We start from the raw sequence: 288358 nt of genomic DNA, 5'->3' as shown, positions 1-288358 counted from the left end.
GAGAGGGTTGGGGGCGCCTGGCCGTAGCCCTTTTGCTCTCACTGCATAAAGCCTCCCAGGGAAACGGAGCTTTTTATTACTAGAGCTGGAATGGGCCCAAGCCAATGTCCCAAAATGGCTCAGTTCCCTTTTTACGGTGAAGTGTCACCATGTTCCAAGGAGAAATGATTTGATCGCAGCAGATGGCTGTTCGGGCTGGCTGGTGACCAGCCTACTGCCCTGTCCCAGGCCCGCCCTACCGGAGATGGATGGCAGCTTCTTTCCTTAAGTTTCATGGCCGGGCCCACGGCTGCAAATACCATCCTCAGAACAAGCTAGCCTCCAGTGTGCTCTGTGCAGGGCTGTCTCCGCCTCGGGGCTCCAGGCAGACTGACGCCCCCCGAGGTGGCCTGGCCCCTCGCTCACTCGTCGGACAACGCAGGTGCAGAGGGGAGACCCCTCCCAGAGCCTGCGGGGCGCAGCCTGCAGCTCCTGCATCATCCAAGGCAGGAAGAGGTGCCCAGGTAGAGGGTTGCAGACACCCCGAACCAGAAGAGGCCTGGCTGGGAAGGCCAAGAGGGAAGGCGTGGCATAGTTTAAGGCTTCTACAGGCTCTCGATTGTTCATTTGATTCAGTATCTCACTTAGGTGAACAGATTGTAATCCGGTAACATCAGATGCTTCCAACTTCCTCTGGCTTCTCCTTCCTTGTCCTCAAAAGAGTTCCAAGTTTCTTTCTTTTGTTTTGTTTTGCCTTTTTTGTCCCCCCCCCCCCCCCCATTACAAAGGAACTTAGACAGAGCAGGACAGAGAAAGCGTGGACACAGTCTGCGTCGGGGGAGGGGAGGCACATTGTCTTTGCAAGAAGGGAGGCTGGCAGGTTTTTTCCGTTCGGCTTGAATCTGTGGCTTAGGGAAAGACTCCTCCGAGTGAAGAGCAACAGGGTTTCGGTTCCCCGGGCACAAGACCATCGTGGGCAAATTAATTAGGCTTATGCTCTCAGATGAGATCTTTTTGCAGGGCAGAGCATGATGACCCAGGGGAGGCAGCTTGGAGAGGCATTTCCTGTAATAAATTCTCCATCCGTGCTGGGGAACATAAAGCATTTTCTTGCACGTGTGTTTGTCAGACATCTTGGGCACACAGAGGTGAGAGAGGGGAAAAAACAAAACAAAACAAAAACAAAACCAACAAACCAGAACCCAAAATAGCACAGCACTGCATGGGAAGGATGATAAAATTATGGCACTCTGGTGACAGATGTGGAGGTTTCATTTTATCACTCTAGAACCCAGCGTCTTGGGAGGTTTATGGTTTCCATTTCTTTCCTTTCTCCACATCCTGTTTTCCTCACGTGAATATATATATGTTGTTGCATATTTTACATCCATTTTGGATGTCTTTCCTCATCCCGACCTGCCTGGGATCCCCGCAGCCTTGCTGCTCGGGAGCGCCGTGTTTGGCCCCGCACGAAAGCACCCTCCAGCCCTGCTTGCCAAGGGCCGACTCCTATGAAAACGCTTGTGGCCCCAGCCGGACCAGGTCCAGCTGCTGTTGCTGCTCTTTGAAGGCAAATGCATCCCCTGAATCTGGGAAATGGGATTCCCGGGCATCTCTAACAGAAGCCAGGCAACCATCTGCTGGACCAAAAGGAAAGCAGTGCACCTCTCCCTGCCAGTCATGGCCACCCGAAGCACCTTTGGGATCTTTCTCACACCCATTCCTTGATGATCAGGTTGTTCCTCCAGCGCTGGTCACGGACACGAGTAAGTCCCACCACTTCTGCGTCAACCCCAGCCCCGACCTGAACGGCCCAGGGGAGACAGGGAGCGCTGGGCGCCCCAGTCCCTCGCCTCTGTGATGGGGATTTTCAGGGTCCACGCCGACTCAGTGCACGTGAACCCCCTTAGGCAACAAGGCATGTCCAGCACCGTACCTGCCAGTAGGAGGGTCTGCAGATGTGATCTGCTCTGCCCCTGGGATCAGGCGGCGTTGAGTCAGAGAGCAGAACCGCTGTGGGTGGTCTCCCAAGGAAGGATCTGTAGCGTGTGCAGGGGCTAGATCTATGCTGGACTGGGCTGGCTGTGCAGTCCGTGCATGACTAGAGGTCAGCCAGGCCATCAGTTGAGAAGAAAGGGGGATGCAGGTGACAGCAAGAACAAACTAGAACCTGCGAAGGGGAGCTGAGGCTCACACGACCACCGGAACCTGCAGGGGGAGTGGAACCCACTTCTGTCCCTGGTTACCTTGATGCCGCGGGTGACCTGCAGGACAGGCTGGCTCCCCGCGCTGCAGAGCTGGACCTGGAGAAGCTGCAGGAGGTCTGGTGGGAGCTAGAAGACCCCCAGAGCCAGGGGCTGCCCCGCACCCCCCGGGGGAGCCAGCGGGGCCAGCGCAATGTGCACAAGCCCATTTGGTAGCTGGTCGCCCCGCACCATAGTCGAAGCTTGAGAACTCCGGTTCTTGCTCTACCTCGTGCTTCCCGATTTTGGCCTCATGAGGCCAGGGCTCACCTGGAACCATACAAGACAGGGCATTCAGGGGACTGTAGCTCCACTGTAGCTCAAGTACAAACCACCCCGATACTTGTCAAGAGAGCGGTGACCTTTCCCCTCCGCGTCCCTCACTCCCACCAGTGGAAGAACTGCCGGTCCCAGCACGTTCGTGTATTCTCGTTCCTCGTGTGTTTTGTTCACTGCCCCATCTCTGGGCCTAGAAGGTGCTCGGTCCATTCCAGACACAATCCCGACGACCACTGGTCTTCTGGCCAGTTTTCAGGCCACTCTGTATTTTTACAGCACTCCGTGCATTAGCCACTGTTGACTGAGCACCTATTTTGAGCCCGGCCCTGGGCCCGGTAGTGAGGAGAATGGAAAGACCCAGAAAAAGCCCCTTGTGCCCCCTGGCTTAAGAGGAGCCGTGGATTCGTGGGCAGCTAATTAGTATCACCGTGTTACACTGGCTAAGAGACAAGCGGTGCTCATGATGCTCTAGGAATCCTTCCGGGGGACTTGGGGGAGGCTCCCCAGAGGAGTGGGACCTCCACCAGCACGTGAGGACAGGCGGAGAGGGGAGGGAGGAGGAGGAGGAGAGCGGCAAAGGAGCAGAAGTCAAGAGTGCAAAGGCCCCAACCCAGCCAGCTAGAGGACTGTGCTTCCAGGATGGGAGGCAGAAAGTCGCGGCTCACATCGAGGATGATGCTAGGACATGACCACCCACTGCCTGAGCTCCCCCAGCTTGGGAACCGAAATGTGAGCCTGATGCTCTTCCGTGAGGATGAAAAGTAGCAGACGCTCACTCAGGGCAGGTCCAGTATGCTGGTGTTGGTACATGGGCGCCTCATCCCAACTAAGCCTCACTAGTTACTATGACCCCCACTGAGGGACCAGGAGCCCGAGTCGCAGGAGATGAAGTCCTGTGCCCAGCCACTAAGTGGCTGAACGGGGATCTGCATTCCTGTCTGCGCCCGCAGCTCCATCCCTCAGACGCACAGAGACCGTCCACGGTCAATGCCACCTTCCTCCCCCACGGTTTCAAGGCTGCCGGGGCCCGGGCCCGCAGTTCTAGAAGAAGACCTTGCTGTAGACGCTGAGCAGCCTATCGATCGGTAGACTCCTGAGGGCCTGCTTCTGTCATGTGATTTCAGCTCCCATGAGGCAGGAAACACTCCGGGATTCAAACTAGCTAAATTGTAGGAGAATTCTGCCACCTAAGAAAGTGGCTTTCTCTACCCAGGAGGCCGGATGGACGCCAGAGCCTACATTGTGGGGCAACCTGTATTTATCATGCAATGTGCACTTGCTACTTCTTTGGTTTTTATTTTATGGGGTCCCCCCGGCTCCCCGCCCTGGCAGATACAGGTCTCTTTTGTGCAAAAAGGGTTTTCAGTTGGTAAGTTGAAATGCACTCTGCACTCGTTACTGTCAGTAATGAAAATGTGCGCCCAGAGAAACCATCCTTCCCCCCCCCCCCAAACTAGAGCAGAGCCCACCCCCGCCCCCAGGCCCAGAAAGGCTCCAGCGAGGAGAGGCCAGCCGAGGCAATGAAGTGGGAACGGGGAAAGGAGCTCAAGCTACTAAATGTGTCAATTTACTTGGACTCCCTGCAATTTAGAAGCTGATTTCAAAGAAAAATTGCTTCAGGCCTCCGACTCCTTCTGTTGTTGCCAACTGTGGCCCATTTTTACAGCTGACTGACCACAGGCTCAAAATGCAGGGCTCTGGTAGTCCCAGCAGCCATCCGGCCTGGATGGCCCTTGCTGCCCCCAAGCAGAAGCACAGCATAATTACAGCTAATGGAGGCAGGTCGGGGCAGGCCGGCCCTCACGTCCCCACCCCCTGCTTCCCCAAGGACTGTGCCCCGGCTTGCGCATGCAGCTGTTGTGAATCCCCAGTCCACAGCTGACATGATTCATTAGACCCTCGCACTCTGCCACGTCAATCCCCTCACGCCTCTGGAAGCTTCTCTGCTCTCCCTCATGCACAGCGCCGTCCAAGGCTTCGTGCTCCCTGCCTCCCCCCTCTCCCACCCCTGCCCTGAGTGACCTCCCAGGTTAATTATGCCGCCTCAGAAGGAAAAGAAACAGTCTGATTTCAGCAAGAGTGACTGGGCAGAGGGGCAAGAAATCCCCCCCCCCCTACATAAATCAAGACAGATCCTGTTTCCTTGGCAGCTTCAATCTGAGTGTGTCTCACTGAAAATCCATCCCTCTCCCACTGCCAGCCTGAGATGGGGAAGAAGGGGTTATCAGATTGCTCTATTGTAGTAAGAAACATATTCATCTCAGCCGAGTTTCCAGAGAGATTCTGGGGTTTGGTTTGGTTTGGTTCTGGTTCAGAAAGGGCAGTTGTTCAAATAGTGTTTTTGGATAGCAAACCATTAGTAAATTGTCCCCTCAACCAACCCTTCCAGGATCTATCGAGAGAGCCTCAGTTGTTCAGAGGAGAGAGTTGTCTACAGGGCTTATCTCAGAGCAACTGGAGGATGCATTACGTCTGCTCAAAAGGAGCCTGTTCCCAGGAAACGGGCGATCTGGGGGGAAGCTTCAGGACAGTGCCTCAGCCAGCAGGGTTATTCTAGGCCGAGGCAAACCGTGGCAGGCCAGGAGCAAACGGACACAGCCACCTGCAGGTGGGGCTCGGCAGACAGAGTGGAATTGACCAGATGACCTTTCTCCCCGCCTGCACCCCAGCCCTGGGTTCCTTACCTGAACTTTCTTCTTTTGTGAAGACGATCATCTAGACGAATGGAGATAACCTTTCCAGACCAATCACGACCTTCCACTGGGACATTTGCATGCAATTCTTACGGAAATGTCACCCAGAAAATTCCGTGCTTAAGAAGCATCCTTCCAAACAACAAATGTGACAATTAAAACAAAGCACCCTTCTCATGTGGTGGTGCGGAAGCAGCTGGGCTCCAGCATGGCTTGGCTGGCCCAGGCTCGTGGCATTTGTCACCTAAAGGAAACAATAGCAGCTCTGTAGGCATTGCTGTCAGAAAGGGCAGGAGCCACTCTGAAATAGCCTGATCGCCCACGGGCTTTGTCCTCAAATTGAAAAAATGTGCATTGGACAGTTAGAGCGGAAGACACATTTCTCACTTTCTCCCAGCTTTTTCAGGTCTCCTGTGGAACCAGGTCTTCCATGGAAGCGATAGTTGATGGGTAGATTATGGCTCCTCTAAAAAGCCCCTCAAATGCTGGTTATCTTGGTGGGTATTCAAAGGGAAACTGAGCCGCATTTTAAAGCCCTTGCAGCTGAGGTGGGGCCTCCCTTTGAACCATTCTTCCCCACCCATACCCCTCCTCTGCAGCTCACTGGGTCAGGGGTTGGAGGCCTAACCCACAAAAAGAACTATCTGATACCTTTCCAATGACTGATGAGCCATAGGATGTCCAAGAAAATAACTCAATAAAAGGAAGAGAAAGAACTGAACCTATTAGATTCCCTCTGTCTTTCTCTGTCTTTTTCTTTCTCTCTTGAACAGGAGCCACGAATAAAAGAAGAATTTCCCACTGGTGGGAGAAACTACTTCTGAAGAGTCATGAAGTAAATTTAGATGAAGCAGCCAAAGTTAAGGGTGAGCTGTGGCAATGGACAGGCACAAGGAGCCACTGACGGCTAGAGTGGCTAGAGGGACACTTGGTATCCCTTGATACCAAGGGACCCTGGAATGTAGGTATTTCATCTTGATGGTGCAGTGCTTGGGTGACGACCCTGCTGGAGCCCCCTTGAATCTGTCCTAGGTTTCTAGACTTCCTCTTTGTTGCCCATAGACCTAAACATCAATTCTTTTCCTTTGTCTAGCCTCAAGAAGGCTCTATCCCTTCCCTGAAAATAAACCTGGGGAAAACACGTGCACGTGTGCGCACACACACACACGCCCCCCCCCAAAACTTGGGGAGACTTGCTATCCCAGGGCCCAGAAAGGAAAGGGTGATTATATTAAGAACACATTTAATTGTTGCTCTTCTATTTGATTAAAGGAAGGAGGACAAAAACTCTGATTTACGAGGCAATCACTGGACCCAGAGAGGATGATCCAAGGCAGGCAAAGGTGCTGCCATTTATACAGATTCTTGAGTAACCTGACTGCCTCAGAGGGAGAAAGATGGGCTCCGGAGCTCTCCTACCAGAAGGGCTGTCCATGTGGAGACTCGAAACACCGATGTCACAGCAGGCTAGCAGGCAGCTCTCGTGTCTCCCTCTGGGGGGGTGGGGTGGCCAGCAGCATGGCCACCAGAGCAAATATGGCCTGAGAAGAGGCCAAAACCCTGTTCTACCTGATTCCTTGAGCCTTGTAAACTGTGACACAAGATGAGAGACTACAAGACAATTGGGGAGATTTTAAACTGGGTGTCAGTCACTCAGGTGTTTTATCTTTTTCCCGTTGGATTTACAGTGAGCATGCTCTACATGAGGACGAATGCACAGTACTATTACAAATATCAAGAAGTTTCTCTGCCCATTAAGTATTCTTTACAGCATGTTTGGTAGAGCAGATTGCATAGTATACAAAGACCTCAACTAACCAGGATTCAACCAACCATAACTTCTCAATTAATTAGACATTTAACCATCACTTCTATAAACATAAAAGGTCAATGGCCAAAAAAAAAAATCAATTAAAAAACGTCAGACTAGGTGATTTCTTAGAAGCTTCACATAGAGCTCTCTAGGACGATGACCTTGAGATACTGCAGGATCTTGAGTCATGTGAAAATGTTTATTTTGCACATTAAACTCAGTGACAAAGGCATGCATGTGATCGCCAATATTTTGGATAGCCTTGCAACAAGTTTCTATTTTGTTCTCACGGAAGCAGGGAATTGGATGTTTAAATGCCCACCCATGAGTTCCTAAACATTATTCTTTAAGACTGTATTATAACAGTCTGAGTATCACATTTTCTTCTGAGAAGAGGGGTCATGAGGAGGGATTTTTCCAGATGCTCCTGACCTATACAAAAGCTTCAAGCACTCAAAGGCATGGGTGAACAATTGGCCATAAACAAGTCCAGGGATTAGGACTTGTTTGGTTTAGAGACATGGGTTCAAGTCTCAGCCTTGTCAGTCAAGGAATCACCTTGAAAAAGCCTGGTCTCATTTTCCTCAGCTATAAAATGGAGAGATTGTATCAGTATCAAAAATGACCTATCTCCAAAGATATTCTCACTTCCAAAACCTGCACCACCATTTGGAGAGGCAATTTTGAGGCTATTTGTCTTAATTTAAGCCTCAAACTCGAGGCCAGTTGTGGAGGGAGGTACCTTTGACCGAATCCCATGCTTTGTATTACAATTTTGCCCTCTGAGGGAAACGTCACCTGGGATAATCATCCTGCATATCTAGTCATAGTTGTAGCTTACAAACTCCTTTTCTTGATATAGAAAGACCTTGAAGGTTCCAGTCCATCACTCAGATTTGGCTTTTAAAGATATATCTGGACCCTCTGACCAGACGTGAGATGATGTAGCCTTTGTATCCCTCAGACCCTTCATCCCAGGCCAAACCCAGAAGTTCTTCCAAATCCATTTAGAGGTGAGGAAGTGGGAGGCCTCATGTGGGGAAATGATGAGGTGCTTCCTTCCTCTTAGAGCTGGGTGACCTCCCTCTTCAGGACTCCCACGGCCTCCCAGGCCAAGGGGTCAGGGGCCTGAAAAATAGGGCAGAACCTGGTTTCCTTTTGGACCACACACTCAACCCATTGCAACAGCTGTGTGTAAGCTAATGTCATCAGACTGGGAGAAAGAATATTCCTAATGGTTAGGCTTAGGCTCTGGGGCCACAACGCTTGGACAAGTGACTTCATCTACTAAGGTTTTAATCTCCTCATCTGCAAAATGGGTTTAGAAACAGTCCTCACTTCATAAGGCTGGTGCACTACTTTAGTGAGAAAGTTGATGTCAAGTACTTAGCAGGTAGAAAGTGTTTATTAGTAGCATGTAGCTCATATTTTGTTGTGTCCCAAGGATCCCCAAAACCCTTCTCTGTTCCCCCAAAGTCTCCCAAGGACAGGGCATCATAGGAGCTAAGATTGATATGACCTCCATGTCTCATCTAGGGGGTTGAAGAACCTTCTGGTTTGTGGAGAGCATGAAGTAGTTCACTGGCTGTGAGCCAACAGCTCTGATTTTTTTGCACCTGTGACTTCACTCAGTCCTGAAGCACCACCTCTGCCGTTTGTAGATTTTTAAAAGTGAGAAATTAGTCATTTTTGCCACCCTCTCAAAGACCTGATGATTGCAATCACACCTATGTTCATTAGAGTTCCATGGGAATCATAAAATAACTTTTAGGTGAGGTGTGGGCATTCAAATGCACCCAAGCTTAATTGGAAAAGAAGAGGTTGTATAATTTGGCACAAAGAGGAATAGCTAGAGTCTCAGTGTGGCACCCGCCGCTAAACCAATGGGATCGAGCACGCAGCCTTGGTTCACTCATTCTGCCTCTGGAGTTTGCCAGCTGCATAGCTGGGGGCAAGTCGGCCCTCTCCAAGCCCACACTGCCTTCATTGTGAGGAGAAGGTCACTCCTTCCTAGGGTCATGCTGGAGACAGCGTTCTGTAGCTCAGCATCTGTGGGTCCTGAGTCTACTGAGCTTCTCTGTTGGCTGGTAGGCAATTCCGTGAACCATTTGGTACCTCTCCCTCAAGGGCACTGATGGTTGGTAGGCAATTCTGTGAACCATTTGGTATCTCTCCACCAATGGCAGCCATTAGCAAGCAGCTCATCCTCCCTCTGGACTGGGCTCCCCACTTGGACAAAGTCTACCAACTTGGACTGGACCAGCACAGCCCTGAGCCTGCAAATCCACTACCAGAAGAGGGCGCACTGCCCTATCACCTGCAGGTAGCCAGCCCGGGAGCAGGGGACCACTTCCACCTGATTCCCACTAGCGATCACCTGTCCCTAGGTAGAGGTCACATCTAGCTGCAAGGGGTGTGGCTCTGCTAAGACACACGGAAAAGCCCCCTCCTCCTCTCCTTCTCTTGACGACCTCTGAGTCCTCCAGGGGAACTTCGCACTGCCCATCTGATGTCCTTCAAGTCTTGGTCACAGCATTTCCTACCCCGACTCATTGCTTATTTCAATCTTTTTTTACTGTTACACGTTCAGTCATTCCTAGCATGGACTCTGGTCTCAGACTACCCGCACTGCAATTGCTGCTTCCTATGTATATGGCTCTAGCCAAGTTATTTAAATTTTCTGTGTCTCCTTTTCTGCAACCGTAGCATGAGGCTGATTATAGCTCCTCCTTTAGAGTTGTCCTGAGGACTGGATGAGTAGATGCAGGGCAAGCACTCGCAAGAGCGTCTGGAACACGGGAAACCCCACAGTCCTGCTGACTGCGCTGTTATTGTGTTCTGAGGCCTCAGGGGCATCTCATAATCCATGGCGTTCTTCAGAGGTTTCAGCTCACAGGAGAGAGGGAGTAGAGACTGTCCAGTCAGCTCTCCACCAGGACGCAGAGTTAATCCACTGTACTGCAACACCTAGTTGGGCCTTCTCTCTCTCTGCCTGTTTATCATGATCCTGGGGCAGCTCAGTCCTTCCTGTTCTGGGGACAGTTCCTCTTCTTCCGGAACTATCTGTTTACTCACATTTCTGTGGATCCACCCTTCCCCAGTTACAGAGAAATATATATCTATATTTAACAAACAGATGGAGACTTAATTTTAAAACACTCAGTATACCCCAACATGTCCAACTTGCCCCCGCCACCAGGCTCAACCCCACACGGCGGCGGCAGATGGGAGAAAAACGGCACTGATGCTCTATCCCTTGCTCTCCCTAAAGGTGGGCCTCTTCGGTTCTTCTTAATATTTCTCCTCAAGAGCCATCTTTGTAAAATCTTTCACAACAGAAGAGAAGAATTAAAGGAGGACTCTCAGAGGGACACCTGTCTTTGTTGGCCACATAGGGAAAAGTCATGGAAATCATGTTCCCAAACCCTACACCACATCCTCCTTCCTACCCAGACCCCAATCCTCACCATCCTGAAAGAGGCTCAGGGACAAAGTCATCTTCACAGAAATCGCTGGTAAAACACCCGGGGCGGGGCGGGGTGGTGCGGGGGAGGGAGCTACCTTTGCTGTGCGCACCTGTCTGGCTCTCTCCCCCACACCCCTCCCCTGGGGCAACTCCTAGCACCCCTCACACCTTCCCCGTCTGTGCGGCACAACACACTCCAGACACTTCCAAATAATTGCCCATCAGCTTCCCAGTAAAACAAAAAGGCTGTAGTTGGCACTTTCTTTTCGCTCCCCACCCAAGCTGTTCACGCAAGAAAAAAAATTTTTTTTAAGTCTACAAGTTGAAAGGCTTTTTTAAAGCACCTACCCACATTAAAGGAAGACTGTTTAATTTAGAGCTACAGCTACAAGATCAAAAATAGGAATAATTAAAGCCTGAGATTAACTGTTAAGATAGGCATTTTTATTTTCTTTGCCAAGGCCTTAAACAGGTAAGCCACATATTTAAAGGAAGCACTCAGATCTGAAAATCCCAATGGGGATTTTTTTTTTCCTTGTTTAAGACATAATGAATTCAGTCTTCAGAGACCAGGGAGCAGGGTTCGTTAAAGCTCCCTGAACTGTCCGCTGAATAATTATCTAGCAAAGCCTATGTGTAGGTGACTCCGCACGATTGAGCTGCTTTCCTGTTTTGAAACAGAAGGTTGCCAACCTCTGGAACAAAATTTGGCAAACTCAGGCAATGTCCGTTCGTGGCCCTCCCTTTCATCATGCAATTATTTGGTTTTTCAGCCTTGTAAGTATACTGAATTCCACTCAAATACCCTTTCCGAATGTCCTAGAGAATGTAGATTTTCCAAACAAAACAAACAAACAAACGAACACATAAAAAAACCCAACCAAACATTAAAAATCTCCCTTTTTCAGAATGGCTGGAGCCAAATGAACTTATGTCAAAACCCACGAACAGCCTGACAGTTTATACTCCAAGGAGAAGGTGAAGCAGGCACATTCAGGGTCAAATGCAAAATAAGAATTCTGGGGGGAAAAAAAAAATCTCATTACTGCCAGACCTGTTGGTTTTTTAATAGGATTATAATTTTAAATTGTGGCTTTAAAATACCTGTCTGAGAGCTCAGATGTTATTGCTTTAAAATCTGTACTCGAGGGGTGGTGGCTGTGGGGTTTCCCCCTTCACTTAAAAAGAATCTGGGCAGCTGAATAATGGGCTCATCCTTTTGTGGCATGGATTCTCATCATCATATTTTAAAACTAAAGTATTCAGCCTCCTTCCCCACAGGATGCAAGGTACCTTCAAGCAAACACAATGCAAGTCATTATGCTAACTTGACTGAAGGCAGAGCTAAGCAATGAACTTGAGAACAGATGCAAAACCTGATGTGGAGTGGAGATCTACCCGGCTTGCTGGTGTCCCAGAAGAACTTTGCCCGGGGGTCAGGCAGGTCCGTTGGCTACGCCTCACCAGGTAGGGAGAAGTGGGATTTCCAGAAGAGAACACAAAAACTCAGTTCCTTGTTGTAAAGGAGGAAAATGAACAGCCCACTTCCTAGAGCTGGCCAGCTTCCCTCAAGTTCAGTCGAAGAGGACAGTCCTGCCCTAAACCCAGCAAACTCCCTCCCCTGCTTCCGCTAATACCTCTGTCATCTGCCAAACACCAAAATGGGCCTGGAGTAGGTTGCCTGTTTTGTTCTCACACACAGCAAGAGCGTTGAGAGAAGGGTAATGATCAGCCAGTGCTGTCCCGGACTCCTGTCCCCAGCTGGAAATCACCTAGCCCCACAGTCTGCATTGTCCATGCAGACAAAGGTCATAGGCAAAAGAGGCAAACACTGTAGCTCTAAGTGTTCCTGATGGGACCTTATTTCTATTTTTTTTTTTTTAAGATTTTATTTATTCATGAGAGACAGAGAGAGAGAGGCAGAGGGAGAAGCAGGTTCCCAAGGAGAAGGGAGCCCGATACGGGACTTGATCCCAGGACTCTGGGATCATGACCTGAGCCGAAGGCAGACGCTTAACCATCTGAGCCACCCAGGCGCCCGGGACCTTATTTCTAGACTCAGTGGCCTAGACTGCGCTCCTGGGACTGGGAGCAACTAAGGTGTTAAAATGTTTTATCAGGATTCCAAGAACGTTGACCATCTAAGGCTTTTTCACTGTGTCCCCCTTAAGCTTCAAAGCCCTTGTGAAAACTGACTCTCAATGTAGGTCCCAACGACTTGGAGATCCCAGCCAGGATGCGAGGATTATGCCTCGATGGGTCTGCAAGCCAGTTTGAAATATGGGGCACACACATACAAACTTGTGAGAGCTTGAGAGCTGCCTCTGTTGATGTCAGCCTGCCTCTGAAACCAGGAAAATGGCACATCAACTCAGTCCTCCAAAGATATTGAGCAAACATCTCAGCATAACCAGAGAACCGACATTCCTCTAACCCCCACCCCCTGTATGCTTTGATAATATTAACTCCATGGTTCCATGACCAGATCTCAGTCTTTCCCTGCTGCCCGAAGACCAGCCAAGAGCTTCTTCATCCCTCCAACCCACTTTCTTTCTTTCTAGAAACCCCAGCAGCTGTATGACTTGCTTGAACTGAGCCGTGCATACATGCCAGTGGTCATTCTGAGGGTGAGCTTTCGGTTGTGCAAAACCTACACCTCAAATTGAAAAACAAATAAACGGCTTGGGGTCATCAGGTTAAGGAGCTAAAATAATATCTAATTTTTTTTAAAGATTTTATTTATTTATTTGACAGAGAGAGACACAGCAAGAGAGAGAGCACAAGTAGGGGGAGTGGGAGAGGGAGAAGCAGGCCTCCCCTCGAGGAGGGAGCCTAATGTGGGACTCGATCCCCGGACCCTGGGATCATGACCTGAGCTGAAGGCAGACGCTTAACAACTGAGCCACCCAGGCGCCCCATAACATCTAATTTTGACAGGTGCATGGAATTGTGAATTTAAATTTTGGGAACTCCTATATGAGAGAGAGTAAAGGTGAGGTCTTGATGGGAAGTCATTGGTCAAATGTTACAGTGTGGGCCCGGCTCATCCAGACAGGCCCCTTCATAATTCCTACAGCTCATAATGTTTCCTTCAATTTGTGGGAAATTGTTTCCATTTGTTTTCTTTTCCCCCTGTGTCGTTCTTACACATTTTTCAGTTTATTCTGGGTAGCTTAGAGTTCTAAAAATGTCATCTTTTTTTTTTCTCATGACGTTTTGCAATTGCTTCTTAATGGGGTGTAGTATTTGGCCAACTTACTGAAATTCTCTTATTAGTTCAGATCATATTTCAGCTGATTTGGAAGGATTTTCCAAACAGACAACTATATGGTCTGCAAGTAAAAACAGCTTTGTCTCTCCTTTTTCAATATTGATATATTTTGTTATTTTATACTATTTTATTCCATTAGCTAGGATGTTGAATAATAGTAGTGTTTATCTTTGTTTCTGATTTCAAACTAGTGATTCACCATTGAATATGAGGTTTGTAGAGGGGTTTCTTTCCTTTGTTAAAGTAAGGCTGTTTTATTTTAATTCTATTTTGTTAAGTGGTTCATTACACCATAAATGGGACTTCATCGAACTCATTAAAATGTTTTTTTCGGAATCTATCAAGATGACATTATGCTTTTCTCTCTTAATTCCTGATCAAATGAACTACATTAATAGATTTCCTCATGTTGAAATATCCTGGCATTCCAAGGATAAGCCCTACTTAGTTAAGATGTATTATTCTTTTAGTACACAAATGGATTTAATTTACTAATGTTTTATTTAGGATTTTGGTGTCTTTGTTCATAAATGTGATTGATCTATATTTTCTTTCCCCCCTCCCCCGATATCTTTGTTTAGTCTTGTTATACGGTTACGCAAGCCTCATAGATGAGATGAGAAGCTTCCAAGTTTATTCTGTGCTCTGAAAGAAGTGATATAACCCCACAATTATCTGTTTCTTGGTGATCTGAGCTTTATGACTAACTTGGCCTAACTTTTACATGTTTCTGTAATTATCTTTCTTTAGTCAATTTTAGAATTTATATTTACCAGGAAATCACTCATTTTAAAATCCACATTTGCAAATTTATTTTAAAAAGTTCAGCATGGTGTGTTTTTATGCTTTAAATCTCCTAAAAGAATATATATCCTTAAACAAACTGAGGGTTGCTGTAGTGGGGGGTGGGGTGGGGGGGAGGGGGTGGCTGGGTGATGGACACTGGGAGGGTATGTGCTATGGTGAGTGCTGTGAATTGTGCAAGACTGTTGAACCACAGATCTGTACCTCTGAAACAAATAATGCAATATATGTTAAGAAAAAAAAAAGAAGAAGATAGCAGGAGGGGAAGAATGAGCGGGGGAAATCGGAGGGGGAGACGAACCATGAGAGACGATGGACTCTGAAAAACAAACTGAGGGTTCTAGAGGGGAGGGGGTAGGGGGATGGGTTAGCCTGGTGATGAGTATTAAAGAGGACACGTTCTGCATGGAGCACTGGGTGTTGTACACAAACAATGAATCATGGAACACTACATCAAAAACTAATGATATAATGTATAGTGATTAACATAACAATAAAAAATTTTTTAAAAAGAATATACATCCTTTCTTATTTCTAATGTTTCATTAATTTCCTCCTTGTTCAAACTGGCCTTGATCAAAGTCTTGATCATTTTTCTTTTTTGCATTTACTCCATTAACCCCGCGTTTTCTCATGTTTATTTATTCTTTCCTTCTACTTTTTGGGGAATTACCTTATAATTTGTTATCTAGCTTCTTGATTCCTAAGTTCAGTTTATTTTTAAAAAATCTTTAAATTTTTTTTAAGGGGTGCCTGGCAGGCTCAGTTGGTGGAGCATGTGACTCTTGATGTCAGAGTTGTGAATTTGAGCCCCATGTTAGTGTAGAGATTACTTAAAAATAACATTTTTTTTTAATAGAGAGAGCTCGTGCATGAGGTGGGGACAGAGGGAGAGAGAGAGAGAATCTTAAGCAGCTCCATGCCCAGTGCAGAGCCCAGCACAGGGCTCGATCTCACAACCCTGACATCATGACTTGAGCAGAAATGAAAAGTCAGACACCTAACCAACCGAGCACTGGGTGCCCCAAAATAAAATCCTTAAAAAAAACCCTGTCTCATTATCTAATTAGGATATTGCAAGCTATAAAATGTCCTGTGAGTGTCATTTTGCACGCATCCTACAAACTTTTTGTCTACTACTGTGTTCACATTCTCATTTATTCCTGAGTTATTGGTCATTTCAGGAAGATTTTCTCTTTAACCTAGGAGTTATTTAAAAGTCTGTGCTAAAATGTCCTGGTAATTGTATCTAGAAGACATAAAGAACTCCTACAAATCAATACTGAAAAGACAGCTCATTATAAAATGAATAAAAATTTGAACAGTCAACTCATCAAGAAGACATGTGAGTGGCCAAAAAAAAAAAAAGTGAAAAGGTAGTCAACATTAGCAGTCATCAGGGAAATGCAAAGTAAAACTACAGTGAAATACCACTTGACATCCACCAAAGGGCTGACATTGAAAAGATGTTAAAATATCAAATGTTGGTGAGTAAGGTGAGTAAGTAGAGCAAAAACTCTCGAACGTTGCTAATGAAAGCATAAAGTGGTACAACCACTTCAGAAAAGAATGGTAGTTTTTGGCAGTTCTAATAAAATTAAACAGATTCCCACCCTACAAACTAGAGCTTCTGTTACTAGGTATGTACCCAGAATGCATATGTTCAGAAAAATCCTTGTACAAAAATGTTTCTATTAGCTTTATGTACAATAACCCCAAACTGAAATCTGGATCACCAAGTAGTAATATAACCGCACAGAGAGATACTACTTAAGAAATGAATAAACAGGGGCATCTGGGTGACTCAGTCGGTTAAGCATCTGACTCTTGATTTCAGCTCAGGTCATGATTTCACGGTCACAGGATTGAGCCCTGCGTTGGGCTCAGCACTCAGCATGGAGTCTGCTTGAGATTCTCTCTCTCTCTCTCCCTCTGCCCCTTCCCCAACTCATGCTCTCTCTCTCTCTCAATAAATAAATAAAATCTTTAAAAAAAAGAAATGAATAAATAAATAAGAAATTAACTGTTGCTACACACAACAATCAGGAATGCATCTCGAAAATATTATGCTGAGTGGAAGAAACCAGATACAAAAGAATTTCTGCTGCATGATGCTATTTACATAAAGTTTAAGAACAGTGATTATCTCTGGATGGGGGAATGACTGGAAAGGGGCAGGAAGAATCTTTTTGGAGTGATCGAAATGTTCTAGATCTTCAGCTGAATGATGACTACTTACGTGTGTACCTCAAAATTCTATGAGCTGCACACTGAATACTTGTGCATTTGACTACGTAAATTATACTTACAAGAATACCACGAACAACAAAAAGTGGTTTTTTGCCCTTCTTCTGTAGTTAATTTACAGTATTAGTGCATTTTGCTAGAAAATGTATTTAAATACATTCAGCTACTTAATATTTATTGAGATTTCCTTTGAATCATAGTAGATAGTACATTTTTGTTCCTGCTCTGTAAGTATATGAAAGAATATATGTAATTCTGTTAAAAATAATTTATACAGCTTGTAGTTTCTTTTTCAAATATACCGGTTTTCTTTTATAAAAAAAATGGTATTTCTATTTCTGAGAGAACTATGCTAAAATCGTGGATTTTTTTTTTTTTTACTCATTTCATCTGGTAAACATTTGTTGAGTTCCTGCCCTTGGAGGAACATACGTTAAGAGTTGAGAGCAAGGGCGCCTGGGTGGCTCAGTTGGTTAAGCGACTGCCTTCGGCTCAGGTCATGATCCCAGGGTCCTGGGATCGAGTCCCACATCGGGCTCCCGGCTCAGCAGGAAGCCTGCTTCTCCCTCTCCCACTCCCCCTGCTTGTGTTCCTGCTCTCGCTGTCTCTGTCTCTGTCAAATAAATAAATAAAATCTTTAAAAAAAAAAAAAAAAAGAGTTGAGAGCAAAGGGTATGGAGCCAGACCACCTGAGTGTGAATCCTGGCTCTGGTATTGACTAGCTGTGTGACAGTGAATATGCCACTTAGCCTCTCTGTGCCCCAGTTTCTATATCATTAAAATGTGGACAATATAGTGCCTCTCTTATGTGTCTGTCATAACTATTAAATGAGTACATGTGAATTCCTAGAATAATGCTTGCATAAAATAAGAACTTAGTAAGTGTTAGCTGTCACATGACTGGAACTATGTTATGCCCTGGAGATACTACAATGAAAGAGTGAATATAAGACATGGTCTGTCTAGACCTCCTGGAGCTTATCTTGTAATGGTGGAGTCAGACTTTTTGTCAATTGCACAAATAAATGTATAATTACCATTGGGATAAGTGCAACAAAAGAGAAAAAACAGTATCACAAGAGCATATAACAATGAGACATGATCTGTTTTGAGGGATTGGAGAAGACTCTCCTAAGGAAGTAGCATTTGGGCTGAGAAGAACCTGGTTATGACTTTCAAATATGAAAGAATTTCTTAAACAAGTCACAGGAAGTATAGTCTATAAAATTTGGTTGCATTACATTTTAAGCTAGTCTAGTTCAAAAACACCACAAACAAAATGAAAAGACAAATCAAAGACAAGATATTGCAATGCATATGGCTGACAAAAGGTTACTTTCCAAATTTATAAAGAAATCCTACAAATCAGTAAGAACAAGCCAAAGTGTACAAATGGGTGGACAGATGACAGGAACAAGCCATTCACATAATAAACTGGAATAGCCAAAAAAGCACAAGTAAAGATGCTCACCCTCATTAGTGAGCAAGGTAACACAAAATACAATAACAATGTTATACCTGACGTACTGGCAAAAATTTTAGTGTAACAACATCAATATTTGGCAATGAGAACTCTAACATTACTCTAAAAGTAAATTAATACAATTAATTTGGAGAGCAATGAAGCAACATCTAGTAAAACCAAATAGGCACATACTCTTTGACTCAGAAATTTTACTCCTGGGCATATACTCAAAACTAAGCTTTCCAACGTTTTCACATCAAGGCCCACAGCGGATTTTATTTTACCCAATTGTTGTGTCTCTGTCTTTCAACAGGAGAAATTTAGCCCATTTACATATATTGTGATAACTAATATTACTGGATATATTTCTATAGACTTATTTAATGTTTTCCATGTCTCCAACTTTAAAAATATCTTTGTTAGCTTTCCCCTTTTTTCCCCTACCATCTATTTTAATGGATTTTGAATTTTTTGAATTTCTTTTTTCATCCAGAAGCTTGGATATTATATACCCTATTTCTATTTCTTTTTCTGGTGATTATCCTTACACTTGAAAACACATTTAAGCATATATCTTCCTATTAATTTCTGGTATTTGTCAATATCTCTAAACTCTGCCTGAAAAGTTATCTATTGATTTGATACAATTCCAAAATTAGCCTGCTTTCACTTTCTTCTCCATCCCAAACCCACCATAGGGAAATCCTTTTCACATCATGCCATCAAAAACTTTTTAGACTTAACTACTAAGCTTATAGCTTTATTGGCTTACCACTTCTCTGTGACTTGATCACTTTCTCAGGGTGACTTTTCTTCTTGCTAGAAACAGTCGAGTGTATCTGCTCAGAGAGGGTCTGTGGGGGTCAAGTCCTTGCATGCCAGTGGTTTTATTCTGTCCTTCAACTTTGACGCTAGTTTGGCTCAGCACAACATTGTAATTCTCTGCAGCCATTCTTTCTCCTGCAGTTGAAAACCAATGAATTCCCCTAAATTGTTATCCTTTTGGTCTACTGCTACTTTCCCTTAGATTTCAGTTTAACAAGTATTTGTCACATCCCTACAATGTGCTGAGTACATTTCTAAGTGCTGGGCCCAGAGGGGTGCCTGACATAGGCCTGTGCATGGTGTGCTGGGTTCACTCCCACCACTGTGCCTCTACTTCCTACACTTCCCCCTGAGGACTGGTTGAGGGGCACCCTGCTCAAGGATAGCCAGTGCCTAGGCTGGGCAATAGCACAGTGTGGTCTGATCTTCAACAAAAACCCAAAAACAACAGCAACAAAACTGAGCTTTGCTGATTCACTTCTCATTCTTATGCATTTCAGTGGCGGAAATGCCCAAAGAATAAAGCTGTAAAAATAATTCTGCCTGCTCTTTGGCCATCTGCCCACCAAGGGCAGAGCTCAGGGCATCTGGTCCCTCTGATAAATGCTCTGACCCAGCTCTGCCTGACAAACCACATCTTTCTCACTATCACTTTCTGAGCAATGACATTTGGGAGAGGAAAGACCAGCTTTTTGGCACAGCAGTTCCCTAAAGAAAGAAAAGAGGGCTGGGCATGGGGGTGGGGCACATTTATTAAATCACCTGGAGGACTTTCTAAAAAATGCACATTCTGGGCCCTTAACCTGAGAATGAGATTTGACTTCTTGGGGATGGTAAGGAGAGGCTGGGGGGCTTGGGCGGAGCGGGGGGACAAAAATATACATTTTGAAAAAGTGTTTCAGGAAATTATCATCTATATTTTACGCATGGCCACTATGCCACTTCCGAGAGGCAGCCACTGATGTTATCCATCCCTGTCATTTTAGAGATGAAGAAACCATGGCTCAGAGAGGAAAGGTGATTGATTTGTTTCAGGCCATATAGCTAGTCATAGAGGAGCCAGGGTGAGACTCAAGGACACTTGAATCCTAGACTGTGCTTCTCCTGACTTTACCTGAAATATGTCTTTAACTCTTGCTCTACTTGAGATCATCATCATCACCATTATCACCATGACCACCACCACCACCACCATCATCATCATCTTCACCAGATACTCTACTGGCCACTTACATAAACTCATCTCTCAAATTGGCAATAATCCTACAAGGCAAGTATTGTCTCTGTTTCTCACCCTTGTCCATTTTCTCAACCTTTACATCCTATGCATCCTGACACACAGGATTGGTCACCAACAAGTGCCTGTATCTGTGCTCTTTGTCTTTTGTTGTAAGGTCTCTTCATATCTTGCCCAAATGGAAAGTTGGCTGTCCCCTGTAAATGCCACCTCATCTGCAGCCTCTCAAGTGGAGGCTATTCAGGTCTCACCTTCATTCTCCTTATATCAGAGGGCTTGAGGGTGGGGTAGGTGTCCCATTGTACTTGTAATTCAACTCTCTTCCCTCCTCCTTCAAAACCCCCAGATCCTTCAAAATTCATGCCACACTTTACTACCTGCCACCCTTACTTGCAACTGTTGGCTACCAATCTACTCTCCTTCACTCATTAATGACTCTAGCATCTGGCCCTCCATGCCTACTCCTGTCACATTCTTGGTGACTTAAAAACCTTGTAGAATAGTGGACCATTCCACACCTTCCATGACCTCCTCACCTCCAACAATCTTTAATCTCTACTCTCTACTCAGACACAGTCTCATACTTGTGTTCCAAACCCTGACATCACATCTCTCTGATATCAATCCATTGACTTTACCATCTTTGTATCTTTCTTTATAAAGATACAAAATATATGCTAAGATAACATATATATGCATATGTATGCAGATTATTTATATATAAGGAGGTTCTTTATATAAGGAGATATATATACACACACACATGTGTGTGTGTGTGTATTTATCTCCTTATATCCTCACCTGCCTCTTTGTTCTGCTTCATTCCATGGTTTACCATTACGATGATTTCTTGCCTTTCTTTTTCCATCAAATCCATCTGGAAGAAGCCCATTCAAGAGTAAATCCATACCCACATATCTTGTGATCACAGCTGAGGTGCTCCAAGTTGTAGCAGAAAATACAGAGGTGCTGGAGGGTTTATTTTAAACATATCCCTGCACACCCCAAATAGGAACCCAGCATGCTTGGCGGTTTTATGATACTTCACTCTGTGAAAAGACTGTTTCACACCTTTCCCTCCCTCTTTCAACTTTATGAATGTCTGTCTTCATTTGAGTTCCCCTAAAAGCTGTGCCTGAGACACAGGCTTACCTGAAGGTAGTTTATATGGGAAATGATCCCAGGGATCCAGAGAGAGGACCTGAGGAGTGAAACAGGAAAAGTGGGAAAGGCAAAGATGTAGGACTGAGTTGGCTGCCCCTATGGGCAACAGAGGACCAATCCCATGGTACCTTCTGAAGAGCCTGAAGGGTGTAGCTCAGATTTCTCTGCTCAGGCAATGAGATGGGTGAGTACTTACCTACAGGCTTTACCTCCTGTCTCCAGGTGGCCAACGGTGGCCTCTTGCCACCAACTCTCCCACATCTCCAGGCTGTCCCAGGGTGAGCGCCCAGCACATTCTACGGGCTTTCATGCAGCAGCTTCAGGGACCCCCTGGGGCAGACACGGTCACATTGCTGCCGGGTGGAGCTGTTCTGAAGCCTGTCCAGACTGTTCCCTGTAATAGTCTGTCAAGTAGGGAGTGTCTCTCTGAGAGGATCTGAACTAAGGCACAAGGGAATCCCTTGCACCTTGCATACCCTTCATGGACCCTCCAATTCAGCTGAGTCTTTATCCAAAGCTGCAAGTTCTGCCAGGACTTAATGCAAGAGAGTGAGTGGAACGAGCCCTGGTCCCCTTGTCCCAGCTGATCTCAAGGTCATAACTAACACTCATCGTCTATTTCTACCACCCGTTCTCCATCTTCTCAGCCAGCATTGAGCTGGTGTAAGTTGACTGCTTTATGCAGGCACCTCTGTCCCCTAAGAGGTCTGCCTCTTGATGCCTTGGATTTATCAGGTCATGGGTGCTGCACTGCCCATTTACCATAGTTATTGGACAAGAAAGCACTGGAAATCACTCATGCAGATCTTCTGAGTTCGGACATGGACCTCCCTGCTCTCCCGGGCTGGCTGGCAGCCATCTAGCAGGAGGATCATGAGGGCACTGGCCCTGGGTGGAAGGTAAGAGGTAAAAAGGTAAGTTGTTAGAAGCTAAGAAGGTACATTCCAAAAGGCTTCCATAGGAGTGCGAGGGGATGCCAAAGAATTTCTTCGCTAATGTCACAAAGAAGGAGTTGTCTCCTCTTGAATACAGACGGTGTGCCGGGAGCTTAGGTGATGTATTTTCTGGTGAGACTACCACTGCTATCCCTGTTTTCATCAGGGGAAACTGAGCTTGCCGAGCCAGGGCTCACCCCTGGGACTGACCCCGCAGCCCTTCCTGTCAGCCCGATGCCTCTGCTCTGGGGGGTGAGGCCCGTGAGGTGGCCTGTGAGAGCACACCTTCAAGGCCCAGAGAGCTCAGCCTGATCCGATGTGTGTAAATACAGACAGAATCGGGGACTGAGACAGGGCCAGCCGCTCAGCTCGCCCCCTGAGGCCTCTCTCCCTGCATGCTTCCCCATGGGGCTCTCTGCTCCTTTCCTGGCTGTTCTTTCGGGAGTAGGTCATCTTGGGCAGACCGGTAAGTACGGGTCCTTCCGATCCATCCAGTGAACGCATGTTCCTTTCTCCCTCAGGTCACTCTCTTCCCACGAGCTTCGCCATCCACAACCCCCAAGTAGGTCACCCTTCGCAGGGCTGGGTGAAGTCCAGGGGTGTGGCCAGCAAGCACCCAGGCCACCTCTTTCTGTGAGGGATCCCTGCTCTGTGCTGGGAGCAATGACATCACGGTAATGACAGCAGGCAGGTGGGGGCGGGGAGGGGCGCAGGCAGGCCCCAGACCGCAGACCGGCCTCTCTTGCAGGAGACACGGGGAGGCAGCCTGGTCCCGGGAGCACGTTGGTCCCACTTGCAAGCGCCCAGGGGCTGGGGGAGAGCACTCCGTAAGTCGGGGGATGTTTAGAGACGCCGCAGCAGGCCAGCAGGGCTGACCTGTGGTCAGAATCCTCAGAGCCACAGACAGCCTGTGTGGATTTCAAGAACACCCAGCTTGGGGAAGCTGTGGCCTGGGGGGGGGAGCTGCTGGAACAGGGCTGGCTGACCCCAGTTCCTGCATCCCCTCCTGCACCCCGCGGGTTCCCCGCCTGGCATGTCCTCCTGACCCCGCCTCCTCTCCTCATGTCTCATTCCTGTACTCCGTCTGCTGGCCCCATGTCGCTGTCCTTCCGGGTGGCCTGAGCAGCTCCAGCAGGCCTGCAAGAGAAGGGGCTGGTGTTGGGCGTGTGCCCAGCAGCCATGGCCCCGCCCAGGTGCACCGGCTCCGGGCCCCCGCTCCCTGCCTGGCTGTGAGACCGTGGACAAGTCACTTGGCTTGTCTCTGCCTGTTTCCTCCTCCGTAAAACGGGAGGAGTATGTGTACAGTCATTAAAGAGGTGCACAGCTGACGTGTTTTGAATCATTTCATTTACTGTTTGGAACAGTGTAATTGGTCCCATTTTCCAGACGGGGAAATCGAGGCTCCAAAATGAATAGACATTCACTGAATGACATGCATGGAATAGGGACCGCAACTGGAAACCCAAACCTGGTGACCCTGGAGCGTATGCTCTTCTTGGTCTCTCAGAGTCAGAGGCACCGACAGACAGGCCGATGAATGGGCACAGAGCAGCCCCGCCCCAGCTGGGCGGAACCTGGGCCCCCCGCCAGAACTGGGCATTCCAAGTGCTGCTCCTTCGCCTTTACTTCTACTCAGCGTCCTGGGAGCAGCCCAGAGTCCGGCGCCAAAATTCCTGCTGCAGAATGAGAGACCCGACTCCTAACTAGAGGAAGGCGAGAATGGAGACCCAGGTATCCTTTCCAGCCCCCGCCTTGCCCCCCTTCCTCGCAGGCAGGGTTTCCTGGCACCCTGGCTACCTGCTGAGAAGCCACGGGCTCCCCTGAAAGAGAGGTGGGCCCCCTGGAGTGTACATTGAAGCAGGGGTTACCATCTAGCACAAGAATCACCCCAAAGTTCTTCCCTCAGCCTCCTGGCAGCTCTGCTTCTGGAAAGAAACCAAGCGGAAGGACGGATGTTGTGGAGTCTGCGCCCCGTACAAAGGCTCCGGCCAACCACGTTCCCCAAGCTCTCCCAGGACTTGCTTCTCTTCTCAGTTTGCTTCTTGCAGCCCCGTGCCAAGCCTTCAATTAACGACCCTGCTTCTGCCCCCTCCCCAGCCAAATGGGTACCAGATGCACCATGGAGACCTTGGACAAAGTGGGGAAGAAAAACTTTACTCAGACAAATCAGCAGAGAAAACACAATTAGGCAAAGCAAACAGAGCTGAAGAGGCCAGTAGGGAAGCCAAACGCCCGGGAGCCCACCTGCAACACATTTCCAGGAGCCCCTCAAAAACCACCCTTCACTAATGGGGGCCATATGGAAGCCCCCACCCAGCAAAGGGAGGCTCTGAGCATAGCAAATCAAGACAGCCTCTGTGCCAGGGGCTGGGGAAGTAGGAAGAGGGGAGTTTGCTTGTGTTCTACCCTAGAGTCTCCAGGAAGGATGTAGGTAGGGCCTGTAGCTGCTGCAAAAACATGAGAACTCCGTGCCAAGAAGCCACCAGAAAATTGGCCCAGCTCCTTCCTTATCTTGCAATCTAGACCTCCAGCCAGAGCCAGCAGTTGCAATCACTGGAAGAGGGAGGGGTGGAGGCCAGGTTTGCAATCACTCCTTCTTTGGGAGGCCTGCTCAAATCTGAGCTGGAAAAAGCAGCTACCTCCCTGGGGAGCAGGGTGAGGGCTCTTTGATGGCCTTCTCAGAGCAGCATGCAACCCTGGGGGAGCTTCTGCCCACAGCAGACACCCAGAGCCCTAGGTGGTGTGGCCCTGCCCCCCGGGAGCGGCGGCTGAATGCAGGGCTCACTCATCCTTCTACTGACATCACAAATACTGAAGTGGGATGTGAGGCGCTGCCTCTTACCTCCCAGAGCAGTACGGTGTGGGCAGGTAGTGCCAGGAGCCCAGCCTCTGGCATCAGACAGACAGAAGCTCAAAGCCCAGATCCGCTGCTTCTGAGAAGCTGTGCAACATGGAGCAAGTGACTGAACCTCTCTGGGCTTGTGATCTCATTTGGAAACTGGAGATGTACACCCAAGGTGCCGGGAAGATTAAGAGCTATGTGCACATCCCAGGCACATGGCTGGAACTTAATAAATGTGCTGAGACTATTGGAAGGACCCAAACAGCATGGGAGATCAGGAGGTGGGAGAGAGAGGAGTGAGCAGGCAGAATCTATGTGGAGTGGAGAGGCGCGAGGACATGAAGGAGCAACAGTTGAAGAACACACAGCAAAGTGTTGGCGGAACTATGTCATGAGCTCTGCCAGCTTATTAGCAGGGGAACGGTTCTATTTTTAAAAAGCAAACCAGCCCAACGGAGGCATCAACCATACTGCCGCATCTACATGGTGGAAATAAGCACCCAGCTGTTTCTTTTCTTCAAAGCCTTGCATGGTACCTGAGCCGGCTCTCCACTCCTTTCCTGAGCCTTCCAGCCCCGAGGGCTGCCTTGCCCCTCTCCCCTGTCCCCCTGCTCTTTGTTGCAGAAATAATGCCAGAAGGAAGTGGTGTCCTGGGGTCTTGCAGGAGGCTTGTCATGGCTCAGTCCCAGGAGCTGGTCTTGACAGCCTAGAGGTCTGGTTGACGTCATGGCTGAGCCAGAGGTCACAGCCTCTGTCCCCAGGTGTGATGCCCCACCCCCCTCAGGGTGGCTGGCGTCTTCTGTGAACCTTTGCTCAGAGCTGGCCAGAGCTGTGGACCTCGAGCACTCACAGGGAGAGCTGGGGGGGGGGGGGGGGGGGGCACGGGGCTGGAGAACAGAATCCTGTATTTTGAGATTGAATTAAACTGTAGCAATGAACTTCAATCTAGAAACACGCTTTTCACGTCTCCTATGCATCTGTGTGGTCCTGTGGTGGTCCAGGGCAAGGGGAATGAATGGGCTGGCTACATCAATTGCCCACAAAACACCAGGAGATGAGTCAATACGAATTGGCAGCCAGGGAGCAGCCCCTGAATGACGGACAGGCTGCAGGGCATCTAGCTTTTGTCTTCTGCGTCCTAGGACCAGTACAATACCACCACTGGTATTGTACTGCATGGCCCATGAGCAGGGGCCCTTCCCCACTGAGAGGGCCCCGGGGTGGTGGAGAGCACAAGCTTTGGGATCAGCAGGCCTGTTTGCATCTGAGGCTAGCATCTTCTGTGTGGTCTCGTGAACTTGGGACTTAATCTCCTTGGCTTCAGTTCCATGCAGTGCTCCACTACGAGGGTTTCTGTGAGGATTAAGTAGCATAAAGTATATACAGGGCCTGGCTGAAGGAGAACAGATTCCCTTTTCCTATGGTTCGGGTTCTCAGACCAAGCTTGCGAGGTCTGGCCAGACTCCCCATGCTGTTCCTTCAGAGCCCAAGCCCCCTGTGCTGAAACACAGCCCCACACGCCCCCCGGACCCCTTTCTTCTGCCTGCAGTCGCCTCTCTCTGGCTCTTCAGTACCCACAGCGGCTTGGCCTGCCCTCCGGTGGAATCTCCCCTCTTCGACCTATCCTGAATCACCCCAAAGCAGCTACTCAGGAGTTAGGAGCCAAGTACTTTCTGCAGAGAAGCAAAAGCGTCAGCGCATAATCTTCTGTAAGAAACCAGACAGGACAGTACGCAGGAGTGACAGGTCCAGTTTCTAGGAAGCCTGGAGCATCACCCGGCTCTGAGACCCAATCTGGCCTTCAGATCCACCCGACAGGGCTTTGCTTCAATGGGAAAGAAAAACCAGGAGGATAAAGTGGCGAGGAAACGTGAGTTGGCTTTTCAGATGAGCAATAACCCTAAGGCTCTGTCTGCCTTGTTTTCTATTTGGGAACCATTCATCCCTGAGGCCAAAGGGATGGAGAAAAGGGTAGACCTGGAATCAGAAAGAGTCTCAGGTCTCAAACCTCCTTGGCCTCTACTCCTGTGTCACTCACCCTAAACTGGTCAAGCACAGTCATATTTGTATTTGGGCCTTGCACGTCCTTCTAGAACCTTAAGTGACTCCCGCGCTCAAGGCAGAATTTTCCCAAACCTCTTGTGAAGCCTGCTACAGCTGTTTCAGAACAAAACTGCTGAAGCAGCGAGGCTGCCTCTCCCAGGATGATGTCTCCAGTAGCTGCCCCCGTGCCTGGCATCTAGCAGGTGCTCGGTAAACGCTCGTGAGACGGCTCCTCTGGGCGGCTGTGGATCTGTGAGTCAGACGGTTCTGAGAAGGCAGACATCGAGGGCAGGCATTTTAAACTCGGTTCCATGAGGCTTCAAACCCAGAGTGACAGAGCCGTGGGCAGGAAGGTAGGGAGAGCTTAGGAAATCGATAAAATGGGGCAAGGAGTGGGGAGGAGATCTCAGCTATGAGACTTGTTTAGATCATTGTCCACTTGCTTAAAGCCAGCCACTTGAAAGATTTAAAAAAACAAAACAAAACCCCAAAAAGAAATATTCAGGCCTCCAACAACACATTTTTGATTTTTTTACAGGCAGAAAAAAGAGAGAAAGGGGGGAACCTCAAATTTTGGAACCTCCGGTAGAACGACTTTTCAACCCAGCCGAGGCCACCCAGCCGTTGCAATCCAGCTGAACAAGAAGGAAGAGCGGCCGGCCACCTCTGTCCCACCTGGGAGGCCAACCCGGGGGACGGCACCCAGCCAGGCCGGATTTCGGGCACTCCCAGCCTACTGGTGAGCCGCGCCTGCACTGGTCCCTGCTCCCGTGCTGGAAAAATCTGAGCCGTGAGGCACAAAGTGCAGCCTCTCTTCCTGAGGCCAGCGTGCAGCCTGCTTCCCAGCCGGCCCTCCACTGTAGCTTCTGACCTGGACTTGAATTCTCCGAACGCCAGGGAGCTGGGGTTCCTATCTTACTGAGAGTCACCTGCAGTAGGACCTGTGTTTGACAACATGTGTGGGAGCAGCGTGTGTTACAAGGAAATACTGTTGGGAAGGTGGGATGTCTTCGTTCTCGAAAGCTACAGAATAATACCACCCAAAACTGGCAGGGGGAGGCAGAGGGCATGTGATGAGGGAAGAAACAATGAAGCCACAAAGCCAAGACATGAAAATACTGTGTCTCAGCAATCAGCGCAAAGTCTCTATCCAACCCCAACAGGGGCCCTTCGTCTGCAGAGTGATTAGCTGCCACCAAGGGAACACGGGGCCAACGTGACCATGAGCTCGCCCTTAGCCCCAACGAGTGCGACGCTGTCTGCACACACCAGCTCTTCTTAACAACTAGAGCAAAAACTAATGCTAATGTTAACCTCTAAGAAGTGAGCGAACATGGCTATCTAACAAGATTTTAGTCACTCACAATTCACGGGTACGAAGAAGTGCTTTCTCGCTAACGTAAGCTGTTCTCTCAACTTATTTATGGTTTTCCAGGTATCATCTCAGAAAACCTTTGCTTTTAAAATTCAGATCTCGGGGCGCCTGGGTGGCTCAGTTGGTTAAGCGACTGCCTTCGGCTCAGGTCATGATCCTGGAGTCCTGGGATCGAGTCCCGCATCGGGCTCCCTGCTCGGCAGGGGGTCTGCTTCTCCCTCTGACCCTCTTCCCTCTCGCGCTGTCTCTCATTCTCTCTCTCAAAAAAAAAAAAAAAAAAAAAAAATCTAAAAAAAAAATAATAAATAAAATTCAGATCTCTGGTTTCTCCCTAACTTAGCCACAGATAACTGTGGCTTCCGCACTGAGAGTTCTGGGTGACATCCACTGGCTCCTGTAGCCTGCTCTTCTGCTCCTGAAACGTTAGGTGGCATCCCATCCCTGCCCCAAGTCCACCAAACAACAACAAAACAACCCAATGACCCAGCAGTGGGCCCCACCAACTCCGGCCAGTTGTGCAATAGCTTGTCCCCTTCCTGATCCAGAGTAGCACCTGCCTCTGTTCCCTGGCTTCTGCTATTTACGCAGCTTTGTTATAATAGCACAACCATGCTCCCAAACACGGTCCTCCTGCTTGCCCCAAGGCCCCCCTCTGTATTTGGCAGAACAACTAGGAATTGAACTGGCTGAGACAAAAAGGTGAATCTTCGGAAAGTAAGGGTAAAGAAAGGAAGGAGCTGACCGCCCCACCCCACCCCCACACCCGGGACTAATGGAACAAAGGACCTGAATAATTCCAGGTTTTTTCTTCTCCAATCTCCTCCCTAATCTTCTCTGGTGTCCAGTTCATTTTCTGAGGCCAGCTTCCTGCATGTGGTTGGAAACTGGCCATCGGCCACTCCCATAATGTGCAGCCTGTCATCACAGAGGGGTTGATGTCTTTCTACAGCACAGACACACACACACACACACACACACACACACACACTCTCTCTCTCTCTCTCTCTCTCTCCTAGGGAAGGATTCTGGTTGACCTGGTCTAAGTGCCACGGTCTACATGTTTGAGTCTCTCTCTCTCCAGTTCACATATTAAAAGCCTAACCCCCCAAAGTGATGGTATTAGTAGGTGGGGACTTTGGGAGGGGACTGGATCATGAGGGAGGAGCCCTCATGAATGGGACTGGTGCCTTAGCAAAGAGGATTCAGAGTTCCCTACCTCCTTCCACCATGTGAGGACACAAGTCTTTGGTCTGGGAGAGGGCTCTTGATCATGCTGGCACCCTGATCTCAGATTTCCATCCTGCAGAACTATACGATATACATTTCTATTGTTTGTAAGTCCCTCAGTCTGTATTACAGCAGCCCAAACAGACTGCACACTCAGTAACCAACATACGCAGGTACTGTGCCCATTTCCATGCTATTGGGTATTACAATGGAAGGTACCAATAAAAGGATACAGATGGAGTGGAAGATAAGCTCCTCCGAAGGAAAGGGGTGTGTGGTTCCAAGACGAGAGGAAAGGTGATTACAGGCAAAAAAGGTGAGGTCCACTGTCCCTTCCTTGACCACAATCTGGTACCTTTCTCAAAACATACTGCTTCACATTGCTGTGGCTCAAAGTGTCCCTCAGATAACTTTCCTGTGACTATTCTTCCCACACTTACAGGTGACATTCTCACCATACTGTTCCAGAGCCCAAGAGGAGAATGTTTATAAATCTCCTGTTGTTCGTTATTATGTGTGCATATACACACACACACACGCAATTGCATTTTAAAGTTGCATTCTAAAAACCCCCACAAAATAATATCACTGTTTATACAATCAAAGTTCATTTAGGTTTACCTACATATTTTCCACTTTATTTGCTCTTTCTTCATCTTAAAATTTTTTTTTTTTTTTTTTTACAGATTTTATTTATTTATTTATTTGAGAGAGAGAGAGAGAGAAACAGCATGAGAGGGGATAGGGTCAGAGGGAGAAGCAGGCTCCCTGCTGAGCCAGGAGCCCGATGTGGGACTCGATCCCAGGACTCCGGGACCATGACCTGAGCCGAAGGCAGTCGCTTAACCAACTGAGCCACCCAGGCGCCCTCTTTCTTCATCTTATACTTTCTATCCGGGATCAGTATCTTCCCGCCTAAAGTACATTCTTTAGAATTTTCTTTGGTGTGAGTCTACTAGTGGCAAAATCGCTCCATCTTTTTGTTTTGATCCTAGATTTTATGTTTGTATATTTTATTTCTTCTTATTCTTGAAGACTATCTTGGGTGGGCATAGCATTTTTTGTTGGTAGAATTTTGTTCTTTTGACAGATTGACCTCATCATTTTACTGGTCACTAGCTTCCATGTGATTGTGGAGAAGTTGGCTGTCACTCTAATAGCTGTTTCTTTGGTTATCTATTTTCTCTATCTGTTTTGTGATTATTTCTTTGGTTTGGTTTTCTGTTGTTTCATTATGCAAGGGTGGATTTCTTTCTGTTTATACAGTTTGGCATATGATGGGTTCCTTCAATCTGTGGTTTCAGTTCTAGAAAATTATCAGCAATCATCTCCTTAAATCTGCCTCTATTCTATTCTCTCCCTCTTCTTCTAGAACTCTTTTTAAACTTATTTTAAGTCTTCTTACTCTATCACTTGTGTCTACTCCTCTCCTGTATTTTTCTTCTCTTTGATTATTAGTCTTTTAGTCTTTCTGTGCTATAGTTAATTTCTTTTGATCTATTTTCCAATTTACAAATTCTCTCTTTAGTCTAGTCTAATGTGCTAAAATCCCATTTATTGAATTCTTAATTTAAATAATATCATTTTTAGTTCTAGAAATTCTATTTGGCTCTTTTAAATATCTGCTATATCATTTTTTATACTTTCCTGTTTTTTGCTGATCAAACTGACTTTAATGAGAGTTTTACAGTGTGTTTGACAATTCTAATCTTTTAAAATCTGTTTGTTATGTCTTTGAGCTGGTTCTTGCTCAAGGTGTCTTATTTCCTTGTATGTTTGGTTATCCTTGAGTACATGCTGGCCACTGTGCTTAAAAATAAGACGTTTTAGAAAAAATTCAAAGCTAACTAAGATGAAGTTACATTCCTTCAAAAAGGATTTTTGTTTGCTTTGCACATCACCTGTCTGGAATCACCTTAATCCAAGTTCAGGGCTGAAAGCTGTTCTGGACCACCCAGGTGATGTTAACTCAGACTGCAAGGCTGAGAGAGAGACCACCCAGGACCACCCAGGTGATGTTAACTCAGACTGCAAGGCTGAGAGAGAGGAAGAGAAACACAGAGAGAGAGACAAAGAGAGAAAAGAAGAAGAAGGAGGAGGAGAAGGGGGCAGAGAAGGAGGGAGGAGGAGGAGAAGGGGAGGAGGAGTAGGGAGGGAAAGGTGGGGAAATGAGAAGAAACTGAATAAAGAAGGAATTACTTTTGGTTCACCCTTACTTTGAGGATGAAGCCAATCGGGATACCAGCTTAATAGGTACATGGAAAAATGAGCATCAAACTCACATCCCGAGCTGCAAATCCTTGGCTTTAACTTCTATTCCCCCTGTCACATGAGGCCATCACAACTCTAGCTCAGTTAGCATCTGTTTCTTACTGGATCAGCAAAGGCCCTCAGAGTAAAAGTTACTTTGAGTGAGTAACTTACCTCTTTTGCCTTGGTAATTCTTCCCTATCTAGTTGGCACTTTGGTGCTTTAAAATTGTAATTTTTAAAAAAGATTTTATTTATTTATTTGACAGAGAGAGACACAGTGAGAGAGGGAACATAAGCAGGGGGAGTGGGAGAGGGAGAAGCAGGCTTCCTGCTGAGCAGGGAGCCCAATGTGGGGCTCAATTCTAGGACCCTGGGATCATGACCCGAGCCGAAGGCAGACGCTTAACGACTGAGCCACCCTGGTGCCCCAAAACTGTAATTTTTATATTCCATCTGGAGTTTTGATTTTCCCAGCAGAAAAGCTGATCTAAATTTCCTAACTCGGCATTTCAGGAGTTATGTTTTATGTTAATAAAAATATCGAAGCAAAAATAAGAAAAAGAAAATAAAATAATCTGGAATAGCACTATCAGAAATGTCTAATTATTAAAATTAAAGTTATAGTAAACATCTTTTCAGAATTCTTTCTATGCATACATTCACACATACATTATTCCATATAAACCTATATTACTTGCTAGTCTGTAACTTTTGCCCAACATGATCATTTTCCATGTTAATGAGATCTCATCATTGAAAATCTTTGCATAATGATACTAACACTTACTGAGGACTTACTATGTGCATGGACTTCCAATGTAATTAATTCATTTAATCTTTGGGACAACTTTCTGAATAGATTTTATAGATTTTGAAGCTATTTTAGAGATTTTAAAACATTTTGTAGCTTAGGAAACATAAGCAAAGAGATACTAAATAATGTGATCAACGTCACGCAAGTAGTTGGTGGTAGGGTCAGATTTGAACTCAGACTGACTCCAAAGCCTATGCTTATAAGAGCTCTATGGTGCAAAGTATTCCACTGTATTCCACTTAATGTATTAAAGCAAGCCACATACTCATGGATAATTAAATTATTCAAAGTTTGTTTTGCTATTACATAAAAATAAGTTAAAAGAAATCCATACATCTTTATGTACTCATTTACCTATGTCCTCAGAATGAATTCCTACAAAGAAAACTGCCATGCCAAGAGTATACACATTTACAATTTTAGATTCTGGTACATATTGCCAGACTGCCCTTCAGAAAGTTTTACCTATTCACAGTCCCTCTACCACATCAGTTTATAAAAGTGCCAATCCATTGGCATCCTTTCTAGCACTGAGTTTTGTCAATATTTTCCTTCTTTGATGCTCTGAGCATTATCATCTGCATTCCTTTTCAAACTGTGCCATTGAACTTCTCCCGTCTGGTGAGCTATCTGGATTCCCATTTGCTGCATTTCCTCTGTTCAGCCTTGGCTTTGTTCTGCTTTTTCCCCTCTTCATTAGTTTGTCCTTTGGCAGGCTCAGCTTTCTGGTTACATTTCCTTTCAGAACAGAAAGCCGTCTTCAGTGTACAGGATCATTCAGAGTCTCCTAAACCCCATTTTCTGATTAGGATGCAGTTACCTGAGAGACTAAGATATTCATTTCAGGGCTGCCATTCTTTTCTCTCAGTTTTTTCCCAAGCCCATAAAATCTTTTCCTTTACCAGTGGCCGGGCGTTAGGGAATGCACATGGAAACCTGTTATACTACACAAGGTGTCTCCCACAGCCCATCAAAGAGCTGTGTTGTGGTCCCAGAACTTCAGTCTAGCAACCAAAACAGAATTTTCTAGGTAACCCTCCACTTCCCTCTCTTCCTCTCTTCCTTGTTTCCTTCCTCACACATTTATCATTTCTTCAAGACCACAAAGATAACATTCAAAAAAACAATTCTTAAAATTCCACTTCTCTCTTCCTTCCCCTCCTCTCAAATATTGTTATCCTTCCCCCTTGTATTTTTCTTCCAAATTTCCTCCCTACAGCTTGCCTGTTATTTCCTTCTTTTCCCCCCTTTCTTCCAAACCTGCAACTCGGAAGCTCAAAGAGGACCTCTAAATATGACAGACTTCCTTGGAAAGCAAAGGAGAGGGAAAAACTGAGCAAACAAACAAAGATGAGATCCCTCTTCTAAAGGAAATGGAAACACTAGAAAATACAAAAAATTATATGCTAATAATTAATGTCCCATCAGGAACACAATGCAGTATGTTTCCAAGTATTTTTTTGGTCCTTTCCTTCTGATATGCTGATGGGCAGGAGTGATAATGTGCAGGTAAACCCTCCTGCCGGGGTGGGGGTGTTGGGGACAATGAAGTGACAGGTGTGACTTCCTGCCTTGGGAAGACAGGAGAGTTAGGACAGCCCTCACACTTGCTGTCAATGATGTTACACCAAGCCAATGCCACAGAACCAAAAAACGTTAGAGATGAGAGAAAGGAGTCTCGGAAGTTCCTGAGCTTATCATGTTCTAAACTATGTTCTTTGGGAGACTAGGCCATATTTAGATATCTGGTGAGGGGAAGGGAGGGAGAAAAAGAAAGTATAAGCCAAACAGTGAAACAATATTCCTTACTGCTGGATCATTCTGACACTTTCATATAGTAATATTAATTACAGATCTCTAGGAGGAAGATATGAAATGTGGCTTTAATGTTTCTTTAACTTACTTGACCACGGGACTCTTCTCCTTCTGGAAGCCCTACTTTTTACAACAAAATTTGGGTATGAGTGCATATATTTGTATTTTTGTCTTCATTTTTATGGATGAGATGTTTTATAGCTCTGCATGCTTTATTTGGTAACAGTGCACAGAGTGATTGTGTGTGTGTGTGGGGGTACTGTACAATAGGAAGCTAAGTATTTCTTTAAGATGTTGTAAAGCATAAAAGATTTTAATTTTTCAAAGTGCCCTTTAAATAAAAAAATACATGCTAATCATAGAAAATTTTTAAAATACAGGTGATCATCAAGAAGATACTGAAAATCGGGGCACCGACTTGGCCCAGTCAGTTAAGCATCTGACTCTTGGTTTCAGCTCAGGTCATGAACTCAGGGTCGTGAGATTGAAACCCATGTGGGGCTCTGCACTCAGCAAGGAGTCTGCTTGAAGATTCTCTCCCTCTCCCACCCCCCACTCACAAGCGCACTCTCTCTTGCTCTCTAAAATAAATTAAAAAAAGAAAGATACTGAAAATCGTATCAAGAAGAGACTGCAATGCCAGGATACTGAGTTATCCAGAAATAATCCTCTTAATGTGTTGTATATTTGTTCCTATATTTGTATGTAATACAGTGTAAGCATGTGAATGTGCACACATAGCTTTTAAGCAAAATTAGTGTTATAACATGGATGACACTTTGCATCTTTTCTATTTGCAATATTTTGAGGATGTTATTAAAATTTTTTTCAAAACTTTAAGGGCTATTCCTTCATTTGTAGGGCTGAACCAAATTTATTTAACTCTTTCCATTTCACTGAACATCTAGGCTATGTCTAATCTTTCCCTGTTCTAAATAACACCATGTTGGGGGCACCTGAGTATCTCAGTGGGTTAAGAATCCAACTTCTGATTTCAGCTCAAGTCATGATCTCAGGGTTGTGAGACTGATACCCATGGCGGGCTCCATGCTCAGTGCAGAGTCTGCTTGAGATGTTCTCTCTCCCTCTCCCTCCGCCCCTCCCCCTTGTTCTCTCTTTCTCTCTAAAAATAAATAAAATCTTTTTAAAAATAGAGAACACCATGATGAACATCTTGTATATAAATCTTTGTTTTCACCTCTGCTTAATTTTCTCAGGATAAATACCCAAAACTGTAATTGCTATGTTAAAGAGAAAAAAAAAATCCTTGTTACATACTACCACAGCACTTTAGAGAAAGATATGTATTTATTGCATGGATCTCATTTCACCTTACGACATAAAGGATGCTCTCATCTATTTTAATAGCTGCTTGGCATTCCACTGTATAAAATGTACTACAATTTTTTAAACCAATTGTCTATTGATGGACATATGTGCTATTACAAAAGAAAAGCAAAAAAAGAAAGAAAGAAAAAAAAGCATAGCATTTCACATGTGTGCAGAAATATCTAGGCCATGTTCCTAGAGGTTGAACTGCTGCTTTGAAAAGTGAGTGCAAACAATAACTTTGCCAGATATTAACAAAATTCCATGTAGAGACTGTGTGGCTTTATGTTCAGAACAACAATAGTATGAGAAGGCTTGTTTTTCCTGTTTAAGCACAAGTCTTGTTAAAAACAGAATGCTCTGGCATTCTGTGTTGGTAAATTATTAATAACTAGCCTTCTGGAAAGAAAATAAACTTGGGTTTACCTCTCTCCCTCTTTCTCTTCATTCATTCATTCATTCATTCGATTTTAAAGACTCCATGCTCACTTGGAAGGCTGAGATCAAGCATTGCATGCTCTACCGACCCCCCTGCATTTTGAAGAGGTCATCTGACTGTATTCTTCTGAAGTCTGCTGTACATTTAGCTTTATTTCTCCAGACACAACGTATTGTTTTTATGCCTTCTCACCTTCATTTATTTCTCCTCCAATGTTCTTTCTTTCTTTATATAAATTCAAGTTTCTGACCCACATCGTTTTCCTTCTTTCTGAAGAATTTATTTTAACATTTCTTGCTAAGTGGATCCACTGCCAACAAATTCCCTCAATTTTTGTTTGTCTGAGTAAGTCTTTATTCTCTTTTGAAGACACTTTCACAGCCCACAGAATTCTAAATTGGTGTGTTGTCTTGTTTTGTTTTCTCTCTCAACACTTTAAATACTTCACTCTCTTGCTTGTGTGGCTTCTAAGGATAAGGTGGGTGCGATTCTAAGTCTTTATTCCTCTTTAGGTAAGGTTTTTTGCCCCCATCTTCTTTCAAGTTTTCTTCTTAGTTTTTAAAAATTCTGCAGTTTGAACATGACATGCATAGGCATCGTTTTTCATTTTTAATGTGTTTTTGTTTTGCATTTATCCTGTTTGGTGTTCTCTGAGTTTTGGATCTATAGCCTGGCGTCTGACATTGATTTGGAGGACATTCTTAATCATTATTGCTTCAAATATTGCTCTTCCCTTTTCCCCCCTCCTTTTTAATTATCCCACAGTGCTTGGATACTCTGCTCCATTTTTTTATAGTCTTCATTTTACCTTGGTTTTTCAGTTTTAACGTTTCTATTTGCATTTCCTCAAGCTCAGAGATTCTTTGTTCAGCTGTGTCCAGTCTACTAATGAGCCCATGAAAGGCATTCTTCGTTGCTGTTACAGTGTTTTTTGAATTCCAGCATTTTTTTTATTCTTTCTTAGAATTTCTTACTCACTGCTTATATTACCCATCTGTTCTTGTATGTTGTCTATTTCTTCTATTAGAGCCTTTAGCATATTAATCAGAGTTGTTTTAAATTTCCAGTCTGATAATTCCAACATCCCTGCCATGTCTCTCAGTCTGATTCTTTTAATTTAAATTCAATTAGCCAACATACAGTACATCATTAGTTTCAGATGTAGTGTTCAATAATTTATCAGTTGCATATAATATCCAGTGCTCATCACATCACGTGCTCTCCTTAATGCCCATCACCCAGTTATCCCATTCCCCCACCCACCTCCCTTCCAGCAATCCTCAGTTTGTTTCCTAGTTAAGAGTCTCTCATGGTTTTTCTCCCTCTTGATGTCTTCCCATTCAGTTTTCCCTTCCTTCCCCTATGATCCTCTGTGCTGTTTCTTATATTCTACATATGAGTGAAACCATATGATAATTGTTCTTCTCTGATTGACTTATTTCGCTCAGCATAATACCCTCCAGTTCCATCCACGTCGATGTAAATGGTAAGTATTCATCCTTTCTGATGGCTGAGTAATATTCCATTGTGTATGTATACCACATCTTCTTTATCCATTCATCTGTTGATGGACATCTCGGCTCTTTCCATAGTTTAGCTATCGTGGACATTGCTGCTATGAACACTGGGGTGTAGGTGCCTCTTTGGATCACTATATTTGTTATCCTGGGGTAAATACCTAGTAGTGCAATTACTGGGTCATAAGGTAGATCTACTGTTAGCTTCTTGAGGAACCTCCATACCATTTTCCAGAGTGGCAGTACCAGCTTCTCCAATATTCATCACGAGAACCTGGTAGTCCCAACAGTGTTAAGAGGGTTCCCCTTTCTCCACATCTTCGCCAACATTTGTTTTTTCCTGTCTTGTTAATTTTAGCCATTCTGACTGGTGTGAGGTGGTATCTCATTGTGGTTTTGATTTGTATCTCCCTGATGCCAAGTTATGTGGAACATTTTTTCATTTGTCTGTTGGCCATTTGTATGTCTTCTTTGGAAAAGTGTCTGTTCATGTCTTCTGCCCATTTCTTGACTGGATTATTTGATTTTTGGATGTTGAGTTTGAGAAATTCTTTATAGATCTTGGGTACTAGCCCTTTAGCTGATATGCCATTTGCAAATATCTTCTCCCATTCCGTAGGTTGCCTTTTAGTTTTGATGACCGTTTCCTTTGCTGTGCAGAAGATTTTATCTTGATGAAGTCCTAATAGTTCATTTTTGCTTTTGTTTCCCTTGCTTTTAGAGACGTGTCTTGCAAGAAGTTGCTGTGGCTGAGGTCGAAGAGGTTGCTGCCTGTGTTCTCCTTTAGGATTTTGATGGATTCCTGTCTCACATTGAGGTCTTTCATCCATTTTGAGTTTGTCTTTGGGTATGGTCTAAGAAAATGGTCCAGTTCCATTCTTCTACATGTGGCTGTCCAATTTTCCCAGCACCATTTATTGAAGAGACTGTCCTTTTTCTGTTGGATATTCTTTCCTGCTTTGTCGAAGATTAATTGACCGTAGAGTTGAGGGTCCATATCTGGGTTCTCTATTCTGTTCCGTTGATCTATGTGTCTGTTTTTGTGCCAGTACCATACTGCCTTGATGATCACAGCTTTGTAATATAGCTTGTAGTTTGGCATTGTGATGCCACCAGCTTTTTCTTTTTCAGCATTCCTCTGGGTATTTGGGGTCTCAGTCTGATGCTAATGCTTGCTTTGCCTCTTCAAACAATGTTTTGCCTTTTATATGCCTTGTAACTTTTTGGTGAAAGTCTCACCTGCTGTATTGGGTAAAAGAAACTCTGGTAAATAGGCCTTTAGCTATATGGTGGTAGGGCATGAGGAAAGGGAAAGCATTCTGTTCTACAATTAGTTCTCAGTCTTTTAGTGAAGCCTGTGGCTCTGAACTATGAACTTCACAAGGGTTTCTTACTGTTTTGCCCTCTTAGGTGGGACATGATGGCTAGTGGGGGCTGGAGTTGGGTATTTTCCCTCCCTCAAGTTGGCTAGGCTCTAGGAAAACCCCAATAGATAAATAGTTTGATAAAATAGTTTTTTCCTAAGTGCAAGCCATGTTAAGAACAGAATGCTCTGGCATATTTCCAAAAAAGGTAACTTCCCCCTGCCCATACTATAGAAGCATGAGGGGATTTTTCTCCAATATTCATCACGAGAACCTGGTAGGGTTCCTGATGGTAAAACTCAACTGAAGTGTGGAGGTTCCTCTCTGACTAGTGCCCTCTGGAGTTTTTAACTCTCCTGCTTGTCTACATTGAGCTTCTAGCAATTTGTCATTTACAGTTTAGGTTTTCTACCTGGTAATGGTTCCCACAGAGCATTTTGCTCATGGGCTTCTGTTCCAATATGTTGTAATTCTCTGAACCTGCCTGTCTCTCCAACATGGGGGACAGTGGTTTTACCCTAAGATCTCACTTCTCTGACAGATCTAAGAAGAGTTGTTGATTTTTCAATTTGTCCAACTTTTTACTTGTTAGGATGGATTGATGGGTTCTAAATTCCTTACATACCAAACCAGAAGCCTGGGTACTTTTTAAGATCTTCCCTTGGTTACTGGTTTTCAGCAATTGATTTTGATGTGCCTAGGTGTGTTTTTTGTTGTTTCTGTTTGAGGTTGACTGAGTTTCTTGGATCTATGGGTTTCATGTTTTGTCAAAATTTGAAAAAACTTTGGCTGTTTTCACATATTCTTTTCTGCTTCTTCCCATTTCCTTTCCTTCTGGGATTGCAATTACACATGTTTGACTGGTTGATACTGCCACATAGCTCATGGATGTTCTGCTCATATTTTTTCAAAAATTTTTTCTTTGTTTCATTTTGGATAAATTCTTCTGTATTTGGATTTATATTCTATATCTCAAGTTTGCTGATCTTTCCTTCTGCAGTGTCTAATCTGCTCTAAATCCCATTCAGTGAATTTTTCATTTCAGATATTGTATTTTTCATCATCTGAAGTTCCATTTAATTCCTCTTTATTTCTTCCACTTCCTTCTTCATTAAGTCCAGGTTTTTCTTTAATTACATGAATAAACAGAACATATTTATAATAGCTATTTTAACATCTTGCTAATTTAATTATTTCTTTCATTTTGGGTTTATCTTTATTGATTTTTCTCCCATTTTGGATTGCATTGTCCTGGTTCTTTATATGTATAGTAATTTTTATTGGTTACCCTGACATTGTCAATTTAACACTATTGAGTGTTCAATTTTATTGTATTCCTTTAAGTAGTGTTCAACATTTTCTGGCAGGCAGTTACTTTCACATTAAATTTGACCCCTTTGAAATATTTTTTTTAAAGTTTTTTATAAAAGGAGCCCTTCTTACCCACTTCTAAGACTTGCCCTTCTGAGGTCTCTACTGTGAATGTTCTTCAATTCAAGTGTCTCCTTACTGTGGCTACACATTAGTCAAATAGTCCCCAGTCCTGTGTGAGCTCTGGGAATTATTTATTTTATAGTTTTCCTGTAATTATTTTACACTGGAAGTTGGTCTTGTCCAGCTTTGTGGGATGTTTTCCACTTCTGTACTCATTATGTTCTTGTTTTCCTTTACTTCCTTGAACAAAGAGAGTATGCTCAGATTGGTATCAACCAAAGACTCAAAAGAGCCCTATGAGCACTTCTATATAGCAGTTAATCCTTCATGGACAGCAGCAGAAACAGTTCTATTTATGTTTATTGGGGATGGAGGGAGATGCAGAAATGTTGTACCATGTTCCTGTCCTCGAATTCACATTTCCCAAAGACTGAAGCAATCAAAAGTTGTTTTTGATAAATTTTGTCCAAAATATTTATCTCTTAAAGATTTAGACCTTATTATTAAAAATAAGCTATTTGGGACCATATCAAATTGCCTTATAGGCAACATCAGCTTGCTGGCCTTTGCTGTACATAAAGCAGGGGGATACATGGTGAAGGGTATTAGTACTCAAGTACAATAAATGACCCAACTTTTTAAATTTATGTAAAATCTATGGTGAACTCTATGCCTTTGTGAATATAGCTAGGACCTTAACTTCTATAATGCAGTTGTGTCAATTCCCACCACCCCTTGATACTAAACAAACAACAATGCCCATTCCTTCTCCTTGCCTCCTATCACTTTGAACAGAAATACTCTCTGGGGATATATTATTACAAAGACCTCTGACCATATCTCCAAATGTTTCATGGGTTATCAAACCCTTCTCATGTCAACAACCCAATACCCTACTCTTCTCTGACCTGTGAACAGCTCTGGCTGGAACATATCAGGATTTTGGAAAGAGAATCCACTGCCGGAGAGATCTCAGCAGCAATTCTTAGAGCTACTTCATCCAATAAATGGCCCAGCGCTGAATTCTGATAGCATATCCAGTCCTGATCTCCTTTCTGCTGAAGAGAGAAAAATTGGGAAAATAGTATTTTCTGAGATGAAATAGTGGAAAGGAAATAGATTATACATAATCACTTTAAATGTTTGTATCAGCAGAGCTGGAAAAATCCCCTGGCTAAATCCCATGGTGAAAATCCCCTAATTTTGAGTGGATTAAATCAACTGAATAATTTTGGATGGGCAGATAATGGACATAACCATACTGACAGTTAAACTACTCCAGGGAAGGAAACTTAATTTTTAAGTCTCTGGCAATAATTGCAAGTAGAATTTGGTATTTTTTTAAGCTACACAACTGGGACTGTTTCTTATGATACAATTTACATTTCTATAATCTCTGCATGCCAGGACTGTTAACATTTTATTCAAACACAAATTCATAGTTTAACTATTACTGGTTAGACCATTAGATAGTAATCTCCTCATTCACCTTATCAAAAAAGGACCCAGGCCTGATTGGATCTGGTTGATGTAATAATCCCCACGAAAGATTTTCCTTTCCCATTTTCAACACAGTGGCAGAGCTCTGAGAATGGCATTAATTTGTTTAGCAAAGGATAGTGGACTGGGGGGCGGGGGGGGGGGGTCACTTTCAAGCTATGAGAAGCTCAAAACTTTCTCATGTCTTTTGCTTACAACCTTCTGCCTGGTTGGCATTAATTGGAGAGATATAAAGTTGGCAGAAGACACAGGCAGGAAGGAGCAACAAAAGGCATCTCATTGAGCACATTACTAAAGCCCGTCCCTTAGCAACTGCTAGCTAGGCCCTCAAACACGCAGAAAAAGCTGTGACAAGGCAGTGAGAGCTCCCCTGGGGCAAAGATTTGTGCTTCATTTTACCCCTGTTCTCAGTGCCTAGTGTACTGCTGGACAGAGCAGAGGCTCAGCACCCATGATGCATGATCAGTGGTGGAACCCTGGGGAGCCCCTCTCTCTGAGAAGAATGTGCCTCTCCCCCTTTCCTTGCTAAAATGGTGGTCAAGAGAAGGAAAATGGACCTAGATAGGGCTCATTCCTCCTCTTCTCAAAGACAAATCTTCCCTGATGGACTCATCCTTTACCTTTATGACCAAAATGTGAAGTCTTATTGTTTTTACCTGTCCTTGTGTCTTGTTTATGAATTAGGGTCTTTCCAGCAGAGGCACAGCATGTGCTAATGGAGGAGGCGTGAGACTGTATAGTATGCTTGTGAAACTGTTCTTTCTCTTTGTGTTTTCTTTCTCATTCTGGCTGTCGAGAGTAAGTACAGAAGTTAGAATGAATCATAGTCCTTTGTTCATGGCATACTATCATAACTGGTCTGTTCAGATTTCTCGTTTTATTTATAGGTCTATTATGTTTTCCTATGACTGGCTTCTGGCTTGTGACATACTACGGCTCCCACTGATAATAGATACGCCCTGTAACAAAAAGCCACAATATTTTTCTTTTTTAGAAATCATTTGTATAAAGACACCTGAGGGGTTAATGGGCCAACATTCTTGAGAGAAACTGAAGAGAAGTGAACTGATCCTCTGTACCTGCTTTTTCTCTGTAGGCATTTGTTGATTTTGGCCAAAGAGCAGAATGAGACAAACCAGAAGAATTTTTTAGTCATCTCACAGGGCTGGAAACCTGAGTGGCCTCAGTATACCTCCAGTTTTTCCCTAAAGATGTTTCTCAAATTCTGAAGCTACATTGATTGTGAGCCTAAAAAGCTAAGTAGATAACCTGTGAAAAGCAGAATGGACTTTGGGGTAGTCTCACAATGATGAGAAAACAAAGACTAGAGTTTGAGACTTACCAAGATGGGTACATCCAATGACCACCTCAGGACAGACTTGGAGGACTATACCCTAGAGCAGGGATGAACCAGAGGTAGACTGAGACTTAGAAAAATTGCAGCTAAGCATTTTCTTAGTTCAGTCTCTGACTAAGTCATCAGTCCCCAGACTAGGCCTCATAAAGGAAAGAGAGAATCAAGTCTGGTGAAAGAGAACATAATTTGAAGCCTCTAAAAAGTTTAAAATCCACAGTGTCCAGTATACAACAAAATAAAACTAAAGTTAAGAAGCTGGAAAGTGACTCATAATCAAGAGATAAAACAGTTAATAAAAGCAGAATGAGAAATGACCCAGACATGAAGTTTGCAGGCAAGGCCTTCAAAATAAATCAGATTAATAGAAAAAAAGGACAGAACTACTGAATGGAAAACCTGAATCATTGCAACAAAGAATTTGAATCTGTATTTAAAAAGAGTCAAATTGACATCGTGAAACTGCAAAATAAGTATCTCAGAGGCTCTGCTTTTAGTTTAGAAGGAGTGAGAACCTAATAAGCCTATGGTCCTTCAAGTAAGAGCTATAACCCCCAAAAAACTACAAAACAAGGGGAAAAAACTATCTGAAGGCTCTGGAAATTTAAAAACACAGGATAATTATGGAAGGGAGTTGAAATTAGGATAGTGATTGGCACAGAATGAATTTCTTGTTTGGGTCACTTTACCCTGAAGGTAGTCACAGATGTGGTGACAACAGTCCCAGGTCACTAAAACTTCAATAGGAAAATCCACCCATTTATTGTCCATAGGAAGCAGAGAAAGAAGCATGGGACAACCATAGCCATTAAAGAAAAAAGAGGGAATGTTGGAAAGGAGAGAGCCAGAGAAAATCACACCTTAATTCTGTGTGTAAACTCAGTCCAAGTCTATGACTGATTAATGCCTCATGCACTCTGGGGAAAGCCAGAAGGAGCTTGTAGCTAAAACTTTGACAACTAAATTCAAAACCAAGCCACCACCCACCACAGGCATAATGGAATGCAGTTTCAGTTTAATTATTAATTAGTATGACCCTCCATGTTTCAGCTTTTGAGGTCAGAATGTGCTCAGAATCATGCCTCAAGTGGGGTGGGCTTTCAGGATTATCACAGGATCTGATCATTAGCAGGAGTCCATTGGGACTTTTTTACGGCTTTAGCTGTCAACATTTGTGGAAAGAGGGTTTAGGAATATAGTTTTAGTCATTAATTCATCCATCATTTCTCAAACCCCCACTATGTTTCACAACCATCTGGCTCTCTATACTTATGAACAAGCCAATCTCTTAACTTTAGCAGTACATAAATGTGCAATAGAGATCTGGCCTTGGCTCCTTGAAAAAAAATATTTGCATTTCAGTTCCTGGACTGTGTGAGGGAGCTATCCCACTGAGTCTTGGGACAGGCACCATGCCCTGTGTCCTGCCATATCTCCAGTAGTGAGCACAGTGTCTGAACCAGATAAGTGCTTGCTTAATAAATGCTTGCTGAGTTGAACTGAATTTATTTGAGGGCTTTGGAGAAAAATTCAGTGACTTCACCCCAATTCTCCAAGGATATATTTTTCTTACTACCTGTCACCTGTAATGGCTAAAACCTATGATTCCTGTCTGGGAGTCCCTCAGGCTTAGGTATGTAGATAAGACAGTGGCTATGTGGCTACCATGACCTTCATATACTTTATACATATCAAGTAGGAGCTCCAATTTTTTTCAATCCTTGTGCAAATTCCTGATGGAATCAGCACAGGCTGTGTTCCTGGGCTCAGGCCACATCCACTTTCCAACAAATGGACAACAATATGTCCTGGTCAAGAAGTTCTGCCTACTGGGAAGACTTTCCTGCCTTTCCATCTTTCAATGTACCTTGAGTAGAACCATTATACTGTAGCTGACCTTTCCAATATTTGCAGCTGCCAACATTTAATGCAAAACCATCTGTAATTAGGCCTGAATTTTAATTTTTCCCCTTCAGGTAGCTGGTCACAGGGAACTTTCCATGAGGCCTGATGGATGTGGCAGGCCCTGGTCTCATAAACATCACTTCTAGCCAATAATGGAATGCTTCTTAGTCTGCTCATCACTACAGAAAGGGAGAACAGATAGCATTCATGTTGGGGGTGGTTTGGATCATAGGGTCACTTAGTGCCCCATGTCCAAAATATAAACAAATTTTTAAAAATCTAAAACAATCACATGGCAAATAAAGGCTAGATTATACATTAAACTGAGTAAGTATGTGCTCAGGGGGAAAGAGAGACAGACAAACAGAGGAAGAGAGGGATACTGATTGATTTACCTTCACTGAACTTTAGATTTTTGAAATCTAAAAATCTAGAAAGACATTTTTAATTTTAGCAAACATACTAATTCTTTCATAAACTAGAATTTTATTTCGGATTACTTAGGGTAGCAAAATATTTTCAATATTTAGATCATCTAAAGATCTTAATCAGGTAATTGCTGAATGGGCAAAGCTGCCAACCCAGTGAAAAACAGTCTACTTGTAGAATCCAAATAAGCCCACCAAGCATTATGTCCTCTCTTTAATGGAATAGGACATAAGGCTCAGCAACTTGTTTGGTAGGTACCTGACCACTAACCAGGTCCCTATGCATTTCACTGAAGTGGAAACTCTCTATATTTTCATGGGTATAGCTCTTTCCCACTGACACAAATATCTTTTCAATTTTTCAAGCCACAAGTAGCATAGTTGAGGGTTCAAAACTCCTCTATGATTTACTCCAATGTGCTGGACAAGTATTTTCTGTGCAGACCATCCTGTGAGAAAAAGTTTGGGAGGCACTGAAGTAAGTAACCTATGCTAACAGTGAGGCCTCATAAAGAGTTCTTAACATTTCCCTACGGGCTACAGTGTGAAGTTTGCCCTAGCACGCTCTTCTCAGTGAAAACTACCTATTTCTTTTTTTTTTTTTTTTAAGATTTTGTTTATTTATCTGACAGAGACACAGCGAGAGAGGGAACACAAGCAGGGGGAGAGGAAGAGGGAGAAGCAGGCCTCCTGCGGAGCAGGGAGGACGATGCGGGGCTCAATCCCAGGACCCTGGGCTCATAACCTGAGCCGAAGGTGCTTAACCGACTGAGCCACCCAGGCGCCCCAACAACTACCTATTTCTAAAAACATATCCTGATTCTAGTTATCAGTTTGTAGAAAATGCTTTATAAGAGCTTACCTAATTACTAAGAAAGTCTAAGCTTTGTGCCTTTTTGTCCACCACAGGTATCATCACTCACCTGGGGACACTCACCAGTTCTGAAGCACGGGAATGGCTCATCAGGTTTTGGAAAGCTTGTCCCTGTAACTTAAAGCTTCTAATGATGAAGAATGTCACTTAAGTGGAAAGGAAATCTTAATTATACTTCCTAAAACCTCTAGCCATGCAGCCTTGTGTTTTGGACCCAAAGGGACTTGCCATTTGATTGTGAGAGGTGAGAGGGTGGGGAGCATCATTTTATCTCAGAACTGCTAGAACAGTACCTAGAGCCACAAGGTTTACGGAATCCATAATCCAGTTGTAAGCACTGCTTTTTGTCCTGGGATTCACTCCCTGGGTCTCTAAGGAAGTGGCTCAGTTTTCAGTGATCTTACCAGCACTGACACAGAAAAAGTTTATTATTATTATTTTTTTTTTCTTTGAGTCTTTTCTCATGCAAAGAATTATGATGTGTGTGGGGGCTAAGATCATAGTGAGAGTCATAGCTAAAGCAAAACAGCCAAATAAATGGCTGCATACATTCCTCCTCAAAACATGACCTCCTGGGGTTGAGAGACAGTCGCAAGGGCCTTCCCACACCTCTGTGTGATTCCCACAATGCAGGGAGGGCCTGGTGACCTCATGAAGGTCAGAAAAAGGAGACACCAAAGTGCTACCTTTGGTTCCATTTCTTTCTCCTGGCTTCCCTCACTGGAGGGGGCCAGGAAGGTGTTATGATGAGCACCTTCTCCTACAGTGTTACCTTTACAAGCCCCAGATGCTGTCACATGGTTACAAGGTGGTGGCTCTTTTATGTGCTGGTCCCCTCAATAGTAGGACCTGGTTAGCCCTGGGTACTCTGCCTTATGGAGAATAAGCCCCAGACTCCCTCTGGCTGCATTCAGATGAGAGCTAATAACCTTTAAAAACACAACGCTGCACCTAGCTGAGGCTTCACTTGTAGCTTCTGGAAGACACTTTACTTCTATACAGTGGAATACACTCTGTGAGGTTTATCATGAGTACAGTTACATAAACCCTTCTGTGAGACGTCAGTGAGACACATTTCCCCAATCTAAGAGCTCAGGTGAAGTGTGTGCTTTACTGCCTTTTTTGTCTAAAACAGACATTTTCAGAAGCTTTTCATCCTAAAATCCCTCTGCATTGATATTAGGGTTCCTTATTTCAACATGATTTATCAAAATACCAATGTTTTTAGCTTCAAGATATAGAGAGCAGAAGTCCTGGACTAGGGTAGCCAAGTGAGGCACTTCCCTCAGTCACAAAATTTGGAGGGATGCTGCAATTAAGGTATATAATATTTTAGCAATATTTAAAAAAATCAGAATACAAAATTTTCATGCTGATGAAAATATCAAAATTTTAAATAAAGATAAGATCAGTGTCATTCTGAGCTATATTGGAACCTGAGGCAAATGAGAAGTTCAGCAATATTTTGTTCATCATGGACACATGTTGTCTCTTCACACTGTACAAAGAGATAAAGTAATGATCAGAACCAGACTCAAATATGACACAGATGTTTGAACTATCAGACAGGAAATTTAAAACAGCTGTGATTAATAATATTAAACGCTATCAGGGAAAAGGTAAAAAATATATAAGATCAGATAAGTTATTTCAACAGACAAATGGAAAGTATAAGAAAGAAAAAATGGAAATGTAAAAAAATAAAAAACACAGTAAAGAGGTAAAGAATGACTCCAATAGTACCTATCAGTACCTATGACACAGTCGATGGGGGAAAAAATCAGTGAACCTGTAGAAGAGTCCATAGAATTCATGCAAACTGAAAACAAAAAGAACAGGGAATGAAAAAAAAAAAAAAAAGAACCAAAAAAGACATCAAGGAGCTGTGGGACACTATCAAATGGCCTGATATGCGCAAAATAAGAATTTACTTCTTCAAGTAAATACTTGAAGAAACAGTGGCTAAGAATTTTCCAAAATTAAGACACCAGACACCAAACTCAGATGCAAGAAGCTCAGAGAACACCAAAAAGGATTAAAATAAAAACGAAGCCAAAAACCTAGGTGGACATATCATAGTCCAAGTGCTGAAAACCAAAGACAAAGAGAAAATCTTGAAGGCAGCCATAAAAACAACAACAAAAAAGACACATTATCAATAAGAGAACACACATAAAAATTATAGTCAATGTCTTATCAGTAGCCAGCCAAGCCAGACAATGAAGAGAGATCTTAAATGGGCTTAAAGAAAAAAAACTGTAAACCCAGAACGCTGTAAGAAGTAAAAATATCCTTTTAAATGGAGGAAAAATAAAGATTCTCTCAGATGAACAAAAACTGGGGAATTGGGGGAATTCAAATCTCTGCCAGCAGACCTACTCTCCAAAAAAATGTTAACTGAAGTTCTTCAGAATGAAGAGGACATAGGTCAGAAATTTAGATCCATACAAAAAAATGAAGAGGTTGAAAAATAAAAAAGAATGAAGATAAAGTGAAGTATTTTACCTTCCTTATTTTTAACTGTTCTAAAAGACAACTGATAGTCTAAAGCAAAGTAAGAACAATGTATTATACATTTATATCTTATCGAGAAGTAAAACATACAACAACAATGGCATGGATGAGTGTGAGGCATTGGTTATATGTTACAAGGTCCTTAAGCTACACATAAGTTAGTATAATATTATATGACTGTAGATTCAGAGTACTTTAAAAATGTATATTGTAAACCCAAGGAAAACCACTAAAATATATAAGTCAATTGAACTGACTTATTATTATAAATAAGTCAATAGAGCTGGTAAAATGGAAAAATAAAAAATACTTAAGTAAATACAGAGAAGACAGGAAAAGAGGAAAAAGGAAAGAACAAGTGGATTTTAATCCAACATCAATGATCACAATAAATATGAGTTGTCTAAAAACATTAGCTAAAGGACAGAGAATGTCAGATGTGGGGGTGGGTGGAAAAGCCATCAGCAAGAAACCCACTATAAATATAAAGACATATATAAGTTAGAAGTAAAGAGTGGACAAAGATATACAATGTATGCTAAACAACAACAAAAAAATGGATTAGCTATTTCAATTTCAGATGAAGTAGACTTCTGAACAAGTAATATAATCAGAGATAAGGAGGGGCTTCACGTAATGATAAAGGGGTCTATTCTCCAAGATGACACAATAATCCTAAATGTGTATGTGCTTAACCTCAGAGTTTCAAAACAAATAAGGCAAAAACTGACAGACCTAAACAGAGAAATATACAAATCCATAATTGTAGTTTGGAGATTTTAACACTCCTCTCTTAGTAACTGATAGGACAAGTAGGCAGAAATCAGTAAGAATATTTGATCTAAACAACACTATCAACTAACTTGACCTACAGGAGATTTATAGGACATTCCATCCAATAATATCAAAATGCACACTCTTCTCAAATGCAGAATATTCTCTAAGATAGCCAATTTTGTGGCCCATCAAATTTTTAAATAATTATGAAAGATCAGAAATCATCCAAAGTATATTCTTGGCCCATACCAGAATTCAGCTAGAAAATAATAAAAAGATTTTTGGAAAACCCCCAAATACTTGAAAAATTAAACAACATACCCCTGAACAAAATTTGAATTGAATGAAATTCAAAACAAAATATGTCAAATTTGTGAGATGCAGCTAAGGCGGTTCTTACAGAGAAATATATAGTATTAAATGCTTATATATTATAAAAGAAGATCTACAAGGATTAATGTAAGCTTTTACCTTAAGGAGCAAGATAAAGATAAATAAATTAAATCCAAAGAGGCAAAAAAAAAAAAAAGAAAAATACTAATAAAGATTATGTAGAAATCAATGAGATTGAAAACAGAGAAACATCAGAGAAATCTACTCATCTAAAAGCTGAGTTTTTAAAAAGATCTATAAACCTGATAATGCTTTCATCTGACTTCTCAAGAAAAAGAAAGGACACAAATTATCAATATTAGAAATAAAAGATGAGTATTACCACAGACTCTATGGATATTAAAAAGCTGCCAAGGAATTATTAAGAGTAACATTATGGCCATCAATTTGAGAGTTTGGAGGAAACGGATAATTCCTTTAAAGAAACAAATGATCAAAGTAGACTCAAGGATAATTCAAAAACATAAAGAAACTATGTCATTAAATCATTTGCCACAAATAAAACTCACATGGCTTTATGGTCAAGTCTATTAACTTAAAAAAAAAAATACTAATCCTACACAATATACAGTGACAAATTTGGATTGAATCCCAGGAATGGAAGTGTGGTTGAACATTCAAAAATCAGTCAATGTAATCTATCATATTAATAGAATAAGGGAGAGATAAAAACATTTTCCTCTTGATAAGTGCAGCAAAAGCACTTGTCAAACTAATTCAGGATAAAAATTCTCAGTAATCTAAGAACTCTCTCAATCTCATGGATGACATACACCAAAAACTTAGAACTAACATGATACTTAATGGTTTAAAGACTTGCTTTCCAATCCATGGTTATCAGAGGGGAGGGGGTAGGAGGATGGGTTAAATAGGTGATGGGGATTAGGGAGTGTACTAGTGATGAGCACTGGGTATTATATGGAAGTGCTGAATCACTGTATTGTATGTTAGAAACTAATACTACACTGTATGTTAACTGACTGGAATTTAAATAGAAAGAAAGAAGAACAAAAGAAAGAAAGAAAGGGAACGACAGACAGACTTGCTTTCCTCCTAAGATAGGGAACAAGGCAATGTTATTTGTTCTCATCCCTGGGGTCACTGCTAGTGCAATATTTAATATTTATTTAATATTGTCCTGGGGGGTCACTGCTAGTACAATAAAAAAAAAACTGCGTAGAGATCAGATAGGAAGAAGTAAACCATCCTTTGCTCGGACTGCATGATCATATGTGCAGAAAATCCAAAGGGATCCTCAAAAAGTTACCAGCACTAAGAAACAAATGTATCAAGTTGACAGGAAACAAGATTAAAATACAAGTATCAGTTGTATTTTTAGATCTTAGCAGTGAACAATTAGAAAGTTTAATATAAAAAATACCATTTAATGTGCCATTAAAAAATGAAATCCTAAGAGATAAATTTAATAAAATGAATAAAAGACTTGTGCATTAAAAATGACAAAACATTACTGAGAGAAATTAAAGAACAAGTGGAAATTCACTATTGTTAAGATGTGAATTCTTTCCAAATTGATTTATAGATGGAATGCAGTCTCAGTCAAAATCCCATAGGTTTTAGGGGCGCCTGGTTGGCTCAGTCGTTAAGCATCTGCCTTCGGCTCAGGTCATGATCCCAGGGCCCTGGGATCGAGCCCCGCATCAGGCTCCTTGCTCAGCGGGAAGACTGCTTCTCCCTCTCCCACTCCCCCTGCTTGTATTCCCTTTCTCACTGTGTCTCTCTCTGTCAAATAAATAAATAAAATCTTTAAAAATAAATAAATAAATAAAATGCTTTAAAAAAAAAAAGAAAAAAAATCCCATAGGTTTTTTTTTCCCTTTGTAGCAAGTGACAGGTTAATTCTAAAATTTAGAAAGAAATACAAAGGCTCTAGACTATCCTAATCAATCCTGAAAAATATAATGAAGTTTATTTCATGAGTTACTATATAGCTACAGTTATCAAATAGTGTGAGTTTGGCGTAAGAATATGAGACCATGTCAAGAGTCCAAAATAGACCCTCATAATCAATAGATTTTGACAAAGGTGCCAAAATAATTCAACGGGGAAAAAGATACTCTTTAATAAATGATACTGGCAAACTGGATATCTATTTAGAAAAAAATGGACCTTGGCCTTTACCTCATATCATTTATCAAAATTGCCTTAAAATAAATTATAGTTTTACTTTTACATTTAAAAGCAAGTACAGGAGAAAATGTTTGTGAGTTTGCAGAAGGCAAAGATTTCTTAGGACAGAGAAAGCATGAACCATAACAGAAAATAATTGCTAAGAGTAGACTTTTTCAAAAGTAAACACTCTGCTTTTGGAAGGCAAGCCACTGACAAGGAGAAAATATATGTGGTAAATATAATGGAGAGTGGAGATATTTCCAGAAAATATAAAGAACTGTTATAAATCAACATTAAGAAGACAATCATCATGATAAAAAAAAAAAAACAAGCAGTATATTTGAAAGGTTGATTCTTAAAAGAAGATATACAAATGGCCAAGGAGCACAAGAGAAATTGCTGAATAGCATTAACCATCATGGAAATGCAAATTAAAACCACTACACCTCTAGAAAGGCTAACATTAGAAGACTGATAATACCAAGTGTTGGTGAGCATGTGAATCAGCAAGAACCTGGTGGACGGATGGTGGGAATGTAAAGTGGTACAACTATTCTGGAAAAGAATTTGGCGACTTCTTGTAAGTTAAACATTTTCCATACAACTCATTAGTTCTTAGGCATTTCCACAAGAAAAAATCAAAACCAAAGACAGACACAAATGTTGATAGCGGCTTTACTCAGAATAACCCCAAACTGGAAATAATCCAAGGCTCCATACCAAGTGATAAAAAGACAAACCTTTTGTGGCACATGCATACGATGGAATATTCTTCAGCTATGAAAAGGAGCAAACTTTGCCTCCATACCACAACATGGATAAATCTTAAAAATATGCAGAACAAAAGAAGTGAGGTACGAAAGGGTCATACTGTGTACTTCCCACTGACATAAGGTTCTTCTAGGATAGGCAAAACTAATCTATAAAGACAGAAAATAAATCAGTGATTGCCTGGGGCCACGGGGGGAAGAGACTGAGCGCAAAGAAGCACATGAGATCTTTCAGGAGGTTAAACATTCTATATCTTGACTGCAATGGTGGTCATGTGAATCTATGTACACATATGGCAAAACCTATTGAAAGTTAGTCATTGAAGATGGATCTCAACAACTAGGGTGATGCATTGCCATGGAGTAAGTTATGCCATCCCAAGGCCTGAGACGTATCCACCTGCTGGACTAGAGCCCTGGGACTGTCTTCCTTCAAACACAGTAACAGCCCAGCTCTAGAAGTCCACAATTCTGAATGTCTCTATTCAGAGAACCCTGTCCTAGGTGTTAGGAGAAGGTGATGAAGTCTTGGCTAACAAGGAAGTCCCATCAGGAGCTGTTGTATTCACAGAGTCTAGCACATTGCCTCTTGGATGAATGAATAAGACACAAGTGAAAGGAGCGTATTTCCAGAGGAAACCTTAGATCTCCAGAACAGTACAAAGGCAAAAACTAAGAGAGGGGGATTGGGAGGAAGCAAAGCAGTGACTTCAAAGAAAATCATCAGGCCAGGAAGTGCCTCAGCACTGGCTCTCAGAGCAAGCCCCGGCTATGACGTGCACAGCCTGAGCATTTGCAAATCCTGGCAGTGTCCTTCTTCACTGATTTTGCGGGGCCAGGTAAAGAGAGCCATCCTCACGGTAGCAGATTCCCCAATGAGAGAAATTTTATTACCGGTGCACCTGCAGCTCTCCACAAGATGCATCTCCAGTCCGGGCCAGCCTGCAAAGTGCAATTCTCATTTCACTGGAACCCCTTGCAGAGCATCTGGCCTCTCCTAGGCCACTCACAGGCAGGCCTATTTTCTCTGCACCCTTGTGTCTCTTGCTTCCCACCATAGAAGTGTATGCACATCCCAAATCAATTAATCAGCATGGGCTTCTTCCCAATGACAGCCAACAAAGACATTCTAAACATGGCTTGACTTAGTTCACACAGCTCTTGCTACATCCACACTCCTCCTTGGCTCATGTGTGACCCATCTGTTGAGGAGAAATTAATGATACACAGTATGTCACATATGCCCCATACATTCACTGTAGGATTCAAGCTAGAAGTCATGCTTTTGGGGAAGCTTCAGAGAAGTGTGTGGAACACGCTCTGTTGGTTCTCCTCCACTACGTAAGACAGGCCTTGGCTCCCTGGAAAACAACTGATTGGAAATAGCAAAATGTCCTGCTAAGTAAACCAACATGATAAAGGGAAATCATTAGCACAATTGAGCCACAGATATTATAAAGGAGTGATGGAGAGGCTTTATGTGAGGTGTAAGACTACGTCAGAGAAACCAGTGATGCTTTGCGGAGGGTAGGGCAGGGAATATTTTGCTTTGCCCCACAAGCCTGGGATGCTGAGAGTTAACAGGTGGCTAATTACCTTAATGAGTGACAAACCCTAAATTCTACATATTTGACAGACAGCTAGTTGCTTTCCCAAAGGTAACAGCATTGGCAGGGAGAATTTCTTGGGATCTCCAAATAGCCTCTTTTGAACTACTAGGTAAGAGATCACCATGTTTGGGGGTATTTAGGTGGCAGTTTCTATCACCACCCCTTTGCACCCCACTGGAAGAAGCAATACAATGTCATTCATGGTAAGGATTCAGACTAGGGATCATGAGACCCGCTTTCTGCTCCAGGCACTGCCCACAAGAGGCCAAATGACTTTTGATAAGTCACTTATTTTCTCTGAACCTCCCAAGTGGTTAGACCACACTTGGTATTCCCTTAGTTCCTTCTGAGTCTTTCCATGTTTTTTCCAGAATGTTCCTTTAACTTGTCTTTTGGTAACAACCCTTTACTTGACCTCCCAGTTGAGGGCCGATGTTGCTGCTCCCAACCGGCATTTGATCAACTTGACTGCAGTGAGATCTAACTATTGTAAAATATTTATGCACCCACATGGGAGCACCCAACATGGGAGCATAATAACAAACATAAAGGAACTCACTGATAACAACTCAATAATAGCAGCGGACTTTAACACTCCATTTACATCAATGGACAGATCACTTGGACAGAAAATCAACAAAGATCAACTTTCCGGAGCTAATGAATGAACAGACACCTACATCAACAAATTCCTGACTCCACCCTGCATGTTGGCTCTCTCTGTGGGCTGCGACTGCTTCCAGTCAAATAGGAGTGTTAAAATTAAGTTATGCTTGGTTACCCAGTCCTTATTCAGGACCTTCAACGTGTCAGGCATCAAAACAGGCAGGTGAGTTGGCCGGTGGAGGGGCTGCAAGGTAATGCTCCAGGCAGGAGGCCTAGGGTATGCGGTGTCTGTGTTGGGAGGACCATGGGCAAGTGTTCACCAAGCCAGGCCAGGGCTGCAAGGTCACCCAGGGACTGAGTGCTCTGGACCTACGGCTGGGGCGGAGCGTCACCAGGTGTCCTCACTCCCACATGAGTGACCGACAGGGTAGCTGGCAGAGCCTGCAGGAGAAGCCTCTTCCTCCTATCTTGTTCCTCCGGCACCCTCCGCTGAGAAAGCTTAACATGGTGATCACTGTAAAGAAGAGCTTAAAGGGATTCCAATCATTATCTCAGAGCAGGTACTGAAGGGGACATTCGGAGCCGAGAGGCAAAACCTGATCGCAAAGAGCCCTAAACTGGGGGTTAGAAATTCTGAGGGCACCTGCGACTTGGGTGCCTCAGTTTTAGTTTATTCATTTATGCAATGGAAATAATGCCTGTTTAATGTATTAAACAAGACTACTGTGAGGATGCCATAGGAGTGCGAAAGGGCTTTGTAAAGCGCGAGGTGCTACACGTCTGCAGTGGGTCATTGCTGTTAGCAGTGGTCAGTGTTACACTCGATGCCCCATCAGGCTGGGTGACGTTCCACCTGGCCATAAGGCCTCGGAGATAAGATCCTGTCTTATTTATTTTGAATTGCTGGTACCTAGCACGCTAGGAGACAAAGCAAGCAGGCAATTAGTCTTTGTTACAGGAACTATGCTGTTTTACTTATTCATTCAGAGTCTCATGAACTGAGGAGCTGAAGCTGGAGGTAAGGCTGTATTTGACCAGTGATGGAGCCGCTGTAGCTCACAGGGATGTTGCCCCACCTTTCCCTACCATCAGAAAGCCACTGGAGGCGTCACTGGGAGAGCCTCTTTGCCTCCTGATCAGCCTCTTCCTGGGGACCCGGGGCAGTGCCTTTGTTGCAGATGCTTATACTCAAGTAGAACAGAGGTTCCAGTAGGACCCCATTTGCTGACCTATTAAACAGTTGGTGGATAAACATAAATGAATGAATGAATAAGCAGAGCCGCCCAGCTAAGGTCTTGCCCAGCATCCTATTTGAGTACGATAATCATAAGGCTGCCAAAATCAATCATTGCCCTTTTAATGGGCATAAATATACCCCTTTAAAAAGCACACAAAAATCTCCATCCATTCCTCTCTCTCTTTAAAAAAAAAATAAATGAAGAAATATGGGTATATATGCAAAGCAATTGCTAATTTTTTCATTTGCTTATTGGATTTTTGCAGCAGAAAGCCCACAGAATATAGCAGGGTTCTGTCTGGACATCATGGGTACCGCGCTCTGAGGTCTGAAGAGTCTCTCTCTGTGTAAAGGGTAAGTTCCTGGGGGTCTGCCCCTCCCACTCTGCTGGTCCTGGCACTGCTGCTGATTCAGGTGGGGAGAGAGCTGGGAACAAGCCGTGGCTGGATGGGGGCAAAATCTGTGGACATGTGGATTAGTCTAGGAGAGAAACCTCCTGCCATCTGGCTCTCCTCCCCCACAATGGCAGTCCTGAAGGAGAAGTAGAAAAAGGCAAGCAAGTTTAATTAGTCCCAAACATATCCTGGGACATTTCAGAGACCCCTGCAGGGAACTGAAGCAATGCAAGCTCTTTAAAGCTCAACGTCACTAATGCAATGAGAGTATTTTTTGTCCTGCCGATGACACATTTTGTGGATGAAGTTCCAACCAATGAGCACTTACATCGGTTTCAGGATGGCAGGGATTAACGGTCAGAGGCAGAAACAACTTGGTATGGCAGAAATCAGTTTGCTCTGCTTTTGATACACACAGGGATGGGTTAAATACCTGAGTGAAACTAACATATGGAAGAAGACTTTCATTCATTCATTCCCCGGCCTGAAGCAAATCCTGTGGGTTTCATATGTGAATCAGACCTACTTGCAGATAGCGAAACACATTTAGAAAAGGAGGCACAAAGGTAGCCCTGAAGTGTCATCTGTTCCTGTACCACATAAGGGTAACTTGATCAGTCGGTTAATATCTCATGCACTTTTTTTGCTCAGTTTCCTACTTGACTGTGTTGCATTGTAAACACTTGCTCTGGAATAAGAAGAGCACTGTTTTCGATTGTTCTCGTCCCTCCACAAATTCAGCAAATGGTCAGAAGACAGAAACATGTCAGGCTACCAAAGGTACACTTCTCCTTAGCTTCCTCGGGGACTGGAGGGAGAGGCTAAAGTTCCGCCCTGCAGGGAACTGGTCTCACCGCTCTGTTGGGGCAGGTGCTCCACCAATGAGCCTTTGAAATGGACTCAGCAATATCTCCCCTCCGTTTTCAGAGAAGGGAGTATTTTGTTTATTTAGAATGGAGGGCTCCAAGTGTCCAGCTGGTCTTCTTCGGTGAGAATCAGCCATTGGTTTTAAATACCTCTTCTCTTACTCAGTGCCTACTTCAGAACGGAAAGGTTTAAATGATGGCTTAGATATTTTTGTTCACAGCTCTCTAACATGTTTGCCACTGAAAAATAAGATCTGCTAAGAAGAGCTGTAAGGGACAGAGAGAAAACCATGATTGCATTTAATGGCACTTGACTAGAGAGCCTCCAAGTGCCCAAATCTTGTCCTGTCAATCACTCCTCAACTTTTGACATTCCCAAGAGAGCTGCATACAGAAAAACTGATAACAAATGGGAAACAAAGTGACATTTTATTATTACCTTTCAGAGCTTGATAAAGCTCGCTTAGAGCACATGGTTCACTCTTAAGGCTTGGGAATGACCTGTCCACCCTCTTCCCCTCTACAAAGCTCTGCTTCACCCACAATTTTGGGAGTATCACTAGTTCCTGCCAACTATATGGCATGTAACTAAAACAATAACGTTTTACTAAGGTGGAGAAAGATGGCTAGACCCTGAAGGATCCCTGGTTCCACTAGCATTCCAACTCATGGAGTGAAAGCAGGAACTGCAAGAGAGGATGACCATCACAGACAGGGTCTGTTTATAGTACTTTGTTCACTGGTAAACATGGCCAACAATATTTCATTTTCTTAATTTTTAGAAAAAATTGGTTTGAGTACAGTTGACACGACTTTACATTAATTCCGTGTGTATAACAGTGATTCAACTTCTCTATAAATTATGCTGGGCTTACAACCAGTGTAGCCACCACCTGTCACCATACAATGCTGTTCCCATACCACCGACTGTGTTCTCTATGCTGTGCCTTTTACTACTGTGACTTATTTCTTCCATAACCGGAAGCCTGTATCTCCCACTCCCCTTTGCTCATTTTGCCCATCGTCCACCCACCCAACGTCCCCTCTGGCAACCATTAGCTTGCTCTGATTCTGCTTTTTGCTGCTTCTTCTTTCTTCTTAGATTCCACATATACATGGAATCATCTGGTATTTGTCTTTCTCCGTCCGACATACTGAATTAGCGGAACACCCTCTAGATCGATGCATGCTGTCACAAATGGCAACACTTCATCCTTTTTAATGCTGAGCAATATTCCCGTTGTTCTACATCTTCTTTACCCATTCATCTATCAATGGATACTTGGCTGCTTCCCTATCTTTGCTGTTGTAAATAATATTGCAATAAACAAAAGGGGTGCAGATACGTTTTTGAATTAGCCTTTTTTCCCCCTTTGGGTAAATGCCTAGTAGTGGAATTACTGGATCATAGGGTATTTCTATTTTTAATTTTTTGGGGAACCTCCATACTGTTTTCCAGAGTGGCTGCACCAATTTATATTCCCACAAACAGTGAACGAGGGTTCCTTTTTCTTCAAATCCTCACCAACCCTTGTTATTTCTTGTCTTTTTGATTTTAGCCATTCTGGCAGGTGTAAGGTGATAATTCATTGTGTTTTTGATGAGTGATGTTGAACATCTTTTCATGTGTCTGTTGGCCATCTGGATGTCTTTGGGAAAATGTCTATTTAGGTCCTCTGCTAATTTTTTAACCAGACTGTGTTTTTGGTGTTTAGCTGTCTAAGTTCTTTATATATTTTGGATATATAATTTGCAAATATCTTCTCCCATTTAGTAGGATGCCTTTTTGTTTTCTTGATGGTTTCCCTTCATACAAAAGCTTCTTATTTTGATGTCATCTCAGTAGTTTATTTTTGTCTTTGTTTCCCTTGCTTGAGGAGACATTTTAATAAAGAGTAATTAAAAAAACAATCCCATTTACCACTGCACCAAAAATAACAAGATACCTAGGTATAAACCTAACCAAAGTGGTGAAAGACCTGTACTCTGAAAAACTGTAAAATATTTATGAAAGAACTGAAGAGGACACAAAGAAATGGAAAGACATTTCATGCTCATGGATGAGAAGAAAAATTTTGTTAAAATGTCTATACTACCCAAAGCAATCCAAACATTTAATGCAATCCGTATCAAAATACCACCAGTATTTTTCACAGGGCTAGAACAAACAACCCTAAAATTTGTATGGAACAACAAAAGACCCCAAATAGCCAAAGCAATCTTGAAAAGCAAAGCAAAGCTGGAACCATCACAATTACAGACTTCAAGCTGTATTACAAAGCTGTAGTAATCAAAATACTATGGTAGTGGCACAAAAATGGATATAGATCAATGGAACAGAAAAGAAAACCCAGAAATAAATCCACAACTATATGGTCAATTAATCTTCAGCACAGCAGGAAAGAATATCCAATGGAAAAAAGACAGTCTCTTCAACAAATGGCATTGGGAAAACTGGATAGCCACATGCAAAAGAATGAAACTGGACCACCTTCGTACACCACACACAAAAATGAACTCAAAATGGATTAAAGATCTAAATATGAGACTTGAGGGGTGCCTGGGTGGCTCAGTCACTTAAGCATTGGACTCTTGATTTTGGCTCAGGTCATCATCACAGGGTCAAGAGATCGAGCCCTGCATTGGGTTCCTCGCTCTGCGGGGAGTCTGCTTAAAGATTCTCTCTCCCTTCCTCTCCCCTGACTCACATGCGTTTGCGTGTTCTCTCTCTAAGATAAATAAATCAATCTTAAAAAAAATAAATATGAGACCTGAAACCATAAAAATCCTAGAAGAGGGTACAGGCAGTAAGGTCTCTGACATTGGCTATAGCAATATTTTTCTAGATAGGTCTCCTGAGGCAAGGGAAATAAAAGCAAAAATATTGGGATTACAACAAAATAAAAAGCTTCTGCACAATAAAGAACCAATAAAACTAAAAGGTAACCTATGGAATGGGAGAAGATTTGCAAATGGAATATCTGATAAAGGGTTAGTATCTAAAATCTATAAAGAAGTTATAAAACTCAACGCCCAAAAAGCAAATAATCCAATTAAAAAATGGGCAGGAGACACGAATAGACATATCTCCAAAGAAGACATACAGATGGCCAACAGACACGTGAAAAGATGCTCAACATCACTCATCATCAGGGAAACGCACATCAAAACTACAATGAGGTATCATCTCATACATGTCAGAATGGCTAAAATCGAAAATACAAGAAACAACAGGCGTTGGCCAGGATGTGGGTGGGAATGCAAATTGGTGCAGTGACTCTGGAAGACAGTATGCAGGTTACTCAAAAAGTTAAAAATAGGGCACCTACATGGCTCGGTTGGTCGAATGGCTGCCTTCAGCTCAGGTCATGATCCCGGAGTCCCGGGATCAAGCCCCACATTGGGCTCCCTGCTCAGCAGGAAGTCTGCTTCTCCCTCTTCCCCTCACCCTGCTTATGCTCACTCTCTCTCTCTCTCAAATAAATAAAATCTTTAAAAAAAAAAATAAGTTAAAAATAGAACCATCCTACGATCTAGTTATCACACTACTGGGTATTTACCCCCCAACATACAAAAACACTAATTCAAAGAGATATATACACTCCCATGTTTTTGCAGCATTATCTACAATAGCCAAATTATGGAAGCAGCCTGAGTGTCCATCAATAGATGAATAGTAAAGAAGATGTGGCATATATATTCAATGGAGTATTATTCAACCATTAAAAAAAAGAATGAAATCTTGCCATTTGCATGACATGGATGGAGTTAGAGAGTATAATCCTAAACGAAATAAATTGGTCAGGGAAAGAAAAATATATGATTTCACTCACATGTGGAATTTAAGAAACAAATGAGCAAAGGAAAAAGAGAAAGAGAGAGAGAAAGAAACCAAGAAACAGACTCTTAATGACAGAGAACGAACTGATGGTCACCAGAGCGGAGGTGAGTTGGGGGATGGGGGTAACAGGTGATGGGGGTTAAGGTGTGCACTTGCTGTGATGAGCACTGGGTGATGTACAGAAGTATTGAATCACTATGTTGTACACTTGAAACTAATATTAAGCACTGTATGGTAACTTTACTGGAACTAAAATTAAAAAAAAAAGATATATAAAATTGCATACAATGCCGGAGTAGGCCAGAAAAAGGGCTAAAGCAGAATATTAGCATGTAAGAATGCTTGCTTAAACTTTTTGTTTTAACATAAACCCTGTTGAGGATTTTGATTAAAAAAAAATTAAAATGTCTTTCAGATTACCCAGATTGTAAATTTAACTGAAAAGTTAAATCCCTAAAGAAAAGGGATCCAAAAGTATAAATGCATTTAAGGGACTAGCATTAACCCAAGGAATATGAGCCAGGAAACTCAGAGCTGGGAGGAGTGGTTCTTGGAAGCCAGTAGAGGGGAACCTTAGCAGTGTAAGATCGGTACATTTGGGCAGATTTCCCACAGAGTGCCTGAAGGAATAACCCCACATATGGTGGTTACACTCTCCTGGCCCATCTGCTCAGGGCACCTATCAACACATGTAAGCAGAACTGAGTAAGATCATGGACCCAAACATACAAGGGTGGTTAACAGCATACCTAGCCAAGGCGGCCATTCCCAGAGTCCTCCAAGCCTGTGGGGTGAGGCGTGCCTGCGCTGGGTCATCCGCGAGTCCAGAAAGGAGATGCATCCAAACTTGCTGACTTTTGATTACTCCCCTGTTCACTTTGGATCACACAAGTAAAGTACAGGACATACTCTGTAGGAAGAAACACCAAAACGCTGACAGTGAGGGCCTTTTCTGCCACGAGGGAGAAAAGCTGGATGTTCTAAATCATCACTCCCTATCCAGAAGAAACCAATCCCTCAAATTGGACTCTACATCTAAAGACACAGTTGGTTGCCTTGGGAAATTTTTAATTAAAATGTTGCTCTACGGCTCTTCTGCATGGCTCTCTGCATCTTGCTTGCATTCCGCATGGTCTAGGTGAACATTTTTGGGTTTTTGCCCAACGTTTTGGGTATTTGTGATAACCTGGAACAATCTGGGCCATGTAAGAGGAGACCTTTCTAAAACGGTGTCATTGAATTGCCCCAACTTGAGTGAGGAAAGCCTCTTTGTAGGCAGCGTGTATATGTGTGTATCTTGAATCAGAACACACTGTTCCACAGGAGATGAAAATCTGGGTGATGGGCTCACAAAATCTATACAAACTAATCATAGATCTCTATGTAAGAAGGTTGCTGATGTCTTTCCAGGGCACTTCATTTGCCCCTGGCCCATAAATCATCTCTGAATTTGGTAGGAAGGTCATTGCTTTCCAGTCTTCACAGCATGGCACCAAACACCTGTCTAGGTCAACTTCGTGACCATCATAAATCTCACAGCAGTGGGAGAACAGGCTCTAGCATTCTGGATGGGAGAGAGCTGGGTCTCTAGCAGGTTTGTGGGCTGTTATTCTCTCCATGAACCTCTCCTGCTCGGTGACTTTCAGGAGATCCTCCCCAGAACAGATGTGGCTCCTCCCCCATGGGATGCCCCCATGTATTGCTAAATCAGTTTGAAAAATACTCTCGTAAATCCGAGATTTAGGATGGTTCTGTTTGTTTTTAAGGATTCAGATGGTACTATGCAAATAAATGAGGCATGGGGAGAGAAACTAGTTATGTGCTGTTAATTCACTCAGCCACTATTTCCTAAGAAGGACCCTGATGCTCACAGGATGACTGACATCAGCATGTAATAGAGCGAGAGGCTGGACTGCAAAGTAGAGCACATGGCCAGGGACGGATGAGTCACTACTTTCTCCAATCACCTGGAAAATTACTGCACTCTGCTACCAGAGCATAACTACATTTCTGGACAGGGAGGGATGCAGAAGCTTCCAAGGTGGGAGGGATACAGCAGCCTGTTTCTGGGGATGGCTTTTTGCTTTGTTCCTAAGGAGCCTGGGAGAAGAATCTGAAATAACCCTGTAGGAAAAAAGTGAGATGTGGACAGGAACCAGAGCACAAAGAAAATCTAGCAGGATCAGAGGCTAGGAGGGATGGGGAGAGACCTTGAGAAATCACCGGGCTCCAAGCCTCGCAGCAAATCTGCATTTATTACAGATGAGAAAAACCTTATTATTGACTTAAACAATTCAGGTGGGATGTATTGTGTTCTTTAAAACTCAGTTCCAGAAATAAGTGCAACTATTACATTTGCTATTAACTGCTTTCCCCTTTTGCCCTTTACCTAGATTCCTTTGAAGAAAAGATAGTTTAAAAACCCAAGTCATTTAGAAAATGAGATTCTCGGATTCTCATTAAAAGATGCTAAAAATGACTGAACTCTGGTTTTTACGAAGGGAACCTTATTATACATTCATTATTTTTCCTGCCAGTTTCACTAATCCTGTAGCATCCTCTTCCTTACAGATTTTTAGACTGGACCTGCTTCAGCTGTCTTGTCTTTGCAGACTATTTGTTTTGAAAGAAAAACTGTTAACTTTTCATTTCAAATACAACAAAGCAGACTGTGAAAACTGCCATTGCTTGGATTTAAATCATAGGCCTTCAGCAGCTAGTACAACCTTACACCTCAGAGAAAAGCAAAAGACTATTAAAAGCTTCAAAAGTACATGTATGGGGAGGGTGGAGGCAGAGAAGAAGCAATGATAAAATCTTTGAAATTCTCTAAAATTATAAATGCCATTAAGCTTTACTATAAAATCCTTCAAATTAATGTGTTCCTAATTTTAGCATTAAATGAGGCTGGTGTATCGAGTAGAACTATTTGCATAATGATGACAAAAATCAAAGTTTCAGGGAAGCAAAATGGACTCATCTGAAACTTAAATTCTAATTCCTGAGCAGCTTCTGACTAATGAGCCTGAACAAGTCAGAATTGTCCTGGCCCTCTTCCTCAACAGTGGAAAAAGGATTCTGTGAAGACTCTGGGGGGAAATTTACGATATACACCCACGGCTCCTCAAACTTTTCCTTCCGAGGAACCACGTTGGGGGAGGAGGGTAAATATATCTTCCCAGTAGCTCTGAGGGTTTAGCCTGAAGTTGCAGGTTGCAAGCAAAAGATATTTGAACGCTTTCCATTTTCTCCTTAACATGTATATGTATTTTGAACTCTATGCCATAAAATGTTCGTGTCTCTTTAAAAAATATAAACGCTCTAAATAACTAATTAAAATCATGTTGCCCCCATATTAGGCTCTAGGCTAAGCTGTCCAATCAAACAGATCCCAAGTAGAGCTCCTCATAGGAGACGATGAATTCCTCATGTGATGGTGTAGAGATGGCAGCTTGTCAAGCGCCTAATAGCAGCCCTGCTCCATAGGACATTCGGGGACCCAGCTTCCTGCCATCTTGTTGCTCCCTACCCCAGGGACCCAGCTTCCTGCCATCTTGTTGCTCTCTACCCCGGGGACCCAGCTTCCTGCCATCTTGTCGCTCCCTAACCCGGGGACCCAGCTTCCTGCCATCTTGTTCCTCCCTACCCCTTATGGCATTATCCTTGTCTGCTCAGTCAAAGATGACCCAGCTCCAGATCTATGTTTTAGTCCTAGAAAGGGGAAAGAAAACTAAAGAGGAATGTCATTTCCACTCACATTTCACTGGCAAGATCTAGTCACGTGGCTGCAGGAGCTGCAGAGGATGGAAAATAAAATTCCCGGGGTGCCTGGGTGGTTCAGTCGGTTAAGCGTCTGCCTTCGGCTCAGGTCATGATCCTGGGGTCCTGGGATCGAGCCCATGTCAGACTCCCTGCTAATCAGGGAGCCTGCTTCTCCCTCTCCTTCTGCCGCTCCCCCTGCTTGTGCTCTGTTGTTTTCTCTCTCCCTCTCTCTGTCAATAAATAAAATATATATTAAAAAAAAAGAAAATATAATTTCCAATTGATGGCCATGTGGCTGGCAAAAATTAAAGTGCTGCTATGGAAAGATATACCACATCCACCTTACAGATTTCTGTATCCCCTGCCAACTGCTCTATCCTCCAGGGAGGCCCCAGGGAAGCATGGTCTAAGCATGCATCAGCAAACTTTTCCTCTCAAGAGCCACATGGTAAATATTTTAGGCTCTCTGGGTCACATACTCTATGTGGCAACTACTCATGTCTGCTGTCGTCGAGCAAAAGAGTCATAGGCTATATGACTGAATGTAAACAAAAGAGCATGGCTGTTGTTTTACACATCCATTACAGTAAAATAAATTACTATACATTTACAAGTTTACATCAACACACGTTTATTATCTCATTACCGTGAGTCAGGAGTCTGAGTCCTTCCCAGGGAATCTCACAAGGCTGCAATCATAGTCAGTTGGGCTGCGTTCTCATCTGCAGGCTTGACTGGGAAAGAGTCCACTTCCTAACTTACTCGTGTTGTTTGTCGATTTATTTCCCGTGGCTGTGGGGCTGCCAGCGTAGGGCCTTGGTTTCTTGCTGGCTGGTCGCCCTCAGCTCCTAGAGGTCACCCACAGTTCCTTACCATATGGTTCTGCCCACAGACCCTCTTACAACATGGCTGCTTGCTTCTTCCAAGCCAAGAAGGGAAAAAAATTTCTAGAGTAAGTTTGGTGGCACAATAGAATTTTACATAATGCAACAACCAGGGGAGTGACATCCCATTTCCTTTGCCACATTTGAGTGGTTAGAAGCAAGTAACAGGTGATGCCCACAGTCGAGGGCAGAGGACTGTACTGAAATGTGAATACCAAAAGGCAGGGATGACTGGGAGTCTGTCTACCATAGCTTTGTTCCAATAAAGCTTGATAAAAACAAAGGATGGGCTGGACATAGTTTGATGACCCCTGGAATAATGAATAAGGTGTAGAAGACATTGTTTAAGGTAAGATACAGAAACTCAAAGAATAGAGTTAGAGCAAAAGATGGGTCAGAGCCAGGAGAGCTATACAGAAAGAGAGTCCTAGAAGAAAAATTTCATATTCTGATCCTATCCCATAAGATATAGATATCTTATATCTACAGATAGATTATCTTACCATGTTAATAAAAAATTAAAAGTGAGATAGACTGGCATCATGTTTGAAACTGGTGATCATGGGATAGAGTTTTTATTAGACCTCCAAGTAAATTTAAAGGGAAGGGGCTCTGTAGCAAGGTTTCTGTAATTTCAACTTAAATTCAAACCGACCTGGAACAATTTCAATAGAAACCCTGGTCATTTTCTTAATGATTATGAAATGACAGCCAACATTTATTATGTGATTATTGCAAATCAGGAATTATGTTGTTTAACATGAATTCTCTCATTTAAACTACATGAACACTCCCATGTTATGTAGATTATTTTTATTCCCATTACAAAGATGAAGAAACTAAGCTTGAGCAAACTGAGCACCACAAAAAGTAGTGGAACTAGGACATGACTCAGTCTGTCCCAAGGGTCCAGACACTTAAATTTTATTTCAAGTGTAATAGGATGCCTTTGAAGGGTTCTAAGCAGAGAGATGGTATAATTAATGTGACTAATGTTCCAGAAATATCAGCTCTGTGTGAAGAGAGGGTTGAAGAGGGGTAGAGCGGAGGCAGGAAGGCCAAGGTAAAGATGGTGGTATAGCCTGGAAATGGCAGTGCCCTGGAGATACATTTGCAAGCCATTTTGGCGGTAGAGGTGACAGGACTACCTCATAACTGTAACGCATTCTACTCTCTCCTTGTCCACGACACTCTGGTCACATGGATCTTCTTTGGTTCCTGAAAGATGCTAAGCCTTTTCCAATCTCTGGGATGCTGGATGGGCCATTCTCATTGTCCAGAATGCTTTTTCACTCTAGTCTTCTATTATTTACTCTCTTCTTCAATTGCTTTGTTCTACCTCATCCCACAGGACTCACTTCAAATCTCACTTCCTCAGAGAGATTTTATTTCCTTGATGCCCCCATCTAAGTTTGGTCCTATCTTTTTCTCTAAATAGAAGCCAATTATTTTTCATCCCATACTTGTTCACAATTTATTACATTTTCTTGCTTTTTAAAAAATTGACTGTTTAACATATTATGCTTTAAGAAGCCAGGAACCATATTTATTTTCTTCATCATTGTTAACACGGTGCTAGCCTATGAAATTCCTAGAATCATAGGCACTCACTGAATATTTGTTGAGGAAATGAATGTCTGACTTCAGTGTCCTTACACTTAAATACCATGCTAGTACCTCTCACATTTGCTGATTACAGAAGAGATCTCCTCTTTGATCCTTCTAGAGTTACCAACGTGACATAGCCCAAGTAATTAGTGATGTTCCAGTGTCCAGTTCTCTCTCACCCAATGCTCTTCCCAAAACCTGGTCCCAGGTTAAGGAGAATGTGGAGAATGAAATGTGCAGTTGTAGAAAAGAGTGATGAAGTTGTCTTGAGGCAGGTGAATTCTCCTTCACTGTTGGTGACAGTATAAATGGATATGGGCCTTTGGGAAAAGAATTCAACAATATGCAAAATGACTTTAAAATAAATGTAAGTAGGGGTGCCTGGGTTTCTCAGTCAGTTGAGCGTCAGACTCTTGATCTCAGCTCAGGTCTTGATCTCAGGGTCGTGAGTTCAAGCCCCGTGTTGGGCTCCATGTTGGGTATGGAGCCTACTTAAAAATAAACAAACACATAAATAAATGTTTAAGTAAAAACATAAAAGCATACACAAAAAGGCATGTGTGTGTGTGGTATGTATTTGCCTAAGATGTCTGAAAAGACATAGACCAAAAGTTTCCAAGTAGTTAGGTGGGCACTTCTGGGAAGTGGGAGTGAGACTGGCAAAACAGGAACTTTTTCTTTTTTTTTTTTACTATGGGCAACTATGATTTTTATAATAAAATACCATTAAAGATAAAAATAGGAAATAAATCTTCATACTTCTTAGGTAATCCCACCTCTAGTAATCTATACTAATAAAATAATGACAGATGTGGTCCAGGGGTTATAGATATAAAGATATGCCATCAATAAGTTCTATAGTATGTTAAAAAAAATGGAAATAGTCTAAATGTCCAACAACAGATTGGGTAACTACAATTAAAATTGTTTTAGATAATAAGGAGAGGAAAAATGCTCATGTATAATGTTACACAAGCAAAGCAAAGTATTAAACTGTATTTATGGCATTATTCCAACGTGTTAGGAAAGGAAGAAAAAAGAACGAGGAAGACATCTGGGTAGAAAAACCCCACTACAGTAAAATCTACCAAAATGTCATTAAATGGCCATTTTGGATGATAAGAGTCTATACTTTTAGGTTATTTCTTTATGATTTTTGGTTTTTCATCATTAAAAAGAATCACAAATTACTACTGGAGCATTGCAGGTATTATCTGTAGTAGGTGTAAAAATAGTACATTGGTTCCTTTCTAGCAAGTAAGTCTATTTGTGTTCAGTCCTCTTGTCAGGCACTCATGTAAGAGTGCTAAGAGAGGAGGTTCCAGCACTTGACCCTCCAACTCCATTATATCTATGAAAAAGTCACAGGTATTCAGTACTGTTTGGGAATGGTATTTTCTTTGATCTGCGTATCATAGAAATGCTGGCGCCTTAAAGAATGACATGATCTGCAATTAAATATATTTGGGGAATAGTTACATTTCTCAGTTGGAATTAGACCTTCTGCTCGTCCTTTCTTCAATGCCTTTGGTCAGACTTTCTTGAACTAGACTCATCGAGAGGAAACTATTTACCGCATTTTTGCACAGTTCTAGATAATACTCCTAGAGAGTATAAAACCAGGTCTTTTAGGGAGCATAAAATGAGCTACTAATGAGAATTTCATTTTGGACTGTCACGTTTAATTTAGATACCTACACTGGGAGTTAAATTGGCCATTAAACCAATGAAAACTTCTATCTGTCCATATGGTCACTGTCAGGAGGCCCTAACAAATTCAACTTGAGATGATGTATGTGTTTTTGTATATAAGAAGTCTGAAGGAATAGTTACCAAAATGTGTAAGTAGTCAGGTTTTTCCCTCTGGAACTGGCAGAACAGAGTGTAACAAAATAAGACAGCTTCCATAAGCTACATATGGAAATAAAACCTGTTGTATTAGAAACGCGTCTTCCAGATATCTTATCAATGGAAGTTTTAAGTTAACAAAACTTTTCAAATTAATCAACTATGGACAGCAACTATAATACTACTTTCTGAAATCATCCAAACTCCCAATCGTTCTAAGCAACAACATAGAGCACACATACAAACAAGGGCATAAACTCCATACACTGAACATTTATTTGAGAGACCTTCAAAGCAGATACCTCATAAAAGGACTGTGATTTAATTTCAATGGCTGTTTGTTTAACCATAGGACCTTTCTGAGATCAAATTCCTCCATATGAATAAAGTCACATTTGACTCAAATCAATGTCTATGTCACCCTCAATTTCTCCCCTCCCAACTCCCCACTCCTACCGGTTCTGTTTCTCTCTGTGGAAACTACAGAGAACAAATATTTCATTCATAAAAAATCCAACTGGTAATATTTTTTTATAGGCAACCATACTCACATTTATATATAGTCACAGCATAAAATACTGTGTACTTCAGTTCACCTAATTCTAAAACATAAACATTTTATTGACTACAATTAATTAACATATTTATAGAAAGAAAATGTAAAAGGTATCTGTTTTGAAATTTTAAGGATAATGACTTAGCACTCATGACAATTATTTTTATTTATGATCTGAATCTCTCCCTTACTATGAAGTGAATCATTATTAATTTGCAGCACAAAGAAAAGCACACAGAAACCTGGACTATTATTAGATCATTACACTCAGACAAAAAAATTAAAGTGCACTGAGAAGCTCACACTGGAATTAACTGATACACTACTACCATCTCTTTTAAATTTCTTTCCTATGTTATTTCCCAAGCAAAACATCATATACTCAAGGAAAAATAGAGTATCTGATTGCATTTGGTTGCTTTCTTGCTTTAATAAGGTAATTACTGGAGTTTTGTATTCTAAGGTACACATTATCCCTTGTATCCAGGGAGCCTCCTTGATACATAAAGGTGTCATCAAATATGTAAAAAATGAACAGGTCAGGCAATAAAGCAAAACAAGACAGTAATAACAATATGGTATTTACTGTTTCCTTTTAAGCGAAAGCATTCTTTACAATTGTTTGCCGTTGGCTCACAGAAGGAGAGAATGGGTATTAGAAGCTCTCGAAACAATGATCTCCCTTGGCTGTTATTTCTCTAAGAAGCGGTAAGCCCTGTCGTTTACAAGAAGAAAGCTACTGAATCCTTCGGAAAACATAACCTGGCGGCCCATCGTCAGTGCAGAATGATGAGGTGGCAGGAGTGTGATGGAGAAGCCAGTCTTCAGGAACATCATGTGAGGGAATCCAGCTGCGCTTGTATGGTCTCCAGCTATTCATAAAGACAAAACAAGAGAAAAGTTGCTGAAAGGCGAGAAATGCATATGAAGGGCTGCTCAGAAACTTGCCCAGGGGAGGGACAGATTGGCAGCGGCAACCATGCATATTAAATCCATTCACACAGCAACAGATTCACCACGTAGGAAAGTTTTCTTTTCATATGAAGGTATTAGAATTCATGGCTGTGATCTAAGTTTTCCAATGTGCCAAGGAGGATTTCTAAATTCTACTATTTTAAGTACACTCAGCTGTTTTAATTTAAATGATCACTACACAAGACTTTTGAAGTTGGGGGGTGGGGGAGTGCATCTTCCTGGCTCACAAAGTCAGGATTTGGAAAGAAACATGACAAACACTCAAAGATAAATCTTTACAGGCCTGGCACCTCCCTTTCCTCTTGGGCCCAGAAATTAAAATATTTAATGTTAAATATACCTAAAGTGCCAGTGTGGCTTGGTACCACATAGTTCATTACTGAATGCTTTGCTTTAAAGTAACAATCCCATAGCTTTAATTAAAACCATTTCCACTTTCTTCCTGATTTAGTTTGTCAGATTCTCTTCGGCTTGGCAATGCTTCCCGCCGTGAAACATACGGTGTTTACAAGGGATGTTTAAAGAACTTAGCTCCATAACAGGTCACTTAAAAATAAGAATTCATAAAAAGAAGGCAACATTATGTAAAACCCCACATAGCAGAAATTATTTTAAAAATACAGACCTTGTTATAGAAATCAAACAATTCCTTGTGACTGAATTCCACAAGAACTTTCTCCACGCTCTGTAAGGAAGAAAAAGAAAGAATGAATTTAGTTGTATACAATGCACACTGCAGTTTCTTCTCTCCAGCTAGCCCCAGAATATGCCCTATTATTCTCTGACTGGTTTTAAAAAAATACTTACCTGCTCCATTCAACCCCACTGTTGCTAGAACTCACAGACGCGCTTAATGACACTCCACTTTAGCTAAAGGTTTCAACTCTATAGGGACATCTGTTCTTTACGTTGACTCCACAAAGGTTAATAAAATAGAAGCCAGCAAGAGAACAATTTCATTACCTATTTTTTTTCTCAAGATAGAGATAATATAGGAGATTGCATTTCATGTTTCTCAGCAGTCCATTTGGAATCTAGCAAATACCATTACTCAAAGACACTGGACGCAGCATATGTGATTGAACTCATCCAGCCATGAATGCCTCCCGTCAGCACAGCTGCTGCCTCCGAGCATTAATCTAGCAGTTACGATCTTAACATGCTGAGATGGTTACCTTTTCTAACGTACAGACTCAGCAAAAGTTCACAATTAACATGACAGCTTCAAAGCGGAGATTTAACCACACTCCTTCCTTTCGCCTTAGATGTGACGGGGGAACCTTCACGGGAGCCGTGGGTGCTGAGGGATACCGGGCACGTCCGCACGATGGTGCGGCAGACTGCAACAGGAATCTGGCCCACACCAACCTGCTTTGGGTTGACTTTGTAAACTGAGGGAACACTTAAAGTAGTTCCTGAAGATTGGTCAACCTGTCTGTTTTATTCAAGTTATCTCTGGCAAATGAAAGTTAATGAGGAGAGAAGGCCAAGAATGGGCTTCCTGCTCTGACCACACTGTTTTGCTCACGGGACATCCAATGGGCACCATGAACTGAAGAAGTGGACAAAGGTTGAAAAGAGACATGGATTCATGTATGTAATTGCTTGAAGTCATTTCCAACATTCTCCTAATTCTCCTTCTGTTTCTATGGCTCCTTTTCTCTTTGTCTTATCTGTTTTAATGGTTTCCATTTCTACTTACAAAGCCAACATTTTCAAATCAAAGTATCTCCAGCTAACTCCAGGAGAGTCAATGGGGCTATGTTCAGATATGGCACCTCCCTTTTCAAGAAGCCAAGGTACAGAGGATCAAATTCCACACATTTTCTTTGCTCCTGTAAAACACCTACGTAGGTAGTTAAGCTTTAAAATGAATCAAGCAGCATATCTGCTTTAAAGCCTCATCCTTCAGGAAGGATAAAAAAGTAGTAGGCTAACTCACACACATCATTGAACCTCCAAAGGTTCAAATCAGCATTACCTAGCAGTGCTGTATTTCCTCCCAGCAGTTAAAGGGAGAAGACAGGCCTCAGTTTACCCTATGGAAAAGCAAGGCAAGTTTATTACTTTCCCCCCAATCCAAACGTTAGGAGGGGCTGAAGACTGAATCAGTTTGTGAACAACTGGCTTGCTGTTCGTACATCTGAGGTCACAGCTAAGCTGGGTTCTTGGTTCCTGGATTTTGCTTTGTTTCAAGTTAGTGTTTTCTAAAAGGTTGCACTGAGGAAAAGGAAGGAAGGTGACTTTGAAAACATACTTCTTAAAATAACAACAACTAAAATAACGTGTGTGCACATCCGCACCTGAGTGTTGTGTATGTGTATATGTATATATATAGCGAGAGATGTGTATATATATTTAGTGTCTTGCTTTACTGAAATACTTAGCCCCAAGAAGGGGAAATGCTGATACCTGAGATAAAATATGCAAAGAACTTATGCCAATGTCTGGCAGGTATAATCACTGATAGCTATTATCATTATCATTTCTCATTCAACCCACAGTGACTTAGGGAAGACCACGAGAATACGGGAGAATACAGGAGTGGCTTTAAGTGTTCCGTATCTACGTGTACAGAGATTATTCTTAGAATTTGAGAATCTATGTTTACCCAAGGGGTGGCCAAGGGCAGTTGTTTAAGGAGGGTAATGATGGAACTCAGATAGATATGTAGGACAAAAAGGAAAGGGGGGCTGGCTAAGAGCCAACTCCCCACATTGTCATGTTCTGACATGGAACCCCAGAGAGCCCAAGAATTCTAAATCTAAATCTCGCCTTCCAGGACATTACTTAAGGTATATTATCAAGAAAGGAGTACAGATTGCATTTACTTAGTAGTGTGGTAACTTTATTTATGACTTTAAATTTAGATATATGACCCAAGGCCTCCATTTTTACTCCTGCTTTAGGTCCCACAAATATCAGGAATGGGTGTGATCAATATCCTTCCTTGGACCATGACGTTTTTAGGAGGAAAACATACTCTTAGCCTTTTTTGAGAATTTAACTAGAAAGTCACAAATCTGCTTTATCAAACCACAATCAATTCTCTAGCTTCATTGTTTACTCTTCAGAAAATGTATGGAAGGTTCTGTTCACTAAGGAAGCATATTTTCAAACAACTTCTCTTCAGTTTCTTGTCTGGACACAAATCAGTGGCAGTCTAGACCCAACAAGGATGTAAGAAGTGCATTAAGTTTAAGAGAGTTCAATTATTAGTATTTCAGGGGTGCTTGGGCTTGGATTGTCTAGCTCTATGAACACTCTGGACACCTCTGACTCAACTCATGGTTCATTAGCATGTTTGTTAAGGGAAGAAGAGAAAATAAAAATGAAATTCAAACCAGTGCCATCTCAGCTATCAGTCGCAACTCTAACAACAAGCTTTCAGGAGGAAGATGTAGAAAATCATGGCTACAGTAGTTCTTAGACTATATCTGACAATGGGTTTAATTATCCATGTGCTTCCTATCACTGTCAGTAGATAATGAGACTTGACTATTTGGTCCCGTTTCCACCCCCCTCCACCCCGAAAGAGTCAGAAAGATAGTCTGGATAATAAACTGCGGCCTATTATGTCATACTAAATAAGAAGAGAAATATCTTAGTGATGTAAAACTATAGTTCCAAGTAATCAAAATGCTCTGTCATTTTGTCAACCATATACCAAAAGTATTTTATTTTTTTATTATTATTTTATTTTTTTTAAAGATTTTATTTATTTATTTGACAGAGAGAGACACAGCGAGAGAGGGAATACAAGCAGTGGGAGTGCGAGAGGGAGAAGCAGGCCTCCTGCTGAGCAGGGAGCCCGATGCGGGGCTCGATCCCAGGACCTGGAATCATGACCTGAGCCGAAGGCAGCTGCTTAACGACTGAGCCACCCAGGTACCCACCAAAAGTATTTTAAACTGAACTACATACCTCTAATCACTTGGTGAAACAAACTAATACATGTATGTATTTTTTATATACATGTGTATACAGACATATCTTTAGATAGTACTGTATTTTACTTTTTACATAGCCAAGTGTTTAAGAAAAAAGTTTATGAGAACATTACATCCCCATTCTTCCAGTGATCAGATACAAACAACATTTTCATACAAGGCAAATTATACTTTAAGTTGAAAGAATTAAAAAAAATGGTAATTCTAACAGGGAGTTTATACTGTCTTCTGAAGGAATATAATGACTAGTTAAGTACTAAAAATTATTTCTGGGAGGGCTTTTTACTGCTTGTGTGTTTAAAGGAATATCAATGGATACCTGCTATTATCCAGGATAACTCATGGGTAACATTTAGTAGATTTGGTGAAGAAGAAAAAAAAAAGTAAATTCAGACATAAAGGAAGAAAATGACAGTAATACAATAATAGTAGGGGCTTCAGCACCCCACTTACTTCAATGGATAGATCACCCAGACAGAAAATCAATGAGGAAACACTGGCCTTAAATGATACATTAGACCTGATGGACTTAATAGACATATACAGAACATTCCATCCAAAAGCAGAATACATATTCTTCTCAAGTGCACATGGAACATGCTCCAGGAAAGGTTACATGTTAGGTCACAAAACAAGTCTTAATAAATTTAAGAAGACTGAAATCATATCAAGCATCTTTTGCTACCCCAGTGGTATGAAAATAAAATCAATCCCAAGAAGAAAGCTGGAAAAACCACAAGCATGTGGAGGCTAAACAACATGCTAATAATAAACAATAGGTCAACAGAGAAAGAATAAATAAAAAAATACATTGAGACAAATAAAAGTGGGAACCCAACAGTTCAAAATCTATGGGACATAGCAAAAATACTTCTAAGAGGGAAGTTTATGGCGATACAGTCCCATCTCAAACAATCTAACCTTATACCTAAAGGAACAAGAAAAGAACAAGTAAAACCCAAAGTTAGTAGAAGGAAGTAAATAATAAAAGATCAGAGTGGAAATAAGTGAAATAGAGACCAAAAAAAATCAATGAAACTAAGAGCTAGTTCTTTGAAAAGATAAACAAAATTGCTAAACCTTTAGCCAGACTCATCAAGAAAAAAAAGAGAGGGCCCAAATAAATAAAATCAGAAATGGAAGAGGAAAAATTACAACCAATACCACAGAAATACAAAGGATCGTAAGACAGTACTACAAATAATCACATGCCAACAAATGGGATAACCTAGAAGAAATGAATAAATTCCTATAAACATACAATCTTTCAAGACTAAGTCCAGAAGATAGAGAAAATCTGAACAGACTGATCACTATAGTAATGAAATTCAATCAGTAATAATAAAAAAAAAAAAACCTCCCAACAAACAAAAGTCCTAGACCAGCCTCATAGGTAAATTCTACCATAAAACATTTAAACTAGAGTTAATACCTATCCTTCTCAAACTCTCCCAAAAGACTGAAGAAGAAGGAATGCTTCCAGACTCATCCTAGGAGGCCAGCATTACCCAGATACCAAAACCAGACAAAGCAACCATAAAAAAGAAAATCACACGCCAATATCCTTGAGGAAGACTGATGCAAAAATCCTCAACAAAATATGAGCAAATTGAACTCAACCGTACGTTAAAAGGATCATACACCACAATCAGGTAGAACTTATTCCAAGAATGCAAAGACAGTTCAACATCCACAAATAAATCAACGTGATACACCACACTAACAAAAAGGGTAAAAATCATATGATCATCTCAACAGATGCAGAAGATGCATTTGATAAAATTCAACATACAGTTATGATAAAAACTCACAACAGAGTGGATACAGAAGGAATGTACCTACGACAGACCCACAGCTAACATCACACTCAGTGGTGGGAAGCTGACAGCTTTTCCTCTCGGGTCAGTAAGAAGACAAGGATGCCACTATCGACACTTTTTATTCAACACAGCATTGGAAGTCGTAGCCATAGTAATTGGACAAGAAAAAGAAATGAAGCATTCAAACTGGAAAAGAAGATGTAAAACTATGTGCAGATGACATGATACTAAATACAGAGAACCTCAAAGACTCCACCTCTAGAACTAATAAATTCAGTAAAGTTGAAGGATACAAAATTAAGATACATAAATCTGTGGCATTTCTATACAATTACAACAAAATATCAGAAAGAGAAATTTAAAAAACAGTATTTCTCGCAATTGCATCAAAAAGAATAAAATACCTAGGAATAAATTTAACCAAGGAGGTGAAAGACCTGTACTTTAAAAACTACAAGACATTAATGAAAGAAACTGGAGATGACACAAGCAAATGTAAAGATATTCTGTGCTCATGGATTAGGAGAAATAATATTGTTAAAATGTTACTACTACCCAAAGCAGTCTACAGATTCAATACAAACCCTATCAAAAAACCAATGGCATCTTTTACAGAAATAGAACAAACAATCCTAAAGTTTGTATGGAATGAAAAAGACCCCAAATAACTTAAAGCAATCTTGAAAAAGAAGAACAAAACTGGAGGTATCACAATCCCTGATATCAAGATATAGTACAAAGCTGTAGTAATCAAAACAGTATGGTGCTGGCATGCGTGCGCACACATACCACAGATCAATAGAATAGAAGAGAGAGGCCAGAAATAAACCTATGCTCATACAGTCAATTAATCTTCAAAAAAGGAGGCAAGTACATACAATGGGAAAAAGACAGTCTCTTCAATAAATGTAGCTGGACAGCTACACGTGAAAGAATAAAACTGAATCACTTTTTTTCACCATACATGAACATAAATTCAAAACCAATTAAAGATTTAAGTTTAAGACCAGAAACCATAAAACTACTGGAAGAAAACACAGGCAAAAGCTCTTCAATATCAGTCTAAACAAGACTGTTTGGATCTGTCTCCCCAGGATAGGGCAACAAAAGCAAAAGTAAACAAATGGGACTACATGAAACTAAAAAGCTTTTGTATGGTAAAGGAAACCATCAACAAAACAAAAAAGCAAACTACTGAATGAAAGAAGATATTTGTAAATGATATAACTGATAATGGGTTAATTACCAAAATATATAAAAAACTCACACAACTCAATAGGAAAAAGAAAACCCCAAAAATATGATTAGAAAATGGGCAGAGGGACTGAACAGACATTTTGCCAAAGAGGACTTACAGATGGCCAACGACACATGAAAAGATGCTCAATATCACTAATCATCAGGGAAATGCAAAACCAAACCATAGTGAGGTATCATCTCATGACTTGTCAGAATGGCTGTTAACAAAAAGACAAGAAATAACAAGTGTTGGCAAGAATGGGGAGAAAAGGGAACTCTCCTGCACTGTTGGTGGAAATGTAAATTGGTGTAGCTACTATGGAAAACAGTATGAAGGTTCTTCAAAAAATTAAAAATAGGCCTACCATATGGTCCAGCAATTCCATCTCTGGGTGTTTATGGGAAGAAAAACAACCACCAACAACAAATCACCAATCTGAAGAGAGATATGCACACCTATGTTCACTGCAGCATTATTTATAACAGCCAAGATACAGAAGCAACCTAAATGTCCATCAATAGATGAATGGATAGAGAAGATACAGTATATATAAACACAATGGAATATTAATCATAAAAAAGAATGAAATCTTGCCATTCGTGACAACATGGATGTACACAGAGGGTATTATGCTAAGTGAAATAATAAGTCAAACAGAGAAATACAAATACTGTATATTTTCACTTGCAAGTGAAATATAGAAAACAAAACAAACGAACCAACAAAACAAAACAGAAACAGACTCACAGATACAGGGAACAATCTGGTGGCTGCCAGAGGGGAGAGGGATGAGGGGATAAGTGAAACAGGGAATAAGGATTAAAAGGGATAAACTTCCATTTATAGAATAAATAACACATAGGGATACTATGTCCAGCACAGGGAATATAGTTAATAATTATGTAACTATTATGTATGGTGACAGATGGTAGCTAGATTTATCATGGTGATCACTTTGTAATGCACATAAATGTTGAATCACTTGTACTGAAGTGATTCACTGAAGCTAAAGTTGACCCTTGAACAATGTGGGGGTTAGGGGTGCTAACCCCCCATATAGTCGAAAATCAACATATAACATTTAACTCTGCCCAAACTCAAATACTAATAGCCCACTGTTGACAGGAAGTTTTACTGGCAACATAAAGAGTTGATTAATATATATTTTGTAAGTTACATGAATTGTATACTGTTTTTACTTTATATACTGTATATACTTATCACAAAGTAAGCTACAAAAAAGAAAATGTTATTAAAAAAATCATAAGGAAGAGAAAATACATTTACAGTGCTGTACTGTATTAATGGAAAAAAAAATCCATGTATAAGTAGACCTGCCTGGTTCAAATCCATATCGTTCAAGGGTTACCTGTAATATAATATTGCACATCAACTATACTTTAAGAAAAAGAAAAAGAAAATTCACCCTAGGGCTTTAGATGTAATGGATAACTCCTAGGAAAACTCTTTTTAGAGACAGACTACATGGGTCCCACAAAAATTGTCAGGTTATGTGTATTTCTAACATTCCTTCTTCCTGTAAATGCAGACAATATGAAATTCCATAAATGTGCTTTTAAATAAAAAGCATTACAGTTGTTTTTCACACACAAATAAAATATAGGCTCACAAACTATGGAGAGAGCTCAAACATCCATCGACTGATGAATGGATGAAGACATGGTACATATATACAACGGAATATTACTCAGCCATCAGAAAGGATAAATCTTGCCTTTTGCAATGATGTGGATGGAACTATAGGGTATTATACTAAGCAAAATAAATCAGTCAGAGAAAGACAAATACCATATTATTTCACTCATATGCAGAATTTAAGAAAAAACAGATGAATATATGGGAAAGGGGAAAAGATAAGGAGAGAGGGAAACAAGCCATAAAAGAGTCATGATGATAGAGAACAAACTGAGGGTAGATGGAGGGAGGTGGGTGGGGGACAGGATAGATGGCTGATGGGCATTAAGCAGGGCACTTGTGATGATCACTGGGTGTTGCATTAAGTGAAGAATCACTGAATTCTACTCCAGAAACCAATATTGCACTGTATGTTAACTAAAATTTGAATTAAAAAAATAAATACTCGATTTAAAAAGTAAAAAATAAAGAATGGGCTCATATGATGATAAGTATTCTGAAAATTCCTGACACTGGTAATCACCTACAATACCTCATATTAATTTTAAAACAGTCCAAGGAGGCAGGCATGCCATAAAATATTCCTCTTTAAAAGATGAGCACCTGGAGGCGCACCGTGGTAAGAAAGCTACCTGAGGAAAACAACCAGGTAACAATGGACAATGAACTAGAAGAGTCAGAGCAGGAAGGTAAGGGCTATCCTGAACTGTTCTTTCCACCTGAGATAAAATAGGGATAACCATCAATAGGTAAATGTTACTAGAAAAAAGGGAAGTAATTTAACGACACCCAACTAGGTCAAAATAGTATTAGACACACTCCTCCACATAAATGAAGACTTTTTTTAAACATTAACAGGGAAGTCAGTAAGTAAGATAGGTTTTTGTTGTGATTGTTTGGTTGGGGGTAAAGAGGATGGGTGATGTGTACTGAGTCATGCACACGACTGCATGCTCCCTTTTCTGAGACAAAAGTGCTTATACCCAACATGTTTCGGACGTTACGATAAATCACACCTGCTCATGTGAGAACAGAGCAGAATAATATTTTTCTTAGTTCTACACAATCTTCCCTAATCTAACTTAAAAAGTTTTTTTCCCACAAGACTCTCCCACCAAAATAAAAAAAAATCTCTGTACTCCAACCAAACTGCTGTACTCACTATCTCCCAAATATCCCACACTTTCCTGCCAGTTTTTATTCATTTCCTTCCAGATGGAGTGCAGTTCTAAATGGATAAGATAAAATGAAAAAGCTAAAAGAAAATATTCATGAATTTGTCTATAACCCTGGGGTATATAAAGACTCCTTTAAAATGACATGAAAATACACTAACTATATAATCTTTAGTTGGCAAATAAGCTGCTAGTAAATAAACTAATTATAAAGAAAATGACTGATAATCAGTGAGAATATATTAAAATCCAGAACTTCCATTCATTGAGTCACATCATCAAAAGACTAAAAGGAAAGCCAGAGACTCATATGCAGAATATACAAAAATGCCTACAAATCAATAAAAAACTCAGTTGAAAAATGGATGGGAACATATACCCAAACATTGTGTTGTACACCTAAAACTAATACCATGTTGTATCAATTATACTTCATGAAAGACAAAAAGAAAGTCAAGTGGGTGGTAGCGTTTGGCTGGCGTGAAAGAGTGAACTAGTGGGAGACTTGCATGATGCCAGATGAGATTGTTAAAAGGGATTGCAGCTAATGTGCTGATCTCGAAGTCTGCCTCGGGTGGAATACAAGTGGGAAAGAACCTAGAAATTATGGACAGCCCTCCTCTTGGTAGGTTTCCTGGCAGTTTCCCCAACAGAGAGGGGTATGTCCAGGTTGCTCAAGAGTGCCCTGGCTTGACAGCCTTGCTCTGATTTAAAAAAAGAAAAACAAACAAACAAAACAAACATACAAGAGACTTGAATGGTCACTTCACAAAAGATGTCCAAACAGCCAAAATCATATGAAAATACATTAGCAACCATATTGTGGGAAGACATGAAAATCTGTGGATCTGTGTAACTACTCTGAAAACTTGTCATACCCTATGACCCCAAAATTCACTCCTAAGTATTAGTATTATGTTCAATTGAAATGTACACATTTGGACACCGTGAGACTGGTACATGAATAATGACAGCAACAATATTCAAAAGAACCAAAAAATGGAAGTAACCGGAATCTCTTTCAACAGAAGAATATATAAATAAATTGTAGTATACCAATACAATGGAACGTTATACAGACTTGAAAATAAATTAGAGCTAAATACGGTATCACACACAACTCTCAAATAATCTAAATGCCAGAGAAAGGCACAGAAGACACATATTGATTGGTTTCATTTATATGGGGATTTAAAAAACAACAGCAAAAGAGGTTTTAGAGACAAATGCTTATGTGGGACAACTATAAAGTAAGAAAGTAACAAAGATATTACCAGAAGTATCAGAAATAGTGATCCCGTCTGGGTGACCAGACAAAGAAGGAAGTAATTGGGAGGAGCCATAAGGGAGGCTTCTGACGTAATGACAATACTGTATAGATTTCTTGATCATGGGGGGGCCAAAGGTGCTCTTTTACAAATCACTGCACTCTTTCTCTGTACGTGTGCTGATTTCCCCAACTTAAAAAAAAAAAAAAAATATGGCATTGCTAGGTGTTGAATTCATTCATTCATTTTTATTGAATAAATACGGATTAAATATCTACAAGTCCTAGTCTAGACACTACATATACTTAAGGAGTAACAGAGACAAAAATTCCCCTCCTTCTAGTTAATAAAAGCAGACAACAAATAAGATTTGTAACACCACCACCACCAACAATAACAATCTACATACATACGTGTGGGAATGTCTGTTGTTCAGTGTTAGGAAGAAAAATAAAGCAGGGAAAGGAGATGTGTGTCTGGAGGTGGGTAGGCGGAGATTCAGTGGTAAGTGGCCAGGAAAAGGAAATCTTTTAAGATTTAAAAGAAGTGAGGGAGAAAAAAGACAACCCATAGGATGGAAGAAGATACTTGCAAATCATTATCTAATAAGAGTATAATACCCAGAATATATAAAGAACTCCTGTAATTCAACAACAAAAAGACAAGCCCAATTTTTTAAAAAAGGCAAAGGATGGAACAAAAAAGATACACAAATAGTTAGGTAAGCACATGAAAAGATACTCAATATCATCAGTCATTAGGCAAATGCAAATCAAACTGCAATGAGAAACTAAGGAGGATATAATTTTGGGGGGTGGGGAGGAGAAAACCCAAGTGTTGGTGAGGATGTAGGGAAATTGGAATCCATATACATTGCTAGTAGGAATGTAAATTGGTGCAGTGGTTGTGGAAAACAGCATGAAATTCCTGAAAAAGTTGAACAAAGAATTACCATATGACCCAGCAATTCCCCTCCTGAATATATACCCGAAAGAAATGATAACAGGGACTGAAATAGATGCTTGTACACAATTGTTTCTAGTATCTTTTTAAAAGCTATTTAAGGCAATATGTGGACCTAATAGCAGTTAAGATTTTGATGAAAAGATGATAGTGGAAGCAAGACCATAAGGAACAAAGAAACGTTACTCAGAGTAGTGCATTTTATACATGTTTACTCCTCCCTCAACCATCAGTTTAAGCCCTGCTGTGGGCTGAGTTGTGTCTCCCCAAAATTCACGTTGAAATCCTAACCCCTGGTACCTCAATATGTAACTGTATACAGTGTTGAGGTCTTAAAGAGGTAATTAAGGTAAAATGAGGTCATGTGGGTGGGCCTGAGTCCAACAACAACAGGTGTCCTTATAAGAGGAGATTAGGACCCAGACACACACAGAAGGAAGACCATGTGAAGACACAGGGGGAATATGGCCATCTACAAGCCAAAGACAGAAGTCTTAGAAGAAACCAATCCTGTTGACATCTTGATCTCAAATTTCTAGCCTCCAGACTGTGCATAAATAAATTTATGTTATAAGTGACCCAGTCTGACGTACTTTGTTATGGCAGCCCTAGCAAACTCAGATAGACCCCATCTTCTGGGATGGACAAAAGAGATCTTTCTTTTAAGAACAATGGAAAGCCATTGGAGAGTTTTAAGTGTAAGAATGATATAATTGTATCTACATATTAACAACTGCCCTTGGTTTTTATTTGTAAATGGAATTGGCCAAACGGATGTGGAGAGACCAGTTAGGAGGCTACTGCATTAGTCCAGGCCAGATAGTGATTTGACCTAATGTGATGGCAACAGTGATAAAGTAGAAAAACTTGAGATATGGTTTAGAGGTGGAAGAGATAGCACTTAGTGAGAGATTTGAGTAAGGGTGTGTGTGTGTGTGTGTGTGTGTGTGTGTGTGTGAAGGAACAGAAGAAGTTAGAATAACTCTCAGCTTTCTGGCAAGAGAAACTGGATGGCGGCAGCGGAGATAAGGAAACTCTAGAGATTTGAAGAAGGAGAGAATCAAAGGGGCAGTTCCAGATACAATGAGCTTGATTAAGTGAGATTTCCCTGAAAATAAATGAAATAAGTCTAGAAAGCCAAAAAAGAGACTTAGGTAAGAGAAACATATATTTTGTTATGATATATTGATACTTAAAACTGCAAGAGCGTGGGGTGTGTGGGTGGCTCCGTCGGTTAAGCCTCCAGCTCTTGATGTCGGCTCAGGTCATTATCTCAGGGTTGTGGGATAGAGTCTCACTTTGGGCTTCGTGCTCAGCAGGGAGTCAGCCTGAGGATTCTCTGCCTCTGCCCCTCCCCCTGCTCATGCTCTTTCTCTAAAATAAATAAATATGTATTAAATAAATTAAATAAATATAAATATAAAATTATTTGTTAAATAAATAAATAAATCTCGAGCACAGAGCCTGCTTAAGATTCTCTCTCTTAGGGTGCCTGAGTGGCGTAGTTGGTTAAGCGGCCGGCTTGGTTTTGGCTCAGGTCATGATCTTGGGATCCTGGGGTCGAGCCCCATGTGGGGCTCCATGCCCAGTGGGGAGTCTGCTTGAGAATTCTCTCCCCTTGTCCCTCCCTTTGCTTGTGTTCTCTCTCTAAAATAAGTAAATCTTAAAAAAAAAAAACACAAAAAACCAAACAAGAACAAAACTGCAAGAGTGGATGCCATTGCCCAGGAAAAGAATGCAGTATGAAAAGAGAGGAAAGCCTGGGGCTGAACCCTATGGAATTCCAGTATCTAGAGTAGGTGGGTGTTCCATAAATGACAAGTACCACCAGGCCCACAAATTCTGTTCAGAGAAATTAAGTTAAGAGCACTGACAGCTGCATGGTACGTGGTAATGTATGGTGGGCATTTATTACATGGATCAAAATAATTTAGTGAGTTAGTATACAGGCAATAAAACTGGGTAGCTTATTTTTAAATATGTCTTCAGTCTTCCATTTTCCGGTAAAACACATTAAAGTCACTAATACTGTTAGGTAAACATACACAGAGTAGATTTACTCTCTTTCTTCTGCCTTCAACATATAAGATTACAGCCAAGAACCCATTTAGGAAATTCATTGCTTATATTGCCTAAGCTGGTCTCCTGCATTAAAACCCAACTTAGACTTTCTGCATCTTCTCTGCACACACTGCAAAGTGAAAATGAGAGTGCGAGATTAAAATTCTGCCACCTTCTTAAAAGACAAGAAAGATGTATTCACTCATTCCTTTTCATTTTTAATTTGTAGTCCTGTCTACAAGCACCTGGATAATGTTGCATATACCCATTAGCAAAATTCCCATGGAAATAAAACTTAGTAAGGCCTTCAGAGAAGTCTCACTTGATGAAAGCTGACAGTAAAAATATCCTTTGCTTTCCCATTAGTTAGGAATTAGGAACACATATACATTTTCCAAGAGAGAAATGCATTAGCCTCTGCACAAATTATCCAAGTAAAAACAGCCTCTAAATAACACAAATATCAACTAGCTAAGAGTTAAACCAAATTTACACTGCTAAGTTGGATGTCGGAATTAGAAATGATACAATTAGCTTTTCAACTAGAAAATGAGTGAAGGATTCCAGTAAAAGAAAAACTACTAATCTCCTGTTCTGACTGAATCTAAAAATACTTTGCTGGGTACTTAAAGAGCAAGTTTTTTTCCTTTTCAGTGACGGAAATGAAGGGCAAAGATAACATGTAAATAGTATTTCAAGCTCTACTGAATGCTGAATGGGCTTATAAAGCAAAAATCATTAGGTACCATTTGATAAATACACCTACAGATTATGTTCTAACTATACGCAGTAATAGGTAATTGTAAATATACTCCAGAATCTCTATTCACTATTATTGCTAAAAAAAACTAGGGATGTAATTTAAGCTCTCACCACAGACTGAAAAAAACAAAAAAACCCCATGAAATTCTACTGATACATACAAGCATTAGCCACTTCTGTCGTCCATAATATTTCATCATTCAAGAAACATTACAGAGTGCCAATACAACGACAACCAGGAAGGTGTCTACACTTGACCAAAGAAAGGTCCTTCTCTACGTGGGCTGGTTGCCATTTATGGCTACGCTCCCAACTATAGGAAGAAGGTACATGGGACAGAAGGGAGGAAGGGATCCTCTGCCCATCTGTCAGATCAGTGGAATCAATCCTGGCAACTAAAGGGGTAACAGATGTTACAATCAGCTCTGATTCAGAGGATGCCAGCTTGAGAAGGTGCAAGCAAAAGCACCATAGATGGAGGGAAAGCAAATTTTCCCTTTTCTCTGAAGGAGCTTGACTACATGACCTCCCAAGGTCCTTTTCAATTCTAGGGCTTGAAGATGTGGAAAGGCAAACCTACACAAGCATATTACATGGTGAACTGAGGTCGTGAAGAGAACCACAAAATGTCAGTAAGAAAGAGCTTTGGCAATAACCTAGTTCAACCCTTTTATTCAAAAGATGAGGCAGCTGGTCCCACAAAGATGAACCAACAGGAAGTGGTATTATGGGGAGACCAATCATTGTTCTTTCCACTTTAGTGTTATGATCACTCAAGATAAAACAGCACATTCACCTGCAGATCAAGCTAATTTATAGAAAAAAGTTCTCTCCATGAATCTGCACATCTACATCCCCTCTCTGAGTCTACACAGAAATACATAAAAGTGATGCTGAGGCTAAATATTTTGATAAATATGGCTGCTGAGGCACCAATGTGTCTTAAGTAATGGAGAAATAATGTGAAGTTAAAGTCTTCAAATCCTCAAAACTTTTCAGAAAAAAAAAAAAGCTAATCTTTTTGTCTTAGTGAAATTAATTAAAAAAAAATAAAAGAAGAACCACTGGGACTATTTCACAAAAGCTAACACGGTACCACTGCAATGTTTAAAATTCTAACTGCAGACTGAAGACATTCTCGATCCTCAGCTCCAGACCTCAACCCACCGCACCTCACCTCCATTCTAAAACTGCATCACCAGGACACGAGATTGTGACCTGAGCCAAAGTCAGACACTTTACTGACTGAGCCACCCAGGCGCCCCAAGAGTTCTGCCAAGATTTTTTATTAGAGATGAAACTTCTGTGAAAAAGATCTCAGAAGATTTGTAGTCCAGTCCCTCAATATGTAAAGACTTGGAAATGATCCTGGGAGCTGTGGTATTGTATCTGTCATTAATTATTGGGAAATTCAGGGGAGAAAGATGGCGGAGGAGTAGGGGACCCTATTTCAACTGGTCCCTGGAATTGAGCTGGATATCTACCAGACCACTCTGAGCACCCACGAAACCAACCTGAGATGTAAGAAGATCTGGATCTCTACAAACAGAATAGCCGCAGGCGGTTGGTTTTGAGGTACGAAGTGGGGAGCCGTGATTCCCCAGGCAGGTATCGGAGGATAAAGGGCAGTGGGAGGGTGCCTGGCCATGGGGATCCTACACCACCGGTGAGTGACAGACTCGCGCACTGCGGACCGGGCACAGACTCTCAGACCGGTAGCGGCGGGGAAAGGACTCTAGGGCAGCCCCTGGGACGGAAACCTGGAGCGGCTGGGTTGATTGGGCGAACTGCAGCCCCTGGGACAGAAACCCGGAGTGGCGGGATCACGCGCGTGCGCTTGTGTGCAAACTGGGAGCGGCTGGCGGTTTTAGAAGCATAAAAGGCAGAGATGTGCCCCAACCTGGAGGCAGATCTGGGAGCGCTGCGGAGGAGTGCACAACCCAGGATGCTGCAGTTTATAACAGCACGGACAGAAACAGCGTGGCCTGGAGAGCTCACTGAAGAACAGACTGCCATCTCTCTGCTCTGAGGCAGAGGGTTGGAAACGGTCTCTTCTGCTCTGACTCGTGGAAGAGACGCGGAAAGCCGCCAGAGAACAAAAGCCCCCAAAACTGATTACCGCTGAGCCCATCCCCCACCACAGGGGCACAAGGCAACTCTGCCCAAACAGAGTTGCCTGAGTAATAGCGTGGCAGGCCCCTCCCACAGAGGATAGGCTGGGAAAATAAGAGGCCAGCAACCCTAAGGTCCCAAGAAAACAGGTGCATCTTGCTTGAGTTCTGGTCAATAATTTGGACTCTATACATTCCCTCAAACACCCATCAACAGAATGACTAGGAGGAGCCCCCAAAACAGAAAAGACTCAGAAATTATGACTTATGCTGCAGATTTACAAATGGATGCAGATATAACCAAGATGTTGGAGATGGAATTCAGGCTAGCAATTGTGAAGACAATGGCTAGAATGGAGACATCAATTAATGGCAACACAGAGTCTCTAAGGGCAGAAATAAAAGGGGAATTTGCAGAACTTAAAAATGCTATCAATGAGATCCAATCCAATCTAGATAATCTAACAGCTAGGGTAACTGAGACAGAAGAACGACTAAGCGACCTGGAAGACAATATAATAGATAAAAAGGGAAAAGAGGAGGTCAGGGAAAAACAACTCAGAATCCATGGAAAGAGAACCAGAGAAATAAGTGACACCATGAAGCGTTCCAATGTCAGAATAATTGGAATCCTGGAGGGAGTGGAGAGAGAGAGAGGGCTAGAAGATGTATTTCAGCAAATCGTAGCTGAGAACTTCCCTAATCTGGGGAATGAAACAAACATTCGAGTCCTAGAGGCAGAGAGGACCCCTCCTAAGATCAAGGAAAACAGGCCAACACCCCGGCATGTAATAGCAAAACTCGCAAATCTTAGAACCAAGGAAACCATCTTTTTTTTTTTTAAAGATTTTATTTATTTATTTGTCAGAGAGAGACAGCGAGAGAGGGAACACAAGCAGGGGGAGTGGGAGAGGGAGAAGCAGGCTTCCCGCAGAGCAGGGAGCCTGATGCGGGGCTCGATCCCAGGACGCTGGGATCATGACCTGAGCCGAAGGCAGACGTTTAACGACTGAGCCACCCAGGCGCCCCCAAGGAAACCATCTTAAGGGCGGTTAGGGGGAAGAGAGTCCTTACGTACAGAGGGAGGAACATCAGAATAACGTCAGACCTACCCACAGAGACCTGGCAAGCCAGAAAGGCCTGGCAAAACATATTCAGGGTACTAAATGAGAAGAACATGCAGCCAAGAATACTTTATCCGGCAAGGCTTTCATTTAGAATGGATGGAGAGATGCAAAGCTTCCACGACCGGCAGAAACTGAAAGAGTATGTGATCACTAAGCCGGCCCTGCAAGAAATATTAAGGGGGGTTCTATAAAAGGAGAAAGACCCCAAGAGTGATATACAACAGAAATTTACAGGGACAATCTATAAAAACAACATCTTCACAGGCAACATGATGACAATTAATTCATATCTTTCAATAATCACTCTCAACGTGAATGGCCTAAACGCTCCCATAAAACGGCACAGGGTTGCAGATTGGATAAAAAGACAGGACCCATCCATATGCTGTCTACAAGAGACTCATTTTGAACCTAAAGATACATCCAGACTGAAAGTGAAGGGATGGAGATCCATCTTCCATGCCAGCGGACCTCAAAAGAAGGCTGGGGTAGCAATTCTTATATCTGACAAATTAGATTTTAAACTAAAGTCTGTAATAAGAGACACAGAAGGACACTATATCATTCTTAAAAGGTCTATCCAACAAGAAGATCTAACAATTGTAAATATCTATGCCCCCAAGATGGGAACAGCCATCTACATAAGCCAACTGTTAAACAAAATAAAGAGTCACATTGATAACAATACGTTAATTGTAGGAGACCTCAATACTCCACTCTCTGCAATGGACAGATCATCTAAGCAGAAAATCAACAAGGAAACAAGAGCTTTGAATGATACATTGGACCAGATGGACCTCATAGATATTTACAGAACATTCCACCCTAAAACAACAGAATACTCATTCTTCTGGAGCGCGCATGGAACTTTCTCCAGAATAGACCATATACTGGGTCACAAATCAGGTCTCAACCGATACCAAAAGATTGAGATGATTCCCTGCATATTCTCAGACCACAATGCTCTAAAACTGGAACTCAATCACAAGAAAAAAATTGGCAGAAATTCAAACACTTGGAAGCTAAAGACCACTCTGCTCAAGAATGTTTGGGTCAACCAAGAAATCAAAGAAGAACTTAAACAATTCATGGAAATCAATGAGAACGAAAACACATCGGTCCAAAACCTACGGGATACTGCAAAGGCGGTCCTAAGGGGGCAATACATAGCCATCCAAGCCTCACTCAAAAAAATAGAAAAATCCCGAATTCACCAACTAACTCTACACCTTAAAGAACTAGAGAAAAAGCAACAAACGATGCCTAAGCCACACATGAGAAGAGAAATAATTAAAATTAGAGCAGAAATCAATGAATTAGAAACCAGAAACACAGTAGATCAGATCAATGAAACTAGAAGTTGGTTCTTTGAAAGAATTAATAAGATCGATAAACCACTGGCCAGACTTATCCAAAAGAAAAGAGAAAGGACCCAAATTAATAAAATTATGAATGAAAGGGGAGAGATCATGACTAACACCAAGGAAATAGAAACAATTATTAGAAATTATTATCAACAACTATATGCCAATAAACTGAGCAATCTGGATGAAATGGAGGCCTTCCTGGAAACCTGTAAGCTGCCAAGACTGAAATAGGAAGAAACCAACAACCTGAATAGGCCAATAATCAGTAATGAGATTGAAGCAGTGATCCAAAACCTCCCAAAAAACAAGAGTCCAGGGCCTGATGGATTCCTTGGGGAATTCTACCAAACATTCAAAGAAGAAATAATACCTATTCCACTGAAGCTGTTTCAAAAAATAGAAACAGAAGGAAAACTTCCAAACTCATTCTATGAGGCCAGCATTACCTTAATCCCCAAACCAGGCAAAGACCCAATCAAAAAGGAGAATTTCAGACCGATATCCCTGATGAATACAGATTCCAAAATCCTCAACAAAATCCTAGCTAATAGGATCCAACAATACATTAAAAGGATCATCCACCACGACCAAGTGGGATTTATCCCCGGGATGCAAGGGTGGTTCAACATTCGCAAATCAAGCAGTGTGATAGAACACATTAATAAGAGGAGGGAGAAGAACCATATGGTCCTCTCAATTGATGCAGAAAAAGCATTTGACAAAATACAACATCCTTTCCTGATTAAAACTCTTCAGAGTATAGGGATAGAGGGAACATTCCTCAAGTTCATAAAATTCATCTATGAAAAACCCACAGCGAATATCATCCTCAATGGGGAAAAGCTGAGAGCCTTTCCCTTAAGACCAGGAACACGTCAAGGATGCCCACTCTCGCCACTATTGTCCTACCGACAGCAATCAGACAACAAAAAGAAATAAAAGGTATTCAAATTGGCAAAGAAGAAGTCAAACTCTCTCTTTTCGCAGACGACATGATACTTTATGTGGAAAACCCAAAAGACTCCACCCCCAAATTACTAGAACTCATCCAGCAATTCAGTAATGTGGCAGGATACAAAATCAATGCACAGAAATCAGTTGCTTTCTTATACACTAACAACACAACTGTAGAAATAGAAATTAGAAAACGATTCCATTTACAATAGCACCAAAAACCATAAGATACCTTGGAATAAACCTAACCAAAGAGGTAAAGGATCTATACTCTAGGAACTACAAAACACTCATGAAAGAAATTGAAGAAGACACAAAAAGATGGAAAAATATTCCATGCTCATGGATTGGAAGAATAAACATTGTTAAAATGTCTATAATACCCAGAGCAATCTATACCTTCAATGCCATCCCGATCAAAATTCCAATGACATTTTTCAAAGTGCTGGAACAAACAATCCTAAAATTTGTATGGAATCAGAAAAGACCCCGAATCAGCAAGGAAATGTTGAAAAAGAAAAACAAAGCTGGGGGCATCACGTTGCCCGATTTCAAGCTATATTACAAAGCTGTGATCACCAGGACAGCATGGTACTGGCACAAAAACAGACATATAGACCAATGGAACAGAGTAGAGAACCCAGATATGGACCCTCAACTCTATGGTCAAATAATCTTTGACAAAGGAGGAAAAAACATGCAATGGAAAAAAGACAGTCTCGTCAATAAATGGTGCTGGGAAAATTGGACAGCCACATGCAGAAGAATGAAACTCGACCATTCTCTAACACCATTCACAAAGATAAAATCAAAGTGGATGAAAGACCTCAATGTGAGACAGGAATCCATCAAAATCCTAGAGGAGAACATAGGCAGTAACCTCTTTGACATCGCCCACAGCAACTTCTTTCAAGATACATCTCCAAAAGCTAGTGAAACAAAAGCAAAAATGAACTTTTGGGACTTCATCAAGATAAAAAGCTTCTGCATAGCAAAGGAAACAGTCAACAAAACAAAGAGGCAACCCACAGAATGGGAGAGGATATTTGCAAATGACACTACAGTTAAAGGGCTGGTATCCAAGATCTATAAAGAACTTCTCAAACTCAACACCCAAAAAACAAATAAGTCAAAAAGTGGGCAGAAGATATGAAAAGACACTTCTCTGAAGAAGACATACAAATGGCTAACAGACACATGAAAAAATGTTCATCATCATTAGCCATCAGGGAAATCCAAATCAAAACCACAATGAGATACCACCTTACACCAGTCAGAATGGCAAAAATGGACAGGGAGAGAAACAACAAATGTTGGAGAGGTTGTGGAGAAAGGGGAACCCTTTTACACTGTTGGTGGGAATGCAAGTTGGTACAGCCACTTTGGAAAACAGTGTGGAGGTGCCTCAAAAATTTAAAAATAGAGCTACCCTATGACCCAGCAATTGCACTACTGGGTATTTACCCCAAAGACACAGATGTAGTGAAAAGAAGGGCCATATGCACCCCAATGTTCACAGCAGCAATGTCCACAATAGCCAAACTGTGGAAAGAGCCGAGATGCCCTTCAATAGACGAATGGATTAAGAAGATGTGGTCCATATATACAATGGAATATTACTCAGCCACCAGAAAGGATGAATACCCAACTTTTACATCAACATGGATGGGACTGGAGGAGATTACGCTAAGTGAAATAAGTCAAGCAGAGAAAGTCAGTTATCATGTGGTTTCATTTATTTGTGGAACATAAGGAATAGCATGGAGGACATTAGGAGAAGGAAGGGAAAAATGGGGGGGGGAATTGGAGGGAGAGATGAACCATGAGAGACTATGGACTCTGAGAAACAAACTCAGTGTTTTAGAGGGGAGGGAGGTGGAGGGATAGGTTAGCCCGGTGATGCGTATTAAGGAGGGCACGTACTGCATGGAGCACTGGGTGTTATATGAAAACAATGGATCGTGGATTACCACATCAAAAACCAATGATGTATTGTATGGCGACTAACATAATAAAAATTTTTAAATAAATAAATAAATAAAAAAGAAAATAAATAAAATTTCATTTTATTTATTTATCAATAAATCTATTGATTTCCTACTTAGCTTGAAAAATGGCTTTTCACACTTGAAGGTCCCTGCCTAAACTGGTGAAATCAGAAGATTTGGGGTTTTGCACATATTTAGCTAAAAACACAAGTTTTGGCTCTCAAGAACCGTTTCTGACCAGAAACCTTTACTCAATATAAAAGCTGCCAAACTGTGCATGACATATTGTCACAAAATGCTTCATCAGAGGTATCTACTTCAGCTGCTAGGGCATTTAACCCATTATCTGTATATGCCCTTTTCATTCTGGCTAAAATATTACTTTGTTCTTGCAGGGACAGAACAGTACGTTTGGCAGGTGTACCATCACCATATTTTCTGTCCTCTTAAAAATTACAATGTGCTATGCATGAGCAGATCACAAACTTGGAGCCAATCAACATGCACCTCCTATACTATTCATTAACTGTAATTTATTATGTGTATGCTGATATGTCATTATGATTTTCAGCTCTGGTACTGAAATATTTAGCTATGGTTGCTGAATATAATCAGCAAGATAAGAGGTTTTGAATATGATTACAAGAAGCTCCTTAAATGCAGTGAGAAATTATGTTAAGAGCACTGACAGCTACAAAATGGAGCTTTTTTCTGTAGTAAATATTATTGGTGATGTTATCTTTTTCTGGAAATTGCTCTTTATTCTAATTTTAAGTACTTATCTGATTACTGAAGCATTATCGTTACAGATTTCAAATGGCTGCATGACTTAACCTCTCAAAACATGTGTTAGTATCCCAGCTGAGGGATTCCGGCTAAACTAGAGAACAAATTGAATTCATGTTCCCCGTGCGTGGTTTTTAAAGACTGTGAGCTCAAGGCCCAAACTGGGGTTTCTCCTTTGTTCATACAATCACTTTATTGTATTCAGAGACAGAAATTTGGATGATGTGTGTGGACTTTCAAGAGCTATCATGGATTTTGCATCCTAAATTAAATAACCTCATGTAATTCACAGTGTTAAGAAAAAAGTAATTAAAAACACATGTTGGTTTAATTTTTTTCTATCTTGTGTTGTCATGTTAGTCTTCAAGGGAAAGAAGACCAATATGTGCACCTAAATGAGTATTAATTTCACAGTTTAGTTACAATTTATACTTCTTATTGGCTAACTGGAAGCTCTGTTTCTGGGAAATAAAAAAGGGTAAATTCAACATTTGCTTCATGGTCTGAAGGGCACTGAATTCATCATGTAAGGGACACCTGAGAACGCAGTGTTTGCAAACCTGCAATCATACAATCATCAGACACCCCCTATTCTACTCTCAACACTTAATGGACCCAAAGTCCTAAAGACAGGCAGGGACAATAACTAATTTGATTATGGGATTAATTTAAGGCAGTAACTGTCTAGAAGAAATTGTTATCTTGTAATCACGTTGTTCCATTACAAATTTTTAACTTGTAACGGTGACATATGAAGACTGAGCTCATTTTTCCATCCACATTAGTTCCCTGCTAACCTAATTACCTGATTACGAGTTGCACAATCCTCTTGAAATCATGAAATTAACACTGCCTATTCCAATAATGAAATGGTTCTAATGAGTTGGCACTTTTCTTTAATCCTGAGTATATCTGGAGCTCATGAATAAAGGTTACATTTTACATTTAAAATATACTATCTGCTTATACATATTAGTTTTTCAAAAAAAGTTCATGCTTTTTGACCCAGTAATACTCTTCCAAGAAATCCATCCTAAGAAATAAAAAGAAAGTTGAAAGAAGACTAATTTCAAAGAAATTCATCACCATTCAATGGAACATTACATAGCCAGTAAAAATAGTGTGTTTGAAAGTGATGTACTAGTATGGACAAATGTAGATACTAAGGGGACGCCTGGGTGGCTCAGATGGTTAAGCACCTGCCTTCAGCTCAGGTCATGATCCCAGGGTCCTAGGATCGAGCCCCACATTGGGCTCTGTGCTCAGCAGGGAGCCTGCTTCTCCCTCTCCCTCTGCTTGCCTGTCTGCCTACTTGTGATCTCTCTCTCTCTCTCTGTCAAATAAATAAATAAAATCTTTAAAAAAAAATGTAGATACTAATAATTAATATATATATTAATGGTGCATACTACTGTGTCTGGGGCATACGACAATGAACTCAACACAGATAATACTGGCAGACAGTTCACTAGGGATTATGGTATTTGAGGAAAGGGTGGAACATGGGTTTTACTTTTAATCTAGGGAAAATAGTAACATTGGAGAATTCAACACTAATAATTTTTCAAAGATTTTATTTATTTTAGAGAGAGAGCACACGACTGAGCACAAGCTGGGGGGAGGAGGAAAGAGAGAGGGAGAGAATCTCCAGCATACTCCCTACCGAAGGCAGAGTCCAACACGGGCCCAAGGTGGGGCTCGCTCTCACGACCCTGAGATCACGACCCGAGCAGAAACCAAGAGTCAGATGCTTAATCAACTGAGCCACCCAGGTGCCCCATTAACTAGTAATTTTTTAACAGCTTTATGTAGATATTAATATACCGCACAACTCACCCATTTAAAGTGCATAATTCAGTGGTATTTTATTATATTCACAGTTGTAAAACTATCACCACAATTAATTTTAAAGCATTTTCATCATCCCTAAAAGAAACCCCATACCCTAGAGATATTATCCACCCACCTTCCTAACCCCAGACCTAGGAAACTGACAATCTACTTTCTGTGCCTATAGATTTGCCTGTTCTGGGGAACGATATAAATTTTAAACAGATCCCTAATGCACACCAATACTTAAGGAATGGTATAAACAAGTGGAACTTTGCAAACACAAAAAAATGAAGAATGCCTTGAGAGGTAGGATAAAACTAGGAAACCAGAAAAAAAGTAGGAAAGTGTTATCATGGACCCTAAGAAAAGAGTTTTAAGAAAGAAAAGTGTGATTCAAGTGTCAAAGGCTCCCAAGAACCAATTGAGACAAGGATTGGTAAGTTTTTATTTCAGATTCCAAGACCAAGAGAGTGTTAGTGACACTGACCCAAGTATTTCTGGTGGCTCAGTGGGGAGAAGCTAATCCCTGCTGATTAGAGGCATGAGTATAGAGTAAGGAAGTCAAATGAATGTAGACCAGGGGCTGATAAACTCTATTCCACAGGCCAAATCTGGTTTGCCATCAGATTTTATAAATAAAAGTTTTTTGGAATGCAGCCACACTCACTTGTTCAGGTATTGTCTATGGCTGCTTTTGTGTTACGAGAGCAGAGTTACATAACCTGCAAGCTTAAAATATTTACTATTTGGCCCTTTGCAGAACAAAGTTTGCCAACACCTACGGTAGACAAATGTCTCCAATTATTAGTTCTATTTACCAAAAATGACCCAATCCCACTATCCATATTCCATGTTATTTTATATTCACAATTTAAAAGGCCCAGTTGTTTATATGCAAGGGGAGGTAAGTAAAATCAGCTGTCCTGAATACAGTGTAATTATTACTCATCTCAAGGTTGAAAACTCCCGGCTCTCTTCACTACAGTCCAATGTGCCGCTGACAGGCCCAGAGGCTATTAGATCCTATCTTCTGATTATGTAGAATACGTTACTTAGCAGCTCATACTTATATAACTTTTCAAACATTAGTAAAGTCTTATCTCATGCACACTTAAGGGAATACAAGTGTGATTTAAAAATTTATATTTTTTAAAAAGTAAATACTCGCTCAAATTTTATCTCTTTTCTAAAGTTTATTGCTAATAAATGCTTTTTTGAATGATTAGTTCCAAGGGTTTTATTTTAATGAGTCATACACTCCTATGAAATCCATAAAAAATTTGTCTGAGTATCAGTTTTAAAACTTCAGTTTATCTACAAAAAGAAGTAAGAAACCAAAGGTTGGGATCAAAAACATTAAAACTAAATTGTTCGGCTCTTGCTTGTCCTATGTGGTCTCTGCCTGGAATGACTCATAACACAATAAGGCTATGCAATTTGGTTTAATGCTTTGTATCTGTTGATGATTAGAGAGCCTTAATGCCTCTCTAGTCTAAGTCATTAATATTAATGAGTTTTGTAACCGAGGCCAAGTTAATAAAAATAAAAATTTAAATATCCTATTAAGAAGTTCTCAAAAATTTTGAAGTTGAAATTACTTTACAGAATTTTTTTATAGTGCTAGAAAATAAACAAGGGTTTCAAAGGCATTTCCTATCCTGGATGGGGGGGAAAAAATGACAGAATAGTAAAAGCATCTATTAAACACTGCTTTTTGATTACAGGTCACATAGGTCTGCTTCAAAATCACAGATTAATGGAATAGGGAATTTAGATGTATATTATTCCATAGATGACTGGAATACAATATCGGAAGAGGTTAGATCTGTTTAACCCCAAAGTGATTACAGGTAATTTTTACTTTCAAGTCAGATCTGAATTAATACATATGAAATTGATAAGGTTGGTAGGATTTATCCAAATAATTGTGAAAAAACTACTCATTTCTGTCATGGAATTGGAAAAAGTCAAGTGATTTTTGTAAAAACACAGAATGTTTGTGAGGAGCAACATTATTTAAGGTGGGGTGAAATAATGGTGTAAGGATTCCTCTTTTAGATGTTTATAAAGAGACTGGCTTAAGTAAAAGTTTGCAGAAACTTGCAGAAGCAGCCAAAGACTGTTGCAAATCAGAGCTCCGCCAAACAGACACAGGCTCCATGCAGGCGGGCCAGACTAATTTGAAATCCGTACTGTTGGTAACAAAGCTAACTGTGGCATTTCTTAGATGATCTTCCACATGGGTGACCATATCACAGGTCATGATCTCAGTCTGGTCTTGGTTTGGAAATGCTCACCCAGTTCATGGACAGCGCTTCTGTTCAAGCAGTTAACAATTAGATCTAAGATAGGTAGTATCCAGAATGGGTTAAGCAGAATTGGTAATACATTCTAACTTTCCTTCCGGAATGCTTACCAAAAGTGATGACATAAAGAAGCAGTATTCCTTCCTCTTTCCTTTCTATTCTCGATGCCATCACCTGGTCTAAGAACTTATTTATCAAAAACCAGAATGCTGAATTTGCTTCAATTCCATTTCTTCAGTCTCATCATTCTCTAGGCCATTCTAAATATGGAGACCAAATTCAGCTTTGTAAAGCATGGCTTTCATTAGGCTGCTCTTCTAGTGAGAGTGCTCAGTATCTCTACCAGGACCCTCCGTTAAAAGTTTTACCTCTTCTGCCTTATAAGTCAAAACTTTCAATAAACCGGTCCCAGTCTATCTTTTCTTTTTAATTACAAAATATTTAAAATATTAAAATTATAGGGACTAATATGGCAGATATTCACATATTATCCCAACACCCATATCTACCTCATTATTACCATTCTGCCTTTAGAAAGAGTAGAGAAAGAATATGCTTAAAGTCTGCCACCACTCATCCTACATCCCTCCCTTGAGGAAGATGAAGACTTACTGGAGATAAAAATGTAAAATAGGGAATCAGAGACAATGAACAAAAGACTTAAAAATATAAAACAGAATTATTAACTACACCAAGGTAAGAATTATTTTTTAAATGCTATCCATTTATTAATCTTAGATTGGAAAGTTGAAAAGAAGGTAACAATAATGTGCTCTGGTGAGCGCTGTGAATTGTGCAAGACTGTTGAATCTCAGATCTGTACCTCTGAAACAAATAATGCAATATATGTTAAGAAAAAAAAAAAAGAAGAAGAAGAAGGGAGTGGCAGGGGAAGAATGAAGCGGGGGAAATTGGAGGGGTAGAAGAACCATGAGAGACGATGGACTCTGAAAAACAAACTGAGGGTTCTAGAGGGGAGGGGGGTGGGAGAATGGGTTAGCCTGGTGGTGGGTATTGAGGAGGGCACAATCTGCATGGAGCACTGGGTGTTATGCACAAACAATGAATCATGGAACACTTCATCTAAAACTAATGATGTAATGTATGGGGATTAACGTAAGAATAAAAAATTAAAAAAAAAAAAAGAAAGTGACAATAAGTATTTGTAACAGCAAAATAGTGGAAATTTCTAAATAAAGAGGTAATATGCAGGCTTTTAAAAAGAAAGAATGTGGGGCACTTTCTGTACTGTTATAAAAGATGTACAACATTTTGTTCAGAGAAAAAAAATCATGAAAAAGCTAAAAAAAAAAAAGAAGGTAACAATAAAATGGCAATTAATACCTCTTTTACCTTCATTTCAAACTTATGCTAGAGGTGAGATCAGACCTGGTGTTTGGAAATACGATTTGAATATGCAGAAATGGGTTAAGAGAATTCACTAATTCTCCCACCTCCATCCCTTATTCTTCTACCAAAAAGCAGAAAACTAAGACTGGCAAGGCATAGATCAGAGGGGTAAGGAGACAATTACCTTCTTTAAAAACCTGTATGTATGCAAACCAAGATGGCCTGCAATCTAAAGGACCAAAATAATTGGCCCAAATTATTTCGCAGCACAGGGGTGACTCAGTCGTTAAGCGTCTGCCTCTGGCTCAGGTTATGGTCCCCGGGTCCTGGGATGGAGCCCCACATTGAGCTCCCTGCTCAGCAGGAAGTCTCCTTCTCCCTCTCCCACTCCCCCTGCTCGTGTTCCTTCTCTCGCTGTGTCTCTGTCAAATAAATAAAATCTTTAAAAAATATATATATATATCTCAGGACATAGCTACATTCATGAAAAATTTGGGGGATGCTTAAGGGGCTACAATATCTGAAAATGAGTAAGTGTGGTATTTAAAAGGTGTTTCTTAAAAAAGATGAGGATTAAGCCTAAAATTAAATACATACAGATCTATTATATTAAAAAAATCACAAAAAGTAACATGAAAATGCCTGACAAGACACCAGGCAAAAATACAGCTCAGACTAATCCAATTCTAACATGGACAGAGTAGGATTTTTTATTTACTGCCTGAAATCCAAAAGTCAGTATAACCAATGAAGTAAAATGTGAGAGTCCTGAGGAGGAATCACAGACTGCATAATGATTTCAATATAACTTGGTTCATAAACTAGGTCGGGGAAATCACAGGTTTGGTAGGTGACCCAAGATTTCTCCAAGTGTATCAGCTTTCTCCTGACAGGCTTGGTAGGAAATGCCCCTCAGAAATACTGTGTTCCAAGAATACTATTTCAGTACTTGGAAGCAAGGTATTCACATGCACTCACATGACAATAAATTCATTTTGTTGTGAGTACAATTCTCTTTAATGTTATACTTTAAATACTGGCAAGTTACAGAAAGAGATTTAAATTAAAGTGTAGTTAAGAATCGTTCTTTAAGAAGGTAGGTTTATTTTTACTGCATCAACACAGATCTATTAGTTCAGCTACAGATAGCATCTTTTAAGATTAGAGGTAAAACAACATTAAAACCTGTAAAGTATTTTATAACATCTTTACAAGAAAGTGATGCGAATCCTTAGGACATTGGCCAGATTCTGATTTGGATAATTCTTTTCCATTGAACTAGTCTCCAACATGTAAAGAAGAAAAATGTAGTGATTCAATTTTTAAAGAATCTATAATTTGGATCTATAATTTACTAACACCTCAAAAAATGATGTAAAATTTCCAATTTTAAGTAAAATCATGTGTATTATATTAAAGGATCTGTGTGAGCACAAAGATTTTTCTTTTCTATATAGTCAAACTAACTTTGGCCGCCCTAGTTTTCATGTAGTTACAGAGTAAAATTTATTTTAAGTATTTGATGCAATTCCTCAATATGCTAAGTTTTAAAAAGTCCCAGGGCCACTCTTCTCTTCCTGCTTCAATCCATCAAACTCTGATCATGGACTTCTTTTTCTAGAATTTACATCTTTTGAAGATTCTTCATTACTGGCAGAAGTTCAAATCCCCTAGGTTGCCACTTCAATCCTTCCACAATTCAAGTTGAATTATCTTCTTCCTATTACCTCCCCAAGGATGCTATACAAATTTGCTAATGACTACCCTGGAACACTCGTGTTTTCTCAGAACAATGCCTTTGTTCCCACTGCCTCCGTCAATGAGAATATACCTCTCTAACTAACTTCCACGTGCCCAAATCCTGCCATTCCTCTGGGGTCAGCCCAAACACCTCTTCCATGAGGCCTTCCCCCGCTTCCCAAAAGGAAGGCATCTCTCCCTTTGAGCCTCAATATCTTCCAGATTTGAGGCAGGAGTGCAGCACCTGACACCTTCTACCTGGTATTGCATTCCCCCCCTCCCAAATATATCATTACCTTTCTAGTAGGATAAAAGCTTCTTGAGGGTAGGCTCTTGTCTTCGCTTTTGTATATATATAGCACCACGGTTAAGAGTGTGGCCCCTGGTGTCAGCCTGCTTGTGTTTTAAGCCAGTCTTTATAAGTCACTGTCTGGAGCAAATTATGAGATATTCTGTGCCTCAGTTTCCTCATTTGTAATACGGGGATAATGACAGCACCTACCTGACAGGGAAATGAGGATTACGTAAGTACTACATGTAGAAGCACTTAAGACAGTGTTTGCAATCACTGTCATCACCATCCTTGTATTTTATGCTCCACGTGTACCTAGACCAGAGCCTTGACTGGAACAGATGTTTAATATACGCTTGCTAAGTTGAACAGAATACTTTTTGGCTGTTTAAATCAGATGGAAAATAAAACCACGTATAAAATACTGACTAGGGAAAAGAAAAGCAAAAACTCTCTTAAATGTAACATTTTAAATAAGCAATAAATAAACAAGTAAACACACAGAGTGATATAAATGTTGTCCAAATACATTAACTTTTTGGAAAGGGTGTAATAGCATTGTGTGGATATAATCTGAATATGGTTACAATTCTGAAATTCCCACATGACATTGCTTCATATTAAAACTGTACCTTCTAGCTATTTTTAGATGTAATGTCTCTTGAACACAGACCACCAAACAATGCAAAACTATGTTACTGTTTTAGTGAAGTAGACAAACTGACTTTAATAGGCCCACTCTGTGGAGTTCACGTTCACTGGTGACCTAACCCAAAGATGAAGCTTTAATACCAGTATGAGAAATATTTTCACCACTTTTTCATGAATACGTGAAAACAAAATGAAACGCCAACTACTCCAAACATAGGCAGTATCTGAGGCTTTTAGGACATGAACTTACCCGTGGCTTAGTACTCTACAGCTGTATATATACGTAATACAGACTTGTTCCAAAGAAAGTGAATGTTATTCTTAAAGGCAAGGCAAGTACATCAAATGATGTCTCACACTAAAAGAACAGACCACATTTTGCATTTCGAGGACACCTACCTTTCAAAGAGGCCAAGATATTTTACAGAAAGTGACAGAAACAGTATCTCTCTCCATCAAGCTCCTAATTAGGAAAAATACGTGCTAGGACAGGCAAGCAAGACATCAGCAATATAATGCAGGGCTCACACCCAACAGTCATAATGGAGATCACAATGCTGTGTGTGTTCTGTCAATAGGGAGGCTGCAAAACTGCACGCTTCTATTTTCAGATTAGGCCTTGATTTGTGTTTTATCTTATTTATTTTTTTAAGATTTTTATTTATTTATTTGACAGACAAAGAGAGTGAGAGAGGGAACACAAGCAGGGGGAGTGGGAGAGGGAGAAGCAGGCTTCCCGTGGAGCAGGTAGCCCGATGCGGGACTTGATCCCAGGACCCTGGGATCATGACTTGAGCTGAAGGCATCTGAGCCACCCAGGCACCCCCTGATTTTTGTTTTAGATGGCAGTGTGGTTAATGCCCTCCTATCTTCTGATCAGAGAAGAAACTAAGACTCATAGAAAATGGAGTCTTTGCATGGTAAGTGCTGTCGTGGGGGTAATGGGAGTGGTAGGTGCCATGGAATGTTGCAAAACGGCAGAGCCAGATTTCAGGGAAGGGATATCCTGACTAGTTGAACTTGCATGAAGCAGTGCATTTTCTGACTCCTGAAGGGAATGAACTAGAATATTAAAGAGTAGCATGGCTTCATACAACATTGAAAATTTGACCTGAAATACCTCTGAGCAAATTGGCAAGATAAAACCCTGCCTCCCACCAGCCACCATGTCCTGCTCTTTAATCACAGGAAAATGTACACCCGAGAAAGCAGAGCCAGACGCACCCTACATGGCAAGAGGTGGGTAGAACGTGGAACAGTCTGGCCTGATTTAGGCACCACGCTATTTGTAAAAGGCTCTCAAGTACCAGGTTCACAGTCTGGATAAAGTCCAGCTCTCTTTCATTCTTAATCTTTCTGGGAAGTACAGTTTGCTGCAATTGAAATACATTTTAGCGTTTAACGTGTGTTCAAATAAAGTCCTTGAAGAGCAAAGACTGAACTACTCATTTTCTAAAATGCGTGTGTGGGTTTAAATAAATACTTGCTAATATATTAGTGAAGGACTTCTGTAAAACCATAGACGTGTTCAGTCATGACAACCAAATATCAAACCTCATTTCGAGTTTTTTCCTTTGCTACATGAACTGTTTTTACTATAGACTAAAGAGACAATTTCCAAAGCAACGTTTTCAAATTTTATACTCGTCTTCACAAAGGAAATAATGGTGCCTGATAATATACCGGCCACTTTAAAGCAAGACTGTAGATTTATGTGACAGAGAAATATTGCCAAATATTGTACAAGTGGGCCTAACTTGTACCTCAGATTATTCTGGAAATGAGGAACAAAGCTCAAAAAAATTATGTTCGTTGTGCAGGTACAAAATGTAAAGAACAAAATGCAGAGGCATTTCGTCTTTAGCTCACTTCAGAATAAAAGACTTGGGAAAGCACAGACTTGGACCTGACAACCAATACTTAGGAAATAATCCATTTCTAACGAGTAGAGTCATACATTTCCAAATAATTAATACTGAAAAAAGTGGCCATACATTCACTCTTCAACTCTAAGAAAATCATACCTTAAACGCTAATGATAAAATCCAAGCATTATAATGTCTTGTTATGGTACTGGCAATTAGGAAAAAGATTTACCGATAAAGTAAAAACACATACGTACGTCACCTATAAATCCTCTTAGGCCTAGCTTTGAACCTAGTAATGACTGCTCTCCTTAAGTTTAATTACAAAGGGCAACAAAAAGAAATCTGTCCATAATGTGTATTAAACTTTCACTCTGTTGAAAATTACATTAACTGATACTTGGGACAGTTTTGAGGGATGTAGAAATTCTTAACATAATAGGTAAGTGTGGGCCAAATGACAACATGAAAACATAGACTCAAACAGAAAAAGATGAGAAGTTAGAAGTCCCAGCTCTGGAGTCACCCTGCCTGTGTTTGAATCCTGGGTCTACCAATTACTAAGTTGCAGAGTTTCCCAGAAAGTGATCTCTGTGTGCCTCACATTCCTCATCTGAGAGTAACTTCGCTCAGGATTATAGTGAAGATCGTATGACATGTAATGTCTTGGAATAGCAAAGACATAAAGTAAGTGCTCAACAAACATTGGCTAATATTATTAAAAACTAAGGGAAACACAGTTATTTCTGAAGCCCAAACATTGTAAATGACTGGCTAGTAACGCCGGGGACTGAGGAGACAGCTGGAAGACACAGAACAGGAGCAAGGAATCTGCTGGCACATCTTAAACAAAAACAATTGAAGTTGGTAAGTGATGATAAAAGTAAGAAACTAAAACTCAGTGCTCGTTGATAGGAATGAAAACGCCAGAGAGCTATATATATGCAAAAGGCTGTAAAGTAACAATGAAAAAAAAAAAAAAAAAGAGGTAGGAGTCAGGTGTTTTGGTCACTAATATAAGCAGAAAGATGTCAAATAAATGCACTGAAATGAAAACTTCTAGACATGGTAACATATTTTTGGAAGTACCCAGCTGCATGCTGAACTAATCAATTTGATGAAAGAAATTTACTAACATATGAAAAGAATACACATTAACATCACTCTAACCTTGATACGAAAAAATAAAAATAAAAAACATCACCTCCCTCCACACTGCCCATGCCCCCATGCTTCCAAATACTTGCAGAAAAGCTACCTAGTCTGGCAAGACTGGCCAAACCTTAAAAGGAAATAGCAATTGTCACATCAAGATTTTCAGATTCAGTATCTCCATGGGTACACCTCTGATTTCTGATTGCATCCAGCTTTTCTGTTCAATAAACAGTTTTGAACATTATAATCAACTTCTTTTTAATCAAAACTAGTCATATTGGCAAATTAGGTAGTACTGAGAAATGTAATTCATTATGGCAGTTTTCTTTTTAAGTATGTTTTTAATCAGTTTTGGATGCAGGTGCACTTTTAAAAGAAAAGCAACAAATTTCCATGGGCTACTGATGTTTCTAAAGTAGAAACTGGTTTTGCTAGAAAAATTAAAAGTGAAATCAAAGTTTGTAAGTCTCCATGAGGCAGTTCATGGACAAAACCACTCTTACTGATTTGTTACTAGTTTCTATCTTTCACAAAGAGAACATGTTGCTTCATGTCTTCCTATTTTGAAGAGTTTAATGAAAAAGCATACAATACTACCCATAAATAAATCAGTACTGTAAACTAAAATCTTTACTTATTCTTTTCTAAATACCTGTTAGCAAACTTTGTTTTAAAATACAATTAAGAAAAATATGACAAATTCAAACCTGAGGTCTAATTTTAATTTGCATTCATTTTCCAAAAATATAATTAAAATGAGGTTATAAAGAAATCAATCTGTCCATTTTAGCAGATAATTTACTAGCACACATTAGCTATTGTTTTGCATGACTATTAATACTCGATTTTCTCTTTATATTAAGTCTTATCTAGAATAAGACAGTGACATTCTTTTATAATACCCACTAAGGTACGTGTTTACTTCTTTTAATACTGATAGTTAAAATGTACTGATCAAAATGCTGATACACCATGCTACTTTGAAAACAACATACCTACTTAATAAAATGGGTCAACTGAGTACTGAATATATCAAAATATTCCACGTTACCTTGGAATAAAAATACCACTTAAGCAAGTTCTTCTTAAATAGGGTAACTAACTATAAGCAATGCCCAAGAACTGGGGGAAGAAAATGAACCCATGAAAAAGGTTAACACTAATTAAACAGCTTTTACAGACTCATTAAGCACTATAAACATTCGTAACACTTTCCTCCCATTAAAATATGTTGATAAGCCTCTATTAAATGGTTTCATCATTCTCCTAGTTTCTCTTAATTTCAAAATCTGTACTTTTTTACAATTTTACTTTAAGAGAAAATGGATCATGATGGCAAATGAGGACACATTTACTTCTTCCCCTCAAATTCTGATTAAGAAAAGGCACATTAATAATCCAGGAAAACAAGAAAGAATACCATCACAGAACAGAAAATTTGAGGAAGTTCTATAAGCTAAATATCAGAGAAGTCTGTTTTGTGTTGTTTTGTTTTGAGAGAGAGAGAGAGAGAGCACAAGGGGGGAGAGGAATGAGCGTGAGACAGAATCCCAAGTAGGCTCCACGCTGAGCGTAGAGTCCAATGTGGGGCTTGATCCCACAACCCTGAGATTATGACCTGAGCCAAAATCAAGAGCCAGATGCTTACGTGACTGAGCCACCCAGGCGCCCCCAAATCAGAGGAGATTTGATTCAAGAAAAAAAATCAAATCAGAGAAAACTGGACTAAAAATAAGCAAAGGAGAAGCTGCTATGTAAGCTTAGAAAAACAAAGCTCATGATCAGTAAATATTAAAGGGGGAGTATATTTTCTCAAATGTGCTTTCTGACCATGCAGAGTCCCAGAGTGGACAGTGGGATTAGAGGAACAAAGCAAGGTGGCAGGTCACTTATGGGAAGGAAGTCCTAAACCCAGATGACAAATCCCTGCAACAAAGCACACCCTGCCCAGCCATACTCTCCTATTTTGCCCTGTAAATCACTGGATGAAGGCTTCTGTAATACGAATCTTATTACCCCAAAGAAATAAAGAAGACTGGATTCTCATTTGGACTGAGGAGGAAATACTATACAACCACCCAAACTGCTCAACCTAGAGTTTCAACTATACATACAACCAACAATCACCAATCATTTAAGGAAACATTAGCAAGAAAGTCATCACATTTAAACTGAAGAAATAACACACCAGCAGAGTAAAATATAATTAACATTTTCAGTGAAGTGAAAAGATAACACACCAACAACAAAAAAGGAATAGGCGATTGGTATTTTGATAGGGGTCACATTAAATCTGTAGACTGCTTTGAGTAGTATAGATATTTTAACAATATTAATTCTTCCAATCCATGAGCATGGTATATCTTTGTCTTTTTTGGTGTCATCTTCAATTTCTTTCATCAGTATCTTATAGTTTCCAGAATACAGGTCTATCACCTCCTTGATTAAATTTACTCCTAGGTATTTTATTCTTTTTGATGCAATTGCAAATGGGATTGTTTTCTTAATTGCTCTTACTGCTACTTCATTATTAATGTATAGAAATGCAACAGAAATGCATTGCAGAAATGCAAAGTATTTTAATTTTGCATCCTGCAACTTTACTGAATTCATCTATTAGTTCTAATAATTTTTAGTGTGGTCTTTAGGATTTTATATATATGTATATAGTATCATGTCATCTCCAAATAGTGGCACCTTTACTTCTTTCTTACCAATTTGGATGCTTTTTATATTTCTTTTCCTTGTCTGATTGCTGCAGCTAGGACTTCTAGTACTATGTTGAATAAAAGTGGCGAGAGGGCATCCTTACCTTGTTCCTGATCTTGAAGGTATAGCTTTCAGTTTTCCCCCACTGAGTATGCTGTTAGCTGTGGGTCTCTCATATATGTCCTTTAATATATTGAGCACTTTCCCTCTATATCTACTCCTGGGTTTTTAATCATGAACAGATGTTGAATTTTGTCAAATGCTTTTGCATCTACTGAGATGATCACATGGCTTATATCCTTCATTTTGCTAATGTGGTATACTGCACGAATTGATTTGCAGATACTGAGTCATCCTTGCATTCCTGGAATAAATGCCACTTGATGTTGGTGAATAATCCTTTTAATGTATTGTTGAGTTAGGCAAAAGGTAAGAGGTACAGACTTCCAGTTATAAAATAAATAAGTCACAGGGATTAAAAGTACAGCATAAGGAATATAGTCAATAATACTGTAATAACTTTGTATGGTGACAGATGATAACTATACCTTTTGTGGTAAGCACTGTATAATGTATAGAATTGTTGAATCACAATGTTGTATATGTGAAACTAAGAGAACACTGTAAGTCAACTATACTTCAGTAAAAAAAAGGCTATTTTGAAAAAGATTTCTACAAAATTAAAAACATGCCTGATAAAATAATGACAAAACAAAGCCTAACAAAATGGACTGTAAACATAAAGGACCTATCTAAAGATCAAATCCTTGAGCCTAGACAAGAAGGACAAGAGATTGATTCTCCACAATCCACTGCAAATGAGAAAGACATAAAGTAAGAGAAATGGAAGGTAGATTTAGAAGCTCCAGCAGCTACCTAACAGAAGGATAGAATAGAGAGAAGTGGGTGAAAAAGTAATCACAGAAATAAAAGAAGAAAATTTTCCTTGGCTAAGAACAGATTCAGGCTTTCAGATAAAAGTGGGTGGAGGCACCTGAAGGAGAACACTAATAATAAAAACAGATACTTAATCACATGTTGGTATAATAGCAGAACTCTGTGAACACAAATTTCAAAATCTTCTGGGGGCTGGGGGGTTGAGGAGGGGAAGAGATCAAAGGAGAGAGGGAGTCATCTACAAAGATATGAATCATACTGACATCAGAATTCTTTTTGACAAAATCAGATAACGAAAGTCACTAGAGCAATGTCTTCAAAACTCTAATGTACAGTTACTTAAATGGAGAATTCTGTCAAGTCTAATAAGCAATCAAGCGAGAGAATAAATGCACATTCTCAGTAATGCAAAGACTCAGGCTAGTTTATACCTTCAGATATAATCTAAAAGAATAACTAAATGGTCAATTCTACTAAAACAAAACAAATCAATGAGGGGGACGTACAATAAAATTGTGATGCCAAAAAGCAGTAAAACTCAATTTGCTAAATTAAATTTAGTAAAACTAAAATTAAATAATTACTGATACATAATGTTAAAAAGAAATAACAATCTAAAATTAAAGTACAAAAGTAATTTAAAATAAAACCAGGGAAGAAATAATACACATATACTAAAAAGCTCTAGATACTGTTCTGAAAGAATACCAATATTCAGTGAGAGAAAAGCTTTTGGATGTTCTCAAAATATTCCTTTTATTCAGTTATACAAAGAAATGCCCAACAAAGGAAAAAAAAGATTCAATTTCTGTGTTTGCTTGTCTCCAGATAATACCCATATTTAAATATCACTTACTGGTATGTAAAAATCACCATGATACTGTTTCTGGAGCTACTGAGCTCTTTTTAAAACTAATTAGACAAAATGTTAATACATGGCATTGAATGTCCTATATGGAGTGGAACCAAACAATGAAATCAAATATACGAAATTATGACTCAGAAAGGTTCAGTATTAATTCTTGGAAAACACATCCTCCAAAATTCAGATGACCACAGATATTTTTTTAGGTTTCATACATTTTATTTTATTTTTTTTAAGTTTTAATTTAGATTCCAGTTAGTTAACATATGGTGCAATATGAGTTTCAGGTGTATAATATAGTGATTCAACACTTGTCCATACAACACCCTGTGCTCATCACAACAAATGCCCTACCCTTACTCCCCATTACCCATATAACCCATCCTCCCAACCACCTCCCCTCTGGTAACCATCAGTTTGTTCTCTATAGTTAAGACTGTTTCTTGGTTTGCTTCTGTCTCTTTTATTCCCTTTGCTCATTTGTTTCGTTTCTTAAATTCCACATGTGAATAAAATTATATGGTATCTTTCTCTGATTGACTTATTTTGCTTAGCATAATACCCTCTAGCTCCATCCATGTTGTTACAAATGGCAAGATTTCATTCTTTTTTATGGCTAAGTAATATTCCATTATATATTATTATATATGTAACACACATACACACACACATATGTATACATACACATACCACATCTTCCTTATCCATCCATCGGCTGATGGATGTTGAGCTGTTCCCATAATTTGGCTATTGTAGATAATGCTGCTATAAATATTGGGTGCATGTATCCCTTTGAATTAGTATTTTTGTATTGTTTGGGTAAATATCTAGTACTGCAATTGCTGGATTGCAAGGTAGGTCTATTTTTAACTTTTTGAGGATCCTCCATACTGTTTTCCAGAGTGGCAGCACCAGTTTGCATTCCCACCAACAGTGTTAAGAGGGTTCCTGTTTCTCCACAACCTCACTAACACCTGTTGATTCTTGTGTTGTTGATTTTATCCATTCTGACAGGTGTGAGGTGACTGCTCATTTTGATTGTATTTCCCTGATGATGAGTGATATTGAGCATCTTTTCACGTGTCTATTGGCCATCTGTATGTCTTCTTTGGAAAAATGTCTATGCATGTCTTCTGCCCATTTTTTAATTGGATTTTTTGGGGGGTGTTGAATTTTATAAATTCTATATAGATTTTGGATACTAATCCCTTATCTGATATGTCATTTGCAAACATGTTCTCCCATTCCGTAGGTTGCCTTTTAGTTTTGTTGTCTCCTTCACTGTGCAGAAGCTTTTTATTTTGATGAAGTCCCAATAGTATATTTTTGCTTTTGTTTCCCTTGCCTCTGGAGACATATCTAGAAAAAAGTTGCTATGGCCAATGTCAAAGAAGTTGCTGCCTGTGTACTCTTCTAGGATTTTTATGGTTTCAGGTCTCATATTTAGGTCTTTAATCACTTTGAATTTATTTTTGTGTATGGTTTAAGAAAGTGGCCCACTTTCATTCTTTTGCATGTTACTGTCCAGTTTTCCCAACACATTTGTTGAAGAGACTTTTTCCCAGTGGACATTCTTTCCTGCTTTGTCGAAGATTAATTGACCATATTGCTATGGGTTCATTTCTGGATTTTGTATTCTGTTTCATTGATCTTTGTGTCTACTTTTGTGTCAGTACCATACTGCTTTCATCACTACAGCTTTCTAATAGAACTTGAAGTCCGGAATTATGATGCCTCCAGCTTTGCTTTTGTTTTTCAAGATTGCTTTGGCTATCCGGGATCTTCTGTGGTTCCATACAAATTTTAGGATTGTTTGTTCTAGCTCTGTGAAAAACGCTATTGGTATTTTGATAGGGATTACATTAAATGTGTAGACTGCTTTGACTACTATAGACATTTTGATAATATTTGTTCTTCCAATCCATAAGCATGGAATGTCTTTCCATTTCTTTGTGTCATCTTCAATTTCTTTCATCAGTGTTTTATAGTTTTCAGAATACAGATCTTTCATCTCTTTGGCTAGGCTTATTCCTAAGTATTTTATGGGTTTTGGTGCAATTATAAATAGGACTGATTCTTCATGCTGCTGCATTATTGATGTATAGAAATGCAACTAGATTTCTGTACAATGATTTTGTATCCTGTGATTTTACTGAATTTGTTTATCGGTTCTAGCAGTTTTTTTTTTTTTTATTCTGAGTGCTTTTATTTGTTCCCCAAACTAATCACCTCTGTGGACATAAACAAAAGATCACCCACATGAGAACAGGAATCATTTCTTGACGGCAAGAGAGTTTGCGGGCGGCCACCACCGCCTGGGTCTAGCAGAGATGCCAAGCAAACGCAGGCCAGGCGGAGGAGTGGAAAAACTTTCTGATGACAAAAGTGGAAGGTCCGATGAGAGGTTGCTGGGGTTGGGGAAGCAGGACAGGAGCTGACTAGAAGAGGAGTGTCCTAGGTCATTTCAGGGAAAGAGAAACTTGATTTCCGTCCATGGGTCCATCGATCTCATTCTCTGGATCTAGCTCTATGGAGAAGAACATTGACGTGTCTCCATTTTTACATTTGTATCCTCATGTCCACAATCTCAAGGTTTTAAGTTTGTTGAATTGGTGGAGTCTTTTGGGTTTTCTATAATGAATACCATGTCATCTGTATATAGTGAAACTTTTACTTTTTCCTTGCCGATTTGGATGCCTTTTATTTTTGTTTTTTTTGATTGCTGTGGCTAGGGCTTCCAGTATTATGTTAAATAACAGTGATGAGAGTGGACATCCCTGTCTTGTTCCTGACTGTAAAGGAAAAGTTTTCTGTTTTTCCCCATTTAGGATGATATTAACTGTGGGTTTTTCATATATGGCCTTTATTATGTTGAGGTATGTTCCATCTAAACCTACTTTGTTGAGGGATTTTATCATGAAATGATGTTGAATTTGTCAAATACTTTTTCTGCATCTATTAAAATGATCATCTGGTTCTTATCTTTTTATTAAAGTGGTGTCTCATGTTGACTGATTTGCGAATATTGAACCACCCTTACAATCCAAGAATAAATCCTACTTGATTGTGGTGAATTATTTTTTAATGTATTGTTGGGTTCGGTTTGCCAGTATTTTATTGAGAATTTTTGCATCTGTTGTTCACCAGGGATATTGGCCTGTAATTCTCTTTTTTAGTGGTGCCTTTATCTAGCTTTGGTGTCAAGGTGTAAGGCTGGCCACATAGAATAAATTTGGAAGTTTTCTTCCTCTTCTATTCTTTTTTTTTTTTTTTAAAGATTTTATTTATTTATTTGAGAGAGAGAGAATGAGAGACAGAGAGCATGAGAGGGAGGAGGGTCAGAGGGAGAAGCAGACTCCCTGCCGAGCAGGGAGCCCAATGTGGGACTCGATCCCGGGACTCCAGGATCATGACCTGAGCCGAAGGCAGTCGCTTAACCAACTGAGCCACCCAGGCGCCCCTTTCCTCTTCTATTCTTTGAATAGCTTGAGAAGAATAGGTATTAAATCTTCCTTAAAGGTTTGGTAGAATTTGCCTGTGAAGCTGTCTGGTTCTGGACTTTTGTTTGTTGGGAGTTTTTTGATTACTGATTCAAATTCTTTGCTGGTTATCAGTCTGTTCAAGTTTTCTATTTCTTCCTGTTTCAGTTTTGGTAGTTGATATGTTTCTAGGAATTTATCCATTTCTTCTAGGTCGTTCAACTTGTTAGCATATAAGCTTTCATAATATTCTTTGTATTTCTGTGGTATTGTTATTTCTCCTCTCTCATTTGTGATTCTATTTATTTGGGCACTTTATCTTTTCTTTTTTTGATAAGCCTGGCTAGAGGTTCATCTGTTTTATTTATTTTTTCAAGGAACCAGCTCCTGGTTTCATCAGACTGTTCTATTGTTTTTTTTTGTTGTTGTTGTTTTTGTTTGTTTGTTTGTTTTAGTTTCTATATCATTTATTTCTGCTCTAATCTTTATTATTTCCTTCCTTTTGTTGATTTTAGACTTTGCTTGTTTCTTTTTCTACCTTCTCTAGGTGTAAGGTTAGGTTGTTTATTTGAGATGTTTCTTGCTTCTTGAAGTAGGCCTGTATAGCTATAAACTTCCCTCTTAGGATGGCTTTTGCTGCATCCCAAAGGTTTTGGACCATTGTGTTTTCATTTTCATTTGTTTCCATGTATTTTTAAAATTTCTTCTTTATTTCATGGTTGACCCATTCATTTTTTAGTATCATGTTGCTTAACCTCCATGTACCTGAGGTCTTTCCAAATTTTTTCTTGTGGTTGACTTGTAGTTTCAAACCATTGTGGTTAGAAAAGGTACATGGTATAACTTCAAACTTTTTTTATTTGTCTAGACCTGTTTTGTGACCTATTATGTGATCCATGTGCACTTGAAAAGAATGTGTATTCTGTTTTAGGATGAAATGTTCTGAATATATTTGCTAAGTCCATCTGGTCCAATGTGTCATTCAAAGCCATCGTTTCCTTGTTTTTTTTCTGTTTAGATGATGTGTCCATTGATGTAAGCAGGGTGTTAAAGTCCCCTACTATTATTGTATTATTATCAAATAGTTTCTTTATGTTTGTTATTAATTGTTTTATATATTTGGGTGATCCCATGTTGGGTAAACAAATATTTAAAATTGTTAGATCTTCTTATTGGATTGTCTCTTTTATGATTATATAGTGCCCTTTGTCTCTTGTTACAGTCTTTAATTTAAAGTCGAGTTTGTCTTATAAATATTGCTACTCTGGTATTCTTCTGACATCCATTTGCATGATAAATGTTTCTTCATCCCCTCACTTTCAATCTGCAGGTGTCTTCAGGTCTAAAATGAGTCTCATGGGCAGCATATAAATGGGTCTCTTTTTTTTCCATCCATTCTGTCTTATGTCTTATGTCTTAATCCATTTACATTTAAAGTAATTACTGATAGATATGAATTTTTGCCTTTTTATTACTTGTTTTATCATTGTTTCTGCAGATTTTCTCTGATCTTTTCTTGTCTTTGTCTCTCCATTCCTCTCGAAGAGTCCCCTTTAATATTTTTGCACGGCTGGTTTAGTGGTCACAAACTCCTTTAGTTTTTGTTTTGCTGGGAAGCTCTCTCTCCATTTTTTTTTGTTGTTATTGTTTTGTTTTTTTTAAAAGACGTATTTATTTCAGGGAGAGAGAGAGTTGGGGGGAGGGGCAGAGGGAGAGAGAGAATCTTAAGTAGACTCCCCATTGAATGTGGAGCCTGATGAAGAGCTCCATGTTATGACCCTGAGATCATGACCTGAGCTGAAATTGAGTCAGACACTTAAACGACTGAGCCTCCCTCTATTCTGAATGACAGCCTTGCTGGATAGAGTATTCTTGGCAGCAGGTTCTTCCCATTCAGCCCTTTAAATATATCATGTCACTCCCTTCTGGCCTGCCAAGTTTCTGTTAAGAAATCTGCAGTTGGGCCTTATGGGTTTTCCCTTGTAAGTGAAGGACTTCTTTTGTCTTACTGCTTTTAAGATTATTTTCTTTATCCCTATTATTTTGCAAATTAAATACAATATGTATTGGTGTTGGCCTGTTTTTGTTGACTTTGATGGGAGTTCTCTGTGCCTCCTGGATCTGGATGTCTGTTCCCTTTTCCAGATTAGGGAAGTTGTCAGCTATTATTTCTTCAAATAAGTTTTCTGCCCCCTTTCTCTCGCTTCTTCTGGGATTCCTATAACACGAATGTTAGTACATTTGATGGAGTCACTGAATTCCCTAAGTCTGTTCTCATGTTCCCTAATTCTTCCTTTCTTTTGTTCAGCTTTATTATTTTCCATTATTTTTACCTCTAGGTCACTAATTCATTCCTCAGCTTCTTCCAGCCTGCTGTTCATTACATCAAGCCTGTTTCCAATCTCATTCACTGCACTCTTCATCTCTGATGAATGCTTTTAAAACTCTTTTATCTCTATGGTAAGAGTCTCACTGATGTCTTCTATTCTTTTCTCAAGCCCAGTGGGTTTCCTTATGATTGTTGTTTTAAATTCTCCTAGCAGCCATGTTATTTATATCTGTTTTGCTTAGCTCTCTGGCCATGGCCTTATCTTGTTCTTTCATTTGGGATAAATTCCTCCATCTTGGCATTTTTGTCTAAGTCTCTGACTCTTCTGTGTGTTAGAAAAGCCACTTATGTCTCCTGCTCTTTCTTCGATGTGGCCCCTTCTCTCTCCTTAGTTGTGGAGTTGTTCTATCAGTCTTCAGGTCAATGTCTGGGGTATTTAGGATGATTGACAGTTACCTCGTTGTGTTTTTGGGATGAGGAGAGCCTAGGGTCCTTCTATTCTGTGACCATCTTCTTCTCCTGACCACAGAATCTTGATCCTGGAGTTATACTGTATAAAAGCAGTCCATACATGAGAATCTTCAAATTATCTATAGCTAATGTTCCAATTAAAATTGACCTGAACCCACCACAATGGTCTTCCTTTTGTTCAGTAAGCAAGTTTGATGCCTTATTTTTCTTTCTAAGAAATGTACATAATTTTGAAAAGAATTGGTATTTACTAAAAAGAACAGCAAGTTCTAAACTAGCACCATGACTTCAGGTAGAGGGCCCTGTGCTAAGAATGCTGTTCCGTTCTGCCTCTAAAAATCTTTGTGCTGTTCTTTGGAGCTCCTTTCTATCTGCTAGATGGGATGTTGCCTGATTCATAAATGGTTGGGGAAAAAAAGGCTAGTAATATCTTTAAAATTTACTCAGTTAAATTGTTTTGTTTTTTTAACACTACTCAGTAAGCAACAAACTATATACTTAAAATATCTATAAAGGGTCTTTACAAGATTCAGAAGACTTTTTTGTTTTAAGACGGGGGAGAGGCAGAGGGAGAGAGAATCTTAAGCAGACTTCGCACTGAGAGGGGAGACTGTCACAGAGTTTGATCTCATGACCCTGAGATCATGACCTGAGCTGATGTCCCAGACTTTTTTGTATCTTGTTTCAAATATCAATATGGGGCGCCTGGGTCGCTCAGTTGGTTGAGTTGACTGCCCAACTACTCCCGGTTTCTGCTTGGGTCATGATCTCAGGGTCCTGGGATCGAGCCCCACCCCAGGCTCCACACTCAGTGGGGAGTCTGCCTGAGGATTCTCTCCCTCTGCCCCCCCAAAGTAAATAATCAAAACTTAAAAAAAAAAAACCCAAATGTCAATATGACACAGAGGGGAGATGTTGCCCATCCTCTAGCTTCTTGAAACATAAATCCAAGGACCATTAACCAACACTATTCAGATTTCAACTGTCATATAGATGCATGCAACTGGTAATTTCTATAGCCACCAAATATAAAACATAAAAGTCTATTACAGATTAAAAATAATACCCAAATTATACTTCAGCAGAATCTTGTCCATGCTTACTGACCTTTAGGAACAGGTATAACAGTGTTCTTCACGTATTTAGTAACTCCAAAATGAATAAAAGTTGCAAACTGTACCATGTGAAGTTTCCCCAAGTCCCCAGGTTCAGTCTCATTCAGTGATACAAGATCTTCTTGGACTTTACAACAGTATGGCCAACTTTCATTACATTTTAGATTCTTTTCTTCTGATCATATATCTATCCAGGAGCCAGCCACAGCATTTTAATACGGTAAAATATTATGGACTTGCTACCCTTGGGATATTTTTCAAATGCTTTTGGAAATTTTTATAGAAGGTAATTTCAGCCATGCATATTTGGGCTAATTTATTTAGCTGAGAATGAATACAAAAATAGCTCCATATGCATATCCATGAAAATTTAAGAAAATGAGAAAAATTAAGATTGGATCTAACAGCAATGTTTCTGTACACTGCAACTCAATTCACATTAGTACATGTTTCAAAGACAAGAAATACGTTCTTCTCTCCCACTTAATGAGATCAACATTTCTCAGTATTTTAATAAAGCATTCTATATCTCTTACAGGCAAAAAGATACAATCCAAGAGTCTAAATAAATCTGAATTTGCAGTTAGCAAATGTACACTATTAAATATCAGTGTCGGCTTACGTTATCATTAAATTCAAACTAAAATCATGAAATGTAAAGACTAATTGTTCCTAAATTATATCCCATCAATAGAGGACCAAATGAAAATGTCTTCAGAGGAAAAATGTAGTTTCTGGTAGATTCCTAAAACTGGGCCACCAAAAGTGAATTACTCTTGAAAAGAGGGTCTGCTTCAATTTGTGAAAAATTCGTACAATGGGGAATATTTAATGAACAATAAAAATGAAGATAACATAACACAAAATTGAGCATTTTTAATAATATGAGGGCTTCAGAAACAACAGACAGGCATAATGATGACAATAGGTTTTCCTCTGTCATTCTGCCTGATTGGTAGCATTAACTAGGAGTTCTGTGCACACGGGTGTGCCTGGATACAGGCAAGCTCCATATTTGGTAGGAGCTGTAGTGAGTACAAAGGAAACCGTCTGCATGGCTGGCATCTCTCAAAGGCCAGAATAATGCAGGTTTATTTGTGCAGTGCCAAGATGCACAACAGAAACCTTGCCCCTTCCCATAATAGGTTCACTCCCTTTCTTTTGGGACAAGGCTCTGGTTTCTGGCCTGGGGATGTAGATGTGGGATAGGGAAGTCTATTGTCCTGGTTTCATGTAGAGACCTGTAATGAATCTTCCTGTTTTCAGCTCTACATCTTCCTGCCCTTGTTCACACTCGCAGATTTTCAGCACAGAGCCTCTTTCGGGTTCAGCCAGGTGGATGGGTGTCCTTTCACCTCTGTGGCCGCCTCAGGCCTTGTTTCATTCGTCAGCTCACTCCCCTCTTTCCTTCTCCCACTAACTTCTCAAAAACTTGCAAGCACTAGTAAGTCTCTCGGATTTTCTGTGCTGCATGGATCTGCTCCTTTAGGTGCTCCTATGTGTCTATTTTCGTGAAGTGTCAGGAGGGACAAGAAGTCTACCAGTCCAGTCAGGCCTCCATTTTGGACCAGCTGGGACTACTTTTCAAAAATTTTAACCAGACTTCTTCCAGATAGTGCCTGTAATTGTGTATAAAAGTCTTCTCTGCTAACTTGTAGAACAGCTAAACTTTCTCAGCTCTAAACAAAGTTTAAAACTCCACAGCATTTCAATTTAATATAAATTGGTGGGAAATCAGCAGTGATTTTCATACCTGAATGATAACAAATTACTATTGCTACACCCAACGCTTACTTAAGAAAACCTAATGCCTCCAGTGAATCTTAAGAAGATTCAGTTTCTGTTTCAAGTTCAAGGGTTTCCTTAAAAACTAAAAGATCAAATGTATTTTTTTCCAATTAACTCAGCAATTATCAGCAAAATAATAATAAAAATCTTGCTTTTTTTTTTTCCCCCTCAAGAAGGCAATGAGTCAAAAGGATCAGTGACAATAGAATATGGAAGTTTAGGGAAATACAGTTTGCCATTATTCATAAAATCAAATTTGAAAAAAAAGCAATAATATAATCTTTAAAAATTCTAGAAACAGATACTAACTTTATGACAAACACACCACTGAATAACAAATGTGATTGTTAAGTGATGATGTGAATCACAATTAATTGAATCATTATGTTGATTTATTACTTTACTGCCATTGTCTCATTGCTAGTTCATAAAATCAGATGTGGAACTGATCTTTAGCCAAGAATTCCAAAAGAAACAGAAGTATAACAAGAAGCACAAGTCATATAAAGGCAGCTTAAAGTCTGTACCATATTATACTCTATTTTTAAGATTTTAATAAGCTATGGAAAACATCCTGAAAAATTACAATATAGTATAGTTTATGTGATCTAAACCCACAGAACATCTCTGCCATGCTGGCATTATCTTTTAATTTTTTAGAATTCAAATTTAATGTTGTGGAAGAGGAGCGTGATGGCAGAGGTGGGAAAAGGGAATAAACTGACCTCCACACTGTCTTCTCATTTCTAAATTCTCTAGTCAATTTCACACTCTCAGTTCTTTACTTATTAATGCTTTAGTACCATTAGAAATAAAAGTTACTTTTCACTTAATATCACAATAACTTCAAAATCCTACATGAGACAAATGTGTTTGGAATTAAGATCCTACATTAAGACAAATGAGCACTACAAAATCAGACTTTGTGATCGGTCACGGCCAGGTCATTTAATTTATCCAGATGTCTGACAGATGAAAGATCCAAATGTTGATCCACCACAATCACTGGAATAATGTTTGGGAACCTACCTAACTATTGGCGTAAAACAAAAAGCAAAGGATTTTTCCATAAAAATATTTACTTGTAATCATTTATATATTTGAAATAGCCCCAACTGTAAGAGTCTTGAATAGATCAAGGTAGAGAATACGTGGTAAAATTTTGACTTTAAAGGAAGAATATGCTGGCAACCATGCTTTGAAGTGAACTAATAAATAGTTTAATACATTTTTTTCTTTCACTAAAAACAATAAAAATTGCTAAAGATATATATTACGAACATTTAACACAGCTTAAAATTATAATAATGTATGCTGAGCTATTTTTTGGTTTTTACTTTTACTTAAAATTGTTTTTAAAGACTGGTGGGAAAGTAAAGAAAAATAAGATTATCTGCACAGCCAGGCCATAGTGGTTTTCAACTCTGGTTCTAGAACCAACAGGGACTACTATTAAAAATTTTCTATGCTCAGGACCACAAAGGTCCTGTAAATCTTTAGACCAGGATAGATGCATTAAAACAAAATAAAATTACATCAAACCCCACAAAACTGCATAGGCTGTTCTGATGCCTACTCAGGGCCTGGAACACCTGGCACAGACCAGCTTTGTGTTCTCATGTCTTCCTTGACTTTTCCATGTTTTTGGTGTAAAACTCTTTATTCTTCCTCTGTCATTTACCTCTGCAAACTTTCTTTCTTTCTTCGTTTTCTTTTCTTTCTCTCTCTCTCTCTCTTTGAATTTTTAAGTTTTGATTTTTTTTTTTTTAAAGATTTTATTTATTTATTTGACAGAGAGAGAGATAGCTAGAGCAGGAACACAAGCAGGGGGAGTGGGAGAGGGAGAGGCAGGCTTCTCGCTGAGCAGGGAGCCCGATGCGGGACTCGATCCCAGGACCCCAGGATCACGACCTGAGACGAAGGCAGACGCCCAACGACTGAGCCACCCAGGCGCCCTTAAGTTTTGACTTTAATGCCAGTTAGTTAACACAGTGTTATATTAGTTTCAGGTGTACACTATTAGTGACTCAAGACTTCCTTCCACACATCACCTGGTGCTCATCACAAGTGCACTCCTCAATCCCCATCACCTTTCCTGACTTTGACATTGTACCTTCTCTAATTATTCCTCATAGGGTTGCCCTGCAGTTCATCCATATCAGAAGTGAAACTCCAGTGTTGCCCAAAAGCTACACTGAAGTCATCTTATACACTCTAAAATTTTATTTACGGTGAATTCAAGGTCACAGAGGGATGAACGTTTAATGACTATTCTGATGTGAGCATACAGTAGTATGGTATAGGGGAAAATACCCAGGTTTTGATCCTTTATGCATTTAAGAAAAGCAATACATGACAAAGAGCATGAGTTTCTGGTGAAAAGTAGTGCAGGTGAACTCAACGATATATCCTGGCAGATTCCAGTGGGTACCCCAAGATGGTTTGGAACTCAGAAATATGAAGGGAAAAACTCTGATAATCTTTCAGTCAAAAACATCTCTCAGTGATAAGAAAATCTTCATCAGTCATTTTAGGGGATCTATTGTAGTGGCTTTGCATGGTACCCCTCTTTTGGATTTAAACAGATGATGTGGCCTAGAAATGGTCAGATGTATTGTGGTCTGGTTTGAAATTCATGTCCTGCAATCTCTTACATTTTTGGAAATGTTTATAATGCTTTTGCAATGGATTTTATCCTACCTTAACAATTTCTTCTTTTTTTTTTTTTTTTAAGTAGGCTCCAAGCTCAGTGTGGAGCCAAATGTGGGGCTTGAACTCATGATCCTGAGATCAAGACCTGCACTGAGATCAAGAGTCAGATGGTAAAAGGAATGAGATCTTGCCATTTGCAACGACATGGATGGAACTGGAGGGTGTTATGCCAAGCGAAATAAGTCAAACAGAGAAAGACATGTATCATATGACCTCACTCATATGAGGAATTCTTAATCTCAGGAAACAAACTGAGGGTTGCTGGAGTGGGGGGTGGGGTGGGAGGGATGGGGTGACTGGGTGATAGACACTGGGGAGGGTATGTGCTCTGGTAAGCGCTGTGAATTGTGCAAGACTGTTGAATCTCAGATCTGTACCTCTGAAACAAATAATGCAATATATGTTAAGGGAAAAAAAAAAAAGATAGCAGGAGGGGAAGAATGAAGGGGGGGAATCGGAGGGGTAGACGAACTATGAGAGATGATGGACTCTGAAAAACAAACTGAGGGTTCTAGAGGGGAGAGGGGTGGGAGGATGGGTTAGCCTGGTGATGGGTATTGAGGAGGGCACGTTCTGCATGGAACACTGGGTGTTATGCACAAACAATGAATCATGGAACACGACATCTAAAACTAATGATGTAATGTATGGGGATTAACATAACAATAAAAAAATTAAAAAAAAAAAAGAGTCAGATGGTAAACCAACTGAGCCACCCAGGCACCCCTCTACCTTAGTAATTTCTAATTTCTTACTTATTCTGCAAGTAGTAAACTTATTTGAATATAATAATGACACTGATCTTTTGATATAACATCACAATTTATCAACCTTCGGACGATGTATACATGCTAATGAAATGCATATATTTCAGAAGGTGCCCTGAGTACGAGTTCTGGTGACACCAGCATTTGTTTTTCACTCTTTATATCCAAACCTACAACGTTTTACTCTAGCCCAAATGCATTAAAATTCCATTTCAGCAGAATTTAGATTTTCTGATAACTATGTAATCACCTTTAAAAACTAATGGCTACACAGTGGAGGTTATTGTAAAACCAGATGCTTAAATAATTCCAGGAAACCTATTTCCTTCTTGATTGTTTTGAAACCTAATTAATACTAAGATATTCTTTAAATTGTTTTTCTTTTGACCTTACCCTCACATACAGATTAAGAAAAAGTCCTAGGATTTTATTTTTGATGCAAGGGAATACTTGAACATTAAAACGATAATAACTTAAGAACCAAAAATAACCCCTATTTTCTACTTTTTTTTTTTTTTGGTAAAAATCCCAAATTAAGTTGTCCAAGATAGGAATAGATTAGAAGGTCAAATAAACAGACAAATCTGAGTTTGTTTTGAGCTGAGAGAAGACTTCTTTTAAAAATACGTGAATTCCTGCAGAAAACAGATAATATAAATGTGCTTTCATTCCAAAACACCATCTGTAAAAGGTCTAACTTTGGGACTGATGATCCCACATACAAGAAGCTTTCTGAGCAAAGAAAGCTGGAGGACATGTATTGGGCTTAGTGACTGAAGTCATAATCCACAAATTTATGTGTGGGAAGACAGAACAATTCTTTAAAATACAAAAGTCTTTGCTCAGATATTAAAAAAAAAAAAGGAAAAAAACTGCCATTTTTTTTCCGTAACATTTCATTTGTTAGTTCAAGTCTTTAGTCTACCCAAGCAAATCTTATAAACATAAGAAAATCTTTAGACAAACATATGATGTGAGGAGCTATTTGGTGAATCATTTAAGGATTTAAAGTAGGGAAATAAAATGATTAAATCTGCATTTTGGAAAGAATCAAGTATTTACTGAGTGTCTGTCATATGCCTAAATAATTTGAGACTATGGTAGTTCCTAAATTACAACTTGTAAAAATCTGGGGAATAACTTCTGCCTTATAGAATATTTCCTCAAACTGGTATCAGGTGAATTTCCAAATAAAACTTTCTGGCTGGATGTCAATGAGTGAAGTTTCCTACTTGACAGTATATTTTCATTTATCTATTCATTTATTTTGAAGATCTAATTGGCTTCATGAATTTTTGAAGTGATTAAGTGATTCATGAATTGGGCCATATCCCATCTAGCAAGTACGGGGGGGGGGCCCTCCCTCCTATGTGATGGCTTAAATAACTTACTTGACAATATTATTTGATTCTAAAAAGTTTGTCATAAAGTGCAGTATGTATAAATCAGGAAATGCATAATATACTGAGGTGAGGAAGTAAAGACATGTATTTTCTATTTTCAGTTTTTATGTAAAAATGAGTATAATGCACACAAATGATAAATATACATAAATTATATGTAGAGTGTGCATACTCTTATATTTTTATTGATAGGGTATACAATCAAGGAAGGTTGAGGTAAAAAAAATAAAATTTTCTAACAATAATACTGAAGAAAATTTCATGACATTACAGTGGAATTATTTCTTAAATAGGTCATTAGAAAGTAGAAACCATGAAAGAAAAGGTTGAGAAATAAATGAGATAAATTGTATCACATTACAATTAAAGATCTCTTTTCCTTGAAAGATACCTTAAGACAGTTTAAAAGCAAGCCACAGAGTGGAAAAAGATAATTTCAGCATATACAATCAGCAAAAGGCCTGTATCTAGAATATCTACAAATCAATATGAAAAATAAGACCACTTGATAAAGAAATCGACAAGAGATGAGAAAAGGCATTTTATATAAGTGGTTATCTAAATAGTCAAGGCACGTGTCCAACATGCTCAACTCACTAATAAGCAAGGAAATGCAAACTACAAGTTCAGTGCGACACCTGTCTACAAACTCACCAGAAATTACAAACCCAACGATACCAAGTTTTGAGAAGATGGGTAGCGACCACAGCTCTCACACACAGCTGGTGGGAAGCGAACTGGTACAGCCACTCTGGGAAACTGGACGATCTACTAAAACTGAACCTGTGATCCAACAGTTCATGTCTAAGTATATACTCGACAGAAATGCATGTACATGTGGCTCCAATCATAGTACGAACTCAAATTTCCATCAATACGAAAAATGGCTAAATATACTCTGGTATGGCCAAATGGTGAAATATGGTGCAGCCAGGGACAAAAGTAATGCTACACAAAAGAGGGAGGACTCTCACACATACAAAGTTGAGCCAAAGGACCCAGAGACAAAACAGTACATTCTGACTGATTCAATGTATACGAACTTTAAAAAACAAACAAATCTAATCCAGCATATTAGAATAGTAGGACAGTGGTTAACTTCGGGGAGCAAAAAAGGGGTAGTAGTTAGGAATCAATAACAGACTTGTGGGGATGCAGATGTTTTCCTTCTTCAGTGGGTGGTGGTTACACAGGCATATTCATTTTGTAGTAACTCACTGAGCTGTAGGTATGCTATACCTTATTAAACATACGGAGACCAAAGGCTGCCTTTAGCAACTTTGGTCTGAAGACGAATTTATTATTTTCTTAAACAATGGGCAAATTTTTCTTCTGACTTTTCATAAAACCCGAAAAAGGGAGGAACGGTAAAAATATTTTAGTATAATTGCTAAAATGTTCTCATTTTTTAAAAAAAATCATCATTAGCAAGTGTGTTTTTTAATTTTTGTAGAACTGTCACTGGAAACTTAAAAGTCTTCAGAGAAACCAATTGGGAAGTAATAACAGGGGAACGTGAACACTGGAGCGATTACTTCAATATAATCCAGAAAGAACAGAGAATGTGGAGAAAATGAAATGTTTTTCACATAAAAGAAAAGTTGTATTTAAAGAACTGTTTAGATACGTACGAAAACAACTACTTCGGGACTGAACAACACTACTGCACACTCCCTCAATGCAGAGAAGTTATCTAAATTAGTTGTGCTCAACTGTGTCAAGCTCAAGAGCCACTTCATACTGAGCTGAACTTTCTATGGGAGCTCGAGAACCACAAACTTCACTGCCACGTTCTGAAGGGTTTGTCCCTAATGGCATGTCCCGATTGCATACTACGTCTATTTAAGAAGTCTGGATTATAGTTGCATGTTTATTTTGTTTCCAGCAGCACCTGGGCTGCCTTTTGGGAATAAGCCACCTGCAAACTGGTTTGAACCAAACTGGGCTGAAGCAAAGCAGCTCTGATTAGAAGTCAAAGCCTTCAAAGATATTACAAGGTAGGGGTCTACAAGTGGGTTTCTATAACATTGTTGGGACATACAAGCTAAATCTATCTGTCCTAAAGTAAGTTTTTTATACCGAAGTATCAAAATCATCATAAGAAAACAAAGATAAACAAATGAGTTAGAACAGAATTCAATCCACAGTGTCAGGACCAGTACTCTGGGCTCAAAAGAACCTTACCATAAATATTCACAAATAAAAATGCTTGATAAACTGAAAAAAATGACAAACACAAATTTGATGATGTTGAATATTTTCTTAGACATAAAATTATAAAGTACTTATGTGTGCTAGACACTATTAAAATTGCTTTATACATTTTAACTCATTTAATCCTCAAGCAACCTGTGAGATAAGGCATGAGACACAGAGATGCTAAGTACTTGTACAAGGTCACAGGAATAGTATTTGAACCCAAGTAACTGGATTGTAATTCCATGCTCATACTGGAAGAGACTGGTCGATTCTAGCTAAAATGTACACCCATATAAAATATGGAGCATAGTAGCAATTATTATATTCATTCATTCAACAAATATTTATTTATGAGGGGCCAGGCACTATTCTAGATGCTTGGAACATAACAGTTTATAAAACTAAAGCTCCCTGCTCTCGCAGAGTATGCATTCCAGGGGAGGCTAGGAGACAATAAACAAATAAGTAAAATATGTAATTTATCTAATAAAATATATAGCTTGTCTGAAGCTATGGGGCATGGGGTATGCTAAAAATATGGTGAATTATTAGTTCCTAAGGTAGACAGCGAAGGTCTCACTGATAAGGTGGCATCTCAATAAAGATCTGACAAAAGTGAAGGAATAAAGCACAGGACTATCTGGGAGTAGCACATTCTAGACAAAGAAATGAGCAAGTACAAAGTCCCTGAGGAGAAAGGATGTATGGTGTCTTTAAGAAACAACAAGGAGACATTACGACTGGAACACGGCAAGCAAGAGGGAAATTAATGGATGACTGGTTAAGAGAGATCGTAGTGGGACACATTATAAGAGGCCACAGTCAGGATCTTGGCAACTTTTTGAAGATGGGAAGCCATTTGAGGGATTTGCACAGAAAATGCAAAGTATTTGGGGTTTTAAGGGCTTGGTAAGAATCCTTGGTAACTAGAAAACTGAGGTTTTAACTTAATAGAACAGGCTAAGAGTAACAAAAATAGGGGGATGGTAAAAAGTGAAGTGAACATGTCCCAAGGGCCAGGGTCCCTTTTGGCAGTAAGAAAGGAATGGAGAAGAGGCTCAATTTTCACTGGCACTGTGGCTGGGAAGATGGGTCTGAATCAAAATCTGCTATGGACACCAGGTTGATAGTGGAGGCAGAAATAAGGGGAATGCAGAGTCAGCAGCACCGGAGTAATTAATGAATTCCTCAAAGAAATATTCCCAGGGAAAGACAGAGAACGTCATTTGGACAGCTTTGCTAACTAACAGACACTCTTAAGTTAGGCACTGGAAAGACTGCCTGTTCTAAAAACAAACAAAAAAGTACCGGATAGCACTGCAAACCATTTCAACTTTGCAACAATCATTAAAATAAGGTCATGAAAACAGGAAAATACTTTGCTGTTCTCATGATAGTAATAATCTACTGCATATGGCTTTGAAGATGGGCAAAACTGCTACTTTAATACCAGTAAAATGGATGAATAAGAATGACACAGACTGCTTAGGCAAACATATTTGAAATGAAGTAAGATTTGGTGTTCAATGGATAAACTATTGAAGTGTCCAGTAATGATGCATTTAAATAGGGCAATTTGGCTGGAACTGTACTCATCTGTAAATAATTTAAACATAGACCGAGTTATGAACTAGCTAAAAAATAGTATGAGTTCTAAAAACATACCCAATAGGATAATTTTGTCTTTAAGGTTAAAGAGAGCTGATTTTAAAAGGGTCTCAAAGAGCCCCTTTTGTGAAGAGATCCCTTGAAGTATAAATGGTTGGTGGAGCACAGGAAGCAGCTGACGTGGAGCCTTGGGGGTGCTGGGGGAAAAAGGGCAACAGCGCTACTAACCAGCCACTCAGAGAAGAGTCCAAGTCACACAGTCTGTGACTTTTCATCTTGCTAGAAAACCCTCACTCCATCTATCCAACTGTCTATACCCTAACAATGAACTTCAGCCTTGAAGGTACTATTTGTAAGAGGACACAGACATCAATCATTTGTGTGATATAATTTCAGATCTGTGTTTTTTTTATACATAGTTTTATACATAGTTTTATACATAGTTGATATACAATGAATATTACTGTTATTTTCATCCATTTGTGAAATGTGCCAGAATCTACTCATCTACCTTTTTTTTTTTAACAGAAAACACTGATACAGTTAGGAAGAGACAATGTGGGCTAATAAAGCAGCTCATTATTCAGAAACAGATTAAATGGAGATAGTAAATACTTTTTAATTCCTTAGAGGGGTCTCTCTGGTCCTTCGGGATTCAGAATTATAAAAGCTGTAATTCCCTGTAGCTGCTAACTGTGGGAATGCTGCTTGTTTGTTAGATGGGGAGCGTCAGTCTGAATTGTTGCCTTCTCGGACAGCTGCAAAGCTGTCACAAACATATTTCAGGTGTTTTACTTTCCTATTATACTCCTGGGGCTAGATTCACTGTTTTCTGGCTCTCATCTCTTCACCTTTGGTCATTTTAATGGAGATACAACTTTCAGAGTTTTTGCATGTCTGAGTTATCTTTGCTTGCGTTCACACTTCATGGGTAGTTTGGCTGGGTATATACACATCTGCGTTCACACTTCATGGATAGTTTGGCTGGGTATATACACGTCTGGTTTCAAAACTAGTCTCGTATAGAGCCATAATGACCCTTTCTCCTTGTGTCCCAGAATTTAGGGTTGCTGATGACTTTAACAGTTTGATTCATGTTCTTTTTTTTGGTAACCTATTTTGTTTTCCGTCTTTGGAATCTCTTAAGATTTTCTTCTTTATCTTTGGCGGATTGCAACTCTAAGAATATGTATTTATATGGGAATATTTTATTCCTTTATTCTGCTTGATATGTGCTTAGCCCTTCCATCTGAAGATCAATAGTTTTCTTCAGGTCTTGGGATTTTTAAAAAATCACTATTTCCTTAACTTCTTATCTGTAGTGCACAAACATTATTTGTGCACATCCATTACCTTTGAATAGCCTTCTGTGTTTTATTTCACACATTATGTTCTTAAAAAATAAAAATAGTACACAGTATGTTAGAAAGTGATAGACCGTAAAGTAGAAGGTTCTGTCATGTTCGAGGAACAGTAAAAAGGTTAGCGTGGCTGAAGTGAACTGAGTGAGGGAGAGAGAAGAGCGGAAAATAAGATGAGAGAGGAAACCTTGAAGGCACTACAAGTTAGGATTTTGTAGGCTAATATAGAGTTCTCAGTTTGAGTAAAATGGCAAGTCTTTGCAAGGTAAAAAGCACGGTTAAATTGGCACAGTTAAAAAGGCATTTCCTCTTTCATTAGTATTATTAAAATAGATTTAATATTCCAGTTATAAAAACTATGTGACTTATTTTTAATTTATTCCTATCATAAGCCCAGAAATTTTGAAAAAGAATACCACACCATGCCTTTATTCTAAATTGTAGTGATGCCCCCCCAAAAAAATTATATGCAAGATCTGTAAGTTGTAGTACTCTTAGAAAATTTTTCTTTTTTTAAAAGATTTTATTTATTTATTTGAGAGAGAGTAAGAGAGATCACAGAGGGAGAGGAAGAAGCAGACTCCCCACTGAGGATGGAGCCCAACACAGGGCTCGACCCCAGGACCATGAGATCATTACCTGAGCCGAAGGCAGACATTTAACCGACTGAACTACCAAGGCGCCTTCTTTTCTCTTCTCAATTTTTTTTTTTTTTTTTGAGAGAGAAAGACAGTTTGCATGCTTGTGCCCAGTGTGGAGCCCAACACAAGGCTCGATCTCAAGACCCTGAGATCATGACCTGAGCTGACATCAAGAGTCAGATGCTTAATGAATGAGTCACACAGGTGCCCCAGAAAAATATTTCAATTATGTAAGTAGTTACCATCTCTAATCTGCTTTTTATTACATGGTCAAATTATTACTTCGCAAGGTTCAGTTGGTTATATTTATTTTTTTTAAATGCCATAAATATGTATTGCACTTCTTCCAAGTCGACACTGTTGTTAAATCGTCCATCTCCTGATTTGTACTAATACTATCAATTCCTACTGAGAAGAGGAAGGTTAACAGTAGAATCCTTGGTTAAGATTAAATGAAAGAAAAGGTAAGGGGTGTGAATAAAATGTCACTGGTGTTTCAAAGCAATTTTCTTAGTGGTAATCCAAGTAAATTTAATAAGACTAAAAACGATCTGGTCCTGGCATGTGACAATCTCCTGTTTTGAATAAATTCATATTATCTGGAAATCAATATGGCTCATGTTGCACACAAACAAGGTCTAAAAATAGTAATACCCCAGAGTTCCAACAGGATGCCATATCCTTGAAGTTTTTAGACCAATATGAAAGGCTCCTTCCTGGAAGAAATGATGCTTCTGAGCAACACATTTCTTAAAATACTATTTTCAGAATGGCGTGCAACCACCATAATAAAACATTTTCAGGAAATTGTCAGCCTGATTGTTCACAGCAATGGTGACATAGAAAAATTGCCCAGATTTTCTGGAGCATATGATAATTAAGAACAGAACATTTTCATGATCAATAGGCTAACGGCAAGAGTTTTCAGTGAATCTAGACTGGGCAACTTTTACATCTTTGATGATTGTCCTGACCACTTTTAATTGGTTTAATGTAATTTTAATATGTTTCCCTAAACATGACATCTGTTATCCGTTAGAAACCAGCTTAAAGGGCGCCTGGGTGGCTCAGTTGGTTAAGCGACTGCCTTCAGCTCAGGTCATGATCCCGGGGTCCTGGGATTGAGTCCCGCATCGGGCTCCCTGCTCTGCGGGGAGCCTGCTTCTCCCTCTCCCACTCCCCCTGCTTGTGTTCCCTCTCTCGCTGTGTCTCTCTCTGTCAAATAAATAAATAAAAATCTTAAAAAAAAAAAGAAACCAGCTTAAATTCCCATTAAGTTTTATTCAACAAACCTCAAGGTTTTGCTCTGAGAACCCCATAAGCAAGTACCCTCAATACTGTAACAGGATTAGTAGTGTATTTCAACATTAAAAAAAACTTTTTTAATGTGTATGCTCTCTAGGAGTTCACAGTCAAGCGAGCAATATCAATTCTACTTAAGGTATAAAAACCCATTTCTACTGGCAACGATATGAAAACCCAAACCCATACCCCTTATAAGGGACAACCACCCAGGGAATGGGCCCAACAAAGCACAGAATGGACTGTGATGGAGATTTACCTTTGACAAGGTACCACTGGGTAATACTTAAACCAGTAATCATTTCTGTCATTTCCAAAAATGGATCTGTTTAATGCCTTCACTTATTTGGACTAACCATTTGGATGATCCCAAGCTGCTCTGAAGCCTTTGCATTTAGCTGTCCAAGGTTTTGGTTTTGTTTCTGTTTCAAGCTTAAAGTAATTCATGGCATCCTATAGCAACATACTGCATCAACAAGTTGAATTTAAAAAATAAATGTCTTCCACTGAAGAGATCAATGTTCTTAACTATTGTCTCTTTAATTAAAAAAAGGGAATGGCAAAGTGTATTTCTAATGTCAGTCACAAATCTATACTCTGTTTAAATCATGGCTTTCCACCAAAAATCTATACTGACAGAACTTTTCACACAAGGATAATTGTGGGTTTTACCCACTCTTAGGTTAATTAACAATCATCACGATACTTGTTAAAGTTAAAAACAAATATTTTTTAAAATGAACCTCTATTTCACCCATCCAAACTCTCATTTCCCTTCAACTTTGTCACGTAAAATTAGTACAGGACAGGTAGATAAGAGGAGAACAACATAGAGTTTGTCGGGGTGTGTCCTCTTTTAGAGTCAGTAAAGGAAAGACAGAAAAGCACATGAAGGAGATAGGTAGCAATGAGAAAGAAGTGAATCCAGGTGAATGCAGAATGCAGAGGTACCATGGGAAAAGGTAGATAAATGGAGAAAGAAATATGGGAAGAGAAAGGAGAACTCGGGAGGGCAAAGAGAAAACAGAATGGAGAGGAGAGAAAAGAATGGAAAGCCTTAAAAAAGGAAGTACATTTGAGGTGGAATTGGACAAACAGATAAAATTCTGAGGAAGCTGAAAGAACTTATCTGGTGCCACATTAATAAAATCACTTGAATTTTCATATGCTAATCTTTTAAAGACTTATTTATTTATTTATTGGAGAGAGCAAGAGAGAGAAGCGTGGTGGGGAGGGGGAGAGCAAGAGAGAGAATCTCAAGAAGACTCCCTGCTGAGTGCGGGGCTGATGCAGGGCTGGATCCCACGACCCTGAAATCATGACCTGAGCCAAAATCAAGAGTCGGATGCTCAACCAACTGAGCTACCCAGGTGCCCCGAAAATGTTTATTTTTAGAATGCTTCCTTTAATCTGCTCTTTATGTTTATAAAACAATGCTCTAGACAAGCACTGCTTGAAGTGACTGTGATGTGCAAGAAGTGCTACTAATGGGAACAAAGAAAAAAACGGTCAAACTGTTGTTAAATTCTGGTAAGTACTGACCACACCATGAATACAGAAAGGTGTGATTGTAGTTACTATATTCTGCAACATATAATGTCCTAGATATGATGTCGGTGCTCTTAAGACTACCACACTACAGAAAGCTAAAACCATACTGTCTCAATTTGCATTTGAAACAGGTATTCAGGGAAAGCCTAGTGAACAAAAGCAAAAACTTCAAATTTCATTCTTTTCAGTTGAGCTGAAGAATTTCCTGTATGATTCCAAGCCAGGAAATATCACCTACAGAAGTGAAAACTTAGGTATCTTGAGTAAGGAAATTATGACTCTGAAGAAAACAGTTCAAAATAATAAAACAGATTTCCTATTTGCCAGACAGAGTGTTAGTCTCCAAATATCCTGGTGTTTAAGGACTTGAGTAATATAATACACTCTGGCCAAAACTAAACTAGCGAACATTAAAAAGGTCTACTATGAAAAACTGCAACACCAAAAATTCCAGGTGAATTATTAGTAAGTTTATTAACTGGATTAGTGATTGTATTTCATGTCAATAACAGCCAAAATAACAGCACTAATGCCTACTACGAATAGACTATGGCATCAGCTCAACCTTATTTTAGACTATTTGAGAGGCTCTAAGAGTTGGCAAAACCATTTTAAGAGTATGGAGTGCTAGGGAGTAAACTGTATTTATTCTGAACTTGAACCACTCCAACCCACCAACTTATGAAATGGGAGAAAATAGATGCAAAATTAAATATCTGATAGGGGGTTAATATCCAAAATATAAAAGGAACATTTTCAACTCAGTAGCTAAAAACGAAGTAACTAGATTAAAAAATAGGCAAAGGAATTGAATAATTTTCCAAAGAAGACATACAAACGGCCGACAGGTGTATGAAAAGATGCTTAACATCACTAGTCATCAGGGAAATGTACATCAAAACCACAGGAAGATATCATCTCACACCTATTAGGATAACTGTATTTTGTCACCAAAAAAACCACAAAAAACAAAAAACAAAAAACCCACAAGATATTAAGTGTTGGCGAAGATGTGGAAAACGTGGAACTGTCGTACCCTATTGGTGGGAAGGTAAAATGGTGCAGCTTCTGTGGAAAACAGTATAGACGTTCCTCAAAAAACCAAAACCAAACCAAACAAAAAAAAAACCCGTATGATCCAACAATTGTACTTCTGGGTCTTTATCCAAAAGAACTGTGAAATCAGGGGTGCAGCAAGATGGTAGAGGAGTAGGAGACCTGGATTTCGTCTCCTCTCAGGAATTCAGCTGGATAGGGATCAAACCATTCTGAACACTTACAAACTCAACAGGAAATCGAAGAAAAGAATAGCAACAACTCTCTGAACAGAAAAGCGACCACTTTCTGGAAGGTAGGACGTGCAGAGAAGTGAATCCGAGGCGATATTTGGGAGGATAGATGGCGGGGGAGGGGCCTCCGTGCGCTGCTTCTGACAAGTGATAGAGCCGCGGAGCACAAAATCGGAACTTTTAGAAGTCGGCTCTGCTGAGGGATGTCGCTCCAGGGGCTAAGGCGGGGGGTGGGGGGGTGGTGGTGGTGGTGGTGTGTGGAACCCTCCCAGGACAGCATGGTCTCAGGACCCTTGGGGTCACAGAAAGACCGGGGGTACCTGAGTGCGGCAGAGCTCCCAGGTATCGGAGCAGGGAAGCAGGCTGCAGAGATGGAGCCAAGGCGCGGGCTCTCAGCTCAGAGTTGCCATAAACCATGATCCGTGGCACAGTTGGGCCCCTGCTCCTCCAGCAGGGACCCAACAAGCGGCAGATCCGGGGAGACTCACCTTCCTCCCCGGGGAGGAGCAGCACAGGAGTGCACTGCAGGGATCTGCTGGGTTTGGGACTCCACACGGGGTCGTGAGCCAGAGACAGAAACACTCGGTCACAAGCCGGGTGAGCATGGAGTGCGGCCGGAGACCGGGGAGACGGGAGTGACTGACGGCTTTTCTCTGGGGGTGCACTGAGGAGCAGGGCCCCGAGTTCTCGGGTCCTCCGGGGCGGACACTGAGAGGCCGCCATTTTCACTCTCCGCCTCCAAAGCTGTAGGGAAAGCTTGCAGGGAACAAAAGCTCCCGAGTGCAAACCTGAACAGATTACTTAGCCCCGACTGGCAAGGGCGGGGCAATTCCGCCTCCGGCAAAGACATTTGGGAACCATGGCAACAGGCCCCTCCCTCAGAAGATCAGCGAGAACAGCCAGCCAAGACCAAGTTTACCCACCAATGAGAATGGCAGAACTCCAGCGCTAGGGGAATACTGCACATAGAATCCATGGCTTTTTTACCATGATTCTTTAGTCTTTCAAAGTTAATTTTTTTTTTAACTGTCTTTGGTTTTTTTTTTTTAATTGTTCTTTTTCCCTTTTTCAACCAACATCTTATCAATCCCTTTTTTAAAAAACATTTTTATTTTTCATTTTTAGAGTCATATTCTATCCCTTCATAGTAGTTACCCTTATTTTTAGCATATACATATAAGTTCTTCTCTCTTTAAAATTTTGAGATAGTTTCTTATAACAGATCAAAATATACCCTAAATCTCTAGTGTATGGTTTTGTTCTACTCTCCTGCCTGATCACATTCTCTCCCTTTTTTCTCTTTTTTTTTAATCCTCTTCTTTCTTTTTTCAAACAACTTATCAATTCCCTTATGAAATTTTTTATAATTTTGATTTTACAGTCATATTCCATCCCTTCATCATATCAAGCCTTATTTTTGTACATATGTAAGTTTTTCTTTCTTTAAACTTTTGGGAGGCACTTTCTTGTAACAGACCAAAATACATCCAACATCTAGTGTGTGGCACTGATCTATGCACCAGCCTGATCATATTTGATCATATTCTGTTTTTCTTTGTTTTGTTCTGTTTTTGTTTGTTTTTATCTTTTTCTTTTTTTTCTTTTTCTTTTTCTTTTTTCTTTCTTTCCCTTTCTTTTCCCCTGGCTTCAGGTCTTTTCTGATTTGTTTAGAGTATATTTTCTGGGGACGTCGTTACCCTGTTAGCATTTTGTTCTCTCATTCACCTATTCTCCTCTGGACAAAATGACAAGACAAAAAAAATACCTCAACAAAAAGAACAAGAGGTAGTACTGACTGCCAGGGACCTACTCAATACGGACATTAGTACAAGGTCAGATCTAGAGTTCAGAATCATCACTTTAAAGATACTAGCTGGGCTTGAAAAAAGCATGGAAGTTATTAAAGAAATCCTTTCTGGATAAATAAAAGAACTAAAATCTAACCAAGTCGAAATCAAAAAGGCTATTAATGAGGTGCAATCAAAAACGGGGGCACTAACTGCTAGGATAAATGAGGCAGAAGAGAGGATCAGTGATATAGAAGTGATATAGAAGACCAAATGATGGAAAATTAAGAAGCTGCGAAAACGAGAGATAAACAACTACTGGATCATGAGGGCAGAATTCGAGAGATAAGCGATACCATAAGATGAAACAACATTAGAATAATTGGGATCCCAGAAGAAGAAGAAAGAGAGAGAGGGGCAGAAGGTATATTGGAGCAAATTATAGCAGAGAACTTCCCTAATTTGGGGAAGGACACAGGCATCAAAATCCAAGAAGCACAGAGAACCCCTCTCAAATCAATAAAAATAGGTCAACACCCCAACATCTAATAGTAAAACTTACGAGTCTCAGAGACAAAGAGAAAATCCTGAAAGCAGCTCAGGAGAAGAGATATGTAACCTACAATGGTAGAAACATTAGATTGGCAACAGACCTATCCACAGAGACCTGGCAGGCCAGAAAGGACTGGAAGGATATATTCAGAGCACTAAATGAGAAAAATATGCAGCCAAGAATACTCTATCCAGCTAGGCTGTCATTGAAAATTGAAGGAGAGATAAAAAGCTTCCAGGACAAACAAAAACTAAAGGAATTTGCAAACACGAAACCAGCCCTACAAGAAATCTTGAAAAGGGTCCTCTAAGCAAAGAGAGAGCCTAACAGCAACATAGACCAGAAAGGAACACAGACAATATACAGTAACAGTCACCTTTCAGGCAATACAATGGCACTAAATTCATATGTTTCAATAGTTACCCTGAAAGTAAATGGGCTAAATGCCCCAATCAAAAGACACAGGCTATCAGACTGGATTAAAAAACAAGACCCATTGACAGGCTGTCTGCAAGAGACTCATTTTAGACGCAAAGACACCCCCAGATTGAAAGTGAGGGGGTGGAAAACCATTTACCATGTTAATGGACACCAAAAGAAAGCTGGGGTGGCAATCCTTATATCAGACAAATTAGATTTTAAACCAAAGACTGTAATAAGAGATGAGGAAGGACACTATATCCTACTTAAAGGGTCTAGCCAACAAGAAGATCTAACAATTGTAAGTATCTATGCCTCTAACATAGGAGCAGCCAATTATATAAGGCAATTAATAACAAAAGCAAAGAAACACCTTGACAACAATACAATAATAGTGGGGGACTTTAACACCCCCCTCACTGAAATGGACAGATCATCTAAGCAAAAGATCAACAAGGAAATAAAGACTTTAAATGACACACTGGACCAAATGGACTTCACAGACATATTCAGAACATTCCATCCCAAAGCAACAGAATGCACATTCTTCTCTAGTGCCCATGGAACATTCCCCAGAATCAATCACATCCTAGGTCATAAATCAGGTCTCAACTGGTACCAAAAGATTGGGATCATTCCCTGCCTATTTTCAGACCACAATGCTTTGAAACTAGAACTCAATCACAAGAGGAAAGTCGGAAACAACTCAAATACATGGAGGCTAAAGAGCATCCTACTAAACAATGAATGGGTCAACCAGGAAATTAAAGAAGAATTAAAAAAATTCATGGAAACCAATGAAAATGAAAACACAACTGTTCAAAATCTTTGGGATGCAGCAAAGGCAGTCCTAAGAGGAAAGTATATAGCAATACAAGCCTTTCTCAAGAAACAAGAAAGGTCTCAAGTACACAACCTAACCCTACACCTAAAGGAGCTGGAGAAAGAACAGCAAATAAAGCCTAAACCCAGCAGGAGAAGAGAAATAATAAAGATCAGAGCAGAAATCAACGAAATAGAAACCAAAAGAACAGTAGAACAGATCAACGAAACTAGGAGCTGGTTCTTTGAACGAATGAACAAGACTGATAAACCCCTGGCCAGACTTATCAAAAAGAAAAGAGAAATGACCCAAATAAATAAAATCATGAATGAAAGAGCAGAGATCACAACCAACACCAAAGAAATACAAACAATTATAAGAACATATTATGAGCAACTCTATGCCAGCAAATTCGATAACCTGGAAGAAATGGATGCATTCCTAGAGATGTATCAACTACCAAAACTGAACCAGGAAGAAATAGAAAACCTGAACAGACCTATAACCACTAAGGAAATTGAAGCAGTCATCAAAAATCTCCCAACAAACAAAAGCCCAGGGCCAGATGGCTTCCCAGGGGAATTCTACCAAACATTTCAAGAAGAATTAATACCTATTCTTCTGAAAATGTTCCAAAAAATAGAAACGGAAGGAAAACTTCCAAACTCGTTTTATGAGGCCACCATTACCTTGATCCCAAAACCAGACAAAGACCCCCTCAAAAAGGAGAATTACAGATCAATATCCTTGATAAACATGGATGCAAAAATTCTCACCAAAATACTAGCCAATAGGATCCAACAGTACATTAAAAGGATTATTCACTACGACCAAGTGGGATTTATCCCTGGGCTGCAAGGTTGGTTCAACATCTGCAAATCAATCAATGTGATAAAATATATTAACAAAAGAAAAAACAAGAATCATATGATCCTCTCAATAGATGCAGAAAAAGCATTTGACAAAGTACAGCATCCTTTCTTGATCAAAACTCTTAGAGTATAGGGTAGAGGGTACATACCTCAATATCATAAAAGCCATCTATGAAAAACCTACAGCGAATATCATTCTCAATGGGGAAAAACTGAGAGCTTTCCCCCTAAGGTCAGGAACATGGCAGGGATGTCCACTATTACCACTGCTATTCAACACAGTATTAGAAGTCCTAGCCACAGCAATCAGACAACAAAAAGAAATCAAAGGCATCCAAATTGGCAAAAAACAAGTCAAACTCTCACTCTTTGCAGATGATGTGATACTTTATGTGGAAAACCCTAAAGACTCCACCCCAAAACTGCTAGACCTCATACAGGAATTCAGTCAAGTGGCAGGATATAAAATCAATGCACAGAAATCAGTGGCATTCCTAAAACCAACAAGAGGACAGAAGAAAGAGAAATTAAGGAGTCGATCCCATTTACAATTGCACCCAAAACCATAAGATACCTAGGCATAAATCTAACCAAAGAGGCAAAGGATCTGTACTCAGAAAACTATAAAATACTCATGAAAGAAATTGAGGAAGACACAAAGAAATGGAAAAACGTTCCATGCTCATGGATTGGAAGAACAAATATTGTGAAGATGTCAATGCTACCTAGAGAGATCTACACATTCAATGCAATCCCCACCACAATACCATCCACTTTTTTTGAAGAAATGGAACAAAGAATCCTAAAATTTGTATGGAACCAGAAAAAACCCCAAATAGCCAGAGGAATGTTGAAAAAGAAAAGCAAAGCTGGCGGCATAACAATTCCAGACTTCCAGCTCTATTACAAAGCTGTCATCATCAAGACAGTATGGTACTGACACAAAAACAGACACATAGATCAACGGAACAGAAGAGAGAGCCTAGAAATGGAACCTCAACTCTTTGGTCAACTAATCTTTGACAAAGCAGGAAAGAATGTCCAATGGAAAAAAGACAGGCTCTTCAACAAATGGTGTTGGGAAAATTGGATAGCCACATGCAGAAGAATGAAACTGGACCATTTCTTTACACCACACACAAAAATAGACTCCAAATGGTTGAAAGACCTCAATGTGAGACAGGAGTCCATCAAATTCCTAAAGGAGAACACAGGCAGCAACCTCTTCGACCTCAGCTGCAGCAACTTCTTCCTAGAAACATCGCCAAAGGCAAGGGAAGCAAGGGCAAAAATGAACTATTGGGACTTCATCAAGATAAAAAGCTTTTGCACAGCAAAAGAAACAGTCAACAAAACCAAAAGACAACCGACAGAGTGGGAGAAGATATTTGCAAATGACATATCAGATAAAGGGCTAGTATCCAAAATCTATAAAGAACTTAACAAACTCAACACCCAAAGAACAAATGATCCAATCAAGAAATGGGCAGAAGACATGAACAGACATTTTTCCAAAGAAGACACCCAAATGGCCAACAGACACATGAAAAAGAGCTCAATATCGCTCAGCATCAGGGAAATCCAAATCAAAACCTCAATGAGATACCACCTCACACCAGTCAGAATGGCTCAAATTAACAAGTCAGGAAATGACAGATGTTGGTGGGGATGCAGAGAAAGGGGAACCCTCCTACACTGTTGGTGGGAATGCAAGGTGGTGCAACCACTCTGGAAAACAGTATGGAGGTTCCTCCAAAAGTTGAAAATAGAGCTACCATACGATCCAGCAATTGCACTACTGGGTATTTACCCCAAAGATACAAATGTAGGGATCCGAAGGGGTATGTGCACCCTGATGTTTATAACAACAATGTCCACAATAGCCAAACTGTGGAAAGAGTCAAGATGTCCATCGACAGATGAATGGATAAAGAAGATGTGGTATATATATACAATGGAATATTATGCAGTCATCAAAATGAATGAGATCTTGCCATTTGCAAGGACATGGATGGAACTGGAGGGTGTTATGCTGAGCGAAATAAGTCAATCGCGAGAAAGACATGTATCATATGACCTCACTGATATGAGGAATTCTCAATCTCAGGAAACGACCTGAGTGTTGCTGGAGTGGGGGGGTGGATGGGAGGGATGTGGTGACTGGGTGATAGACACTGGGGAGGATATGTGCTATGGTGAGCGCTGTGAATTGTGCAAGACTTTGAATCACAGATCTGTACCTGTGAAACAAATAATGCAATATATGTTAAGAAAAAAAAAAGAAGATAGCAGGAGGGGAAGAATGAAGGGGGGGAATCGGAGGGGGAGATGAACCATGAGAGACGATGGACTTTGAGAGACAAAATGACGGTTCTAGAGGGGAGGGGGGGGGATGGGCTAGCCTGGTGATGGGTATTAAAGAGGGCACATTTTGCATGGGGCATTGGGTGTTATGCACAAACAATGAATCATGGAACTCTACATCAAAAACTAATGATGTAATGTATGGTGATTAACATAACAATAAAAAATTTTTTAAAAAAGAACTGTGAAATCCGGGTCTTGAAGAGATATTTGCCCTAATGTTCATTGCAGCATTATTCACAATAGCTAAGATGTCAAAACAACCTCAAATGTCTATCAACAGATGAATGGATAAAGAAAATGTGGTATGTGTAATGGAATGCAGTCTTTTTCAGCTTTACCAAAAAAAAAAAAAAAAAAAAAATCCTGCCAAATGCAACAGTGCAGCTGAACTTTGAGGACATTATGCTTGGTGAAATGAGCCAGTCACAGAAGAACAGATACTGCATGATTCCACTTATATGAGGTCTCTATAATAGTCAGACCCATAGAAGCAGAGAGTAGAATGGTGGTTGCCACAGGCTGGGGGAGGGGAAAATGAGAAGTTGCTAAACAATAAGCATTAAGTTTTAGTTATGCAAGATGATTAAGTTTTTTTGGTTTTTTGGGGTTTTTTTCTTATGTTAATCCCCATACATTACATCATTAGTTTTAGATGAAGTGTTCCAGGATTCATTGTTTGTGCATAACACCCAGTGCTCCATGCAGAATGTGCCCTCCTCAATACCCACCACCAGGCTAACCCATCCTCCCACCCCCCTCCCCTCCAGAACCCTGTTTGTTTTTCAGAGTTCATCGTCTCTCATGGTTCGTCTACCCCTCCGATTTCCCCCGCTTCATTCTTCCCCTCCCACTACCTTCTTCTTCTTCTTTTTTTTTTTTCTTAACATATATTGCATTATTTGTTTCAGAGCACGATGATTAAGTTTTAAAGATCTTCTGTGCAGGGGCACCTGGGCAGCTCAGTCAGTTAAGCATCTGCCTTCAGCTCAGGTCATGATCCCGGGGTCCTGGGATGGAGCCCTACATCGGGCTCCCTGCTTGGCAGGAAGCCTGCTTTTCCCTCTCCCTCTGTCCCTCCCCGTCCCGCCTCCACTCGCTCATGTTCTCTCTCTTGCTCTCTCTTTCTCAAATAAATAAATCTTAAGAAAAAAAAAAGATGTGCTGTACAACACTGCTCCTATCCAGAGCTGACAATACTGTATTAAAACTTAAAATTTGTTGAGAGAAGATCTCATGTTAGTTGTTCTTACCACAGTAATAATAATAATTATTATTATTATTATTATAAATTTCCTAGGCCATTACCACTCAGTAAGCAATGAAGAAAAAAAATAATAAAAAACCGGAAGGTAGTGTGCTGAGCCACATGGTCTCCTTACGTAAAGCTAAGGAGAGGACTATATTCTTTGAGGAGAACTTTCTAATGAACACGATTCAGAATACCCGGACATTGGAAAAATAAACTGTATTCAGAATACATAGAAGACTTACTGAGCGAATCTTTAGGATATCAGAGGAAAAGAATGAATACCGGATAAAACCTAATGAAGTTTATATTCAATGGACTGAGCCAGAGAAAGGGAGTAAAGTGTTCGTGAATTTATCTGCCATCTCATGTACCTAATCATGTCTCTAACTGGTGTTTGGGTTCGGCTCAACAATTTTTAAATAAACATCTTTTAAATTACTTTTTTTTTCCTTTTAAATAATCAGAAATCTCAAATAACCCAGGCTATGTTACTTCATGTCACCACACAGAATTTTACATGATACAGATTTATCTTCTCACTTGCCAGACAAATAACTGCATGTATTTCCGTGCACCGAGAAACCCACACTAGGTTATATAATGTCATGTTTTGCTCTCCCGCTGTTTCATCTATGAATTGTTTGTCTCCCAAATTAGATGATCAACTTCTTCAGGGTAACCAGACTGCCTTCTCCTTTTGTATCTATTAGCAGCTAACACAGTGCTGGGCTATAGAACTACTCCGTAAATGCTTGTGGAATCGAACAGGACCCTTAATCATTGTCATTTCCCTTCTCTGAAGTACAGTGGCATAGATTAAATGCTGTGGTGCTGTCAGCTTTTATACTTCACCCTGCTTCTGTGACCACCGTGCTAGAAGAAGGCAAATTCAATTTTTACATTTATTCAATCAATGCTGCTCCCGCCAGGATTATCAACAACAATGACAATCAATGACAGTTCAAGTGGTGAGTTTTATTACACACCAGTACCTGTCACCTGGAGACTGAACCCCAAATAGCTATACCAGACTCGTCATTATTAGTCTGCGCCTGACTCAAAACACATGATCAATCCTATATATAAGTTCACTGCCTATATCTTTCATTCTATCAATGGGAATTAAAAAAATAGTTAAAAAGGGAAATGATAAAAATAATTATTTTTAAACTAGATAAATTGTAAATGTTTTCTATGTACTGGCAATGTTTATGCTCAAATGTGAAGGTCAAGTGAATTGTAATGCCTATAGGCAGATATTTATTTTACGCTATTTTATAAAGAGATAAAATAATCGACCTTAGTCCTACCACAAGCTGGGAGTCAAAATCAAAAGCACAATTCTCATACTAAGTTAATCTTCCAAATATAAGATCACGTCCCAATGCTTATTTGTTTACAGTGAATAAATTTTTCTTTGCCAATGCAGAAAGATTAAACTGAACTATGAAGTAGGTAAAGTCTGTTTATAATCAGGGTTAAGTTATAACATGAAACTAATTGAGGAGATAGTCACAGTGGTCCCAAAAGGTTCTATTTTAATAAGCTTGAGAGGAAAAGGATCAGAATCTGGGCTTAATTGCCATCTACAATCCTACAACTCATGACAAATCACAATTTATGCAGTCACGAAAACATTCATTTAAAGTCACAGCAGGATTATATCATCTCTTCAAATTTAACTGAAACTGAAGAAAAAAAAAGCAGTAGCCTATTAATGGTTCTTTGACAAATCTATTTTATTATACCTTTTATATTTCTAATTCTTACTTGAAATAAGAAAAAAATTACTATTTATGAACATGATAAATGTGTTATTTCCTTAACTTTACTTTGCCTAAATTAATTTAAATTAAAATTAACATCTAGTTTGTGTCATGCAAAATCAACAATCATGAATAAAACTGTATTTTATTTTTCCAATTTTATTTATTTATTTATTTATTTATTTTCTAAAGATTTTATTTCTTTGACAGAGAGAGAAACAGTGAGAGAGGGGAACACAAGCAGGGCGAGTGGGAGAGGGAGAAGCAGACTCCCCGCTAAGCAGGGAGCCCATGCGGGACTCGATCCCAGGACCCTGGGATCATGACCTGAACCGAAGGCAGACGCTTAATGACTGAGCCACCCAGGCGCCCCTATTTTTCCAATTTTAAAACTCTGGCCTAGAATATCAATGATGTTAGTATCAAAATGGTAGTTTTGTGGCTCACACTACACTAGATTTTACTTCTCCTAACCCACTTTTTTTTAAAGATTTTATTTATTTGACAGAGAGAGACACAGCGAGAGAGGGAACACAAGCAGGGGGAGTGGGAGAGGGAGAAGCAGGCTTCCCGCGGAGCAGGGAGCCCGATGCGGGGCTCGATCCCAGGACCCTGGGATCATGACCTGCGCCGAAGGCAGACACTTAACAACTGAGCCACCCAGGCGCCCCTCCTAACCCACTTTTTAAAGGTGAATTCAAAGTGTATTTTTAAATCAAGCCACTATAATGACTATTACCTATTTAGCTGAAAAACTCCTATCTGTACCAACTTCCACTGGCAAAATTGAGATTTTTTTTCCCCCTCTAATTTAAGGAAAGCAGGAATGAGGCCAAAATGAACACCTGAGTCACAGTGACAGTAACTGCATTCACATTTATTGCTACAATGAAAAAAATCCCCTTCTAATCCTGATTCCTGTAAAAGATTTTAAGCTCCATTGAAATGTAAGCATATGTGCATTATTCTGCCTAGACATGCTGTCTGGTTCCCACTGGTATACACAAACTGACATCCCTGGGTGAGAGAGACTAATTCCTTCTACTTGTCTTTTTCATGATAAAAGGCATCGATAGTGACTTTTTAAAATTCCTTGCTTCTAAACTGAGAAACTGAAAAGCGCTGAATGTTTGGCATCATCAATCAAGTTGGAAAACGAAGCCCTATAATAACGCAAGCTTAAAAAAAAAAAAAATCCCGAAGCCACTACCTTGGGAAATAAAGGTAACAGGAATGAAACCACCTAAACGGGTGGTCTTAGTATTTCTGGCCGTGTTCCCTGCTCCCCACAGGTAACAGTGGACTGGCGCTGGGAGGCATCTGAGACAAAACATAAATGCGGAATTTCAAGGACAGTACTATTCCATGTTAAATTATCAGGAAGTATGAGCAGGATAAGAAGTCTCTGCAGGTAGCACAAGAATACAGATGTAAAATCAAGGAGTCTTTCAAAGATACTGTGAAAGATAGAAAAAGGAAAGTAGAAAAGTACCCCAAATGAACTGATGAAGAAGAAAGGACAGGTGGGTAATCATAACCAATTTACCACCAAGTTATTAAAATTACTGGTAGGAATAATCATGTGTGCTGAAAGAAACCCATGCCCTGTCGATTGAAAATGCGACACTCCATCAAGGAGGGAGCTAGGGAAGAGGCTTGGGGCCCTGAAATACGGAGAAATAAAGAGAAAAGGATTTCTGTCCGCGGCCTGAATCCAGTAGTTAAGGGATGATGCTTCTTAAATGATCAATTCTAACTTGTGCCAAGGATAGCGAGCCTGGAGTACTGAGGGAAACGGGTCTCGCTTGCCACCCCTGGGGGCCAGGAAGGCAAGAGAGAGTGAGAGAGTCAGGCAGAGTGTGCAGGACAGGTATATTTACGAACACGTTGGGCCTTGGGCACAGAAATCACGTGAATTCCTGCAAAATGAAGGAGCAGTTAGACAAAGTCTGACAGTGAGTACTTACTGTTTTAAACTGTCAAGATCAGCAATTTGTCTATATGAAAAACTCCTAATAGTATATTAGGGGTTATAATAAATCATAACTGCGATTTTCACGAATAAATATGGAATTTTGGTGTGGATGAAGTCATGCTGGGACTCAGAAGTCCCTGATGCCTGCTGTGGGGCGGTATGGAAGAGAAGGAACATCCACTAATGTGCGTCTGACCTGATCGGCACAGGGAGTGGACACCTAACGGCCCTCGGCTTGCGGCAAGGAGGGGTAGGGGAGAAAAGGCTTAGGCTGGGCCTATACAAAGGGAATCTATAGACACAAGCTGTTTTCAGGAAGGATTCTGTGAGACCTGGAGTCCAAGTACAGTGGTGATGATTAAGGTGAATGCAATGCCATTTTGGAAGCTCCGAAATTGGCATCTGTCAGAGCATCAGGAGACAGCATCTCTAATGACAAAGAGCTACCCAAGGCATGCATTACAGAGGTGGTGGTGAGGATCTACCCTCCTGTCATGCGAATGCATGACAAAACAAGAGTAGAGGGACATGCGGAGCTTGTGTGCATTAGTGAAACAGCCCTGGGGACTACCGGAATAAACTGGGGAACACATTACAGGGAGGTCGCAGGTAGGACATGAACCAATATCACGGAGATATTACCATTAACATGACTGCATGTGAACCCCCAGAATGGTGGGTCTTGAGTCTCTGAGAATGTTCTATTCCAACAGATGTGATAAGGGAGAGGGAATAATTTAGCAAAGGGTGAAGGTTAGGGGAAGAGCACATCCTCTAGAATAGACTTCTAATTCTATAATGCTTAGGAAAGGAGTCTTCTCCCCAGTGACATTCTTTATAACATCTCTAATGGCACTGGGGGAACCCAGTGGTGGTGGTTTTCTTATGCATGATGATGACAACCACAACGGTATTTGCCTAGTGCCACCTACCGTGAAAAACACTTTATTGTTCATTAACTCACTGAATTCTCACAATGGTGTTATGAGGAAGGTACAGCTATGACTGAACCTCGCATGAAGAATGGAACTGAGCTTATTAGACTTTATTCAAGGTTCCATGGAAGGTAAGTGGTGGCAGCAGCTTAGGGACATTTTGGCAAGACCTCTGCTAGAAAGAAGCGTTCTTTCTGGAAGCTTCACTGAGAGTGCATAGCGTGGAAGCCCTAGAGTATCATTAGCCAAGGCCAGAAGCAGGGATAGGGCCTTGGTGATGAACCATGTCCTCAGTCTCCACCTTGAGGCTAACCAGAAGAGGCGTAGAGTTCAGGTATTCTGAGTCTGGCTGTGTGGTACTTAAAGTGTTTCTGCAATATGCTGGAATTCCCCCAGGGTTCCCTCCATATCAAGGAAAGTTATGGCTCCTCAGGTTAAGGGCAGAAGAAGAATTTCCTCCAATTCAATTGGCTTGGAGTGAGGCTAAGAAATGAAGATGACTTTAGCCTTATCAGGCTGACCTCCAGGTTCCCTTCAAACCTTGGGAAGTCAGCATTCCCCAGTTCATGAATGGGAATGTGGATCCCATAACTCGAATCCTGCCTAAAACCTAACCACTGTCTTACTCTACTCCAGACCTAACCACCACTCGGCTTCTCAAAAGTGCATGCTGGAAACTGTTTACCACTTGAATTATAAAAACTCTCTGTATGCACTCCATAGGAAATGGACTACAATAAATGATAAGCATACATGACACAAAATGTCACAAATGAGAAGGCCAAATACAAAATGGTCATGCTAGCTTATGTATGATCATTTAAAAATGATAAATCTTTAAGCAAGACATAATTCCAGTTGATAAGTAGTCTGGAACACCAACACTTAAATTTTTAAGACACATCTACAGTCTAATGTTACATACTGAATGCTATATTTAATAGTGGCAAAATAAATTTATGGCCACATTTAAAATGCAAGATTAGATAAAATCAATGACCTTTTACAGGTTCCTTTTTATCCCCCTATAGACCCTCTAGCTTAAGCTGAACTACTTGTCCAAAAAACTCTTTCATTCAAGCAGTTGGTAAAAATTGAATGCTTATTATGGACTAGACAGTGTATTTAGGATCTCTTACCCTCATGAAATTTATACTTTAGAAAGAAGAAAATATAAGAAAATAGGTAAAAGAACTGCAAGCTGTATTAACAGGTGAAAAAGAAATTAACAATGGATAGGATGGACATGGTACTCATGGCACACCTACCTAAGGACCTATGTGTGAGTTAAGAAAGTAAGAGAAGGAGCTAGCCATGTGCAAAGCTGGAAGAAGAGTTTCAGGCAGATGAAAAAGCATGGCAAATAAACTGCAGGAGAAAGCTACTAGCCTGTGAGGAACTACAAGGCTATCAGTGTGACTGTGGCCAATGAACCAGATCAGGTGGGAGAGTGAGAGTTGGGCCCAGTGGACAAGGTATCATAAGCCACAGAAAAGAGTCTGGATGTTATGCTAAGTACAGTGGAGAGTTACTGACTAAGTGTTTTAAGCAAGGGGTGATGTGATCCAAATAACATTTTAAGAAGGTCAACTTTAAACTGTATAAAAATGTATTAGAGAGGCTGCAGTGGGAGCCAGGGAAGTCAAAGGACAATGACACGTTGGAACAAGTGGCAATAGATATAGGAGAGGAAGTAGATTCAAGATACAATTTTTTTAAAGATTTATTTATTTTAGAGAGAGAGCACGTGCGAGCGGGGGTGGGGAGGGGCAGAAAGAGAGGGAGAGAGAGAATCCTTAAGCAGATTCCATCGATGTGGGGCTTGATCCCAGGACCCTGAGATCATGACCCGGGCCAAAATCAGGAGTCGGCTGCTTAACTGACTGAGCCACCCAGCTGTGCCTCAAGATACAATCGGAAGAGAGAAGCCATATGACTAAGAAATGGATGGGGGAATGCGAGAAAGGAATTAAGGGCTGAGTCCTAAGTTTCTGCCTTCAGTAAATTTAAGGTAACATTACACCAAACGGTAAAACTCTTCAAAACAAACATCCAAGTCCCAGTGCACTCAAAGGGCCTTTTAGAAAAAGAGCTATGTGGCCGTAGCAACTTCTTACTAGACATGTCTCCAAATGCAAGGGAAATAAGAGCAAAAATGAACTACTGGGACTTCATCAAGATAAAAAGCTTCTGCACAGCAAAGGAAACAGTCAGCAAAACGAAAAGGCATCCTAACGAATGGGAGAAGATATCTGCAAATGACATATCAGATAAAGGGCTAGTATTCAAAATGTACAAAGAACTTATCAAAACTCAACACCCAAAAGACAAATAACCCAGTTAAGAAATGGGCAGAAGACACAAATAAACACTCTCCCAAAAAAGACAACCAGAAGGCTAACAGACACATGAAAAGATGCTCAACATCATCATCAGGGAAATATAAATCAAAACGACAATGAGATACCACCTCACACCTGTCAAAATGGCTAAACTGAATAACACAAGAAACAAAAGATGTTGGTGAGGTTGCGGAGAAAGGGTAACTGTCTTGCACTGCTGGTGGGAATGCAAACTGGTGGTGCAGCCACTCTGGAGAACAGTATGGAGATTCCTCAAAATGTTAAAAATAGAATTACCCTATAATCCAGCAATTGCACTACTAGGTGTTTACCTAAAGGATACAAAAATACAGATTCTAAGGGATACATGCACCCTGATGTTTATAGTGGCATTATCAACAAAGCCAAACTATGGAGAGAGCCCAAATGCCCACTGACTGATGAACGGATAAGAAAAGATGTAGTGTGTGTATATATATATATATATATATATACATACACACACACACACATATATATATACACACACACACACACAATGGAATATTACTCAGCCATCAAAAAGAATGAATGACGACATGGATGGAGCTAGAGTGATGATGCTAAGTGAAGTCAGTTACAGAAAGACAAATACCATATGATCTCAGTCATATGTGGAATTTAAGAAAGAAAACAGATGAACATATGGGAAGGGGAAAATAAAGAAAGGAGAGGGAAAGAAGCCATAAGAGACTCTTAAAGACAGAGAACAAACTGAGGGTTGATGGAGAGAGGTGGGTGGGGGACCAGCATTAAGGAGGGCACTTGCACTGAGCACTGGGTGATGTAAGTGATGAACCACTGAATTCTACTCCAGAAACCAATATTGCACTGTATGTTAGCTACCTAAAATTTAAATAAAAGAAAAAGAGCTATGATTTAGGACAGACTAGTTAAAGAAGGAAGGAAGGACGGGAGGGAGGGAAGCAGGAAGATGGAGAGGGAGGGGAACAGGGACAGAGAGACAGCAGGATTCCCTGCCATTATTTGGGGCATTCCAATATCCTGATCTTATATTACAACACTAGATAAGGTATTATTTATCTGCCCATCTCCATATTTATTTTTCATTTAATAGATAATTTGCATAAAATAAGCATGCTCTATAATTAAAACTCATGTTGGAACTAATTTCTATGACGTATTCACTTCTTAGAAAAACCACAACTATATACTGATGTTTCACTCCAAGTAAATTCTTAAAGTAAGTATTTTGCAGCTTAAAGATACTCTGAAAACTTAACAAAAGAAGCTGCATGTGCTAATCAAATCTAGATATATAGAGTAAGAAAATTTTATAATTTGGGGGTGGGATGGTTTCTTTTCTTTTCTTTCTTTTTTTTTTTTTTGACATTTTGACACTTTGACCCCCATAGCCCAATGCGGGGCTTGAATTCACGACCCTGAGATCAAGACCTGAGCTGAGATCAAGAGTTGGATGTTCAACCGACTGAGCCACCCACGTGCCTCTGGGATGGTTTCCTGAAAGGGACATGAAAGCTCCTTAAAAGTGACATCACGTCAGTCTTTTGAGGAGGGAGCAGAATTAGGTGTAGCAGAGTAGATGATGAAGCAAGGCTCAAGAACTAGTTCTGCGAGGACATATTAGTATTTAACCAGTAAAGCATTTTACCTCGCTGTACTCTAGTTTTGTCATCAATAAAGTAAGCAGGTTGTAGTACCAATTATTTGTTTCTCTTCTGGCTGTAAAACTCAATAATTTCATGAAACTATCTTAAAATAACTAACAATAGGGATAATATGTGAGGAAAGCTGGAGAAACAAAAGCTCTAGTCTCCTTAGAGAAAACACCCCCACATCAAACACAAATGACAATAACCTGTGTGCTGATTTAACCTGGGAACCATCAATAAATTCTGATGGCACAGTAGGTGCAGGACTAGTCACTGCAGAAAACATAAAAATGGGCTGGCGAGTTTACAGGAGAACAAAGTATCCAACAACACAGCAGGACATAAAATTTTCCTTTGAGAATAAAAAATATGTGCACTGCCTTTTAACTCCAGGTTCCCCAAAACCACCAAGTCCAGTGCCAAATTATTTCCAACCAAATGCTAAAAATCTGACAGTGGTAAGAATGAATAGTGACTTGATCTGCACCAATAAACACACATACACACAAATTATAGAAACTGAGGACAGCCCATCGGCTAAAACAGAAATTTGCGTCCCTTAAAAAAAAAAAAAGTAAAGTAGAAACTATTGACACAAAACTGGAAAAGTTGAGGTATGAGTTAATATCTAAAAACTTCACTCAAATTTTATTGAATGTTTAGAGGCTTTTTAAAAATATAGTACTATTAAAATCAATAAGGATAAGTAAGTTCAACTTCTGGTCATGACTGAAGTCGCCACACAAAATGCCAAGGACAATGATAACATACAAAGATTAATACAAACAAACTACATATATACACTGCAGTCACTTCTACTCACCAATGTATGGGTAGTTCTGGAATGTGAAATAAGGTAAGAACGAAAAGTTGAAAGCAAACACATTTGAAAGCAAGTCAAATGTTTGTATTGTCAGACAACGTGATCCTCTATGTAGAGAAACCTGAGAAATCTACCCCCTCCAAAAACTACTGGAACTAATAAACACACTGAGGTTAAGTCACAGCTTATAAGGCCAATAGTAAAAGTTAACTTGTATCTCTATATACTACCAATAATTCGAAAGTGAAATTGAGAAAACAATTCTACTCATAAGAGCTTTAAAAAAAACCAAACTCCTTAGCAATAAATTTAGCAACAAAAACAAATCTATTCACTGAAAGCTACCAAACCGATCTAATATATAAGTTTATATACAGAAATGCAAAGAATGTAAAGTAGGCAAAATGATTTTGAGGAAGAAAGGAAGGTAGAAGGAATTTTATAACCCAGTTTCAAAAAACTTGCTATAAAGCTACAGTAATCAAGATGATGTGGCTATTGGTCTAAAGATGGACATTTACATCAGTGCATCAGAATAGAGAGTCCAGAGATAAACCCTTCCATTTATGACAAACTGATTTCAGACAAAGGTACCACCAGTGAATTATATGAAGGAAAGAAGAGACCACATGGCTGTCTAACTGTCCCAGCACCCCTTGTTGAAAGACTATCCTTTCCTCTATAGAACTATAAAACTTCTCGAAGAAAATATTAGGAGAAAATCTGTTTTGACCTTGGGCTAGGCCAAGATTTCCTACATGACATCAAAAGCATAATCAATAAAAAAAAAAATTCGATTAACTGCACCACAAAATTAAAAAGTTCTGCTCTTGAAAAGGTATCACTAAGAAAATGAAGACATGCCACAGACTGGGAGAAAACACTTGCAAATCTGATAGAGCACTTGTACCCAGAATATATAAAAATTTCAGTAACTCCTAACAAGAAGACAACACAGGAAAAATGGGCAAAAGATTTTAATAGACATTCCACCACAGATGTAAGACAACTAACACACACGAAAAGATGCCCAATGTCATTAGTCTTTAAGGAAATGCAAATTGAAAACCACGATAAGATACCACTACACATCTGACAGAATGGCTACAGTTTTGAAGGCTGACATTATCAACTGTTACCGAGGAAGAAAAATTGAAAGCTTCCCACCAGTCTTGTGGACATGTAAGACAGTACAGCTACTTTAGAAGAGTCCAGAAATTTCTTAAACAGTTAAACATAAACTTACCATTTATGAGCCACCAACTCTACTAGATATTAGCATAAGAGAAATGAAAAGCATGTGTCCAAACAAAGACCTGCACATGAATGTGACAGAAGTGTTATTCATAACAGTCCTAAACTGGAAAAAATCCCAATGTCCACCCACTGTGGAATGGATAAACAAATATGATCTACTTACACAATGAAATACTATTAAACAATAAAAAGTAACCAACCACCAATATATTCCACAACATCAAGGAACCTCGAAAACATGATGTTAAGTGAAAGAATTCTGACACAAGAGATCACATATTTATGAAATCCCCAGAAAAGACAAATCTGTATACACAGACAGCACATCACTAATTGCCTAGGGCTGGGTACAAGGACTGATCACAAAGGTCCCTGAGGGAACTTTTTAGAGTGATGCAAATATTCTAAGACTGGACAGTGGTAATGGTTGTACAATTCTATGAATTGGTGAAAAATTATTAAATTTTACACTTACGGATAAATCTTACGGCATGTAAATGAAGTGTTTATTTTTTTTTAAAGTTTGATGTAAGCCTAGTAAAACATACAGTCTCCCTAGAAATGAAAATGTGATAGTTTACAAGATATAACTGCTTTGTGTGATTCCCAATACAATTAAAGTATAAAACTTCGTGAACAATACAATTCTTATTCATTTTATTCTACAACGAATGTCTTCTTAATATCACACAATGATTTCAAAAAGAGCCTCATAAGCTGAACATTCACATACCAATTCTCATGTGATATACAAACTGTTAAAATAATATTCTCCATCTTATATTTAAATTTAAAAGAAAATTACTCAAGTCATACTGTAGTACTTCATCCACCTTAGGTCTAGATTTTATCACAGAACCATGGAACCATATAAGACACTGAGCAGGCATTAAAACAAAAGCAAAATTTCATACTCATTCAATGAACAAATATAGAGCATCAATGATAGACCAGGAAATGGCTGGGCATTGGAGATACAATGACGAGTAAAAAGAGAGGTGGGTCCTATCTACATCCTTCCAATTCTACTGAACAAACATTAAGCAAGTTCCCTACCAAAGTCCTCATATAGATCAATGACTTATTTGAGCAGCAAGATTTGTGGACTATTTCTCAATGAAAAAGTATTAGTTCAATTTGTAAAAAAGAGACCTGGAGATGGAAGCTCAAAATGCTTTGTTCTTAAAATGTTCCACAACAAAAAAATAGATTAATAGTAAAACCACTTCCAAAGACTAATAACGGTACTTCTAACACATGCTTTCCTTAAAAAAAAATATGTACAATGAGTTCAGCTCTCAGAAACATAAAAATGCTTGAGGCAATTAGGCAAGGAACACCAACGGCAGTATCTCCAATCTTAAGGCGACACTGAGTACTTCACGTTAATCAGATGATTTCAAGTGTGGCTATTTGAATCACTCCAGCCTGGCTTTGCCTCCTATCCCCGCCTGCATGCCAGTGATCATGACCTTCTTGAGTTCCCTACAGTACATCATATCTCTTCAGGGTTTTTGAACATGCTATTCCCACTGCCTACCACATTCTCTGCAAACCCCTTCTCTCTCCCTGGCCCTGATGTAACCGTACAGTTTCAGTCCACGTCCCAGCTTAGATCTCCCCTGAAGTCCCCTGGTCCCCTGCTCTAGGTTAAGGCTCCTGGCACTGCCTCCGCAGGTACCGCGGGCTTTCCTTCTCAGAACTCCTAGAACATCCGGGCGCCTGGGTGGCTCAGTTGGTTAACTGACTGCCTTCGGCTCAGGTCATGATCCTGGAGTCCTGGGATCGAGTCCCGCATCGATCCATGCTTGGCTTGGCAGGGAGTCTGCTTCTCCCTCTGACCCTCCTCCCTCTCATGCTCTCTGTCTCTCATTCTCTCTCTCTCTCAAATAAATAAATAAAATCTTTAAAAAAAAAAAAAGAACTCCTAGAACATCCAATTACAAATGACACATATGACTCCAGTATTGGCAAATATATTCCCAGAGCCTAGGAAAGGCTCTAGCATCTAGTTTGGAACTCAATAAATATCTGTTAAATAAATGGCATTCAGGTAAAATATGGGTAAGCATACTCGTGATTTCTTGCTTCACGTATTATTTTGTAGTGAAATCTCTTTTCCTTGGTATATAGATTTAACTTATTTTGCACTCCTCATTACCGACATTTCCAAAGTAGTTCCTAGACTTCATTTCTTCATATTTTCTCCTGTTTTTTTTTCCCCCCTTAAAAAAAGGTATTATTTAGAGGCACCTGGGTGGCTCAGTCATTAAGTGTCTGCCTTCCACTCAGGTCATGGTCCCAGGGTCCTGGGATCGAGCTCCACATCGGGCTTCCTGCTCAGCGGGGAGTCTGCTTCTCCCTCTCCCACTCCCCCTGCTTGTGTTCCCTCTCTCACTGTCTTTCTCTATCAAATAAATAAATAAAATCTTTAAAAAAAATCATTTAATATAGAATACATCTGATTCCTATAAAGACTTGTAATGTATAATCTACAGGGGGACAGCAAAAATATGGTGAAAGATGTCAACCTGAAAGGAATAACAAACACACAAAACTAAAGTAACACAAAGTGCTATTAATATTTTATATAGTCTAATTAAGAGCAATCTGCAGATACCAATCAACTAAAAGAAGTGTAATGTTAAAAAAAAATGTTGTGTTCTTTTGAATTCTAGTTTCTTTTGTGAACAAAAGGTCAGAATGAATAACTGAGATAATTTCTTGTAAGGTTATCTTTCTGTCCAACCTCATGTTCCTGAATAGAACATTAAATTTGCTCATAAAGCATTGTGTCAACTTTATGACTACAAGGAGACTCTATTCTACTTTTAACAGCATATTCCCATTTAACTAGATAACTCAATGAGTCAATTTAAAATCCTTTGGAATATAAGAGTTTTATAGTCTAATGGGTACAGAAACCATAATTGTTAACCGAAATAATTCTAACCCGTATTACAAGTTTCCATGTTTTTACCAACAGAGATTTCAGGATAAGTAGATTCCCAAATTAAACTATTAAAATTTAATTGCAACTGTCAAAACTAACTTTTCTTTAAGATCCACATAAACTGTCTTACTATTTATTCTTTTCTACTTCAGGAACATTTTCACGAAAATAGAATAACAGGCTTAAATTGAACTTAATTATCCCTAGACAGACACCACAATTTCTTCTTAATTATACTCTGCATCTTCCCCCAACTCCTTAATACCCCAGGGAGCATTAACGAGTTTTCTTCCCTTGATCACACATCTATTTGGAACATATTCACATCCTTAATCAATGCTGGCTGGTGCACCAGGCATCCATCCCCATGCCCATATGCTCACCGAAGGACATACACCTATCAAGCGACTCAGTACAGTAGATCTTCTCACAAACCTGCTGTGCAGATTTGGTTTTATTTTTGTTTTCTGGTTGAACTGTCTGTTTTCCCATCTACTTATTTATCTATCTAGTTATTTTTCCTCTGGTCAGAAAAAAATCTCAGAAAATAAAGGATTCCAAAAATCTACCCTGAGAACAGAGACTAGAACTAAAACGTAACATCTGAAACAACCAGCAGAGCCACCTCAAACATAGCTTACTAAATTGAAAAGTACATAAAAAAAATTTTTTTAATTTAAGAACAATTTTATAAAAACAGAAGCTATCCTGTAACTTTCCGAAAGCAATGATAGAACTTTCAATCTATACATAGCCCACGGTCAAGAGAGGCAGGTATCTATACTTCTTCAAAGTTCAACACCAGTAATTAGTATTGTAAAGCTTAGGAGTCTTTTTCATAGCATTTCTAAGGAATCTTGGAAACACAGGCTCTTACAAGGAATCTGTGACTGACTAGCTGTGTAAACATGAGTATCTATCACCAGGAATAGCCTCAGCAGGAAGATGAAGGGGTTGGTGTTTAGAAGACAGTCTCTTTAAAAAAACAAAACAAAAACAAGACCCTTTACAGATTCCCACAGGACAAGAGTATACACTCTTAGTACCTGTTGCTTAAAAACAGTAACAACCAAATGTACCACAAATTCCAACACCTAATTGTTCAGCTAGTGATGTAGACGAATTATGAAATAATTGAGTATATCTGAAAATCTGAAATAACAGATGTATGCTATATTATTTTTTCAGTGTTTAGATAATGTTTGGGTTAAACAGAGGTCAATGGATCCTTAGCAATAACCCTACTTGTCTCTCTCCCACCACAGGCCAAGGCCATCTGCTCAGAAACTGTGATCCATACAAATACATTCCTATCATCCCCTAACATTCCCGAAGTTTATTAGTCTATGATGGCTACCTCTTCCAGGTAAGAACAGAATGGAATGAAAGAATCACAAGGCAGAGATAAATATGGTCAACTCCTGGTCACCCACTAGGACATTCTCTAGTGCCTTAGAATTCTTTTGCTTCCTGACTGAATGCCCTGTAACACACATTAAGTCTTCACTCCTAAGAACATGAATGGAGGGGAGTATGTTTGAGAAACTCAATACCTGGATTTGTTATCTGAAACTGTATGACTTGATAATGTTCTACAGGTAATCATAGGTGACTCTGGCTCCACTGTTATGTCTTAGTACCTACCCCTTGCCCCGTTTATGAAGTCTCTACTGCTTAAGAACCAGCAACAGCTCCCAAATGCCTATCACAAGAAGCTTCAGCTTTTTTGCCTGGCTTCCAAAGTTAGCATAATCTGGGCTCAGGCTACATATTCAAATAAATTTGACATAACCTTAAGATCAAAGCCTTACAACAAAGACAGCATCAACAAGGAAAACTAGAGCCCAATTTCATTCCTTAATACAGAAAAAAAATGCTAAACAATAAACAAAATATTATCAAACCCACCGGGATATTAAAAAACAAAATATAACACAGAATTGAGTAGAGTTTATCCAAGAATAACTTGATGGTTCAACAATAGAAAAATAATCAATATAATTCATTATTTCATAAAATAAAAAGCCAAGAGCATCTGATACAAAACCCTAATGTTACACGGAAAGATGCTAAAAGGACTTGGTGTGTTTAGTTGCTGTTTGTTTAGCTTCCTATGGCTGCTGTAACAAATCACCACCAACTTGATAGCTTCAACAAGAGAAATGTATTTACTCACAAGGTCTGCAGACAGTGGCATTGGGGCAAACCCTTAGTGTCCGCAGGGCTGTGCTCTCTGGGAATCTACTTCAGCATTTCTTGACTCGTGGCCCTATCTTTAGGGATCCCATCAACTTCTCCGATGTAGGTCTGTCAAATCTCCTCTGCCTCTCATAGGACATCTGTGATTATGTTTAGAGCCTACTCAGGTATTCCAGAATATTCTCTCCATCTCAAGATCCTTAACTTCATCAAATCTGAAAAGACACTTTCCCTTTTAAGATAATATGTACAATGCCCAGGGATTATTACCTGATATTCTGGGGGACCGTGATTCTACCTACCACACTTTTCCTTAAAAAAAAAAAAAAAAAAAGCTTTATTCTCGGTATTAGTTTGCGAGATCTGCCGTGCAAAATACCACACACTGGATGGCTTAAACAACAGAAATTTATTTTCTCACAGCTCTGGAAGACGTTCAAGATCAGGTGCCAACAGAGTTGGTTTCTACCGAGGCCTCTCTCCCTGGCTTACAGGTCACCCCGCCTTCTTGCTTTGTCTTCATGTGGCCTCTTCTGTGCAAATGTATCCCTGATGTCTCCTCCCCTTCATAAAAGGACACTAGTCATATTGGATTAGGGACCTACCCTTATGACCTCATTTAACCTTAATTACCTCTTTAGAGGACCTATCTCCAAATGCAATCACATCAGGGGCTAGGGCTTCAGCATACGAATTTTGGAGAAACAAGTGAGTCCACAACACTCTCTAAAAAGGTTCATATCAGGGGAGAGTCAAGGCCCTAGTCAAGGCAAGTTAAAATGTCCTCATGACAAAAAACCGAATGCAAGTTTTTTTTTGAGCCCTTATTACTCTAGAACTGGCCCTAAAGGGTTCTCCGAGTGTTTATTCTTTGTTCTACCCTATCTCACAAGAGACTGCTTCCTACACCTATGACTCCACTTTCCCTGCTTCCAGAAAACATATGCCAAACCTACATCAGGGAAACTCCAACAGTAAGCCCATGTACTGTCCTTAAGGTCCAAATAAAAACCTGTTAATTTTGTTTACTAAGTTGGGTCAACTTACTTAGAAAATTGTGTGGTGTTTTCATTAGTAAGTATGCTTAGAAACTGTGCAAGGCAAAACTGTTTTCAATGGTATAAATTTGTAAACAACTGAAATCTACACAGTAGTATTTGTAATGAGTTTACTGTTAAGAATGGTTGATTTGGGGTGGTGGAATTGGGGGGATTTTCTTTCCTTCTTTATACTTGCCAGTATTTTCTAAATCTTCTATAATGGTCATCTATTACTTTCAGAATTAAAAAACTCTTTTGTAAAAATATATGTCATTGTTTCTTAACGGCTATTGAATGACGGTGTGTAGTCAAAAGTATCTTTAAAAGGATCTATTAAAACCTATCCCTCCCCAAATCTTTGTGAATCTTACAAACCTAATTTAAAAGTTTTCACTTTTTTGCTACTTCAGCTTATAATGCAGGAATTATAAAAGAATGAAAACTTGAACAAAATTACAATTCAGAACTGGTATGTTTAATTTATATGCACTTTAGAAAGTTCCATGCTAGACATGTATAAAATGTACTGGTGTTTAATTATGCTGTTTATAATAATTTGGTGAAAATATGGGTCTTCAATAAATACATTACCTAATGTTCTAAAATCACTTCTATGATAGGGTGTCTGAGTGGCTCCGTCAGTTAAGCAGCTGACTCTTGGTTTCAGCTCAGGTCATGATCTCAGGGTCCTGGGATCGAGCCCCAAATCTGGCTCCCAGTTCAGTGGGGAATCTGCTTGAGATTCTGTCTCTCCCTCTCTCTCTACACCTCCCTCGCTCCCATGTGCACACATGCACGCTCTCTCTCTAATAAATCTTAAAAAATATAAAATTAGTGCATATTATTGAATGCTCTTAGAAGATTGAGTATGTATCTTTTTTATTTTTGTAAACTACACAGTGACTAGGGATTTAATAAATCTGTTAATAAATGACTGTCTATGGTGATAATACACTTTATTTTTTTTATGGTTTTTTTTTTTTTTTTTTTATAAGCCTGCTTTCTTTTAGAGAATAATTGTGGTATAACTTGTTGCGGAGCCTTAGGATATACGAAAGCAGAGTGAACCCTTTTTATTATGAGAAATTCAGAGACCTTCAGAATACCTTAATAATTACCATTTAAGCACTTCTTGATAATTATTCTGCTAATGATGAGTTGTAAAGCTGCCAGAGTCAAACTGAGATGTGAATGCCAGGCTCCTCCACTAACCGGCTGACTTGTTGCTTCACATCGGCCTTCCAGCTTTATTTTAGTGTGACTCAAATGTGTGCCCCAGCAAAATGACAAAGGATCACAGGCCCCAGACCTTTGGGTCACCATGCAAATAGCCAGTGAATATCAGGTGTTTATGTAAGGGTATGGGTTCTGTGTTCAGAAGGTCTGTGAAGCTCCTAAAATTGTCTGCTACATTTTGTGTCTATGTGCACACACACTTTTTTCTGACAAGAGTTCTGTAGCATTTATGAGTACTGTCAAGTCTACAAATCCACAAAGATTAAGGACCAGTGGATTCATAACCCCTTCAGAGGTCTGCCATCTCATTTCCTTAATAGACAGCACATACCTCAGGAGGGATGAAGACACCATGTGGGTTTATCAGTCTCATTTTAATTTTACAGTCCAGAAAATGTGTAGCCTTTCCATAATATGCTGTATTCCTTTTTTAAAAAATGTGAATTCATATTTCAATGCAAATGCAGTGTCAATGAATGTGATTGATAAAATGTGAATGATGCTTTATATAGTTCTATTATCTGTGTAGTCAGCAACATATAAAGATGGAAGTATACAAAGAAAGTTTATTTACATTAAAGATAATAACCTCTGAATATTTTCAGTGTTACAGCTAGTACTGATGCATTATGGCCAAGTTAAAAAGACACTGGTGAAGACTATATTCAATATTTTGTTAATGCAGGTATAGCATTTAGTTTAAAAATAAATGGCTTTTTCCCTTATTCTCATTTGTTTATAATCGGTATTTTTAATATTTCCTAATTATTTGTAGATCAATTCGGAGTTTTTTTTTAATTAAAGATTTCCTTTGTGAGGAAAATTTTGGTATAAATATTGGAAGACAAACTGAGTGCCTAGAAGAAAAACAGTTTTTCCCTTCTTACTATCGAGATTAGAATAGAAAAGCAGCTCTTGAGGTTGCCTCCTGTGGGAAAGGAAAAGCTTTAACATTTACGGAATTTAATATCAAGGGGACAGTTGTTCTGCAGACCATTACAACACTGATAATTTTCTGCAGTTTAGACAGATTAGAGGTTTAATCCTAAAAGAACACAGTGTCCAATATTTTTGGATGCAATGGTTTTACATACAAAAGAAGCATATTAACATTAAGGAAATCCTTTTTCTTTCGATACATATTTTCAACCATTACATAAAGTTTTTATTATTGGAAAAAGAATAGACAGCAAACTGATCAGATTTCACATCGAGGAGAAAATTTGAATTTTTAGAGTTTTTATTTGTAATATTTCCTGTTGTGTTTCTATTAATTCAGAAAATTATTTTACTCACGTCTCAATTATCTGCATTACAAAAATGAGAAAAAGCTGATCACATAAACCACATGTAATGTCTATGTGTGTACAATGCTTACATGGACCAGAAAGGGTTTTTTTTGTGCTTTCAGTGGAAACATAAGACAAATCTGATGTTCTCATAGAAACAGGTTTTTGCGGTTTTTTTAAGATTTATTTATTTTTATTTGAGAGAGAGAGAGAGAGAGAGAGATTGTGAGTGGTCTCTTGACCCTGAGACCATAACCTGAGCAGAAGTCAAGAATCGGATGCTTAACGGACTGAGCCACCAGGCACCCCACACTAAGTTTATTTCTAAAAATACTGACCACAAAGAACTACATGGCTGAAGTTTTATTATGGGCACCCTAAAACAAGTAGTTAGAAGTATCAGATATATTTCCAGTATTCTTCAATTCCTATAATCATTAAAGTTCTAACATGGTTTGCTGATAGATAGCCTTCACTGTTTGTACTGACTTATGTCACACGAAGACAAACCTGGAAATCCAGTTAGTTCTCTTAAACTAAACAAGGTTGGGATTATAAAATGTGATGAATTCATTATCTAATTTCAACAAAATACCAAGAATAATTTCTTGAAATAGTATATAGTTGGTATGTTTGGTATTGTTTTTTTAAATCAGAAGTTCTATTACACTGATCACCCCGGCCCCCACTTTACACTCTCCTTTATCCATCTGCCCCAACGAGCACATGCATGCTGTTTCAGCACCTCCCCATCACTGGAACCTCATTTCTCATCTTCAAGCTCCTTGCTAGCGCAAAAAGCTCCAGCCCCAGGTAACCAGAGCCACCACCACTGGCTTAGGTGTGTGGGTTTATTTACTCCTACTCCTCAAGTAGAAGGAGTAGAAGGGTGCCTGCAGAGGGGATTCCTGCTTCTATTCCTAGAACTCTATGCGGGGAAAGTAGTTTCTGGGTTCTCAAATTGGAACTCTGACCGCATTTCTTCATCAAACCACTGCTACAGACGGTTGCCCCACTCTAGGCGCTATTTATATTACTCTGAGTGACATTACGGATCAAGTCAACTTTGGAGAGCTGAACAGAAATCCAAATGGTATTTCCCAGATTTTTTTTCAGGAGAAAGAAGTTAGAATTAATACACTGATGGTTAACTAAGTATGCTGGGTAGGAGGCCCTGTACTGAGGTGGTTTACATATATTCTCATTTAATCAACACACTGAAATGGGAATTATCACTAACAAGTCATAAGAAAACCAGAGAAAGCTAAGTTAACTTGCCAGGGTTGGAATTCAAATGCAGTTCTATCTGATCCATGTGTGTCCCCTCAGCCGCCACACATCATTGTCTTCTGTGTATATTTCAAGTTTTAAATACCATTGTATAACACAATCTTTAATACCACTGTATAATATAATTATCTTGAGTTGTTGATTGTGTGTTTAAAATGTAGTTTTTGTTTTTCGTTTTTGTTTTTGTTTTTTTTTTTAAGATTTATTTATTTATTTTAGAGAAAGACAGAGCAAGCAAGCAAGCGCATGAGGGCTTGGGGGGTGGGGAGCAGAGGGACAGAGAGAATCTCAAACAGACTTCCTGCTGAGCACTGAGCCCTGAGCTCTGAGCTCTGAGCCCTGAGCCCTGAGCCCCGAGCCCCGAGGGGTCTGCGGCTCCAGCTCGATCCCAGGACCCTGAGATCATGAACTGAGCCAAAATCAAAAGTTAGACGCTTAACTGACTGAGCCACCCTGGCGGCCCTAAAATATAGTTTAAAATAGAGATAGCTGAACCTTTTTTGATCTTCAAAATCCATGTATTTAAAATTTTGCATATATTTTAAAAAGCAATTAAAAAATGTCTGTATATGCGATTTGAACCTTACTACAATTCCTTACACAAACTTATATGAATTACTAATGAGTAAAAATAGCAAGCTCAATAATAATTATTACCAAATTCTTATACTTAACATGATCTCCTGGTAATATATCAGGCAATAAACTGAAATTTTTCTAAGTTAATGGCAATTTCAAATAACAGTAAATTTTATACTTTACTTTTCATCCCCTAAATCTCTAGTCAAATCTTTGCAAAAAGAAAGGAACCTATACCATTTTATTTTCTCTGTAGAGATACTTTATGGGCTATGAGAACAGTTTCACACTTGCTACTTTTATTATATAAAAGAAGTATACTACTGTTTTGTTTTAAAATTTTACAAAATTGGGATGCCTGGGTGGTTTAGTCAGTTCAGCATCCAACTCCTGACTTTGGATCAGGTCATGATTTCAGGGTCATGAGATCGAGCCCCTAGTCAGGCTCCATGCTCAGCAGGCAGTCTGCTTGAGGATTCTCTCTCTTCCTCTGCCCCCCCCCCACATGTGCACACTCTCTCTCTCTCAAATAAATAAATCTTTTAAAAAAATAAATATAATTTTACAAAATTGTTACCAAACTGTATATTACATTTTGCAACTTGCTTTAAAAAAAATCAGCACTGCTTTTTGAAATTTATCCATGTTGGTAATATAGAAGTCAAATTTTTCATTTTGACTGTTATATCTCAGGGTACAAAGAAACCCCTTTAATCATCTGCTTAGAAGAGGCCATCATATTGTTTCACTTTGTCGCTATTACAAGTATAATGATCATCCTATATATATATATAATACTTTCTGGTGTTGACACATGGAGGCATGAACTTCAGGGTCATAGGGTTGTGCATCTCCAAAATTACTAGGTGTTAGGTAATTGCTTTTTAAACTGCCTATACCAATTTACTTTGCCACCAGAAATGTATAAAGAGCTCTCATTTCTCTACATAAATACTTGGCAGTATCAGACCTTTCCATTTTTGTCAATTTGATGGGTATGCCAAATGCTATCTCATCCATGTTTGTTACCTGATACTCCATTGGTTCATCAATGAAATTTATTACTGATATAAAAATTTATTTTTCTTAATGCTGACACTGTATTGTGATGGTATTTACATTTTTTTTTTTTTAAGATTTTATTTATTTATTTGACAGAGAGAGACATAGCGAGAGCAGGAACACAAGCAGGGGGAGTGGGAGAGGGAGAAGCAGGCTTCCCGCAGAGCGGGGAGCCCGATGTGGGACTCGATCCCAGGACCCTGGGATCATGACCTGAGCCAAAGGCAGACACTTATTGACTGAGCCACCCAGGCGCCCGGTATTTACATATTTTAATGGTCATTTTCAAGTTGCTATAACTTAAACATTTAAAAAATTGAGCTTTTAAGTCTGGAAATATAATTTCTCCCTCTTAGGAAATGTTCTAGTTTCACCACTAGTTAGGACAATATCTGTTAAAAAGTCCTTGGCCTATTCAACACAAACTTACCTGGTTTTGAGGATTCTATTGATTAAAAAGAAAAGTACTTCTAAGTTTTATGCTATAAAAACATTTGGCACAATATTAAAGACATTAAAAGTACTTACAATGTCATCTTTTCACACACACCTCAATAAAATTAGTAATTCCATCCTCTGCATACTGAAAGCACTTTATACATCATTTATTTTAATCAGCCTAGTGCTGGTTTGTTGCTCCTTTATTAAATTAGTTCTTCTAAGGCTGGGATCACTGTGTTGTAATACCTTTCAATATAAAACATATCTTTAAGGTACAAAACATTAGAGCACCCTAGAAGTTTCTCTTTATGTCCCCTTCCAGTGCTGTGTCTTCAAGGGTAAATACTACCCTGACATCTAACAACACAGACTTGAACTTTATATAAGTAAAATTATGTAACGTGTTCTTTTGTCTTTGGCTTCTTTCACTCAACACTGTATTTATGTGATTCATCCATAGTGTTAAATACAGCTGTAGTTCTTATACTGCCATTGATGTATAGTATTTCATTGTATCACCATACTACAATGTATTTATCCATTCTACTGTTTGTGGGCATTAGGTTAGTTTCTATATTGGGGCTCTCATGAAGAGTATTGCTATGAACAACACTGTTCATGTCTTTTGGGGAACATGTATCTGTATGTCTGCTGGGTATATACCGAGAAGTGGGATTTCTGGGTTACAAGGCACATGTATGTTCAATTTTACAAGATAATGACAAACAGTTTCGCAAAATGGACTACCAAAGCCTAATTTCTGCACTCACTCATTCATTCATTCTTTCCCTAATTTTGAAAAATGCATCAAACAAAAATGTGTTAAGGTACTATACTTGACCCTGGTGCGTATGGTCAACACCATGTTCCTATATCTCCACAGCAATCATTCCTTCCTACATTCATTTTCCTGAAAACCTAAGTTAAGCCAGGCATTGTGGCATTGTTCTACATTTGGAGACCATCAAATTAATAAGAAGGACAGACTCCTCGCCCTCACGGTACTTACATTCTAATCAGGAGGAAAACAATAAAACATAGGTAATAATAAATTTTAAAAAGATATAATATCAAAAAGGAGAAAATGCTAGTGAAAAAAAATTAAGTGGAACAATGGGGAAGAATGTGGGCATATTTTAGATACAATGCACAGGGAAGGTGTCTCTAAGAAGGTAAAATAAGTTTCTGAAATAAGGAAGTAGTGATAAAGGTAGTGAGAAGTAGTTACATTTAGCATCTACATATTCTGGAAGTAGAGATAAAATTATTTGTGATGGGTTGGATGTGGGGTGTGAATACACTGATTATGATAGACTATTCATAAATGTTTGACTGGATGAATAACAATATCTAATAACAAGTTTGTAGAATGATCTATTACCTGTCAACAAATGCACACTAATTTATTAGGCAGTCTTCAAAGTACTGAGTATGTCCTCTATAATAATACTTAGGTTGTATTTCAAATATTCCTCTGTTGTCATCCCAACAGTCAGTCGATAGTAACTTCGTAAACAAAGAATGATTCTTCTTTCCAGAAAAAAGATTTATAAATGAAACAAATAAACATGAATATGTCTGTATATGCATGTTTGTGTCTGTATATATATATATATATATACACACACATAATCTTAATAACGCCAAATGCTTAAACTTAACAAAGCAAGTAACTATATAAAATGTTATTTTCTAATTTATATGTCACCATTTTGATACATGAGTACTAGCAATATCTTAAAGACTGCCAAATCTGCCAAGTTTTTTTTTTTTCCCCCAGTACATAAAAACAAGTCTTTTAAGGGGCACCTGGGTGGCTCAGGTCATGATCCCAAAGTCCTGGGATCGAATCCTGTGTCTGGCACCCTGTTCAGTGGGGAGCCTGCTTCTCCCTCTCCCTCCACCCCTCCCCGGACCCCCCCCCCCAACTTGTGCTCTCTTTCTCTCCCTCTCAAATAAAATAAAATCTTAAAAAAAAAAACCCTTTAGGAAGTGCCTTGAGAAGTAAATTTTAAATGTTTTTTAAATTTTAAATGTTCTAATAAGCATACTATGACTTATGCTAAAGTTTTACACACTGTGCTACTATTACCAATTGCTATTGTATTTCTAGTGTTGACTTTTTTCTTAGTGTTTTGATTTTAATTTATGACAACTCAACAAAGAGGCAGGTAACTTGGGTTTAAGTTGAGTAATACCACCACATACTAGCCAATACCACTAACAGTATGAATGGATAAATAACAAATAGGTCTCTAACTCTTCTAGCCTACTTTTTGCTCTACAAAATAAGAATAGCAATACTTTCATGTTACTTCTTTAGAACTAAAAATCATATAGAATCCCCAATAGCTTTGGTTTTATTATGCCAAGGAACACTATCTGGAAAATCAGTCTTAACCGACAGATTTGGCACGCCAAAATGGCAGCCTATGCGATAAGTAGTCAGTTAAGACAACCTTTTCTCTTGTAAAACGACGAGAATCTTAAGTGCCCGGTTTACAAAGCCTTGGTATATACTTATCCAGAAAGCGTTATACCTGATCCTTGTTTCTATAAAGAAAGTAGGGGGAAAAAAAGAAAATGAAAATTTCCACACAGAATTAGAAGTATTAATCTAATTGTAGAGCTTTGAAAGGCTTTAGAGTAAGACAGAAAAAAGTAGAATGACTATGGGAAAGGAATCAAAGTTGAGTATGTTAATAACTCAGAAAAGAAAGTAACAATCTGGGCACCTGGGTGGCTCAGATGGTTAAGTGTCTGCCTTCGGCTCAGGTCATGATCCCAGGGTCCTGGGATCGAGTCCCACATCGGGCTCCCTGCTCCTTGGGAGCCTGCTTCTCCCTCTGCCTCTCTCTCTCTCTCTCTGTCTCTCATGAATAAATAAATAAAATCTTTAAAAAAAAAAAAAAAGAAAGTAACAATCTAGCAGAAAAATTAAAAAGCAAAACAAAAGTAAAAATTTAGAAAATTACCATTCACAATAAAAGACATTCCCAAAGTTTAATCTAACAAATGAGCTACAATGGAGAAAACAGTACCTGGATCCCACAAATACAGTTAGAACTGTAAATGCTTTAAGAATGAAAAAGGCAACTCATTTTACAAAAGGTTCAATACAAACCGGTATGCTTCTGCGTCTAAAGCATAAGATAATAGGACAGTTCTGACAGCCCAGTTTGTTCTCAGCCACATAAACAGCCTGGTGAGAAAAAGCTTATGCTTACTTCTACTGAAAATGAAAATTGTTTTTACTTCTTTCCAATATTAAATGCCTATTGCGCAGATTGCCATGGTCTCTTCTCTTCTAAGGTCTTATAATAATAGATAATATATAACTGAAAAGACACCACGCAGTCTCAAATAAATAAATGAACAATCTGCATTGGCAACATGTACAAACATTACACAGTGTGCAACAGGGACCTGTGGGTGTCGTGTGTATGGCAGCGTCCAGCCAGGAGACGTTAAATGAGGAGCTCTTTGAAAGAAAGAAGGAAACGTGAGCAGAGTATATTCCAAATATTATAGCAGAGCTGGGAAAAGGCTCCCAAAATGAAATAAAATGGTTATAAACTGAACAAAGCTGGTTGACTCACTTCTGTAACAGGGTTAGAGATAGCTGATATGTGCCCTTTCCTAACACCAGTGCTGAATGTTTGGTATGTGTTCTACACATGTTATCTTATTTAATATAGAGAGATTACATTCATTTTAGCAGGAAGAAAATGGACACAAGTGATTAAGGGACTTGTCCAATCACCAGGAAGTGGTGCAACCAAGAGTACAACCAAGGCAGTGTGACTTAAGAGTCCATGTTCTTTTTTTTTTTTTTAAAGATTTTATTTATTTATTTGAGACAGAGAGAATGAGATACAGAGAGCATGAGAGGGAGGAGGGTCAGAGGGAGAAGCAGACTCCCTGCCGAGCAGGGAGCCCGATGCGGGACTCGATCCCAGGACTCCGGGACCATGACCTGAGCCGAAGGCAGTCGCTTAACCAACTGAGCCACCCAGGCACCCAAGAGTCCATGTTCTTATGCGCCATCTCTACTAAATGGTAACTTCATAATGGCAAGAACTATTAGGTCACGTTGTTGGTAGGGCTTTGTACAATGTCAGGCCAATGCAAGCACTAGTTAAATAATGGCCAAAAGAAAGAATGAAAAGCAATGCTAGAGGTGGTAAGTGTGATATAAGAAAATCATGATTTTTCTCCCTCTCTCTGATAAGGCAATGAGCTGAAACCAACTGAGAAAACCTGATGAATACAACAGAACACCTACATTATCTTTACGCCATCTCTTGAAGGACCCACAAGAAGAATCCAGGAAGCCAAGAATCTCTAACCCTACTACTCTACAGCACATTACTTATTTTAGTGGGCCAAGACTTGGATATACATATTCATCTAAACTATTAGTAACAAAACATAATGCAACTCATATCGGTTCAAAACACAGCTATCAGACATTTGTAATACCTAAAAATTAAATGTTTATTTCAAGATTATAGGAGTAAAAAGACCAAGTATTCCAGATTGCATATAATATAATGCACATAGTAATGCAATGATTATATTAATAGAGAAATCTATCCAATTAAATTCAATAAGATCAAAACGTTTTAAAAAGTACTTCCCATTCTCTCTTCAAGTTCACTAACCTTTATTTCTTAAAAAGATAAAAACTTACTAAAATAGGAGAAGTGAAAAGCTATATTGTATCACTGCCATTATTTGGACACATTTCTATTTATAATATTTTGGGAGGAAGGGAGAGGAGAAGAGCTGATTAATTCCTTATGCCTGTCAGCCCAACATCATGGGGTGTCCCTGCTTCTCAAAGGAAAGTCAGAAAGAAGACTCTGCCTTGGTTGGAATGTATCTCTGACTCAAACATCTGCCAAAGAGGTTTGCTTCTGGCAGTTTACCTCCATAAAGTCAATATGAATTTTAATTTTTATTTCACCGATCCTATTTTCAGGAAAACTCCCTCAAAATATCCCCCCTCCTTTAAATATAAGTGAGCAAACTCATCTAAATTCTACATTTTTCCAGGGCTGGAAATCAGTGATAAATATGTGCATGGGTTCACCTACCCATGCGGGAAGTGAAAACCGTTGTTTCAACTCTAACACTGTACTCAGCGGAACAAATGGATTAGGAAGTGTAAAAGTTCAGTTGGCCAAAAATTCATGATAAACTTGTAGAAATCTCCTTCATGAATTTTGCACAGTACACCATCATATACTGCAACCATAAACTAATTACAAAGCACCTAGTAGCTGATATCCTGAATGCCTGACTTGAAGACAATTCAGCAAGGAGCTACTAGTTTCAGTTGGCAATTTTCAGAAATAAGAATGATGAAATTTTCTTTGACTTTGTTTCTAAATTGCCTTTTTACTTTCAGATACTAGCACATCAGTAATGCACGTAAACTAACAAAGGAGGGAAAAGAATCCAGGGAGGTAGAATTCAAAGTGTTTTAGGCAAATAAGAAACACTGACAATAATAGGAAGCAAATATATAACTGAGTATCAGGGAAACAAAGTTAACACCAAACAGATGCTAAAAAAATGTCTAGGGGCACCTGGGTGGTTAGGGGTCTGCCTTTAGCTCAGGATCTGGCTCCCTGCTCAGCGGGGGGGTCTGCTTCTCCTTCTCCCTCCTCCCCCAACCCCGCTCTGCTGGTGCTCTTTCGTGCATGCGCTCTCTTTCTCTCTCAAATAAATAAAACCTTTAAAAAAATGTCTAAACCAAATTAATAATCCGCAACTTTTCCTAATATCTGTGTTGTGAAGGTACTTAAGAAAGTGATGACATAACTTAGTTTCTTAAGAAGAAGCCGTCACAACCTTATTTTCTTGGTTGTTATTTTATATTTTGCCAAGACATAAAATATAATATTATTTAGAAAGGAACATGTATATACACACAAATATACAACAAACATGTGCGTATATGAACACGTATCTATGCACAGGTAGGCATATGGATATGTATGCATGCATATGTATATTTTTGTAACAAATCATGTAACTGAGAGACTAGAAAAATTACCTAATGAAACAGAATGGTGGGACCTTTTCTTCCAGGTTAGGAACGATCACTGCACTGCTTCTAGACACGGGCAAAACCTCAGTAACACCAGCTGCTACCAGAGTTAGTACGGCCAATTAAGATTTAATGTACTTTTCTGCTTCAATAATTAAATGGGAGGGACTGCAGGGAATCGTTTTATATTGCCAGGCAAATCATATGATGGTCAGAGGAGTGAAAATAAATTCGTACGAAAATTCTGTTTTTTGGCATTTGTTGGAAGAATATTTGCACTTATGAGGAGGTCCCGTTCTCCTTTTCATTTGGAGTTTAAAATGTACACCATAGATTTTAGCGCTTTTGGAGTAAGATTTGTGACACACCAGACGTATGACCATCGAGAAAATCGATGTTTAATGGAATAAAAAGAAGAGCTGCTGGAGCCTGGGAGCCATTTTATTATATCTGATTTAGAAGCATCTAACAGAGATGGCAAGTTTTATCATGCACCTTTAGCTACTAAATTCACAAAACAAACAGAAGGTTTACCAGGGGAGGGAGAGAGTGATCAGACTCTATCCTCTAGTTACTCTTCCAGTAAAACAGCATGTGTTGTCTAAAATTGCTATGGGAACCTGGGAGCTCATAAGGCAAATCGAGTTCTAGTTGAATGTCTTCTTTAATATCCTATACTGCGACCTCCCCAGTAAATAAAAGTTTACATGCAGACATCCATTATAAGGAAGATCAAATATTCACATTAAAATGAAGTACAATGAGGTTAAACTTGGTGATTTAATTATTGTGTTGAATTCTTATTAAGCACCTAAGTAGTCTAACTGCATAATGCTTTCATTTGCATATTACAACTGATTTTAACATATTCTGTAAATTCCAATGAGGAAGAGGAAAGACAGATTTGTCCTCCAGTTCTCCTTCTGCCTATAATATAAAGAAACGGTTACATCATTAGACATTATTCTCTCCTCAAAATGGCATAAATACCTGCCATTTATATCTAACTATTCAGCCACGGAACCAGATCCAAAAGGAAAATTAATAAAGAAGGTAGGGAAAAGAAGGGAGGAAAACACCTAAACGAGTACGTGATCAGAAATAATAACTGAAGCCCCAGTGTAACATTTCCCTACATGAACCATTCGTATTCCTTTTCAGAAAAGTGGAGTTTGGTGCAGGAGAAAGAAAATTTGATTGAGAGTGCAAATAGTTAGGTTCTAGTCCCACCTCTGTCATTTACAGGATATGCAACTTTGGATAAATCCAAAACCTTCTAGGAATTTGCTTTACAGACTTCAAACCCAACAGCAACTTCTTATTCCCTACACTTAATGCTACAGTAAGTCAGGGTAGCAGCTCATGACATTCCCATCATTTCCACAGCAACCAAACTGATGTCAGTCCAGGCTTAGGAATCCTTTACAGTATCAGGTAAAGTAAAGAGACTGGCTACTACAGGCGAACATCTATTAAAAAGCATGCATCTCCGCCACATAGCAAGGAGGAAACCAAAATGCACTTGAAAAATCAAACTGCTCCTTCTAGGCTTCCTCTTCTTTCTCCAACTGGGACTAATATGAAAGTCTTTCCCTTTGGGGCGCCTGAGTGGCTCAGTCGTTAAGCATCTGCCTTCGGCTCAGGTCATGATCCCAGGGTCCTGGGATCGAGCCCCACATCGGGCTCCCTGCTCAGAAGAGAGCCTGCTTCTCCCTCTCCCACTCCCCCTGCTTGGGTTCCCTCTCTCGCTCGCTCTCTGTCAAATCAATAAATAAAAAATCTTTAAAAAAAAAAGTCTTTCCCTTTAAGGGAAGCAACGGACATTTCTGAGGATAACTTGACTTAAGGCTTTAGGTTTTCAAAAGCTAATCAAAACTGTGTGGGGTGGTGGTATGCATATAGGTGGTAGGAAAAATTATCAAAAATCACTGAGACCGTATCTGCTGAAAGGGGAAGGGAAGGAACGGAATGGAGGGCAGAGGAGGGGAGGGGGACACGATGCGAGGCAACATCTTTGGTTGGCAAGCCTTCCATGTGGTCAGCACGGGCTCCCGTGGCTCTGGCGCGGTGCTGAACCGACTTGAGAATCGGGGCTAGCACACCTCAAGCCCACTTCAGTATTTAATGTAGGCAGGTCATGTAACAGGCTCACAGGGTAACTGGCCACATCCAGGGGGGCCTTTACGGGAATTTACACTTTGCTGCACTTCCAGAAAGGTAGCAAATGCAGCGGAGTTCTTCCACAGATGTTCTATTTGTGCAAAAATAAAATTCTGTCCTCAACTGTACTTACAATTCTTATTGGCAAGAAAGAGAAAAAACAAACCGTTTACGCAAAAGACAATGGCATCTTAGAAAGTAAACAGTGTTACCCAAGGTGTTAATTTCATATAACATCTCCAAAGCACATTATCATCAAATGGACGGGGGAATGAATGAAATGACCTTCGTGGTCTCTTCCAAAACCGAAGACCCTATCCTCGTGAACCACACTATGTGAAGTATGAAAGACAACCCCACATTAAAAAATGCCAGAAGTGTTCACTGCAGAAAAGATAAAAAAGGATGGATACTTACCTGGCAGAAACAATTATCCTTTCTTGATTATACACTTCTGATAGAAATTACTAACAATCTATAACGGGAAAACACTTATCATCAAGATGTTATTTGTGTACACACTGGAAGACAGGAAGACAGGTACACACTGCTGCCAAGCTTTATTTAGAAAATCATCCATCACACTAAAACAATATCCATTATTTGTTAGGTTTTTAGTGTCTTCTTGATAAATTTAAAAATTAATAACATGCTACCCATACACATAATTCAGAATATACTACATTAGCTATTTCTCCCATCATTATATTATACTGGGATGAAACAGTCATACACACATACATATTTCTGTGACTAGTAACAGCATGAGGGATGTGTGAAAACAGCATGCCATACACAATTTACAGCCATAAATAGTGAACTTTCTTTCTTAAAGCAAGCCAATACATTAGCAACTCTGTAACTCTGACACCTTTAACATCCTGGGATAATCACCTACTTGAACCAAAGCACACATGGGAGTATTAAGAGATTTGGCTATTAAGGTTTTTTATACTAGAAATTCATCCTTATAGCTCTGCATATCTAAAATTTTTTACCCACGAATTTATTCTCATTGACAACAAAGCATCTGAAAGTAGAAAATAATTTTTGCAAATATATGTAAATACAATTCAGCTCCAGAATGATGACTGAAGGGTAAATACAGGCATACAGAATGGGGTTGGGGCAGTGAAAGGCAGTATTTATAGATTTATTTTCCTACTTAGGATATCTATGTACAAAATCTGGAAGAAGCAGGACTCTCATCCATGAAGTCCTACTTTCAGTCATGATGTTTGACAGAAAACCAACGTTACAATGTCAAAAGTGTAGAAAGTCATATAATAAGGTAATGAGATAGTATAAAAGGTAGGGAAATGCTTACGACAAATCACAAATACAATCCAGCAAATGTCTGTAATTGTTTGTTTAATGTGATTTGTTAAAATATACATTTTATATGACTTACTCTTTTTAAGTTTCCATTTCCCAACTTACACTATACAGATTTAAATCATATAAAGTAAAAATGCAGCTACTTCAAAATTTTACAGAATTTAAGGTTTGAATTTTCATGCTCATCTCTTTCTGGATTGGTAATTTGCCTTCGAGTACTAATTGCTTTTCTTTATTAATATTTCAGATCCAAATTTATATATAATTAAGATATAAATAGTCGAAAGTGTGGTAGCAATGTATCATGACAGCAATTCAAGATGATTTAACATTCCTTTTCCAAAGAAACTAAAACTCTTGATTGCCAATGACAGAAAACCTAACCCAACTGGCAAAGGCTAAAAGGTAATCTATGGTCTCATAGGATTATAACTGTAGGAATAGGGACTGCTTCAGGCCTCAGTGGATTTAGGCCTCAAAATATATCATCAGGACTCAGTTTCTCTCTCTCCACCCTCTTAGTGCTACTTTCTGGCATGTTGGCCTCCTTCTCCTTGCTCGAAAGTGCTGCGGTCATCTTTCAAAGTATACTCATAGGTACTTAGTCAATCTGGACCAATGAGTGTGTCCAAGGAGGCGCAATGTGCTGACTGCCGATTGATGGGGCTCACACCCACCATCTCTGAGACCGTGGTGGCTAGGGCCTGACCCTAAGAGAGGGAAAGGGAGGCATTCTTCAAAGGAAAATCAAAAGGATGTTTTTCAGAGTGTCAGGAATACATGCCCAACGCAAATTACATCTTTTCATAATAAAAATGATATGAACAATAACATCTACAAAAAAATGCCGTAAGTTTTTTAGTGTGCTGAAAACTAGGAACACTTTCTTGAAAATAGTATTCATTGGGCTTTCATTGCTGTTTCCTTCTGATACCACAACTTAAAGCATTAAAAACTTCTATTTTCCACCCTTCAAATTCCCTTTTACATTGTTCACTAAAATCCAAGTCAAAAAAAAAAAAAAAGGATTTATTTACAAATAGAGATTGAGACCAATTTTTGCTGAAAATAAATGTACTAATCAGTTCTTAGTTGCAAAGAACTTAGGCAGAAAAGGGTACAAAATGATGAAGCTGAAGAAACAGGCTTGGGAACAAGCTGGAACTAAAGGGCACGAGGAAGCCAGAAGTGTAACCAAAATCACACTGAAGGACGGGTCCGCCTCGGAAGCCTCTGCTGAAAATGCTAGAACCATCACTGTTGGCCTCCACACAGTGGGAGACGGGGGCCTCAGTACTCAGAGAACCCTAACCTACAATGAGCCCTTAAAATGTAATTTATTATTCTCCTAAAAGGAGAATTTAAGTAATTACGTACACAGCAAGTACTGTTTTCACCATGGTCCTCTATGACTGACAGATCATCATTAAAAAGGAACACAACAAAGATAATTTCCCAAATCACACAATTATTGGTAGAAAGTAAGCAAAACGGATTATTCTGAATCAACTATTTGGCTCTAATTCCAGCAGAAAGTATTCCTTAAAAATAAATTTCGTCTCCTCCCCGCAACATTTACCCTGTCTGTGCAACATGCTTTATTTAAGTCATGTGGGCTTAATAATGCAATCAATAAATGTGGGAGACAATCAAAGTTTGACTTCTGGGGTAGGTTATGGCAGGTCATAAACAAGTTATCTCTTTCTCCACCATGAGTGTATCTGGTCAAGTAGTCAGTCACTTACTTCAAAGTAAGTAGCACTGTGCATCTAGGTTGATTTCTATTATGGCCACTGGAAACTGACAGAGTCAATATTCTGCCGTCAATGACAGAATAGTGTGTTAGCTCAACCCTACAGATTCCTGTCCAGACTATGGGTCTGTATACTTGGAGGGAAAAAGCTGTCACCTGGCTCCTATATTATCAAACTATTTTTGTGGTTGCGGGATAAAATCCATTATTATTCTCTCAGAATTCTACCCAAAACACAGCTATAATTTAAAGAAAATGAAGTATATGATACAAAGGAAGTATTTAAGAGGAAAATTTGGCTTCCAATGTACAGTTGTTTTCATTAAAGTACAAGTACTTGGAAGCCAGCGATTTTATTTATAAAAAAGACTTTGTTTAAAAAAAAAAAGAATTTAATTACTACAATATGTTTTCTCAGCTCAGTTAAATACAAACTACAGTCATTTCTACATTTCTGTTGTGAGTTTGAATTAGAATATGCTAGGAACATATTCACATGTAAATGTTAATACATGTAGTAATTAAAAGATCATGTAATCTACTTTGTAGTGCAGCCCAGATCCTGTGACTGTTCTTTGTCATATTTGTATCTAGATAGGTTGACGGGGGATATATATATATATTTTACATCAATAAAGTAGTTGTGCCGATAATATAAAAGTTACTTTTAAACACTAAACTAATTTCTACTCTAATGCTATTTATTAATCCATAAAATATGGCAGCAATCTCGGCATATATGTGTAACATTCGATAGTATTACATGCACTGTCATTTGTTTGTAAATGAGAATTCCACAAAACAAATACATTGTCATTGCTATTTGCTCCTACAGATATCCACTAATTTATGTTCTATTTTTAGCTGTAATTTTAGCTGTCAGTTCTTAATTATAAAGGTTTTGTAACATTTTATGGACTAGAGCATGAGAAGCTGAGAAAAGTCTGATACTTCTAGGTAAAAAAAAACAAACAAACAGAATTTTTAGGTTCTCCTCTGGAGATATGTATTTCTACACTGTTTAGGTAAAAAACAGAGTTTTTAGGGTCTCCTCTAGAGATACGTATTTCCACACTGTTTCTGAAGTGTATTTTATCTATATCTTAACTTCTCATTTGGGGCATGCACTGACTAGTATTCAATAAATGTGATTTAATTAAAAATGCCACAAGAGGGGCACCCCCGTGGCTCAGCTGGTTAAGTGAAAGACTCTTGGTTTGGGCTCAGGTCATGATTTCAGAGTCGTGGGATCGAGCCCCAAGTCAGGCTCTGTGCTCAGCGTGGATTCTGCTTGTCCCTCTCCCTCTGCTTCTCCTCCTGCTTGTGCTCTTTCTCCCTCCCTCCCATTCTCTCTCTAAAATAAATAGATAAATAAAATCTTTAAAAATAATTAAAATGCCACAAGAAACAAAAGACTCAACTTTCTAATAAAAGTTTGAAATTATCGGGATGCCTGGGTGGCCCAGTCGGTTAAGCGTCTGCCTTCGGCTCAGGTCATGATCCCAGGGTCCTGGGATCGAGCCCCGCGTCGGGCTCCCTGCTCGGCGGGAAGCCCGCTTCTCCCTTTCCCACTCCCCCTGCTTGTGCTCACTTGCTCTCGCTCTATCTCTGACAAATAAATAAATAAAATTGTTTAAAAAAAAGTTTGAAATTATTACATATTTCTAGTTTTTTGGGGGGTTTTTTGTTGTTGTTTTTTTAGATTTTATTTATTTATTTGACAGAGAGAGACACAGCGAGAGAGGGAACACGGGCAGGGGGAGGGGGAGAGGGAGAAGCAGGCTTCCCGCTGAGCAGGGAGCCCGATGCGGGACTCGATCCCGGGACTCCAGGATCATGACCTGAGCCGAAGGCAGTCGCTTAACCGACTGAGCCACCAAAGCGCCCCCATATTTCTAGTTTTTTAAAAAGCAGAAAGCAGAAGACCCTAAGGAAAAAGTATGTATGCTGTGCAGCTACTAGGCACCACTGCATACACTGCACTATGGTTTAGTAAACTCCAGCGGAGAAACTAGTATTTTCATTTCCACTTAAAACTTATTTTGCCAAGGGAAACAAGTTCTCACAAGGTCACAGACATACTGATCTAATGAGCCAGGGAGAGATTATGTTGTGCCTCTACCTGGTCACTTCTCAAGCAAGTATTTCTTGGGCTCCTTAGGAGTATTGGGTCCCGTGACCAATGAGATCCCTGTTCTCTAGAAGCCACATTAAAAGACACGGGAAGAAAGACACTAAATGAATGATCATGAATGTGACAAGGACTATGAAGAGGGAGTGAATGAAGCAGGAAGACTAAGCCAGGTCAGGCTGGATCAGGGGAAAAATCTCTCAGGAGATGACACTGGACAACTGAACGGTAAGTCTGAGGAGGAGTGTTTTCCAGACAGAAGGACCCGAATCTGTAAAAACCCAGAGAGGAAGGACAAAGTGTGCATGACTGGAAAGGAGGAGCACAAGGGCATGAATGTAAGGCGAGGGAAAGGAGACTCTCACACGGTAATAAGAAGCTGCGAAACATTACTAAGCAGGGAACCAAAACAAATTTACAAAAACAGTTTTGGTTATAGGAGCAGAAACTGCATGGACCAGGAAAATGAATGTGTTTTAAATGAAAGTTTGTGAGATGAGAGAGAGGGCTATAGCTCAAACAGCGGATGGACTCGTCTGTTACTTCCATGTGATGCTTGGATTCATTTGAGCAGGGTTACACGTTGTCCGTAAGAGGCCAAGAGAGAGGCAGATGGAGGATGGAGCACAGAGAGGCCACTCAGATAACCAGAAGGGACAGCAGCCAGCTCAGGAAAGGACAGGCAACTCACCCACCCCACATGCTGTTTTCTCCGCAGCAATGGATGGTAGAGGGAAGTCAGATGGAGTCACGCAGAGTCAGACTTCTTGTGGGTGCGTGCGGGGAAGGGCAGTGGGGAAAGGGCTTTAGAACTCTGAGTCAGAGTCCAAGATGGATAAAGAAGAAAAGGAAAATAGGGAGGGTCAACTGAAGAGATCCCAATAAAGGCAGCGAGGAGGAAGTAATCAGAAGCAAGATGTGTGTACAGTGTTTGTGATGTCGAAGTTAGAACGTTTCTGAGACTGGCTGGAAATGTGGCTCTATGCGGGAGATCAGCTGTGCGGGAGATCAGCTGTGCGGGTGATCAGCTGTGCGGGAGATCAGCTGTGCGGGAGATCAGCTGTGCGGGTGATCAGCTGTGCGGGTGATCAGCTGTGCGGGAGATCAGCTCTGCGGGTAAAGAGGTCAAGAACTGTTCCACCAGGAATGCCCTCTTTGCAATAGGACCCTTGTCCTCTCGTGCTGCTTTGTTGGCTGAGAACTCTACCAGTAAGACAGCCTGGAAAAGCCCTGCCTCCATCCCTTCTCCCTGCGCCACCCATTCCCACAAACTTGAAAAGGCCAAGGGAAAAGCAGAGTGAGACCTGCGAGAAAGGGAAGTCGAGGAATGGAGTGCTTGAGCCTGCTTTTGGTTTGTCAAACTTTTTTGAAAAACACAGACCTTTTTGCTCAATCAGTATCTTCCACGAAAATACAAAAGGTAAAACTGAAAAGTTTAGCTGCTCTTTTAGAAAAGAGGACCGGGGGCCTGTTAAACTACCCGTGCTCAAGCTCCTCCTGCCCGGATCCTTATCTCTAGCAGCCACCTACCACCCCAGAGCACGAATTCACCTACTGTTCAAGGCAAACAAAAATATAAAAATTCCATGCCCTTTTTTTTTTTTAAAGATTTTATTTATTTATTTGACAGAGAAAGACATAGTGAGAGCAGGAACACAAGCAGGGGGAGTGGGAGAGGGAGAAGCAGGCTGCCCGACAAGCAGGGAGCCCGATGTGGGGCTCGATCCCAGGACCTGGGATCATGACCTGAGCCGAAGGCAGACGCTTAACGACTGAGCCACCCAGGCACCCAATTCCATGCCCTTTTAAAACACACATCCTTGTAGGGATCATGGTGGCTCACTGAGGATGAGACAATACAGAGGCCTATGGGTACAGAGCTCTAGCGAATCATGGAGAAACTTTTTTTGCATCTCCCTTTCCATATTTAGCAATAGAACTATTTGTCCTTGGGGACAAAAATCTAGATGTGTCAAGCGTTTCATTTGGCATTTTCTGTGTGTAACTGCATTCAATTCTCTTAAAATTCTTGTGAGGAGATCGTATCATTTCCATTTTGCAAAACAGGAGGCTGAGGCCCAGAGAGGCCAAAGTAACTTGCCCACAGGGACAAAGCTATTAAGAGAAGGGCACCAGGATTTGAAACACCTGATCCCAAGGCCCCAAAGTCCATTCACATCCCCTTGCCTGCAGCTTCATAAACGTTACACTGCTCCTCTATTACCATTTATATATAAAATTCCCGGCTCTGAGCCCAGAGAATGCTTTCTCATCCATAACATTAAAAACAGCTCAACCCTTGAGAATTTCTCATAGACCTGCTTTTCAATAGTGGCACAGAACATAGTCACCCTAACAGACCTCCTCTCGATCGGCTTTTCTTGGTAAATAACGATGCTCCCCACTGCTGCCAGAGGGAAAGGCGATGTTGTTTCTTTAGTCTTCCGTCCTAATCCTACATGTCCATGATTGATGAGGGTCCATCGTAGGAGTTAGGGTAAACCACTATGATTCTCCAGAAAGGCTGGTGGAGAAAAAACCGCAACCACTAGAATGTGCTGACATAAAAGGAACAGACATGGAAACAAATACTTGTGAAGATAAACACTGAATTACAGGACTGTGACAAAGGGAGCCCAAGTCAATTCAAATTACTCTAGAGGGAAGTTGATTTTATTTTTTAAAAGATTTTATTTCTTTGTCAGAGAGAGAAGGCACAAGCAGGGGAAATTGGAGAGGGAGAAGCAGGCTCCCCACTGAGCAAGGAGCCCCCCCCGTGCGGGACTTGACCCCAGGACCCTGGGATCATGACCTGAGCCGAAGGCAGACGCTTAACCGACTGAGCCACCCAGGCGCCTGAGGAGAGGAGAGGAGGGGAGGGGAGAGGAGAGGAGAGGAGGGGAGAGGAGAACGGAGTGGAGGGGAGGGGAAAGGAAAGGAAAAACAAAAGAAAAGAAAAGAAAAAAGAAAAAAAAGAAGGTCAGTCAGACACATAATTAGGGAAAATAAAGTATGGATACAAAATTAGGGAGTGAATACAGAACTGATCTGCTAGGTTAAAAAACTAGAGAACTATGGAGAAGATAGAGAGGTCTGCCATTTTTCTGCATCTGACTACAGTACTAAGTACATCTACTGGACTTCCAGAAATATATCCAAGTAAAATGAGGTCCTGGGCTCTCTCATGTATCACCTATAAAACTTCATTAGTCCTTGACAGTATTTGTTCTCAAAAGAACTCAATCCTTTAGTATGTGGAATTTAGGAACAACATGGTCAACCACAAATTATTAACTTTAAAGAAGAGAATGATCAAAATAATTAAAGTCCACAAAACTTCTAAGAGGAAGTTAGTTATATTGGCTTAAAATAACCCCAGTATTCTCTGTAATGCATGGGAAGACATAATCTCCAAGCTGTTCTCACCATCTCTGACTATCAGCACTATCACGATTCAGGTCCAGCCCTGCTGCTGTATTGTCAACAGTAACAGTAGAGACAGCTCCTCAGACCCCACAAATGAACGCTCTGGAGATCCACAGCTTCCCCAAAACCTCCAAACTGACTGTAAAACTTATATTCATTCACCAAGTATTTACTAAAAGCCTCCTATATATCTTGCACTGTGCTCAGTGTGGTGAACACATTAGTGAACAGAACAGATATGGTCTCTGACGTAAAAGACCAGCGTTCCCCAAGAACGAAGTTTTCCTTCCCAAGAAAGTCACATGTTTAAACTGACTGCTACTCTGGAAGTCTGTACCCTTATTAATTTCAAGGAGGCCTATCATTCACTCTTGTAAGGACATGGATTATTTAAGTCCTTCTAAATAAGGACTTAAAGAACTGGGAAATATCACATTAAAAATAAAAACAAAATTGACTCCCATTTTAATGAGTTCATATTCTATGTAGTCATTGAAATTCTCAGCCATGTGCTGGCTAAACCCGGATTTTTAAAACTACTCAGGCTTTAAAGTTTATTCTCAAGGAGTTTGCTAAAATCTTTAGGTTTCAAATCCTCTAGAAACTTCTTTTTCCTTTTAATTCTGGACTCATCCCTTCAGTATCCCCCATGAATATTAACATTTCATATTTTAACTATAATGTTAGATGTTCTGTGTCTATTGTAATTATTTTCTGTATTATCTGATGAGCCAATGGCCTCTCTCACCAACAATCTCTTGATGATCATGTATTTTAATTTATTATTTTCACTTACCTTCTGAACAATCTACCTTTTTCCACTTGGCTTGAATTTTAATACCTTTTTACTTGACTTTCTAACTTTTTAATCTTTGTGGGGGTCAAAGTACTTTAAATCCCCTAAAACAGATTGCTTTTTTCTAAATCCTTAATAGCCCTGGTGCTTCCTTAGAATATTGCTTTGACTCCCTAAATTTTATTAACATTTGAGGGATCTCCTAGTTTCTTAGCAATAATTAAAGTTTCTTCTCCATGTAATTTTACCTTAATATAGTAACAATTTTAATCACCTCAACTGACCACTTCTTTGACCAAACCCTCTCAAAACAGACTTGAGCTCCCCCTGACCCTAAACACACAACTCTTCCCATTTTCATAAACAACACTACCATGCATCCATTTACAAAAGCCAGAAACCTAAGGATCGCCCTTAATTTCTCTCCTTTTCCCCCTCACCTACCTCCTGGCTCCCAACCCCAAATTTATAAGCAGGCTAGTCTACTTCCAGTTATTAGAAGACAGAATTTTAATCTTGCCTCAGGGCCTCTGCACACTGAATTGTCCCTATAAAGGCAAAGTTCCTCCCTCCTTCTAAAAGACCTGGTTCCTTCTCTTTTTTGGGTTTCAACTTCAATGTCATGCCTTTCACCGTAGCTAACATAGTTTGTTTTCTGATCTTCTCAATCTTCTTTCTCTTGTGTGTACCCTTCATATGACACGCTTCACCTGGAAACTACATAATTTGTCTGTTTACCTGTTTGTGTCTCTATGTGGCCCCCAGGAGAATGTGAGCTCCATGAAGGCAGGAACTACCTCCCTCTGTCTTACTCTTTACCTCCTGCTCTAAATATGCCTGGCACATATTAAATGTTTAGTAAATATTTACTGAATAAATTAATAAATACGCTGGAGAGTTTAGATAAATGCTGAGATGCTGGTCAGTTTTATAATACATACAACTGTGGTAAACAAGACCATGGATGCTAGAGGTTAAAAATAACTTTCTTGCATTAGAAAACCTTCCTTCACATTCTCATCTTGATGACTTCAAAACAGTCTACCCTGGACCAGCAGTACCAGGATCACAGTGCTTTTTCAAAAAGGATGGGTCTCCAACAACGCTGAATTCAACTAAACAGACTCCCTATTACCGTTTCCCTATTTCTGTATGTGGATTTTCATAATTAAGTGTGCTTTGTGCTTTTTAAATCTGTGACTCAGAAGTAATATATACGGTACATAGGTTTAAACTACTCTGATTTCTACTAATTTCTTACACATTAGTTACAAATCACTAGCTTGGTTTAATTTGCTTTCTATTGCTATTTCACACACTTGCAGAAGATGACAGATACAAGGCATAACCAGTGTCTGTAATAAGGACACTGATAAATAAACATCCATAGCACAAAAGTCAGCTTTTAGAAGTCACAAATAGAATAGCCATGCACCAGACTGCCACATACTACTACGTTTCCAAAGATCTCAGAGAAGTACCCTTGAGAAATAAAATGTGATTAAAATAGATGTGTGGCAAGAATAATAAGGATTTATTAACAAACATTTCTCCATTTTCTCCTCAAAATGACAGCAAAAAAAAATGTCTTTTATATGACAAGAACAAAAATGTAGTCAAGAGCTGATAGGATAGTACAATATACATAATTTCCCTAAATGTTCCTGAATTAAAATAACTGATTTTAAGAAAACAGTTTTAAAAACTTATTTTTTTAACCAGGAAAATTTTTCCTTATTTTTTTTTCATTTAAATTCAATTAGGCAACATATAGTACATCATTAGCTTCAAATGTAGAATTCAATAATTTATCAGTTGCATATAGCACCCAGGGCTCATCTTTTTTTAATTTTAATTTTACTACATTTGCTTTTTCAAACAAACTTTAAGATTAGAGGCCACAAACAGGGCGCCTGGGTGGCTCAGTTGGTTAAGTGACTGCCTTCAGCTCAGGTCATGATCCTGGAGTCCCGGGATCAAGTCCCACATCGGGCTCCCTGCTCAGCGGGGGGTCTGCTTCTCCCTCTGACCCTCTTCCCTCTCTTGCTATCTGTCTCTGATTCTCTCTCTCTCAAGTAAATAAATAAAATCTTAAAAAAAAAAAAAAGATTAGAGGCCACAAACAGATAAAAGCTAACGATCTGTCAAATGTTTGTGAATGAATTGCTAATAGAAAATGTCACAATAGGCTATACTCTCACTTAGGCAAGTATTTTTTTTTTTTTAAGATTTTATTTATTTATTCATGAGAGACAGAGAGAGAGAGAGAGAGAGGCAGAGGGAGAAGCAGGCTCCCAAGGAGCAGGGAGCCCGATGCGGGACTCGATCCCAGGACCCTGAGATCATGACCTGAGCCGAAGGCAGACGCTTAACCATCTGAGCCACCCAGGCGCCCTCACTTAGGCAAGTATTATTAAAAATGTGAGGCACCACTAGCATGTTGTATGAAAAAGTAAATCCATTATTCGAAGAACAATACAGGAAAAAACTAAACTGGAAAAAAAATGCCCATTTCTTATATTTTCCTCTATCTTGGTGGCCTAGGATCTAAACAAAAGGTAAATGAATAACTTAATTGGAGAAGGGTGAACACATTAACAATGCATTCTAAGCAAAAGAGCAGCGCCCCTGGGTGGCTCAGTCGGTTAAGCATCTCCCTTCAGCTCAGGTCATGATCTCAGGGCCCTGGGATCGAGTCCCTCACTGGGCTCCCTGCTCAGCGGGGAGTCTGCTTCTCCCTCTCCCTCTCCTGCTCTCTCTCTCTCTCTCAAATAAATAAATAAAATCTTTAAAAAAAAAATAAGCAAAAGAGCAATGACAATTACAAATTGAGGTATATTACTGCTATTAGATTTAAGCCATATCCATAGTGGGGCTTTTTCCAAAGACTTATTTATGTATTTTAGAGAGACAGAGAAAGAGAACAGGTGCACGCACAAGTGGGGAGAGGGGCAGAGGGAGAGAATCTCAGAGAGACTCCCAGCTAAGTGCAGAGCCCAACGTGGGGCTCAATCCCACAACCCATGAGATCATGACCTGAGCTGAAACCAAGAATGGGACACTGAACCATCTGAGCCACCCAGGCGCCCCCACAGTGGTTTTTATAAACTTGCATATAAGTAGCCTTCCATTCAAAATTGTTCATACATATAAGAAACGTACAGAGATCACCTAACGGTCTCTAAGGGTACACAGCAGGTACAATTGCTTATTAACCCTAAATTAAAATGCAAAAACTTCATTATTGGCTGTCCAAAGATATGGGAAACTCTCAAATGAAAAGCTAAAATCCTATTTTAGGTTAAATGCTAATACACTTACAGTAAGCCCTCATTAGCACTCGGTAGTAATCCTTTTAAAAGCAAGAACAACAGGAAAAGCTTCCTCAGTCCTTATTCTTTGAATTGGAATGTATTTAATTCTACTTCAAAGCTGACTCACCACTGCACAAACTGTGTAAAAATGTGTGTGAAGTTAACAGCATTATGACTCTATTACAATGCTGCTTTACCCAAAACCCATCTTCAGACGCTACCTTTTAGTTTCTCTTCCTGCTTTTCAGAGACACTGTCATTTCTTTATTCTTTGTAGATCCTACGGCCCTATTTATCTTGTAAGATTTATTGAATGTATCTGGGTGTCAAACACTGAGCTAGCTAAGCATTTTAGTGGCTTTATTTAAGCCTTGCAATACTCCCTACCAAAGATGTAGGTACTATTACTATTGCATTTTACACAGGAGAAAAACCAAGTCTTAAAAAAAGATGATTTATCCAATGGAACAAAGCTAACTGGAGATAGAAGATGGCCTTCAATCTAGGTCTATGTGGGACTGAAGTCCATAATTCTTAACTAATGCTCACCACTCCTAACATTTTTTATTCATTCTTTTCTGTCTCCTTTTTAGCTCTACTTTTCCCTCTCTGCTACAGTTGCAGGTAACATCTCCAAGACTGTCTCTTCTTCTCCACCCCTATTTCTTTAGTGTGGTCCGATCTCCTGACAATTCCAACACAATCATATAGACAAGATCTCAAATCTCTATTTTGGCCCTTTCATTTCAATGTTATACTTCCAAATCCCCAAGCAAGGGACACATTCAGTTAGATGATCTCATATTGTCCCCAAACTCAGCACAGATGATTTCCAAAATCCTTCACAACTTTTACACAAATTTTTATACAAAAAAACTCAATACACATTAGTCCTCATCCAAGTTATTTTATTTCTGTCCATGGAAATACCATTCATCTACGACCATCTTGTCAACCCTTCATTCTCTTTATAAAACCATAATCTAGAGCTACTGTTTTCCCCTTCTAGAAATGCCTTAAGGGTTTGAATTTTCTGTGGTAGTCGTTCCTACTACCACAACCTGATGAAGCCCCAACCTACCCTGTCTTCCTGTCCTTTGAATTCTCTTACTTCCATCCTTCCTGTTCATCACATGGAATGACCTTCCCAAAACACAATTTTTACCAAGTCATTCCATTTGAGAAATCTATAAAAGCACCCCAATACCTACAATGTAAAAAAATCTACCTGGTTTGAAAGGACTCCTTAATCCAACCCCAGGTTACCAACAGTCCCTACTCTGTGCCTTCTACTCTCGTAAGGCTGTTCCCTTCTTCGCTCTTCCCCAGGTCTTCTAATGTTGCTCCATCACGGAACATCCGCTCTTTTGTCCACAATCTAACCCTACCGTTTCAGGACTCACTTCTTCCTTGGTCTTGAATCAAGCCCACCCATACAGATTCATGGCTGCTTACAAACAGAAAGGACTACAAAAAGGCTCCAGTCAGGGAGCCTAAGTTCTACCTCTGGTTCTGACATTATCCAGTATGGTGACTTAGGGCAGATTTCTGAGGTAACACCTACTCCAGACTTCTGTTTCCTCATCAGTATAATGAGAAACTGAATTAGATTATCTCTAAAATCTCCCTTGGTTTGAAAATTCTTTAAACTCCTATAATGCTAACTGCCTTAATCCTTCAACACTTAATCACACATTAAAGGTTTCATCTATATTTAATCTTCTTTACTAGGTTATAAACTTTCTGAGGATAAAAGTTATGTATTAGATGTTTTTGCAAACTCAACAAGACACAGCACACTGTTTGATAAGAGGATCCTTAATAAATACATGGGATTGATTAACTTTGACAACTGTTCTGTTTACATCAAGCAAGATAAATAAAGCAATACTCTTTAAAGTAATAAAGCCTTAGAATAATCTCATAATTTTCAAAAACATGAAATTAGGATATGGGAGGCAGTCTGTTTTGCTTTTTAAATTTTCCCTTCCTTTTGTTTTCCTCAATTAATCTAAGTAGCAAATGATAAAGCACGAACAGAGAATTTCTTTTTAGGAAGCCTGTAAGAATATTTTTGCTAATACTTAGCTATAATCAGAATTTCAGAAAATTATTCTGTGGCAAGAGTGGCAAACTCTAGCTTAGCTCATTTAGCAACTTTAGCAAAATACTGGGTTTTTTTTCATATTGGTTCCCTTTCAGCTATTTTAGTTATGGGATCATAAAATTACATGGATAAACAAGGGCCCAGAAAGCATGATGAGTTACATTTAAAAACATGCTTACTTTGTATCCCTTTAACAGAGTCTCTGGACTTCCTAGGTCTCTGGTCCGGGTGCATTATAGAATAACCTATACCTAACGCAACTGAATGATTAAGGCATACAATATCACGTTTTCAAACTCTCAGGAATGGAAGATAGTTTCTATGAATATATTCTAGTGGCTGTTTTAACAGCTAACCACTCTTGAGGATATGTCAGGGCATCGAATTTTTTGTTAAAATCTTATCAAACCAATTTTCCTTAGGGCGACTAGGAAGAGCAGAACCAAGTACAAAAGGCCTTATCTAGGCTAGAAAACAAACTTGGCCAAAGAGGCTGGATTTCCTGGTACTAAAATTTTACATGCTTCTTAGGAATTAGAATGGTACAATTTTTTCAGAGCCAGGAACTCAAAACAGGGACATCATCATCCATATTATGTTTATGAGCAAATTTTAAAAATTATTAATTTATGTGCCAATTTTAGAAATCATAAATATGCATACATGTTTTTGTGGGTAAATATGTGCATGTGCAGACATAAAAAAATACATTTTTTTAGTCCTCAAGGAGTGCAGCAGTGTTCACTGTATATTAATATAACCTTATTGTATTTTATTTAATGCGATAATTTTACAATAGAGTTAATAAATATTTAATAAAACCACCCACATTAGGAAAACATTTAAATATGTTTTGTTTGAAGCTTAAATCTCACCAAGTAATCACAGAATCTGAGATGTGGAAGAGTACCTAGTCACAAATCTAATACAATCTTACACAAAAGGGGCTCGATAAATAAGTGTCTGCTTGATTTTTAAGACTAGTAGGTTAAAGGAAGATAATCTAAAGAAAAGTGCTTTCTAATTTCAACTCTATCATTCATCTACCCAACTGGCTCATTTTCATCTCATTTTTCTTATCTCTAACTTGCTCTACCGATCACATAGCAATGTATATTTAAGCATTAAGAAAACAGAAGTATAGAAATTAAGGTATTATTTCTTTTTTTTTTATTCTTATGTTAATCCCCATACATTACATCATTAGTTTTAGATGAAGTGTTCCATGATTCATTGTGCATAACACCCAGTGCTCCATGCAGAATGTGCCCTCCTCAATACCCATCACCAGGCTAACCCATCCTCCCACCCCTCTCCCCTCTAGAACCCTCAGTTTGTTTTTCAGAGTCCATCGTCTCTCATGGTTCGTCTACCCCTCCGATTTCCTCCCCTTCATTCTTCCCCTCCTGCTACCTTCTTCTTCTTTTTTTTTTTTAACATATATTGCATTATTTGTTTCAGAGGTACAAAAGGTATTATTTCTTATACAGGTATAAACACATAGAACCCCAATAACTCTAAATCACAGTGTACATTCTTCTGAAGTCTGTTTTTTTAAGTTATGGCAGGTGATCACGTTATTTGAGTACAAAAACTACTGGAAGCCAAGTATGCATGGAGACAGTTCATTTGTTCACCTAACAAACACCTAAGGCCTACTATGGGCTGTGTGCTACATGAAGTACCAAGTGAAGAGATGAATAGGCTGTTATAGCCTGGATGTCTGTGTGTCCCCCCCACCCTGCCCCATACTGGTATCAGTAGACGGGCCTTTGGAAGTACCTAAGTCATGAGGATGGAAGCCTCATGAAAAGGATTAACGCCCAGCAAAAGAGGCTCCAGAGAGATCCATTGCCCCTTCCACGATGTAAGGATACAATGAGAAGTCTCAGAGTCAGAAGAGGGCCCTCCCCTGATCATGCTGGAACCCTGACCTTGGACTTCACCCTCCAGACTGTGAGCAATACATTTCTGCTCTTTATAAGCCATCCAGTCTGTAGTTTTGTTAGAGCAGCCTGAACAGACTAAGACATAAGGTAAAAGAAAAAGAACATCTCAGTTCCATTGTAGGATAAGACACACATCAACAAACAGAAATATGTTAAAAGTAAAGTGGTCACCTTGCACTGAGGAAAACAGGGATAGAACAGGTGACATTTAGGATTTCAAGAATGGGTAGGTATTTTCCAGATGGCAAGGTAAGGGACAAGAGAGGGGACAAAATATGCAGGGAACAAAATGATGTCTGGAGATCTTAGAGAAATTCAATACAGAAAGTGTCTAAGGTGGCTGGTGGAAGGCAGAGGTGCAACCTACAGGGCCTCGTAATGTCACCAAAGGAGGAGGTGGGGGGGTCACTAAAGAATTATAAGCAGCAAAATGTCATGTCAGATCTTTATGTGTGTATTTACTTATTAAAGATTTATTTATTTGAGAGAAAGATAAACAGACAGTGTGTGAGCAAGGGGAGGGGGTAGAGGGGAGGGAGAGAGAGAATCTCAAGCAGACTCCCCGCTCAGCAGGGAGCCTGACACAGGGCTTGATCCCACAACCGTGAGATCATGATCTGAGCTGTAATCAAGAGTTGGTCACTTAACCGACTGAGCCACCCAAGTGCCCCTATTTATTTTTAATAACACTAGATTGGAAGAGGAAGATTCCTGAGGGCAGGATGATAAATTAGGAGATTAATGCAGTCCCCTGGGATGGAGATGATGAAAGCCTAAGCTAAAGCAATGAGGATGGGAGGAAGATATTAATAAAAGTAGCATTTATAGTATTTGTACATACTTTAAATATATGAGGACTAGAAGAGAGAGAGAAATCAAGCTTTCTCTTGAATCTCTTCCTTTTCTCTCTCACACCCATTCCACATGTCCCAGCTTCTTTCTGCTCCACCCAATACCATCAACTCCTTTCAGATTCTCCGTCTCCACCGGGACTCTATCCATAGGATTCCTGACCCCATTGCTGTGGCCTGCACTCTGGGCCTCATGCTGCCAGTCAGTGGCCCCCTGACTACTTCTGCATGCCTACCCACCAGCCTCAGCTTGACTGTGCCCCACAGGGTCGTATCCTGCTCGCCTGGTGCCTAGGGACCAACTCTGGCCCCAACAGCCCAGCAAACGTGTCCACTGCCCAGGAGGCGGCAATCGTATCTTCTCTAGAAAGGTCTAAACTCCAACTCTGGGGAGGGGTCGCCTCTTCGGAGGTCTTCCTTCCCTGAACACTCTCCTGCAGCCCTAGTGTGTCTATTACCATTCTGTTTACAGTTTATAGTTACTCGTCGATTGTAGCTGAATAGCTCTATATTAAGCTTCCCTGTTTAAATCACTTTGTGGTTTCTGTCTCCAGATTGGACCCAGAAAGCTCTGCTAACAATAGTAAAAATAAGTAACTTACCATTTGACAATAAAGAACATGAGAACTAATAACGAGGAAATTATTTTCATAAATAACAAAATGAGAAAATGAAAGTAAACCCTCTATTAAGAGTACAACCTGATAGGACCTAAACATCAGAAAACAGAATTTAAAGCTTTAGAATAAGAATCTGAGATACATAATAACATTTCTTATATTACAGAAAATAACCATAATACATTTGAGTTCAAGTACCTAGAAATGAGGAAACACAAAATTAAAGTCCTCAGAATAAGACTGGTAAGACCCTGATTCAGTGAATACTTCAGGTTCCGTTTGTTAAAGCCTAGAGCATAACATGAAAAAGTCCAGGAAGCTGAGAAGGTCAAAGTGAAATTCAAACTCAAAATAGCCTGCTTTCGGGCCTATTTTTCTATTTTCTTAAAATTGTAGTAAAATACGCATAGCACAAAATTTACCATTTTAACCACATTGAGGTGTACGTTGAGTGGCATGAAGTATGTTCACGTAATTGTGCGACCATCAGCACCACCCATCTCCAGCGTGTTTTCATCTTCTCCCACTGAACTCTATAGCCACTAAACACTAAACACTGCTCTCCCACTCTGCCCTCCCCACACCCCCTGGCAGCCACCCTTCTGCTTTCTGTCTCCATGAATCTGACAATTCAGGAGCCTCATATAAGTGCAATCATATGGTAGTTGTCCTTTTGTGACTGGCTTATTTTACTTAGCATAATAACTCCAAGGTTCATCCACATTGTAGCATGTGTCAGAATTCCATTCCTTTTTAAGACTAATATCCTCTTTTATGTATATTTACTATGTTTTTATCTATTCATCTGTCAATGAGGTTGCCCCACCTTTCAGCTACTGTGAATGATGCTGATATGAACATGGGTGAACAAATTAGGTTCATGTTCCTGCTTTCACTTCTTCTCGACACATATGCAGAAGTGGAATTGCTGGATCATATGGTAATTCTAGATTTACTTCTCTGAGGCATCGCAATACCATTTTCCACGGTGGCTGCGTGATCTTATACTCTCCCTGGCAAGGCACAAGGATGACCATTTTTCTCTTCATGCTGCCATTTGATAAACAGCCACACTGTGCTATTCATTCATTTGACTCACGTGTAGTTATTTACTGAGTAACTACTACATGTCAAGTACCATTCTAGACCCTGAGACTATAACAGAGGGAAACAATGCCACTCCCCTTACAGAGTTTATATCTCAGTGGGGTGACAAAGATACAAAAATAAGGGGCGCCTGGGTGGCTCAGTTGGTTAAGCGACTGCCTTCGGCTCAGGTCATGATCCTGGAGTCCCTGGATGAGTCCCGCATCAGGCTCCCTGCTGGGCAGGGAGTCTGCTTCTCCCTCTAACCCTCCCCCCTCTCATGTACTCTCTCTCTCTCTCTCATTCTCGCTCTCTCAAATAAATAAATAAAATTATTAAAAAAAAAGATACAAAAATAAGAAACATGACAGACGAGAATAAATTCGTGGAGGTAGACAGAACAAGGTGAGGTGACAGAAAGTAATGGGGCGGTGGTGAGAGAAGTCCTCTCTGAATGGTGCCATGTGAGGAGAAGGCTGAGGGCAGGAGAGGAACGCTCTGAGAGACTCCAAGAGCGAAACAGACGTGCTCCCCAGCCAACCACTTCTCCGCGTCTTCTCAGCAGCAGGCTCCATTTTATCCAAGACCCCAGAAAAAGTTAACCTTCTATTTTAAATGGTCTAAAAGAATTTCAAAACATTTGGGAAACATTAAGAATTTGACCATTCTCTTATAGCAAAGTTAAAATGGGACACCTCAACAGACTTAAAGGAAGACTGCTAGTTTTAATAAAGGTTAAGTCACAGGGGCTACTCTCTGGGGGGGCGGGGTCGCCAGAATGACGAGGGAAGGGTTTCTGTAAACACAGCAATAGGCAACTGAGAGTTTATCCAGGTCAACTCTGGAGTCATCCTTAATGACTCACTTTTTCTCACACATTATCTCTAACCAATAAATCCTACCATCTTTACCTTCCAAGTATTGCAGAATCCCCCTTTCACCTTCTCTGGCATTCTGGTCTATCATCTCTTGACTGAATTACTGTACTAACCTACTAATCGGTTATTCTGGAATACCATTCTGGAATGTATCTCTTCTGCCCCACATCCTCCACTCAGAGTAAAATTTAAAGTTTTTAGCAAGGCCTATAAGGCACGACAGGATCCCATGTCCTCTCACCCCCATTTTTGCTCTCACCCATCACGGGAAACTCTTTTTCCCTACACGCTTTCTACTCCTGAGGCAGTGATTTCGTTGTTCTGGGACTCCTGCAAGCACATTTCCATCATGGGGCCTTTGCACTTGCTGCTTCTACTTACTGGATTGTTCTTCCTTGAGATATGCACACCTCTTACGGGTCTCCAGTTAGCTATTACCTTATCAGAGAACATGGCCTTCCCCGACCACCCCATCCAAAACAGTACCCTATCATTACCCTCTGCCTCCCTACTCCACTTAGATTTTCTTCAGAGCATAAATGCTATGAATATACACCTATTCAATCCTTTTATGTTCTCTCTCTACCTTCTAGAATGAAATATCTAAGAGGGACAGGGACTTTGCTTTGATTACTACTCTATCGCCAATTACCTAGAAGGGCTTGGCACATGGTATGCTTTCAACACAAGCCTGTCGGATGAATGCAGGAATGAATGAACCCTTCTCACTAGTAACCTGACTGTCCTCACTGGGGAGACGCACAGGTGAAAAATACTTCAACAAGGACATGAACACCCAATGCACTGGCTTCCTCGGATAGCACACACAATTCTATTTGTATTTGTACAAATATGTCTACAGAAGGTGGATAATTATTCAACTGCAACTACTGAAAATAAAAAAATCTGACTGCAGCTTTTGGAACGACTTCTGATCCTAGCTAGAGAGGTGAAAATTGAAAAGCTACCAAAAGTGAAGGGCAAACACCAAGTACTTCATTACCTACAATGCAAATTAGTCTTTTGTAAAAAGCTCTTCACAGTGTGATGGCTGAAAATAACCACGACCTCCTTGAATACAAATATATCTATACTTACTATATAAATTAAATTGCATGATCCAGCCCACCAAAGCAAAGTAAAAAGTTACAATTTTAAGAGTGAGGAAATTGTAAAGTTTATTCTCCTACTCTGTCACTAACTTGCTTAACTTGGCTCATGCAGCATTTAAAAGGTATATGTGACAGGAAAACTGAAAATTACTACAGTCATAGAAATAATGTTGAAATATGGTTGCTAGAGAAAGTCTAACTTACAAATTTCCTCATTTCTAAGAAAGGGGGTTTAATGCCAAGGCTTTTTTCATTCGTAGGCTACTTTAAAAATGAAATAAGTAGGGAACAAGAGATAACTATTAGATGAATTAAGATTATATGGCTTTGTCTTGACCTTATCTCATTTATTACCTAAATAATTTCATTATATATTAAAAGAAAACAGGAATAGGGGAGTCTGGGTGGCTCAGTTGGTTAAGCATCTGACTCCTGATTTCAGCTCAGGTCATGATCTCAGGGTTGTGAGCTCAAGCCCTGCATCTGGCTCTGTGCTGCGTGTGGAGCCTGCTTAAGATTCTCTCTCTCTTTCTCTCTCTGTTCCTCCTACCCCGGCTCCCAGCACGTACTCTTTCTCTCTCAAAAGAAAAAAAAGAAGAAGAAGAAGAAAACAGGAATACAAAATAGAGGACTACACATATTAATTTACATTATTATAAACCTCAATGAAGACTACATTCTAACATAATTTTAGGTAATTTAAATTTTACAAACCTTATAAGAGCAAAAGACAAAGGTTTGATTATATTAAATTATTAAAGCTGTCTTCTCATACTGACTCATCTATGTATTACTCAAATTTTTACAAGAACAACATCACTGAAATATTAAATATGTTTTCAAACAGTTAAAAAGCACAGAGAGTTCAAGCCCCAAAGCCTCACTACTTCAAACAGGTGACTTAAGTCAGTACTTTTAACGTTAACCTACTCCTATGCACAGTCAGGAATCAGGGGCGCTGGTCCCTGTTCCACTCTGCTCCATGGTTCTCGCCTGGGCCAGGGCTGTGGCTATAGAAGCAGAGACCCAAGAAGCCTGATGGCTTCACAACACAGAACTCTTCAAGCAAATCGCTTCTCCAAATGCGAACTCATACCTGTTTTCTAGGGTACCAGCCTAAAACTCTAAGAGTGAAGAAAAAGCACTTAAATATCTCCTACCTAGGACAGATACAATAGAGCAATGGCCAGTCTGAGCAAATGCTCCCAGTCTGAGGAAACAAGTCCTATGCTTCTGTGAAACCAAAAAACTAAAGGTGCATCATAATCTGGGGTAGCAGATTTAGAGGAGGAAAGAGAATGCAATTAGCATCAGCACAGAATCTTTCTTTATATAATCTCTCTCTTTTTTTTTTAAGATTTTATTTATTTATTTGAGAGAGAGAGAATGAGAGACAGCACATGAGAAGGGGGAGGGTCAGAGGCAGAAGCAGACTCCCTGCCGAGCAGGGAGCCCGATGCGGGACTCGATCCAGGGACTTTATCCAGGGACTCCAGGATCATGACCTGAGCCGAAGGCAGTCGCTTAACCAACTGAGCCACCCAGGCGCCCAATATAATCTCTCTCTTTCGCCCTCTGTTAGCCCTGAGGTAGTGCACATAATATCCTTCCCAGTCTTGTAATAATTCAAAGCTTTTCTCTACTTTGCTCCCCACCTCCATCCAGCCTTAGATACTAACCAGATGGTAAGGCAATATGGGATGTTTCCTTAACACTTTTCAAACTTACCAATATGTAAAGTGGCTGGGCTAAGAGATGTATTTTTCCAGTCTTGGGTTATTCTTCTGTAAGCTCTAGACATATCACTAAATAAAATCTTTTATTTGGGGCACCAACCACTGGCAGCTCAGTTTAGACATCTCTCAGAGACGCATACATAATATCCAAGTGTTATGACTGAATCTTTGAGCTCCCCCAAACTCACACGCAGCTGTATTTGGATGGGGCCACTAAGGAAATAATTAAGGTCAAATGAGGCTACAATGGCAGAGCCCTGCCATGACAGAATGAGCTTCCTTCCAAGGAGAGGTATCAGAGAGCTCACCTGCTCTCTCTGAGTGCAAACACTGAGGAAAGGCCAGGTGAAGACAGAGTGAGAAAGCCAGGAAGACAGCCCTCACCAGAAACTGAATTTGCTGGCACCCTGATCTTGAACTACCCAGCTTCTGAGAACTGTGAGGATGTTCATTGCTTCAGTCATCCAGTCTGTAGTATTTTGTTACGGCGGCCCTAGCAGACTAATACACTATGTACATAAGAGCTACAAGAGTGGCTAATTAACACTTTACCTAAAGAAAGCACAATTACTAAAAATATGACATGGTCAACTGTACTCCTTAACTGAACTGTGCTTGGAGCCAAGAAACAAAACCAGGGGAGCTTAAAGGGTATGATGTTTTAACAGCCTAAAATATCCTTCTCACGGAGACAGCCCCTCAACAAGAGAACGAGATTATTCAGACTTTTCTGAGTTAAATTTGCTTTCGTTATGCATTGCCAATCATGGTCCTGGCCTCAGAGGCTCTCTGTGGCCTTCAACAGCACAAGGCCACATTAGCAACTTCAAAGGGGCACACACTTTCTTTAGATATGTTGATAAACTGGAACCGCTATAAGCTATAGACTGAGAGATAAATACTGGCTTTATCAGTGACCTTTTGTATCTTGGCCATGAATCATTGTGTGTGCGGACAACATAACTCTCAGAGGGCAAAGCGTTTTCTTCACTCCCAAGTCTTTAGGTGTGCTTTACTCTAGCCTCGGAGGACTTCAAACAGATTCTAAGGCTCAGACTATAACCACCGTTTGTTCTATTTTGCCAAGAGCACATTACAGCTTATTAAGTGGCTGTATGTAAAATATATTTGATCAGTACAACAAAATCTCTTAAGAAACGTCTAAACTTTTCTCCCCCAAAATTATGAAACTGAGTCTTAGAAAGTGGTAAAGCCCACAGAACAATCTTCTTTTTACATCTTTATATTTCATGAGTAAATAAATGAAAGAACCCATAAGCTTCTTTGAAATAAAGATATATGTGGAGGGGTGGGTCCAAGATGGCAGCACAGGAAGATCCTAAACTCACCTCCTCCCACAGACATACCCAGTCTACAACTACATATGGAACAATTCCCTCTGAAAAATCTAAACTAGCTGAACAGGTTTTTCACAACAAATGGTAAAAGGTATTGTATGGTGACTAACATAACATAATAAAATTAGAAACAAAACAAAACAAAAACAAATGGTAAAAGGGCCACATCGAGATAGGTAGGAGAGACAGGGACACGGTCCTGCCAAAAATCCCACCCCCGAAATGTGACCAACAATTGGGAGGGATCTCACAATTCTGGAGCTTCTCCATGAAGACTGAGGGGTTCATGCCCCACACGAGACACCTCAACCCTTGGGACCTACAATAGAGAAATAAGCCCCAAACATCCGGCTTTGAAAACCAATGGACTTATATCCAGAAGACCCAAAGGGCTGTAGGGAACTGGGATACCTCTCTTAAAGGTATCTTTAGGGCTCACAGGCAGACTCATTCACCCCAGGGACCAGCACAAAAACAGTAGTTGTTTTTGCAACAAGACTGTATGTGGAGATCCGTCTGCTAATCTTCAAGCGCCTGCCTGGTGGAAGGGGCCTGTTAGGCCTCTCTCTGGGTATGGAGGTGCTCGCAGGTGCCGTTTCTGTGCTTTCCCTCCACGCTGACAGCACTGGGGGTGCACCCTAGCCCTGCGTTCCCCTGCAACCTGCTTCAAAGCTTCCTGGTGTGCTGTGGCCCTGTGCTCTTCTGCTGCCCCATGAAAGCAGGTGGGCATACCCTGACCCTGCACTGTCCCACTGCCTTAGGAAAGCCTGTGGGAGCACGTAGTCCACTTGGGGGATGCTCTTTCATCACGTGGCTCTGGTGGCCAGGAGAGCTTGGATTCCTGGGCCCCACGGCACGGTAACAATCAGAGACAGTTCTTGACAGGCTATCACTCCCAGAGCACTACACGGACAGCAGAGGGAAACATCCCCACTCTTTCCATGGGCAAGGCCTATTTATTTATCTGACCTGACGGTCAGACTTCAGGTTTGCCACCCATCTAGAGGCTACAAAGGTGCTCTTAGGTAATGTAGGACAGTGGACGCCATCTTCACGCTCTTCCCTGGCCTTGCCAAAACTTCCGTACTTCCTCAAAAGGAGCATATATGTTCAACTGAAGCCCCAAGTTTTTGCAACTGTTACCAAGAGGACACTTCCAGATTGCCTGGTCTGCAGACCAGCATAGATTATGATTACAGGACCACAGGACTGTATATATTTGCATACTTTAAAAAAAGCTGCCTGAGGGTCTGGCTTCCAATCAGCCTGAAACTAAGTGCTGACTTAAATCTTTCACTTTGGAACACTGACAGGTCTTGGCACATACTCAACAACTGGACCTACCAAGAATGAATCAGGCTGGGATGCAGCAAAGGCAGTTCTAAGAGGAAAGTATATAGCAATACAAGCCTTTCTCAAGAAACAAGAAAGGTCTCAAATATACAACCTAACCCTACACCTAAAGAAGCTGGAGAAAGAACAGCAAATAAAGCCTAAACTCAGCAGGAGAAGAAAAATAATAAAGATCAGAGCAGAAATCAATGAAATAGAAACTAAAAGAACAGTAGAACAGATCAACGAAACTAGGAGCTGGTTCTTTGAAAGAATTAACAAGATTGATAAACCCCTGGACAGACTTATCAAAAAAAAAAAAAGAGAGAAATGACCCAAATCAACAAAATCATGAATGAAAGAGGAGAGGTCACAACCAACACCAAAGAAATACAAACAATTATAAGAACATTTTATGAGCAAATCTATGCCAGCAAATTAGATAACCTGGAAGAAATGGATATATTCCTAGAGATGTATCAACTACCAAAACTGAACCAGGAAGAAATAAAAAACCTGAACAGACCTATAACCACTAAGGAAATTGAAGCAGTCATCAAAAATCTCCCAAAAAACAAAAGCCCAGGGCCAGATGGCTTCCCAGGGGAATTCTACCAAACATTTAAGGAAGAATTAATACCTATTCTTCTGAAACTTCCAAAAAATAGAAATGGAGGGAAAACTTCCAAACTCGTTTTATGAAGCCACCATTACCTTGATCCCCAAACCAGACAAAGACCCCATCAAAAAGGAGAATTACAGACCAATATTCTTGATGAACATGGATGCAAAAATTCTCACCAAAATACTAGCCAATAGGATCCAACAATACATTAAAAGGATTATTCACCACAACCAAGTGGGATTTATCCCTGGGCTGCAAGGTTGGTTCAACATCCACAAATCAATCAATGTGATAAAATACATTAATAAAAGAAAGAACAAGAACCATATGATCCTCTCAATAGATGCAGAAAAAGCATTTGACAAAGTACACAGCATCCTTTCTTGATTAAAACTCTTCAGAGTATAGGCATAGAGGGTACATACCTCAATATCATAAAGCCATATATGAAAAACCCACAGCAAATATCATTCTCAATGGGGAAAAACTGAGAGCTTTCCCCCTAAGGTCAAGAACATGGCAGGGATGTCCACTATTACCACTGCTATTCAACATAGTTTTAGAAGTCCTAGCCACAGCAATCAGACAACAAAAAGAAATAAAAAGGCATCCGAATTGGCAAAAAACAAGTCCAACTCTCACTCTTTGCAGACGATATGATACTTTATGTGGAAAACCCAAAAGACTCCACCCCAAAACTGCTAGAACTCATACAGGAATTCAGTAAAGTGGCAGGATATAAAATCAATGCACAGAAATCAGTGGCATTCCAAAAACCAACAAGAAGACAGAAGAAAGAGAAATTTAGGAGTCAATCCCATTTACAATTGCACCCAAAACCGTAAGATACCTAGGAATAAATCTAACCAAAGAGGCAAAGGATCTGTACTCAGAAAACTATAAAATACTTATGAAAGAAATTGAGGAAGACACAAAGAAATGGAAAAACGTTCCATGCTCATGGATTGGAAGAACAAATATTGTGAAGATGTCAATGCTACCTAGAGCAATCTATACATTCAATGCAATCCCCATCAAAATACCATCCACTTTTTTCAAAGAAATGGAACAAAGAATCCTAAAATTTGTATGGAACCAGAAAAGACCCCAAAATAGCCAGAGGAATGTTGAAAAAGAAAAGGAAAGCTGGCGGCATCACAATTCCGGACTTCCAGCTCTATTACAAAGCTGTCATCATCAAGACAGTATGGTACTGACACAAAAACAGACACATAGATCAACGGAACAGAATAGAGAGCCCAGAAATGGAACCTCAACTCTGTGGTCAACTCATTTTTGACAAAGCACGAAAGAATGTCCAATGGAAAAAAGACAGGCTCTTCAACAAATGGTGTTGGTAAAATTGGATAGCCACATGCAGAAGAATGAAACTGGACCATTTCCTTACACCACACACAAAAATAGACTCCAAATGGTTGAAAGACCTCAATGTGAGACAGGAGTCCATCCAAATCCTAAAGGAGAACACAGGCAGCAACCTCTTTGACCTCAGCCGAAGCAACTTCTTCCTAGAAACATCGCCAAAGGCAAGGGAAGCAAGGGCAAAAATGAACTATTGGGACTTCATCAAGATAAGAAGCTTTTGCACAGCAAAGGAAACAGTCAACAAACCAAAAGACAACCGACAGAATGGGAGAAGATATTTGCAAATGACATATCAGATAAAGGGCTAGTATTCAAAATCTATAAAGAACTTATTAAACTCAACACCCAAAGAACAAATGACCCAATCAAGAAAGGCAGAAGACATGAACAGACATCCAAATGGCCAACAGACATATGAAAAAGTGCTCAACGTCGCTCGGCATCAGGGAAATCCAAATCAAAACCTCAATGAGATACCACCTCACACCAGTCAGAATGGCTCAAATTAACAAGTCAGGAAATGACAGATGTTGGCGGGGATGCGGAGAAAGGGGAACCCTCCTACACTGTTGGTGGGAATGCAAGTTGGTGCAGCCACTCTGGAAAACAGTATGGAGGTTCCTCAAAAAGTTGAAAATAGAGTTACCCTATGATCCAGCAATTGCACTATTGGGTATTTACCCCAAAGATACAAATGTAGGGATCCGAAGGGGTACGTACACCCCGATGTTTATAGCAGCAATGTCCACAATAGCCAAACTGTGGAAAGAGCCAAGATGTCCATCAACAGATGAATGGATAAAGAAGAGGTGGTATATATCTACAACGGAATATTATGCAGCCATCAAAAGGAATGAAATCTTGCCATTTGCGACGACGTGGATGGAACTGGAGGGTATTATGGTAAGCGAAATAAGTCAATCAGAGAAAGACATGTATCATATGACCTCAATATATATACAATGGAATATTATGCAGCCATCAAAAGGAATGAGATCTTGCCATTTGCAACGACGTGGATGGAACTGGAGGGTATTATGCTGAGTGAAGTAAGTCAAACAGAGAAAGACATGTATCATATGATCTCACTGATATGAGGAATTCTTAATCTCAGGAAACAAACAGGGTTGCTGGAGTGGTGGGGGGTGGGAGGGATGGTGTGGCTGGGTGATAGACATTGGGGAGGGTATGTGCTATGGTGAGCACCATGAATTGTGTAAGACTGTTGAATCACAGACCTGTACCTCTGAAACAAATAATGCATTATATGTTAAAAAAAAGAAAAAGACAGCAGGAAGGGAAGAATGAAGGGGGGAAAATCAGAGGGGGAAACGAACCATGAGAGACGATGGACTCTGAGAAACAAACGGAGGGTTCTAGAGGGGAGGGGAGTGGGGGGATGGGTTAGCCTGGTGAGGGGTATTAAAGAGGGCACATTCTGCATGGAGCACTGGGTGTTATATGCAAACAATGAATCATGGAACACTACATCAAAAACCAATGATGTAATATATGGTGATTAACATACCATAATAAAAAAAGTAGAAGATATTTATACTCTAATAAAAAAAATAAAAAATAAAAGTAAAAAAAAATAACAAAGAAAAAAAAAAAAAGAATGAATCAGCCTGCTTAGACAGCCTAAATCACAAAGGTTTGAGAGACAACCACGAGCTAAGGCAAGGCTGAAAGGTAAGGCTTACTTCTTACACAAGGTCTCCCCTTCAAGACTGGGAGAGGTAGTAGTTTCACCTAATACATAGAAAAAAACCCAAAGAGTCAAGCAAAATGAGAAAAAAAGAATATGCTCCAAACCAAAGAACAACATAAAACCTCTTAGAAAAAGCACTTTAAAGAAACAGAGATAAATAATTTACCTGCTAAAGAGTTCAAAGTAATAACAATGCTCACCAAAACTGGGGGAAGGACAGCTGACCACAGTGAGAACTTCAACAAAGAGAGAGAAAATATAAGAAAGTACCAAACAGAAGTACAGAGCTGAAGAATACAATAAATGAAATACATGGTAGAGAGATTCAACAACAGAGTAGATAAAACAAGGAAGGATTAGAAGGTAGAGACAGGGTAGTAGAACTCAACCAAACAGAGTAGCACAAAGAAAAATGAATTTGAAAAACTGAAGATAGCTTAAGGGATCCATAGGACATCAAGCAGATTAGCATTCATATTATAGGGGCCCCAGAAGAAGAAAGGAAAAAAAAGAGGCAGAAAACTTATTTGAAAAAATAATGGCTGAAAACTTCTGCAACCTGGGGAAGGAAACAAACGTCCAGATCCAAGAAGCCCAGAGAGTTTCAAAAAAAATGAACCCTAAAGAGCCATATCACTATACATTATGATTAAAATGTCAAAAGTTAAAGTTACAGAAAGAATCTTAGGAGAGCAAAAAAAAGAACAACTTGTTACATACATGGAAACCCCTATAAGACTACAAGCAGATTTTTCAGCACAATAATGCAGGCCAGAAGGGAGTGGTATAATATATTCAAAGTGTCAACAGATTCAATGCTATCCTCATCAAAGTCCCCTCCCATTTTTCTCCAAAACAGAACAATCCTGAAATTTGTATGGAACCACAAAAGGCCCCAAATAGCCAAAGCAACCTTGAGAAAGGAGAACAAAGGTGGAGGTTTCACGTTCCCTAATTTCAAAGCTGTAGTAATCAAAATAGTATGGTACTGACATGTAAACAGAAACACAGACCGATGGAAGAGAAGAGTCTAGAAATAAACAGTCATTCACAAAAAAGGGTACAAGAATATAAAATGAGGAAAAGACAGTCTTTTAATAAGTGGTGCTGGGAAAACTGAACAGCCACATGCAAAAGAATGAAATTAGACTATTGTACCATACACAAAAATTAATGCAAAATGGATTAAACACTGGAATGAAACCCTGAAACCATAAAACTCATAGAAGAAAACGGGGTAAACAGCTTGACATCAGTCTTGGAGATGTCTTTTTGGATTTGACTCCAAAAGCAAAGGCAATAAAAGCAAAAAATAAGCAAGCACGACCGCATCAACTAAAAATCTTCTGCACAGGAAAGGAAACTATCAACAAAAAGAAAAGAGAACCTATTGCATTGTAGAAAATATTTGCAAATCATATATCCAATAAGGGGTAACAGCCAAGATATATAAAGAACTCCTACAACTAAACATCAAAAAAAAACCCAAAAAACAAAAAAAACAATCTGATTGAAAAACAGACATTTTTCCAAAGACAACATATAGATAGCCAACAGGTACAAGAAAAGGTGCTCCACATTAGTAATCACCAGGGAAATGCTAATCAAACCTATTGTGGTCTTATTGTAGATATCACTTCACACCTGATCATCAAAAAGATAAGAAATAACACTGCTGGCAAGGATGTGGAGAAAAGGGAACTCTCCTGCACTACTGGGGGGAATGTAAGTTGGTGCAGCCACTATGAAAACAGAATGGAGGGTCCTTAAAACATTAAAAATATAACTTCCATATGAGCCAAGCAATTCCACTTACAGGTACTTATCGAAAGAAAATAAAAACACCTAGTGAAAAGATATATGCACCCCTATGCTCATTATAGCAGTATTTACAAGAGCCAAGATACAGAAAAAACCTAGGGCACCTAGGATGGATGGAAGGTACAGAAGATGTAGTGTGTGTGTGTGTGTGTGTGTGTGTGTATCTGTCTATACACACACACACACACAAATGGAATATACTCAGCCATAAAAAAAATGAAATCTTGCCATTTGCAACAACATGGAAAGACCTTTGAAGGTATTATGCTGAGAGATAAGTCAGACAAAGAAAAGACAAATACCATACACTCTAACTTATATATGCAATCTAAAAAAAACGAAACAAAATAAAACTCATGGATACAGAAAACGGAGTGGCCGTTGCTGAGGAGGGGGTTGGGAGGTGGACAAAACGGGTCAAGGGGGTCAGGAGGTACACACTTCCAGTTTTAAAATAAACAGGTCATGGGACATGGTTTATAGCATGGTGACAATGGTATTATGGTGCAGATTTCCAGCTGCTGGGAGAGTAGATATTGGAAGCTTGCTCATGCATTCTCTCTCTCACACACACACACTACACAGATACATAAAGTTTATAAATATATATATAATAAAGCTTACATAATGTATACATATAAAGTTATAAAATGTAGATAATACATTTTGTAACTTTTATGGTGATGGTGACTAGACTTATTGTGCTTATCTCCCAGTGTATACAAATGTCGAATCATTACAACACACACCTAACACTAATATAATTTTGTATGTCAACTATACCTCAATAAAAAAAATAAAAATAAAAAGACATATGCGGTCATTTGCAAGATATGACAGTTAGCTTTTACAGTACTATTTTACCTTGACATTTTTATTTCATTAGCAGGAATAGAATGAAGATTTGACAACAAAGGCATGCTCACTAGGAGGACTTAGCCCAGACTGATGAAAATTTTAAATTTCATCATAGATCTATTTAAGGTTTTTTTTCAAGAAGAAAAAACCAACATTTAAAAAATAAATTTGTAAGATGCTTTAAAAAGATCAAAAAAGGGGATACAAATGTTTTATATTTTGATATTAACAGTATTTTATATATCTAATTGATGTATTTAAAAATTTCTCACTAAGGTAAATAATTATTTCCCTTTAGCTTATTCTTTACATTGGAAGACTCTTTTCTTATTTGAACCCCTAAAGAAGTGACAAGGAGCCTTCAAGGCAGTAGAGAGGTTTCCAGGAATTAAGGGGCACGTATGAGTTGGCCAAATTACTAACAATGCCTGGTTCCCTTACTCCAGTTGACCCAACAAGAGGTGCACCATGTTTGTCAAATGCACACACACATACACAGAGAGATTAAGAGCAGGGCAGAGTCCGGGGGGGGGGGGGCAGTGCAGGTCTGAATATCCGATCTATTTAAAGACAACCTCTTGTACCTAAAACAGCTGTAAAATCATTGCTCCAAAGTGATCCTATAAGGTAAGATCTCAAAGTAAGATCCTCTATATGATGATAATCAGACACTGAGGGGGCCATGTACCAGTATCTGTTCCAAAAGACTTAACGTTTCTCAACTTCATCTCACAAAATTGGCAAGAGAATATACACACTGTTCTTTCACACAAGAAGGTGCACATTTTTGCTACTCATTGTACTGTTGGGTTATCCATACTTTAAAGTCTTCAACCACAATTAGTTCAGATTTAACCAAATTCAATTATTAAGATGAATAGACATAATCCACCCAGCTGGCCCTCGGCTTGATCACCCTCCACCTCCAATATATACATTCTTTCTAACAGCAAAGAAATTTACCAAAAACTACTTGGTTAGATCACAGCCTTGCTGGGTATCGGGGAACCTTATTACAGAAACAATAACCACCAAAGGTTGTAACCTTTGACCATTTAAAATTTTAAACACCTCCCCTTACACACACATATCATATAAAAGATACAGTTGACACTATTGTGATTTGTGTCTGTTTGATTTGATTTGTATATGTTTGGTCCAGTTGAACTGCTTTACATGGAAACCTCCAGATGACTGTTGAGAGTTGATTTGTATATGTTTGATCCAGTTGAATTGCTTTACATGGAAACCTCTACATGTTTAAAGCAATTTGAAAAAGGGTCTCTAAAATATGTAACTCTGAAAACCTTGGTTGCTCATAAACCTGGTATCTGGGACATCTATTCCAACTGTCTACGCCAAGAAAGATTTCCTTTGGCTGATTTTACCCAACTGTCATGGCAACAATTGTTCTCACTTTCAGATCAGGGCAAGTAAAGGAGTTTAGTGATTAGATATATTCTGTTTCAGAATGATAAGATCGTTAATGTGACCTTGGGGAAATCATTCTCTCTCTTTATAAAACTGCCAATTTATAAAAATAAGGATTAAAATGATTCATAGGAAGCAAAAGAGAAAAGTAAAATGTTGAAAATGCACTGGGTCCTACTAAAGTTGTCTCCGTCAACAGAAACAAAAGATAACTCTAAGATCTGGTCCTGATTATCACTTACCGACCATGACAACTATGCTAGTCACTTAACCATCTTGCCTTCAGCTTTCTCTCACCTATTATTATTAACATGAATAAGCACAGTACAGAGTTAGAAGCATCAATGACATAATGTGTAAAAATATTTTAGAACAATAAAGAACACATATTTGAATTACTACCAATTATGGTTCTAAGCATAAATAATGAGATTGGAAAAATGTACTTTTAATACTTAACAAAATGACTTACTAATGTAAAAATGGTATTTTGTTCATTGTCTGACTTACTTTACTACAACAATAAAATTTAAAACCTCAAATGTTCTCTAAATTTGATGTATTTTCTTTGTTTTATAACTCAATCACTATATTAACTCTCTTATCTAACCTTTTCCAATAATTTAAAATCAATACATATTTGTTAAATTCCAAGTATATACAAGGCACTATGCCATGTCCCTTTAGGAAGAGGTTCATCAAACTGTGGACTCCAAGGCCCTTCCCTTTTTGTTCTCTTGGGTTTACATTCAATTTGGATGGCAATTTCACCTGAGATTCCCTCCACCCCCAACTACTTCTAAGAAGAAAGAAGAGAGGAAACTAAAATTATTCCACACCATCATGCACTTGGCACGACACCATTATATCCACATTATCACAGTCAATCCTCACAACAACCCTAGGAGATAGGTATTCACAACCCATTTTAGAGATGAGAAAGAGGAGCACCACACCTGAGAAAGAATTTGAACCCGGTTTGCTGAATCCAAAGCCTGTGATCTATCCTCTGTGTCAGCAGTTCCCAAACCTTTTATTTTATCTGAATGCAGCTGACACACAAAGTTACAACTGTTCCCACAAATGGACTTCACAGACCAGTACAATACACACACAGACACACACACAGAGACACACACCCCACTGGTGGACCTCATGACACTGGCAACATTTTATTTTCTAAGAAATCACCTACTTGTTTAAAGCTCTACTATCTACCATCAGCACTATTTTCTAAAACAAAAGGATAACGCCATGAAAAAGAAGAGACATAATCGCAAAATAAGAAACAAGCCTTTCAAAGAAAAAACAGTTATCAAAGGTTGTCAAACTGTTCTTTCTTCAAAGGGCTTGTTTCTTATTTCACAATTTTCACCACAGAACAGCACAGAGCCTCCAGCTGCAAGATGAGAAGAGCAAAGTGAAGTACGCTGTTTCCAGTAAGAGAGAAGTAAAACACAGAACCTAAAACACTGTCCTACATACGCTTCCGATTTTCAGCACCCAGGTGGTAAGAATGCATGTTGCCTTACCAAAGCCATGGGTTTTCTCGAAGTTTTATAAGCCAAGGCTCTGAGGACAAAGAAATGACCAGAGGCTTACAAAGAAGGTAAAGAAGCTTTGGTACCAACAAATGAACATTTTCAGTATTACTATGTATCTTCACAGACAGCGGTCCTTCTTGAGGTTTTTCCTTCAACTAAAATCTTTACACCTGATGCAATCAAAAGAGCAGTTAAAAAGAATAAATCTATTACCTCCTGCCTGGGAAACCCATCCATCTTCAGCTGCTTTCCTGTCTTTCCAGCCTTACCTATCACATTTCATTAAAAAGAGCAAGGCCTGTGTCTTTCTCATGTTCTGATGCAGCATCTGACATTAGGATGTGGCTACTCTTTGAGGGTCAGTATAGAATGAATTTATTAGCTCACTACCAACCAGAAAAATATGTAAATAATAATGAATTAATATTTTAATAAATTCATAGTTTGTCCTCCAAACAGTGAAGAGTAACAAAAGACAAGAATTCTAAGTGCAGACATCTAACTACTACAGTCTCTTCATATTTAAAAAATAAGCACAGGGAATTTCAGATTGTATTCCAATGCTTCTCTGCCGGCATGAGAACTCTGGAAATTTCTGCATACTTTAGCAGTCTAAACACCTCTATTAACTATTCCCTTATAGTCCCACAGGCCACAGGATGGCTGATACTGTATTCTAACAGGAACACTACCAACCAGGAGAGTGTTTACAAAGGAAGAAGGAAAATCACTCTATATGTTTGATATCATTCAAAATGCAGATAAACGTGTTTCTGTGATATTTCTCATTTAATCATTTATCCAATTAAAAATAATTTTATTTGATTAAGCCCCCTTTAAGTATATCTTTGTCACTAATACAAGCATTTCACAATAAATTATAAATATTCATGTTTTGATAACATTTTCTAAAAGGAAATCTAGATATTTACCTTTTTCCAAGCACTATATTTGTAATTTCATTGACTTACTAGGCAGAGGATGGGATCACGGGTCTAGGAAGGGAGGCACACAGACAGAAAACCACCTGCTGTTTGCTGCCCAATTGCACCTGGAACTGACCTCTACAACTGATGACCACATACAAGCATCTAGTGTATCAGGCACCACGTGAGGGTGTGTTACCACCTCCAATCCCTGATCCATTACTATTTCATCCTCATTTATTCTCAAAAGTCTTCAGAATGGAGCATACCCACTGGATGCCTAAAGCTTCTAAATGGTCACTTGGAAATAAGGTTCCTGGTTTTATGAAATAATTCTTATAGGCCAATATAGTTGGGAAATTCTCTCTTTTAAGGATTAAATAGTATCCTGACGTACTATACTTTACATGGTGCAGTTAGGTTATATAACTACATTGCACAAAGATAAATAAATTAAAATAAATACTCTTGATTTTGTCACTGACTCCCTTTAAAAAGGGTCATTAATATGATGTTCTTGGAATAATCTACTCACATTGTAAATAAAATGCTTTCTAATTGTTTAAAGAAAAAAAACACAAAGAAGGTGAATTAAGCATTTTTCTGGGCCACATATTTAGGACTCAATCTTACTAAATTTAGTCATTCATTGTGTATACTCTTCTCTTTACTCAGACTATCCATTCCTTTTTTCACTCACTTTTTAAGGCCTAATTCATGTATTCCTCTGTGGAGTCTTCCCTACAGATCTAGAAAAAATCAATCCTACACATATATGTGCTCACACTGCACTTTGAATAAACCTCCATAACTCATTACCATTTAGAAGTATCTAGTATATCGGCACCATTTTAGGTGCTTAACAAATTTCCCAATTAACTGCATTGTTTCCAAGCCTTGCTCACATCACTGTCCCGAGGAGAAACCTTCATACCCATTTTTCCCCACGCAGCACCACCTACCACAGAGCATGGCACATAATGGGTTTTGAACAGATTTTCATACTTTATTAACTTTATGCATTCTATTAACAGAAATATACAATTGTATTCACCCAAAATATAAGAGATAATTTCATCAGCACCTTCAGGTTTTATTATTCTAATGCAAAATTTGAATCTTGATTTTCTTCTATGGTTGAAATAGACATAAATAATTGCTCAGCATCAATATATTTTTCCACATGTCATATTCTCGTTTCTGACTCTTTTTCCCCATTTTCTATAGAAAATCAATTGTTGAAATAACTTTGTCTCTGAATTGGGAGAGTTATTCACTGCATGCTTTATTACACTGGAGTCAGATCTGTATTCAGATCTCAACTCAGTTACTTACTAGCTGTATGATCTTGCTCCGTTTCTTCGTTATTACAACGGAGATAATAGTCTCTATTTCACAAAACTATTGTGAAAAGTAAATTACAGAATGTATTTTAAGCACCAGCACATACTAAACACCTAGGACATGGATACTGTTGTCCCTGTGACACAGATCTGGCCCTATTCCAGCAGTGATGACAGTCTTACTTTAGACCAGTGGTACTCAAAGAGAGGTGTCTAACAAAGAACACAAAAAATACTTGTGTGACTATCCTGAGAGTTTTCTGATTGTGGAAGGACAAGAGAAGGTAGGTACAGGCACACAGAGAAAATTATCCCCTGATGATGCTGAGATCACTATTTTAAAATATTAAATTTATTTTAAAATAAGTCCATTCCCAAATCCACTTATTAGTAAAATGTTGGATTTGTTAAAATGCCAAATTTGAATTCCCTATTTCCCATTAAAATAGACATATTCTGTGGATGGAGCCGGAGTGTATTATGCCCAGCGAAAGAGTCAGAGAAAGACAATTACCATGTGATTTTACTGATATGCGGAATTTAAGAAACAAAACAGGTGAACATATGGGGGGCAGCGAGAAAAAGAAGAGAGACCGAAGTAAACCCTAAGAGACTCTTAACAATGAGAACAAACTGAGGGTAGATGGAAGGAGGTGGGGGGGATGGGCCAGAAGGGGGATGGGCATTAAGGAGGGCACTTGTGATGAGCACAGGGTGATGCATGTAAGTGATGAACCAGTGAATTCTACTCCTGAAACCAATATTGTAGTGTATTAATGTACTACTGGAATTTAAATAAAAATTTGGGGGAAGAGACATATTCTAGTCAACAAAATATTTGTCTATATAGCCAGCTTCCTTAGCAATAGATGCTTAATTAAAAAAATTACATTGAGGGGCGCCTGGGTGGCTCAGTCGTTAAGCGTCTGCCTTCGGCTCAGGTCATGATCCCAGGGTCCTGGGATCGAGCCCCACATCAGGCTCCCTGCTCAGCGGGGAGCCTGCTTCTCCCTCTCCCACTCCCCCTGCTTGTGTTCCCTCTCTCGCTGTGTCTCTCTCTGTCAAATAAATAAAATCTTTACCAAAAAAAAGAAGTCTTCAAGATATTAATAAGTGACTGAAGCAAATCTTGAAACAATGCATGTACATAATCCCATTATGTAAACATTTGTTTTCAAATGCATACAAATAGGACTGGAAGGACACATAGCTCTGGAGAAGAAAGTGGAAGTATGGGGCTGGAAATGAAAGATCCCAGTTTTATGTTGTACTTTTCATCGTTACGTATTTTTTAATATTTTACAGTGTGAAGGAAGCCATAAATTTATCTTGTGTTTAAGAAAATGCACAGTTCAGGGGTGCCTAGGTGGCTCCGTTGGTTAAGTGTCTGCCTTCGGCTCAGGTCATGATCCCAGGGTCCTGGGATCGAGCCCCGCATTGGGCTCCCTGCTCTGTGGGAAGCCTGCTTCTCCCTCTCCCACTCCCTCTGCTTGTGTTCCCTCTCTCTGTCAAATAAATAAAATCTTAAAAAAAAATAATAATTACATTGATTTTAAATTCTTATCAAGATTAAGATGTAGAAAAACGATTTCCCTCTGTAATCAGTTCCTAATTGGAGGTTTGTTAGTTTTTAAAATCAGAAAGGCAATGCCCTCGTCATCACTGTCACTGCACGAAGAGAGGTCTTTCCCATCACCCTGGCCCACTGTGCTCAGGGCTCAAAACTGCTCTTCTGCTCAGTCAGAGAAGTCTCGGTCCTATCTGCTGGGAAAAGCTTCTGTGCTTTACTGTTGTCCAACTGAACGATTTAGCTCAGTGTTTTAGAACAGTCTGTAGGTGTGAAATAAAAATATTGTGGTGGCCACTGATTCATTCATTAAAAATATAGTAATAACTGAAGACCTACTGTGTGCCAGGCACTGTTCCTGCTCTCTGGGAGTTTGGGGAACAGTGAATAAACAAACAAATACTAAGTACTAGGATGTTAGGGGATGACAGTTCTAGGAAGAAAAGGAGAGTAAGTGAAGGGAGATAAAGAGTGACAGGAGGGCCGCTGTAAATGTTCCAGGAAGGCCTCTCTCTGCTAAGATATTTGCACAGAGACCTAACAGAGGGGAAACAGCAATCCACATGGACATCAAGGGAAGAAGCATTCTAGAAGAGGAAACGGAGTACAAAGGTCACGAGGCAGGAGCAGGTCTGAAGGACTGCGGGGGGAAAACAAGGTGAATTCTATGGTTAGAACAGAGTGAGCGGGGGGGGAAGGTATGAAGTTAAACAGACAGTATGGAGGTATCTCATGGAGGACCTTTCAGGCTATGCTAAGGCCTCTGGGTCATTACTTCGAGTAATAAGGGGAGCCCCCGAGTATACAGAGCAGAGCAATGACATAATCTGAACTATGCTTAAAAATGATGACTGCTGTGTAAAAGATGAGCTTCAGAGAACAAAGGCAGAAGCAGGGAGATTAGAGACACAGATGACAGATGCTTGTCAAGTATAAATGATTAGCCACAGGAGAAATAGAATTTCCTGGACTTAATTAATGAACATGGTGACCTAGGACCCCTGTTCCTGGCGACAAGATTGCAAAGGATGTTAGCACCTGTTACAAGTCAAAGCACAACAAAACTGTTTGCCAACAAGTTAGTCAGACCTGGGGGAAAAAATAATTGTTTGCAAGGCAAATGACACTTCATTTACAAAGGTTTTTCCATAAGGTAGATTAATCCTTAAAGCTTTAGATGCACAAATCCAAATCTGTCAGATTCATGAAAGTCAAACTACAAAGATAGGAATGAATTATATACTTCCAGGAATGGGAGACTAAGACCAACTCTCTCCCACCAAGGATTAAATAGAAAAACTTGACAAAAATAATAAAAACAAAAATTCAAAAACCTTCCCTTGAAAGCACTGGAGAGCTGACAACAAAGTAACGACTTTTGTTCAGGATCCTGAAGCGCCCACGGAAGTAAACCAGGCCCTGGGAGGCACCCCTCCCTTCCTCCTTAAGAGAGGCAGACATTCAAATGAAAATTAAAAAAAAAAAAAGGTGAGGGCCAAGGCAAGCCATCTTATTAGCAATTTACAAAATAAATATTAAAACCACAATAAAGTAAAGGCCACATTCACCAAAAAGTCTAAAACTAAAAAGACTTACTACCAAGTTCTGGTAACAACGTCAAACAATGACACTGATACATTGCTGGTGTGAGTGTATTCCCTACAATTACTTTAAAAACTTCAGCAGATTGGAAAAATGACCTCAATTCTTCACCGCCTACTACAGACATTACCTCTGAAATGTGATGCTATAGCATCTTCCATAAATAATTAGTCGATTTCCCTACTTCTGGCTCTACTTTGGCCAAGAGAATGTGAAGAAAACAACAGGGGGCCAGTTCTGTGCCTGGGCCTCAAGAAGCCCGGTATCACCTCATGTTCCCTCTGAACCAAGCAAACAAGCCCAGGCTAAGCCGCTCAGTGATGAAAGACATAAAGCCCAAGCACCAGTCACCTCAGAGAATAAAGCCATCCTGAACTGGCCTGCCCCAGCAAACCACTGACACACGAGGAAGGCCAGCTGGGATCGGCTGAGCCCGGAAAGCAGACTACCTTGCCCACTCACAGACTCGCGAACACTAGTAAATGGTTAGTGTTTTAAACCACTGAATTTTGAAGTGGTTTGTTATAAAGTAATCGCTAACAGTACCCAAAGTGAAGGACTGCCATAATTATACCTATAATTATATGTAATTATATACATATATTATACATGTAATATTGGCTCTGGAACCAAACAGTGGCCTAAGGCTGGAAAAATGGTGAGCAAACTGTTAGCAAAAGCTGGAAAAGGGTAAGAAAATTTTCATTGGAGGCTGAAAAATTTAGGAGCCTGTGTATGTAGTAAAAAAAAAAAAAAAAAAAAAACCCAAGTGACAAAACTGTGTTACCTATATAATAGTTGGAAGGTGAAAAACTTACTTAATGAACATTTGGATTTGCCTTAAAAAGTTACTTAATGAACATTTGAGATCTCCAGGCAAATGCTGAAAGTCAGCTCACTGTTCCTAGCAGTGCATGATAAGGTAATAATGGCAAGCAAGAGATGAACTGGAGAAAAAAGTGATCACTATACAAGGAAAATTTAGGAGGAATAGAGAGGGGCCAGGACTTGCTGGGCTGGAAAGTACAACTGCTTCTCATCTCCAGTCTCTCAGCTGGAAAACATTCTCCAAATACAGTACTGTCTAGGACTATAGATCAAATCAAGGGAGTAGACCTAAAACCCTTAGTTAATGCCCTAATGGACTACGGAAGAGCCTACCAGAGCCTCTCAGCTAAATAAAAAGCCTCCCAGTCTTCAAGAAGTTGTCTCATGAAAGTCTGACATGCCCAAAGGAGGTCTACTGAAAGAGGCATGTCTCAAAAAGAATCTTCCCTGTGGCTTTGGGCATAACATAAAGCCCAGCAAGTCCACTCACAAGGCAGATCACCCAAAAGGAACGGGTGACCCTGTTAACAAGAGGAAATGTACAAGAATGCCCATAGCAACAGTCTATATATTAGCTAAAAACTGGAAACAACCCCAACACTTATCAACATCATAATGAGTAAGTAAAGTGTGGTTTATTCATATAATAAACCGCTATACAATATGGCAAGTGAACAGACTACAGCTCTACATGACAAGGATGAATATCACGAACAGAACGTTGAAGAAGCCAGGAACAAAAGAACACAATCAATATGATTTCCATGAAATACGGTCAAAAAGAAAACCGTCAAAGCCAAACTGTGGTGTTTAGAGATATATGATTAGGGGACAAAAATATCAAGACAAACAGGAAAATGATATCAGAGAAGGTAGAGTGCATGGGAGGGGAAAGAGCGGGAATTTATTTGGAGGAAGCGAAGGAGACTTCTGGCACACTGGCAGTATTTTATACCTTGTTCTGGGTGGCAGTTATGCAGATGCTAGCTCTATGATTAACTGTACCTCTGTTTCATGCATGCTTCTGGATACACATAGTTTGGCATGTGTGAGAGATGTGAGTAAGTCGTGCTACAGGTCAGACTGCGGGAGCCACAGAACTAAACAGCTGCCCAGGTTTGCGAGCACCACAGAAGAGAACTATTTTTTAAAAGGAGATGCTCTGGGGCGCCGGGGTGGCTCAGTTGGTTAAGCGACTGCCTTCGGCTCAGGTCATGGTCCTGGAGTCCTGGGATCGAGTCCCACATCGGGCTCCCGGCTCGGCAGGAAGCCTGCTTCTCCCTCTGACCCTCTCCCCTCTCATGCTGTTTCTCTCTCTATCAAATAAATAAAATAAAATCTTTAAAAGGAGATGCTCTGCTGAGATTTTATTTGATACATGTAATCAAAGCAACACTGATTCATGCTGTCCGCCTGTTTAAGAGGAGAGGGGTAAAAAGGGATTGCCTGTGTTTGCTCCATCCTCATAAAATCTAGCAGGTACCGTATTACGACATGAGCTGCAAGTGCGTCTCAGTGGGAGCGCTCCTCGCTTTCAATAATAGTTTCCTGAGATGGGTGTTCCCCAGCAATTCAGAAAGTCCCGATATGTTAAAATAGGATTCGCCCACCATTTATCTAGTTGCTCTTCAGAAGTTCTGTGTGGAATTTTACATGACGAGAAACATTTAAGTAGAATTCCTTCCTCGTGCCATGACAGCTGAAAGCACAAGACCTCTATGTGAGGGAAAGACCAGAGAGGAGAGACCCCACAAGATATAACCTCCCTTAAGACTTCAGTGCCGTCGGGGCGCCTGGGTGGCTCAGATGGTTAAGCGTCTGCCTTCGGCTCAGGTCATGATCCCGGGGTCCTGGATCGAGTCCCGCATCGGGCTCCCTGCTAGGTGGGGAGCCTGCTTCTCCCTCTGCCTCTGCCTCTGCCTCTGCCTCTGCCTCTCTCTCTCTCACTCTGATGAATAAATAAAACATTAAAAAAAAAAAAAAAAGACTTCAGTGCCATATCCCCCGTTAACTATCAGCTTGACCTATGTGAGAAGAGACATGGATAGCACAGAATAATAATATACTATACTACCTAGTTCCCATTAGAGCTTTCTTTAAAAAAATAAAAAAAGGCACCACTATATAGAAAACAAATGCTGAAAAATCATATGTAACTCATACCTGTCCAGTTCATAGTCTACTGCTAAACAGTTTTTGAAATCTGTAACACAAGTATAAAAGAGTTACAGATGGATTCAGTTAAGACAATACTTTTCTTTAAAATTATAAACTCATTAAACAAGAAAAAAAGAAAATTCTGCTTGAACTGGCACCTAATAACTTTAATTAAATTTAGAATGTACCAGTTGGCTGATGTTTGGAGTGGATATACTATTGGACTAGTATAAACAAAACTTTACATTTTCCTATGAATCCGTAATTGTGAAACGGGCTAGATTAGTTCCATTTTATTTTGCAAGCACTACAAAGTGGACAAAATGCAATTTTAAAATACAAGCTAACATGCTGAGATCTGTGGAGGATTTGATTCTCCAAATATAGACACAGTATTTCTTATTCCTCTCTAACAATATGACTTTAAGACTTGTCCCATAGAGAAGTGGGGTCCAGACCTCTCCCCCTTGAACCTGGTAGACCTTTGGGATTACTTCAACCAACAGAGGACAACAGAAATGATGCTACATGACTTCTGGGGCTGGGCAACAGAAATGCCATGCACTTCTGAATTAGGATGCTCGCCTGTGGAATTTAGCGGCCACTGGCCTTGAAACCAGATGGAGAACATTAAAGCCAAAGGGCCAGGCTGATGAAAGGGTTAGCAGAAGCCTTGAAGACCTAGCAAGGGTTGCTGGGATCCTTGCTTTATTTTGGAAGGAAGTTTAGAAATACTGTGTTGGCACAAAACTTGACAAGAGGAAATGTTCCTAATGAAATCAATGACTGCAAGCATCAGGGGGCTTCTTTTCACTGCATATGATGATAACATAGGAGAGGAAAGAGATGAGTTAAAGAATACACCGTTAATTCTAAAGGGCCAAGGACGTGCCAGGTTAAACAGTAAAGCTCTGTGACGTAACAAGCACCTCCAGGTGATAAAATGATTCTCAAAGAATCAAACAGCTTCCAGGTAAAGATCAAATCTAGAGTGGGATTGGAAGGTCCTATGTTGAGACTTAAGAAGGATCTAACACAGAGCCTCAGAGGTCTCACAAGGTGTATTAGTTTTTTATTGCTATATAACTACCAGAAATGCAGGGACTTAAAAAGCGTCAAAGTATTAAGTCATGGTTCTGCAGGTCAGAATTTCAGACAGGCGTGGCTAGCCTCTCTGCTTTGGGTCTCACAAGGGTATATATACCATCTGGTGTCACTCAGGGTGGGCTCTATACGGAGGTTCTGGGGAAGCATCCGCTTCCGAGCACACTCAGCTTGGTGCAGAATCTAGTTCTCGAAGCTAATGATCTGCGTTCCCCGTTCCCTTGCTGTCTGCCAGAGAACACTGTCTTCTCCTAGAGGTTGTCCTCATTCTGTCTCACCAATTTCTCCATCTTCCAACCAGCAACATGTGGAGTCCCTCGCACACTGTGAATCTTTCTGACTTCCTTTTCTGCTACTAGCCAGAGAAAACTTGCTGTTTTTTAAACAGCACATCTGAATGGGTCAGGGCCACGCCAAGAATCTCCCTGTCTTATTAGGTCAACTGACTTAGGATTTGAAATTTCTTTAAAAGATAATTATCTGTTTAAACAAAAATAATCATAGAGTGTGAGGTTTATGACAAATGTAAGAAAAATGTATGACAACAACAGCAAAAGGCCAGGAACGGGGAAATGGTAGTATCCTACCATAAAGTTCTTACGAGTGCTTGGAACCTCGGGCAAAAAACTGCACACCATTCACATATTTGAATCCATATTTTAGTGGTTAATATTTTTCCAGAACATTAATCGGAAAACTGAAACTTGTAACATTTTAAGTTTAAATATTTTATATCAACAACAGAATTTGTTATAATTTGACTTCTTGGCTTTAATGAAAGAAAACTCACCAATATTTTAAAAATCTACTTCTTTGCTTGTGTTATTTTTTTTTTTTAATTTTATTTATTTGAGAGAGAGAAAGCACAACCAGGGGGAGCAGCAGAGGAAGAGGGAGAAGGAGACTCCCTGCTGAGCAAGGAGCCTGATGTGGGACTCGATCCCAAGATCCTGGGATCATGACCTGAGCAGAAGGTAGATGCTTAACCAACTAAGCCACCGAGGCGCCCCTGCTTATGTTATTTTCAATTGAGGGAAATGCCAGGTGAAACCATTTCTCCTGACCAAGTGCCAATCTTAAGTACTTTTAAATTAGCTTCAAATTAACTGAAATTTCTTTTTTTTTTTTTTAGATTTTTTTATTTGTTCATTTGAGACACAGAGATACAGAGAGAGAGAGAGAGAGGGAGAGAGCATGAGCAGGGGGAGAGGCAGAGGGAGAGGGAGAAGCAGGGTCCCCGCTGAGCAGGAAGCCCGATGCGGGGCTCGATCCCAGGACGGTGGGATCATGACTTGAGCCGAAGGCAGACGCTTAACCATCTGAGCCACCCAGGCGCCCCCTGAAATTTCTTTGACAGGACACCACTGTGACCGGTACTGTTAAAAAAAAAAAAAATTCTTGGGGATTAAGGAGTGCACTTATCATTTTGAGCACAAGGCGATATATGAAAGTGTTGAATTACTGTATTGTACATCTGAAACTAGTGTAACACTGTAAGGTAACTACTGGAATTAAAATAAAAATTTTTAAAAAGAAAAAATTCTCAACGTCACTAATACATTGGGGTAAAATTGCACTAAGCAAATTTCATGATCCAGTTTTAGAAGATCCAAACACCATGCTGATTTTATATTACAATTATTAAAACTGCATGCTGCTAAAACCATTTCAGATGAAATTTCTACAGGACTTAGTCTAAATATTTAAGAACAAAGTCAGTGGCTATTTTTTGAAAGAAGTATTCACAGAACACTTTTTTTTCTGGTTAGAAATTCAAAATATGAAGACACTTCATTTAACTTTTCATAACTTCATTACAAATGTGAAATTAGAATGCCTCTACTCTCCCTAATTTTTATCTTTTATACATTTTTCCATAATTTATACTCTAATCTAATTCTAACTTCTTTATTTTTATTTTAAAACTGAGCAGGTATATTCATAACTCTTGCCAAAGTCCTGCATTCATCAAACATTCAAGTTCTATTCTCTCATTTGTTGTAAACAAAGGGATAAGCTTTCTCTTAAGCATACAGCTTTTTAAATTTTTTCATTGCAGAATCTGACTTTTTCTACATAAAAGTCACACAGCTAACACAATAACCCCAACTCCAGTGATAAAAGATTTTGCAATCCTTACAGAAGATGATAAAACAAAGCGTAAGTTCAAACACCACTACTATAATTAATCTATCAATAATGTATTTTACAAATCAGTATAGAAAGTACTTGATAATTACCCAATACACTCAGCTCAAGGCTACATGCAAGCCAGATTATAATTAAATATTCAGCAATTTTTAAAAGATACTAACTACATGGCCACAAATTCAAAAGACAGTCCACTGCATTAAGACTGCCTACAAATGAGGTACTAACAGAAAATGCTGACAAATTTATCAGCTTGTACTATCTGTCTGTATGAGTGAGCCATTTCCTCCACAATGTTCTGATGGTACATACTCTTTGATCTTAAATTTCTAAATATATAACAAGTTTCCTTTAAATATTCAAAATATTGCATATATTCTAGTACCCCTAAATTTGACATTATTTCTAAAGATATACATAGCTGTTAAGTGATTAGCCCAGAGTCATTCAAAAAGCAATAGAATTGGATCCAGCTTTTCTCCTGAATACTTATTTAGCATTCTTTCCTGATTTAAGTTCAAATGCTCCAGGAAAAGTAAGGAAGGTTACTAGCACCAAAGAAAAAAATTCAGTAAGGTCTTGTGACAGACCTAGACGTCCCTTAAATATTTTCTTCCAATTGCTGTCAAATAGCAATCTATCCTAAAGATATCAGAGAGGATATTTGCAAATTCAGAGAATTATCTTCTTCATGCTTGCTACTTTCACAGCTCCACTTTTGGCAAAACTCAGTAATGGCCTTGTAAAGAGCAGGGCATTTCAATTTTCCTGTCCTAACCTTATCTTTAAAGGATAAAGATACCCATTAACTAAACTGAACTGTAATAGACACCTTTTACATTTCCTACCATATTTAATTCTCGGACAAACCTTGTTAGGTAGCTATTATTGTCCAAATTTTTGGATTAGAATTTGAGCCTCCAAGAGATAAGTAACCTGCTTGAGATTCTTCAGCTACTTCCTTCCTGAGAGGCAAACAGTATGATTCTGAAACCTGAGTGGTTTTCACTGCATATCAATGCCACCTTCAAAGTCGTTCACCTTACTCTCCATTGTCTGTCAAATCTAATATGGAGTTATTTATGAACTGGATGGGAGAAACCACCTCACTCAAGCCCTTTATTTTGGACAGGAAAGCACCAGGATCAGGGAGGTGAAATGCTTTGTCCCAGGACACACAACTAGTTAGTAACAAAGTCTAATCCTTCTCTGCAACAATACTGACATGGGAAAACAAAACAAAACAAAAAACACCCACAAATAATAATCTTCAACCAGGCCTTTTAAGATATAATAAATTAAATGTAACAGTTCTCAAAATTTTCAGGTCCTAAATTTGTTAGGATAATTGGCTTTTAGAATTCTTCCTATACTAATGAATGTAATGTGTTTTAATGGCCTGGAATGAAGAAAAATAAACAGGTGATTAATGTTGCTAACATAAATTAAGGCTAAGGCAAACCCCTACTGTACAAAGTGGCATAAGCTGAGTCTACAAGAGTGGAAACCATGGGGGACAGTCATATCTGAATCTAAATCCAATTAAAATTACTTGGCTGGTAGCAACAGAACCCAGCTCAATACATTCGGAGGAAAACAGAATCCTATTAGAATTCGTATTCTTCAAACTGGCATTTACTAGGTCAATATACTCACACTCCTCCTTGTCAATTCAAAAATTAGAAACTATCACCTTCACGATCTTACCCACCCCTTTTTCACTGGGCACACAGAATGTTTACCTTCAAGATTTCCTAAGAATATACTTAGCTAACAAATACGGAATATCAGTGAGCTTCTATTTAAGAACCTTTTCTCTCTCCTAACAGGCTCTAATCCTATAAATCAGTAGGAGGTTGGTAATAGGCAGGAGACTTTCTTAATGAACACAGCAGTACTTTTAAATTCTAAGAAATAGAAGCCTGAAGACTCTGAAGGCATAAATAAGGAAACATCTGAGAAACAAAGCACATACAGCACAAGTCATCAGGTAATACAGGGGAGTGATATGATAGCGAATTTATGTGAATTCAACTATTGTGATGCACTTACATGACTTCAACCATACATTTTGCAAAGAGAGAACTGAATAATGCAGGCAAGTAGGTCCACCATTTCCCTGAATGAGTGTAAGTCCTGGTGTGAGGTGGAAAATGTCAATCTTCAGTACCTCATTCAGCGCGTGCTGAGGGCCTATGTGGGCTGACAGCGATTCAAGTGCTAAAAGACATACATGAACTCTACACATTCAACTAAAAAACTGGCAAACTGTTCAACAAAGTCCTGAAGGACAGTAAGATGGGTGACATGGGCTTATTTAGGAATGTGATGCTGGGATCCAATGCTGCACATTCCTAAGGGATTCCCTCTGCCTAAGAATAGTCTGGTCTCTATGAGATCATCAGCACCTGCATGGCCTTGGGACTCTAAAACCTGTCTGTCCATAAGATGAGGTGCCACTGTACAAGAAAGAAAAAAAAGTGGCCATCATTCTTTTTAACATTAATGTGCAAAAAGAAGACTGAGAAGTTTTGTGGGAGAGGGTGTAGGACTCATAAAGATAGTCTCTGAATCCACTTTGAAGTTGATTCCGGTCAGCTTGCCATATGAACCACTTAATGTACGTTAATCAATGATAAAGTAAGTCTTGACTGGGTGAAAGAATTATGTCAGAGCTTCAAAAATTACCTAAAATGACTAGTAAACCAAACTTCCCCCAAAAGAATAATGGAGGGGGAAAAAGCACCCTCCGAAAAACAGGTCAAGTTTGTTCTCTGTCAATCTACACAATCAGGGAGGAGACCTTCCAGTCAGGAAATGCTTCTACTTGCATGCAAGTCACTACCGCTAACTTCTGAGATCACCAACAATAAGCTGCTAAATACAAATTTCAAGATCTAAATCCAACATCTCCCCCCCACCCACCCACCCAGCAATTAAACAATAGGCGAGAGAGAATTAAGATGTAATATGATTTCTACTTCTTTCCATTTGGGGGGACTGAGCCTAACTACCATTCTGGCACTGACAAAAAAATGCTATTTGTACTTTACAGTGTGGTGAGCCAACAAGTCAGCTTGAGGCTGGGTGACTGGCTGGGACACGGCCTGGCTGCCCGAGGCCCTAAGGGCTCAGTCAGTACCCCCACTGACCTGTTAGCTCTGTGCACTTCAGTTGCGGAGCTGTGCTCTGGAAAAATTCAGTACGGACTGTTTTCCTACCAGAAATTCTCTGATTCTCTAGTACTACAAGTACTTTATCACCCAGACAGCCCTGCCAGAAAAGAACAGGACCAATTCTCAGTCTGATCTCTATCAAGGTCATTCTCTTACTCTGCACACTTGGCAAATGGAAATAAATCACCTACCCTCAGGAGATTTTCATGGCTCTCAAAACAAAATTTTAGGAGCATGATAAAACCATAAAGACTGAGAAGAGCCATGAGCCACGCACCTCACTAAAGACAGGTGGCAAAGTAATCATTATGGAAGCACGGTGGCTACTTTATTAAATTGTAAATTATTTTCAGTTCTCCTGGGCAAATAATAAAAAGTGACTCACTGTTTATTAACTTCAAGGATTCAATGAGACAAAGCATAAAAGCACAAAGAATAATACCTGGCATATATTAAGTGGTAATAAATGTTATCTATTATCGTCATCCTCTTGATTGTTTGAACGTGGTAGGATCGGTGTAGCGGTTACTGGTCCGTGTGCTGCAGATATTGAGATTTGGTTTTGATCAGCTCCCCCGACCCAGGCTGACCAAAATTCAACAAGAAACAATTACAGAAGAGACAACGATGCAGCTCAGCCTCCTGCAAATTGTATATACTGTTACGAAGAAATCAGATGTCCCTTTGGTCTCCAAATTGGCCCTGACCCATATTAACCGACATGAGGCAACTTAGGGCTTTACTTCTTAACATAAACTAAATTTCTTTATGAGTCATGTTTTATCTTTCTTTAGGAATTACTATTAAGGAGGCCCCATTTTAAACTGTATTTTTAAGTTTGTTCTGTATCTTAACCTATAGGATATCTCCCCATCTCCGAAGATCACCATTTAAGAAACAAACAGCCCAAAGATAGAGGATTAGGTAGTACTTTATTCATAAAATACATCATCAAAGAGCAGCATAAATACACTCATATGGCAGCAGTATTATTAAATAGTCACTACCATGCCAACCTAAAATTCCTGAGGAGGTGACTATTACATAACTGATAACTGACTACATAGTATTCACTCTCAAAGCTAAGAAATATATAGGGGCACCTGCCTGGGTGGCTCAGTCACTTGGGCGTCCAACTCTTGCTGATCTCAGGGTCATGAGATCGAGCCCCGTGTGGGGCTCTGTGCTCAGTGGGGAGTCTGCTCAAGATTCTCTCTCCCTCCCCCTCAGCGCCTCCCCCCACTCTCTCTCAAATAAATAAATAAAATCTTTAAAAAAAGAAATATATAAATTATTCTACTCATCTGTCTAGAGCAAAAAGGCTTGACAAATTTACATAGTTCGATCAAACTACTTTAGGTACATGCTTACAATTTTCTTACTTTCTTCTACTTTAGAATCGAAAGAAGTCAGTTCACCTTACAATCAGTTGAAAGTAGAAAAAAAATGGCCAAATTAAAATGGGGATGAAAATCTTGAGCATCAGCTAATGAGGCAGAAAAACTTCTGGTTTCTCATTTTAAAACAAAACCATCCTGTAACTAGCAACCTATTTTTCATGGACTATTTCTTCTCTTATTACAGCATTAACAGTTAAATGATACCATCCTCCTCTTCTTTTAACCCAAAAGGATAATCACAGTATGGCTGCCTCAAAGGAGTGTTTTGAGGCTCAATATTTGCAAAGAATTTTTAGCCCTGTAGCTGAAAGCTACTAAGTAAATACAAAGTAAATACAAAGAATGGTCAAATAAAAGCAAAGATGATTTAACATTGTAGAAAATTACATTGATAATTGGCATATTGCCATGCTACCCCTGTGGACTTGTTCTTTCAGAGCACATACTCTATGAAAGGTCACTGTGGGTGAAAAAAAAATCCCACAGGGAGTTCAAGTAGCCTACAAGGCAATATTAGCAATTACGGAAGCAGTATTCTTCCTCTATATTCGTTTGGGAATCCTTTCTACTAATTAAGAGAAAAAGGAACAGTGATTTGTTAAAAATGATGCCTACAGATAATTCAATCTCAATGGTTACAAACTAGAATATGGTAATACTGAACAATATTTTTTTAAAGAGCAAACCATTATATGAGTTATCAAGCCAGTACTCAACTATCTTTCAAGATAATATATTCCTCAAAATATTTTCCAGGATAACTTATGTTCCTAACACAGGGTTAAACCACAGCATTGCAAATTCAAATTCAATTAATATTAGGAACCTTCTATGTGAGGCTCACTCTAATAGGCATTTCACTGACGTTATCTCAATTAATTCTATCAATAATCCTAACAGACAGGTATTACCAGCCACATTTTCAAATTGGGAATTTGCTGCAGAAAAGATTCAGGTTCTTGCCCACATTCTAAGAATTTAAACTCAGTTTTGTCACCTTCAATACACTGTCCCGTCCGTTGTGTCGGACTAGGGTCTCTTCTGGCTGTGCCAATAATCCACGGACAGATTATTTGACCTCACTGGGCCTGAGTTTTCTCATCAATAAACTCAGAAAGTCGAGGTGCCTGGGTGTCCGACTGTTGGTTTTGGCTCAGGTGATGATCTCAGGGTCGTGAGATCAAGCCCCCTGCATCGGGCTCAGTGGGGACTCTGTTTGAGATTCTCTCCCTCTCCCTCTCCCTCTCCCTCTGCCCCTCCCCCAGGTTACACTCTTTTGCTCTCTCTCTCAAATAAATAAATCTTAAAGAAAAAAATCCCTGAAGCTGGTTTCCCTTATTCTCTTTCTTGATCTCTCTCTCTCTCAAATTTACTGTTTTAATACAATTCAAGGGCTCCTAATGCACGCAGAGTTGTGCAACCATTACCACTATCTAATTCCAGAACATTTCATCACCCCAAAAACAAACTCAAAATCTTTAAGCTGTCACTCCTCCACCTTCCCTCCCCCAGCCCCTGGCAACTGCTATCTGCTTGCTGTTTCTATGGATCTGCTTAACCTGGATATTTTATATAAATGGAATCACATAATATATAACCTTTCGTGTCTGGCTTCTGTTAGTAAACAAATGTCTTTGAGGTTTATCTACACAGTAGCATGTATCAGTACCTCGTTCCTTTTATGGCTCATTAATACTCCATTGTATGTATAAAACCATATATTATGTATCCATTCATCCACTGATGGACATTTGGGACCTTTTGGCTACGGAGACTAGTACTGCTATCAACATGCACATACATGTAATTACTTGAGTCCTTCTGGGTATATATCTAGGACTGGAGTTGCAGAGTCATATGATAATTCTGTGTTTGAATTTCTGAGGAACTAACAAAGTATTTTCCACAGTGGCTCAACCCCACCAGCAATTATGAGGGTCCTAATATCTCCCCATCTTACCCACACCTATATTCTTTCTTTCTCTTCCTTCCTTCCTTTTCTTTGTAATTATAGCCAACCCAGTGAGGGTGAGGTGATACCTCATTGCAGTTTTGATTTGCATTTCCCTAATGACTAATGATGCTGAGTATCTTTTCATGAGCTTGGTGGCCATTTGTACAACTTCTCTGGAGAAATGTCTATCCAAGTCCTTCGGATATTTTTTATTTGAGTTGGCTTTTTGTTGTTGAGTTGCAGGAGTTCTTCAAATACTTTAGATACAAATCCGTTAGCAGATATATGATGTGCAAATATTTTCTCCCATTCTTTAGGTTACCTTTTCATTTTCTTCATAATGTCCTTGATGCACAAAAGTTTTTAATTTTGATGAGTCCAATTTATCTTTTTTCTTTTGCTGTTCATGTTTTTGATGTCATATCTAACAATTTGTTGCCAAATCCACCTAAGATATTTTCTTGCTGGAAAATTCTATAAGCCTTTACAGTTCCATAAATACGGTTGTACCTGAATAACTCTCTTTGTTTTACTGCTGAGAATTACAAAAGGGTGATTTTGGAGTATTCATTATATTGTTATTATTAAGGAAGTGGCAGCATTTTAAGTTTGGATAAGATTACCCTGTTGAGATGGATGAGCTGGAACTCCTTGAGATAAAATGGGTTATCTCTAAAGAAACTATACTTCTCCATTATAAAGAAGAAAGGAAGAGGAAGGAATAGAAAGAGGAAGAGGAAGAGAGGAAGCAAAGAAGCAAATTCTCTCTATTTGAGAACCTCATGAATTAACAAATACACACACGCAAATTTAAAAAACATTCGAACATGCACCCCAATGTTTATAGCATTATCTGTAAGAGCCAAATTATGGAAATAGCCCAAATGTCCATTGACTGATGAATGTGTGTATATATATGCAATGTAATATTACTCAGCCATAAAAAAGAATGAAATCTTGCCACTTGCGACAACATGGATGGAACTACAAAGCATTATGCTAAGCAAAATAAGTCAGTCCGAGAAAGACAAATACCATATAATTTGACTCATATGTGGAATTTAAGAAAAAAAAAACTTGAGTCCTTCTGGGTTTTATTTGTTTTATTTATTTATTCATGAGAGTCAGAGAGAGAGAGAGAGAGAGAGGCAGCAGCAGAGGGAGAAGCAGGCTCCCCGCCTAGCAGGGAGCCCGATGCGGGACTCGATCCCAGGACCCTGGGATCGTGACCTGAGCCGAAGGCAGACGCTTAACCATCTGAGCCACCCAGGCACCCCAAAATTGTTTTGTTATTATCTGGAGTTTAGATACATAAAATTTGCTTATGCTCAGGAACTGTGCTGTTATAACATCAGTGAAACACTGGTTATTTGCATGCAAAAATTAAAAAAAAAAAAAAAACAATTTTTAAAAACAAAGGGAGAAAAAAAAGAAACAGACTCAACTATAGAGAATACACTGATGGTCACCAGAGGGGAAGGGGTTGGGGGGATGGGAGAAATAGGTGATGGGGAACAAGGAGAGCACTTATGATAAGCACCATGTGTTGTTACAGAAGTGTTGAATCACTATACTGTACACCTGAAACTAATATTACACTGTATGTTAACTGACTGGAATTTAAATAAAAATGTATAAAATAAAAATAAAAATAAAAATAAAATATATATATAAATTGTATAATATTATATTAAAATACATTATATTAAAATATAATTTTAAAAAGACATTCCAAATTATATGTCCAAACATGATAATCTCTGGAAAAGAGAGATTACCCTGCAATTAAAACTCATTAGTCTAGCAGTTACTAGAATTTTAACACATGTAGCATTTCTAAGATCCACTTCCCTTACTTTAACTAGCCAACATGCTAATATCTACCAAAAGGTTTAAATATGGCTTCAAAAGGAAAGGTACTGCTGAAGGGTTACTAGAAAAATAAACCCTCTTTACCAAAAAAAGAAAAATAAGAAGATGGAATATATAAACAACAGAATATTCTGCAGCCATTTAAAATGATGTTGCTGAGTGAAAGTTAATCTACTGACAATGAAATATGTTCGTAATGTAATGCTCTATGGTGGGAAAAAAAATTTATACTAAATGTACTACTTGGCAAGCCATATACCAATTAAATATCTCATTCAAAATTATTATCTTTAGGTAGGATTGCAGCTACGTTTTATTTTCTTACATTTGCTAATTTTTCTACAATGTAAATTACTTGTATAAATTTAGAAAAGTACAAAAGACTTTTTAGTTCCTTAAAAAAACAAAATTTATAAACAAGAATTTCTTTTTAACACATTCACTTCTTATTACATTTTATCTGCACCCCATGTATGTCACTTGTCAGCGATGTGTTTTGGTTAACTAACCACAACCACAGCAACAAATAACCAGTGTTTCACTGATGTTATAACAGCACAGTTCCTGAGCATAAGCAAATTTTATATATCTAAACTCCAGATAATAACAAAACAATTTTGGGGCGCCTGGGCGGCTCAGATGGTTAAGCATCTGCCTTCGGCTCAGGTCACGATCCCAGGGTCCTGGGATCGAGTCCCACATCGGGCTCCCTGCTTAGTGGGGAGCCTGCTTCTCCCTCTGCCGCTGCCTCTCTCTCTCTCTCTCTCTCTGACTCTCATGAATAAATAAATAAAACAAACAAAAATTTAAAAAAAAACAATTTTTAAAAACAAAATATGACATTGTAAAAAGCGCATATAGTCTGTTATGTCATTCATTAGACAGGGATCAAAACTTTTCAGAAACAAGTTATCAAGATTTTCAGAAATGGGATTATATTCTGTCTCTTGTTTCTGCTGGAGCAAGAGGTGGGATAAGTGGTAAGAGGAGGATAACACGGTTTCCGCAGCCCCTACCGCTACCTCCTTGTTCATCTAAAAGCCCTAGTTAGAAGATGTTCCCACTGCTCATGAATTTCATTCCCCATTATAGAAGGGAACTGAATGTGACTACTCTCTGTGCACTGACTCTCAGACATGTCATCCAAAGACAGACCAAAAACAGAACTGGTGACGCCGAGTTGCTGCTACATACAAACAAATAACCAGCCACAGGGGCGGAGCAAGATGGCGGAGGAGTAGGAGACCTGGATTTCGTCTCTTCTCAGGAATTCAGCTGGATAGGGATCAAACCAATCTGAACACCTATGAACTCAACAAGAGATCGAAGAAAAGAAGAGCAACAACTCTCTGAACAGAAGAGCAACCACTTTCTGGAAGGTAGGACGTGCGGAGAAGTGAATCCGAGGCGATATTCGGGAGGATAGACGGCGGGGGAGGGGCCTCCGTCGGCCGCTTCTGGCAAGTGATAGAGCCGCGGAGCACAAAATCGGAACTTTTAGAGTCTGCTCCGCCGAGGGACGTCACTCTGGTGGCTAAGCGGGGGGTGGAACCCTCCGGGACAGTGTGGTCTCAGGACCCTCGGGGTCACAGAAAGACCGGGGGTGCCTGAGTGTGGCAGAGCTCCCAGGTAACGGAGCAGGGAAGCCGGCGGCAGAGGCGGAGCCCAGGCGCGGGCTCTCAGCTCGGGGTCGCCATAAACCGTGATCCGCAGCACAGTCGGGCCCCTGCTCCTCCAGCAGGGACCCAACAAGCGGCAGATCCGGGGAGACTCACCTTCCTCCCCCGGGAGGAGAGGCGCGGGAGTGCACCGCAGGGAGCTGCGGGGTTTGGAGACCCCACACGAGTCAGGTGCCAGAGATAGAAACGCGCGGTCACAGGCCGGGTGAGCACGGAGTGCGGCCGGAGACCCGGGAGACGGGAGTGACTGACGGCTTTTCTCTGGGGCTCACTGAGGAGCGGGGCCCCGAGTTCTTGGCTCCCCCGGGGAGGAGATTGGGAGGCCGCCATTTTCACTCTCCGCCTCCAAAGCTGTACAGAAAGCTTGAAGGGAACAAAAGCTCCAGAGAGCAAACCCCAGCAGATTACTTAGTCCAGACCGGGCAAGGGCGGGGCAATTCCGCCTCCGGCAGAGACATTTGGAAACCACGGCAACAGGCCCCTCCCCAGAAGATCAGCGAGAACAGCCACCAAGACCAAGTTTACCGATCAATGAGAACGGCAGAACTCCAGCACTAGGGAAATACTGCACATAGAATTCATGGCTTTTTTACCATGATTCTTTAGTCTTTCAAAGTTAATTTTTTTTAACTGTCTTTTTTTTTTTAATTTTTCTTTTTCCCTTTTTCAACCAACATCTTATCAATCCCTTTTTTAAAAAAAAAATTTTATTTTTCATTTTTATTTTTCATTTTTAGAGTCATATTCTATCCCTTCATAGTAATTACCCATATTTTTGGCATATATATATAAGTTGTTCTCTCTTTAAAATTTTGAAATAGTTTCTTCTAACAGATCAAAATATACCCTAAATCTCTATTGTATGGTTTTTTTCTACTCCCTTGCCTGATCACATACTCTCCCTTTTTTTTTCTTTTTTTTAAAATCCTCTTCCTTCTTTTTTCAAACAACTTATCAATTCTTTTTATAGAATTTTTTGTAATTTCCATCTTTACAGTCATATTCCATCCCTTCATCATATCAACCCTTATTTTTGTATAAGTTTTTCTTTCTTTAAAATTTTGGGAGGCACTTTCTTCTAACAGACCAAATACACCCAAAATCTAGTGTGTGGCACTGATCTATACACCAGCCTGATCATATTTGATCACATTCTGTTTTTTGTTTGTTTGTTTTTGTCTGTTTTTGGTTGTTTTTATCTTTATCTTTTTCTTTTCCTTTTTTTTTTTCTTTTTCTTTTTTCTTTCTTTCCCTTTCTTTTCCCACTGCTTCAGGTCTTTTCTGATTTGTTTAGAGTATATTTTCTGGGAACGTTGTTACCCTGTTAGCATTTTGTTCTCTCATTAATCTATTCTCCAAGATGGAAAAAATCACCTCAACAAAAAGAACAAGAGGTAGTACCAACTGCCAGGGACCTACTCAATACGGACATTAGTACGATGTCAGATCTAGAGTTCAGAATCATCACTTTAAAGATACTAGCTGGGCTTGAAAAAAGCATGGAAAGTATTAGAGAAACCCTTTCTGGACAAGTAAAAGAACAAAAATCTAACCAAGTCGAAATCAAAAAGGCTATTAATGAGGTGCAATCAAATATGGGGGCACTAACTACTAGGATAAATGAGGCAGAAGAGAGAATCAGTGATATAGAAGACCAAATGATGGAAAATAAAGAAGCTGAGAAAAAGAGAGATAAACAACTACTAGATCACGAGGGCAGAATTCGAGAGATAAGCGATACCATAAGACGAAACAACATTAGAATAATTGGGATCCCAGAAGAAGAAGAAAGAGAGAGAAGGGCAGAAGGTAATGGAGCAAATTATAGCAGAGAACTTCCCTAATTTGGGGAAGGAAACAGGCATGAAAATCCAGGAAGCATAGAGAACCCCTCTCAAAATCAATAAAAATAGGTCAACACCCCGACATCTAATAGTAAAACTTATGAGTCTCAGAGACAAAGAGAAAATCCTGAAAGCAGCTCGGGAGAAGAGATATGTAACCTACAATGATAGAAACATTAGATTGGCAACAGACCTATCCACAGAGACCTGGCAGGCCAGAAAGGACAGGCAGGATATATTCAGAGCACTAAATGAGAAAAATATGCAGCCAAGAATACTACATCCAGCTAGGCTGTCATTGAAAATTGAAGGAGAGATAAAAAGCTTCCAGGACAAACAAAAACTAAAGGAATTTGCAAACGCGAAACCAGCCCTACAAGAAATCTTGAAAGGGGTCCTCTAAGCAAAGAGAGAGCCTAACAGCAACATAGACCAGAAAGGAACACAGACAATATACGGTAACAGTCACCTTACAGGCAATACAATGGCACTAAATTCCTATCTTTCAATAGTTACCCTGAATGTAAATGGACTAAATGCCCCAATCAAAAGACACACACTATCAGATTGGATTAAAAAACAAGACCCATCAATAGGCTGTCTGCAAGAGACTCATTTTAGACCCATAGACACCCCCAGATTGAAAGTGAGGGGGTGGAAAACCATTTACCATGCTAATGGACACCAAAAGAAAGCTGGGGTGGCAATCCTTATAACAGACAAATTAGATTTTAAACCAAAGACTATAATAAGAGATGAGGAAGGACACTATATCCTACTTAAAGGGTCTTAAAGGGTTTTATGAGGCCACCATTACCTTGATCCCAAAACCAGACAAAGACCCCATCAAAAAGGAGAATTACAGACCAATATCCTTGATGAACATGGATGCAAAAATTCTCACCAAAATACCAGCCAAAAGGATCCAACAGTACATTAAAAGGATTATTCATCACGACCAAGTGGGATTTATCCCTGGGCTGCAAGGTTGGTTCAACATCTGCAAATCAATCAACGTGATACAATACATTAACAAAAGAAAAAACAAGAATCATATGATCCTCTCAACAGATGCAGAAAAAGCATTTGACAAAGTACAGCATCCTTTCTTGATCAAAACTCTTCAGAGTATAGGCATAGAGGGTACATACCTCAATATCATAAAAGCCATCTATGAAAAACCTACAGCGAATATCATTCTCAATGGGGAAAAACTAAGAGCTTTCCCCCTAAGGTCAGGAACATGGCAGGGATGTCCACTATCACCACTGCTATTCAACATAGTATTAGAAGTCCTAGCCACAGCAATCAGACAACAAAAAGAAATAAAAGGCATCCAAATTGGCAAAGAAGAAGTCAAACTCTCACTCTTTGCAGATGATATGATACTTTATGTGGAAAACCCAAAAGACTCCACCCCAAAACTGCTAGAACCCATACAGGAATTCAGTAAAGCGGCAGGATATAAAATCAATGCACAGAAGTCAGTGGCATTCCTATACACCAACAACAAGACAGAAGAAAGAGACATTAAGGAGTCGATCCCATTTACAATTGCACCCAAAACCATAAGATACCTAGGAATAAATCTAACCAAAGAGACAAAGGATCTGTACTCAGAAAACTATAAAATACTTATGAAAGAAATTGAGGAAGACACAAAGAAATGGAAAAACGTTCCATGCTCATGGATTGGAAGAACAAATATTGTGAAGATGTCAATGCTACGTAGAGCGATCTACACATTCAATGCAATCCCCATCAAAATACCATCCACTTTTTTCAAAGAAATGGAACAAAGAATCCTAAAATTTGTATGGAACCAGAAAAGACCCCAAATAGCCAGAGGAATGTTGAAAAAGAAAAGCAAAGCTGGCGGCATCACAATTCCAGACTTCCAGCTCTATTACAAAGCTGTCATCATCAAGACAGTATGGTACTGGCACAAAAACAGACACATAGATCAATGCAACAGAATAGAGAGCCCAGAAATGGACCCTCAACTCTATGGTCAACTCATCTTCGACAAAGCAGGAAAGAATGTCCAATGGAACAAAGACAGTCTCTTCAACAAATGGTGTTGGGAAAATTGGATAGCCACATGCAGAAGAATGAAACTGGACCATTTCCTTACACCACACACAAAAATAGACTCCAAATGGTTGAAAGACCTCAATGTGAGACAGGAGTCCATCAAAATCCTAAAGGAGAACACACGCAGCAACCTCTTTGACCTCAGCTGCAGCAACTTCTTCCTAGAAACATCGCCAAAGGCAAGGGAAGCAAGAGCAAAAATGAACTATTGGGACTTCATCAATATAAAAAGCTTTTGCAAAGGGGGCGCCTGGGTGGCTCAGTTGGTTAAGCGACTGCCTTCGGCTCAGGTCATGATCCTGGAGTTCCGGGATCGAGTCCCGCATCGGGCTCCCTGCTCGGCAGGGAGTCTGCTTCTCCCTCTCCCGCTCCCCCCTCTTGTGCTCTTTCTCTCTCTCACTCTCTCTCTCAAATAAATAAATAAAATCTTAAAAAAAAAAAAAAAAAGCTTTTGCAAAGCAAACAGTCAACAAAACCAAAAGACAACCGACAGAATGGGAGAAGATATTTGCAAATGGCATATCAGATAAAGGGCTAGTATCCAAAATCTATAAAGAACTTATCAAACTCAACACCCAAAGAACAAAGAATCCAGTCAAGAAATGGGCAGAAGACATGAACAGACATTTTTCCAAAGACATCCAAATGGCCAACAGACACATGAAAAAGAGCTCAATATCACTCAGCATCAGGGAAATCCAAATCAAAACCTCAATGAGATACCACCTCACACCAGTCAGAATGGCTCAAATTAACAAGTCAGGAAATGACAGATGTTGGCAGGGATGCGGAGAAAGGGGAACCCTCCTACACTGTTGGTGGGAATGCAAGCTGGTGCAGCCACTCTGGAAAACAGTATGGAGGTTCCTCAAACAGTTGAAAATAGAGCTAATGTACAACCCAGCAATTACACTACTGGGTATTTACCCCAAAGATACAAATGTAGTGATCTGAAGGGCACCTGCACCCCAATGTTTATAACAGCAATGTCCACAATAGCCAAACTATGGAAAGAGCCCAGATGTCCATCGACAGATGAATGGTTAAAGAAGATGTGGTATATATATAAATGGGATATTATGCAGCCATCAAAAGGAATGAGATCTTGCCATTTGCAATGACGTGGATGGAACTGGAGGGTATTATGCTGAGCGAAGTAAGTCAAACAGAGAAAGACATGTATCATATGATCTCACTGATACGAGGAATTCTTAATCTCAGGCAACAAACTGAGGGTTGCTGGAGTGGGGGGTGGGGTGGGAGGGATGGGGTGACTGGGTGATAGACACTGGGGAGGGTATGTGCTCTGGTAAGCGCTGTGAATTGTGCAAGACTGTTGAATCTCAGATCTGTACCTCTGAAACAAATAATGCAATATATGTTAAGGAAAAAAAAAAAAGAAGAAGAAGAAGATAGCAGGAGGGGAAGAATGAAGGGGGGGAAATCGGAGGGGTAGACAAACTATGAGAGATGATGGACTCTGAGAAACAAACTGAGGGTTCTGGAGGGGAGGGGGGTGGGAGGATGGGTTAGCCTGGTGATGGGTATTGAGGAGGGCACGTTCTGCATGGAGCACTGGGTGTTATGCACAAACAATGAATCATGGAACACTACATCTAAAACTAATGATGTAATGTAAAGGGATTAACATAACAATAAAAAATATGGTCAAAAAAATAGAAAAAAAAATTTTGGAAACAAAGTCCTCTGATCTATTCATATTCCAGACATAGGTTTACAATACCTTTCAACTGGCTTGCAAGAATAACTCTTTGACAGTACATTTATTGGCTGAATTTTGATAAAACTGCATAATTGGTGGATGGAAATGAGTATTAGGACCTAGTAATGCATTTTTGGTGCATTTTAATACTACATTACTTTGTGAGACTCTTTTTTCAGCTATGATGATGAATAAAACCTTTTTTCAAAAAAAAAAAAAAACTAGCCACAGACTCAGTGTGACAAGGCATCTGGGGACTGCCACGTTTCCAAGTAAGAAGGCGGGTGACCCAAGATCTGACGATCCGATTAAATCCTTAAAGCACTTTGTATACAGGATATGAGACTTTTTTAAAGATTACATAATGGTGGATGATAAGTATGAAGGACAGTGGAAAAGCTAAAAAAAAAAGAAAAAATAGATTTTATATGTGAACATATTAGAAAAACCTTTATTTCCCCAATACCACACAGTCAAAAGTGCCCAATAATTTGCTCTGAGAGGAGAAATATCTTATATAATAAAAGTGACTCCTCTTCTTCATATAAGTTTAATTTCCTGTAAATGATTCTCATATAAAGAAAAAATTTGAAAGGAACACAATTTACATAATCCATTAAAGATATATTTAAGCATTCATATAGCAACCTCACCCCAAAAGTGCTTAAAATCTCATTTAAACTAGGCCAGGAGGGGCACCTGGGTGGCTCAGTTGGTTAAGTGTCTGCGTTTGGCTCAGGGCATGATCCCAGAGTCCTGGGATCGAGCCCCGCATCAGGCTCTGTACTCAGCAGGGAGCCTGCTTCTTCTCTTTTCCCTCTGCCTCTTCCCCAGCTTGTGTGCTTGCTTGCTCTCTCTCTCTCAAATAAATAAATAAAATCTTAAAAATAAATAAATGAACTAGGCCAGGAAAGAAAAGTGTTTGTCAACTCCAACTCCTTTTTGTGCCAAAATTATTAGGACTGATTCAATATTCAACAATGCAATTTACTCACAAGAAAACTTAATCTAGCTATCTTTACTGTGTCCTGAATCTAAAATTTATAATACTGGGGACGCCTTGGTGGCTTAATCAGTTAAGCATCTGCCTTCGGCTCAGGTCATGATCCCAGGGTCCTGGGATCGGATCCCACATCGGGTTCCTTGCTCAGCAGGGAGCCTGCTTCTCCATTGGCCTGCCACTCACCCTACTTGTGCTCTCTCTCTCTGACAAATAAATAAATAAAATCTTTAAAAAATATAAAAATAAAATAAAATTTATAATGCCATCCCAAAACTAGAATACTAGATTTAGAAAATAATTCAGAAAATCACCAATGATGTTCAAAAGCCAATAAATTCAATTGAGATATAAAACGTTCAAATCAATTTTAATTGATTTCTAGCTACAGTATCATTGGTATAGACGGCCCCTTAGGAACTACTCCAGTATTTTCCAGATGCTTGGGTATATCGTCAACCAAGGAAGCAACAGATCAAGGAGTAGTCACTGGCCACACATTAAGAACCCTACGATACAGAGCAAATCTTCATGTATTTGGACCACGTCAGTTTCCAAGTGGATGCAGGGGTAAAAGTTCAGACAAGACCAGATATTAGGTTTCAGTTTTACCTTACTTCTCCCTCTTAAAGGATATGCTATACACCAGACCAAGCCATACAAGTCTGAAGATTCAAATGAAAAAGTCCCTCAGTGATCCTGGAACTAATGTGTCCATCTGAGGGTCCTCTGTACCACAAACTACTCTAGGGAGGCTATGGCCCAGGGTTCTAGCTCTGTTTCCAGCTGGTTCCTCTCCATCACCCCACCCCCAACACACATCATAGCCTCACTTTCCACCTGACCTGATTTAGAATCACTCCCGTGTGTGTGGCCGGGGGCAGGGGGGGCATCCTTTCTCCCCTCATCTGAAAACACTGGGCAAAGATGAAACCCTGATTAAATCCAATTATCCACCTATTCCATCTCTATACCAGAGCAACTAGAAATGGATCAAGAAAAATGTGCAACCTTCTAACAGTTCTCATCTTAAATCCATGGCCACAAATCTCAAATAGGCAACCAGCACCGTTCAACACAGTGAAGTAGACTAAAATACCTAGTTTGTTCATTTTCCCCGTATCCAAAAATACTCTTTCATACTTTCTCCTCTGTTCTCAAGCCTCCTGGACCTACCCACTCTCCCAACGAATGATTGCATGGAGAAAACAGAAGCAGAGACCCAATTTTTTCTTCTAACACCCAAAACTACCTACCTCACCCACACTCTTCCTTACTTCCTATTACAACAAATCGTATGTTCCCACTCCTATCATAGTCCAACCCTTCCATTCGTGCTCTGGATCCAGCTTCTCACTTTCTCAAGGAAATGATAGCCCTCTCTGTCCTGCATTATTAATTTTTCCCCCGAGGGATCTGCAGGATACCAACCTCCACTCTCTTCAGTACTCACTAAATCCACACCCCCTACACTGACTATCCTATCTCTGTGCTTCTTGAAAGAGTTACTTAGATGGTGGCTTTCACTCCGTGTCCCCATATTCTCTCCTCAGTTTAATCCAATCAGGTTTCTACTTCCTCTCAAATGTAACTGAGATTACAATTGTCAAAGTTATCAGAGAAGTCCATCGAATCAAATCCCTCACTCACTTGTCTGTTCTCTTTCCTGACCCCTCAATAGCATTCGATACTGCCCTGCCTTCCATTTAAACATCTCCTCCTGGCCCCAGACAGTGATCATCACTGATCTCCATGTCACTGTATTTATTTTTTTTTACCACTGAGTAGTGATTATAAGTTCAGGCTATTGAGTCAGATGGACCTGGATTCAAATCTTGGCTCTATCACTTTCTAGGACCCAACCTAGTTAATGATATTTAACCACTGAGCAAGCTAGGGGAAATATTAGTACCTAATTCATAGCTGTGAGGGTGAAATTAGGTAATTTATTTTTTCTCTTTTACCTCTTAGCAGCATGTGACATAATTCACTCTCCAAGAAATGTTCTTCCTTTGGTCTCTGGCTGCTCCTTCCCAATCACTGTCATAAGCTCTACTTGCCTTTTAAATTTAGGAACTCATAAATTTCTATACTCTGTCCCTAAGTGATTGATCTCCTCCATTCTTATGATTGAAACTATAATCTAAACCTCAATGATTTCCAAATCTCAATTTCTAGTCTATAATTTTTCCCAAGCCCCAGATTGCCAACCATCTCCACCTGGATATCACAATTATGTCATGCTCCACACACCTCAAAAGATAAGTCTCTATACTTTTTCATGTGCTCTTTCCCTCACCTGAAACTCCCCCGCCTGTCACAGTATCTAACTCCTTGCTGTCAGTTTCCAGAGCTCCATATATTTCCTCTTTTGTAATAGTCACTAAACTTCTATTTACTGGCTTGCTAGACCAGAAGCTCCATGATGAAAAATAAGACCTCTCCATCTCAGTAATACCTTGTCTAGTGTCTCTAACATAGGAAATGTTTAATAAATATTTCTTGAATGGAATTTGAGCTATTTAAAGTTACTGCTTATTCAATTTATGAAACTGCATTTTATTTGCTCAGTTGTCTAATTCATTGTAAACACTTTTATTTCAAAATACTCAAACCATGGGTTTCCATTACTGTCATTTCTAATCCATAAAAATACATCAAACAAAATTTAAAGGTATTTCTAAATATATTCTATTATGCCTGTGAAATACTATAATTATCAATTGCCTCTGGATATAAAAAGTTAAAAAGGTTACAAAGCTAGGAAAGACAAACAAGGGTGATATTATTTGTTTCCCTACTTTGGAATCCCACAACATTTTTAAAAAGAATGTTAGTAAAAAGATGATATTTTAATTCTGAAATGCATGAACTTTCTGGAGTATTTTTAAAAAGGATTTTCTCCTCCAAGACTCTTTTATCATTTCCTCCACATGAATCCTCAATTCTATCACACTCTAATTGTGTATTGTGTATATTCTGCTTATCTTTACCTATCAAAGATAGTGTCCAAAACAGTATTTTTTTTTAGCTTATAAAGTCCTATCATGGATAAATGCAGCGTTTCCATTAGGGAGCCTGAAATATGAAAAAAGTTTACATACACACACACACGCACACACACACGCGCACTCTCACACAGATACAAGGGGGTTCACTGTGATATCAAGGAGCTATAATATATCATCAGAACACATCAAGGTACATCAACATAAAGTCTTTTAGAAAGTCCAATTGACCACAAAACTAAAAAAATAATCTAAATTGAGGAAAAATATTTTGTATTGCTCTTATGTAGAAAACATGACACTTGAAGGACACTATCATTGAGAAATTGATCACAATGAAAAAGGATACAAAACAAAGTTAAGAATCAGAAAACTAGAGCCACAAAGCTTTAGGGATACTTAAATAAATTCAATTCCAAAGAACCAGACTTTGTTCTCCGAGTATCTGGGCAATTATCTCATAAATAAGGGCTGTCTGTATTTTCTCTAATTTCTGGAGTATTTGATCAAATTGCTTCTGCATATTCTATAATAAAATAAAACACATATAACGAAAGCTTGTTTAATTTGTACACTACTGGAATACAGAAATTATAAAATAGAGGGCTCTCTAATATTACAGAAGTACCTGAGCTTTTCACTGGTCTCCTAAAACTATCCAAAGTAATTAATTAACTAGTTATCTAAGAACCTATATTTGAGATAGTAATGTTATACCTTTCTCCAAAAGCTCTTAAATCCTTTGGATGCAACCTTTGAGTTTCTGCGTGTGTTTGCAAAATAATTATGGAAAGCCATTTATGAAACTAAGAAGACCTCTTTTTTAGGTTAGACCTTTCATCTACTAATTATACTCCTGGGGAATAACCCTATATACCAAGGAGGCTTCATTCATTCATTTATTCATTCATCGATCATTCAGTAAATGTTTGTTGAGCATCTACTCAATATACACAAAGATGTTTATCACAATTAACAGGAAAATACTGGAAACAAACCTATTATCTGACAATAGAGGAACTGTTAGAAAATCATAGTATGTCATAGCCAAAGCACGATGCAGTCATTTAAAATACATCATGGTGAGTTTGAAGCAATATGGAAAAGGGTTTGCAGAGTTATGTGAAAAAAAGCAGTTATACATAAAATCAAAGAATTCATATGATCCCCTCTCAAAATAAAGAGAATAAACACCAAAATAAAAGAGTCAAATACACTGGCTGCATCCTGGGGGTAAATCTATTAGTTTCTCTTTATATCTCTGGAATTTTCAAGTTTTCTATAATAAACATACACAACTTAAGTAATTAAAAAATCCACAATTTTTTAAAAAGAAAATCAATATTTTTCGATCATTTCATTTGAGAAGAAAAACCACTGACCTGTCTTCAAAACTTTCTGAACCCTAAATAACCATCCCAAATGATACAAATGAGAATTAGTATCTTGATACAGAACTGCTGGAGGCAAAGCTCATTTTATAAAATTACTCATCAAAATCAGTGAGTAAAAAGCCCAAGAATTTATAGAATGTTTCTTCAGATCATAGAGAGCATAATGTAGAAAAGGTAATAATTGCTTCTCATCAAAATGGAAAAAAATTCTGACTAATGAATGAGATTATCTTCTCATAACCACATTGAGTATTGAACAGTAATAATAAAACCTCAATTCCTATGCCTAGGCCAAATATAATTACTATTTTTAAAAAATCACTTATAAGTTAAGAGACCCATAGGAAAAAAACAACTGGAAGGTCCTATAGCAAAACCAAACAGTGCTGTGGGTATTGGAATTACACTTGGTTTTAACTGACTTTTTTCCCCTATATTTTTCAAAATGTCCATTATAAATATACAGTTATTATACAAGAGAAAAATAAACTGAAATTTTCAAGAGAATATGCTGAAATTTATTCACTGTATGAATCAGATTTGTAAAAAATATAACATTTGTAAAATTTAGACCTGTTCATCAGAGTAGCTCAGAGAACTTTGAAGGTCCTTCAAAAATCAGTCAATACAAACATCACTTTTAAGGAGATCAAAATACTTTAAATTTCTAATACAAGAGTTCATAATTTGAACAACATATGTATTTTCCTTTTACTAAGATACCTGTCATAAACAGATCTAAGGATGTTTTCTTTTTAATGATGCAGCCTATTTCTTGGTTCATAAGGTATTAACATCAATGATGCCATGTGCCTGTTACAGTGAACTGTGTTAGTGAAATGGAGCCTCTACTGAACTAACATCGAAACAAGTAACTTTACTATGTGAAAGTGTTTTGTAGTATCTCGCATTCACTTAAGGTGTAAAATTATTTCAACTTAATCAAAGAAAAAGAAAAGGAAATTGAGAATCCATATACCTATCACTTTATGGAGAACCACCACCACCACCAATAAAACAATAATTGCATATGAGAACAGCTTTTAGGGTGCCCGAGTGGCACGGTGGGTTAAGCGCCTGACTCTGGGTTTCCGCTCCGGTCGTGACCTCTGGGTCCTGGGATCAAGCCCCTTGTCAGGCTCCACGCTCAGCATGGAGTCTGCCTGGGATTCTCTCTCCCTCTCCCTCCGCTCCTCCTTCTCTCTCTCTCTCAAGTAAATTAATTAATTAAAAAAAGAAGAACAGCTTTCAGCACCCTCAAACATATATACATATTACAGGATCAACTACTAAATTATTAAATAAGCAAAAAGATACAGTATCTTAGCAATGAATAAAGCACAGGGCTCTGAAGTAAAATTGTCTGGTTTCAAATCCTAGTTCTACTGTTTTTTGGTCATATAACCTGAGGGAATAATTTAATGTGTATGTGTTTCCATTTCTCCATCTTTTTATAAAATAAGGATAATAATAAGACTTCACACCCGAAAGAAGTAGTTTAAATAATGGAGGAGATATCATGCCTAGCACAAAGTAAGCACTAAAACAGGGTTTTCCCTCGTTTTTCTTCACTCTAAATAGAATCTGCCATCCACTTTGGAGATAAGAATAAAGGTCTCTAACTCAAAAAATTGGTACTGAAAGTCCTAAATTCACCTGAAATCATAATTACCCATCCATAAAGTACCCTGTGCAACCCGAGCATAATCCAACTTAACATTAAGATAAATGACAGTACCCTTTCAAGGTGATTTTTATCCCAGTTGTTTCAAAAGAAGAAAAGAATGAAACACAAAGATTCTTTCTTAAAAGATGTACCAAAAAAATTTAGAACCACTGTACTAACAAAACAGGATATAAATGCAAAGTTACTGGGGAAAATGCAATAATGCACGCTTTACAGCAAAATTTAAATATTTCAGTGTTTTAAGAATATTCAAAGTTAAAGTGCTTTGAGTATTCAAAATTACCAACGTTTGTTAAGTATAAAACTGCTGTTCTCTATAAATAAAAAAATTTCAACTGTCTATGATTAGCCTGGAACTAGTTACACTATATAACTTATTAGAGTCATTCAACTATCTTGGGGATTATTTTGTTCTCTTTTCTCATACAGAAATTAATACAAGTGACAGAATGTAACAAAAATGTCAATAGTGTTAAAGGCTTTTTAATAAATTGCATTTTGGCAAATAATCATAAAGAAATTAACAAACAATGAAATCATAATGATTTCATTTATTTGTTCTGTACCTATCTGATTAATAGGCATTAATTTCGTTGATGGAAACAAGAGCACCCTATTGTTATATACAGATTAGAAATGTGAACACTTAGCATTTCCCACAACTGTTCCTTAGAGCTAGGACACACTGATTTCACACATTATTTTGAATGTTACTTCAAATAACACTGTAAATGCCAGAGGTTAGATAAGCAAAGAGCTCTACTGCCCTCTAACGAAATAAACCAAAAAGAAAAAAAAAATTCTCATTTAGAGGTATCTCGGAACAGAAAAATAATCTTACTCTGCTAAATGCAGTAGACAAATACTAAGACAATTAACTGCAAACAACTAGAATATATATCAAAATACCGTAGGAAAAGCTACAATCATCCAGTTTTCATGATAAAATTAGCAGCAAAACAGGAAAGCCTTGAGACAAGAAAGTTCCAAGAGAAAGGAGACCATTACAACAATGCTATCTAATGTGATAGCAATTAAAACTTCACTGCAGGCTACACTTTTCATGTGTATGTTGGAAGTGAATGAGAAGAAAGATTTTTAGAAACCACACACTTTGGTGAATTACAGGAAGTTTTCAGTTCAGCAGCTCAAAAATAAACACCATCAAGAATAGTCTCTCTCATAATATTTACTGACTAATCCTCTCAGAATTATTTTAATGCATGTATATTTTCAGGATAACTGCCCTGTGTCATGAACACTTAAAAGAATTTTATTTAATGCTTCCTGTTTTAAACGAATGCCAATTTCATCATATGGCAACTGTATTCTAAGATACTTCGCATCATAAATTAACCACTTAGCTTTTCATGGTTCTTTGAATAAAAGCTCTGCCTTCTTTTAACAAACTTGGTTTTTAAAACATGCTCCATATTCCCATTCCTTTCACCTAATATTTCAACCTGTCAAGAATTCCCAAACTCTCATTCAAGTGCAAAGAACAGAGTACCCAGTCATACAAAAAGAGAGATTTAAAAAAAAAAAAAAAGTATGCTTCCCAGCAGCAGCTCAATGAAAGAACAGGGGTGTGCTAGTCAACTGTTCCTTAGAGCTAGGACACACATCACTTGGAGATGGCAAGTGTCTGTCCGGGCTGACAGGGGGTAGACACTTCATTAAGTGTCTCCTGTTTAGCAGACATAACAAACAGGGGCCAAATCCCCACAGTGCTATAGGGAAAATAAGCAATACAGACAAAGAGGTTGACTTAAGTCTGCATACAAAATGAAAATATCCTTTATTTTTTTTAAGATCTTATTTATTTATTTGAGAGTGAGCAAGAGAGAGCACAGAGGGAGAGGGAGAAGCAGGCTCCCCGCTGAGCAGGGAGCCCGACGTGGGGCTCGATCCCAGGCCCTTGGGATCATGACCTGAGTGAAAGGCTTAACCGACTGAGCCACCCAGGTGCCCCGAAAGTATCCTTTGCTTTTGGGTGGTGCTGCTCTTCTTCCCAGGGGTCTGTCTGCCGATGAAAATGGTCCTCCAGCTCTACAGGTTGTAAGGGTAACCAAAAGTCCATTCAAAATTTCAAACTAGCAATGCGCAGGAAAATCTAATGTAGTCAAGTCTCTATCTCCAATGAGTTGAATTTTACAACTGTGGAGATTTTCTGAATAATACAAATTAAAAACATGACTCCTTTACTAGAAGCATTACTCATTCCCTCCTACTGCCTAAAATTATAACTGACATATAAACATATTTTGAAGACATAATAAAGGAGCTGGGAGGAGTCATGCATCCCAAAGTCAAGCATTGCCTAAACCATGATACTTAAAGTATACCCAATATATGGTCAAAATAGTATCCGTCCCAACTATAAACTGCATTTAGCTACTGAGACATAACGTACGGTAGCCATGAGAAGTGCAACAGTCAAGGGCTATGGCCCCTTAGAGAATGGATGCATGTGTACGTATATACGACGCACACAGGTACATACGTGTGTCTTCACTCACAATAGTCCCAGTCTACACCAGGGAGTTCCAGATCATTATGCTAAACCTAAAGGACTGCCTTCCCTACCTAGTTCATGGGAAGAAAAAAAGGACTTTCCAGGCTGTCCCTTGCCTCCCCAATTCCCAGTTCGCCTAAATATGAAAATCACAATCAAGAAATAAAAGAGGGGAAGAAGGCAAAGAAAGGGAAAAGGTTAACTCCATCAGTAAAAAAGTTTACTGTCAGCTTTAGTTTAAAACAAAGACATTTATTTATTCAATGGCCAAAAAACATTTTATTGATGACGATGATGGTGGTGGTGGTGGTAGCCTGCATTTTTGAGCATTTACCTAATACCAGGCATTGAACTAAGCACTACATACGCTGGGTCTCCACTCTTCATATAAACCCCATGAGACAGGTAATATTATCCCCATTTTATAGGTGAAGAAACTGACACTCATAAAGATTAATTAAGTAAATTACCCCAAGCTACACTGCTACTAAATTCCAGAATATATATACCAGTCAGTTCAACTCTTAACCACTAAATTTATATTATTTTACATATTATTATTTATATTATATTAACGTAAAATGTGTGAAATGAAATACTTTTGAAACACTGCAATGAATTAATAAATGATATGCAGTGAGACCCAACTCAATTGCCTAAAATTTTACAGACATGGAACGTGGGCTAGGTATTGGTCCCGGTTCTTACGGAAGACAAAAATGTCTATGATATACTGCATAATGACAGTTCTAACAAAGAAGGAGTAACACTCCCTCCTTCAGTGCCCGTTATAACCAGTAACATTCTCCCGCCCTTCTCTGATCACATCCAGGCATAGTAATCTCTCCTTCCTCAGATCTTCCTACCTCACTCTCACCTCTGTTTTATTGGTCTTAAAATGAAGTAAAGTCTCCTCATTTAGGGGGAAAAGTCACTCCCCTTTATCTATCTTAGAAACATAACCAATTACGACAAAAATACAACAAACAGCTTTTATTGATATCTTAAATATATGTTTCTCTAAATGCTACAGTAAAGAAAATACTTCATGCCAATTCTTTAAACTTGATAACATGTTCAAGCTTCCTGAAATTAACACTAAGGAGAAATCACCATGAGGTAAAAAATGAATCCAAAATTCTATTTTGCAAGAATTGGGATTTAAAGACATGCACACAAATACAACTCATGTTACCTTCATAATCCAGGCATTGGCTAGACAACAGTATTCCCTCCACCATATGTATGCAGCTTAAAACACCCGGAAATATCCACAAATACCTGAATCATTAAATATCTGACTTTTATCTGGCAGTACCAAGTTTTCCCATTGCAGAATTTAAAAGGAGACATTATGAAAAGCTCTTGCAAGAAAGGTAGCCTGCAAGACATTGCTTCAAATGAATAATAAAGTGATAAATCAGTCTAGTATCAAAAACTGTCACAAATAAAGAGCTGACAATTCATTAATCCTTATTTAATTGTGTTTAAATTTTCAATCCAGAGGGCAAAGACCCTGCTAACAATAAAGTACAAGACCTAGTAAACAACATATACATTTCAATGAGATACCAGTTCTTACCTTTGAATCTTCATTGCTCACTCCTAGCTGTAATACAGCCTGAGGAGATTTCAGTTTCGCTTGAGCAGAGTGAGCCATCTGAAGGTTAAGCTGCCATCCGACCGTCTCGAGCTATAAAAGACAAGTGCAGATTGGAATCAGATGGTACAGAAGGAAGACAACAGTCAACTTTAAGCAAATCTCCCATCCACGGGAATGAACACGGGTAGCCTGGACTTAGTAGAAAGTCAGTCCCAGGGCTCCTTCAACCTGCATATCCTGCAAATTCTCCCTTTGGGCTCATTACACTGGCCTTGTGCCATGCCTGTCAAATTCAACAATAAAGCCTGGTCTTCAAATACACTGTATTCTAAAAATAGAGGTCTTAGACTAAGCAATGAAGTACACTAAAAGAGTCAATGGTTTTTAAGTAGTAAATTACTTTTTAAAGATAGTATATATTTAAAGCCAACGATTTTTAAATAGTTAGCGATTTTAACTAGCACTTCAATGACCTCCCATTATCTTTCAAAACTGTATTAGGTAGAATACAGGTAAGACTTTTTGTTTGTTTAAATTTAGAGGAAAACTGAAGTACCCAGATGGTAAGAGGTTCACACATTAAGACACAGTAGGACTGGAAAAGAGCCAGAAAAAGAACCGATATTTACTAGTGAGCAGGTGTTATCATGCTTTCCAAAGTACTCTAACTTATTATGGTTCCCAGTTATGACAGAAATTAATTAGAACATTTCCTTTGAACTTATTAATTAACACAACAGCAAAATTTAATCAGGTAAGGCAAAAACAGTAAAGACAGACTACAACAGTTTAAGTTTTCTTTTAAAATATTAAACAGCACAAATGTGGCTTTATTGAACTTGACAGACGATTGGTTTCTCTAACCTCAGAACTAGAAGTATAATAAAGTTTTAGATTTAATTTCCAGTAAATCTCAAGTATCAATATTTAGGGAGGACTGTGACATGCAATTGTTATACGCTCTGACAACAGGGCCCTAATAACTGATTTAATAAAACTACCCTAGCTACACTGGTAAGAATGGCAGCCTCATGACAATTTTTACTTAACCAGAATGCTAACTGCTAACTTGAAAGACTGTTCAACAGCTAGAATCACAGCAGTGACTCAGAGCCAAATTGGAAAGAGAGCAATGAAAGTAAGATCTATTCGAGAGAGGATGTGATGAGAAAATAAAGATACAGTACTGTTCTTTCTGGCACTGAACCTTTGAAGGGTAATGGGTAAAAAGAGGGAAGATGTTGCATGGACATATTCCACAATGCCATAAGGAAAACATCAATTTGATGGTGCATGTTAATTAAGTAAAGATCCTGAGCATACCGATCTGACTCACGGATCACAGTAATCAGAGTCTCTAATCCCAGCCCACCACTACTTCCAACGGTCATGTGCAACAGACCCACCAATGAAGCAAGAAAAAGCATGCTGTAACCACTCCAAGCATTTTGATACAGGTCACTGCCTTAATTGAAAAGCACCTTACTCATATGAACCTATGAGATACTGTCTTGATCTTATTTTACTGATCCTATCCCAGCCCCTGAAGCACTTAAAATAAATATTAAGTGACTAAATAAAAACACACCCTCGTTGTGGCCAGAAATTTGCATAAATTAATGTATCCTTAGCCGATGCATAAAAGTGGTAAAGGAAAATCTACAAGAGCCCTGAGCTTATGCTTTGGTTCATGCTTCAGCTGTCACTCACTAGCTAAGGGACTATGGTTAAGTCACCATCTTTCAAGACCTCAATTTCTTCATATAAAATGGGAATAAATCTATCTGAACTATCTACTTTCCTGAGTTATTGGTAATAACAATGAAGAAAATGTGTATTCAAAGGTGTTTTGGAAACTGCAAAGCATTATAAATTAAAGGCTTTTTAATACCTGATTTTTTTCTACAGTATCTTTTAGATACATTAGACACTCTATATCTGTTGAATTGAATTGAATTTAAATGAACTGAACTGAATTGAAATGAATCAAAGAATACTCACAAGGAAAGGTAATTTTTAAGAGTCATGACTAAAAGAGTTGGTGGGTTGGCTTTCTTAAATTCCAGAGCCTTTTCTATGGAACTTTGTGACTGAAAAATATTTGTCCCATGCCCATTTTAAAGAGTAATTTAAAAAGTAAATAGAATTGCTAAGTTCATATGTATTATATGCACATACCCACACCCACACATAAAATTTCTCAGAAAATGATCAGTATTCAGAAACCTTAAATGAAGAGGGAACACAGAAAGAACTAGAATTATAAAAAAATACAACTACACACAGTAATAATAATAAGAAAACAAATAAACCCTTTACAGTGAAACTAGGAGACAAAGAAAATCAACACTACTTGAGACAGGGACTCATACTCATTTTACAGCTTAAATGGGTAAAATGTAAATAATTGGTGAATTGGAAACAAAGAATATATAAAAGTTCCTTATATTATTATTGCAATTTTTCTCTAAGTTTAAAATTACATAAAAATCAAAATAAAAAATTCTAAGAAATTGATTCAATTAAAAATCATCAATGGATACTAAACTTAGGCAGGGAAGTTTGGTTTGAAATGCAGTCACAAAGTTTCCACCCACAACTGCTTACTAGTTACAAAACAAAAATAGTCATTTTGCAGTGAAGAAAACAAAGATCTTAACCAGAGATCAAAATTGGTATCGCCCAAAAGCGGCAAACATCATGTGTCTCTAGGTGTGATACAAGACCACAACCATTTATGTACCTTTTTAGCCAAGAAATCATAACCTTAATTTGATTATGAAGAAACAAAAGAAAAAGAAAAATTGAGGAACGTCATGAAAAATAAGTGACACATACGCTTCAAAAACATAAATGTCCTAGGGACGCCTGGGTGGCTCAGTTGGTTAAGCGACTGCCTTCAGCTCAGGTCATGATCCTGGAGTTCCAGGATCGAGTCCCGCATCGGGCTCCCTGCTCAGCAGGGAGTCTCCTTCTCCCTCTGACCCTCCCCCCTCTCATGCTCTCTCTCTATCTCATTCTCTCTCAAATAAACAAATAAAATCTTTTAAAAAAAAAAACAAAAAAACATAACTGTCCTAAAAAAACAAAGAAAAGCGGAGAAAGAAGTAACTCCTTAAATTGTTTATAACATACCACGGTATTATTGGCTGTGTCTCTAATCGGCACTAGTAACAGAAATATGAGTAAGTAAGCAAAATCCCCCTGCATAGGTGAAAATTGTATAGTATACTATCGAATCATTATTCCTTGGCGACTCATAACTAAGAAACAAATACAATGGTCATCAATATTTTAATTACATATAAAACAAGAAAATCTAGTATAGAATTTTGACTTCTATTAGCTTGACTATATTTGCTTCTATTTAAAATAAAATTTGCCTTGCGTACAGCAGACACTTGTATATTAAAATACCAGGAACCTTGGGCGCCTGGGTGGCTCAGTCGTTAAGTGTCTGCCTTCAGCTCAGGTCATGATCCCAGGGTCCTGGGATCGAGCCCCGCATCTGGCTCCCTGCTCTGGAGGGAAGCCTGCTTCTCCCTCTCCCACTCCCCCTGCTTGTGTCCCTCTCTCGCTGTGTCTCTCTCTGTCAAATAAATAAATAAAATCTTAAAAAAAATAAATAAATAAAATACCAGGAACCATTTTAATATTTTTCTTATTTCATACAGATTTAAATCTGAGAGTCCTTATATCGTAATCAACATCCTAGATTTAAATGTCACCAAAATAACATAAAACACAAGAAAAAGGGCGCCTGGGTGTCTCAGTTGGTTAAGCAACTGCCTTCGGCTCAGGTCATGATCCTGGAGTCCCAGGATCAAGTCCCGCATCAGGCTCCCTGCTCGGCGGGGAGCCTGCTTCTCCCTCTGACCCTCCCCCCTCTCATGTGCTCTCTCTCTCTCATTCTCTCTGTCTCAAATAGATAAATAAAGTCTTTAAAAAAAAAAAAAAAAAAACACAAGAAAAATAAGACACTGATATTTTTAATGTTTTTCAACCGAAGCCAAACTGTTTAAATGATAGTTTTTACACATCTCACTAGCATTACTTCTTACCTGACATTACTAAGATGTCAGTTCAAAATACAATGACTTAAAAAAAATACATATATATATATATATATATATATATCACTTCATTCTATCTCATATTTCCATGTAATGACCTCAACATAAGCTTAAATTCTCATAAGTGAAAGTAAACCACAATTCTAAGCTCATACAAAAATCAGCCAAAATTATGATTATATTAGCCCTTTTAAATGGAAAAAGAAAATGTAAAGTTTTATACCAGATTTTAACTAGTGGGGTGCTCTAAAAACTGTTTGGACCATACAATACAGTATAAGAAATACTTTTTATGTTGCAAACGGATATACATATCCCAAAGTTCCACAGAAAAATTTTTACCTGGAGCCCTGTTCTTTAACAAGCTTTATTATGTTTCATTTTGAAAATGCTACTTGAAAAACCCTCTAAACTGATTTCATTACCCACTAAACCACTAATATCTCAGGCTATCTATAGTTAGAAAAATACTGCTCAGAAATACTGAATGAGTTTTAGGAACTATGTGTGTAGGTATTCATGAAACATTTTATTATTTATCATAATAAATCATGAAAACACATAAAATTAGAGCTGTAACTGCTAAAATAGAAAACACGATCTATATTCTATTGCTGTAAGCCACCATTTACTTTATAACTAGAAAATACCATAAGCAGAAATTTCATTTCTGTATGGCTCATTACAGAACCTATACACCTCTATTTACTCTAATGAAATACAAAAATTAGGCAGTTGACTTAATGTTTCATATAAGAACATAAGCCTATTTGTAAAGCTTAGCTAAATACTTGCTCCACAAATTTTTTCTTAACCACTTCTGACTTTGATGATTTTTTCCTCTAAATCTACTTAATTCTATGAAGTTCCTAATTTAAGAAACAGTGACTTCTGTTATCAAGGACTATGCACCTAAAAAAAAAAAAAAAAAAAATCTATCTACAATCTCTCAATAAAATACAAAGAACAACTATCTGAGGGCTCTATAAGGAAAAAAAAAAGGACATAGATTTTGGAGAACCAAAACATAATACAATGTTAGCAGCCATGCAATAAAAAAGAAATCAAAGAGAACCAGAAGAACTACTTTGAAACAAATGAAATTGAAAATACAGCATACCAAAATTTATGGGATGCCACAAAAGCAGTTCTAAGATTCATATCGATAAGTGCCTGCACATCAAGAAACAAAAAAAATCTCAAACAACCCAAATTTACACCTTAGCTAGAAAAAGAGCAAACAAAACCCAATGTAAGTAGAGAGATGGAAAAAAGCAAATATTAGAAATAAACAGAAACTAAAAATACAATAAAAAAAGATCAAACTAAGAGCTAACTTTCTTTTGAAAGGATAAACAAAAATTAACAAACCTTTAGCTAGACTCACCAAAAAAAAAGGGGGCAGGGGAGAAAAGAATCAAATAAAATCAGAAATGAAAGAGGAGACATTATAACTAATACCACAGAAATCCAAAAGACCGTAAAAGAATACTATGAACAATTACATGCCAACAAACTGGACAACCTACAAGAAACGGATAAATTCTTGGAAACATACAACCTACCAGGGCGCCTGGGTGGCTCAGTCCTTAAGTGTCTGCCTTAGGGTCCTGGGATCGAGCCCCACATTGGGCTCCCTGCTCAGTGGGAAGCCTGCTTCTCCCTCTCCCACTCTCCCTGCTTGTGTTCCTGCTCTTGCTCTCTCTGTCAAATAAATAAATAAAATCTTTAAAAAAAAAAAAAAAACATACAACCTACCAAGATTGAATCGCAAAAAAAAAAAGAAAGAAAGAAAAGAAAAGAAAGAAAATCTGAACAAATTCCTAATAAGGAGATTGGATCACTAATCAAAAATCTCCCAACAAACAAAAGTCCAGGACCAGATGGCTTCACTGGTGAATTCTACCAAATATTTACAGAAGAATGAACACCAATCCTTCTCAAATTCTTCCCAAAAACAAAAGTTGAGAGAACACTTCCAAACTCATTTTACAAGGCCACCATTATCAATACAAAAACCAGACAAGGGTGCCACAAGAAAAGAAAATTGCAGGCCAATATCCTTGATAAACATTGATGCAGAAATCCTCAACAAAGTATTACCAAACCAAATTCAAAAATACATTAGAAGGACCATACACCATGATCAAGTGGGATTTATTCCAAGGATGCAAGGATGGTTCAACATCCACAAATCAATCATTGTGCCATACCACATTAAGAAAATCAAATATAAAAATCATATGATTATCTCAACGGATGCAGAAAAAGCATCTGACAAAATTAAACATCCATTTATGATAAAAACAAAACAAAATAACTCTCAAAAGACTGGGTATAAGGGGAACATACCTCAACATAATAAAGGCCAGATATGTCAAGCCCACAGCTAACATTGTTCTCAATGGTGAAAAGTTGAATGCTTTTCCTCTAAGGTCAAGAACAAGACAAGGATGGCAACTGTTGCCACTTTTACTCAACAAAATATTGGAAGTCCTAGCCAGAGCAATTAGGCAAGAAAAAATAATAATTAGCATCCAAATCAGAAAGGAATATGTAAAACTGCCAGTGCAAATGACAAGATTTTATATATAGAAAATCCTAACAACTCCACCAAATAGCTCTTGGAATTAATAAATGAATTCAGTAAAGCTGTATGATACGAAATCAACATACAAAAGTTTATTGAATTCTATACACTAATAATGAACTATCAGAAAGAAAAATAAGAAGACAATCCCATTTACAATTGCATCAAAAGAATAAAATACCTAGGAATAAATTTAACCAAGGAGGTGAAAGACCCGTATGCTGAAAATCACAAGACACTGATGAAAGGAAATGAAGACACAAATATATGGAAAAATATTCCATGCTTGTGGATTGGAAGAATTAATATTGTTAAAATGTCCATCCTACCCAAGCAATCTATAAATTCACTGCATTCCCTATCAAAATTTCAATGGTATTTTTCACAGAAATAGAACAAACAATCCCAAAATTTGTATGGAACCAGAGAAGACTCCAAATAGCCAAAGTAATCTTGAGAAAGAACAAAGCTGGAGGCAACATGCTTCCTGATTTCAAACTCTATTACTAAGTTATAGTAATTGAAACATGGTATTGGCATAGAAACAAACACAGATCAATGGAACACAAAAGAAAGTCCAGAAACAAGTCCACACATACATGGTCAACTGATTTACAACAAAGAAGCCAAAAATATACAACGGAGAAAGGCCAATCTCTTCAATAAACAGTGTTGGGAAAACTGAACAGCCCATTCAAAAGAATGAAACTGGAGTGCTATCTTACACCACACACAAAAACTAACTCAAAATAAATTAAAGACTTGAACATAAGACCTGAAACCTAAAACTCCTAGAAGAAAACATAATGGTAAGCTCCTTGACATTACTCTTGGTGAGGAATTTTACCAAAAGCAAATGTAACACAAGCAAAAATATACTAGTGGGACTAAAACCAAAAATCTTACACACAGCAAAGGAAACCATCAACAAAATGAAAACACAACCCACCAAATGGGAGAAAATATTTGCAAATCATATATCTGATAAGGGGTTAATATCCAAAATATATAAAGAACTCAGAAAACTCAACTGCAGGGCGCCTGGGTGGCTCAGTTGGTTGGGCGACTGCCTTCAGCTCAGGTCATGATCCTGGAGTCCCAGGATCGAGTCCCGCATCGGGCTCCCTGCTCAGCAGGGGGTCTGCTTCTCCCTCTGACCCTCCCCCATCTCATGCTCTCTCTCTCTCTATCTCATTCTCTCTCTCAAATAAATAAAAAAAATCTTTAAAAAAAAAAAAAAGAAAAGAAAACTCAACTGCAAAAAAATGAACAATCTGTTTTAAAAATGAGCAGAGATAAGAACAGACATTTTTCCAAAGAAGACATACATATGGCCAACAGGTACATCATGTAAAGGCACTCAACATCAGTAATCACCAGGGAAATACAGGTCAAAACCACAATGGGGTATGACCTCACACCTGTGGGAATGACTATCAAAACACAAGAAATAATAAGCGTTGGTGAGGATGTGGAGAAAAGGGAACCGTTGTGTACTGTTGATGAGAATGTAAACTGCTATCGCTGCCATGGAAAACAATATGGAGGTTCCTCAAAAAATTAAAAATAGAACTACCATAGGATCCAGCAATCCCAGCTCTGGATATTTGTCTGAAAACACGGACTCAAGAAGACACCCACAACCCCGTGTTCACTGCAGTACTATTTACAAGAGCCAAGATGTGAAAACAAACACATAGATCAATGGAACACAGGGATCTCCCTGTGTCCACAGACCAATGAATGGCTAAAGAAAGTGAGACACACACACACACACACACACACACAGAGGAACACTGTTCTACCACAAAAAAGAAGGAAATCCTGCCATTTGCAACAACATGGGTGAACTCTGAGGGCATTATACAAAGTGAAGTAAGTCAGACTCAGAAAGACACACCACATGACCTCACTTATATGTGGGATCTAAAAACAACAACCACCACCAAACCCAGTGCTACAAAGAAAAGACTGGTGGTTGCCAGAGGTGGAGGGCCGTGGCGGGAGGGAGGTGGGTGAAATGAATGAAGGTGATCAAAAGGCACAAACCTGCAGTTAGCAAATAAGTGTGTCTTAGAGATATAACGTACAGCATGGTGACTGCAGTTAATACTACTATATCATGTTTGAAAGTAGCTGAGGGAATGTATCTTTTTTTTTTTATTACATTATGTTAATCACCATACATTACATCATTAGTTTTTGATGCAGTGTTCCATGATTCATCGGTTGCGTATAACACCCAGTGCTCCATTCAGTGCGTGCCCTCTTTAATACCCATCACCAGGATAACCCATCCCCCCACCACCACCCCCAGAACCCTCAGTCTGTTTCTCAGAGTCCGTAGTCTCTCATGGTTCGCCTCCGATCTCCCCACCTTCATTGAGAGTATATCTTAAAAGCTCTCTTCACAAGAAAAACAAATGCTAACTATGTGTGGTGATGGACGTTAACTAGACTTACTATAGTGATTACTTCACAAGATAGACAAATACTGAATCATTACACACCTGAAATGGATATAATGTTATAGGCCAATTGGATCTCAATTTTTTATTATTTTTTTTTATTAAAGATTTTATTTATTTATTTGACAGAGAGAGACACAGCGAGAGAGGGAACACAAGCAGGGGGAGTGGGAGAGGGAGAAACAGGCTTCCCGCTGAGCAGGGAGCCCGATGTGGGACTCGATCCCAGGACCCTGGGATCATGACCTGAGCCGAAGGCAGACGCTTAACGACTGAGCCACACAGGCGCCCGGATCTCAATTTTTTAAAAATGACACAACTACATGCTGTCTGGAGAAAAATACTTTGAAGATAATGACATGGGCAGTTTGAAAGTTAAATGATGGAAAAAGATATATCATGCAAACATTAATCAAAACAAAGCAGAGAGGGCTATAAAATTATCCGAGACAGAGAAGGACATTAAATAACAATAAAAGGATCAATACACCAAGACATAACAACGCTAAAGGTCTTTGAGCTGCAATATATGTCAAGCAAAAATTGACAGAACTAAAAGAACTAGACAAATCCACAACTATAGTTAGAGACTTCAAAACTTGTTTCTCAACAACTGATAGAGTAACTAGACAGAAAATCAGCAAGGCTTTAAAGAATTCAACATCATCAACCAAAAAATCTAACTGATATTTGTAGAACACTTTGCTCAACAACAGCAGAACACATATTCTTTTCAAACACCCACAAAATGTATACCAAGATAGACCATATTATGGGCCATAAAACATATGCCTTAACAAATAAAAATAACTGAAATCACATAGGATGTGTTTTCTAATCACAATAGTACTAAACTAGAAATCAATTAACAGAAAGAGGAAAACCTCCAAACACTTAGAAACTAAACAACACACTTTTAAATAATCACTGAGTCTCAAGGAAAACCCAAATATACATTGAACTACTTGAAAATAAAAAACACAACATATCAAAGTTTGTGGGATACAGCTAAAGCAATGCTGAGAAGAAAACTTAAAGTACCAAATACTTAAATTTGAAAAGAGGAAAAATCTCAAATCAAGGATCTAAGAATCTCAGGCACCACAGGCAAAATAATTAACCTCAACCAACTCACACACTTTATGTAAAAATTAATTCAAAAGGGATCATGGGGGCGCCTGGGTGGCTCAGTCAGTTAAGTGTCTGCCTTTGGCTCAGGTCATGGTGCCAGGGTCTTGGGATCAAGTCCCACACTGAGCTCCCCACACAGCGGGGAGTCTGCTTCTCTCTCTACCCTTCCCCCTACTCATGCTCTCTCTTTCTCACTCTCTCTCAAATAAATAAACAATCTTTAAAAAAAAAAAAGGGGGATCATGGACATAAATAAAAAATATAAAACTACAAATTTTTTAGGAAAAAGAAAAACAACTAAGCCAAGAGTGCTTAAATGGTCTAGGGCAAGGGAAAAAGTTCTGAGACACGACAGCAAAAGCAAAATCCATTCCAAGAAAAATTGATAAATTGGTCTTCAATAAAATGAAAAATTTTTGCTCTGCAAATGACCCTAATTAAGAGGATGAAAAGTCAAACTACAGACTGGAAGAAAACATTTGCAAACCACATATCTGAAAGGCTACGTCTCTAAAATATAAAAACAACCCTCAAAATGTAATAGTTGTTTTTTTTTTTTTTTAAGAAGTAATCCAATTAAATTCTTAATCGCAGGAAACAAACTGAGTGTTGTTGGAGTGGGGGGTGGGGTGGGAGGGATGGGGGGACTGGGTGATAGACACTGGAGAGGGTATGTGCTCTGGTAAGCGCTGTGAATTGTGCAAGACTGTTGAATCTCAGATCTGTACCTCTGAAACAAATAATGCAATATATGTTAAGAAAAAAAAAGAAGAAGAAGAAGGTAGCGGGAGGGGAAGAATGAAGCGGGGGAAATCGGAGGGGTAGACGAACCATGAGAGACGATGGACTCTGAAAAACAAACAGGGTTCTAGAGGGGAGAGGGGTGGGAGGATGGGTTAGCCTGGTGGTGGGTATTGAGGAGGGCACATTCTGCATGGAGCACTGGGTGTTATGCACAAACAATGAATCATGGAACACTTCATCTAAAACTAATGATGTAATGTATGGGGATTAACATAAGAATAAAAAAAAAGAAAAAAAAAAAAGAAGTAATCCAATTAGAAAATGTGCAAAAGGCACAGAGACATCTCCCTGAAGAGGATATACAGATGGCAAAATAAATATAAGAAAAAATGTTCAACATCATTAGTTATCCAAGAAATGCAAATTAAAGCCACAATGAGATTTCACTGCACACCTATCAGAACAATTACAATAAAAAATAGTGACAATTCCAAATGCTGCAAAGGATGCAGAGGAAGTGGATCCTTCATACACTGCTGATGAGAATGCAAAATGATATAGCCATTCTGGAAAACTGTTGGAGAGTTTCTTAAAAACTAAACATATAACTACCATACCACCCAGCAACTGCACTCGTATTTGTTCAAGAGAAATAAATACTTATGTTCATGCAAGAACCTAAACACAAATGTCTACGGCAACTTCATTTGTAACCAACAAAAACTGAAAACAACTCCGATACCTTTCAAAAGCTAAGTGCTTAAATAATCTGTTTTATGTATATACCAGGGAATACTACATAACAATAAAAAGGAATGAACATTTAATACCTCTAACAACCAGAGGGGAGCTTGGGTGGCTCAGTTGCTTAAGCGTCTGACTCTTGATTTCAGCTCAGGTCATGATCTCAGAATTGTGAGATCAAGCCCCGTGTTGGGCTCTGCGCTCAGGGAGGAGTCTGCTTGTGATTCTCTCTCTGCCTCTCTCAGTCCCTCCCCCCACCTCTATCTCTCAACAAACAAAACAAAACCCTCTAACAATCAGAATGAATACCCAGAGAATTATCGTAACTGGAAAAAAAAGTCAACCCCAGAACACTGCATACTGCATGATTCCATATATATTATACTTCTTGAAATCACAGAAACTATAGAAATACAGAAGAAATTAATGGTTACCTGAAAGGCGTGGGTGGGCATGAAAGGGAAGAGGGTATGGCCATATAAGGTAACATGAGACCAAAAAAAAAAAAGGTAACATGAGAGAACGTTGTGGTAATGAAAATGTTCTATATCTTGATTTTGTGAATGTTACTGTCCTGCTTGTGATGTTGTACTGTAGTTATGCAAGATGTTATCACTGGAAGAAACTGGGTGAAGTGTACATGGGATCTCTTTGTATTACTTCTTCCTACTGCGTGTATATCTATCATTATCAAAAGGCTAATTCACTTAAAAGCGGAACAGCATGAAGAAAAGGAGAAAGATGATTAATAAATGTAAATAATTATGGAAATTCTGCTAAATTCGTATTTACACCTCATTCTTAGGTACAAGATTATGGCATTTAAAGAAAACCTACTGCTCTACAAGGTCCCTGTAATTCTAAGTGGCTTTTCCATATTCTTTGTTTCCAAAAATTACACATATAAAAATAAAGCATGAGATAAGAACTTCTTTCACATCTTTCACACAGGGGAAAAGGGAGTTTTTCAATTCAATGTAACATGTTTAATAAGGTTAGCTTCTTTGAAGCATTTCTCATTATAAATATGTATCACCAAGAAAGCAATACCTGCTGGGAAAATCAATTTCTGAATATATAAAAGGTCATATTCATGATCTCTCAATAATAGCATGGGTATATGTATGTATATGCAATTAATCTTTGTTTAAAATGATAGAGTAATTTTTACATTTGTCTAAAACAGAGAAGTTTCCACTATTTCCATTTTAATGTATGGAGATTTATTTCCTCAAGCAATAGAGGCCAAAGGACACAAGATGACACCACCAATTTAGGAGTACATTTCACTGGAAATGTTCTATGTACCAGTAAGAGTATACAGATGGCTATTGCTCAATTTTTTACCTTCTTTGGAAAGAAAATGCTATCAGCTATGAAGAAGGTACTTATAATCAGCTCAAAAAGATTCATTAATCAAATTAGCAAAATGTTACACAGTCTATCATTTGGAGACTCTCCAGGAGATCCCAAATTTTATTCCCCATTTTCAAGCTGGTTGTGCCCAACTTACAATGTTGCATTCTAAAACGTCTCGTGTGGAACTCAGAATGAATCTGCAAACAGAATAACACTACAAATGTGATTAAATTACAAAGCAATTTAATAGAAGAAATGCAAGTGGTTCCCTACTTTTGTCCTAACCGGAGGAGTACCTAAAACTCAAAACATAACAAAGTCCCCTCACCCAATGGCTAATAACAAGTAATATCTTAGGATTAAGACAAATCTTCAATTTCCAGCATTTTATGTATGTGGTTTTCTTAAGTATTATATACACAGATATCAGCCTAAACACAACAAGTATCCAATTTGAGAAAAAACTTGGTGCTTTCAGGATACTAATGATGCCTGTCTTTATGTAAATTCCATTAAGTTTAAGAAACCTCCACTTCTTACCAAAAGAATCAGACGTTTCATCCTGGTTTTCTATTCATTTTTAAATAACAATGGCAAATGATATAAAGACTGGCTTGTGCAAATGGAGAAAAACAAAAACAAAAACACCAAAGTTACCATTAACTGAAACAGAAGAACTACAGAAATAGTTTCAAGAGGAACGATCCAAGGATCAGTTTATTTATTTTTTTAGTGTTAAGTCTGAGATGCCTATTAGACATCCAATAAAATTATCAAGTAGGCAGGCCCAGGCCTAGAGAAAAAAATTTTCATAAACTAGCATTTAAACCCTGATACCTAGATGAAGTTGCCAGGGAAAATATAAAAGAAAATAGAAGAGAACCAGGGACTGAGTCCTGGTACTATGCAAAAGTGTGGAAATGAGGAGAAAGTAGCAAACACGACTACAAAAAGCAGCCAGAAAGAAGAAAAGCCAAGAACTATGGATCTGCCTTTTATACCATCTTAGGTTCTGGTAACATAAAAAATGAATAAATTCACTATCTCTGTCCTCAAAGTTCCAAGTCTAGTGATGAAAACAAACATGTACAAAAACAATTTTGATGTAACATGACATCATATATGTAGAAAATCTCAAGTAACCTACTAAAAAGCTCAGAAACTAGTGCATGATTTTAGGAAAGTTATGGCACACAAGATTCTTATGAAAAATCAACGGTATTTCACGGTATTTCAAGATATTAGAAACAACTAGAAAATATCAAAACCACAATCCCATTTGTAGGAGCAACCAAAATCATGCCAAAGCATAGTGTCTTGGTCTGTTCCAGCTGCTACGACAAAATACAATAGACTACATAGCTTAATAATAATAAATATTTCTCACAGTGTGCCACCATGGTGGGTTGAGGGCTGCTGACTTCTCTTGGTGTTCTCACATGGCAGAAGGGGGTAAAGCAGCTCTCTCTGGTTTCTTTTATAAGGGCATTAATTCCACTCAGTAGGGATCTGCTCCCATGAACTAATCACCTCCCAAAGGCTCCACCACCTAATAGCATCACCTTGAAGGTTAAGTTTCAACTTACGAATTTTCAGAAGACATAAACATTCAGTCTATAGCACAGGGATACACTTTTAAAAAAATCTGTGTAAATCCTTGTCATTGAAAAACTACAAAAGTTACTGGAATTAACTGAAGAAGGTACCAGTATATGGAGATATACCATGTTCATTAATTGAAAGGCTTAATATTGTTAAAATGTCAGTTCCAGCAAAAGTGATCTACAGATTTAGGACAATCCAATGAAATACCCGGCCGGTGCTTTCTATAGAAATTGACAAGCTGATTCTAAAATTTAAATGGAATGGCAATGACATAAAAGAGCCAAAGCAGTTGTTTTTTTTTTTAATTTGGAAAAGCTACACCACCAAACTTCAAGATTTATTATAAAGCCACAGCAATAAAGATAATGTACCACTGGCAAAAGAACAGAAATGCAGACCCATCAACTGATTCTGACAAAGATGCCAAGGTAAATGATGCTGGAACAGCTAGCTATCTAAACAGAAAGAAAATGAACAACAACCCCTTCCTAACACCAAACACAGAAATGAACTCAAAATGCATCACAGACCTAAATGTAAGTGCTGAAACCATCAAACTTCTAGAAGAAAACACAAAAGAAAATCTTTGTGATCCTGGGATAGGCAAAGATAGTAGATGGAACATTAAAAGTATTAACCATAAAAGAAAAAAATTATAAACTGGACTTCGCCAGAATCAGAAATTCTGTTCTTCAAATAGCACCATTAAGAAAAAGGAAAGGCAAGCCACAGACTGATAAAATAGTCACAATACATACACTGACAAAGGACTTGTATCCAAACTATATCAAGGATTCTTATCACTCAATAAGAGTAAAACAAAGAAATCTATACAAAAATGGGCAAAGATTTGAACAGGTCATTCACAAAGGAAGATACACAAATGGCCAATAAACACATAAAAAGATATTCAACATCTTTATGTTCACTATCCTTACACCTATCAGAAGGACTAAAATTTAAAAGACTGGCAATCCCAAGTGTTGACCACTATGTGAAAAAAAATGACTGGCTGGAATGTAAACTAGTAAAACCACTTTGAAAACTGTTTGGTAGTTACAGCTACCCAATCAATCCACCACTAAGTAAGAAATGAAAAGATAAGAGGTACAAATGCTTGATTACAAATATCACAACTTAGGGATACTCCCTAACCTATATCCTAAAGTTCCGATGCCACTAAAGTCAACCTAGTCTCACTGCTAGGGTGGCATGGAACTTCATACTCCTTGACTCACCGACATGCCCAAAATACCTGATCATGGTCTTCATAACCAAGCTGTAAAGTGATGAGGGAAAACATCAATGAACCATCCTTCAAACTGTTGGTCCCTGCTACCTACTAAGAACATATGAAAATGATAGCACAAGTTTGAGGACACTGAAACGTCATTCAACTAATGCTCTCACAATTGGCAACAGTCTGAAAAAGCACATCAACTCGATTTAGCGATCTGTGAATACTATGCACATAATAAGAGTAATTTTGCTAACAGCACAATTTTTGGCATTAGTAAAATCTTTAATTTGTTAATGGTTCTGGCTTTAGGCAATTATTTAAAAAGCAGAGAACATGTTTCTGTTTCAAATAAGACTGATTACGGGTCTCTTAGATCTAAAGCTCTTTAAACTGATGGCTGCAATTCAGCTAATGACATCACCTTGTTTTCCTGGGGAATCTCCATTTCAAGCTAAAGCTGTTCTTCTGTGGGAAAAATGTAAATGATTGAGTCAAGTATTCCAGCAAAATTCAAGAGTCATGAAATAAATGAACCACAAAAGGTTTGAAGTAGAACCAAAGAGAAAACACAAAAGAACACTGGGAGGGGTGCCCGGTGACTCAGTCAGAAGAGCGTGCAACTCTTGATCTCGGGATCGTGAGTTCGAGCCCCACGCTGGGGGTACAGATTACTTAAAATAAATAAATAAACTTAAAAAAAAAAAAAGACTACTAGGAAATACGGGCTCCTGGGTGGCTCAGTTGAGTGTCTAACTCTTGGTTTCAGCTCAGGTCATGATCTCAGGGTCATGGGATTGAGCCCCGTGACAGATTCCGCGCTCAGCGTGGAGTCGGCTTGAGATTCTCTCTCTTCCTCTCCCTCTTCCTCTTCCCCTACTCGTGCTCTCTCTTTCTCTCTCTAAATAAATAAATTCTTAAAAATAAATAAATAAGTACTAGGAAATAAAAAAATATAATCCATACCCCCTTATTTGTTCTTTTTCCACCAATAAATACAAATATCCTTCTTTATAAGAAAGCCTAATAAACTGCACTTCAAAATAGCACAATTTGTAAAGCAGACATATTGTGCATTTACTCATTCAACAACTATTTATTAAGAACCCACTATCCCCCAAGGGCTATTTTAAGTAACGGAAATACAATAGTGAACAATTGCTCTTGTGGAGCTTACAGTTTAGTAAAAGAGACAGAAAATTTAAAAAATAAACAAAATATGTAACATGCCAGATGGGAATAAATGTTATGTTAAAAAAAATGAACAAAAGTACCATAGAGACATGTGGGCCTTTTTCACTATGATGATCAGGGCAAGACTCAATGACAAACGTGACATTAGAACAAACAGCTGAAAAAAGGGAGCCAGCCATAAAAACCTCCAGAAGAGCTTCTGAAGTAAAGAGATTGGATGTGACCAAAGTCAGGCAGGTGAAGGACGTTAAGAGGTGAAAGTCAACAAGATAAGGTAGTGGACTAAGGAGGTTATAGATCATGAGGAACCTTAAAAGCAATCATAAGAAATTTGACTTCTATTGTAAAACACATAGAAAGCCTTTGGTGGATCTGGAGCAAAGGGGGGATAGAATAAGATTTAGAATTTTAAAAAATCACCTTTATGGGGCACCTGGGTGGCTCAGATGGTTAAGTGTCTGCCTTTGGCTCAGATCATGATCTCTAGGTCCTGGGATCGAGCCCCACCTCTGCCTGCTTCTCCCTCTCCCTCTGCCTCCCCGCCACTTGTACTCTCTCTGTCTCTCTCTCTCAAATGAATAAATAAAATCTTTAAAAAAATAATAAAATAAAATAAAATAATCACTTAGAGTTCTTAATCTGATAATGGTAGGAAACAGTTTATATCACATTACACTCTTTAAAAATAAAAATTATAACCACTAGACAAAATATTTTATTCTTTTATTATTTTTTAGAGAGTAGGGGAGGAGCAGAGGGCAAGGGAGAGAGAGAATCCTGAAGCAGACTCACTGCTCAGCGCAGAGCCCGACATGGGGCTTGATCTCACAACCCTGAGAGATCACGACCTGAGCCGAAATCAAGAGCCAGACGCTTAACCAACTGAGCCGCCCTGGCACCGCTAGACAAAGTATTTTTAAAACAATGATTTGAAAGCACTGGAGAACAACTTAAAGCAGACAAGAGTTAAGGGAATTCAACTCACTTAGGACGGGAACCACACAAGGCGACAGATTCACATTTATATGAGTTTCCCCAATCCATGAAGCATGGGTTGCTCAAAAAAAAAGAAAGCCTCAGATTTGGCTCAATGGGTCAGCAAACCCATTCAGTGGTACTGACCCAAGAAAATATATGTCCACAAAAAGACTTGTACACAAATGTTCACAAAAGCCTTATTCACAATAGCCAGAAATGGAAACAACCCAAAGGTCCATCAACAGGAGTATGGATAAACAAATTGTGATATTTTTATAGGATGAACTACTACTCCCGTGACCAAAAAAAAATGATGGATACAAGTAACATGAATGAATCCAAAAAAATATTATGTTGAGATAGGAGTCAGACACATTTATTTGAGTCCATTTACACTGAATCCAAGAAGAGACAAAAACCAATCTACAGTGATAGAAAAGTGAGGGCAAGAATGGAGGAATCAACACTAGGCATGTTCCAGGCGATGAAAATTTTCTTTATTTTGTTATGGATGGTGATGAAATGGGTGTACATAATTTCTGAACTCATAAACTGAACTCTTAAAATCTGTGCATTTTACGACAGGTAAATCATATTTCAATAAGAGACAATAAATAAATCTAGCAGCATTTAAACCTCATAAACATTTATATTCAGTCAATCCCTGCACATGGAAAAAATATGCCTTTCACTTGATTCATAACATGCCAACAACTAAAGTAACAACAGAGGCAGAAATCTGACTTACATGTGGGATATAATTACAACAAAATACCTTTCCTATAAATGCAGATGACAATGTTAAGAAGTATTTAAATCCTGAAGAAGTGTTCAAATACATATTTACAGCTATATACTGTTTCAAGATTCAGCTGCATGAAGTATGCTTTTCCTGCCCTCTTTATATAAAGCTATTCATCCATCCTTAGAATTCCAAAAGAAATGAAATATTATGGATATTAAAGAAAACGCTAAAGCAAAATAATACAGTAAATTTTACAAATATCAAATCCAAATGTCTAATTTCTTAGACTCCACACAAAAAACAGGTATTTAACAATAATTGAAGCAAACAATTAGCGTTACACTTAACAATAGAGTAAATTGTACTATAATGGCTTAAAGGGGATATATTTTTAAGAATGTTATAGGAACAGGGCGCCTGGGTGGCTCAGTCAGTTGAGCGTCTGCCTTTGGCTCAGGTTGTGATCCCACAGTCCTGGGATCAAGACCCACATCGGGCTCCCTGCTCTGCCTGGAGCCTGCTTCTCCCTCTGCCTCTGCCTATCTCTCTCTAGGTCTCTCATGAATAAATAAATAAAATCTTAAAAAAAAAAAAAAAGAATGTTATTGGAACATTATGATCTTAGAAACATTAGCTATCCACTTTTAAGTGGAAATTTCTCAAGAACCTGCAAGAAGATACGATGAAATTTCATTAGTGTACAATGAAATGTGTAAATATTATGAATACATTTGCCACATAATTGGTAAAGTTAAGAACACTCTTAATAGGAGAAATTCACATTAAGCCTACTTCGAACAAATTTAAGTGTCAAATATATATTTTAAAACTCCCTAACAAACATATAAGTGCATCTTAAGAAAAAGAGCAGGCTACTAAGAGGGCTTAAAATATGCCTCACATCTATTTCTCATCATCATATCTGTTACTGAGGAGCAGAGTTAACTCGGAATGTAAAATTATTTGGTGGGGATTATATCATTAATACAAAAATATTCTTTAATATCACAGGACACAGAAAAATCACGCAGCTAACACCTAGGTGTTACAGCGTAACGGCTTAGAACTGTGATTACTTGTGTCAAATCCCAGCTCTGTCACTTCAAGGTCTCAGAAAATAGACAAATCCAGCAATAATATCTGAAAGGTAAGTTTTTACATTTAATAGGGTAGGAATATATGTAGGAGAACTCTAAACAGAATTTTAGGAGTAAAATTGAATACAGGATTTAAGATCTGTCCGAAGGGAAATTCACAATTTAAAAAATGTTGTAACAGAGGCATTATAACAAAAAGGAACAGAAAGACCTCTTAAGAGGATACTGCTGATAAGAGGGAAGAAAACAAAATGCAAATAAGTGGTGGTGACATTTCAGTCTCAAGTTTCCAGAGAGATTAAGATGAAGTATATTAAAAAAAAAAAAAAAAAAAAGATGGGGTAAGATTTTACAATCCCTTCAATCATTCAATCATATCTGGCAAAAAGCTACCACTAAGATCAGTTTTCAATCTGTCTCTCACTTACTGGATCTAAACAATAAAAGACGAACCAGGGTGTTTTTAAAAATGAAATTAAGGGGGCACCTGGGTGGCTCAGTCGTTAAGCGTCTGCCTTCGGCTCGGGTCATGATCCTGGAGTCCCAGGATCGAGTCCCACATCGGGCTCCCTGCTCAGCAGGGAGTCCGCTTCTCCCTCTGACCCTCCCCCCCTCATGTGCTCTCTCTCTCATTCTCTCTCTCAAATAAATAAATAAATAAATAAAAATGAAATTAAAAATAAGCACCTACGATTTTTAACATATTACTTAACTGAATCTGACTCTTTGAATTGAGAATTATTACCCACAGATGTAACACTGCAAGCACTGCATGGGGAATTCAGGCAAGTGAGCCCCTAAATCACCCAAAACAACAGTCACTATAAATACACCTTTGGTTCATTACCTAAGAAGTCTCTGCCATCTATGTTTGTTGCAATTTAAATGACGGGCTCTGTTTTCACACATTGCCTAAAGACTTATCAGAGCCCAAAAGGAAGACAGCGTGATTAAAAGGAACAAGGCTTCAGAAACAGATCTGATTCCCATGTCAGCTTCACCACAGACCACTTGGGGGGGACATGGTACAGTTACACTTTATAAGGTCTTATCTTCTTCCTTTTCAAAAATACCGTACCTACCAACAAAACTATGCAAACCAGCCTGCACACAAAAAAAACTGTGCCTGTCACAGGAAAACTGTGGCGCTAACATCTAGGTGGAAATAGCCTGCGATGGCACAGGAGCATGACGACTGCGTCAAATCTCAGCTCCGCCACCTGCTCAGCTGCATGACCCTGAACCAGTTATTAATCCCTCTAAGCCCCAATTTCATTTTCCACACAAACTATGACCATTCAAAGGTTTTACAAGATGCAAAGCACATAGTAGAGTATTTTGCCCACAATAAACACAAGAAATGTTTGCTGTGATCTTAAGGAGAAAGAACAAGGCTGGAGGTATCACACTTCCAGATTTCAAGATATACTGCAAAGCTGTGGTAACCAAAACAGGATGGGACCGGCACAAGAACACACACAGAGACCAACAGAACAGAACAGAGAGCCCAGAAAGAAACCCACGCTTATATGGTCAATTAATCTACGACAAAGGAGGCAAGAATAGACAATGGGGAACAGACAGGGTCTTCAATAAATAGGGAGACAAGCAAGCTGGACAGCAACATGCAGAAGAATGAAAGTGGACCACTTTCTTGGGCCACACACAAAATGAAACAAAATGCATTAAAGACCTAAACGTGAAACATGAAAGCATAAAATTTCTAGAAGAAAACACAGCCAGTAAACTTCTTTGACATCAGCCACAGCAACATTTTTTTTAGATGTGTCTCTTCAGGCAAGGGAAACAAAAGCAAAAATAAACTACTGGGCTCCCTGTCCAGGGGGGAGTCTGCTGCTCTCTCTCTCTCCCTCTCTCTCTCCCTCTGCCCCTAACCCTGCTCACTCACTCTCTCGCTCTCTCTCAAAATAAAATAAAATCTTTTTTTAATTAATTAATTATTGGAAACAAGGCAGGATGTTTGGGTTTATGAGTCCTACTTAACATCATATTAAAAGTCCTACTCAGGGCAATAGGGCAAATAAAAACAATAAAAAGCCGAACAAAACAAATAAAAGCTGAACAGACTGGAAAAGAAGAAATGAACTGTCTCTATTCATGGACAACATAACTATCTATAAAGAAAATCACAAGGAATCCACAAAAAAAACTGCTATAACTAATTAACGAGTTTACCAAGGTCATAGAATACAAGGTCAATATACAAAAATCAATTGTGTTTCTACATACTAGCAATAAACAATTAAAAACCAAAATTTTTAAAAGAGTACCATTTACAACAACTCCAAAAACAAGAAATTTTTAGGCACAAGTCTAACAAATTATGTGCAGGATCTGTATGCTGAAAAATGAACAAAACTGATACAAGAAATCAAAGAGAACCTAAATAAATGGAGAGTTAACTCAATACTCAGTACTGCTAAGAAGCCATTTCTCCCCAAAATGATCTATAGCTATATAAGTTAAACATAATCTCAATCAAACTCCCAGCTACATTTTTTTGTAGATCTAGAAAAGCTGCTTTTCAAATTTATATGGAAAGTCAAAGAAACTAGAATATGCAAAACCATTATGAAAAAAGACCCAAAGTTAGCAGACTCACAATACCTGATCTGAAGGCTTACTACAAAGCTACAGTAATGAAGGAAGTATGGTATTTGCACAGACCCAGAGATCAACGGAACCAAACACAGAGTCCAGACAAATACATCAAGTGATTTTTGACAAAGGGGCCAAGGAATTCCGTGACAAAAGGATGTTATCAACAAATTATTCTGCACGTGTATAAATGAACATCTAAAATGAACATCTCTATGCAGAAAAAAAGGAAATTTAATCTGGCCGCCTTACACAAAATTAACTCAAAATGGATCTTAGAGCTAAATGTAAAACACAAACCTATAAAAAAGAAGAAAACAAAAGAGAAAATCTTCATGACATTGCATTAGGCTATAAATTCTTAGATACAAAACCAAAAGCAGGATCGATAAAAGAAATTAACTGATAAGTCAAACTTTATCAGAATTAAAAGCTTTTATTCTGCAAAAGCCACTGTCAAGAAAATAAAAAGGAAAGCTATGGATGAGGAGAAAATATCTGCAAACCCCACTGGAGAAAGGACACATGCCCAGAATATATAAAGAACTCAAAAAGTCTGGGCGTCTGGGTGGCTCAGTCATTAAGCATCTGCCTTTGGCTCAGGTCATGATCCCAGGGTCCTGGGATCGAGCCCCGCATCGGGCTCCCTGCTCCGCGGGAAGCCTGCTTCTCCCTCTCCCACTCCCCCTGCTTGTGTTCCCTCTCTCTCTGTGTCTCTCTCTGTCAAATAAATAAATAAAATCTTTAAAAAAAAAAAAAAAAAGAACTCAAAGAGTCAACAGAAGGAAAACAAACACCCTCCCCACATTTTAACAACCCATAATAAAAACATTCCCATGCATTTCCATATGCTAGGATTTACACCTGAGACTATCCTTTAGATTACTATCATGGAACTTCCTTATCTGTCCAAGTGTGGAAATAACAGGCAAAAGATGTGAAAAGAAGTTTTACCCCTGAAGATATATGGAGACAAGTAAGCACATAAAAAGATCATACACATAATCTGTTATTAGTAAAACACACATTAAAAACACGAAATACCACTACAAACCTTAGTAGAATAGCTTTGATAAAAGCCACGGACAATACCAAGTCCTGACGGGGTACAGGCGCTCCCACAGACGCTGGGGAGAATGCACAGTAATACGAACCCGTCACAAATCCTCACAGGAAATTGAAGAGGAGGGAGAACACTTCCCAGCTGGTTCTGCTATGCCGGTTTTACCCCGATCCCACCAAAAACATCACCGGGAAACCACAGACTGATCTCTCTCATGAACATAGATGGCAACATTTTTAACAAAATATTAGCAAGTCAAATAGCAACATATAAAAAGGATGATATTCCACATGCAAGTGACACTGATCCCAGGAATACAGAGTGGGTTGTAAACCTGAAAATCAGTTATGTGATAGAACCTACTAAGAGAAAAAGGTCAAAAACTCTATGATCCTCTTTACTTCCACTGACTAAAGGTTACTGAAGAGCTTGGAAATGCTGTTATTTTATATTTGTCCCACAGCGTTCACTCTGTTCACTAACTGCTGCTCAAGAAATACTGAGTACGTTCTGCTAGGCACTGACATGGACACACAAAGACAAAATAATCCCGGGAGGAGGGTGGGAGGATGGGTTAGCCTGGTGGTGGGTATTGAGGAGGGCACATTCTGCATGGAGCACTGGGTGTTATGCACAAACAATGAATCATGGAACACTTCATCTAAAACTAATGATGTAATGTATGGGGATTAACTTAAGAATAAAAAAAATAAATAGAATTCAAAAAAAAAAAAAAAAATCCCGGGATTCGGTAAAAATGTCACAAGTCTTACACACGGGTATGCAGTTAACAAGAAAAACCAACTCTGCCCCCGTACTCAGAAAAACAAAAAAAAGGATTGTCTCGTTCCTATTCTGAAGTCACAGAGGCAAATTTTAAACTGGCAACTAAAACTAAATCACACTGTGGTCGCCAATATGTCTGGAAATAATTTTATAGGAATACTGTGTCTACTCTTTCTTTTTCCTGACTACCTCTCTACAAAACATTACCACCTTTAAAACCCTCACGGTACGACAGTGTTTGCCATTCTTACTGAAAAACATCGGGGAGGTAGGAGAATCCCATACCTTGTGGGGCGCAAGAATCCTCTGCCTGAATTTTTCAACAGTTTCTTGACCCATAGAAGACCAAGCGTTGCTGAACGCTTCTGCTTTGTCTGGTCTGAGATGAAGGGCCTCTAACTGGTGCTGCAAAGTGGCCGGCTTCACAGTGTGATACACTGCCTATGCGAGAGGGGGAAAAGAGCACATGTAGCCCCAGTATTGGATCGTAACCAAATACAAAATTATCTTTAAATGATTTAAATCAAAAGAATAGCACCTATTTCTATTGTAGATTTTTTTTTATTTTAGCAATAATGATACACACAACTGGAAGATGCAGGGCTAAAAGGCCTAAATTATTCAGGCTACCCTTCTCCATTTTTGCCTGTGTTTTAAGTAATCCTAAGACCACTTAATGGAAAAACTTCTTCTCTGCTTCAGCTATGGAAATGGTACCCTAATTAAAATATCATCTCCTTATTTCACTTAACGATTTCAAAGAAATGTCTCAGGGCACCTGAGTGGCTCAGTCGGTTAAGTATCTCCCTTGGGCTCCCAGGTCATGATCTCAGGGTCGTGGGCTCGAGCCCCGCATCGGGCTCCACGTTCAGCAGGGAGTCTGCTTAAGATTCGCTTTCCCTCTGCCCCTCATGCTCTTTCTCTCTCTCCCAAACAAATAAATCTTTAAAACAAACAAACAAAAAACAAAGAAATGTACAACAAAAATTTTTCCAAGAAGCACTTTCTCAAAACGACCTTCATCTACCAACTTCCTAGGTAATATATAATAAAATCTTATAAACATTTCTAATAACATCTGTTCTTTCTTAACATCGTTCCGAACAACTTTCTCGTAAACCCCATGTTGCTCTGTCCTACTTGATCATCCTTAATTACTACTGAAAACTCCCAGGGTTAAGAACAGTAGTCGTCTTTATGATCTGTAATCTGTACAAGGCTGTTTGGAGTAGATGCCCGGGAGCTTGTCCTCCTACCAGTATCTGTTCACTAGAAGGCTCATGAAGCTACAGTACTATTTAAACTTTTATTTCACAAATATTCTACCAAGTCAACCTTCAGGAATTTACAGAGACCCTGTTTTAAGTGCAGCAATGTGCTAGGTTTATAGAAGATGAGCTAAAGATATGATAGGTCCCTCAAAAATTCAAAAGCTAGGGAAGGTTGACACACAGGAAATGATGAAAGATTAATGATGTGCTCCACTCTGATGAGCCAAGGATAAAAGGCATCCAAATTAGGGGAAGACTGCCAAGTGTAAGGGTTGTGGCGGCAGTGAAGGGAGATGGGACTTGAACAAAAACTTAATGCGTTGAACACAGACAAAAGCAAGGGAAGCAAAATGGTGGCTCAGTAGGAAGAACTAGCATGACAAAAGGCCTTTCGACAACTACTTCTCTTCTAAATGTTTTATTTATCATCCTAAAGAAATTCCCCAAAATCACTCATTAAAGTTCTTAAATAAAAGGTGTTTGTTTCTCCAACTTATCATACCAAGTAACAACGAATGAAAATGTTTTATATCCGTCTCAAGTCAATGAAGTCTTTTTTTTTTTTAAGATTTTACTTATTTATTTGAGACAGAGAGAAAGAGAGAGCATGAGCAGGGGGAGGAGCAGAGGGAGAGGGAGAAGCAGACCCCTGGCTGAGAAGAGAGCCCGATGTGGGACTCAGTCCCAGGACCCTGAGATCATGACCTGAGCTGAAGGCAGACACTTAACCGACTGAGCCACCAGGTACCCTCAAGTCAATGAAGTCTTGATTCATGCTGTCAAGTACTTGACTCATGCTACTCAACATTCATATTCTTTTGAAGAATGCAATACTGTAGGGAAAAAACCATACATTCAATGTTTTTTTTACTACATTAAAATTCTGAATTAGAATATATTCATAGCTTCCATCTGTATACTTTTTTTGAAGAAATAAAATGTTATAGCTATCATAGAAAGACTGTTCATGTCCTCATGTACACAATAAGCAGTAAACAAACCATGGTTAGGAAGTTTGGGGCACTCAGAATACCTGTTCTAAAATGAACGATATTATTTCAAGAACTAGGTGAAGATCTTGTTTCTCTAGAGAAAATGCAGCCTGAAGTTTTTCTTCTTCTTCTTCACTGAAACTGTTCTCAGCCTACAACATAAAAAGCAAGCTATTAGGACATATTCAGGTATTCAAAACTTAAGACACTCGACACAAGAGTCCCTGAAGATTCATGTATTCATACATGGATGAGAAACTGAAAGAAAAAGTGAATCCAAGGTGAAAGAAACTGATGTGTTTGTAAATTTCAGTATCTCAAAATCACAGTACAATTCGGTATTTGGATCATGCCAAATCAAGCTCATTGTAAATAAAAAAAATATTTTAAGTTCTATGATTTACAGGAGGTGGAAACTAATAGTAAATACCAAAAGAAATGGACATTTAGAAAAAACAATACTAGAAGATAAAACCCCAAAATGTTAACAATAATTAATACTAATGTCCATCTTCCTCAAATATATTTACTGAGTATTTACTATGTGCTACAGAGAAAGACTGTTCATGTCCTCATGTACACAATACTCTAGTTAGAAAGGCATCTAAAAACAAATAGTTATTCAAGTAATTTTCATTTTGAGTTCTGCAAAAATGTGGGTTATTACAAGAGCATCTATAAAGCAGGAAATTAAGTTTTTTTATAATTTTTATATTTTCCAAAACTTCCACATTATGCACGTTAATTTTATAACCAATATATCAAAGAAGATAGTTAGCCATCTGAGTAGAACCTCTGACTAGTCTCCTTTCTTTCATACCCAAAATAATCTCCTTGATCTAAAGACACTGGTTTTGGGGCACCTGGGTGGCTCAGTCGTTAAGCGTCTGCCTTCGGCTCAGGTCATGGTCCCAGGGTCCTGGGATCGAGCCCCGCATCGGGCTCCCTGCTCGGCGGGAAGCCTGCTTCTCCCTCTCCCACTCCCGCTGCTTGTGTTCCCTCTCTCGCTGTATCTCTCTCTGTCAAATAAATAAAATCTTTAAAAAAAAAAAAAAGACACTGGTTTTAAGTAGGAAAAATGTACACTACTAGAACAACTTTAAAATAAAAATAACTACTCTATCCACACATACTAAAAACACCTTTCCCTATGGCTGCCTCCGCCTAACAGCAATATGGAGAAATTTCAGAAGTTCCACAAGCCCCTGCCTTGACAGCTTAGGATGATGTACACCTACATGGCTGTTGAACCAAAGCAGCATCGGAACTTGAAGCTAGCATATTTTGGGAGGCCAGTCATCAGAACTAACAGCCCCTATTACCTGTTTTATGACTGAGAAAATCAGGAACCCAATTTGGCCAAAATGCTCATGACTTACCTCAAGAGTAATGTTTTGACTTAAAAGTTTCAGAATTTCTTTGACTACCATACATCTTCTTGAAATAATGACCTATGGTACCAGAGTTTATCAATATGAGGAATATAATAACAGTATCACATACATATATATATATATATAAAATCACTGAACCACATGTTGCATTAAATTCAATGGATATTTATAATTTAACTTCCAAGTTAGTCAATCTGATTCCTTTTAACATACATCAAATAAGCTGCTTTGACAAAATAGTAATAGTGATTGAGCAGGTAGAAAAATAAACTTCAGTGTCCCCAGTATATGTAAGGAAGGGAGATTTTTTAAAAAGATACCGCAAAAAAAAGAGAGAGAGAGACATTCTCAAGATTTTCAAGGGCATTATACTAATAAAGTGGTTTGGAGTGAAGTGGTAGAGGGAATATTTATCTTCCCCCATCCACTGGAACACCAGGCATGCAACCTTAAAATAAGGTGGAGCTTAAAATATGGGAGCAAAAGAGCAAACAGAGAATACAGCTATACACAAAATTCCAAACATATAGTCAACGCCTTGCTCCAAAAACAACCTTGGGTAGATAAATACCTCTATTCGCTTCCACAAAAGCAGCAATTTCACTTATTTCTGTCTACCAAAAGCAACCCACACATATCTGGGAGTAAAAGAGAAGGTAAAAGAGACAAATTCTTTATTATCCTCTCAATGGGAAAAAATTAAGGCCCAGGTTTATAAAATTAGGGAGCATGTGTCCAAGAAACTTAAATTTTAAAATGAAAAATGACTTTTTTCTACATGTTTAAAGAGAGTAGGCCATAAATATATATACACACACAAGCAGAAATGAAAAACACATAAAGAATACAAGGTAGTACTACAAGGATTCACATGAAATGATCTCTGATAAAAGCGGTAAGTGAAGGAGGTATATGAAAACATACAAACTACACATTTCTATGTGTACGGACATGTGTATGCATATCTGTATTTATTAACACATGGAAAAAGATCTGCAATAAAAACCAAATTGGTAACAAAGGCTACCTCTGGGAAGGTATGGTGGTTTTATGATAACTGAAAATTCTTTAGCACTCCTCCCTTCAAAAGATGGAGCCTAATTTCTTGCCCTGGAATGTGATCCATACTTAGTGACTTCCTTCTAACAAGAATGTGGTAAATGTGAAGCTATACGGTATCCCAGGCGAGGTCATAGAAAGGACACACCTCCCTCTCTTGGATCACTGGTTCTGGAAGAAGCCAACCTCCAAATCAGGAGGAAAGGCTTAAGTAGCAAGGAACTGAGGCCTCCCACCAGGTAGTCATACTGAAAGGAAATCCTCCAACCCCAGCCAAACCTTCAGATTACAGTAGCCCAAACAACATCTGACAGCAACCTCATGAGAACCCCGAACCAGAACCACCCAGTGGAGCCACTCCTAAATTCCTGACCTACAGGGACTATGAGTATAATAAATGTTTATTGTTTTAAGGTGCTATGTTTTGGGGTAATTTGTAATTCAGCAATAGATAACTAATACAAGGGAGAATTAAGATGGAAGGAGGGCCAAAGTTAACCAAGGGTGCATTTCAGTTTGCCATACTACTTAAATTTCTTTTTTTTTTTTTTTTTTAAGATTTTATGTATTTTTTGACAGAGAGAGACAGTGAGAGAGGGAACACAAGCAGGGGGAGTGGGAGAGGGAAAAGCAGGCCTCCTGCGGAGCAGGGAGCCAAGTGTGGGGCTCCATCCCAGGACCCTGGGATCATGACCTGAGCCGAAGGCAGACGCTTAACGACTGAGACACCCAGGCGCCCCACTACTTAAATTTCTTAAACAAAAACTTATTCATAAACTATGAAATTTAAAACATGTTATTAAGATGATTAAATTAAGCAGTCTAAGAATTCTGAACGAGAAGGGCACAAAAAAAGCAAACTAAAAAAATCCATTGTTCCAACTTTTCTTTTTTATTTTATTTTTTTTGAAGAATTCATTTTCTTAATACGCATGATGAGTGAACTAACCTTAGTTTCACATATAGTAGAAATCAGGTCCCATTCCTTAGAAAATGAGAAATGTCCTCTATTCTTTTTTTTTTTTTTTAAAGATTTTATTTATTTATTTGAGAGAGAGAGAATGAGAGACAGAGAGCATGAGAGGGAGGAAGGTCAGAGGGAGAAGCAGACTCCCTGCCGAGCAGGGAGCCCGATGCGGGACTCGATCCCGGGACTCCAGGATCATGACCTGAGCCAAAGGCAGTCGCTTAACCAACTGAGCCACCCAGGCGCCCGAGAAATGTCCTCTATTCTATGAAGATATTATCTAAATAACTACAAAAGCAATTAGATTTTAAAAACTCAGAGCAGGGATTTAGAGGCAGAGAGGCCTGCTGTCCAGAGCCCAAGCTCTGACTCACGTCCACAGTCATACATACACACAAAGACCTCCGTGAAAGAATGCACGGTACTAGTATTCTGCAAATACCATAATTTAAAGTGTATATATATCATTCTTATCCAATAAAACAATTTGTAAGAAGCCTTACATCTTAAATTAACTACAAAATAAATGTATTTATTAGATAAACTATCCTTTTCTTTTTGGTCCTAATAGGCAGGACAAATGCTCCTTTGTGCACGACTCTCCTGCACACAAGACATTTAAAGTCACGGGCATTAAACGCCAGCAGCACCCTCTATATGTTGTAACAGCCAAGAAAAATTCTGAGGCATTTCTATAGGCTGGGGTTCACACTTGTGATTGTCCTTTATGTTAACATAATGAGATTTCGCTGTGTGTCATAATGGGGGAAAACAGAGGTACCCACAAATGAATCTATCAAATAAAAGAACTTTTATTTTAAACTTTTGAAAGCAATCTTTCTGAAATGTACAGCACCCATTCTAGACTTTTGTAAACAAAGTATATCAGATTAAACTCATTTCTTATGATGAGTCAGGTCACAATTATGGGCATCAGAATTCTGTGGTACAGTATCATAAAAAACTCCTAAGACCCACTGATGATTTTTCATTTCAGAAAAAAACCCTCAGATTTCTGGGCATTTCAATTTCTTGTGTCTAATTCATAATTCTCCCACTTCATTCCATGATCAGCCGTCGATTCCTGAAACCACCTACATGCCCATCACAGGCATTTCTTCATCCCCCAGTTGGCTGGGTCTAGTCTGCCATGGCCAGAAATCCAGAGAACTAATCTTTCAGAATGAGATATACAGCACAGTTAGATCAACAGGCTTTGTGTGATGACCTACAAATCTCTCCAGTGGAGCAAAGTACATGAGGCTTTTTTTCTTCATTTTTTATTGTTATGTTAATCACCATACATTACATCATTAGTTTTAGATGTAGTGTTCCATGATTCATTGTTTGTGCATAACACCCAGTGCTCCATGCAGAACGTGCCCTCTTTAATACCCATCACCAGGCTAACCCATCCTCCCACCCCTCTCCCCTCTAGAACCCTCAGTTTGTTTTTCAGAGTCCATCATCTCTACATGAGTCTTTTTAATTGCATGAGTTGTGAAAGCCATTTTTTTTTTAACTCAGAGGCCATAAATTGTTATCTCTAAGTCCTCAGCTATGGAAGTTACTCTGACTTCTGTCAGTGTTTTCCAGTGCAGACTCTATTAGGAGGCTGGACAGGGCAATTTGGGCAGGACCGTTCTGCACACTGCAAGACATTTAGTTCCTGGGCATTAAATGCCAACAGCACCCTCCACACATTGTAAAACCCACCCCCAAAAAAACTTCCCAAGTATTTCTATATGCTAGGATGAGCCAGAAGATGACCAGTTCAAAGAGGACTCCCAGACTCATGCTCAGGCACACCCATATTCTATACCTCAGCTTACTTTCCGTATGTTTATTCCATCTAGGGAATCCAAGGAACCAGTCTGGACAAAAACAGATATCCTCTGCCCGTAAGCAAATTAAAGTGTCAAGCTGATAACATTTAGAACAGCAACCCGACCCCTAAAACTCCTCACCCATCTACCCATGCCAGGTTTCACTGTTCTAAGGGCTCTGCTTGTCTCAAGGCAAAGGCCCACTTAACAGACCAAGAGTACATAAGAGAAAGCTGGCAGATCCTGAATGTCACTGCGAACTTTATTTGATAAGAACTCTTATCACAATAGGAGCCCCTCTAGAAGAACATTCCCTGAAACTGTCCAGGAAAAAAAATTTGCACCTTTCCTGACATTCTTTCTTAGCAGGCAAGTTAGCACCTACGTATGTTTTTGTTCTCAGTTGCTTCAGCTGTCAACAACCTCACGTTCTCATGTCCACTACCCTACCACTAACAGCATCGCATTTAAGCACCTCTGTGGAATGCTCTGGCCACCCACTTACTCTAAGATAGACGCTAACTTATTCACAACTCGATTAGATGGAGAGGGTCAAAGACAAACTGCATATCACAGTTTTCCTACAAAGGTCCTATCCTCCCTCACTATAAAGAAAAAAGATATATCTAAGAGCTTTTTGTCCCATGTTGTTAAATAAGTGTAAGAAGGCAGCCATCAGCTCAGAGAATCAAAGCAGAACTTCTGTATTGATTGCCTACATCATTCACTTTTAAACTAATTAATATACTTTTCTGTACTCTTTCCTGAGGTTTACTGTAATGGGTTAAAGGAATGGATTCTGGAAACAGGCCGCTTACTCACTAGCTGTATGATATTGGACAAATTATTTAACTGGTTTCTATCTCAGTTTCTTCGTGGATAAAGTAAGGATAATAGCACCTACTTCCTAAAGTTGCTGTAAGGATCAGATGAATTAATAATACAAAACCATTCAAACTGTATCAGAGGGAGCAATGTAACTGTGAATCACAAATACCACAAATGCAGCTGCTTTTAGTTTGTTGTAGTAGTTCTTCCTGTCTCTCCATCTCTCTCACAGATTCCTTATAGCCAGGAATTTAGAGGGTCTGCATTTGTTTTGTGTTTTCCATGCAAGGCAAAGAATTAACTCCAAGAATAGATCTTGAGCGCTCACTGCATAAGCACCAAGGTATTAGGTATGGGAAATGTAAAGATAATTAAAACATGATACTCAAGGTATTCAAGGTCAGCGAAAGACCTTGTCATCATAAAACAAATACGAGGGGCGCCTGGGTGGCTCAGTCGTTAAGCGTCTGCCTTCGGCTCAGGTCATGATCCCAGGGTCCTGGGATCGAGCCCCGCATCGGGCTCCCTGCTCAGCGGGAAGCCTGCTTCTCCCTCTTCCACTCCCTCTGCTTGTGTTCCCTCTCTCACTGTGTCTCTCTCTGTCAAATAAACAAATAAAATCTTTAAAAATAAATAAATAAATAAATAAATAAATAAATAAATAAATAAATAAAATAAAAATAAAACAAATACGATGCAGTACTAAAATGAGGTGACAATGAACTGAGTGTTTTAGAAGCACAAAAAACAAACTGCTGAGAGCAAGAGGGCCAAATCCTTGAAAGATGCATAGTTTTTTCACTATAGAAGGAAAGACAGACATTGCAGGTAAGGGAAAGAGTATACACACAGACATAGAGTTGGAAAAGTTCACAGTATGTTCTAGCAAAAGAGCACAGTCCAGTGTGACTGGAGCACTTGCAAAGTGGGAATAATATAGCTTGTGGCCATATTATACTGTTATTATAAGGTTATTATAATATAATACAATGTTAAAGATTTTCAACTTTTTCCCCATGGCACAATGGGAAGTCAATGATGGCTTTAAACACTGTACAGATATGATCAATTGGGCTTTTTTGGTTTGTTTTTGCTTTTTAGGAAAAAAAATATTTGGAGAGATAAATGGACTAGCATTATGAAGCAGCGATAGGAGGGAGAAGGCTTTCGGCAGAGACACCAGTTTGAAGGCAGTTACTGTAGTCTATGGCAGGGATGTTAAAGATCTGAACTAGGACTATGAAGAGAACTTGGATTTAAGAGACATGTCAGGGGAAGAAAGGGCTCAGAGGGGGGCTGGCTCCCAGGAAAAAGAAGAGGAAAGGGTCCAGGTTCTCCAGGTGTGGTAAAGAAGTGCGGAATCACTATATTGTACACCTGAAACTAATATTACACTGTATGTTAAATAAGTGGAATTTAAATAAAAACTAAAAAAAGTCCAGTTTCTCATTTAATGGTGATGCCTGGCACCACCAGGCAGAGCAGTTACTAGATACTAGGTGCACCATCAACATGTGTTGGATTCAGAAGTTAACTTAGAATAGTGACCAAGCAGTGAATCACTAAACATCAATATGTCCAAAATAACCACATCCTTGAAATAAAAGTAGAAGAGGCAGATTAAATGAAAGATTAAATATTGGGTGCTGGCTAGCATTATTTTTAAGAGGAAGAATGAAATCAGAATTTTCCCAAAGCATGTTACACAGAACCTGAGTCCCAAAATATACACCATGATACCACAGTTCCAAGGTCAAACACGTTTGGAAAATCTTGCACACCATATTCACCCTTAAATATTTACTGTAAACACTACCATAAAATACACTCTGAAAAATATATATATAATATATACACTCTGAAAAGTTCCATAATAAAAAAGATTAACTTTAATGAAAAGAGAATTTCCCGAACTTTTGACCATGGGACATCACAAAATGTTCTAGAGAGCCAAGGACATGCTGGGGAACACTATACTTCGGAAAAAGCTTTTCAAGTAGTAACAAAGAGTTTCAGGGCAATCACAAGAAATCACACGAAAGTACAGAAAGTATAGAAACTATAGAAATGCAAAAATACAAACCTTCAGGTGAAGTTTTTGAAGAATTCGGGTGAGCAATCGTGGAAATCTTCCTATATCTATTGCATTTATCAGCGACACTGCTTTTTTCATGCTAAATAAATTTGTAAAACAAAATTTTAAAATGAGTTTTCCAAGTGGAACTGTTCCTGCCATAAGTACACTTGTCTACAATTGCTATTGTCTCAAAGTTTCCATTTCAACAACTCCGATTGCTATGAAGAAGAACAGATGATGGCCAGCAAAGGAGGTAGGATGTTTCCAAAAAGATGCCTCCCAAAAATACTTCTGCATTTGGCAGTTTCTCTTTCTTTGGGGGCAAGGTGAGCTACTAGAGGAAGTTTGCACTCTGTGAGGAACGGCATTAACTCTGCAGTGAATATTCAATACCCACTTAACCCAGAGAGGAACTATGGAAAGAATGGCAGGAGGAACGTGGCAATGACACCAAAATACAAAGAAAAGAATGCTTCATGGCAGATAATGGAATATATATATATATATAACAGAATCATTTGGGGTAACAGTACACAGTTGTTTTAAAACCGTGATTCAATGGTAATAATCAACTTTAAATTATACTACTGGTTATGGCTTCCTGATGTGGTGAGTGTTAACCAGGACACTGATGTGACCGGGGGAAATGGCCATCAGAACTCAAGGCATCCAGACAGAAGGAAAAACTTTGAAATGACAACTCTCTTCTTCAACAAGATTCCTGCCCAATTCAGGGACAAGGAAGTTATTTTCCAACTTCAATTATTTACCGGTACACCTCAGCATTTTTTCCGCATCCGCACACTACCTGCACTAGTATTTATTTTTCATGAAATGGGAGTCATTTCTATTCAAACAACTGCATTTTAGGAGAGAACTTTGTATCACCACCCTGGGCAGCCGACCTTACCTACCATAAGCAGAAATGAACTAAAAATAAATAAAATGAAATCAAAAGCCACGTTACCAAATTCTGGCTAGGTACTGTGACCAGCCCCCAACTCCCGGCCTGAGGACTATTCTATCTGGAGTGAAAAGGGATACTGACACGTGTTAGGGATTAGCGACCGTCCGGCACCCCTGCGAGCCTTTCTCATGATCAGGCCTGAGCGAGAGAGCTGAAACCAGAGAAAGGCATAGCTTTGCACGTGATTCAGCACCACTCCAGGCAGGCGTGGGTTCTTCAGATCCCACACTCCGGGCACGGTGACACACACCACACACCGTCCTACTGACCCCAGCGGCCAGGCGCACCGGAGCCCCACGTAGGTGAACCCCCGCCAGGGTGAGACGCCCACAGCCCCCGGCACTCCTGCGGGGCCGCACCGCGATTTCGCCAGCCCCGCGCCCACCCCCTCGGCCGGGCCCCGCCTCGGAGCCGAGGCGACGGCCAGCAGGGGCGTCCGGGCGCAGCCCCGTCCGCGCCACCCCTGGCGGCTACCTGGGGCTCTCCGGCAGGATCAGCGCCGTGGTGGCCGCCATCTTCGACGCTCCCACGCCTGCCGCCGCCGGTCAGCTGTCTCCAGCGCAGCCAATGACGGCAGGCCTACGGAGAGCCGGAAGGCCCAAGCCGCGCCGCCTCCGCCTCCGCCTCCGGGCGCAGGACCGAGTCTTGTCCCGGGTCCTCCAGGGGAGAGGAGCCCTCCTCGCTGTCCTCCCGCCCCTGTCACTGTTCTGTTCTGCCTGAAGACTGTTTGCATAACTTATTTATGTTTATCTATTTGCTTATTATACATGCTCAGCTGACTCTTGAAGAACTAGCCTTTAAGGTTGCCCACCGTGCCACGAGTCAAAAATCCACACGCAACTTCTAACTCCCGCAAAACTTAAGTACTAACAGCCTCCTGTTGACCGGATGCCTTGCCTTATTACCGATAACATACTCGGTGGACTCATTGTGTATGCTATATTTATCACATACTATATTATTACAATAAAATAAGCGGAAGTAAGCTAGAGAAAAGAAAATGTTATTAAGAAAATCCTAAGGAATGGGCGCCTGGGTGGCTCAGTGGGTTAAGCGACTGCCTTCGGCTCAGGTCATGATCCTGGAGTCCCTGGATCGAGTCCCGCATCCGCCTCCCTGCTCAGCGGGGAGTCTGCTTCTCCCTCTGACCCTCCTCCCTCTCATGTGCTCTCTCTCAAATAAATAAATAAAATCTTTTAAAAAAAAAAGATAGATTTAGGGGCCCCTGGGTGGCTCAGTCGGTTAAGCGACTGCCTTCGGCTCAGGTCATGATCCTGGAGTCCCGGGATCGAGTCCCGCATCGGGCTCCCTGCTCGGCGGGGAGTCTGCTTCTCCCTCTGACCCTCTTCCCTCTCGTGCTCTCTGTCTCTCAAATAAATAAATAAAATCTTAAAAAAAAAAAAAAAAAGATTTTATTTATTAAAAAAAAAAAGAAAGAAAATCCTAAGGAAAATACACGACAGTGCTGGACTATATTTATCAAAAGAATCCGAGCATGAGTGGACCTGCACACTTCACACCTGTGTTGTGCCAGGGTCAACTGTACATATATCTGGATATGGATATGTATTTCTATGTCGTCGGCATGCATAAACATATATTTAGGTGCGTGTACCTATACATACACATTTTTTTTTTTTAACAGAAAGTTTAAGCACACCACCGCAGCCAGTGTCTAGCCTGTGCGACAGAGGGGCAGGCAGTGGAAAGCTCTCCCCCAAAGCAGCCCGGGGATGTCACACATCCATCCGCAGGAGAGGTCATGCCACCAGCTCCAGCCTTGGCACTGTGCTATCAGCCCTTCCTGTATCTGTATCCCGGTATTCATTGAGCACCTACTGTATACCAGATACTGTGCTAGGCACTTGGGATGCAAAAGATCAAAATTCCTGCCCTCAGGGTTTGCTGGCAGTTCAAATGGACAGGTTTCATTGCGCCCCTCTGCTGTCCAGTGCTGAGCTAGGTACAGCTTAATACGGGAGAGTCATCCCCGCAGAGACTGCCATTGAGAATCTCACAGTAGAGCAAGGACCCAACGTGGGTTCACGAATACCTTTGTATGCCTCAGAGAAAAACATGTAGGGCATTCCAGGGATTCAGACGTGAAAAGAGTGGTAAAAACCCCGGGGGTAGGATCAGGAAAACTTTCTGTTGCAGGAGGCATGAGATCTTGAATGATAGATTACAGCAGGTGCCCTTGAGCTAGTGAGAAATGGGGAGTCATTAATGTTTTCAAGTAGGGAAACTTTTGTGATGAGAGCCGCTGTTCTTTTTTTGTCTTCTTTTTGGGTTTTGTCTTTTGAAGCTTACTGTCAGCAGAATGATTGGATTGGAAAGACGTAAGCAGAAAGTCAAACAGGGAATTATTGCAATAATCTATGGAAAGCAATAAAACCCTGTGATAGTAAAATAGCTTTGGAGAGTGAAAAAAATAGGAAGTGAATTAGCATTACATTTCAGCTGTAGAATCTTCGGGAGCTGGCAAAAGATTGAATTTAATTTTCTTACCTAATTATGTTTTACTTAAATTATTATTTAAATTAGTTGGCATTCCTAGAGCAGCCCCAAAAACATCCTAACTGAAAGGAGAAGCAGATTGCAAATTAAAAGTGAATAATCCCCACATGGATAATTGAGTCAATTATACAGTGTGTTGAACACATACAAATACATTTAATTCCACAACACTCCACACACTCCCCAATTTGTGCAGTATCTGAAAAAGATGTATGTGAATCTACATAAATTATAGGTCTCCGATACAAACACAGATTACTTTACCTGGCATAATTTTAGAAGGGCCCCAGTTCCCTCGACTTCTGAATAATTTCCCTTTGTCTTCATTCATTGCCTGAAGTAGGGCCACTAACCAGCTAAAACCATTTGGAATCTCTAGTGAAATTTACCTCCTCAGTTCCTTCACAACCATAGCTGGGATTTTGAGCAAAAGGGCATCAGGATTTTTCGAGCCCTAAATCCATGTAACCTGGAATAAAGTACTTTACCTCCCTTAAATTTCTTACTCCTGGTCTGTAAAATGGGAATGGGAATAATGTGTGTTTGCTCCCCTGGGCTGTGGTAAGAATTAAACAGTGTGACGTGTATAAGGGAAAAGCACTCTCCCCTCCTTTATAACACAAAGTACAGACTTCCAAGGTTTTAGCAAAAAATTCTCCAGGATTTCTCTTAATTTCTCTTAATTTCTTCAAGTATTGGTACTTGTTGCTATAAAGGCTTGAGGCAGAGAATAATTTCACCCCTTAGGTGAGACCCTCACCCAAAATATTTCTGTGGTCTCTGGTTCCATATGGATCCACAGAAAAGTCCTTTGTAGTTGTCTACCTGTGGCCACCTGCTAGAGACAGGATATGTACCTCCTGGAGACACTGTTCCATAGCACACTTTGCCCCTAACCCTCAGACTTGTCAACCCATCTTGCTGATGGATCCAGAGCCCAGATCAGCTGCCCCTGATCTGTTATGGCCATGAAACATACTGAACGCCCCCAAATTTCTTCCATATCCTTGCCTTCATTGCAACTTTTGCCAAATCCAACTTTTTTTTTTCATTCTGTGTTAGCCTGGATTCTCTAGAAAACAGCCTGAGTTACATGCTAGTGCATCCATGGGGACTGTCATTGTAGGGAATTAGGAGTGAGTGCAAAAGGGAAGGAAGGAAAGGAGGGAAGCAAATACAAGATGGCATGTTATCCAGCTGGTTACAGATCAAAAACCTGGTTTACTTTTCAGTACTGTGATATTTCCAGACACACTATTTTGAGGTACCGTGTCTTCCAACAGCCAAGAGGTGGGAGTGAGCAAATTTTTTTTTTAATATTTTATTTATTTATTTGAGAGAGAGAATGAGAGACAGAGAGCACGAGAGGGAAGAGGGTCAGAGGGAGAAGCAGACCCCCCGCCAAGGAGGGAGCCGGATGTGGGACTTGATCCCGGGACTCCAGGATCATGACCTGAGCTGAAGGCAGTCGCTTAACCAACTGAGCCACCCAGGCGCCCTGGGAGTGAGCAAATTTGTCTGCAGACTCTTTCCAATCTTCTGTCTCTCATTGATCAAAATTTGTCCCATGGCTCAAACCTCCCCTGGACTCACAGGGTATATCCCCTGGCACCTGTAGGCATTCACTGGAAAATCTAGAGTCCCAAACCTGTAGGAGAGGCGAGCTCAGGGCACAATCCCTGCCCATCCTTCTCTCCAGATGGTCCTCTCCCACCCACCACCCACCTGCCAAGGATGGCCACAAGGGGCAGGGGCTTTAAGACCAACAGTTCAGGGGCGCCTGGGTGGCTCAGTCGTTAAGCGTCTGCCTTCGGCTCAGGTCATGATCCCAGGGTCCTGGGATTGAGCCCTGCATTGGGCTCCCTGCTCGGCGGGGGGCCTGCTTCTCCCTCTCCCTCTGTCCCTGCTTGTGTTCCCTCTCTCACTGTGTCTCTGTCAAATAAATAAATAAAATCTTAAAAAAAAAAAAAAGACCAACACTTCAAAGTTCCAGGGGCCCCTTTATTGGGAAACTTGAACAATGCGCTGCCTGAGATGCAGTGAGGCTGAGCATATCTGGAGAGGTACATCACTCAAAGACAGTTTTACACCTTGGGTGGAATCTCAACTGAAGAGTTGCTTGAGCCTTGAATGTTTTAGCTCTTCAGTGATGCAGCCTTTTTAGTTCACATATGCCTGGTTGTTTTACCAAAGCCTACAATAGCACAGATTGGAGTGAGGTCCACTGTGTCCTGGGAGCTAACACTTCCTTCTGGGTGTGACCTTTGTCCTGTTTGGAGACCCTCCCTCTGGGTGAGTTCCTTCTCAAGGGCCCCATGGCCATTTCCTGCAATACAGCCTGCACCCACTCTCTCCCCACTAGGCGTGATTTATATCTTTGACACTCAATGAAGTAGATACAAGATCTGAGCCTTCCCGATCTCCAAAGTCTCCACCAACACTTAAGTAAACCCTGGGTACATTTACAATGCAAA

At 39.4% G+C, this 288358-nt stretch overlaps 1 protein-coding gene and 1 long non-coding RNA gene across 4 annotated transcripts; both read right to left on the bottom strand.

Annotated features, from left to right (window-relative positions):
- Positions 1-71301: 71301 nt before the first annotated feature.
- On the bottom strand, positions 71302-283970 carry COMMD10 (COMM domain containing 10). Of its 3 annotated transcripts, none has more exons than XM_045891298.3 (7): positions 283842-283969; positions 282407-282497; positions 274291-274401; positions 272272-272427; positions 247533-247643; positions 72334-72393; positions 71302-71605 (listed from the first exon to the last, which is right to left on the bottom strand). In XM_045891298.3, the coding sequence occupies exons 1-7, from the start codon at positions 283880-283882 to the stop codon at positions 71567-71569; spliced, it is 609 nt and encodes a 202-aa protein (XP_045747254.1). In that variant the 5' UTR covers positions 283883-283969; the 3' UTR covers positions 71302-71566. The 3 variants fall into 3 exon arrangements, with proteins under 3 accessions (XP_045747254.1, XP_045747263.1, XP_054367163.1); XM_045891307.3 differs by lacking the exon at positions 283842-283969 and adding an exon at positions 283449-283696; XM_054511188.2 differs by lacking the exons at positions 71302-71605; positions 72334-72393 and adding an exon at positions 181526-181841 and having other exon boundaries at positions 283842-283970.
- Positions 151558-168288, bottom strand: LOC135365337 (uncharacterized). Its single transcript, XR_010412958.1, has 2 exons — positions 166927-168288; positions 151558-165791 (listed from the first exon to the last, which is right to left on the bottom strand). It is a non-coding gene; the product is annotated as an uncharacterized LOC135365337 (long non-coding RNA).
- Positions 283971-288358: the final 4388 nt, after the last annotated feature.

This window comes from Mirounga angustirostris, unplaced genomic scaffold, assembly GCF_029215605.1.
Source record: "Mirounga angustirostris isolate CCGP_5_RB_7025 unplaced genomic scaffold, mMirAng1.0.hap1 SCAF_7, whole genome shotgun sequence".
Classification (NCBI taxonomy): Eukaryota; Metazoa; Chordata; class Mammalia; order Carnivora; family Phocidae; genus Mirounga; species Mirounga angustirostris.
Note: the sequence above shows the minus strand (reverse complement) of the source record. Positions and strands in the feature narration are given on the sequence as shown.

Coding starts and splice junctions, on each gene's coding strand:
- COMMD10 (XM_045891298.3), bottom strand. CDS start 283,882: ATGGCGGCCACCACGGCGCTGATCCTGCCGGAGAGCCCCAG. Junction 274,402..282,406: donor TTCAAAAACTTCACCTGAAG/GTTTGTATTTTT, acceptor TTTATGTTGTAG/GCTGAGAACAGTTTCAGTGA. Junction 272,428..274,290: donor TATCGTTCATTTTAGAACAG/GTATTCTGAGTG, acceptor CCTCTCGCATAG/GCAGTGTATCACACTGTGAA.